The following is a 287,080-nucleotide window of genomic DNA, read 5'->3' as shown; positions in this document are numbered from 1 at the left end:
AAAAGTCCTGGCACCATATCCTAGATATATTCTATGGCTGTGGTTCTTTGGGGGGCAGGGCTCATAACTAGGATGGTCCCCGCTCAATCCCTCAGGTGAGGCACAACATGGTACCCGGTCAACATGGTGGAAAAAACAACATGAATGACAGCAGCTCCCTAGTGAAGCTCCAAGTCCACCTCCCAGGAGGTGATCATATTTGCTCCCCAGTGTGTACTGTCTCTCCTCTTGGCACAGATCTTCAACTTCTAGGACTGACTTTCTCCAGGACACAACCCAGCCCCAAACCACCTAAGCAGCCTTTGACAAGGAGACCAAGGGAGATCCTTCCCACCATCCCATCCCCAGGCCCAGCACTACCTGGTACTTGAGTTTCCCATCCTTAAAGAGCCTCAGTTGGTACTGTCGTTCCAGATTGTCTCCGTAAATATGGCCAAGATCTACCTGAGGAGAGAGACAGGACCAATATGTCTCCTGGGCTCTAAGCTTCTGACAATGATCTATATGTGCTATGCCAGGTCTAGAGCAGTTCTGCATTCTTCCTAAGTGCTCACCCCATGGCCCAAGGCCTTGGTGAAGCCAGGACCCATCTTGCCAGATGTTTTGAAGAACTGATGCGTGAAGTGTTGTGCGAAGAAGGCAAACATGAGGTTGGTGCCTTGGGGATCGGGGATGAACTTTCTCCTGAGCAGAAACTGACGGCCAAGGAGCTGGGCATCTGGTAGCTGCTTCTTTCCTGGTTGAGGAGGTAAAGAGTGGTTGCTACCTGGCTCTCATCTGACTATCCCTGTCTTGGAGATGTCAGGGCTCACTGAGAAAATCCAAGCAAGAAGCCCAGAACATCCTCCTCAGACACACCTTACCCCACACAGTAGCCCCTTTACTCACACTGGGAAAAGACCTAGTCGCATTTATAGGTGAAATGACATGCTATTTGAAATTTGCCTTAAAATACTCCACTAAAAACTGAGAGGGAATCACTATTTTGAGTCTTTAACTCACATTTCCTGAATTAAACATAGGAAGCAGGAAATGTTTCTCTCTCTCTCTTTCTCTCTCTCTCTCTCTCTCTCTTTCTCCCTCATTCCCTCTCTATCTCTTATTTCTCCCTACTTTCATCCTGTTATACTAAAATAAATCCTAGCTAAAACTTTCAAAAAAAGAAGAAGAGATGAGAGAGGAAGAGATGACTTAAGACTGGTAAATCGTGGGTTAGGGTTGAAACTAAGACATGAGTATATGTTCATTGTATTTTCAACTTATAGGTACATTTGCACTTTTCCATCATGAAAAAAAATTAATCAAAAAGAAAAAAAATCAAAAAAAAATAAGAGACTCTCTTGCCCTGGAACAAAATATGCTGTATTTACCACTGGCAATTACTTGCCAACTATGTGAACAAAGTTAAGTCATCTCTTGGAGCCTCAGTTTCTTCATCCGTAAAATAGGGCAATAATACTTATTTTTTATATAGTGGATTTATACCTAAAGATTGCATGAGAAGATGTAAACATAACAAGAGATCTTGCAAAATTAAATCCTTTCAACCAAGAATCAACAAACCTGCGTCATAAAAAGCTCAGATAGTAAATACTTTAGCCATGGCAAACCATGTGGTCTCTGTCATGTCTATTCTACTTTGCCTGTTTTTTGTTTTGTTTTGTTTTGTTGGTTCTGAGGCTTGAACTCAGAGCCTGGGTTCTGTGCTGTCCCTAAGCTTTTTTTGCTCAAGATAAGTACTCTATCACTTGAAGTACAGCTCCACTTCTAGCATGGGGTGTGTGTGTGTGTGTGTGTGTGTGTGTGTGTGTGTGTGTGTGTGTGTGTGTGTGTGTGTGTGTGTGTGTGTGTGTGTGTGTGTGTGTGTGTATTAAATTGGGGATAAGAGTCTCACAGATTTTTCTGCCTGAGCTAGCTTCCAACTGTAATCCTCAAATCCTGAGTAGCTAGGATTACAAGCATGAGCAACTGGCACCTGAATCAGTTTTGTTTTTATTGCAGGAAAGCATCAAAGACAACACATTTTTTTAAATGTAACTGAATCCCAGTAAAACTTTTATTTATAAAAACAGGAGATGGGCTAGATTTGGCCTGTGGTCAAATGTAATGGCCAACATATTTGTAAATTATGCCAGTTTTCTCTATGTCTGGGATAAAGATAAGTCATCAGGAAGCAGATGCCTGTCATTATAAGTATTGGGAAGGAGGCCTTCATCAATTATGTCAGATGAGCTGGCACCCAACACTAGGATTTTCTATGTTCTGCTACATGAATCCCTTTACCAGAGTTCAGATAAGGTCCACAACCGATGAAAAGTCTTTGGATTGAAATGAACAGCTGGATCTCTTTGGCAAGGAGAGATATCAAGTGCTCTAAAGGAAGCTTACCAAAGAAAAAGGTTAGAGGAAATGATCTGTACCCCTACAATCTGGCATAACTGCTCGCTTACATTGGACAAGGACTGATTTCAGCAATGTTGGCTTAACCCAGCTATTCTGCTAAACTGGCCACAATAGTAGCTAACCATGTGATTGAGAACCACCAGACCAGGTCCCTGGAGACCCTGTGCAGACATCAATATCCACACAAGGTTCAAAATCTGCCAAAGCGGGACCAAGGGGCTGCCCAGGAACTATGTTCAACAGCGACACCCTGTGGCAGGAAGTGAAGCCACAGCATGCGGAACTGATGAGTCTGTCTTCTGTGCTCTTGGCTGAACGGATGACCTTTTACTGAGTAACCTCCAGATTTCTGCACAACTAAGGTTGAACTGAGAAGAAGGCCATAGGAGGAAGACCCCCTACCTAGAAGCCAAAAGTTCTTGGGTAACTGAAGAAAAATGACCTTCTTTGTACTTTACCCAGAGGAACATGGAAAATGACATACATTTAGTAAAGAACCAGTGGTTCACACCTGTAATCCTAGCTACTCAAGAAGCTGAGGTCAGAGGATAGCAGTTCAAAGCCAGTCTGGGCAGGAAAGTCCATGACACTTTTTTTCCATTTTTAATATTTCTTTTTTTTCTTGCTGAATTTATTTTGTTTTATTTTTTATTTTTTTATTGTGAGAATACCATACAGAGGAGTTACAATTACATGGGCAAGATACCATGACACTTTTATTTCCAATTAAACACTGCAAAAAAGCTGGAAGTGAAGCTGTGGCTCAGGTGGTAGAGGGCTAGCCATGAGCACAAAAGCTCAAGGACAGCACCTAGGTCCTGAGTTCAAGCCCCAGGATTGGGACACAAACAAAAGAACCAAACACAGTGTTAGCACCAATATATGGCATACTGTTCATTCCTCCATTCCTTCCTTCCTTCCTTCCTTCCTTCCTTCCTTCCTCCCTTCCTTCTTTCCTTCTTGTCTTCCTACCTTCAGATCGCCTCCATTTCAACTTAGAAATCACTTCTACCCCCAGAAGAATGGCCCTCATCAATAGACAAAGGTCAAGCCAAGAAGTAGCCTAGGAATATGGAAACACTTTTCTGCCTCTGCCTCTTTATTTCTTTGTTCCTTTCTTCCTTTTTGCTTGGTTTAGTTTGGGGAGGGGGGAAGAATCTTGCTCTATAACCCAAGCTAGCCTTGAACCCAAAATCTTCCTGCCTCAGACTCCTGAGTTGTGGAATTCCAGGTACTGACCATCCCTCCTGTCTCTTTGACTTTCTTGGTGACCTAAGACCTGTGGCTAGCCTTTCCTGTTCTCATCTGTTTTAGACATGTCAGCCATATGAGCCATGATCCTCAGTGCTCAGCCTCCCGAGTAGCTATGATTACAGGTGTGAGCCACCAGCACCCAGCTCTGTTGCTTTTGTTGTTCCTGAAAAGGGCACTTGAGCATCTCCTATGGTCCCCAGGCCAGCTCATGCCATGCCCATTACCTTTGGTCCCCATGGGTGTGGGGCACTCTTTGGGCACAGAAGGCAGAACTCGAGTGTAGTAGCTCACATTGGAGAAGGACTCCCAGCTGATGTAGTCGTGTGCTAAGTTATAGGTGGGAGGGCTGGGGATGAGGTTGGATCGCACTGTAGAGAGAGAAAATAATGGTGACAAAATTGCTTCCATTTCTTCCAGTTATACCCTCCTTTTCCCTGACTCCTCTTGGGGTTAAGGTTTGTTTAATCTGGCACTGAAGAGTCTCCCCACCCACTTCACATACCAAGAATCCCCAGGACTAGTAGCATGTCTCACTGGCCAGATTGGGGAAGGGCTGGGTCCTCCTCCATACCCACCTGTGAGGACTAGGCGCATAAGAAAGTCTCGGATAAAAGTGGCGTTGACAAAATCCCAGAACCATTGTCCATGTGTGAGTAGGAAGTGGACGAAAGTGGGACTGGGCCGCAAGGAAGACCGGATCCAGGTCCAGAGTTCAGCTGCAGAAGCAGTGGGAGCTGCTCAGTAGGCCCTCATGGGAGGACCAAAAGTAGCCAGGGTAGGAAGATGGGGACTGAGGGGCAAGGGCCAGGAGGGGACAGGGTAGCATTTGTGGGACAAGGATCTGGATAGAGTGTTGGAAGTGTGACACATGACAGAGCCAGGTGTGATGACGGATGACCGGGAAACATGGTACTGCATGGCCACAGAGCCCACAGGCCAGGACTGTTGGTGAACGGAAGCAAGAGTTCATGCGGGAGCCAGGTCAGGGAGAGACCAGAGCCAGGCCAGGAAAGAGAAGGGACATGGGGTCAGAGGTGAGGACAGGAAGTGGGGTCTGAGCCCAGGGGCTGGAGAGGCTGGAGATCCGGCTCACGGATGGTGCAGTTGGGGCCCAAATAGCCCGTGCGGGTGCAGTCACACTGGTAACCGTCAAGGCCGAAGCGAACACAGACACCCTGGTTCTGGCACGGGTAGTAACAACAGGGGTTCACTGCGGGTGAGAAACAGGCATGAGACATCTTCCCTGCATGGCGCCCTGATCCCAGGCAGTCTGTAAAGGGGAGGAGGGGGGGGGAGAAGCCAAGGGCAAGGACTCAAGTCACAGCTGAGTCCTAAATCACAAGGTGACCCCCTCTCTGGGCTGCAGAGTTCCCCACCTCCATGAGCTCCCATAACCTTGAACTTAAATTCCCCAGCACCCAGTCTCCACACCGGGCCTCCAGGGGCTCATGCTTCCTCCCTGCTGCCACCAAAGGCCTGCAGGGGAAAAGTCCAGACCCCTAGCCCTGACGCTGACACTTGAAATGGCTGGCAGATAAGACACTGCAGCCCTTCAGGCCTCTGGCTGGAGCACTCACTTCCTGCTGTAGGACTCAGAAAAGGAACAAGGATCAGGGGAGGGCTTCTCTCAGATCAGCTCCAAGTTTCTGAGCACCTGGACAGTAGGAAAATGAGGCTGGTCACCATCCATTTCTACAGGAGGAAGTAAAGAGCAGGTCATCTTGATGCCAACTTTGGAGATGGAGAACCAGAGACCAGAAAAAGGAGAAAGTCAAGTAATGGTCCTATCTGACCAATTGCCTGTCTCTTCACTTCCGCCTGTACCCTACAGCTAGCTTAATAATCACGTATCGGGAAAGGAGTTTCCAGAACTCAGGAGACAGAGTTCTGGGTACAGGAAGAAAAGAGGGGGAACTCCAATGTCTCAACTGCCTTGACCTCCATTCATGAGACACACAGACTTGGCCCAAATCAGAGTGGGGTTTAAGATCCCGAGGGAAAGTCATGAACCAGGGAACAAGGGTAGCATGGCTAGAAGAAAATCTCCTCTTAGGAAAGGGTAGATGAGCCTCATAGCTTTTCTCCTCCCTCCTGGAAGACTACTTGTACAAGGAAGTCCTTCCTGATTCCTCTGACTGCCATCCACTGGCTGCCTTTGCCCAGAAACGCTTCCGCAGGCAGTCAGAGTCCCTGTGCTCATCGTCAGCCCCTATGGAGCCTCTCCCCTCTCCCCCAAACCTGCTCAGCAACGGGAAACCAAAGTTCAGCGAGAGGTGATTCGACCAAGGACACAGAGCAGAGTCAGGTAGACACACAGGATGCTTGGCTCCTAGGAAGAGGTCTCTTCCCCAGCTGTCTATAGAAATGTGTCCAAATCCCTTCTGAAACCATACTTCTTTTTTTGGGCTCTGAGCCAATGTTTTGGAGGAACTCTTCTGTGCAGCTTGAGGGCTCGAGGGGTCAAGAGGGTAGTGAAAGGCATGAGCAGCCAGGGATGAAACATTCATTCATCTCGGGGGTGCTGACATCAGACAGCATGACTCTGGGTGAGTCCTCACCCTTACGCCAGTCTCCAAGTTCTCATTTCCTAGCAGGGGGCTTAGCCTGGGCAGCTGAGTCCTCCTGCCCCACCCCCTGGGAGGTCCACAGAGCCCTCCATCTAGGGCCACAAAAATCGCAACTATTATGCAAATAGTTTTGCTTATGCCTTGGCAACTGTGCAGTTCATGCCGGGGTGGGTGTGAGAGGGAAAGGAAGGCCAAGGGGAAGAAGGCTGGACTGAAAAAAAAAAGGCCTTATCAGGCTGCCACAGGCATATCTGGTAGGCAAAACCCCAGCCTTCCCTTCTTGGCACAGAAAGGCCAAGGAAACTCAGGACCAGCCCTCTGGGCTGGCTCAGAGACCCCCTACCTCTCACCCCTGCTGGACCAATCCTCATTCATCTGAATTCACCTGCCAGCTCCCACCTCTGACACCAATGGTCTCGTTCTTCCACAAGGCAAGCATGAGCTGGAGGGTGGGGGAGGACAAAGGGGCTGCGGGGAGCTCCTCCTCTTAGCCCCAGTTCCACATTCCCACAGCACGGGAGACGTAAGAGGCCCCTAAAGCTCAGACTCGCTGTGGAAACCCTCTACCTCAAAGGCCAAAGCTTGGCTCCATCCCTCCTTCCAACCCTCCCTGCTTCTCACTCTCCCCCTGCTTGCCTCTATGAGAGAGAAAGAGAGAGAGAGAGAGAGAGAGAGAATTCTGCAGACACTCTCTTGCCCCCAGCAGGCACCCAGCCTGGGATCTGCCCAAGTCCTGATGGCGCCCCAGACACCCAGGGAGCCATGTGGTGGCCAGAGTTTAGCAAATGTCTATGGAATTAATTAAAATGATGTGAGGAGACTAGCCACTCCCAGCTTGGCAGGAGAGCGGCCTGCCCCCTCCCAGACTAGCTTCAAGGCCTCCCGCTGCAGTCCCCAGGTCTGCTCCAGCCAACAGAGAGCCACAAGCTGCTGCCCACACCAAGCCCCGCCCCCTCTCCTACTCTCCCCCTCCTTCTGGCCCAAGCCCCCCTTCCCTCCTCCCCCACAATCTTTCCATAAACACCAGCTGCCCTCAGGGTGCTGCTTGACAGAGGTCTGAGCTGCGTGTGGGGCTGGGGTAGCAGAGCTGTAGCAGATCAAGGCCATGACCTCACTGTCCATGGCTCCCCCACCCCCACCCCAGCACTCCCTAGAAGGGGCAAGAGGAGCTCCAGCTCCTGAGAAGGCAAGAGACTTGCCCAAGCCCCTCAGCTTAGAGGTTGCAAAGCTAAAACGTGAACCCCTTTCTTCCTCCCACCCCTACCTCCCCACCCTATCCTCCCCCAGGAGATCTCCAGGCCTAGATTTGGGGAAGGGATGGGAAAGGTGAGGCACATAGATCTAAAGGCTGGAAATGTCCTTCCCAGGGTTAACTTTCACTGTTCTTTCAGGGAAGATAATTGAAAATGCTGAATGAATGACAGTAGGACTGAAACTCAGACCTAGACACTGCTCTGCCTTACCACAACCCCTGACTCCTAGAAACTATGCATACAGGAAGATCCTCCTTCACTCTGACTTCAATCCCGCATCCTCTGGTGCCAACCCAGTTAATTCTATGAGGATCCTCCACCCTCTGCTGAGATCACCCATCTTGCTTGAGGAAATAATAAGCCATCAGGAAAGAGAGCTGGGAGGTACAGACACGATTTAATTCACTTTGAGTGGGTCACACTCAGCACAGGCCAGAAACCAAGTTAAGTACCCAAGAAAGAATTCCAAAGTGGCTGCTCCCACTGGCTATGTGTCCCTGAGCCAGTCTCTTCTGACCTCAGGACCTTGTTTTGTCATCCTAGAGGATAGAGTGGGTTGGCTCAAAGGAAGAGACTGCCCCACCCCTCACAAGAAAAGTCTACAACTTGTTTGTATTAAGTGCCCCAAGGCCCCCTAAGCAGGATGATTGACACCCACACTGCCTGTACCATACACACATGATAGCCGAGCATATGGTCCCTGTTCCCACGCATTCCCCCTATCCAGGTCTGCCTGGCTCCAGACACTTCCCAAGGATTTGGGTAAGAAAAAGTCCCCCAGCCCAGGAGTTGGAGTTTGCAAGGACTTAGCGCAGCAGGGCACAGGCCCGTTGAGGTGCACCACATCTTCCAGAGTGCGTAGGCAGCAGGCACAAGAGAAGAGGCTGCAACAAATCCCCTAAGAATAATATTTAGAGAAGCTCCAGGAGTCTAGCAGCCAAAGAGGAAACAGGCCAAGGTGGCCAGGCTTGGGGCCCTGACCCCAACATGAAGCCTGTAGACCGCCTCGGGTCAGGTACCACCAGGCCGGCCAAGCCTCAAATTCTTCCACCTGGCCACAGGTCATGCCTTAACCCTTAAGCCCTGTGCCAATCTAGAGGACTGAGAGGATGAACTGAGCATATGGATCCTCAATCTCTCTCCCTCCCCCTCCCTCTCTCCCTCCCTCCCTCCCTCTCTCTCTCTCTCTCTCTCTCTCTCTCTCTCTCTCTCTCTCTCTCTCTCTCTCTCTCTCTGTCTTCCCTTCTCTCTCTGTCCTCCGTCTTCTCTCCTCTCTCTCTCTCCTCTCCTCTCCTCTCTCTCTCTCCTCTCTCTCTCTCTCTCTCTCTCTCTCTCTCTCTCTCTCTCTCTCTCTCTCTCTCTCTCTCTCTCTCTCTCTCTCTCTCTCTGTTTCAAAACCAGCCTGGGTAGGAAAGTCCATGAGATTCTTATCTCCAATTAATCACCAAAGAGCCAGAAATGGAGCTTTGGCTCAACTGGTAGAGTGCTAGCCCTGAGCAAAGAAGCTCAGGGACAGCACCCAGGTCCTGAGTTCAACCCCCAGGACTGGTAAAAACAAAATTCTGTTTAACAACTTAGGGTAGGGGCTGGGAAGGCGGCTCAGTGGTAGAGCGCTTGCCTTGCATGCCTGAGGCCCTGGGTTCGATTCCTCAGCACCACATAAGCAAAAAGAAAAAAGCCAGAAGTGGCGCTGTGGCTCAAGTGGTGGAGCGCTAGCCTTGAGCTGAAGAGCTGAGGGATAGCGTCCAGGCCCAGAGTTCAGGCCCCACGACCGGACCCCCCCCCAAAAAAAAACTTAGGGTAAAACACACACACACACACACACACACAAATGCACACAGTCACACACATACATATACTCCTGCATATACATACACCCTTCCTTCTCTACAAAACCTTTTCTATGAGTCACAACCTGCATAGACACTATAAGATAATGTTCTTCTCTTTTCAGTCTCCAAAACATCTAGGGGGAAAAAACAAGCACTCATCCAGTCTTTTTGGGTCCCATTCTACAGATGGGGAATTCAAAGAGGTATGGAACCAGGTGCCCATAATCCTAGCTACTGAAAATGGTAGTTCAAAAACAGCCCAGACAGATAATCCAAGATTCTGATCCCCCAAAAAGTCTGAAGTGGAGGTGTGTCTCAAGGTTAGCATGCCAGCCTTGAGTGAAAAGCTAGAGTTCAAGGACCTGAGTTCAAGTCCCAATACCCACAAGGTGTGTGGGTGGCATGGGCCACACAGCCATGGGGTGAGGGAAACCGCGGCCCGCACGCATGTGTGTGCACACGTGCAAAGGGGGGGTAGGCTGGCTGGGGGAGGAGTGCATTCCTTCCTAGAACCTGGTAGACGAAGCTGGCAGGGAGATGGGAACTGCACCGGAGAGACCTGGCTTTCCCCATTCTGCTGGAGCTCCAGGGGCTCAGGCCCTGTGGCAGGCAGGGAGTGTGGGGAGCCTTCTGGGCCACCATGTAGCTAAAGTGCATGGAGTCAGTCAACCCTGGGTTAAAGTCCTAACTCTGCCATGTACAAAGATGAGGATGTCACTGTACCTGCTGGGCCTCCGTCTCCTCCACAGGAACCTCACAGGTGACCTCTGAATCTCAGTTAAAACAGCCCAGCGCCCCCCTCCCCTCCCCACCCCGAATGTATTTCTCCCTCCTATCTTCCCCGGACAAGTGGCCCTGAGGGAGGCTGGGGAAAGGAAACTGAGCCCTGGCTCAGTTCTTATCCCTCCCAGCCCCCCAGCCCCAGCCTCTTCCTCCCAAAGAAGCCCTCCCCCTCCCCACAGGAAACAGAGGGGTTACTGGGTGAGGAAGCTGGCTGGACAGCCAGGGGCCCAGCACACAGGAGGGTCTGCTAGTCCCTCAAAGAAAGAAACAAACTGGTAACCACCACCACCACCCCTCAACAGGCCACTGTCACACCCCCAGACTCAACCTCCCTCCTCCATCTCCGGCTCTGCAGAAAAGGGAAGCGCTAGGCCGGCTGCAGGGGCGAGGAGGGAGTGGGACCAAGCCAGGGGTGCAGGACCTGAGGTGGGCATCCAGGAGGCCCCCTACCTGGTGTGGGCGTCCCAGGATCCACAGGCAGGACAGGGGGTGCAGGCAGTAGGAGCAGGAGCAGCAGCGGGAACCGGAGAGACAGACTGCTCCCTGCAGAGGAGAGACAGAAGCTGAGCCTGGCATTCAAGGCTTCCCCGGGAAGCCCCGCAGAGGCCCAGAGGGTCGAACTCACGGCTCATGGCTCGCGTGGCACGACTGCTGGGTGCGTAATGTGAAGGCCTGCTGCTCTGTGCGGTGCCTCCTGCACTGTCCCAGCTCGGGCTGGGCCCCGCCCACAGGGCCCCGCCCTCCAGCTGTCACCTCCCCCCCCTGCTGACTTCCTCTGCTCCCACCGCAGCCAAGACATTTTATTAATTATTGGATGATGACCACTAAGACTGGCTTTCACTCGAGATCTTTGAGGCACTCGACCTTTTGAGAATGCCAGAAATGCTGCAGCCACCTCCTCCTCCTCCTCTTTTTGCTAGAGAGGAAACTGAGGCTTAGACACCAGGTACAAAGCAGAGGGCAGGTCAGGGCTTGGGGACAGGACTGAAGCTGCCAGCAGCCAGTCTGAGCCACTGGCCCTGAGAGGGCAAGGGAGGAAAGGTCTGTGCATGGCTTCCTGCATGGCATACACACTACCACAGGGAGCCCAGACTTCACTCCCTGGATTCCAGGAGACCTGAGTTCAAATCCAGACACTACAGCCTACCCTCTGGGACACTCTGGACACGATGCTTGTCCACTCTGATCCTCAGTATTCTCATCTATAAAGTGGGTAGAAATAACAAAAACCCATCCCAAATGGTTTGGGGAAGAGTTAGTGAGCCATATGCATAATACGTACACAGTAGGTGCTCAGTTAACAAGAGCTGACCAGATCTGATGCTCTAAATGGACTCACATGCACCTGCTGCCTTTATAACATCCGAAAGTCTGGCTTTTCTTTTTCCCAGCTAGGGAAGCTGAGCCAAGAAGGGGTTAATGGATCAGGCCAAGGGCACACAGAGACTCCTCCATCCCCCAGGTTGTCTCCCTCTGTTTCCCCTGTGGACCCTGAGTGGGGGGGGGGGGGGGGAGTGACTGGCAGAAGAGCCCAGACATTCCCAGGCATCTCTGCATAGGGTGTCACTCCCATCCCCGGAGCTGTTCCTATGCTCCACTGGGACAAATGCCAGCTACCCTAGGAAAGCAGAGCAAGCTAGGGCAGACCCAGGGAGGGACCCAAACCCTGAGGGTACTGATCTCAGCCTCCATCTTCCCCTCCACCCCAGACACAGCCCCCTCCCCGTAAGTAACCAATCAGAGCAAGGAGATACAAGACAATGAAATCTTCAGCCAAAAAAAGATAAAAGATCATGGTAGTAATGTGGGGTCCAATTGCTGAATGAAGGTTCCCAAGCTTTCCTTCCTTTGGACCTTGCCCAGTGGAGTTACCACACCTGGAGCCTCCACCACACCTCGCCCTCAAGCCTGCCGCGTGGACTTGTGTGACTTATGCGTGAGAATTAAAAAAAAAAAAGAGTCCAATTCTCATGTTTTCTACATTGTAGCATTGGACAAATCTGTAGTCTTTTCTGGGCCTCTGCGTCCCATTTGGCCAATAAGATAATAACATCGGATGGGCCTCGAAGAGAGGTCCAGTTCAGCAAAGGAGCTCTCACGATGGCAAAGCTCTGAACCCACTTTGTAGATCTCAAGATGGAGGCAATGAGGAATGAAGGCAATAAAAGAGGGAGATAACTAAGCAGGGAGGCAATGAAGGAATGTACGGACACAGGGATACAGGCATAGGATGGACGGGATGAAGATTGAGGACAGAAACCAAATGGATGCAATGTAGGACGGAAGTCATGGAGAATGGACGTAGCCATCCATCTTCTCTATATCCCATTGGTGACAGTGGCGAAATGTCTCCTTCTCTATAGGCTCTCCAACCCCCTGCACCTCAGCAATCACATGATCTCTTGCCCATCCTAGCTTGGGACTAGATCAGAATGGCCCTAGGGGGTTCTCACCTATCTGAGCCTTATTCATGCTTTGGAAATCCCGAGCTGACTCTTACCTGACTCACTCCTGTGCTCCCCCACCCTCCCTCTGCAGCAGATTTATAGCTCTACTAGGAAGCTCTAGAAACCATCCAACATCTCTTCACACCCCAGCCCCAAAGCCCACCGCTGAGATCTGAGGATGGTGGTTCGAAGCCAGCCTGGGCAGAAATGTCTGTGAGACCCTTATCTCTAATAAATCAATCAGAAAAAGACTGGAAGTTGTGCTGTGGCTTAAGAGGCTCAGGAACAGTGCCCATGCCCACAGTTCAATCCCCAGGACTAGCAAAAAAAAAATTGAAGGAAGAAAGGAAGGAAGCAAGGAAGGAAGGAAGGAAGGAAGGAAGGAAGGAAGGAAGGAAGGCAGGAAGGGAGGGAGGGAAGGAGGGAAGAGGGGGAAGAGGAGGGGAGGGGAGGAGGAGGAGAGGGGAGGGAGGGAGGGAGTGATGGAGGGAGGGAGAAGAGAGAATTGGCTGGGAGTCAGGTGAGGGTAAGCCATACTGTTAGCACTGAGAAACTAAGAGGAGAATCATTAAATTTTTTTACATCCTTTTCTCATTGCAATGTTCACAACTACCATGATCTCCATAATGTAAAAGAGAAAATGAAGCTTTGATGTTTTCTAAGATGTCCCCCAGAAACTGAGGCTCAAAAGATGTGATGGGTGGGTGAGGGGGAGTTACACCCACTGCTGGAGAACTTTCTAAGCAACACACATCATCTCCTTTAAAACTAGCAACAGCCCCATGAGATCAACTTCCTTCTGCTCCTTGTTTCTGTAAGTGAGAAAGTCACTGACCTGCTTAAGGCCACAGGACATAGATGATGGAGCCCCTGGGATCTTAGCCCTCGTCCATTGAATTTCAACATCACGAGCTTAATTCCCTGCTACACCCCAATCACTGCCTCTCCTGCATCCTCAACCCTGGATCCTTAATACAAACACCCAAATCCTGGCAGGCACAGGCCAAGAAAAAAGATAAACAAGCAGGAGGTTGGAAAGTGGAGAGTCTCCAAGTTCATCTGGGGAGTTTCCATTGCCGGGTCCCCTGTCCTACAGGCTTCACTTCTAAGGCAGCTGGCGTCATCTGATTGGCAGGGGATCGCCAAGTAGTCACGCCACTGGCGTCCTCCAGCCCTGTCTTCACCACCAGCGTAATCAGTTCTTGGAATCAGGGGGCCCAGCAGCCTGTGACGGAGAAGCCAGGAAGAAATAAGAAATTGTGATTGCTCAGGAGGTTGCTTGGGCCTTTTCCATGGACCCTCCCACAGTATGTGAATCACTCTAACTCTGCTTAGAGTCTTCAACAGCTCCAGCTGTTCCCAGACCTTCTCCTGGATTTCAGTCCCCATTATACCTGTACAATGGGCTGTCATAGAAAGAACCTTGGAATGGGGATCCCCCCAAAATTACTATGTGACCATCAGCAAGTTGGATTCCCATCTGGGCTTCAGTTTCTCTACTTAATACATAAGTCTGTTGAACGAGGCATAGATGAGGTACTAGGGTTTTAGAGCCAAGCAGACCTAGCTTCCAGAGCCTAGATTCTAGCCATGTGACCGTGAGCAACTCATCTGTCATCTCTGAGCCTCAGTTTCCTTCTCTGAAAAGAAGGGTAATAATAGCATCTGTTGCCTGTGAGGATAAGATCACTTGGTCAAAATTCCTAGCCCTCAAGAGGATGTGGGGAAGTGATTATTACTGATGAAAAGATCATGATTAATAATGATGTAGTTGGTTCAATTCTGCTACTGTGGTCCTAGATGTGAGCAGGGAAAAAATTTAGTCTAGATATCTAGATATAGAAAAAATGGTCTAGCTATCTAGATACAGAGTTTCAGAGAGAATGGTTCCAGATGAGTGCTAGCTTAGTGTCTCAGGAATGCATTTAATTGTGTATGTCCCGAACATAGAAGCTTTCAGCCAAGGAACAGATGGGGATTCATTTCCTGTAAGTCAGAAGGTGCAGAGGCAGGCAGCTCAGACATGCTCTGTCAGGCCACCACAGGTCCAGCTCTTTGCATCCTTCTGAGTATCACCCTGAGAATGAGCTGCATCTTTCCTGTGCCTGTCTTTCCGGCAGGTGTTCCAAGCAGGGAATGATTGGGAAGGGAACAGGAAGTCCCTCCCCCTACCCTGCAAACTATCGGCTACATACCTCCCACCAGAACTGTGTGATGCAACTTGGCTGCAGAGGTTGAGGGGGAACTGAATTTTCATCATAAACAGGCCAAGAACAGGATGATAGAAATGGAGAGGGGCCCCAGACAGATTCCAGGCAAAAGTCTCTTCTGGAAGCCAGGGGCTCGTGGCTCACGCCTGTACTCCTAGCTATCCAGGAGGCTAAGTTCTGAGGAATGCAGTTCAAAACCAGCCCAGACAGGAAAGTACATAAGACTCATCTCTAGTTAACCACCAAAAAGCTGGAAGTGGAGCTGTGGCTCAATAGGTAGCACACCAGCCTTGAGCAAAAATAATAAAGGACAGTGCCCACACACTGAATTCAAGCACCAGTATTGATGTGTATATGTGTGCATACACACAGACACACACACACACACATTGCCTTCTGGTGTGGGCTGTGGTTTCTAATGTGCACGTCTCTGGAAAATTTAAGAACTACTTGTTGCAGACTCTGAGGTAGACAGTCTTTTCCTGTCTCAGGATGAGGTCTGAGACTGGCAGGGGCATAGTGACCCAAGCTAGGTGCTCCCAAGAGCAGGTCCAACTCAGTTCTACACAGATGGCAAAATCAGACTCAGCAAGGTAGGGTACCTTTCCTCTGATGTGGTGGCCTCTTGAAAAAAAAAAAAAAAAAAAGGAGCTAGGCTTACAAAACAAACAGTTGTGCCCCACTGCAGGGGCACGTCAGCCCTTGCAATTCTGCACCCTGTGAACTGAAACTTCCCAGGGCAGGCATTCGCACTCCCAAACAACTCTTCAGATCTCAGGCTAGAGCCAGACAAGTCTGCTTTCTGGAGTCTTTCACACAGATCTGGAATGACTCATCCTGGGCCACAAGCACGCACAGCTCTGTTTTAATGCTTTGTTAACAACTTACCACCCTTCAGCTATCTACAGCTTGGAAAAACATCAGCTTCCCCTTTTGATCTATGCAGCAAACTTTCCATGTCAGTGTTTTTGCCTACTAATAGGTAGTCCCTGAATAGATCAGGATTACTTCCAGCGGAAGTAACGCAACCACACTTTGACAAAAGAAGAGGAAGTATCATCTGTCAAGGTGAAAGTCTGGGGACAGGTATGGCTGCATCACTCTATCTGCCTGTCTGTCTGTCTCTCCATCTCTCCCTTTCACTTTTCCTTCTGTCATCCTTCACTCTCAGGCAGATGGTACCCAAGTGCCATTAGTGAAGACTCTGGCATCTCCAGATGATTGTGTGCCCCAATCTCATATGGAAAGAGAATTCCTCTCTTCTGGTAACTCCAAGAAATGTTCCTGGGAAACACGTGTGCATGCATCTGCACATGCACAGTACTAGGGCTTCAACTCAGGATGTGGCTACTATCCCTTAGCTTTTACACTCAAAGTTGGCTTGCTACCATTTTGAGCCACAGCTCTACTTCTAGCTTTTTGGTTGTTAACTGAAGATGAGAGTCTCACAGACTTCCTTGCCCTGGCTGGCTTCTAACTGTAATCCTCAGATCTCGGCTTCTTGAATAGCTAGGATTACAGACATGAGCCACCAGCTTCCCCTGCTCCCAGAGACTTCTAATTGCTCTGACTTGGTCCATCCTTGAACCAATACCTGTGGCCAGGGAGATGGGATAGCATGATCCTGACCATGGGCCTACGTGACTGAGAAAGGGAGCAGGATGCTTCCCAGTAGAATCCTAGGCACCATTATCAACAGAGGAAGGAAGGGCTACCATATGGGCAGGTCTATCTTGCTCTGTTTCTCCTCCATTGGATTCAGGAGGCTGAGCTGGGAGGTAAGGGAGGCTTAACTGGCCTTGGGCCTGGATGGTGAGACGGGCCAAGAGGATGAGAGCACTCCTGCATATCCACAAACCTTGCCTGCTTCAAACTTCAGGGGCCTTTTCCCCCTGAGCCCTGGGAGGAAGGAGAAGACTTGAAGGGGGGACAGGGGTGGGTAGTGCTGAAAGTGCACACACTCCTGCATGTGCTTCAGCAAGAAAGGATGTTGATGTCTGCAGAGCGGCCAAGACCTGCAGGTGCCCTGGGCCTTACACGTGCAGGGTCTGTACTTCAGCAGAGGCGAGAGCTGAGGCTCAGAGAAGTAGGAGACAAGTCAGTTGTGTCCAAGTTGCAGGGACTTAGAACCTAGGACTAGCAGGACTGGAATAACTCAAGACCTGTGCTCTTTTCTTGAATGGTTTTTCACCAGGGTACTAGTGATCATTTGTGGAGAGCTGACCTGCCCAGGGCAGAAAGCGTAGCTGGTTAGTCACAGCAACAACCCCAAACCTCCACCACCCCCATTTGAAACCTCACCCCAGGAAGTTGCCCTCAGCCCCTGAAGGAGAGCCACAATCACTCTCCTCCCTGCCCTCCTCCCCGCCCAGCCAATGTGATTCCTCTCTGTGGATCCAAGTCCTGACAGATAGCACTTAATATTTATTGACTGAATGAATGAAATGCTCTGATTCAAACGTGATTAGGTCACAATCCCAGATGTCCCACTCACTAGTTCTTTAGCATTAAACAAGGTACTTCCAGGGAGAGGAGAAGGGAAGGGGGAGAATGCAGTCAGGAATTCAATGTGTACCCTACAAAATTAAGGGGGGAGGGGCGATCAGGAGAGGAGGGTGAGAACGTTGAAAGGGATGACATTGATCAAGAGGTATTATATTCATAAACTGCTTTGTTAAATGGCAACTCCTGAGCTAGGAAGGTGGCTCAGTGGTAGAGCGCTTGCCATGCATGCATGAAGCCCTGGGTTTGATTCCTCAGCACCACATAAGCAAAAAGAAAAAAGCCGGAAGTGGCGCTTTGGCTCAAGTGGTAGAGCGCTAGCCTTGAGCTGAAGAGCTGAGGGACAGCGCCCAGGCCCAGAGTTCAGGTCCCACGACAGGACCTAAAAAAAAAGGCAACTCCTTTGTACAACTACTTAAGGATAATTTAAAAATAATTTTAAAATAAGCAAGCTAACTTGACCCTTCTGAGCCTTCATTTCCACGTGTGTAAAATGGAGACAATGTTAGCACCATCTTCGCAGGGTTACCAACAATGAGTTAATTTTTGTATGCTGAGGACACTCCTTGATGCTTAACAGGCACTGCATCTGCAATTGGTAAATGAGTGAATGAAAGAATGAAGGCTGTTAGATTCCCAGTCCAGTTATACACGCTTTTCTTCTTTGTTACCTGGTGTGATCTTCCCCATTAGCCTACAAAAGGAGTAAGTGCTTCTGAGAGGTAAGGAGACGCCGGAGAAGAGGGGAGCAAACTCAGCCAGGGTTTTCTGGTGGTTTAACTGCCACTCCAAGATTTCAGATTCTGGCTTCTCACCTTGTCCACCCTCAGAAAATATACATTTAAAAAAAATCAGAAATGAACAAGTATATGAAGGAGTCATGAACATCACCACCTCTCAGAGCTGGTGGATAAGAAAGGGCTGTCCTGACCCCACACCTATAAAGATCCCATCTCCCTACCACCTGCCCCATATCCGCCTGTCCCACATCCACTCTGGGGCTCTCTCTAGGGCTGCCTAGGGGAATGATGCGTGTGCATCACAGGGCCCCGGGTGAAAGAAGCCCAGCCATGACCACAGGACCACAAGAAAGAACTGGGTGATGAGTGAAGAACACTCAGCTTCCAGCCCACAGCCGCTTCCCACCATCTCTGTGGAGAGCAGAACTGGCTTTGTGGTCACCCCTCACATTGTGAATCCCTCCCCATACCTCAGACTACTTTCTGGATAGAAACTGGGTCTCTCTGAACACGGGGCAAACTTCATGGATGTGACTCTTGTGTTAGATCTCACCTGCCCTATAAATATTCATGAGATCCTCTTTCAGCCCACCTCCACTTTTTCTTTCAAGGAGCTCACCGGTGAACCATGGGAATCAAAGATGAAGAAGAGCCTGGGTTCATCCTGACCAAGACTCACTGGCCTGGATCCTTAGGAAAAGTCTAATTGCGAAGCACCTGAAGATCCATGAACCAGCACCTGGCCTTTCTAGCCATAAAAGAAATGCTAATCAAAACAACATTGAAATACCACCTCACCCTCGTTAGAATGGCTATAATCAAGAACTCTAATAACAACAGATGCTGGAGGGGATGTGGACAGAAGGGAACCCTACTGCATTGTTGGTGGGAGTGTAAACTTGTTCAACCACGTTGGAAAGTAGTATGGAGGTTCCTCAAAAGACTCCACATAGAGCTCCCCTATGACCTAGCAATCCCACTTTTGGGCATTTACCCAAATGATCATAAACAAGACCATACTAAAGCTACCAGCACAACTATGTTTATTGCAGCATTATTTACTATAGCTAAGATATGGAACCAACCCATATGCCCCTCAGTAGATGAATGGATCAAGAAAATGTGGTATATACGCACAATGGAATTCTATGCCTCCATCAGAAAAAATGACATTGCCCCATTTGTTAGGAAATGGAAAGACTTGGAAAAAATTATATTAAGTGAAGTAAGCCAGGCACAAAGAAACATAGGTCCCATGGTTTCCTTTATTTGCAATAACCAGTATATGTCTGAGACAAGCAGAAAAGGTCAGATAAGTTAATGCTAGGTGAAATGAACCCCAAGATAAGTATTCAAATGTTTTTGCTTTCATGCGATTGTTTCTAACATATTTATAAGATGATTTCTTTGTTGCTTTGTATGTCCCTCCCCCACAGTATAACTCCTGCTTTCACTGTATTTGATGTCGGTATAATTTGTGGAGGGGAAGGAAAAAAACAGAACATTTAAATAGGGATAAAGGGGGAACCATTGCAACAATGAGATGTACAAGTCGTTATGGCGAAAACGAACTTTACAACTTTGGTGGGACAGGAAGGAAGGTTGGGTGGGGGGGGTGGGGAAGGGGGGAGGATGGGATGGGAAGGGGAAACAAAGGAGGAGGCTACAATGCTTGATAAGAAATGTACTCATTACCTTGCTCATGTAATTGTAACCCCTCTGTACAGTATTTTCACAATAAAAAAAAATAGAATCAGTTGTGGAGCTGGGCATCAGTGGTTCATGCCTGTAATCTTAGCTACTCAGAAGACTGAGATCTGAGGGTCGAGGTTCAAAGCTAGCCCAGGCAAGGAAAGTCAGTGAGACTTTTATCTCCAATAAAACCAGAAGTGTCACTGTGGCTCAAGTGGTAGAGCGCTTTCAAGTGGTAGAGCACTTGCCTTGAGCTGAAGAGTTGAGGGACAGCGCTCAGGCCCAGAGTTCAAGCCCCATAATTGACAAAAAAAACAAAAAAAGAATCCGTTGTGAAAGACAGGCTTGGTGGTTTATGCCTGTAATCCTAGCTACTTGGAAAGGAGAGATAAGGGAATCATGGTTCAAGGCCAGCCTGAACAAAAAGAAGTTCACAAGACTCCATCTCAACCAATAATAGGGCAAGGTGGTGTGCACACCTGTCATCCCCAGTGACAAGGGAGCGCAGGTAGGAGGATAGCAGGCAAGGCCAGCTCAGGCATAAGGCAAAACCCTACCCAAAAGAAAGCTGGAGGTACGGCTCAAGTGGTGGGGAACGTGCCTTGTGAGCATAGAGCCCTGAGTTCAATCCCAAGAGCTACCAAAATGAAGGAGGAAACGGAGGAAGAGAAAGAGAAGGAAGAATCAGTTATAGGCTGGGCACAGGGGTTCACACCAGTAATGCCAGCTACTCAGTGACTGGAAAGATCAAAATTCAAGGCCAAACCAGGCAAAAAATGTTAATGAGACCTCATCTCAACAAGCTAGCTGGGTATAGTGATGTGTCCCTGTGACCCTAGCTACTCAGGAGGTATACATAGGAAGATAGAGGTCTGAGAATGATCCTGGGCAAAACCAAGACTCTACCTTAAAAATAAACTAAAACAAAAAGGCTGGGGTTGATTCAACTGGTAAATCACCTGCCTAGCAAGACCTGAGACCTGAGTTCAAATTCCAGTACCACTGAAAGTTAAGAAGGAGAAGAACACTCAGTTACGGATATTTGCTCATCTTAAACACAGACAAACACATGTGGGAGAGCACTTCCACACACACAGTAAAATGTCCATTCCTTTCTTCCCATGCCACGATGCAAACTACAACTGAGAACTCCATTACCAATGGAAGTATCAAGTGGTCTAAGAGAGAGAGAGAGACTGAGAGACAGAGGTAACCATGTAGAACTTAGAGATCTGCTCAGATTGCAGTCATGAATATCTCTCCATATCAGGCCTCTCCACTGAGAACTCCAAACCACCTCCCAACGCTATGGTTATTACTATCATTACTATGCTTCTTATTACATTGTATGAGTTCCTCTTTATTCCTATCTACTTGGAATCTTTTAACTTTCTTATCTAGACCAACTCAACCTACTTCAACTCAAACTCAATCCAACTCAACTCCCCTAACTTCAACTCAAGTCAACCAGCCCAACTTATTTCCATTCAAACCATCCAAACCCAAGCCAGCCCAATTCAGTCACCACCTGTCTCAACCCAGCCCATCCCAATACACCCAAGACTACTGAATTTGACTTGAAACTAAACCAAAGGTACACATCTCTGCTCAGTGGGGGGAAGGGGGAGGGGCGGGGAGGGGTGTAATCTTGTTTGTGGATTTGATCAGATTGAGAAATGCTGGGGAGATTAACAAAGTCATTCTATGGGCCTAGGAGAGGAGGACCCACCCGAAATGTGGGTGGCCACTCCCACGGAGCCCAGATGGAATCAACAACAGACATTCTCCCTCTCCCTCTTTCTGTTTCTTGGGTGCCATAAGGTGATGCTCGCCCAGTCATGATGGGCTAAAACCTCCAAAATGGAACCAAAGTAATCTTTCTGAAGTTCTTTTGCCCAGGCATTTTTCACACTGTTGAAAAACTAACACATCAACCAACCCCAAACCCAGTTCCAACTAAACATCATTCAACTCGACCATCCCAACACCACACAACACAGATCTACTCTGCTTTACCCAAATCAACCCAACTACATGCAACCGAACCAATACAATACCACTCAGCAAAGCTTACTTCTCTCTTTGGGTCTCTACCTCTATTCCAACCCTAAATACTTTCCTCCCAACTCCATCCTGGCTACCAGATTCCATATCACTCCCTAAATAGAGAGGCACAGAGTTAACAACTGTCTTCAACAAATATGGACCATATTTTTTTTCCTGAAAAACTTCCAGGTCTTTGCTCTTCTCCCAGACCTGACCAGATCTTCACATGGGCAGTGAGCAGTGTTCATCCTTGATTTCCTCATTACCCCTTCTCTTTAATTCCATTCCAAGGCCATGAAGCCTTGAGCCTGTGAGGGCTTATCTCTGCAAACTCTACCCACCCTCCACAGAGAGCTCAGGTCTGCAGGAGATGGAAAGTAGTAAGCAGTCTCAAAGGAAGTTTGAAGGACAGAGGAGGGACAATCTGACCTGGTCACCTTACAGGGAATAGCAGTTAGACTCTATCCACATGCCTTCTATTTTTCTGCCCCATCCACCTTGGTCCACCTGCTCTGTCCCCCTTCTTTGCCTGATCTTTATCTTTCAAGTTGTTCCCCTCCTCCTCCTTGTAGTAGGAAGACCCCTACTCAGGAGGCAAGCCCACCTAGTCATCTGGAGTGACAGAGCCTACCGCAACAAAGTTGTTAATAAAGAAGCAACTTTATTCAGACTCCAGAGCTGATACTGCCACCCCGAGCGGCCCAAGTACTTAGGTTTTTAAAGGCAAAATTCACAAGGTCAAGCCTGGTCAGGCAGGTGACCAAGGAGATTGTTACATACCCAAAAGATTGCACAGTCATACTAGACCACACGCAGGTGGCCAATGAGGTTACAGTTTGTCACATAATGGGTGTTTTAAACCAGCCTATCACTTGGCTTCAATGACTCATGAATTCAACGGTAAGGCGGAGCTTACGGTAAGCACACACAAAGGAGTTTAGTGGAGTTTAACATAAACACGTGAATGGTAAACTCTTGATGTTGCCAGTATGAGCCAGATTACTGGCTGTTTAAACGGTCAGTCCTTAACTGAACAATGAAGGTGGGTTAAGTTGTTAAAGGGAGGGAGACCTAGTGGCTTTCTTTCCATTCCAAGAACTGGGCTGGTTGGAGCCAAGGTCGAGTTAACCGTGTTTAGAGGGTTTTTTTCCCTAAAATCCCTAAAACAAAGGCAAAGCCTGGAAAGAAGCTGTACCAGTCTCCTCTCAGGGCCTACTTCACTCCTCTTCTTTTCTTCTCCTCCCTCCCCCTCTTCATTATCTCTGCTCCTGTCTGTGTGTGTCCCTGTCTCTTAATCTCTGTATGTGACTTGCTTCCTCTTTCAGTGTCTTCATCTTGTGACCTCACACACAAACTGCCTTTTTCTTCTCTGCCTCGGCCTTTATTTCAGGCACAATTTGCTCCATGTTCCAGGCTTTTCTGGAGACTGGCTTCTCCTGACGAAAGAGCTCTCCACTCTACATCCCTCCACCCGTCCCCTGCCAAGGGAATGCAAGCCACTGCGGTCTGAGAATCCTATCCAGGCTGCTACACTAGGCTCAAGACCTCCTGAGCACAAGGGCTAGAACTCCTGTCCAGCCAGGAACCTGATGTCCCACATGCAAGAGCTCAGGAGGGATTCAAGCCAATCATCTTGTTTTATGAGACAGGAAGGGGCTTGCCCAAGGTCACTTAGGTTCAATGGAATAAGAACGAGGCCCTGGCATTGGATACTCCCGACTCCAAATCGGAAGGACAGAGATCAGCAGAGGGGTGAGCAGAAAACAATGGTGCCCACTCTAGGAGTGAGCGAGGGATCCGCTTCTCTCTCTCCCTCTTTTCTCCTCACTCTTCTCTCTCCTTATCTCTTGCCTCGTTTTCTTCATCTCTCCTCTCCTTTCTCTCTTCTCCTCTCCCTCCTCCTCTTCTTCCTCTTCTTCTTTTTCTTCTTCCTCTTCTTCTTCTCCCTCTTCTACTTCTGCTTCCTCTACTTCCTCTGCTTCCTCTTCTGCTTCCTCCTGCCCCTCCTCCTCCTCCTCTCCTCCTCCTCCTCCTCCTCCTCCTCCTCCTCCTCCTCCTCCTCCTCCTCCTCCTCCTCCTCCTCCTCCTCCTCCTCTTCTTCTTCTTCTTCTTCTTCTTCTTCTTCTTCTTCTTCTTCTTCTTCTTCTTCTTCTTTTTCTTCTTCTTCTTCTTCTTCTTCTTCTTCCTCTGCCTTCTTCCTCTCCCTCTTGTTCTCTCTCTTCTCACTCTCCTCTCTCCCCTCTCCTCTTTCCCTCTTCTCTCCCTCTCTCTCCTCTCTCTTCTCTCATCTCTCTCTTTTCTCCCCTCCTTTTTTCTCCCCTACCTCTTTTCCCTCTTCTCTTTCTTTCCCCTCTCTCCCTCTCTGTCTCTGTCTGTCTGTCTGTCTGTCTGTCTGTCTGTCTGTCTCTCTCTCTCTCTCTCTCTCTCTCTCTCTCTCTCTCTCTCTCACACACACACACACACACACACACACACACACACACACACACATCCCTCTCCCCTCCTCTCCTCTCTTTTCCTCTTCCTAGTAAAATGAAGGAAGACAGGAAGTGTTCTGGGTTCGGGTGTCACTCTGGTTCTGAGAGCCCCAGAGGGAAGCCCTCCTGAGCCCAGCCGGGAGGTGAAGGCTGAGTCTGGCTGCCTTCCAGAGCTCAGGCTGCAGGTGCAGGGGTTTCTTTGGGAGCCAGCCAGGCACAGCCCCCATGCTGTCCTGGCAGAGAGAGCCCAGAGCCAGACCTGCATTCCTCCCTGCCCCACCCTCCACCAGCGTCCAGGAACCTGTGTCCCCTCAGGGCTGGGCCAGAGCCAGGGAAGGGGGGCCTGGCACGCATAGACATGCCTGGCATTCGGGCCCAGCTCCCTCCCTGGCCAGAAAGTGAGCCCAGGATTCCTGCATGTCGATGTCTGCCTGCGCTCCTCCTGGGCTTCTCTGGAACTCTAGGATGTCTGAAAATAGAAAAGGGGAAGAGATGGCTGCGGTCTGTGTGGTGGGCAGAGGAGAAGCGGGTTGAGAGTCAGGAGGAACCATGCTGTGGACTCAGGGACAGAAGTCCTCAGACAGGATTCCAGCCCCACCCCCACCCCCACCCACCCTCCCGGGGAGCCTCTGCTTCTTTGACTCTGCGGCACACCTACAGCTCCATTCAAAGGTCAGGAGACCCCAGGACCAGAGGAGTTTGCCTAAGGTCACACAGTAGAGAAGGAGCTGGAGTCCGAGACTCCCGGGTTCTAGACTCGGGGCTTTCCTCTCAGATGGTCTTGGTACAGCAGCCTGGTCTCTGCTCCATCTGTCCCATGGGTCAAGTGGCCCCATTCCCACCTGCGGGGCCTGACCTGAGAGCCTGGGAGGAAGCCACACTCCCCACTTCCACTCGGAGGCCTTGGGAAAGTCAGGCTGCCTTCCCTCTGCCCAGCTGCTCTGCGGAGGACCTCTGCCTGGGTAGCTCTTCCTTCCTCTTTCCCCAGCCCTGCCTGGGCCCAGGCGGGTTGAGGGTTAAGCCAAGAGAAGGAGAAGAGGCCACGTATGTGAGTTCCTGAGGGGTCCCAGGGCTACCTCAGCTGGCGAGGTTGGGCAAGTCTGAAACTTGGCTCTGATGGGGAGATCACTGTGTACACATGGGCTGGAGAGAGTGAAGAAATGACATGGGCAAGCGAGGAACTTATTATTAGCGAATGATCATCATTATATAGAATGATATATAATCATGTTAATATAATAATAATATTAGCGAATAAATAATCAATGATTACTATCCTAACCTACAGGAAACACCCTGCTTCTGCAAACTAGATCCTATTCTAGCTTCTTAAGTTCTGTCCTACACAGGAGAATTCCAATGTGTGTGTGTGTGTGTGTGTGTGTGTGTGTGTGTGTGTGTGTGTGTGTGTGTACACGCACGCACCAGTACTGGGCCTTAAAAATTCATAGACCTGGGTTCAGTCCCTTAGCTTTTTCTCTCAAGGCTAGCATTCTACCACCTGTGAACCGCAACTCTGTTTCTGGCTTTATGGTGGTTAACCGGAGATAAGTCTCATGAACTTCCCTTCCCCAGGCTGGCTTCAAACTGTGGTCTTCAGATCTTGACTCACTAGGATTACAGGCATAGCCACCAGAAGTCCGCAGGGAGTTTTAAGTTTAACTTAACAACCTGCTCCCTACTGTCTGCCTATCATGAGCAGGGGTTGGGGAGGAACAAGACAGAGGTTCTGCAAACTAGGTCCTATTCTAGTCTGGGTCAAGGAATCCACACTCTGGTGGAGAAGAGAGACACTGAACTCTTTCCAGGCCAGGACCATGAAATAAGTCCTAAGGTCAAGTCAGCAGGGCACCTCACACAGTCCCAAGGCTCGTTGCAGAGAAAATATTCCTTCCAGAGAGAAGAGCATGTGTAAAGGCCCAGAGGAAGATATGGGGACCTATGAAAAGCGGATTACGATTCATACCAATAACAGCCAGAACTCTGACGGTAAGCCAGGTGACATTCTAAACACCTCTGTGTTGTTAGGGATTTGTCCTTGCCAAAAGAGATGTTCTGGCCTTTGCCCTAGGTTCTGGGAAGTAATCTCCAGTAAAAGAGACTGCTGGCCTGAGGATTGGCTCACACTTAACACGCATGGTTAAGGGTAGGCTGGCCACATCAACATCATGTTAAAATGAGGGCTGGCCATTTAAGAAAGACCACCAGAGAAAATGTGACTTATGGGGCCTTGGATCAGACTGTGGCACCTGACCTGGAGTCAAAGATCAGAATCAACCATTGTGCCATCTACCTGGACATCGAGGCTCAGGTGAACTACCTGCTCTGAGCACTGTCACATCAACCCTGGGAGAGAGAAGCACATGGATTCCATGGGCGGAGGATGATGGGGCGTCACATCTGGGGGACTCCCCCTGGCTGCCTGTGCAGTCTGCCTGTGCATCTCTGCTTCTGCATCTCTTCCAGTGCATCTCTGCCTGTGCATCTTCTCCAGTGCAGCTCTCTCTGTACAGCTCTGCTTGTACATCTCTTCTGGTACATCTGCCTGTGCATCCTCTGCAGTGCATCTCTGTCTGTGCATCTTCTCCAGTGCATCTCTGTCTGTGCATCTTTTCCAGTGCATCTCTGCCTGTGCATCTTCTCCAGTGCAGCTCTCTCTGTACAGCTCTGCTTGTGCATCTCTTCTGGTACATCTGTGCCTGTGCATCCTCTGCAGTGTGTCTCTGTCTGTGCATCTTCTCCAGTGCATCTCATCCAGTGCAGCTCTTCCGGTGCAGCTGTGCCTGCGCAGCTCTGTGGGTGCATCTCTTCCTTTTGGCCAACTACAGTTGCACCTCCCCTGGAGCAAACTGTAACTGGGAGTACAACAGTTTCCGGTGAGTTTTGTGAGGCTTTCTAACAAAGAAACCACAAGTGATTCAGGAAGCCTCCCAAACTTCCAATTGGGTGTCAGAAAGTGAGCATACCCTTGTCTGAAGACTGGGCCTATGTCCTTGTAGGGGGTTCTAATTTCAAACAGTCTTCTACATGATGCTTCTTTTACTCTTCACCATGACCCCTGAAGAGAAGCAATCTGACCGTAGGTCACAGGTTTATCAAGTGACAAAGATGAGACCTGAGAGCTGGCACCAGACACAAGCATGCAGGCCTTCACTGTGTTATGCTGTGTTATGCTGCCCAGCTATGGCAGGCAGCAGGGGACCTGTTTAAGGTGGGCTGAGGGCTTACAGCCTTGTAAAGAGGCTGAGCTTCATCCTAAGATAATAGGGAGCCACTGATCGTTTTAAGTAGGGAGATGGGTCTTAGCCAGGTCCCCGGATGCAGTAGCCTGGAGAGTTGACAGCAGACAGGTCCTAGGGAAGAAAAACAAACACAAGGCTCTTACAGAAGACCAGGTGAGGATGAAGATGTGGCTGGAGCTGAGCTGGCCTCAGAAATGGTGGGCAGGGGTCACATTCCAGATCTACCTAGAAGGTAGGACTCAGAGCCAGATGGGATTCAGGGCCGGAGTGGGAGAAGCTGAAGGTAAAAAACTCAGGCTTCTAGTCTAGACAATTTGTTTGTTAAGTCGCCATGACTAGGAAATACGGAAGAATAAACTGGTTTGATGGAGTCAATGAGTGGGCCCAGAGTCCCCAAGTAGTTCAGGCTAAGACTGTTAACTGCCCAACCAACTATGAAGACAGTGCCACTGAGCGGCCACCAGGTGGCAGCATAGGCCGCCTTTTCTTGGAGCAGCTCTGGACGCCTGGATGGAAGAAAAGGAAGCTTCTTTTCTGGGGACTCCATCTGTGAGGCCATCAGCCACTAAAGCAAGTTCCTGCAAAGATCCCTGAAGGAGGAGACAGGTGCCCCCGGACTCTAGGTAACAGCCTGTGACCCACAAGCAGAGCTCAGATTTGGGGGTTTTTCCCCCCCATTTTGTCTCATCCACAACAGCTGTGGCTCCTCAACAGCTTTTCAGCTGCAACATCTTTCTGTTGTTATAAACAAAATCCCAAGAGCCACTCCCAAGCCCCGCCCTCCCCCCCCCCCCCCCAGTATAAAAGGAAGAGCAGGTAGAGACTGATCTGCTCCGATTGGATTAGAGGCCCAGGCCCCTCCCTCCCAAGCTCACAAAAGATAACATTCCCTCACCCTTCACTCACCCTGGCAATCACCCCTCAGCCCCGCTCTCCCACTCAGACCACAACGGCTTTGTCCATTCTGGGCTTATCCAGGAGAATGCCCTTGCTCTCCCTATCCATCCTCTGACCTTCAGGAGTCTCTTCCACGCCTCTGATGGAAAGTCACTCGCTCCCCTTCCCTATGGGACTCCATCCTGGTGCCTTCCCCTCCCCCAGCAGGTCCCAAACACCTGCCTGGGCCAGGCACCCGGCCAATAAAGGAAGCACCAGTCCACACCCCAAAGACACCACCGTGGACATGTGTGTGTTTGCTGAGCACCCATGAGGTGCCAGACCCAGTTCAAGGCCCAGTGGTCAGCAGTGAGCAAGACACACAACGGGGCTGAAATCCAGCCAACCTGTGCCCAAGGGAGAAGGTTTCTGTCTTCACTTAAGGTCACTGTCAGCTGATCACAAACTGGAGTTTTACAAAGGTACGTGGGGACATGGGAGAAGCCAGGAACTCAGGTGTGGGACCTTGAATCTGTCATATATATGTCAAAGGTCAGCCAGAAGCTTTCCCCTCCCCCTCCCAATAGAGCCAGATGCAATAAAATGTAGGCAAATAATCAACATCAGAAAGGGGAGTTTTAATACAAGTGTGGATTCCTGACAACCAAGCTGGAGGTCAGGATAGCAAATCTCAGCTAAGAGCCAAAGGGATTCAAGGTCAAGTTCCAAGTTCAGAGGCAAAGAGACTTTATTCATTGCTATCCTCAGTCAGCCAGTATTTACTAAGCACCTACTGCGTGCTGGACACAGTTCCAAGTCTTATCAACAGGAGTGAGCAAGACAAAAGTCCCTGCCGTGCCAGGGGCAAGATTCTTAAGCCAGGGAGAGGAAATAAATGTTAGGGTAAAAATAATCATGGAGCTCAGAGATACGTGATAGGAAGAAAAGGCGCGTGAGGGACTGCCAGTAGGTGGGCTAATTCCTATGGGGTGGTCAGGGAGGGCTCCCTGAGGAGGTGACATTTGAGCTTGACTCTGCATGAGCCTGGGCCAGCTGTGATGCAGGCCCAAGAGCTGGGGGCCTGAGTGCCCGGCAGATCCACATGCAGAAGGAGCAGGCTGGCGGCTGGGCAGGAAGTCTGGGCCCCTGTAACCATATCCCCAGGAAGGGGGAGGCCAGGAAGGCGCTTTCAGCAATCCTATTCATCACAGCCATGGCTCTAACCCCAGGCAGCACCAGAGGCTTCTCAGGCCTCCACCTTCAGCGGCCAGGGGAGGAGACTGCCAGGGAGGGAGGGGGAGGGAGGGAGAAGGCCCTGGATTCCCTTCCAGACAATAAATGCTTCCAGGTTCCCAGGGAGCGATCAGAGGGTCACCCCATCATCTGATCTCAATTACCCCCCTGGTGTAGGGTTCCCGTGGGGGGGGGCAGGAAAGGAAGGTAAGGGAGGCCTTTTCTTCATCATCAGCATGTCTGCCAGGGAAAGCACCTCCGGACAGGTCTTCCTCCTTGCGGAACACAGGAAGACATCCTCCCTCTGCCTCCCAAGAAAGACAGAGGTCTGCGAATGGAGGCCCGGACTCGGTGCTTGGCAGCCATTTTGCTGTGTGACCTAGTAGTACTCGCTTGACCTCTCTGGGTTTCCTTTTCCTCCAGCCCATTTCCAGAAGGGCTGTGAAGATCAAATAGGAAACAAGGCACCACGTTTCACCTGGCTTACCGTGCTCACTGCATCCGTTTGACCATCCACAGCCACCACACAATGGCTGTCTTCTGAAACACAGAGAACCAAGGCCTCTGGGCTTATGGTTTGGTCCTTTAAAAAAAAACCAAAAGATGATCTTGAGCAGGTGTGTCACCTTCCAGGCCTCAGTTTCCCTACCTATCCTAAAGCCTGGAAGACAAAGGTCTTTCAAGCTCTGGACTGAGCTTACGACCCCCTCAAAAAAACAAACTAAAAACAACAACAACAAAACAAACACCTGATCCACTATCTGTGCTTTTTTTCTGGGGTGCACAGGGTGGACTTGAGGGGGATAGGCAATCAGAGATGTAATGACAGGCCTCACTAAGCTGAGTACCGAGAGGCTCATCTGACATTTATGGGCTCCCAGAGTTGGTGAAACCGGGATTCGAACCCTGGTCTAGCGGACTGCAAGGCGGGGCTGCTGGCTAGGAGGAGCTGGCAAGGAGGAGCTCATGCGCAGAGCCCCGCCCAGGACGCTCGCTCCAGCAAGTGCCTTCTCCCCTTCTCCTTTTATGTCCACAGGGCCTGGAACTCCCTGCCAGGCCCTGGCCTGGCCTGGAACAATACCGGCTTCCTGCCGCCCTGGCTCCCAGCCCTGCAGGGCCTGGGGATGGGGCGGCTTGCAGACCAAGGGCAAGCAGGCAGCAAGGTGACCCACCCCCACCCCAGACGGGTGGCAGCTGGGATGCGTCCATCATTCAAGCATGCACCGGACACCGGGTGAAATCCCGGTCCTGCTTGCACTCTGTCCTGCACGCGAGTGTCATGTGTTGGTCGCATGTCCCCAGTGGCAGGCACCTGTGTGCCATGCACCTAGTCTCCCCTGCATGCACCCAGCAAGGACGTACAACCTGCCCAGATACCTGCTTGTTTGCATCTGCCCAGGTCCACTGTTTAGGTCTGCCCCAGCTCTGGCTGGCTGTGCTTTGGGAAAACAGAACAAAACTGAAAAGCCCTTCTCCTCCTGAGTCTTCAGCTCCAGCCAGAGAGAGCCTAATGAATCTGTCAATTATACATTGCCTTAAAAAGTGATGCTTTTCACGGGGCTCCCAGTAACTCAGGCCTGTAATCCTAGCCACTCAGGGAGCTGAGATCTGAAGACGGCAGTTTGAAGCTAGCTGGGGCAGGAAAGTCCGTGAGTCTTATTTCCAGTTAACCACCGCAAAGATGGAAGTGGAGCTATGACTCAACTGGTAGAGCACTAGAAAAACACAGCACTTAGAAGAAAAAAAAAGCTCAGGGACATCATCCCAACCCTGAGTTCAAGCCCCAGTACCCCCTCCCAGATATACACATACAAGTGGTATTTTAGCCTCTGTTCACTCTTACGAGTTTCAGTCCTCCATAGCTAGACTCTGTCAGGAAACAAGAAGGAAAGAAAAGAAGGAAGGGGAAGGGCACTCTTATAGAAAAGGATAAAGAAGAGACTGGCCTGCAAAATTGCATGGTTATTGATAATCTCATTGCAGAAAGGTGCACAAACGTGAAATCATAAATAGATACATCTCAAAAGTATGTTTAGTGTCAGCTGGGTGCAGGTGGCGCATGCCTATAATCCTAGCTACTAAGAAGACTGAGATCTGAGAAGCGTGGTTCAAAGCTAGCCCAGGCAGAAAAGCCCATGAGCTTCTTATCTCTAATTTTAACCACCAAAAAGCCAGAAATGGAGGTGTGACTCAAGGGGTTAGAGCACCAGCCTCATGCAAAAAAGCTAACGGACATTACATGTCAAATATGTCAAGTACAGGCATAGTTATATCTTTATATGTAAATATAGTGTGCAAAAATGTGTATACACATGTATGAGTAGCAAGCACACATGTGTATGTGTGTGACTCTGTAGCTGCATCTGTATCTATACCTCCACACTGCCACTTGAGATGACCGCCATTAATTCATCTACACATACAGAGCTCTGTAGGGGCTCACAGATGCCATGGGTGCATTATCCTGAGCTCACAATGACAGCCAGTCAATCAAACTGTATTGTTTTACATGCTTAGTGCTGTGATCCTTGCACACACACACACAAATGCACCCCGTAGGCATCTACCCAGGTACGTGCACAAGCCTGTGTGACTCCACCTGTACTGTGCATCACACACACACACACACACACACACACACACACACCACATCTTGCACACAGCTATGCACCATGCATATTTCCCTGTATTCACTTGAAGTTGGTTCCTACACCCCCGCCCCCACCACGCACATACTGAAAGCCATTGACACGATTCTTGCTATTTGGTTCAAAGGATATGCCTTAGGCCATAGGTACTTCTAATTAGCCTAGCAGTTCAGAAGCTCACACCACAGTCAGATTCCCATGGTTGGAGCCCTGGTCCGTGAGGAAGCCTATCAGAGCTTCTGTGTCCCCACATTAAAATGGAGGCAAGAGTAGTGTTACTTAAACCAGGCTCTGGTGGCTCATGCTTGTAATTCTAGTGACTCGAGAGGCTGAGAAGGGAGAGATGGCCGTTTGAGGTTGGTCCTGGCAGAAAAAAGTTGGTAAGATCTGTTCTCCATGAATACCTAGATGCTGGCACACACCTGTCATCCTAGCTACCAGGATGCCTAACACAGGTGGATGGTGTTCAGGTACATGCCTGGGAAGGAAGCATGATTCTATCTCAAAAGTAACATGCAAAAATCAGGGCTGGAGGCATGGCTCCAGTGGTAAAAGTCCCTGCTTAGCAAGCCTGAGGTTCTGACTTCAAGAAGCCTCCGTTGTTCTAAACAAAAACAAAGTGCTTCACTCTTGGGGTTATGGTGCAGTCAGTGAGATAAGCACATTGTACAGCACCCGGCGGGTAGACACTGCTCAGTAAATGTTAACTGTGACTACTGTCCATGACACAGATGAAAATAGGCCTAAACACACCTGTAATCCTAGCCACTCAGGACGCTGAGATCTGAGGATCACAGTTCAAAGCCAGCCTGGGCAGGAAAGTCCGTGAGACTCATCTCCAATAAACCACCAGAAAACCGGAAGTGGCGCTGTAGCTCAAGTGGTAGAGCGCTCGCCTTGAGCTGAAGAGTTGAGGGACAGCGCCCAGGCCCAGAGTTCAAGCCCCAGGACCAACAAAAGAGGAGGAGGAAGAGGAGGAGGAAGTAGTGAGGTGACTTGGCTGGGTCACACTCTTGTCAGTGGAGGAGGCAAAGCCTCCGTCACAGGTCTGGGTGATCACAGAGCTCAAGTCCTTTGAAGCATTCATGGTACTGTCCCCAAATGCCAGCCCTGAGACCCATACAGCAGGAACTAGTCATACACATACACACATACACACACACACCAGACATAGTCCCTGCTGACTCCATGTGTTCCTATCTTTAAAGCAGCCATCAGTCACACTTCTCCCTAATAAATGTCACATAGACGGAAACTCATGGAACAGCTATGTAATGAACACCCACCCATCACCTCTCCAGCACCCAGCTGGTGCTGGTGCAGTGGTTGGTAGGCACACAGACTGGATCCTTGCCTTCATCTTACTTACAGACTGGGACAGGACACTGAACAGACTCCACGCGCACACAGCCCTGCCCTGCACGCCTATCACATGGACAGGAGCTTCTCGTGCCCATGAATGGGTCAGCCACACATGGCCCATGAGGACACACCCCTGCTTCATTTGCATACATGTTCCTACCATGAGTACCACACCCCACCACGTCACATGCACGCAACAAATGCACATGTGTCCTATGTGCCACCCACATCCTGCCAGCCTCTGTGTTCCTCGGATCATGCACCTATAACCTGTACACACATGTACACCTGCTGGCGTGTGGGGTGTGTGTACCTGCTCCCCTGTCTGCTCCTCCTGGACAGTTAGAGGGGTCAGGCCAGCTCCTCTGGGTGTGTTGGCAAGGCCTGGACCCCTGTCCCAGGGGAAAGAAGGTGGGCCCTGGCATCATGGCCGGTGACCAGGAAATTACAGTTGACACCAAAACGAAGCGGCCTCTTCACAGGCCAGGTAATCAGGCTTCTCCCGGATTTGGCCTGACAGTTTAAATGTTCTTAATTCCGCTGCCAGGGCCCCGTTCCCTTCGCTCCAGTCTCAGCCCAGGGCCTGGCCTGCTGTGGTAATTAGAGCCACGTTTTCATTACCCTGAGATTAGACAGGTCTCCTCCGGCTGGCCGGCCAGGGGACGCCCGCAGCTGCGCGGGAACCATCCCCCGCCTGCACGCATTTACCTGATTATGGAGTTTATTTTATAGCAATTGCTCCAGAGCCCTGGAGGCCTCCTCCACCCACCCCTGCCTCCCCAGGCTCCAGAGGCCTCTGCCAACTCCGGACAAGTGGTTTCTGCCTAATGTACTTGATACCACCTCCCCCAGCCAGGGCGATTCTGGAGGCCCCTTGCATAGAACTGGTCCCCCTTTTAAAAAAAAAAAAATCACGACAGGAATTTTGGAAAAGGAAAGGCATTCCAAGAATCTTCTCCTGGGGTACATCTGGAGGTCCAAAAGGGGGAGGGGGTGTCTGTCTTCCAAAGCTGTTTCATTTATTCAGTTAACAAACATATTCAGTCCCTCAGCTAAAAGCGTTTCCATTGCTGGGTGAGGGAGTTCAACCATTCTGTGCCCACGGATGTCAACGCAGAAGATGAATGGAGATACGGACCAGAGACTGGAGGCGGGAACAAGTGATGGTACTTGGCTTGGGGCCCTTCAGGACAACTCAGAAACATGAGGAAGGGTCATTCCACATGCAGCGGTGTGCAGAGAGGCCTAGTGTATGCGAGGAACTGAAAACAGATCAATGAAGCCAGAGTTCAAGGGGCACAGAGATAGAATAACACAGGTGCTTAGTGGGGCTCTGCCCTCCAAGAGCCACAAATGCCAGGCTAAATGCATATAAGAATATGGGAGCCCTGGGAGGGAGGGGTTTAAGCAAAGGAGGGACTCACTGTAGTGTGTGTGTGTGTGTGTGTGTGTGTGTGTGTGTGTGTGTGTGTGTAGTGCTCTGTGCCAGCTGAGTCTTTACTGCTTGTATGTACTAACTCATCTTAGCCACATAGTAGTTCCATGAGGTAAACTCCAGTCTCACAATCCCTATCTTCAACAGTGTTAAAATGTAAATGTTTTAGTAACCAAGGATTCTTCTAGATGCAAAAACTAGCTTGAAATAAGAGAGAGGCTGTTAGGGGAGGGAGGAGCCTTTGTTTCACTCCATGGTCTGTATATTTATGGGGGTGTCTTTTTTGTTGTTGTTTTGTTTTGTCAGTTGTAGGGCTTGAACTCGTTGCTGTCCCTGAGCTCTTTTTGCTCAAGGCGAGCACCCTATCACTCTGAGCCATAGCACCACTTCTGGTTTTCTGGTGGTTAATTAGAGATAAGAGTCTGCACGGACTTTCCTGCCCAGGCTGGCTCTGAACCATGATCCTCAGATCTCAGCTACCAGCACCCGACTCTGTTTATGTTTTGTTGAAGAAAATATGAGTTTGCTTTTAATAAATGGCCCATTGGGAAGTCACATGCTGTATGACTGGGTTCTGTATTAGACTTTAGAAGCAGGGAGACTGACACCCATCTGACGTCACAGGCTTTTGAGAAGACACTCTGGACTGCTAATCGCTACTATTTACATGAAGAAACGGTCACGGAACTAGGTTTGGTTCCCGTTCCAGGGTACACAGCAAGACAGCCACACATTCAGCTTCACCATAACCTGACAGCCACATACACATTCTCTCTTGGCTTTGGATGCATTGGATTGGACTCTAGGCCTGGGCCGAGGGTGAGGGACACTTGGGGAGGGAAGGAGGAGCCATTATTGTTCGGTATGTGCTCTGATCGTGCCCTGCGCTGGCCCTGACCTGCAACTGTGCCCAGCTTGTGGGTTTCAGGGGCCATACTTTTCAAGTGAGGGACAAAGGAATCAGAAAGGGTCATTGGCTAGGCCAATATCTTGCAGCCAGAAGGTGGCAGAGCTGGAGTGGTTTAGCAGAGCCCTCCATGTCTTAAGTCATGAGGGGCTAGCAACATGGAGTCACTAGCTGGGTCAGGTGGGGCCCAATGAAATAAAGGGGGACCAAAAGTAGACCCCCTCCCCAAGTCAAAAACCCCAGCTCCAGGCTACCAAGCATCGCAGCCAACTGTCCTCAGGCCTGGGGAGAAGATGGCCCATCTCCCATGTACCACCACCAGGTCTCCTCAACCTCCCTCTGGGCAGACTAGGCCCCAGGTCATCTCCACCACCATCAGGACCAGACTACCAATTTCTTGACAGTTAGCTCTCTGCTGATGCCTTCTTTCTTTTCCTTCACTAACTGGAGGTGCTCCTAAGCTACCTCATGCATATGTTTTCCCCTGCTTGGTGATGTGAGGGATAGACAGGGCTAAGGGACTTCTCACTAGCTCTGGAACTGGCTACAGAAGAGTAGGAGTCTGGGCTGGGACAGTTAACTACCTATGTAGCCCAGGAAAATAGCTCCCCACACCACCATCCCCCCACTCCCCAGTCTCAGTTTGTTCCTCTGAAACCTGAGACTCGTGTCCCTCACAAGGCTAGGATAAAAATGAATGACGTTCTCCTTGTCAAGGACCTCAGTATAAGGTCACTCTGCTATCATAGTCACTCTTAAACTGCCTGGCATAGGAGAGCCTCTGGCCATTCCTTTCCTTAAAAGAAGGGATGCTCAAGTTAAAACACATGGCTGAGGTGTGGCTCAAGAGGTAGAGCACTTGCCTTGCCAAGTATAAGGCCCTGAGTTCAAACCTCAGTACCACCAAAATATAAGAATCAAACGCCCTTGTGTTGGCCACCAGACCGTGAGTTATGTTCTACCTCATCTCCTGTCCAGACCTCCTTTTGGGATCCCAGGCTGCACCTGCCTGTGGCATTCATGGTTCTCTGCCCTCCTCTTCAGGGTTTCTTACCCCAAGCCTCTGTGCCTGCCATTCCTGACACCTGTCACTCTCTTGGCACATCCCATCTACGCATGTCTAAGTTGTATAATTCATGCATTACTTGCTCATTCAGCTATCCTCACAAATGCTTTATTGATTGTCTACTGTGTGCCTACTGGCACAGTAGATACTTTCCCCTGTTAACCACAGCTTCCCAACGAGTAAAGTGTTACATGCATTTTTACAAAATAAATAAATAAGCTCAGAGAGGCTAACCCATATGCCTGAGATGACCCAGCTGGCAAATGGCTGAGCTGGGATATGGCCCAGACTGATTCTACCCAGCCCTCCCCACCCTGTGGAGCAGACATGTTAGCTAGAGGGGTGGCCCCTGTGTGTCAGGGTGGGGCGGGAGTTGCAGATGGAGAAAGGAAAGGGAGCTAGGCAGGTGAGTCAGGACCAGATTTCCACTGGGTTGGGGAAACGATTGATTCTGCCAGGAAGGCCTGGGGTGGGGGGCAGGCAGGGATAGGAGGGGCTGCCTCAGACAGCAGCTGATTTGGGCCCCACTGAAGACAGAGGATTAGACCTCAGTCTCCTAAGGAGTCGGGGGGGCCTTGGGCTCTGCACTCTGAACTCCCAGCCCCATCCTCCAGGCTGGCTGGGTTGGGTTGAATGACTTGGCTGCTTCCCCGAAAGGATGGGCTAGGCGGGCTTCTGTAGGCAGGCTCTGAAGAGTTCAGAAACCACCCTAACCTCCTCCTTCCAGGAGCCAGAGCTCTATTCCAGACAGAGGCTAGCTCTGGCAACATCACCCACTGATGGCAAAGGAACAGATGGAGGCTAGCAAAGGGACCAGGCCACCAGGCACAGGAAGAGGAAGAGAGGCCCAGGGAGGCAGAGAGAAAGGAAGAAGGGACAGAGAGCCACACAGGGAGACCGAGGCAGGAGGACCTGGGAGGAGAAAGGCACACAGAGCTGAGAAGGCTGGCGAAAAGCAGAAGACAGGCACCCGGCCAGCTGAAGAAGGGGCTTTGTGTCTATATGCAGGAGCACCCAGAGAAACTGGGAACAATCTTCAGACCACATCAGGAAACCCTGGCTTCAATGCTGGGTGACTCCTGCTAGCCTTTGCCCTCTCTGGATCTCAGTAGTTCCACAGACAACACGGGAGCCCACTGCTTCCCGACTAGAGCACAGATGTCACTTGTTCACAGCCTGTGGTTGTGGCTCCGCCCCCTACAGGGTTCCATCTTGCCCAAAATTTATGACAGTAGATCTGATCTCATTCCTGATGGGTGCCCTTGCTGATGGGTGTCTCTCTCTGGGTCCCAATCCAGGCAGGATCTGTGCTCACAGCTGGAGCTCTTATCCAGCAGCTGCCTGAAGGAAACAAAATTGAGGGGCGCTCAGCCCCCTGTCTTGGAGGTCCCTCAGCTCTGATGCTTCCAGCGGGGTAGGGAAGAGAGGTGCAGTGCTGGGTCCCTTCCCTCCTCCATCCGCTGCAGCCCCATACCTGGTGTTGAGTCTAGCCTGGCCTATGACCCATGAAAGCCACCAGGAACCTCAAAAGGACAGTCCCTGGTGGACAGGAGGCTGGGTGGTCATGGGGCAGAGCGAGCAAGGGCTGTGGAGCCCAGAGATAGGGCCAAGGCTTCAGAAAACTCCCTTCTCAGCAGGGAGCTGTGTGAGCCAGAGGCAGAGCAGCAGGCGTGCGTTCCCAAGCAGATGAGAAAGGATGGGTGAGTTAGGAACCTTCAGAGTGTACACAGACCCTCCAAGAGGTAGAGAAGCCTGCTGCCAGTGGCTAGCGGTCTGCAGTCCCAGCTGCTCAAGAGGTAGAGATCTGCGGATTCTGTGCCCTAGGCCACAAACTTTCTCACGTGCCGAACGCAGGATGGCTTTTGATTTGGCCAGTGGCTCACCTAACCCAAATGCCAGTCATCGGGAAAGACTCATGGTGTTTCTGATATTAACACCCCATCAGCAGCAGCCTTTGCAGAGTCACAGCTAGCCTGCAACAGCAAGCACAGAGCCTAACAGTCACAAAAACAGTGAAACACACACACACACACACACACACACACACATCCATCACCCTCTAGCTTCTTGACAGTATACCTCTGTGTGCTGGCTGGAAAGTCCACAGTCAGTTCTCTGACTGCCCTATTCTGAGCATGCCTTCGCCTGCCTCAGTTTTCCAGGAGGAGCAGCCTCCTGAACACATCCTGGCACAGGAACACATCCTGTGTGTGTTGCCAGTGGAGGGGAGGGACGCCCCCTCCCCAGAGCCTGAGCAATCAAGGCTGCTGCCTCCCTGGGCTGGAGTGGAGGAGTGCCGGCCTCCTCTGGGCCCCTCTCTTCGGCAGCAAACCCAGCTCATTTGCATGTGGATCGCGCCTGCCACCATGGGTGCTGGGGTCAATTGAAACTCAAGAAAAGAGAAGAAATTTATGCAAAACTGTTGATTGCATTTGTATGTAATGAAATCATCCAATATTCATCTGACTATAGAATCTAATCTGAGAAGAGAACTGAAGGACATGAGTGTCACTGCAAAACCGTAATGAGCCACTGTAGTGATTAAAAAAGCTCTTGAGCCTTCTGAAAATCCAGGCAGAAATAGCGTCTAATCAACTCTGAATATAGGAGGCGAGATTGGGCTGGCACGCAGCGCACGGCCCACCCCTGGCGCTGGGGGGTGCGTGGTAAACCCTGGCAGCCGTGGTCTGTGGGTGCCAATCGTCCGGCCACAATCAGCCGAGGCCTCGGGTGCACAAAGCAATCTCTGCCTCTTGCCACGCAGAAAGAACCCAATCACCACTGTTGGGAGGGAGCTGCTTGAGGCTTCTGTACCTAAATTAGGCCCCTCCTGGGTTCCTTTCTCCAAACCCCCAGGTAGGGAGGGGGCTGAGAATCTGAAACTACCACACCCGGATGCACCTGGGGGCCCAGCCAGCACCCAGGAGGGCAAGAGTCAGTGTCTCTCAGGAGTCCTGGCTCACCAGTGAGATATCACCTCCTCCCAGAAGCATTCCTTGGCTCCTCTAGCCTCACCATCTCCTGACTGTGCATGCATGTGTTCATTGGGTTTGAACTCAAGACCTGGCACCTTCCGGGCAGCTACTCTACTGCTTGAGCCTCAGCCCCCAGGCTTAGATACATGTGACTTTATCTGTTGGATTGTCTGCTTCTCCCACACAGACTCTGAGCTCTAGGAAGGCAGGGACTCTGTAGTGGTCGGTTCACCTCTTGCCAGCCTTGGCATTCAGAGGATGCTCAACAAACACCAGATGCTTACATGTTAGCTGGAATGAGCAGCCAGATATATCTGGTTGTTTATTTGGCAAATATTTGCTGAGTGTACAGTGTGTGTAAGCATGCCTTGCCAATAAGCAGTCTCAGAGCTCACCGTCTAGGTCTGGGACAGGTACTAAAGATGTTATACTTAATCAGACAACACTGGTACCAACCCAATCAGGGAAGGCTGCTCCCAGGGGCCCATGGGTGGCTGAGAACTGAAGACTACAAGGCCAGTAAGGTCTGGAGTGTCCCAGGCAGAGGGGATGGAATGGGCCCAAGTCCCTGAACTGACTGGCAGGTGTGTGTGAGGAGCTGACAGAGCCAACGTGACTGGAGCCTACAGCAAGGGGGAGGCTGGGGAGAAGAGGGACAGAAGGATGGTCCCCTTTCAAACCTTTCCCCCTCAGACCTTGACTTTGGTTTAGCCTGGCAGTGGTGGGTCATGTCTATAATCCTAGCTATGCAGGAGGCTGAGATTAAAGCCAGCCCACGTAGGAAAACCCTGTGAGGCTTTTATCTCCAATGAAGCAGCAAAAAGCTGGAAATGGAGGTGTGACTCAAGTGGCAGAGCATCAGCCTAAGAAATAGTACTCAGGCCCTGAGTTCAAGACCCAGTACTGGCACAGGGACAAAAAGAGAAAAAAAAATTGACTTTTAAGCTGGGAGCAGTAGAGAGCCTCTGGAAGTGACATACTTTGCATGCTGAAGAGTTCAACAAATGGAGAATGAATCAGGCTAGCTTTTCAGGTCTCCAGCAAGAGGGACCCACAGAAGGTTCCTGCAGTGGGCCGCATTATGGCCAAGGCTGCCTTTTAAGATGATTGATGTGACATCCAGAGACAGAGCAGAGGAAGGGAAACCAGGTAAGAGCCAGAAATCAGCCTGTCAGGCAGTCATTCATTCATTCCTGCATTCAGCATCCCAAACAGCTCTGTGGGGGAGCTGGCCTTCTCCACCTTCTAATTGATGGTTTCCAGTCAGCTCTGGGTTTAGACACCGAGTTGCCTATTATTAACATGGATTCCAAGTCAATCTGTTCTGAGAATCGAAGAGACTGAGAATCATGAAGTTGCTTTTTTTTTTTTTTTTTAAGCAAAGACCTTTGCAACATCAAAGGGTCGCTGTGAGTCATTTAGCTGCATTAGACTTTTAAATTATCACTACAAACAGGGAGCCAAACTAGATGACCTTTGCAGCCCTTCCTTCCTCCCCAAATCCCTCAATCTCAGGTGGGCATGAAGATATCTTCAAGTCCCTTGGATTTCAAATCCCAGTCTGAGCTAAGCTCAGGTGGCTCACACCTGTAATCCTAACTACTAAGGAGGCTGAGATCTGAAGATTGCGGTTCAAAGCCAGCCAGGGCAGAAAACTCTGAGAGACTCTGATCTCCAATTAATCAGCAAAAAAGCATAAAGTGAGGCTCAAGTAGTACAGCGCCAGCCTTGAGCAAAAAAGGAATAGCACCCAGGCCCTGAGCTCAAGCCCCAGTATCAGCACACAAAAATGAAAAAGAAAGAGACAGACAGACAGACAGATAAAGATGGGCAGCCAATGAACAGGAAATAGATCATCTAGGTTTACGTCCCATCTCTGCCACTCACTTGTGCTAAATACAAGTCCTTCTCACTACCCCTTCTGTGTACCAGGAGAGTAGTGTTTCTTAGAAGTAGGGTGAGCTTAAACTGCCCATTCCCTATACTCACCCCCACCCAACATGTTAGACTCAAGCTCCAGGTCCAACACTTATTGCCTGTTGTGAAGTTAAGCAGGGCCAGCTAGCCTGTCTCCTAAAAGGGCTGTAGCTAGCTTTCCTCACCTGCAAAATGTGAGTGACGGCATCTAAGGCAGAGGGCTGGTATGAGAATTAGATGAAGCCCATGAGTAAATGCTGTATTAGATAGCTGTCTGCATGGACCAGCACTGATTTTGTCTTTCCTATCTAGTGGCCCTACTTTATAAGAACTGGGATTTACTGGGGGCCGGTGGACTCTGAGGGTTCTTTACTCTCTTCTCCTCTGGGCTGGGCTGTGGTGGATACTGCTAGCATTCTGGCTGCCGGTTCTATTAGCCAAATTGCCACTGCCAACTAACTCATTAGCCACAGTAGAATTCCCTGCTAATACCAAACACAGCCTCTTTCTTCCTCCCTCAACACTTTTGAATGGGAGCTGTCCCCCGATCCTCTGCTCCCCGTCTAGAAGCTACTATCTGATTTTCAGGATTCTCACCTCTTCATCACTCATTGACCTAGGTGTGATCTGAGTTGGGATCAGAGACATCTTCATTTGCTTTCCACATAGGCAGCTGTGAGAAGATGGATGAGTCTTAAACACTTTTGGTCTGTGTATGAGGTGCCTGCCCTCAAGGGGCTGCTATTTAGTTGGGGAGACCACCCAGGAATGGTGGATGGAGACCTGGAAGGCTTCCTGCAGGTGGAGAAATTGGTCCAAAGACATCTAGGTGATCTCTCTTTTCTCTTTCTCTCTGAGAAATCTCTATCCAAAAAAAATTCTCTGCATGTGTGTGTGTGTGTGTGTGTGTGTGTGTGTGTGTGTGTATGTGTGTGTGTGTGTGTGTGTGTGTAAAACTAAAGATGGAAAGAGACAGCAAGTCACGCTGGTAGTGGTGACCTGCCTGAACCCTCCATGCAGGAGACCTATGCTACACAGCAACTTCCTGGCCAACCTGGCCTACATACATATGAAGATCCTGACTCAAAAGACAAACAAAAACCAAAATGCAAACTACAACGACAAAAAATAACAAAAACTCTTAAAATGCCAGAAAACAAGGTAGCAAGTACTAGTATTTCCCCATCCCTGTATGAACATCATGTCATGTTTAGATACATTATTTCCATCCATGTGTATATACATCCACACAGATATCCACACCTCTCTGTAGGTGGTGATGGAATTCTCTTTCCTCAGCAGCAATCAACCATTATGCATACAGTATCTTCCCACTCCTCTCCCAATTTTATAATGCAAGAGTTAAGGACAATCTTAAAGAGAACCGCTCTGCCTTTCCACCATTCTGACTGATAGATGGCATCACACCATCTGTATGACAGCAAGCAGCTGGGCCTGGCTCAGTAGCATCCTATGGATGTATTCCACTCCCACTCCCTGAGTTTCCATAGATGGACATTCACAGAGGAAGACATTGCAGGCAGGGAGACATCAGGGAGCTGGCTATGGTCTAGGCATGTGCAGAAGAGATGGGAGGAAACCATGCCACAAACTAGGAATCTCGAGTGGGTGCAGGAGACACCAGGCCCCCTAAGTTCGAGCCACCATCGTGCTCCATCATTCCACTTATCCACTCACAGCAGCCTCCCTGGGGAAGCTTCTGTTGCTCTTTCCATTAATTGTCTCATTAATGACCAGAAGAAGTCAAGTAGCCATTGTTCTCCGGTCCAGGGCAGCCTCCCTGGCTCTCTTCCCCTGGGAGATTTGAAAATGTCTTTCCTTCCTTTGGCAGGCATTCTTATCTAGTCCCTGCAGCCTGCCTGCCTGCCCCGGCTGCATCTCACTTCCTCCGCCCACACCCGCATACCCAGCACATACCCGGGACAGGGCGGTGCCAGGCCTGGCCCTCCCTTCTCACTCCTGGCTCTAAGAGCCTCATTTGCTCTGTCCGTGTGTGTGTGTGTGTGTGTGTGTGTGTGTGTGTGTGTGTGTGTGTGTGTGTGTGTGTGTGTGTGTGTGTGTGTGTGTGTGTGTGTGTGCGCGCGCGTGTGCGTGTGTGTGTGTGTGTGTGTGCATGTGTGTCATTTGCTCTGTCCATGTGTGTGTGTGTGTGTGTGTGTGTGTGTATTTTCCTTTCTTTTTGAAAATCTGTCCTTTTGCCTCACCCCTAGAATTCTGTCTCCTTCTCTCCTTGGGTGTTCTCAATCTCTTAGTGACGGTGAAGATGCACACTCTCTGTTATAGCCTGTCCTGAGACTGTCCCACCTCTCTTGCAAGATGCCTGTGGAGCTCTTGCAGGTGTGTGTGTGTGTGTGTATGTATGTACCTGTGTGTGCATGCTGCTGTGTTTTCGTTGATTCTGCCTCTGTCCTCCTCTCTCCTGACACACCTCCCACCACCTATCCCTCCTCCCATTCAGGTCTCTGAACCCTCCTGATTGACTATTGTCCTATGTTCCACCCAGGCCTCACCACCACCATTCACTCACCCACAGGGTCCCATTCGTTCACCCACACAGGGCAAACTGCCTTTCGTTCCTTCTCTCCTAGTTATAGCGCCCCGCTTCTCCCTGTGTAATAGCTTCAGGGCCAGCAGCCCCAGGAGTAGGTGTTAGGTCCTACGGCTCCCAGACTTGGAGATTTCTGCATCAGTAAAGTTAAAAAAAAAAAAAAGTGGGTTGGGGGGAGGAATGCGGGACAGGAGGAACAACAGAACATGCCCAACTTCGTTTTTTTTCTAAATGAAAATTGTTTTTAGAACCACCTGCTTATCATTTCCTAAGAGAAACAACATTTTGTCAACAACAAAAAGCATCTCAGGAACGTACAGTAGTACATAATTTTAAATTAGCCCATAAATTTAATTTTATGAAAGCATTGGCTACGTTGTGTTTACTTATTTGGCCCAGAGTGAAGGTGAAAGCCAGCAGTGCACAGCACAAGTTCTCTGGCCTAAGTGGAAACTACTGAACAGATTCCACCCCCTTCCTTCCACCCAGGGAGGAAGCACGCTCCAGGGCCACTCACAGTTATGGCCCTTTCTAGCTTCACTGGTCTCCTAGGGGTTTTTCTCTTAATTTTTAGCATACGAGTGTTTGAACTCAAGGCTTTGCACTCACTAAATAGACACTCTACCACCTGAGCCAAGCTCCCAGCCCAATTTAACTTTTCTTATTGTTCTAAAAAGGTTTCACTCTTTGCTGGGGGTGAACCTGAACTGTGATTCTCTTATGTATGCTTCCTGGGTAGCTGGATGACAGATGTGTACCACCCCACCGAGATTGTAATAGGATGAGATGGAGTCTCCCAAACTGTTTGCCCTAGGCCTCTTGAGTAGCTATGAGTATAGAATGTTTTTTTAAACTTATGAGGGTGCCTAGCTGAGAGAGTCAGTACCAGACTCCCTGAGTTGTCAAATCTCCATGTGTCTCTGACCAAGCAACTTAACCTCTCTGTGCTTTCATCCTTATTTACAAAATTGAGCAGCTCCTAGAGCTTCCCAACATGAAGTTAAGGTCCTTTTTTTTTTTTTTTTAAATCAGGGGGCTTGAACTCTATGCCTGGGCGCTGCCCCTCAGCTCTTCAGCCCTCAGCTCTACCACTTGAGCCACAGTGCCACTTCTGGTTTTCTGGTCCCACAGACTTTCCTGCCTGGGCTGGCTTTGAACCATGATCCTCAGATCTCAGGCTCCTAAGTAGCTAGGATTACAGGTATGAGCTACCTGCACCTGGCTAGGTCTTGTACTTTTAAACTTGTTTCTTGTCAGGAAGGAGAGAACTGCTGTGAAGTGGTATCTTGGAAAGAGGAAGTTATTTTGGTCAAGGCTCAACCCTGCCCTGCGCCAGGGAACCCACAACAGGAGGATCTGCTGTCTTGGGAAACTTAGGGATGCTGGATCCCAGAGGGAGAACTAAAGCTTCTCCCTAATCGTCTCTCTTGTTACAGATCTGTTAGTAAATATTAAAGAAGAAATGTTTCAGCTAGGCACTTGTGGCTCACACCTGTAATCCTGGCTACTCAGGAGGCTGAGATCTGAGGATCACAGTTCAAAGCCAGCTTGGGCAGGAAAGTCCGTGAGACTCTTTATCTCTAATTAACCACCAGAAAACCAGGAGTGGAGCTGTAGCTCAAAGTGGTAAGAATGCTAGCCTTGAGCGAAAAAGCTTAGGACAGCATCCAGGCCCTGAGTTTAAGCCCTACAACCAACTAAAAAAAAAAGAAGTAGGAGAAAAAAATGTTTCTCTGCACATACCAATATTGCCAACAAATAGAAATGAGTTTGTCACCTATGAAAAAGTTTCATACACACACAAACACACACACACACACACACACACACACACACACACACACACACACACAAATATAAAGGGGAAAAATTAGACTTAGGAAAAAAAAGAAATCCTGACACACACAATATGGATGTATACTGAGGATGCCAAACTGTATGAAATCAGCCTGTCAAAAATGACAAATACTCCATGAGTCCACTTACATGAGGTTCCTAGAGCTAGCAAACTAAGAGTCAGAAGTAGACTGGGGCCTCCAGAGGCTGGGAAGAGGGGGAAATGGGGAGCTAGTGTTTGTTTAATGGGTGTAGAGTTTCAGTTTTACAAGGTGTAAAGAGTTCTGGAGACTGGTTGTACAACAACGTGAATGTACTTAACACCACTGAATTGTGCACTTAAAATGTTAAGATGATTAATATTATGATATGTGTATTATACAATTAAAAATAGAAAACAGTTGAGAGTTTCAAAATGGTTCGTAAAATAAAACCCAACTCTATAAAAGAAACATATCCAAAACACAGTGATTCTGAAAGGCTAACAATAAAGAAATGAGGAAAGATGTACCAAGTAAATGTAAACAGAAACCACACCAGGGCTGTGATCTGACACAGAATGAGACAGGACTTGGGTCCAAAAGCACTGCAGGCAATGAAGATGGAAGGCTCTGCTGTCCAGATATGCATCGGACACCCCTGTAGCAGGTCCACGCAGTGGGAGTCACAAGAAATGCAGGAAAGAAAAAAAAAAACAGAAACAGAAATATACTTACAGGAGACCAAAACACACCACTCTCAGACCAAGAGTCCCAAAGGGTCAAAAACTAAGAATATAGAAAACCGAAACAACTATCTATAAGCTACATTTCCTGTTTGTACATCAAATATGTACCCCAAAAGAGGGAATACTTTTTTTTTAAGCATTTATCATGAAAGCTGAGCATACATTGAGAACAAATAAAATCTCAGTCTGTGACTTTGGAAGGTCTGAGCCTTATGATTTTTTTTCCCCAACAGCACAGTCTCACCCAGCTGTTCCAGTGGATGCAGGATGCTGGACATCCTTTTGAGAGCAGCAGCAAGTACGCAGCAACACCTGGTACTGTCTGTGCCATTGCTGCTTCATCATCATTTTGTCCACTTTGGTTCTGACATCTGTCAATCGGATGGGATATGAAAACAACTTTTTTTCTCTTCTTCAGTGTGCACTGTGCCAGGGACTGTGCTCTAGTTGTATTAGATAGCTAATTGGCCAGACACTGGTGGCTCATGCCTATAATCCTAGCCACTCAAGATCATGGTTCTAAGCCAGCTCAGCCAGGAAAAGTCCAAAAGACTCTTTATCTCCAATTAAACTCCCAAAAGCCAGAAGTGGAACTGTGTCTCATGCTAACTTTGAACACAAAATTGTGCTCAGGAACAGCACTCAGGCCGAGTTCAAGCCCCAGGACCAGCACACACACTCACACACAAATATAAAAAGAAATAGCTAATTATTTTTACAGCGTGCACATACAAAAAGGAAACAAAAATGAAGAGACAAAAAACTTCTTTGGCCTGAGGTTTTTTGTGGGACCTTGAGAGTCGAATCGTTGAACTGAACAGAGGTGCTTAATTCTTTTGGCAAGTGTGAGGATTTCCATATGTAGCTCTTTCTTTTTGAGAGAGAGGAGACTTCAGGAGAGAAGGGAGGTAAACTGCCCCACAGTCATTACTCAGCATATCCAAACAGGTAGTCTCTTCTCCACCCCTGCCACCACTGTACCCTGACAAAGAGAGAAACACAGAACCCTTTGATAAATGTCAACTGAAATAGAGCAATCAGCTGAAAGCCATTTGCTGAGCTGTTTGACTGCCCTGGGCTTCACGTTTTCCTTTATTCATTTATCATGATATACGGCTTTGGCCAACACACACACAGGAGAGAAATTGTTGACATGTGGGACCCAAGTACAGAAAATCTTTCATTCTCCCCACCCCCACCCCGTCTGGTCCCCAAATAAGTTTTTGTTTATTTAAAGACTACAGAGGATTTGGCTGTTAAGAACCAAATGCCTTTGGAGTGGAATTACAACATAATTTATCATTTCCTCTGTTTATTAAAAAAATCCTGCATCTTTGAGAAGCACATTTGCCGTGAGTGAGGGATTTGGGCCACAAGAAAGCCTGTCTGTTTGCAGAGCTCTGTGTCTTGGCCTCCAAAAGGGGCTCCTTCATTCACCTTCTGTCCCTGTGCTCTTCTGGTGGACTTGTGATGGACCGCGGGATGACCACCGAGGGCTGGCAAACGGGGTTTGTCCTTTCATCCTTGACCTTAATCCTGACCTTGAATTCTCACCAGCTATGTAACATGGACAGAGGGAACAGAGCAGCCCTTATTACCTCCAGCATGAATCTGGAGGGGGTCAAACAGGAAGAGGTCAGACATGGCTCCCAAGGCATTCCACCAGGCCCCACTGCCAGCCAAGTGGCCCCATTCTGAAGGCAGACACCCAGAACCACCACCTCCTCTCAAGGCGCCACACAGAGCCATGGCAGGCATCACAGCTGACCCCTCCTATCTGTGCTCCCAGCATATCATACATGACAACGCATGGGTACCCATTAAATGCTTACCAGGAGGCAGGAGGCAGCGGCTCCTTTGAGCACTTAGAGGTGCTAAGAGGGACACAGGTGGCCAGAGAGGCTATGGACATTCAGCCTTGTCCTATGTCCCTCCTCATCTGTGTTCTTAATAATGGGCAGGAAACTTGCCCTGAGTTCTGTGATCTGTTCAGCACATCAAAGGAGGAGGTTAGGCACCCTGTTTGTAGAAGGACAGTCAACAAGTAAGGGTGGCCCAGACTCATGACTGGAATTGGAAGTGGGGGCAGTTTTATGGGGTTCAATTCTCAGCCTGTGGGATCTGACACTATCTCCAGGCAGAGTGCACTGGAATTGATTACAGTGCAAGATGCTTGCTGGCCCCTGGAGAATGGTGTGAGGAAAGCCTCACAAATCTGGATGCAGAAGTATTTTGTGATGACCGCGAGAATATAGTAGGAACAAGGTCGTTTCCTCCCTCGGACACCAGTGAGCCGAACAGATGACAGAATCAGGTCTCTATGTGAATCCTATTCACTAGCTATGTAACCTTAGGCAAGAAACTTCACATTTTTGTAAAGTGAGGCTGACAATGAATAATGAAAACCCTCCAGTGGCTTCTAGCTTTACTCTTTTAGGAGGATTTCTTACCTAATATTGTCATCTACATTTTCCTATTTGTCAATGGAAATAATATTTATCTGCCAAGTTACTGTGAAGATTACAAATAATGCCTAGAAATGAAAGGGAAGGAAAGAGGGAGGGAGGAAGAGAAAGAGGAGGGGGAAAAATTCTAGCACCCAAAGGCTGCCACAATAAACCATGTCTATCAACAACTGGCCCTAGGGGAAAAGCATCTTACTACCATACCCAGGAAATGCCCAGGACAAAGACAAGAGTGGAAAATGACAGCATGATAACCATAAAAAGAAGAAAAGTAACCATCATTTGCTGAGTAGCTACTATGCATCATTTATTCACAATACAAATACATGAATGCCTACAAATGTTTCTCTCTTCCATTCCTCTCTCTAGGTGTGATGCCAAGAAACAGACTGGGGTTCAAATAAAAGTGGTACGTTAAGCTATGACAGCCTAGGCTAGGGGGACAAGAAGACTTCCCAAGAATCAATGACATCCAAGATGACCAGGACCAGATAGTGAGGAGAGAGAGTGGCCCAGGCAGAGAGCAGAACAAATGTGAAGATAATCCAGAGGTGAAAACATCATTGTTTTATATAGAGATTTTTTTTTAGAGATTATCTATCCACACCAACTTTATTTTTTTCTTTGTAGTTATTTTTTAAATTTATTTAGATTTTATGACGATGAAAATGGGCCTTGAGCAAAGGGGTTCAGGCTCACATCAGTCCAAGCAGAGATGGGGCCTGGTTCACAGAAAAAGAGGCTCCTGAGACTAGGAACAGTATGTGATAACCTGCCAATGGTCCCAGGCTGTGGGGACCTCATGGACAAGGCAACTGCCTGAGGAAAGGTCCTTCGCCAGTAGTGTCCTCATTCTCCACACCAGAAGGCTCATAGCAGGACAGTGGGGATGAGGGGAAGGCTGGGCCTCTCATCAATGACAGTATAGTTACAACCTTCTGTGTGGCTGGTAGGAGAGGGGTGCCCATTTGCCATCTATGGGATCCACCAGAAACCAGGCTCTGGTGTATGGCTGGGCCACGGTGGACCTTCATCCAAGGAGTTCTTTGGTCTTCACTGCCAGATGCCTGTCCAGCTCTGCAACTGTGTCATCGGCCATTTGGCTGATCTACAAAAACACAAAATAAGGTCGTTTGATTACTGGGGCTGCAAAAGGGTAGAAGGCCAAATGTTTCAGAAACAGGAAAAGGTTATCTGGGAATAATAATCGCAATAAAAGTTCACATCGAGTTATCAGCCAGGCACTGAACTAAAAAGTTTACATAGACATTCTTGTTCATTAATAACCACCCTTTAAGATATTATTATTAGCTGGGGACTGGTGGTTGGTTCATGCCTGTAATCCTAGCTACTCGGGAGGCTGAGATCTGTGGATCACAAGACAAAAAAGTCCATGAGACTCATCTCCTATTAACCACCCAAAAACCAGAAGTGGATGATGGCTCAAGTAGCATAGCACTAGTCTTAGGCAAAAACACTCAAGGATAGTGCTCAGGCTCTGAGTTCAAGCCCCAGCACTAGCATACACACAAAAAAGATACTATTACCACTGATTTTAAAGACTAAAAAACAGAGACACTTAAATCATTTACTCAGTATACACAGCTACAAAGTTGCAATCCCCAAATTTAACCTACAGTAGTCTGATTCTGCAAGCCAGCATTTAAACCCCACCCCACCCCACATACAGACTGAGAACCTTCCATATATCTTTATACTGGGGTTTGAACTCAGAGATTTGCCAGGTAAATACTGAGGAGCCACACCTAAAGCCCCCTCTTTTCTTGGATCTATTGTATTTTGAGGATAGGGTCTCACTTCTTGCTCAGGCACACCCTTGTACTGTGGTCCTCTATTTTTTGCTTTTCATTGTACACGGGATAACAGGAATGGAGCAATGGCATAATGCTCCGGCTGCTTTCTGCTAAGATGACATCATAAGTTTCTCTTCTCAGGCTGGTTGAATGGCCATCTTCCCTGAACTGGGGCTCTCAGCTCCCACTTAGCTTAGAATGATGGGCATGTACCACTGCACCCAGCGATGGGTTGAGAAGGAATCTTATAAACCTTTCTTGCCCTGGCCTTGGAGTGAGAGATCCTCCCTATCTTAAATTCTCACATAACTAGAATTACAAGCATGAGCTCCTGCCACCTGGTTTGCCCTATCTCAATGAGCCTCCACAATGTCTTCTATCTCTGCTATAGAAAGCTTTTAGATGGACTGATAAAAAGAATATTAAGATCCCAAGAGTTAAGGAGAGAGGATATTTTAAGAAGAATTAAATATATCCAGTTAACAAACATGGAAAAATTCAACAGACACTGAAGAAATACAAATTTTTAACAAATGGTTCAGCTGTCATCAATGTTGATTTTTTTTTTTTTTTTTTGTAGATTGTGGGGCTTGAACTCTGGGCCTGGGCGCTGTCCCTCAGCTCTTCAGCTCAAGGCGAGCGCTCTACCACTTAAGCCACAGTGTCACTTGCAGTTTTCTGGTGGTTTATTGGAGATGAGTCTCATGGACTTTCCTGCCTGGGCTGGCTTTGTACCGTGATCCTCAGATCTCAGCCTCCTGAGTAGCTAGGGTTACAAGTGTGAGCCACCAGCACCCAGACAATGTTGTAATTTTTAATTACAATATTCAATGCCAACAAACTGTAGTAAAATGAGTAAGCTCATGTCACCGATAGAAATTCAAATTGATGCAAATATTCATGCTATTTAACCCCAGAATCTCTCAACTGGGAAATTATCACATGAATAGAATCTGAACATTGTTTCTGAGGTCCTGTGTGTAAAGACATTTATCATGGCTTTATTTTTAATAATGAAAAATCATAACATCTGAAGTTATAGAATGGGAAGTAGTAAATGCATAGTCATTAAATAATGGTTAAATAATGGTTTCCTATATCTTATAGGAAAAATGTGCATATAAATAATATTCCAGTATCTATTCCTAAAATGCCTTGACTATTTTATAACAAGCACAGGTTACATTTGTAATCAGAAGAAGAAAAATTCAAAAAATGATTTAATGATTCAAGACCCTTATCATGGAGACATGGTCACTTTACCCTTCAATTAAACAGCAACACTCAAAATCCTGTTTATACAACTATAAGAGAAGTGCTCTATAAAAGACATATAAGAGAAGTGCTCTATAAAAGACATAAACAAAAAATTGAAGAACTAGAAGGAAACTTTTCAAAAGTATTAGCAATGTATCTTTCAGTGCTCGGCAGATAGGTAATTGATCACACTCAGCCCCCAGCCAGCACATAGCATATATCCAGTTCTCAGGAAATACTTACTAAGTGAATCATTCATGTTTTCCAAATGTTCTGCAATACCAGCGCTTCGAAGGCAACAGCATGGAGCCCAAGATCTGGGTGCTCAGCAGCACAGAGCTACTGGACATCTTTATTTGCTGACCACAGGTCTGGGCCAGGAATTGGGAACTAAGGGCAATTCAATAAGAAAGAGTAGAAACTGAAGAGGATTTTCAGCAATTTGTCCCAGTAGGGAGGTGGCCAGGCTCTCACCATAGCCACAGCTGCACACTTTCCAGCTGGAGAAGCATTAGACTCAGAGTGATTAGACTCAGAATGGTAACTTGTTCCCCTGACTGACCCAACCACAGACTAAGATGCTCCAGCCCTGTAGCTGCCTTGTATGGAGTAGGCAGCAGTGCCCAGCAGCACAGCAGCATTTGTAGGCTGACAGCTTGGGGTAGCCAAGAACAAGGGCTATGAGGGCTACAAGCCTCCTGGGAAAAGTGGCACTGAGGACAGTGTGAGCACAGGGGTGGGGATGGAAACGAAAGAGAAATCCTGGGGTAATGATTCCATAAAAGTGGGGAGACAATGTATAAGTCATTTTTCCACTTGCAGCTCAGTTTCCTCAGTTATCAAATGAAGTTCCCCTTCTCAAAAATAATTGTGAGAGTTAAGCAAACACATGACTATACAAGAGGATTTAAAGCAGGTTATTTCCTGTGCAAATGTTGGGTTTTTTTGGTTTGTTTTTTACTATCACACCCTGACACTTGTGTGTGTGCTGGTACCAGGCCTTGAACTCAAGACATCACCCTCTTGCTTGGCTTTCTTACTCATGGCTGGCACTGTAGCACTTGAGCCATGCTTCTAGTCCAGCATTTTGCTGGTCAATTAAATGGAGTCTCAGATATTTCTGTCTGAATTGACTTCAAACCAAGATCCTTCAGTTCTCAGCCTCCTGAGTAGCTAGAACTACAGGTATGAGCCATTGAAGTTTGGCTCTTGACTTCTTTCCCAGTCAATCAATCAATAAAAAGATTTACTAACTTTAACCATATTGTAGGTACAAACTGCCGCTGGGAACAGTCTAACTCAAGGTTCATCTTTTTCATCTTTATCACAATTCTTAAAATATACCAACAGCAGCCTCCACTGCTGTATACTTAGTCCATTTAAAATGTATTTGTGCACACAACCCTCTCACAGCATGTGAGATACCATACTTCCATCCGGCATACCAGAAATTTTATTTTGCCTGCCTATTGTGTAATAGTTCCTGTTGTACAAAAGTCCTCTGTTACTTCATTCAAATTCAACCACTTTGCAAACCCCCTATAAAGCAGGTTAAACAGGTTCCACCCCCTTGACAGAGCAGCAAACCAAGATATAGAAAATTCACTATGCTGCCCAAGAGCAGAAGTGATGCTGAGCAAAAACCACTCCCACTCCCAGAGGCCAGTTTGATATCCTATTCCCTTTATAGAGACATCCTTCCTCATTCCAGCAGGATGTGCAAAGAGTCATTGAGAGTCAATTCCAGTCCCTTTAAGGTCACAAGGAAGGGAGAAGAATAGCATGGACAAATATGGTGAAAGTTACCAAGGACCAGCAACCATACTTGTCACTTCTAGGTATGGTTCTGTCACTTGGTCCTCAACAATCCTATGGGACAGGCACTATTCCCACTTCACAGATGAGCAAAGAGAGGCTCAAGAAAGTGAAGCTGACCCTCATGGCTGAGAAGTAAAAGAGCTACAATTTGAATCTAGGCCTGACCAATTCCAAAGCAAGTGCCTTTTCCATTATCATATGCGGTCTCATGAAGAGCTTAACATTATCACCAACATACTGTCGTCATTGTCATCGTCGTCATCATCATCATCATCATCATCATCATCATCATCATCATCATCATCATCATCATCACCACCACCACCACCACAGGAAAATGAAGGACATGAAAGGCAGGGTGCCAGGAACAGCTATGGGCCCAGCCTGTGTGTAAACCATCCATACTCAGACTGGCTCAGGATGCCCACTGCCTCCCTTAGTTCAGTCTCCTGTCTGCTGCGTGTCTGCCAGAGCCCTCTCTCCTTCAGCCTCACTAGCGCCCAGCGTCACTCACTGGAGAATAACTGTTTCTCAGAGAAAGGCACAGTGAAAGAATCTTGGCTAGAGTTACGGGGGCTTCTGCCAAGAGCCTTGATGTTGAACAGGCCCATTTATAGCAATCTAAAGAAAAGGTAAAACAGCAGGCTGGCAGATGTTGGAGTCCAGAGCATGAAGACCCTTGGTCCTTCTTCAGTGGAGCTGACCTGGGCTGGAGGTAGGGAGTTTGAAGGGGTTGAATGACTATGAGTCAGACACAATGGCTGAGACAGAACCCACAAACTCATTTCATTCTTACACACCGAAGACTGAAGAAATCCTACAATAAAGTTTTTAAAACTCTGACCTCAAAAGAGTTTTAAAAAATGTTTTTAATGGGGGGGAAAAAAAACCACAAAAATGGTTTCTAATCTCATCATCTTAAATGACTGCTTTTGGTATTTGATATGTCTTAGCTGCCAAACATTTTCTGCCTATATGACTTTTCTTTATAAAAATGAAAAATGAAAGTGCTTTGGATAGCTCACCATTTTATTATTTACTTATTTAACTGAATTGAATTTCTTGGAGGTACCAGTGAGTGAACCCAGGGCCTTGTGCATGAACAGGGCAAGGTCAAAGGATCTCAGTTTGAAGCCAGGTTGGAAAAGCCAAGTGGAACTCCATCTCCAATAGGTTAGCAAAATACTGGACTTGAGGTGTGGCTCAAGTGCTAGAGCGCTAGCAGAGAACAAGCAAGCTGAGCAAGAACATGAGAGTTTGAGTTTAAGCCTCAGTACAGACACGTACACACACACACACACACACACACACACACACACACACACACACACACACACACACACACACACACACACACACACACACACACACACACACACACACACACACGCGGTCTTGACCACTCTTCCACTTGTGTTTTGTTTTTGTAACAGAGGTCTAGCTAACTTTCCCCAGATTAGCTTCAAAATTCACAATCCTCTTGTCTCCACCTCACCAATAGCGAGGACTAGAGTATAGCACCCCACCCTTACATTAAAAATAAATATACAAGCTGGGTGCCAGTGGCTCACACCTGTAATCCTAGCTACTCAGGAGGCTGAGATCTGAGGATCACGGTTCAAAGCCAGTACAGGCAGGAAAAGTTTATGATACTCTTATCTCCAATAAACCACCAGAAAACCACAAGTGGCGCTGTGGCTCTAGTGGTAGAGCGCTTGCCTTGAGCTGAAGACCTGAAGGACAGCGCCCACACCCAGAGTTCAAGCCCCACGACCAACAAAATAAGCAAGTAAATAAATAAAAATACATACATCCATACATCCATACAAAAGTAAATAAAACTCTAAAATTTTTTATAACATTCTTGTAATTATCATATATACATATTCTAATGAATAGATATATACCAATTATGTTCCCATATAGAATTTTAGATAATTTTATATACATAAATACAATTTCTTCTGGGTAAATTCTTAAGCTACTGAATCAAAAACTGGATTTTGGTATATACTACCACATTATCGTCTAAGATGGCTATATGAATTTATATAAAAATAATCTTTTCTGAGGTTGTGGAGTTTTGTAAAAGCAATATTTCATGTATTATCAATACTTTAGGCTCACATTAAAACTCTCAGTTCAAAGCTGGGCAACAGTGGCTCATGCCTGTAAGTCTAGCTACCTAGGAGGCTGAGACCTGGAGGATCTCAATTTGAAGCCAGGTTGGAAGAGCCGAGTGAAATTCCATCTCCAATAAGCTAGCAAAATGCTGGACTAGAGGTATGGTTCAAGTGGTAGAGTACTAGCTGAGCAAGAACATAAGAGCTTGACTTTAAGCCCAAGTATAGACACACAGACACACAGACAGACACACAGACAGACACACAGACAGACAGATACACACACACACACACACACACACACACACACACACACACACCTGTATTGTGAGTTAGAAAAGGTAAACTAAAACAAATACATATATTCTTAAAAACATTAAGTGGTTTAGGCAGTATGCACTAAGAATCTTAAAAACATGCATTACTCTGTTCAGTAATTCCACACTTAAGATGCTCTAGACTAAGGAAAAAAAGGATTTAAAATGAAGATATTCATTGCAACCTTACTTACAGGAGGAAGGAAGGAAGGAAGGAAGGAAGGAAGGAAGGAAGGAAAAGAAGGAAGGCAAGCAGGAAGGCAGGCAGGAAGGCAGGCAGGCAGGGAAAGATACACTTGTCATCCTAGCTATTTGAAAGGTTGAGACTGTTGGGATCATGGTTCAAGACAGCTCTGACAAAAAAAAAAATGCTTTTGACTGTTTCTCAACACAAAGCTGAACAAGATGGTATGAGCCTGTCTGTTATCCTAGCTACTGAGAAGCTCAAGAGAGGCCAGGGGACAAACAAAGACACTATCTCAAAAAGAATCAACAAAATTAAGAGCTGGCAGAATGACTCAAGTAGTAGAGTACCTGCTAGCAAGCACAAAGTTCTGAGTTCAAATTATAGTACTATCCTCAAAAAACCCAGCTATTTACAAAGAGTTTTTTTTAAACATGAGAAAATGCTAACTCCTTTTTATGCCAAGTGGAAAATTAAACCTAGACATAAAATTGTAAATATACTATATATACTCAAACACAGCTCAAACTATGTAATGTTTATTTAAAAAAGGAAGACAAAAAGAAAGTAAGAATTATTCTAAAATGCAGAGACTGCCTCTGTGATATGGGCTTATTGGATGAAAATTTCCCTTTTAAAGAAAGTCTTCATTTCTACAATAAACAGATATTACTTCAATAATCAGGAAGAAAAGTAAACAAATACATTTTTTAAAACTTTTGAAGCTACTATCAGCCACAGTCTTGTTTATACAAAATAAAACAAACAACTCACACCAAACATTTGGCTGATGTTTTCTGATTAACGGAGAGAACAAAACAACGTGCACACAAGACTTTGTCCTAAACATTTTCCTACCCCAACTTTTTACTATATGTCTGTAAATGAAGTTAGCAACTATAAGCTAAGAATTAACATTTAAATATAAGTGTCTTTGAGCAAAGACTCTGATAGTGAAAAGTTGTGCAATATAAGTATCACAGATCCACTTAGAGAGATAGCCTGAAGGACCACAGAAAATACTAACAAATGGCCAGGTAACAGTGGCTGGAGCCTATAAACTTGTAATTCTCAACAAAAAAAAACTGGGCCTGGTGACACCTGCCTATCAGCTCAGCTATATGGGGAGCATACAAAGGACGGAAGACATGCTCAAATGGTAGAACACCTGTTAACAATGACATACACACACACACACACGCACACACGCACACACACGCACACACACGCAGGCACGCATGCGCACTAACAGCCATCTCTAACTGTAGTTACTCAAGAAACTGAGACTAAGCATTGTAGTACAAAGTCAGCCCAGTACAAGAGACTCTTATCTCCAATCAACCACCAAAAAGCCAGACATAGAGCTGCTCAAGTGGCAGAGTGCTAGCCCCAGGACCAGTACGTGTACACACACACACACACACCCAGGCACCACACACACACACACACACACATACACACCCACACACACACACACACACACACACACACACACACCACTAAGAAGCCCTAGAAGCCCTGGCCACACACACACACACACACACACATACACACCACTAAGAAGCCCTAGAAGCCCAGGCACCAGTGGCTCACACCTGTAATCCTAGCTATTCAGGAGGCTGAGATCTGAGGATCGCAATCTGAAGCCAGCCTGTACAGAACTAAGTCCTCGTGAGACTCTTATCTTCAATTAACCACTCAAAAACTGTAAGTAGCACTGTGGCTCAACTGGTAGAGCACTAACCCTGAGCACAAAGAGGCTCAGAGACAGTGCCCAAGCCCTGAATTCAAGCCCCATGACCAACCAAACAAACAAACACACACAAAAGAAGGGAAAAAAATGTCTAATCTTAATAGGTTGGTGATACTTTAGTGTCCAAGGCTAATAGGTGAAAGCTTTTAGGGAGGTCTGTTACATGGGTTTTATGGAAATCTGGTTATTTGATCATTTTATCTTTTACAAGGAGCTTGGGCTCTACATCCCAAGACTGTCAGCCAAGTGAGAAATGCCTAAGCAGGCCCGGAGGTCTGCAGGCTTACTATAAGGAAGCAATGTAAAGTCTAAGAGTCAGAGACACAATGTCCAAGGAGAGGGACAAGGAGCTGGCACACCTGGGGTCGAGGCTAGGGTAAAGTCTATTTGAGATCTGATCATGGCTCAGAAGCAACCAGCCCAATCTGAATGTCCTTTTTGAGCTAATGCAGAGAAAAGGAGGGCAGAACAATTGCAAGAGGTGAGCTTTGAGCATTAGGTATCACACTTTTTAATACAGCAAAACAAAATGAAACTCAAGGAGTCAAGCAACTTCATGAAGTATAAAAATATTCTTTTCGGGCTGGGATGTAGCTCAGTGGCAAAGCGCTTGCCTAGCAAGTGCAACGTCCTGGGTTCGATCCCCAGTACCAAAAAAGAAAAGACAAAAAAAATACAGTTAAAAAAAAAACCCAAACAAAAAAAAATATTCTTTTCTTTTTTCTCCCCTTCCTTTCTTCGTATTAAGGGGTTTCTTAGGTCCTTACCTTCACATGTGCTTTTACAGAATTATCTGGGGAGCTTCTTAAAAATATATATTGTAAGCCAGGCACCGGTGGCTCATTCCTAAATTCTAGTTACTCAGGGGGCTGAGGTCTGAGGATTGCAGTTCAAAGCCAGCCCTGGGAGAAAAGTTTGTGATAGTCTTATCACCAATTAATCACCAAAAAAGTGTGTGTGGAGGGGGGGGGTGTCAAAAGCAGATTTGTGGCTCAAATGGTAGAATACTAGCCTCAAGCTGAAAATGCTCAGGGACAGCACCCAGGCCCTGAATTCAAGTCCAGGGCCAGCAAACAAACATACAACAATAAACATTGCTAGGGAGATATACAGAATCAGAAAACAGGGGGCAAAGCTCTGGAATCCATCTAAAATTCCTTCCAAGCGATTGTTTTGGCTGGCCCTCCAATAACCAGTGCTAACTGCTGGTCCAGAAGGAAAGCTGTAAGTCACTTTGTGGACTCCTAAGGAGTCCCCAAACTTGTACTCAAGCTTCTTCCTTTTTTACTTTCATCCTGTCCACATTTCTATTCATCCTTCCTACATATGACATTTTCATTGCAGGCTTCAGAGCCTCTCAAGCCCTTCACATGACACTAAACATTATTAACATTACTAATCTACCTCCAAATACTGGTAAATTCACCTCCCCGCTCACTTACCAGTGATACTGCTCAGGCTCAGGTCATCATTAATTCCTGTCTGGATTTCTGCAATTGTCTCCTTGCCTCCAGTTTCATCTCTCCCAATGTTATCTACCTGGCCACAATAGTCATGTCTCATAAACACAGATGTGATCTCCCTACCAAAGAAATTTTTCAAGACAGTTACTGTACAAAAGTCTTCTTGAAGTTTAAAAACTCTTGGGCCCCACTCCAGATTCACTAACTTAATCTCAGAATAAGGCATCAGATGCCTGCAGTTTTATAAGGTGCTGTTCCCTTAGACTGTCGTGAACATCCATACTTCCCTGTTAGAAAAAGAGTGGGTTTGGCTCACGTGGCTTGCTTTTGATCATTGGGCTTTGCCAGGAGCAGTGCTTAAGATGTGCTTCAGTGGCTGAATGTGTTGTCTTGGGCATTTGCTGCTGCTGAGGAATGATGCCCCAGGACACTTGTTAACTCTTGAAGACTGGAGCTATATAAAGCAGACGAGCCCAATCCAAGATTTGAAGCCTACTGAGAGCCTAGTCTAGAATAGCTACCTTCCACAAGCTTTTGCAGAATTATCTGGGGAACTTTCAAAATATACATGTTCCAATAGAATATGGCCCATAGAAATGTGAACAAAAAATAATGCTTTGATTATTTACTATAGCTAAGATATGGAACCAACCCATATGCCCCTCAGTAGATGAATGGATCAAGAAAATGTGGTATATATACACAATGGAAGCTATGCCTCCATCAGAAAGAATGACATTGCCCCATTTGTTAGGAAATGGAAAGGCTTGGAAAAAAAATTATATTAAGTGAAGTAAGCCAGGCACAAAGAAACATAGGTCCCATGGTTTCCCTTATTTGCAATATCTAGTATATGTCTGAGTCAAGCAGAAAAGGTCAGATAAGGTGATGTTAGGGAAATGAACCCTAAGAAATGTTTTTTTTTTTCTTTCATGCGATTGTTTCTAACACATTTATAAGATTATTTCTTTGTTGCTTTGTATGTCCCTCCCCCACAGTATATCCCCTGCTTTCACTGTATTTGATGTCGGTATAATTTGTAGAGGGGAAGGGGAAAAACAAATCGTTTAACTAGGGATACAGGTGGACCCATTGTAACAATGAGATGTACAAGTCGTTATGTCGAGAACAAACTTTACAACTTCGGTGGGGGGGGCGGATTGGGTGGGGGGGGCGGGGAAGGATGGGAATGGATGGGAAGGGGAAACAAAAGAGGAGGCTACAATGCTTGATAAGAAATGTATTCATTATCTTGCCCATGTAATTGTAATCCCTCTGTACAGTATTTTCACAATAAAAAAATAATGCTTTGATATTGTAAATCACCAAGTTTTGGAGTAGCTCCTACACAAAATTATTGTAACCACAGGTTCCTGAGGCAGATGCCCAGATGACATGAAAACTTCTGGACATAAAGTTAAATTTCCAAGTTTGGTATAAAAGACCTTCTGTGATGTGCTCACTGCCTTCTCTGTTCATTCTGTAGCCTCCTCCAAGGCTTGGGCCCCAATGACCTAGATGCATAATGTGATACTCGACCACTATACCAAGCATATGCTATCCTACCATTCTTCCTCTTTTCTCCATATTATTCCAGGAATTCCTCTAGGACTCAAGTGCCACTACTCAGCACACTGAGATCATAAGTGCTCACTTCTCAGCAACCAGAGAACCAGACAAGAGAGTGTTAGCAAGTGGGCTCTGAAATGTGTTGCTCTGTGTCTAGATCCCATCTCTACCACTTACCAAATAGTGTGACTTGGGCATGTTACTGAAACTGTCTCACTACCTTGTTGTTTTGATGCTGGGGATTGAACCCAGGACCTTCTGCATACTATGAAAGTATTCTGCCACTGGGCACTGAGCTACAACCCTAACCCCTATCTCAGAGTTTTGTAGTGATGAGGATAAAGGATTCAGCACAGAGCTGGTGCAAAGGAAAAGCTCTAGCATCATGTCTTCTTCCATGAGTCCTTTGGGATCTGGCACAGGGCTATATCCAGAACAGATTTAGTAAATGTTGACCCCGTGAATGTAAGGACCAGAGGCTTCTGATTTAACTGAACAAATAATTCTCTTTTTTGGGGGGGCAGGGGGGTGGTTGTGGGGCCTGAACTCTGGGCGTGAGCACTGTTCCTCAGCTCTTCAGCTCAAGGCTAGCACTCTACCACTTGAGCCACAGCGCCACTTCCAGCTTTTTCTGCTTATGTAGTGTTAAGGAATTGAATCCAGGGCCTCATACATGGAAGGCAAGCACTCTACCACTAGGCCACCTTCCCAGCCCCAACAAGTAATTCTTTAGGTCAGGCACATAAACACTACATCTCTTGGTAACAGTACCTGCTTCTCTATGAGTCTAATGGTATCCTCTGAGGTCTTGTCCTTTGATTTCTTCAGCTTATTAATTGCATTGCTACGTACTCTCCGTAAAGAGTCTTTGGCCTTGTTGGTATTCTGTTTGGCCAGTTTCACCAGCATTTCCCTGTGTTCCCTGGTTACTCTGATAAAAGAGAAACAAACAAATAAACAATAAAACTACAACCTTCCAGCAAAATCATTCTATACATTAACCTCCAGCCAAGAATTTAACACCATTTTGTTTACTAGCTCAATACTCTGTAACTTTACTTGTCAGATGATGATCTTCACAGTTCCTGGTGAGTTAGCAAAGAAAAGCCAGTAGAAGTACCACTTTATAGTATAATCCAGAGGCAGAAAGACAAGTATATCATGTTTCTTTCATAAGTAGAATATAGACCTAAAAACAAGCCAACAAACCAACCAACAAAAAGACATAAATATGCAAATGGGGATATCTGAGGGATCCAGGAAGAAAGAGATGGGGAACAAGAGAAGGCAATGGGGTACTGAAGTACATTGTGTGTATGTTTGAAGTGTAAAAATGAAATCCATTATACTATAATAAGTTAACGACTATTTTTACTACTAGTTTTTCCCTGATATGAACAAACAGAGGCTAACAACAAAGCATTAGGACTGGCACTTTTGACAAAGGTCCTTACAACCACCACCAGTCAGTTATTATTTTACATTTATTTGATCTTCACGACAATCTAGCAAAGCAGCTCAGCACATTTTTCCTGCCTTCCTTGCTAGATCTTGTACAAATTGAGTGCTACTCACTCTCTACCAAAACCAAAGTTAGGCTCTGAGCAAGCTAGGATGAAAGTGATGGACCTATGACCTGCTCTCCAAGAGCTTAGTTGGGGAGAGAGACAAGAGGCATCTACTAACACTGATAAATACTACAGTAAGACAAATGGGGAAGGACCAGGTGCCGTAGGAAAAGCAGCTCAGCTCACTCAGCAGGAGCTGCCCAAGTTTAGGAAGAGGGCAGTGAAGGAAGATTTCCCCAGAGAAATGGTGTCTAGATACTAGTATTCACTGCTGTTCACCAGTATTCTTGTTCTCATCCTCTGACACATAGTAGGAATATGTCGCCCCTCTTCTGATTTAGCCTGTACAGTTTGCATTCACCAATGAGAAGTGAGCAGAAGTGATACATGTTACCTCACCTCACTTCCTTTCCCCTGGCCACTGAACTTATGGAGATGAAGCTTCCATCAGCTTGAGACCGAGGATAATGATGTGATCAACATGATCTAATAGGCAGCAAGAGCAAGAAATAAACAACTGTTCTCTCTAGACTTGGAGAATCAGTCTAAGTTGTCTGTACTGGCAGGGGAAAGAAGATTTCCAGGAGAAAAGAGCATTTATAAAGGCTTTATGAGGTAAAAAAAAATCATATTTCATTTGCAGATGGGAGCACAGATAACCAAAAAATGAGTGACAAGGTTGAAGTACTTTATATGCACATATGAAAATAGAAATTATTTTAAAAAGAAGAGAGAAAGGGATAAGAGAGTGATAAAGGGAAGGAAGCTGATGGGAAAATTGTATTCGTGTATGGAAATGTCACAGTGAAATCGTCCCTGTACAACTAATGTATGCTAATTTTTAAAATCTTTTTAAAAATGAGTCACAAGAGAAAGGCTGAAAAGTCATATTCTGGAAGATCTTTTTTTTTTGAAAAACTTTTTTTAATATAAACATATATTTATTGTAAAAATGTTGTACAGAGGGGTTACAGTTACATAGTAGGGTAATGAGTACATTTCACAGTGAACATTGTTACCTCCTCCTTTGTTTTCCCCCACCATCACTTCCCTCCCCACCTCCCCAACTCCTCCCGCTGCCGCCACCCCCGACATTGTAAAGTTCCTTTTCAACATAGTGTCCTGTACATCTTATCTCACAATGGGTCAAACTGCATCTTCATTTAAATGTTCCACAATATCCCTTCCCCTCCCCAAATTACAAAAATGTACATACAAGGTGCAGAGCACGAAAACAGGGGTTATACTGTGGGGGAATAACATACCAAAGAAACAAAAGAATCACGTAGTGCTTTCTAAGTATATTAAAAACACTAGCAAGAAAGAAAAAAACACTTGTGACCCTGTCATGGGGTACATTTTGCTTAACATTATCTCATTTGGTCATATGTACATAGCCTTTGACCTTCTCTGCTTGTCCTAGAAATGTACTAGTCACTACAAACAAGGGAAACCATGGGACCTATGTTTCTTTGGGCCTGGCTTACTTCACTTAATACAATTTTTTCGAAATCTTTCCATTTCCTAACAAATGAGGCAATGTCATTCTTGCTGACAGAGGCATAGAATTCCATTGTATATATATACCACATTATCTTGATCCATTCATCTACGGAGGGGCACTGGGGCTGGTTCCATATCTTAGCTAAGGTAAATAATGCTGCAATTAACATGGTTGTGCTGGTAGCTTTGATATGACCTTGCTTGTGATCATTTGGGTAAAAGCCCAAAAGTGGGATTGCTGGGTCATAGGGAAGCTCTATGTGGAGTCTTTTGAGGAACTTCTATACTGCTTTCCAAAGTAGTTGAACAAGTTTTACACTCCTCCCACCAACAATACAGTAGGGTTCCCCTCTAGCCACATCCCCTCCAGCATCTGTTATTACTAGATTTCTTGATTATAGCCATTCTAACTGGGGTGAGGTGGAATCTCAACACTATCTTGATTTGCATTTCTTTTATGACTAGAGAAGTTGAACATTTCTTCATATGTCTATTGGCCATTCTTATTTCCTCTTCAGAGAAGTCTCTCTTAAGTCGTTAGCCCATTTATTAATCAGGCAGTTGTTTGAGGATCTGTTGTTGGGGGATTTAGTTTGTTGAGTTCTAAGTATATTTTAGATGAGACCTTTGTCCATTGTATGACTAGTGAAGATCTACTCCCAGTCCGTGGGCTTTCTGCTGATCTTGCTAGCAATGTCCTTTACCTTGCAGAATCTCTGCAGTTTCATGCAATCCCATTTGTACAACCTTTCTTTGATTTGTTGTGTTTCTGGGTCTCTACTAAGAAAATTTCGGCCTGTGCCAAGGAACCCTAGAGTTTCTTCTATTCCTTCCTGTAATGTTTTAGGGTGTCTGCTTTTATTTCGAGGTCTTTGATCCATTTGGAGTTTATTCTGGTGCAGGATGATATATACGGATCTAACTTTAGTTTTCTACAAGTGTTTAACCAATTTTGCCAGCACCATTTACTGAAAAGGCTGTCTTATAAAGGGATCATCCGTTTATAAAGAGGCTATGAAACCCATTATATTGGTGAATAAAATGAAGCCCAAGAAGTTTGGTATCTTATTCAAACTCACACGTAGGCCAAACACCAGTAGCTATCATCCTAGCTATTCATAGGGCTAAGATCTCAAGGATCACAGTTTAAAGCCTGCTCAGGCAAAAAGTCTATTTTATAATAAACAGCAAAAAGTCAGCTTGAAAGTGTGGTTCAAGTGAACCCAGAGTTTGAACTCAGCAAGGACCTGTGTTCAAATGCTAGGAAGGAAGTCACATTCAGTCAAAGCTAAGGAAGTCCTATCTCATAAGTCACTGGTTGTAGTACAACAAAATTTCTCTTCCCTAAAATGGTCACCACTGGCATGTTTCCTGACCCTCAAATCAACATGGTTCTTGTTGAGTAAGGACAATCCCAAGTTCCCGGTCCATGATCAGCCGCTGAACATTAGGAGGCATTTACCTGACATTTTTTCTGATAACAAAAAAAAGTAAATGAGAATTTTGAGGAAGAAAAAGCTCGGAAGACAAAGTGGACAGCTGTTTTATAAATAACTTCTTCCGAATTCAATTACTAGAAAATGTTCTCCAAATAAAACTGGTTCTCATTACTATTATTATTAAAACCCCTCTACGCCATGTTGAGTATTCAGTCATCCTCACACAAACTCTTCAAAGTAGACCCTCATTTTCCACTGAGGAAACTGAGGCTCTGAATTGTGTGTATGCCTGTGTGACAGCACTGGAATTCAAATCCAAATCATGCTAGACTCCATTCTTTCTACTCCTCCATGTTGCTTACCCCTTGTAACCTATTTCAAATAAATCATGCACTTCTGCTTCCAGGCAGAAAGCTTTTCAAAGTCAGTAATATGAATCTTAAGACTGAAAAGGACAAAACCACCATGTCAGGAGTTTAGGGATTTGGATCAGATCTTGTTACTTTTATGGTTTTTAATTCACTGAACAAAAATCATGCTGACATGTTTAGGTCTCTTTTTTGTTCTGCCAAAGCATATGTCAGTATAAGGAAGGAAAAGGAAAATTAAAACGATCCACTGATTCAAAAACTTAATCCTGCTGAAATACTAGGAGGGGCAGAAAATAAATGAATCAGATTGTAAGAAACTTTTTAAACTTCTCTCAAAAGATCAAATATTTTATACAGAATTTTAAATGGGTATCCCACTATTTAGAAATCCTTAATGAAAATTTTTATCTATTTTTCTTTTCAATGCCTTGTTATATTTGTATTTTACATGGAAGAAAAAACAGTACTTTTAAAAACACAAACAGACTCAAAAAGTTTTAAAAGGGCACATAAAGAAAAAGAATTTATTATATGTAACTTGGCTTTAATGTATTATTTTGTATTTATTAATGTAAACATATTACTGTATTATTAATACAGTTATTATTTTGATATTGTCAAAAATACCTATTTAGCTGGCTGTGGTGTTACATGCCTATACTCTCAGCACTAGGGAGACTGAGGCAGAGAGATTCCAAGTTCTAGGCCAGCATTTCCTATCTCAAAAAACCAAAATAGGTTAGGTAAGGTGGCTCTTGTCTGCAATCACAGTTCCAGGACAGCCAGGATGTTCATCTCAACCAATAAGCTGGACCTGGTGATCCAGTGAAGCTGAAGGCTTAAAAAAGCAAAAAAGTGTTAGGAGTACATGGCTTAAGTGGCAGGCCTGCCTGGTAAGTGAAAGGCCCTGAGCTTAATTCTGAGTACCACCAAAGTAAGTAGAACAAAATAAATAAAATATGTCTCAGAATTCAAATAGTCATCACAACAAGCAAGGATGCTGGATATGACACAGGGTGTGCTGAGAGGAAGAAGCGCAAATGCAAATGCATACTGGTTCGGGATACCCAAGCTGAAAGGTAGCAAAATCGACTTTACCTTTCTGAACCTGAGTTTCCTTACCTTTAAATGAAGACAAAACAGACATCTGACAGGGTAACTAGAGAAACTGATACAAGGAACATAAAGTACAAGCAAAGATGGCAGTGTGCAGTATTTATGAGTGTTTTAATCAAATACATTTAATAACTTCCTCATGAAACAATAAGGGCACATCTGTTTTAGAAAAGGAACATATTATATTATGGAAATATTTTTATTTCTTTCCAGACTAGTGATTAATACATCTGATCATCTGCATCTCACATTCATAGGGTTCTGTGTATGAACTCACATTTAAGGCTTTTTTCCTTCCTTCCTTCCTTCCTTCCTTCCTTCTTTCCTTCCTTTTTTTCTCTCTCTTTCTCTCTCTTTCTTTTGTGATACTGGGGTTTGAACTTGGGGTTTTAACTAAGGGTCTCACACTTGCTCAGCTTGTTGGCTTGGCTGGCACTTTGCCTCCAGCCTGGCTTTTACTGGTTATTTTGGAGATAATCACATAGGCTTTCTGCCCAGGCTGGCTTCAAATCATGATCCTTCACATCTTAACCTTATGAGTAGCAGGGTTAAACGCCTGGCTTGTTTCTAGGATTTTGAACCAAGATACTCAGTCCTGAGCCTCCAAAATAATTTGATGTTCATCAGCTTATCAAGCAAGTACTCATGGCCAGACTCTGGGCACTCTAGAGAGGAGACAGGCTGGGTCACCTTTTCCAGAGACTGGTGGACACAAATCTGTAGGCTACTACAGTACTTACAAAGACAATAAATTGTGTTAGGACCTTCTGTCTTGGAAGAAGCTTGTAGAATTGTGGCACAGTCTTTTGCTTTGAGATTTGGAAAATGCCTCGAGTGCATGCTGACTGTTAGCTTCAGAACAGAGGGTATTTGGAAGAGAAGCACAGGACAGGAAGAGATGTAATGGTAGAAGAACAAGGCCGGAAAGTGCATGCCCACGTGCATTTGTTCTGCAGGCCTACAGGTTTTACAAGCCACAAAACTCAGGCTTCAAAAAAAAAAAAAGGACGAGGTCCCATTTATATGATAAATTCTAAATTTTCTCAATGAGCACCAGATGATGATGGGAAGGTACTGGCTGAGGAAGGGTACAGCTCTAACCAGACTGCAAAACCCAGCTCCATGCCACTCTGAGCCTGTCACTTCCAAGCTGAGTGACTGTAAGCTAGTTATTTAAACTTCTGAGCTTTAGTTTCTCATCTGGAAAAAGAACTTTAAAACAAACAAAACAAAACAGCAGTTCCAATTCAGAGTTATGATGAGTCTCAGGAAAGTAGCCAGTCAAGCTTATTCTGATAAAAAATAAACACTCAGATAATGTGAACTGTCTTCTGCTGCTACTTAGGCTTCAGTAACCTCCACAGGGTTGAAAGTTTTATCTAACAGAGAAATAACAGAACAAGATTTACAATTCAGCTTTGATGAATAATTGATCATCTCACAAGCATTTTAGAATTCAAATGTTTCTGCAGATAGCCCTGAAATCTTATTTTCATTCTTCATTCATTCAATCATTCAACAATTGTTTACCTATTATATGCAATATAATAGGTATTATATTATATTATTATGGCAGAAATAAGGTATATTTTATGTTATTATGGCGGAAATAAGGGATATTATCTTAAATACACATAGTCTATCAAGGAAGACAGACATAGTTATTAACTAACTTACAATTCTAATGAACACTATAAAGACATAAAATTAGCTGGGTACTTACTGGTGGCTACTTAGGAGGCTGAGATCTGAGGATCATGGTTTGAAGCCAGCCTGGGCAGAAAAGTCCCCATGAGAACCTATCTCTAATAAACTACTCAAAAAAAGCTGAACATGGCACGGTGGCTCAAAGGGTAGAGCACTAGTCTTGAGCACAAAGAGGCTCAGGGACAGCACCCGACCCTGAGTTCAAGCCTCAGGACTGGCAAAAAAAAAAAAAAAAAGACATACAGAATTCCATGAAAATAATTTGCAAAGGAAGGGTATCCGATCACTCCTGGGATCGTAGGAACTAAATGTCAAGATACTTAAGTTAAGATAGTAAGAATGAGGAGAGAATGGTGGGAGATCATATTCAACAAAGGGAAGGAAGAAATGTAAAAGGCATTTTGTCTCCAGGTATGGAAAGTGCTCTTGAATAGGCTGAAAAAAAAGGCATGTTGCCACAGAAGAGGAGATTCAAGAGGTTGGCAAGGGCAAAGCTATATGGGCCCTTCAATGTCATGCTAAAATGGAAACATGTACTGGAATACCATCCAGCCTTAAAAAATTGATATCCTAGTATGTGTCACACATGAATAAGGTTTAAGAGAATATGGTAAGTGAAATAAGAGAGAGTCAACAGCACAAATATACTTTATGGTTTCTGAAGTTGTCTTTTGGTTAATTTTTGCTGGTAGTAGGGCTTGAACTCAGGACTAGTACTCTACCCACTTGAGCCACACCTCCACTTCTGATTTGTCAAATTCTTAAAAGAAGATAAATAGCAGTTACACTGATGGAAAAAGGGAAATGAGGGGAAGAGTTAAATGAAGACTTTTCAAATGGATACAGAGTTTCAGTTAAGCAGGATGAAAGGCATTTGAGACTGGCAGTGCAACAATGTGAGTTAATGTTACTGACTAAAACAGCCACATTTTTAGTATATATTTTATAATTTTTTTTTTTTTTGGTCAGTTGTGGGGCCTGAACTCTGGGCCTGGGCACTGTCCCTCAGCTCTTCAACTCAAGGCTACCCACTTGAGCCACAGCGCCACTTCCAGCTTTTTCCACTTATGTGGTGCTAAGGAAGTGAACCCAGGGCCTCATACATGCAAGGCAAGCACTCTACCACTGGGCCACCTTCTCAGCCCTATACTTTATAATTTTTTAAAGTAGGGAAGTGGGTGTCTTGGTAGATTGTTTCAATGAACATGGTACATGTACACAGGAGAGTATCAAGAGACAAGAGGACATTTTTATCAGACTTTTGTGTAGACATCAATGTATAAACCACATCTAAGTACATGGGAGAAATCATACAGAGCCCCTAAGCAGGCAGGAGGATGGGAAATCAAGACCCATCCCCCAGCAGCTTCTTGGTTCGGTGATGAAAGTGATAACTTTTTCTTCAAGGGGCAGGGAGCCTCCTGGCAGGGTGGGGGTTGACCTAAGCTGGCAAGGTCATACTTTGTACAAATTCTGCCAGCCAGATCTTCCAGTAACATCCTGGTCAGGGGCCTTCTTGCAAAGTTCCTTGAGCATGTTCCTATGAACAATAGGCAGAGGGCATGCCCCAGTGGTAACTAACATAACAGAGAATCCCACTGACTGAAGTGATATTTCCTATTGTTTCAACCACATGGGACACACAGACAAAGCTACACATCAGCACAGGAAGACTTGCTCACTTTGGGGCAATTAGCAAATACCAGTTCTAGGGAGACATTCAACTTTAGAAAGATCTTTGATCATTTAAAAAAAAGAGTCTTATTTTAAGCCTTGGACAGACATGCTTTAAAGCCAAGACCCAAGTTGGAATCACAATTCTGCCAGCTTATTAGCTGTATAATTTTGAATGTCTCCCATTTTCTTATGTATGGAATGAGGAGTATGGATATCACCCTGAGTGTGGATGTGAGGATGAAATGAAATGATAAAGAGCAAAGGCATAGCCTATTGTCAAGGGTATACACTGTAGGAGCTCAGTGCAGGGTGGTTGCACTATTATTCTTCCTACAGACTCTGCAGGTCTTGGAGACAACAAGGGTATGATTCTGAAAGCAGTCGGTCCCTTGGAATTTGGCCCAGAGTGGACAGGGAACAGAGGGACAGCAGGGAAACAGAGAAAAGCATCAGGAGTGGCAGTGGGGGCCACAAAAACCACTGCTTCTGCTCCAGCGGCTGGGAGCAGGGGGGAAGCTAAGGGAGAAAGAAGCTGCGCTCTAGAGAATGGCATATTAAAACATATTTCTGACAATTCCTCTTTCTCAAGCCAGCTACCTCTACACAGGGTTTCAAGGAGACTCCCAGAGTAGTAGCATGGGCCTACCATCAGCAGATGTGTGTCCTGCTTCGTTGTTTACTGGAAATAGCTGCCCAATGCTTTCAGAGACTGTAGGAAATGTTTTTGTTTGTGCAGCCCAGCCAGATTTCCTATGCTTCCAGGTGCCCTACCCCCTTTCCCTACCACTGGCCTGTCTTACATACATTAAAGTCTCATAAAGACATAGTATAGAGGAAATCACTTGAGAAAGACTTTTACCTCCCAGTAGGAATTTTAGTTGTCTCTGGGGACCCAACTGGTCACCTGCTTTCAAAGGGTTATTCTGTGAGCCCAGCTAAACCCTCCTGAAACACAGGCCCTCGGGACAGAAAAAGAAACAGGAGGCCAGGGTTACCCTGACTGAGTCATTTCTCCTTCCTTATCACCCTAGGGTGGAATCCAAGCCCTGGGACAGGTAGACACAACTCTTTCCCCAATTCTCACAGAGATAAGAACAAGCCTAGGTTTGGTGGTCAACACACCCCTGATTCTCAATGCAAAGCTGAATAACTGGACAGTGGCTTTGTGTCTGTCTAGTGAAGCATTGGAGGGAAGTCTCTGAATCCAAACTGCCAGGGTTCAAAGCCCAGAGCTATCGTGTCTAAAGTATGTGATCCTGGGCAAATAAATTAACCTTTGTTTCAGTTTTCCTGTCAGTATATATAATACTATTCACTTAGACAGACTGTTATGAGGATTAAAGTTAATAAATTATTAATTTATATAAGTATATAATTGCATTATATATTAACTTATATAATTAATAAAATATTGAAGTTAATAAATGTACGAGTACATATAAACACGGTATGTTATTTTCACAACTGTTAAATGCAGGGCTAAGGGCTGGGATGGGGTTAAAAATGTTCCTATTCTCCACAGGGTTTTGAGTAAGCTGTCAATTACAAGATAATAGATTTTTGTGGTGGGCGGTGTGTAGCTCAGTTGTAGAGTACTTACTTACTACCTGTGAGGTTCTAGGTTCAATCCTCCACACTACTGAGAGAGAGAGTTTAACATACATACACAGGTTCTGAGATGGGGCACAAAGAACTTCCTTCTGTGATTTTTGTTCCTCTTTCAAACAGGAGTAATTAACATTCTGACCTGAAAAGACTGTTTAAAAGACTGAACGTGTCAGCTAATACATGAATAGCATCAGGAACTGTAGTAGGCACATACACATAGTGAGCACTCACTCTCCTTTATTCCACAGATACTGGTTACGTGACTGCATACTTCCCATGCCAAGCCCTATTCCAGGGATACTCCAATTAATAAAACTGACAGAGTCCTCCCTCTCTTGTCTAAAAAGATACACATTCTAATAAAGGGCAGATAAGACCGTAAACAAATAAATTGTACAAAAAAGAAATGTGCTATAAAAAAAATAAAGAGAAGGAGCTATGGAAGCATCTTGGCAGCAGTATTGTAACAGCCTGGTTTATATTTGCCTCTTCATCTGGCCCTAGTGTTATCAGTCTCCTTTTCATAAAAATAATAACTAATATTTGCAGAGACCTTTAAACAACTGGGCACTGGGCTGATGCAAGCTCAGTGAACCTCACTAAAATCCTAGACATTGAGATTATTATTACCTGAATTTTACCAAGTACAAAGCAGAGGTTCAGATCAAGAACTCTGCCTATTCCTGATAGACCTGGAATGTGAACCCAGTCTAGGTTGACTCCTGAGTTCCAGGCCTTCCCCTGTACTTCCTGTAGATGTGTTGGTTAGATAAATCTAGTAGATATCCTTACTAGAGGTATTAGTAAGAAGAGAATTCCTCATCCACTAAAATCTGCTGAGATATATATCTCACTGATACCCTCCAATTCCCCATATATATCCAAGAATGGCTGGAAGAAGATAGGGAAGGAAGGGAAGGAAGGAAGGGAAGAAAGAGGGAATAACTATAGGTGACTGCAATGAAATAAAACAAAAACAAAAACAATTACTAGGTACTGTAAAGTGATACATGAAACACAAGGAAGAGAATCCTGAAGGGGCAGGGAGAGAAAGAACCTTGTCTGTGTGCAATTTTAACCTAAGTATTGATGATAACTCTACTCTGCCCAGGCTTCTTTCTGTGCTTCAATCAGCACATTGGTGCCTGGAGGTGGCCCCACCTATACTCTTGGGACATGCAGTGTCAAGAGGCACTTCTGAAAAACCACAGTGGAAAGCAACTAGAGGTGACCCCACCTATACTCTTGGGACACGCAGTATCAAGAGGCACTTCTGAAAAACCACAGTGGGAAGCAATGCTGAAATAGGACTAGACAGGAATCCCGAAACTACATGGAATCTCCAGGACTAGATGACTAGATGATGAAAGGAGATGGAACACTGAATTCAACCTGGAGAATGAATGGCCCTATAAAGCAGCCATGGCAAGCAGGTTGTAAGGATAAACAGGAAAAGAAGAAAGCAGCCACAGCTGCTTCAAGTGGATTTTGTGGACACCCTAGTACAAGTCAGATAATTAGCCTATCATGTATGTCAACAGGCATTCTTCTTTGATGTTTACTTTTCCTTTCAAGATTACTATATATGTATGGGCTATCTAAGAAATGAGAATTACCAATATTTCCTGGAACGTGTAAATTATATATACCATCCCTGTAACAAGATCTGTAAGGTAATACAGTGCTGGCCCAGCAGCCCATGTCATCAGCTTCAGCAGCAATGAGATAGTATGGCAAGGACTGGGGCTCTGGAAGCACACAGATTCAAAATTGAATAATGGCTCCCCCACTTCCTAACCTGTAACCTTACCAATAAAACTTTCTGATCCTAGTTTCCTTCTTTGTATTATACCATCTCAAAAAAGGTATTTTTAAGCAGTCAAAAAAATAATGAAATCACCATGAAAATATATACACATATTATTAAGAATAAATTAAAGCCAGGCGCCGGTGGCTCTCGCCTATAATTCTAGCTACTCAGGAGACTGAGATCTGAGGATCACGGTTTAAAGCCAGCTCGGGCAAGAAAGTCTGTGAGATTCTTATCTCCAAGTAACCACCAGAAAAACAAGTGGCACTGTGGCTCAAGTGGTAGAGCGCTCACCTTGAGCTGAAGAGCAGAGAGACAGAACCCAGGCCTAAAGTTCAAGCCCCACGACCAACCAAAAAAAAAAAAAAGGAATAAATTAAAAAGAATAAAGGCATGATGTGGCACTGGAGGCATTTAATACTATGTATATAAACTAAATATAAGTGTTCCTCTTATAATGAGGATAATGTTCCAATAAACTCATTGTAAACTGAAATATTCTAAGCTAAAAATGCATTATATCACATGCCTAACCTACCAAACAATGTAGCTTAACACTTCAGCAGACTGTTCAATATACTTTCCTATTGTTATTACATGATTGCCTAGGAGCTAAGACTCACTGCCACAACCAAGACCACAAGGAAGTACTATACCATATCTTGCTAGCCAAGGAGGTTAAAAAACATAAAATTCAAAGTACAGTTTCCACAGACTCCATATCATCATAAAATTAAAAATCTTATATCAAATCATCACAAGCCAACAACTGTGTGTATGTGTGTATGTGTATACATTAATATATGCATCTTTTAAAATATAGGAGAATGCATACTAAAGTAAAAAGCAGTTACTACTAGAAAGAATAGTAATAAACTTGGGAAATAGTAAGTAAACATTTCTTTTTATATTTCTATAGGATTTTTTCATGTGTAAATCAGTACCAGGGCAGAACTCAGGGCCTTCAGCTCTTGCTTGGCTTTCTTGCTCATGGCTGGGGATCTACCAATTGCACTCTGCCTCCAGTCCATCATTTCAGATTTTTCTGAGCAGGTCTCAGTACCCTAAGGAGCAAAGATTATGGGTGTGAGATACCAGCTCTTAGCTTTCTATAGGACCTGAATGTTTGTGATGTGTATTCTTGCAATTAAAAAAAAAGAGATAAGCCAGGCACCTCTGGCTCACACCTATAATCATGTCTGTAACCCTAGCTACTCAGGAGGCTGAGAGCTGAGGATCATAGTTCAAAGCCAGCCTAGGAGGGAAAGTTCATGAGATTCATCTCCAGTTATAAAGCTGGAAGTGGTGCTGTGGCTAAAGTGGTAGAATGCTAGCCTTGAGCAAAAAGCTGAGGGATAGCACCTAGACCCTGAGATCAAACTGCAGAATTGAAAGAGATAGAGAGAAAGAGAAACAGAGAGAGAGTGAGAAATAAAAGTTATATATTTGATATGAGACTCATGGCCACACTATATATTTATAACACAATAATAAAAGGGGAAACCAACCAATCAAAAAATGGGCAAAAAATTTGAACAGATATTTTTCTAAGGAAAATACAAAGCACATGAAAAGAAGGCCAGTATCACTAGTTACTAGAGAAAAGCAAATTAAAAGCATGAGATTTCACTTCACACCATTAGGATAATAGTAAGTGTTGGCAAGGAAGTAAGAAACTGGAAATTTCATATATTGTTGGTAGGAATGTAAAATGGGAAGCCTATGTGAACATCTGGCAGTTCCTCAAAAGTTGGGGTTACAATATAACCCAGCAACTCTACTACTAGGAATATATCCAAGAAAATTAAAAACATGTTCCCACAAAAACTTGTACAATATGCATGGTACATTGTTCACAGTAGCTAAAAAGCAAGAAAAATCCAAATGGTCCTCAGCTGGCAAACTGCTAAATAAAATGTGGTGTATATCTGCAGAATGGAATATTATTTTTCAATCAAAAAGCACCAGTACATGTTATTGTGTTGATGAGCCCTGAGAACAGTATCCTAAGTGAAAGAAGCCAATCACAAAAGACCATAGACTTTATTATTTCATTTATATGAAATGTTTGGAATAGGAGAACTAGAGATGGAAAATAAATTAGTAGCTGCCTATGCCTATCCCAGAAGGATGTCTGGGGCAGAAGAAGAGTGTGACTGATAATGGTACTAGGTTTTTGGTATGTGACAGTGAAAAAAATGTCCTAAAAGTGATTGTGGTGATGGCTGTACACCTCTGTGGACATATTAAATAAAAGCCAGACTTACATTCTTTTTTTTTTTTTTTTTGGGTCCGGTCGTCGGGCCTGAACTCTGAGCCTGGGCACTGTCCCGCAGCTCTTCAGCTCAAGGCTAGCGCTACCACTTGAGCCATAGCGCCACTTCCAGCTTTTTTCTTTTTGCTTATGTAGTGCTGGGGAATCCAACCCAGGGCCTCAGGCATGCAAGGCAAGCGCTCTACCACCGAGCCACCTTCCCAGCCCCAGACTTACATTCTTGTAATGGTGAATTAAGATGTCAACAAAACTGTTAAAAAGCCTCAATCTCTCTAGTCCTAATCAAAGAACTGTCAGGCCATTTCTTCAGGCAGAAAAGGTCATAGGATGGAAAACTTTATGACAATTTTTTAAAAATCACCTGTATTGAGCGTCTTTCCATTTTCCTCTGTACTGGCTTCTAATGTTGTAATGTCTAATCTGCTTTCCTGCTCTCTCTCCTCTTCCTCCTTCACAGGAATTTATCCCCTTAGTCCCTACCTACCGCATCTTGCTTATGACTGAAGCCAGAGGCTTCTTCATATCAGGCAGGGGCCCTACCACTGAGCTGCTTCCCAGCCCTCTCCCAAGTTAATGTTGCTATTACCCCAACTTACAAACTAAGGCTCAGAGAGCTGAAATATTTCACCAAAGGGCACAGACCTTTTATTCTTTTTTAGAATTTTTCTATCCCTGAGGTTCTTCCCCGTATCAGTTCCTTGGCTGTAGAGCAGCCTCCCCTCCCCATCCAACACTGCCTGGGAAACATCCTACCCTGCTTCACCCAAAAAATCCTGGTCAGCATCCATGACAAACTGTTCATACAGTAGAGAAAACAAAAAACAAAAAACAAACAGAAATTAGCCTGAAGAAACTATAACTAAGGGCCTTTTACTCTTGTTACGTGGGAAGCTACCTTGTCTGATTCTAAGTAGAATCTGCCTTCTATCACCTGGGAACTAAGTTTGCTTAGGATAGGCATCAGGTCTTCCAACAATGCCCCGAAGAAAAGAGGGAGCTGATGACAGCGAATATCCAAATATCCGATAGTGAGGAGGCCTTAAAGACTTCTTCTGTGAGCAGAATATAAAGGAAAGTGAGAGTCCCTGGCAGAAAATAAAACAAACCTCACAGCACAGGCAGAACTAGTCTCTAGATTTTCCTATTTGAGATATACCTTCCAGGAGGTCTTGTTCACCATAATTCACATGCAAAGAACAAACCAAGTGCTTATTAACAATCAAACTACAGTGTTCCTGAGCAACTTAAATTCCACGATAATTACAACATAATTACTCAATTCTTCCCATCCCTAAAAGTGTGTGTGTGTGTGTGTGTGTGTGTGTGTGTGTGTGTGTGTGTGTTTGTGTGTGTGAGAGAGAGACAGACAGACAGACAGACAGACAGAGGCAGAGACAGGGAGACAGACAGAGGAAGGAAAAGGGGGAGAGAGAGAGGAAGGGAAGGAAGGAAAGAAGGAAAGAAGGAAGGAAGAAAGGAAGGAAGGAAGGAAGGAAGGTAGGAAGGAAGGAAGGATGGAGGAAGGAAGGAAGGAAGGAAGGAAGGAAGGAAGGAAGGAAGGAAGGAAGGAAGGAAGGAGCGAACAAGCAAGCTAGCTCATGAACCTGGGGTTGGGAGAGAGGCTAGAGAGGAGACAGAAGAGAGCACTGAGACAGAAAGAGAATTCAGCAACAGAATAAATATCCTTAGTTTGACTCCCAAATAATCAGGGGGAAAAAAAGAGAGAGAAAGAGATGCTTCCAAAACTACTTAGCCAGGAGAATTAGATAATGATAAATATTGTAAAAGAATTAAAATATGTCAAGTACCTATGATGTGCCTCCCACATGAATCCTCATGTATAATATCCTAGAATTCCAAAAAACCACAGACATTATTCTCATTTTAAACTAAGGAGGCTGTCAATTTCAAAAATTTAACCAAGCCAGGCACGGGTGGCTGATGCCTGTAATCCTAGCTACTCAGGAAGCTGAGATCTAAGGAACAGAGTTCAAAGCCAGACTGGTCAGGAAAGTCCCTGTGGGCCTTTTATCACCAATTAACCACTCAAATACTAGAAGTAGCGCTGTGGGTCAAGTGGTAGAGTGCTAGCCCTGAACACAAAGAGGCTCAGGGACAGCTTTGACACCCTGAGTTGAAGCCCCACAACCAAACCAAACCAAATCAAACCAAACCAAAACTAAGCATCCTACTGGGAGACACTGACTGCAGTGGGAGGTACATGCCTCAGATGGGATCTCAGGGCTTGGAGAAGCACACCCTCACAGCTTCCAGCTATGAAACTGTCAGATCATCTACAACACACATTTTTTTGTGTGTGTGAAAATACCTTACAGAGGGGTTACAATTACATGGGCAAGGTAATGAGTATATTTCTTATCAAACATCGTTGCCTCCTCCTTTGTTTCCCCTTCCCATCCCTTCCCATTTCCCACCCCTCCGCCCCCCAGCCAAAGTTGTAAAGTTCGTTTTCGACATAACAACTTGTACATCTCATTGTTGCAATGGGTCCACCTGTATCCCTATTTAAATGATTTGTTTTTTCCCTTCCCCTCCACAAATTATATCAGCATCAAATACAATGAAAGCAGGGGTTATACCGTGGGGGAGGGACATACAAAGCAACAAAGAAATCATCTTATAAATATGGTAGAAACAATTGCAAGAAAGAAAAAACATTTGAATAACGATCTTGGGGTTCATTTCACCTAACCTCAACTTATCTGACCTTTTCTGCTTGTCTGAGACATATACTAGTTATTGCAAATAAGGGAAACCATGGGACCTATGTTTCTTTGGGCCTAGCTTACTTACTATAATTTTTTCCAAGTCTTTCCATTTCCTAACAAATGGGTCATTGTCATTCTTTCTGATAGAGGCATAGAATTCCATTGTGTATATATACCACATTTTCTTGATCCTTTCATCTACTGAGGGGCATCTGGGTTTGACACCATGCCAAGACCCCATTCTCTAGACTGCTCCAAGCCAATGACCTGAATGGCAGAATACACTAAAGCCAGACCATTATAATCAAAGAACAGGAACACCCGAGCATCCTGGCTAAGACTTCCTCTTAGCTGCACTGCAGTAAATATCCTATCCAAATCATCCTTCTTTCCTTCCTTCATGGTCTCAGACCTGGACCCTACCTACATTCACTTCCCTTCCTCTTTATCTCTCATGAGTGTCAGCAGCAATATATCTCTTACATATCTTATTCTGTCCTAGTATCTGCTTCTTGGAGGATACCAACTGAAAAATCCAGAGAGTGACAGAATAGGGACTTAAGCCCAGCCCTAATCCTGAAGGCTGGTCATCTTCTTATACCACAGAGATGGATTAATTGATAAATTAGACTATTACATGCAATTATCAGCAGACCCATCAGCAGTATTCAGAATAGCTGATCACTCCACTTTCATTGAAAGTCTTCACTGACATATGTTGACTTTGCAAACAAAAAGTTCTACAAAATCAATAGTGGTTTCCTATGGAAAAGATGATGGAAGTGTTTTAATTTTTTATTTAATTCCACTTTAAAAAAATGTAATGCAGTCACTGATAAAAGAATAGTAGGACATGGCTGGGAAGGTGGCTCAGTGGTAGAGTGCTTGCCTTACATGCATGAGGCCCTGGGTTCGAGTCCTCAGCACCACATAAGCAGAAAAAGCTCAAGTGGTAGAGTGCTAGCCCTGAGCTGAAGAGCTGAGGGACAGAACCCAGGCCCAGAGTTCACCACTGAAAAAAAAAAAAAAAGAATAGCAGGACAATCAACAAAAGATATAAACTGAAAGGATATTAATTAATCATATGTACTTTTATCTCTTGAGTGAATTTATCATTTTGTTACAGCATTTATTTAAAACTAGACATGAACTCAGCAGTTTCAAACCAAAGCAGCCAGGTTCCACTTGGTGTAGTTTAGGGCAGAATGAAGAAGTGAATAAGATGGAGGCAGAAATGGACCAATCAAAGCAAACACCTCAAAACCTTTCAGAAGTCCAGATTAAGAAGAGAAAGGCTGCTATCAAAAGATTAAAAAAAGAAAGAAAGAAAAGCAGTCACAAAGAATCCATTCTGACCCCACTTGGGCCACTTTCAGCAATGTGATCTCAAGCTTTAACATCTGAGAACTACAGGCACCTCATCCGTCAGAGGAGGCTCAAAACAAACTCTGACATCAGGCACTAAGAGACTGAGATCTGAAGATCACAGGTCCAAGCCAGCCTAGGCAGGAAAGTCCCTGAGACTCATATCTCCAATTAACCATCCAAATGTTGGAAGTGGAGTTCAAGTGGCAGAATGCTAGTCTTGAGCAAAAAAAGCTCAAGAACAGCACCCAGGCCCTGAGTTCAAGTCCCAGGATAGCACAAACAAAACAACAACAACAAATCCCAGACTCCTAACCACATAGTATGGATAGAATCTGCAGAACCTCTAGTGTAAATGGTTAGTAAATGGTACCTCAAATGTGATTGCATAAATAGGAAAGAAAAGTAAGAGAAACTATTTTAGCTAATCTCAAAAGGAATGTTCAAAGGTTTCATTCAGCTGACTGCCTTATCTTAATAAAAACACTGGCTGGAGAAGAAAGTAAAACTACATCCACAGTTAGTGGGGAAGAATATAAGCCAGTCTCTGAGGCTCAATAGTATTTTGCCTGAAGAGAGACAAGACAGACTCAGCAACACAGAGCTGATCTACAGAAGCTACAAAAAGAGGAACTGGCAACAATTTCCAGCTGTGTGGCCCAAGACTAATACTTTACCTCTCTGTTATTTTGTTTTTGGGGTTTTTTGTTGTTGTTGTTGTTGTTTTTTTTTGGATCTGGTCATGGGGCCTGAACTCTGGGCTGGGCGCTGTCCCTCAGCTCTTCAGCTCAAAGCTAGCGCTCTACCACTTGAGCCACAGCACCACTTCCAGCTTTTTTCTTTTTGCTTATGTGGTGCTGAGGAATCGAACCCAGGGCCTCATGCATGCAAGGCAAGCACTCTACCACTGAGCCACCTTCCCAGCCCTACTTTACCTCTCTGAATCTCAGTTCCTCATCTCTAAAAGAGAATGATGATCTTACCTATTTGTGACAGGAAATGAAAGCAATAGAACATTTGCTAACATTGTGTGTTTAATAAACATCAAAAGCTTCCTGCAGATTATTTGCACAATGAAATTCCCTAATAATTATGTAAAACAAATTCCATAAGTTTTAATTTTGCAGATGGGCTTTGAGACTCATACAACTAAAAAAGCTTAAGAGCTGGAACTCAATTCAATGTGACACCAAGACAGAAATTTAACCACTATACTGTTGTCTTTATATGTATCTATGTCAGGGAAAGAAAGTTTCTAGCAGATTAACTCCCTTTCTTACATCTTTCTTTTTTCCTAAAATTGTAAGTAAATAGAAAATTCATCTTACTGAAATCATAATCCACTCTACACTTGCACAGTTTCTTTAAGGAAATCATACTATTTAATTATTTTCTCTCTTGGGGTCTGGTCGTGGGGTCTGAACTCTGGGCCTGGGCGCTGTCCCTCAGCTCTTCAGCTCAAGGGTAGCACTCTACCACTTGAGCCACAGCGCCACTTCCGGCTTTTTTTTTCTTTTTGCTTATGTGGTGCTGAGGAATCGAACCCAGGGCCTCATGCATGCAAGGCAAGCGCTCTACCACTGAGCCACCTTCCCAGCCCTAATTATTTTCTCTCTTAAGCTCACCAAATTCCTGCCCATGTACTATTCACCTACTTTTACAAATAAGGACCTGAAAAAGCAGCAAACTGCTAGGATGCTATGCCCAGTCATACGGAAGTCACTACCACAACCTAATACAAAACCTTGGTGCCCTTACTCTAAATCAACTTTTTATTCCTTCACATGACACAGGCTACATAATAAAGAACAGATCGTTCATTTTTTATCTGGAATACTACCAAACACATAATTCAGCAACAGGCCTCATGACCCCACCACCTTGTCAAAGGGAACAAAGTATATAAAAAACGAGGTTTGCAGGAGCAGACAGTTTTGGTCTGTCAACTTTCTCTTAGATTACACCTGTCAGTCCAAGATAAAATATGACAAAAAACAATGTAACAAATCCTCATGTCTTTAGAAATTCAAATTAAACTTACTGTTCCTTCAAGCTTATATATAACATACCAAGGACAACACTGAACTCTTGATGGCATTGCAGTGATTCATGTTTTATCAACCTAGTCTTTGAAGGAAACATGTAACCTAAAACTGGACTGCTCTGAAAAACTCCAAGTCAGTAATGTACATTTAGCATAAATTCATTTAACATAAATAAATTTAATATTTAAAAAATTTAACATAAATACATTTAACATAAATTCATAGAGAATTTTCAGAGTTTCCTAAGGGACCTGCAAGAGCTTAGAAGAACACTTTCACTTGTTATATTTTTGAAACCTCAGCTGAGGGAAGTAAGATGGTTTGCTCAAGTTATCACAGACAGAAAAAGAAGCAGAAAATTAACCTGCTAACTGCAATCTATTCCACTTGTAAATCTTGTTTCTAATGTCCATAATTCACTTAGCACTTCCAGTAAGTAATAGAAAAAAGGATTCGGATCCTGATGGCCACTTATCTATAATATAATCTTGTGAAGTCCCTGACATTGTCTGAATTTCAAGGATTTATTTTTGGTCTATACACTGTGGGTCATAATAAGTTCCACAAGTCAGCAGGAGGTAACATAAACAAGAGACCTGGCACACAGCCTGTGAAGGCCACAAAGGCAAACAGCAGGTCTTTAGGCCCCTAGTAGAACTTGTTAGGTGCACATTCTCCAAAGACAGATTGAGCAAATCAATGAACTTACTAATCAAATAGGTACTAATCTTGAACCAGGTCTGTATGCTGTTGAAACACCAGGTTCTATTGCTTGCATTTCACATGATTTCAACACTGAGTATAAATTAGGCCTTACAGAGTATTGAAAACACAAAAGAATAAGAGAGCCATTTACTAACCTTAAGGCAAAAAGAAAAAAACTTCAGTTGAAAGTTCCTATTATGTGTTAGTAACTCTCACTGCAGATATTGTGGTACACACTAAAATCCCAACTAGGCTAGGGCAAGAGGATTTCAAGGATGGGCTAGAATGCATAGAAACCATGTCGCTAAGTTTAACTAACTAACTAACTAAATAAATAAATAAATATTCTTGATGTTATCATGGGGCTTTGGAATCAACTAAACCTGGGCTTAGGTCCCAGCTTCAGAATAAGCTTGTAGCCTTAAGTAGTGTAGCCACACTACTTTACTTCTCTAGTCCTAAATTTCATACAGAAAAATACCTACCTGACAGGAATTCTGTGTTGAGTCAGACAATATGATTAAAGAAATAAAGGATAACATAGGTACAAAGAGAAACCTAATTAGGGTTATACTCCACTTCCCTCCTTGTTAACTGGAAAGTTTCACTCATTCACCTTCATTCAAATGTCACTTCCTTCTTGACCTATCTATAATAGAGCCCCCAAATCCCTCTCTCGTTATTATTACTCATTTTTTGGCAGTATAGTATGTATTTCTTTTTCTAGATGCTACATGTACTCCACTGTTAGGCAAGCTTCAGGACAGGGAATTTGTTTTTGTTTTTTTGTTGGGTCTGAGCTTTTCTGCTCAAGGCTAGTATTCTACCACTTTGAGCCACAGCTCTACTTCTGGTTTTCTGGTGGTTAATCTGGAGGTAAGAGTCTCACAGACTTTCCTGCCAGGGCTGGCTTCCAACTGTGATCCTCAGATCTCAGCCTCCAGAGTAGCCAGGATTACAGGTTTGAGTCACCAGTGTCCAGCTTTGTTGTTTTAATTGCTATATCACCATAACTGAGAAAATACCTGGCTTGTACTTCATGCTTAATGTTTGCTGAATGACTCAACAAGTTAATTCAACAAATAGTTGTATCGAGTAGAGGTTTAAGTCTTCTGCTCAGGAATCTGAGACTTTTGTCTCACTTAGACAGGACAGCTGGCTCTTGACTGTTCTCATGTCCACTATGTTCCCTACATTCAGGTTATTAGCCAATTGCTCCTAAAGCTCCATATCAGATCACTCATTTGTTTCAATGGCTTCCCATCACAATTAGAATCAAGTCCAAATCCCACTTATGAAGCCTCTACCACCCACCAACCCAGACTAGTCTAACCTCCTTCTCCTAATACTCTCAGAATTTTAGATTTACCAGTTTTTCTCTTTCTCAAGCACACCAAGGTCTTCCTTTTTCTTTACTTTTCTTTCCTGAGAGAGAATCTCGTTGGGTAGCCTAGGCTTTCCTTAAACTCATGACTCTTCTGCCTCTATCTGAATGCTGTTGTCTTTTCGTTTTTAATTTAAAACATAATACATATTTTACTAAAACTTAAAAGAGTTCTACACCAGGCTCTAGTAGTTCACATCTATAATCTTAGCAACTCAGGAAGCTGATACCTGAAGGATCATGGTTCAAAGCCAGCCTGGGTAGAAAAGTCTTGCAAGACTCCCAGCTCCAACTAACCAACAAAATGCTAGACTGGACATATGACTCAAAAGGCACAACCCCAGACATGAGCAAGAAACCAGAATGAACACACAAAACCAAAAGTGGCAAAAAAAAAAAAAAAAAAAAGAACATATAGGAGTCTTTAAGTTCTAAACCCTTATAGAATTAACACTATTCTGTTTTTATGCCTAAAACTCTTCAACTAGCAAGCTAAAAATAGCTGGTCAAGGGGGCTGCCTTTTTTGACCTAGAGCCCTTATGCTGTTCACTGTTGGGAATGCTCTTCCCCTAAGCTGATGACTCCTCTCCATCCAGCTCTCAGCAGCAGTGTTACCTCCAGAGAGTCGTCCTAGGCTCAAGGTGCTCCTGCTACCATCCTCTCCACTTCTATCAGACATCATGGAATTTTCTTTCCGCAAAGCATTTCACTACCTATAGTGACCTTATCTGCTTGTTTGGCCTAACTTTCTAACCAGAATGTATGAAGACAAGGTATTTCTTAAGCTTACTGCTTAATGTTCAGTATGTGACACATAACAGACACTTGATAGATATTTCCGAACCAGTAAACTGGATCTAAAATGGGTTTGCTAGGATGAAAGATGTAGGTTAGGTATGCTACTAGCCTAAGAGTATATAGTAGGGTGCTGGTTTCCATCCAAAGACAATCACCTCATCTCTCTGAAATATATAAATTTCAGCCAAACTTACTTAGGAATGGGAACCCGAATTAGCGTCCCTTCTACTTCTGGGTTCAGATTCATTCCACTTTCTCTTATAGCCTTGATAGCTGCAGCTGTACACTGAAAACCAGATCAAAAGGTAAACAGAATTAGTAAATAATTATTACCAGATGTGAGCCCTCTGTCGATAACTGGCAACCCATCTTGGCAGAACATGGAAACATTTAGTTCTGTTACCAGTAAGATCAGGAAGTTACATTGGTGTAGAGTGCTTTGATCAAGCTGAATAGCAAACTATGTCCACTCCTGGTACCAGTGTATTGCGGAAGGAAAAAAAGACAGAGAAGAAAAAATAAAAAGAAAACAGCTCTGCTTCTTTGAAAAGATTTCAATGGTTTGAGGCAACACAGATCAAAACCACAAGAAATTCTCAAGGGAGGAGGGCTAGTCTGTGCAAAGATTGGTGTAAAGACAGATGAAAGATTTCATACATTAGAAACTCTAGTTGACATTTACAAAATATACCAATGTAGATTTAGAGTGAATAAATAAACTTAACTCATTCACATCTATACTCATACCAAACGCACTCATGTTTTCAAATGAATAATAAATCTCACTGCTAAGTGCCGCAGGAAAGGTAAAATGGAATCAAGGTAAAAACCATGGGCTTTAGAGTCAGAAAACTCGTATTTCAAATCCCGGCTCAGATAACCATTTGACTCAAAGCAATAAGTGTGACCTCTTTGAATTCATGATCTGAGATGATATGATAACTAAACCTCAAGTCATGAGATAGCACAAGCAATTTATCAGGCTATGTTCCTGCCACTCAGTCATTACAGAAACAAATTACAAATATTTATTAAAAATAGGCCAGGCACCACTGGCCCATGTTTATGATTGTAAGCTTCTTAGGAGGCTGAGATCTGAGATGTCAGTTTGAAGCTAGCCTAGGAAATTAGATTGCTCAAGCCTTTTATCTCTAATTAAACAGCAAAAAGCCAGAAGTGGAGGAGTAGTTCAAGTGGCAGAATACCAGTTTAGAGTGGAAAAGCTGTGTGAAAGTAGGAGGCACTGATTTCAAGCTCCAGGCCTGGACAAACAAACATGGAATGCACAAAACCCCCAAAAAAGGCTGAGTTGCTGTCATCACCTAGGTGATACACTAACATTCTTGAAGGGCTCAAAGGGCTTCTCTAGCACACCAGTACACTGGCCTCACCTCACCCAAGAGCAACACTGCAGCTGTACCTGGAATGCAATGGAATCTTAGGTTTGACCAGAGCCAATTCACATCACTTGGATTCACAGGCCAGTTCTTAAGTTCTTCCATTTGACTTTGCATTTTAAATGCATGAGCTGTTCCTTATTTTATAACATGTTCTTATTTTGGAGAAGATGCCTAAGAAGCTTTACATTTCATTGTTAAGTGACCTTAATTTTACACTCATATAAAATATTACCATAGATCAAAATTACAAACCAGAATGTTCACATATAGATGTGTAGACTCTAAGTGTGTATAGAACCTGGTTGTGGCCAGTGCCTAAAATAATAAATGCTTCAAATGAAACTTCTGACCAGAGACAATCAGTTTTAGAAAGAATTTCTAGTGGGGCTGGGAAGGTGGCTCAGTGGTAGAGTGCTTGCCTTGCATGCCTGAGGCCTTGGGTTCAATTACTCAGCACCACATAAGCAAAAAGAAAAAAACCGGAAGTGGCGCTGTGGCTCAAGTGGTAGAGCGCTAGCCTTGAGCTTAAGAGCTTAGGGACAGCGCCCAGGCCCAGAGTTCAGGCTCCAGGACCGGACCCAAAAAAAAAAAAAAAAAAAAAGAAAGAAAGAATTTCTAGTTAACTAAGCATAGCTTACATTATGTACAGTGTATTGGAATCCAAAGGATAAAGTCAAATCCCTAAGCATACACACAGTCTTCTCTTAGAATCTGAGAGATGGAACAAGGTTTCTATCTTACTTCTAGTTACTGACAGTTAAGAGGGATTTGAATGGAGATTTAGTTTAATGGTGTTACTTTGTCTAAGTTCAATGTATTCAGAAATTATGACAAGCTGATTTCCTATTAACCAAAAAAAAAAAAAATAGAACTAGGTCTGGTGTATAAAGGATATGACCAAAGTAAATAAAAGTTAACAGAATAAAGAAATGGATTTTCCTCTGCATGAGAACCACCATCATCCTTAATAAAATTAAACACTAACTTACAAAGTTAATGACAAATCTCCACTTTGAAGGAGAGCCTGATCTCAAATCTCCCAGTCCTCTTCTTCAGTTTCTCCCTCCACAGCTGGTAAGACATTGCTATAATGTACCACTACTATCACCACCACCTTTCACAGTCTGGCCCAAGTAGTTTCATATAACCTTCCCTTGGGGGCACAGGAACACTCACTAGTGACACTAAGCTGGGCAGAAACTGCATTTCAGTATTTACAACTTCCCAATACAAGGCAAAGTGACAGGTACAAGCTAAGTGCTCAGTAAAAGCTTACTGAAAGAATGATCTAGTTTAAATCTATCAGAAAAAGTCATCTCCTTACTTCATCTATATAACCTCCCAAACTTGATTTTATACTGTTAACTTTTTCATGTCTTTTTATAGAGAAAAATACAAGGCTTCATTTTTGTAAAGAAATTTACTGTAAGAAGTAGTAGACCCAATGTATTCTAGGTCTATAGACTCTAAGTTGGCATGGTAGGATGCAAACCCTCACAGGAAATTAGTCATTTCCTCAACACAAACCTGAACTACTCATGGGTCACACATACATATAGAATTTCTATCCCTTATCTTAGCCTTTACCCTCTCACTGAAGGAGGATGCTCACCAGCATTGCAAGGCTAACTGATTACTCTCATATGGCAGCCCTGAACCACTGGTTATGGATACTAGAGTACTGTACTAAGAAAGATCACATTCCAACTGGGGTCAGACAAAAAAGAGTGCTATGATTAATTAGCAATGTGTGACATTGCTCTTCTTAAGCTATCTATGCTGAAGAGCAAAATATGACAGACTTGTAGACAGGTGAACAAGAGCTTGAGAATTTGAAATCAAGCTCAATTCTGTAAATTACCATATCAATTACTGGCCTTCTATGTCCTCTGTATCCAAATGAATCCCAGGAATGCAAAGTCTATGAAAACAGATCTAATCTCTCTCAATCATCAATGAATTCCCCAAAATACATATTGAATTATGAATGGTAAAAGAAACATAGGCTTTGTTCTCAAAGAGCTACATTCAAATCTTAACTATGCAAAAACAGTATGAATCTAGGGGAGACATTTTACTTCTCTGAGCCTGTTTCTACATCTATAAAATGGAACAATAATGCTAATTTTATTGTTGATCATGTGAAAAAAAATATGAGAAAGTGACTGGCAACACACATTAGTAGCTGTCTCCTTTCCACCAGAACAGAGCATGCAGAATTTTCTCTTGTATTTGCTTTGTTTGGTTCAAATAATATTGTAGCTACATTCCCTTCTTTTCCCATCATTAATTCTAGCTTTGGACAAGTTTATGGAAGGCAGCAATTGTGTGTATCATTTATCAATCAGGACATATGTTAAACAAATGCAACACAGTTTTTTGTCCTCAATGCATTCAAAAAAGATTTTACATGCAAATCTGCATCATGTCACTGCAGCATGACACAGATATACTCTGATTTGGAAAGAAAGCCAACTTGTTCGTGAAACAAAAAGGGATTATATAAACAGAGAGAGGATTAGCTCAGCATTTTGAAGTTATGAACCTGAAAACTCTATGGACAGCTTGTAAGCTGGAGGAAGGAAATGTTTAGTTAGAGCTATTTATTTAATATATACACCAGATGAGATAAAGAAATTTAAAAGACAATGTAACTCACACTTTCTCACTCTGTCCCCATAAATATGAACCTCTCTGCTGCAGTGCTTTTTCAAAACCCAGAGAATTTCAACCTGGAAAAATGGCAAAGATGTTTTGGAGATATATTCCAACTTCCTAAGAAAAAATTATGCTGTTACTACCTCCTCCTACCATAGAAGATGCTTTGGTAGCCAATCAGGTACTTCTTTTGTGAATACCATTTGATATTTAATAACAGAAGTGGCTGGCTCTGAAAAGCAATCTGCCTGATGAGGTCTTCAAGCTGTGTAATTAGGAGGCTATTCCCTAAATTGGCCTACAGTGCCTATGGGATTAGATGAACAAGACAAAAAGGCCATAGCGGGTTCAGAGAGGCCAGTAAGGGAAAGAGCTGGTGTTTCCTCTTTCATCCATTTCCCTGTTCCTCAGTAACCTCATGAATGAGTGTTCCCTTCCAACAAACTAAGGGCAAGAATTCATCCATCAAGGAAAATTTATGGACTACTTCTAAGTATCAGCATTGTAGTTTCATTCATTGTGTTTGATACTAGACACAATGAAAAAGCTAAACACTTTAACAGGAGACCTTGGGTATCATAGATATATGGTTCTAAGGAGACCACCAATGAGGAAAAATGACAAATGTTCAGGATGCAGAGTTCAGAACTCTACGATTATTCAAATTTACCTGTATGTACAGTAGGTCTGGGAATCTATAACTTGAAACTTTTATGTTGGGTGTTGATGGCTCACACCTGGAATTCTAGCTACTCAGGAAGCTGGGATCTAAGGATCACAGTTTGAAGACAGATTAGGCAAAAAAGCCCTCCAATTAATCACCTGAAAGCCAAAAGTGGAGCTGTGGTTCAAGTGGTAAAGTGCTAGATTTGAGCATTTTAAAAGCTCAGAAACAGAGACCAGGCCCAGAGCTCAAGCCCTAGGACAGGCACACACATACAAAAAAATTACTGTTGCATTCATAAATACTACTCACCAAAGACTAAATCTTATTTCATATTCTTCATCTTGAATACTGCTGATGCTTGATTTATTTCCCCATAATGCCAACTAATTTCCACTAAAGACGAAACTAAAATGTTCACTCTATCACTTAAATTAAGCACAACATACGCCCTTGGCAGCTTGAGAGGATTATCATTAATGTTTACTTTATTTGGGGAGCACCATTTGCCTTTTGGGAGACCTATTTTAGTGGCAGGGAACCAGGAGAACACATTGATTTTAACATAACTTATGGTAATGCCTGATTGAGAACTTGAGTCAACTCAGCTGCATAAAGCATGTGAAGAAATTTACATTTATTTATTTATTTTTCTAGCACCAAGGCTCAAACTTAGGCCCTTGTGCTCTCACTCAGATGATGTTCATAGCTGGTACTCTACCACTTGAGTCTTTTCTCTAAAATGGCATTTTGCTGGTTAATTGGAGATCAAGTCTCATGAACTTTCTTGCCTGGGCTGGCTTTGAACTATGATCCTCCAAATCTCAGCTTTCTGGGTAGCTAGGATTACCAGTACCCAGTGGAAATGTAATTGTTTACATTTCTTTTTTCTTTTTCTTTTTTTTTTTTGGGGGGGGGGTCGTGGGGCTTGAACTCTGGGCTTGGGCACTATCTCTCAGCTCTTCAGCTCAAGGCGAGTGCTCCACTGCTTGAGCCACAGCACCACTTCCAGTTTTCTAGTGGTTTATTGGAGATAAGAGTCTCACAGACTTTCCTGCCCGGGCTGGCTTTGAACCTCGATCCTCAGATCTCAGCCTCCTGAGTAGCTAGGATTACAGGCATGAGCCACTGGTGCCCAGCTTCTTTTGCTTTTTTCTATTTACTGATTTACCTTGTATCACACTTGGTCAAAACGAGATGTAATAAACTCATGCCAAGAGCTAGTGGCTCACTCACACCTGTAATCCTAGCTACTCAGGAGGCTGAGATCTGAGGATTGAGGTTCGAAGTCAGCCCAGACAGAAAAAGTGCATGAGACTCTTACCTCTAATAAACTACTCAGAAAAAGCTAGAAGTGTTGCTGTAGCTAAGGTGGTAAAGTACAGCCTTGAGCACAAAGGAGGCTCAGAGACAGTGCCCAGGCCCTGAGTTCAAACCCCAAAACCAACAAAAAACAAATTTATTAATTCATGAATCAGATTGAAAGCATGGCTGAAATGGTAGAGCATCTACCCAGCAAGCATAAAGTCCAGAGTTCAATCTCCATATCACAAGAAAAACAAAAACAACAATAGAAAACCCACAAAACTGTGACAAAGGTGTATTGTAGTATAGTCCAAGCTTACAATTTAGTGAAAGTGAAAAAGGATTTGTATGTATAGTGGGAGGAGAGTTAAACTAGGTAGATTAGGGAAGGCTTCCTTGAAAAAGTGACACTGCTATAGTGATCCAAAATATGAGTAGCAATTAACCAGCCAAACGTGTTCCAAACTGTAGAAACAGTATATGAAAAGGCCCAAAGGATGCAATGGGAGTAAAGTTTAAAGTATGCAATGGGATTAGTTATTTTAAAGAACTAGAAGGCCAGTGTAGATACAGCAGTATACAAAGAAGATTGGAAAAAAATGACAGGCCAAATCATGTAAATCCCGGGTCCACAGTACTTTCAGTTTCTTGATCTTGTATCTTTAATTTCTCAAAGATTACTTGAAGATACCATTAAACCACGTAAACTTAAAACATAGACTTAGAAATGATGTAATCCAATACATCCTTTTACAAATTAACTGCAGTAGATAGAACGGAGTTGGGCAGTGGTAACTAATAGCAACCCAGTAAGTGTACCTAGCACATTTGCTACAAGAAGCCTCTGGTTTGAAAGTTTGTTTACAGCAAGGACTTTCCCCCTTTACAGATACTCAGTTTGTCAAATCTTGTACATGTTGAACTTTGGTCTAGGTCTCTGAGATAGAGAATAAGAAGATGTTACTTTATATTAGCATATGAGGAAATACAGGCCCAGAGTTAAACTACTTGCCCAAGTTCTAACAACCAATTAGAGCTAGGGATGGGACCAAATTTCAGACCCTATAGGACACCCAATCTAGGCCAATTCCTACTGGACCAATAAGGAAGGATCTGGTGTTAAGAGACGTAGCTCAGTTGGTAGAGCCCTAGCTAGTAAGTGAAAAGCACCAGGTACTGAGTTTAAGTCCCAGTCTTGGACCTAAAAAAAAAAAAAAAAATTAAGGAAGGATCCAATTACTCTCCTCAACTAGACTTAATACCACACAGCCTAAAATAAAGGTTATAACTGATTTAATGCAATTTACCCTCTGATCTTGGAAGCAATGTGCTCTGTTCAATATTCTGCAATGGTCAGTCTGAAAACAGTCTAGTTTTAAAAAGAATGTGATATCTTTGGAGTGTCTCCTTCAAATACTAATAGAGAAATCACAAATTGATGGCACTCAGGCTATATATGTCCTATTAAAATGTTTTATTTGTCTCACAGGTATTCTTGGTTTTTGTTTCCATTTTTTTTTTGTCAAAACCAGGATTTGAACTTAAAAGTCTTATTTTTTTTTTCCTTGCTTCTTTGTTTAGTACTCTCTTTTGCCAAGCCTCCAGCCCTCCTTTTTGCTGTTTATTTTAGAGATAGTCTTACAGACTTTTCTGCCCAGGCTGGCTTCAAATTGTGATCTTCTTGACCTCAGACTCCTGAGTAACCAGCACCTGACTTTATCTCAAGGTTTTCAAAAAGAGAAGTGATTGCTTGTAGATTTATAGGCACATTCTAGCTACTACAAATGAGGGAAAACACACAACCTTTATTTGTCTGGGTTTGGCTTACTTTGCTTAATATAAAATTTTCCAAGTCTATTTCTTCATGAATGGTACAATATCATTTTTTTCTGATGGATGAGTAGAATTCCATTGTGTATATATACCACATTTTCTTGATCCATTAATCTACTACAGGGACATGATAAATTATACAGGTCTCTAGGCAAAGGAGGATATTTTTAGGAGAGGAACACAAAGATGCAATACCTATGTGCACCTGATCATATAAAATAATATTCATCGAAATGAATTCTGAAATGGAAACAAGAGGGCTTTTCTTTCTTTGTTGCTGTTTTTGTCTTCTTTTTGTCTTGTTTATCTGTCTTTGGGAGGGAAGGGGGGCACAGAAATGGTGGGACAAAGGGTGAACAAATGCAGCAGTGGTACTCACTAGACACTATGCTGAAAATGAATTATACAATGTGTGGGCAGGGAGGGGTGGGAAAAACTGGAAGAGAGTGAGGGAAGAAGTGACATTGTCCAAAAAGAAATATACTCTATCTTACATAACCACTTATCACCTTTATAGTAACAATAAAAAATGCATGAAAGGAAAAATAAATAAATAAAAGGAAAAGTGAATTAGTCATCAATACTTAGCAAACAAAGATATACAAAAATTTGAATTATGGCTCTTCTAGAAATAGAATTATAGTATCTGACCTACATCTGTATGTGGCAATGTTCATCTGTAGGGGCTGGGCAAAGCTATCCCCTCAGACAAGGCACAGGCTATACAGGTTTCTAAAGTCCCAGAACATCAGCCAGATCCAATTACTGCATCTCCATTATTGTTTTTCTTAAATGAAGCTATATAAATATTCAAATTACTCATATATAGCCTTTATCAGATAAACAATTTAGAAACAGGACAGAGCTTTGTTCATTCTAAGTTCCCTTTGGTGAGTAAATCTCTACTCTTCTTTCATCCCAAACTGAAGGGGAATTCCTCCTGACCTATTCCTTTATTCCAAAAGAGACAGTGGAGAGACCCTTTCAGCAAAACCAACTAACCTCTGGAAAGCTGGCCATATTCACCAAAATCAGCTGTGGTGACTTCATGGATATCTGACCAATCTGGTTTAAAGTAAGCTTCCCATCAGCAGTTACCACAGTAATATTATCAAGGGATCCTAAAAAAAAATAAAAAATAAATTATCAAGTTTCAGAATTCCAAAGACCTTAAGAGTCATGTCTAAGTTCCTACCTAATTTGGATTCAACAAACATTCAGGCATACTAATGTGATAGAACTGTTTAAGGGTATTGTTTAGAAGTGTCACATGACAGAGAGATCTTGACTCACTTACTGAAATAGGTTGGGATTCCTTGCTAGCAACTAGAGAAAGCAACCATTCTCATTTACTTGAATTCAAGGGGTTTTCTTTGATATAGAACTTTAAGAGCTGAGAATGAAGAGTAGATCACCCTTCTAGCAACATTTACTAGTTACAAAACATCAGTCAAGTCACTTTTTTTCTGTTTTCATCTTAATTAAGAAAAAAAAACCTACCTTACAGAATTAAAGTCTGAAGCTAAAAGACTATAAATAAATAAAAATGCTAAATAAAAATGACCAGGTATATAACCAATACCAAAAAATAAGCACTGAAAAGATAACTTATCCTGTTTAGTTCTCATAACTCCTTGTTCACTATACTACCACCACCACTTTTCAAGGAGACTTGAGAAGGATAAATGGGCCAAGATCATAGTGCTAACTTAAGGAAAACCAAGAACTAAGTCTCAATTCAGGTATGCTTAATTCTGATTTCAATCAAGGTTCTTTCCCTAACATGAGTAGAACACGAATTTGCCTTGCATCAGAATCATGCAGGAGCTTTTAACGTTAGATTCCGGGACCCCATCTCAGCAATCCTGATTTGGGAAGGGATCTGGTAAATTTTTTTAAATTCACCACATAATTCTAGCACATAGACAGGCTATTCCCTATGCCACTTTTGATTCTGGTGTCAAGATGCTCTCCTGAAGCAAGCCCATTAACAAAAAAAGAAGGCAAGAAAGTGAGAGAGGGAGGGTAGGAGCAAGACACAATGGTATACGCCTACAATCGCAGCCCTGGAGAGACTAAGGCAGGAGAACCAAGAGTTGGAGGCCAGCCTGGACAGCCAGACCCTGTCTAAAACAAAACACCTATTAATGCGTTGCTGTTATCCCGGATCTGACCTTTTTCCACATCCTAATTCTGGAAAACCTTAGGCAAAACTTTCAGAAACTGAAGAAGGTAATCACTAAAGCTACAGCTACAGAAGGTACATTATTCAGACTCCCTGATTTCCTATGCAACTGAAACTAGCAGAAAAGCCTTACCATCCATAGTAGGAACCACTCACGATGGCTCATTCAGACAAAGAGAAGGGGCCTGTGGAATCTCTTATACAAACTGGAGTTATCCTATAGTATTAGAATAATGCTGCACCACACTATGATCCAAAGATCTGATTTGAAGTACTCAACCAGATTCAATGTCATCGCAAGATATAAGGTTATTGACATTACTAGAAAAGTCTAACTGTGAAAGTCCAGGAGGTGTAATGATAAAAGTCCCTATAATTCTAAAGAACAAAAACCTGAGTTCAAATACCTATTCTGTTACTTCTAGATTGTGAGACCTGGGTGGATCCCTCCAACCTCACGGGCCTTGGTTTCCTCATCTCTAAAATGAACATAAAAATTGTATTAAAGAGTTCTTAAGAGGATTAAATCAAAGAGTATTCAAAAAAACATACATAATTGTGTCCCAATAGTATTTACTGTTATTACTTCTTGACATTTTTCTACTTTTTAATCAAACTAATGTAGTTGTAATTTCTCTAACACAGTGTCCTCTCTTGCCTCAGGATAATTATCTGCTCAGATAATTCTCAATTTTTTAAATACTCAGCTATTAGTAGCATCTAATCTCATAAATACATTTGACTTTCTCAGACCCCTAATGTGAGTCCCCATTCTACAAATAATGATGATACCTAAATTTACTGAACACTTCCTATGGGCAACATATCATGCTGAAGACTTTCTACAATATATTTGCTCTTATTATCAAAAATGATAATGATGGTTATTACTTCCACCACTTTATACATGAGTAAGTTGCCCAAGATCACAACAGCTCTTTAATAATAGAGCCTGAATTCAAATCTAGATCTTACTATCTCCAAGCCATGGTCTTCACCATTCTGCTTTGTAGGTGGTATAAACATGATGGTTTACTTCTCTGCCCCTTTATATATGGTTCTAGGCTCTTAGAAGTGGAAACAATGTTTTCTCTCTGTAGCTACAGCACATATTAAAGTAACTACTACAGATTAAGTGCTCAATATTGCACTAGTGACTAAATGAAAGGAATGGATAGATGAAAGGAAATGAGAACAGAAAAAGATAACAGAAATCTGTAACTTAGACAACTGTTAAAACCTGTCAACTATCTTGGAGATAGAAATTTAGACACATAGAAGTGTAAGAGGAAAAGTGCCTGCTGGTTCAGATAGTAATGAAATACGATATGAAAGAATCTCGCTGAGGTTAGTCTGTTTCACCCAGTTTCTTCATGGTCCCAAGTTCTACACAGAACATTACATAAACATAACCCAAAGAAAAAGAAGCAAAGAGGAAATACCAAGGGTAGGCCTTTTGAAAATGGATCTTAATTTAGCCTTCCTGATTTGCCATAAGATCCCTTGCCACAGAAGTTCCAACAAAGGCAATTCAGTATGCAATTGTGGTGGTTGGTTCCCATTCCTTAAATCCATATCGACATAATGCATCAAATCCTTTTCCCTCAATCTGTCCCCAGCGAGAATCTCCCTCAGCCCCATTCCTGCCCCTCATTTTCTCAGAGGTTAACATTTAACAAATTACACTCCCAACCTCTTTCCAGGCCCATCATCTTTTTAAGTTCAACAAGAGTGGAGTTTGCTGGCTAATTTTAAGTATCACATTTCTCCCCAAGCTCCTCTCAAACTGCTCTCTGGTTTCGGCTGCAGAATGTTAACAGGCCAGAAAGCACAGGGGAGACAGAGCACTTTATCAGTTTCATACCTAAAATAATAAGCAAGTTTAAAGTAAACAGCTGAGAGAGATTGAATGGCACACTCTACTGTCAGCAAAAGCAGAAATGCCCCAGTCTAAAGGTTGACAAATGCTGGGAATGGTTTCCTAGTTTCACACTGAATCTCATCTCTGAACTCACAATGTTTCTGATAGTGTTTAGAATGAAGTTCTGTATTTTTTACTTGGCTCTCTTAAGAATGAGTTCATTAAGTATTTTCTATTTCATGAAGTATTTTATATTTCCCTTACAAAGTTCCCCAATCAAGACTTGAGTGGGAGCAGCCAAAGCTCCCACAGATAACTTCAGAGGGGGTCCCAGGCTTAACTATAGGATGATGACAATTTGCAAAAGGCCAATTTAACAGCAATTGGATTTTTCCTGCCTGCCTGCACCATTAGCTGACAACTCACTTCTCCATCACATCTGCAAACAGTTCTTCTGGACTGTTCTGACATTTCCCACTTAGAAAAGCTGCTTTCAGGAAGCTATTAACCCAGAAGAAATCTTCCTGGTCAAGCTCAGGGGTACAGAAAGGCCTCAGGTGGACAGCTCTATAGCCATTTAGTTCTCTGTAAGGGATAACAACTGCCAAATAAGACAAATTGGAAAAGGCAGACCAAGGTATCAGACCCGTGAACCTAAATAGATGTGTTTACAGTAGTAATAAAATTCCTTTATTTCCTTTTTCCCCCCCTTGGTGGAACTGATGGCAACATGCTTGCTAGGCAAGTTCTCTACTCCTTGAGCCAGGCTCCCAGCCCGTTTTGATTTGGTGGTTTTTGAAATAGGGCCAACCTGGACAGTGATCTTCCTACTTATACTTCCCTGCATAGTTGGGATAACAGACATATACCACCACATCCAGTTTTATTGCTTGAGATGGATGGAGTCTCATGATACTTTTGTCTAGACTAGCCCCACGACTCAATCCTCTCCATCTCTGCCTGTCAAGTAACTGCTAATTTTTGAGAACAATGACCACCATTATTGTTTTTTATTGTTCCTAGTTCCTAGTTTCACCTTAGGCTTGCTTACTGCTAAGTAGTGTTAACTATGTGCCAGATATTGTGCTGTTGCACTAAACCTCCATTATTTTAACACTTATTCCCAAACTGTAAGGTAAGAATCAGACAAGAAAATAAAGACCTGAAAAGTAACTACCCTGGGTCACCAGAAAGTCAGTCAGTCAGTGCCAAAGCTAGAACTAAGACTCAACCAAAGCCATGTTCTTTCCACTACAGCCCTCCCCAAAACACTGATTTGGTCACTAACCTGGTGAGGTCCTTATGTTGAGGGTCTTATTGAAGTTGTCCTTGAGTGCTTCCGTCACAGACTTCATTTCTTCATCTACCTCTTCCAAGTTAATTATATCCTCCACCAAGGCTATGTTAATGTTTACTCTGGTCTGGGATTGTCCTTTCCCTTTAGCTAGAAAGTCAGCATTCAGTAAATAAAAGAACAGTAGCATGAACAGGATCCATAAGCATTGGTGAAGGATAGCCTACACTGTATAGGTGAAAATGCCTAGTGCTAGAAGACTAAATTATAAAACACTCTCTGTGACACACACACACACACACACACACACACACACACACACACACACACACACACACACACACACACACACACACACACACACACACACACACACACACACACACACACACACACACACACACACACACACACACACACACACACACACACCTGTATTTCCTTATTGCTAAGTAGGTGCCTATCATTGTGTTATACATTGCTCAGATATCAATGAAGGCACAGGCTTTGTAAGTAAACACTCCAGTTAAAATCCTGCAATATAACCTCAGGCAAGTTACTCTACCTTTCTGAGTATTACATTCCCTACCTGTAAAAGAGAAGTACTAAAATCTATATTGCTCTAAAAATATAAATTAAGTCATTCAAACACCTCAAGAGTCTTATATACATCACAGGGGATCCATAAAGAAACTAACACTTTATTTTTCAAAAAAAAATGAAATTGTAAGAAAGGTAAAGTGACTTGCCTAATGTCAAAGGAAATGATAAAGTCAGGATTTGGTCTAATTTTACACCCATGAATTCCCAATAGACCATCTCCATAAAATCTAATTGGAGACAGAGGAAACACATAAGTACATTTAAAAATGAATATTAAGACAAGGTTATATATAATAATGAATGGCTGATACATGCAAAAACAGCAATAGTTTAGAGACATTAGACACTATCAATAATAATAATAGCTTTTATTTTAGAAAGTCAGCATTGAAAATTGGATTTTATGTCTAAACCATCATACTGATTTTTCACATGTATGGAATACAAATTCTTTTACATTTCTTTATGGAGGTAGGGAAAGAAAAAAATTGAAATGAGGGCTGGAAAGGTGGCTCAGTGGTAGAGTGCTTGCCTTGCATGCATGAGGCCTTGGGTTTGATTCCTCAGTACCACATAAGCAGAAAAAGCTGAAAGTGGTGCTATGGCTCAAGTGGTACAGTGCCAGCCTTGAACTGAAGAGGTGAGGGACAGTGCTCAGGCCCAGAGTTCAGGCCCCATGACTGACAAAAAAAAAAAATTGCAATGAATATCTTTATATAATATTACACTGTTCATGCAACAAAAACTAGACTCATGAAACAAATATCTATAGCAAGTACTATCCTGGGTTATCTATAAAGCATATTCTAATTTCCAATGCAATTTCAAGGACATACTTTTACTTCATATTCAAGATAGCTTTCTAAGGTAGGAAAATAGAGACTATTATTATACCCAGTATACAGATAAATCTGAAGTACATGTCATTTAAATGTCTTAACCAAAGTAAGTAACCAGTAAGCAGCAAAGTGATTTTTGTTGTTTTTTTTAAACACTGGCTCAAGCCTGTAATCCTAGCTACTCAGGAGGCTGACCTCTGAGGATTATGGTTCAAAGCCAGCCCATGAAGGAAAGTTTGTGTGATTCTTAGCTCTAATTAACCATCCTACAGCTAAAAATGTAGCTATGGCTTAAGTGGTAAAGTGCTATCCTTGAGTAAAAAAGTTCAGGGACATTGCACAGGCCCTAAATTCAAGAATCAGAAAAAGCAAACATCAAACAAACAAACAACAACAACAACACTGCTGTACCATCATGCTGGAACCCCTATTGCTCCTGAATTAACAAACTAATGAATTAGAATCTTTAGAAATAATTAAAAATACCAACTTGAGTTTCAGAAATACAAATCAGAAATGAGATAATAAAAGCAAATCCATAGCTAAGCTTCTTGCAAATAAAGAAAATCAGGGACATAAAAATCTTGAAAAAGCCCAGGAGAAAATGAACTCTTCAAAAGAATTGCTAGCTGTAGGCCTAACTGCCTATAATCTCAGGAGGCTAAGATCTGGGGATCACAATTTGGAGCCACCTGGAACAGAAAAGCCCCTGAGACTCTTATCTCCAATTTACCAGCAAAAAGCTGAAGGTAGAGTTGTGGCTCAAGTGGTATAGAGCCAGTCTTGAGCAAAACAAGCTAAGGAATGACATCCAGCTAAAGAAAAGAAAAGAAAAAGAAAAATTTAGAATGCTTTCTAAGTGCTATAAACAATGGAAATAATACCTTCAACTTTAGACTTTTTAAATCAAGCATGCATGTTAAAAATATAAGTAGGCATATTAAAGATATACTCATCACCATTAGACTGGATAATGATAAGTAAGAATAAAATACTATATTTTCCTGAGGAAGAATCATCTATAGCTACAGAGAATTTAAATCAATCTCACAAATATAATGCTGAGCAAAGAGGCCAAACACAAAAATACAACTGTATGGTAAAAATACATAGACAAGAACAGATGCTGAACAGTATAAAATAGACAAAAACTAATCCTTGCCACTAAAAGCTGAATAATAGTTACATGCAAAGAGAATATACTTATTGTGCTAGAATATTCTCTCGTTATTATCATTATCTGCAGTACATTTGACCATATCTATGACCTCATATGACAGGCAAACACTCTACCACTGAGATACATTCCTAGTTACTACTTAATTTCTTTCTTTTTTATTTATTTATTTTTTTTAGACCAATCTCACTATGTGGCTCAGGATGGCCTTGAACTAGGTAGTCCAGGTAGCCTTAAACTCAGGATCCTCCTACCTCCTATCCTTAAGGTGGTACAGATGTATACCACTGATTTGGATATTGGTTACACAAAGTGATTTCAGTTTGTGCAAGTCATATGATAGCTGTACTTTCCTAAAATGCTTTTTTTTATTTCTATAAAAAGGTAAAAGGAAATTAATTAAGGGCAACTATCAAACTTAAAAGAGAATACATGTCTTCTAACTCAACAGAGATACAAAAGAAACAAAGAAATAATTAGCAAAGATACTAGATTATTAATGGAAAGAAATAAAAAGATAATCGCAGACATAGAGAAAATTCAAAATTATTAGGATAAAAATGTAAACACTCAACAAACACAATACATGTAAATCCTAAATACAGGCTCAATAAATGTTGCAAGATAGATACAGATTATGTACTAAGCAATGTATATTCAAACTATATATCAATAGCAAGCAGGCCTCATACCAAAATTCCAAAAATGGTTTTGAGTTACCATATTAATAGAAGATGGGCTAGGGATGTTACTGAGTGATAGATCACTTGCCTAGCATGAGCAAGGTCATGAGTTCAATCCCCAGCATTGCAGAAAAAGTCAGGGAGGGGAGGAGGGGAGATAAGAGGTGCAGGGAGGAGATAATCTCAATAAATGTGGTAACATTTGACTTAAACTAATTTAAAATTAAAAAGGGTTTTGTTGTATGTTTGTTTTGCTAAAAACAATCTTTTTTTCCCCTTTTGTCAATACAAGCTTTTTCACTCATAGCTAGCACTCTACCACTTGAGCCACACACCCAAGTCTAACCTTTTCTACTGGTTAATTGGAGATGCAGTCTTATGAATTTTTCTGTTGGGGATGGCTTCGAACTGTGATCCTCAGATCTCAACCTCCTGAGTAGCTACGATTACAAGCATGAGCCACCAGCACCTGATTGCTAAATATCTTTTAGCAAATAAGGATAGAAGATATTTGCTTATGCCACATGCCTGTGATCCCAACTACATAGAAGGCATAGTGTAGCTAATTTGCTATATTAGGCCATCCCCAAGCAAAATATGCAAGATGCTATGTGAAAAATAACTAAAGCACATATAGCTCAAGTGGTAGAGCACCTAACTAGCAAGTGGAAAGCCCTAAACTTAAACAATACCATCAAAAAGAAAAAGAAAAAAGAAAAAAATTACTGAGCCATACACTTGAAATTTAGATATCTACTAAATTCTACTATATATATATATATAGTACACACATACAAGTATATATGCTGTAGCTCACAATAATTTTTAAATATATCAAATACAAAGGTAACAAAAATGTTACGATACCCCATAAATATATTTGACTAAAAGATTGTGCAAATTCTTCTGGAAAAAGTTGACAGTATGATTATAAATTTCATAAGGAAGATTAAAAGGCTGAAAAGAAAATGAAAAAATATATAATGAGGAGAAAGATTTGACTCAATAAATTCAAGATTTTGTGATAGTGATTCAAGCAGTCAGGAAATTAAATGCAGAGAGAAAAAGTAGTTCAACAAACACAAAAGCTCAGGAACAATACCATACATATAAAGAAAAGAGGAGTCATTGTAAACCTGGATGAGCTACATATGGTGTAAAACAACTTATGACTGATAATAATAGAAAAGAAACTTAAAACTAGTGTTTTAATTCACACCATATTCAGATATAAACTCTGTCAGGACAGGAAATATTAATTGAAAAAGACTTATAAAAAGCCACTGACCAAGATATATTTATAAACTACTTTGTTGAATGGCAACTCCTTTGTACAACTACTTAAGTATAATAATAAAAAGAAAAAAGGTACAGTTGTAAAAAAAACAGTGAGCTGCACTCTAAATTATAGAAATGTGAACTGTATCTCAATAAAACTGTTTTTTAAAACAAAAAAAGAAAAAAGGCATAAAAAGCATAAATGACAAAGGAAAAAACTGAAAAACATAACGACATGAAAACTTATATCCAGCAAAAACACCATAAACACAGTAAAAAAAAAAAAGAAAAAGAAAACGATAACTTATAACACAATCAACAAAAGATTAGTATCCCTAATGTAAAAAGACTGATAAATCTAAAAGAAAAAGAAAAGCAACTTTTTAAGGAAACTTAAAAAAAAAAAAACCTGAACAGCCCACTGAATATGAAAAGAAGTTGGTTAGAGGCCGCAGTTCAAGTCGGGTGTCTAGGAAACTGAAATGCTGCTGCAACAAGAGGCTCAGATTTCCATCTCTTCCACTAACTAGACATGACCACGGGCAAATTTTTTACAAAGGTACTGGACTTTTCTCATTTGCAAAATGGTCAGATCTGGATTAACTAGGTAATTATTAAAAACCCCTTCAAGGAATAAATGATAAAGACTAATCCAGTAAATATAAGAGAACTTAAAAAATAAATATAATAAAACATATATATCAAATGTTATTATTGAATCACTCTTAACAGAATGTAAAGTCTTCTGACCATTCATCATCTTTCAGTAATTAACTGCATGAAACCAGAAAAGGACAGTGAGTAGGAAAATATTAGTGTCATATCTGTAACACCACCCTTGAGCATGGACTACCTGACCCACTACTACAAATTCTTACTCATTCATCCAATGAAAGTATGGAATATATACCATGAGTCAGGCCCTGGTGGTGGGTGCTAAGTAACAACAACAACAAAAAAAAAAGACTACCTTTGTTGGGTTCAACATGGAAGACCATAAGAAACAATAATTTCACAAGTAACTAATTAATTAATTAATTACTGCTGTTCTAAGTGCATCAAAGGTAAAATAACAGTGTGCATGAGTGCAGGTAACTCGGGACCTGACCTACTCTAAGAGGTCAGGGAAGGCTTCCCTAAAGGAAGTGCTATTTTAGCCGAGACCTGTGGTACATCAAAATCTCATTCTTAGATGACAAAAGCCATTAAGATCATCCATCTACATCCACAGTTCTAATACTCCTTTCACCCAAAAACCTCCTGTTTTTAATTATGCTTCCACCATGTATCTTCCTTCTAGGAGAGAAGATGATGATGCCTGTCACAAGCATTCTTGTTTGGTTGATACTTAAACCTCTAATTCCAAACCTGAAAGAATAAGTTAGGTATGTTCTGAGCCACCAAGAAATAAATGAGGCAGCATAGTAAAAGAAAAAAGGATCTGGGTTCACACACAGTCTCTTGTTATTGAGACCTTTCAAGCAATTCAACTGAACTGTCCAAGACATAATTTCTTTGTGTGGACAGGAAAGAAATTCAGTGTATCTTTGAGATCACAGACAGTTTATAATTCCTGGGTCAAACATAAGAAAGAGGAGGGGAGGTCATATGTCTATACCTTTGGCTTTCTTAGTGGCAAAATGTCGAACTGGTACAACTGTACAGGCCATGTACTGCCTATGGTCAGGTTGTCTGCCACTCATTGTCTTCACTGTGATTTCTGAAATAGGTCTGGTCAAAGTTGTAAGGTAACTGCAAAATGCAGGATGGATCAAGCGGAAACACTTTAATCCCAAGGCCATGACAGAAGACAATCCTTGTGAATATCCACTAGAAAGAAGACAAAAAAAGGAGATCTAAGTAAAAGAAACCATACTTTAGAAAATTCTTACCAATTATCAACAAGTGGGACCAGACAATGTAGATCTATTATTTCTAATATTCCAATAACTGTAACAAAGAAGACTTGCTTCTTATGGGGCTGGGAAGGTGGTTCAGTGGTAGAGTGCTTGCCTTGCATGCTCGAGGCCCTGGGCTCGATTCCTCAGCACCACATAAGAAAAAAGAAAAAAGCCGGAAGTGGCGCTGTGGCTCAATTGGTAGAGCGCTAGCCTTGAGCTGAAGAGCTAAGGGACAGTGCCCAGGCCCAGAGTTCAGGCCCCACGACCGGACCCAAAAAAAAAAAAAAAAAAAAAAAGACTTGCTTCACTTTATAAAGATAAACAAATTGAGGCACACAGTGATTTAAGTAACTTTCCCACAGCCTACAGGACATAGAGCCCCAGTTCTTTCTACTGCACCAAAATGCCTATTAAGCAAATGTGCAGCAGCCTAAATCTTTAAGGACTGCTAATTAAATTTTAATATAAGAAAAAGCTCAAAATCTAGATGAAGTTTAAAAGGAAGAGCAGAACACTGGATGAGGACTTTTAAATAAGAAAACCATTTCAATAGGCATAAAATGACTGGAAAATTTACACGACAGCATTTAATTAAAATTTTCTTTGGTTCCTTATGCACTGATTACCAATTAGAACACAGTTTAATGTGAGTCTGAAGCATAATTGAGGCCTGAGGTCTTCTATGGTATAAAAGCACTGGAAAATACCACCCTCCACTAGGTTAATGTAAGTTATATATTATAATTCTGAGGTCTGAAAGATGCTGCCCCTGAGATGGAACACAGTCCTAGCCAACAAACAGTACTATAGCATCTGCCCAGAATCTGGCTATTATTAAACTAAAAATTGGTGGCAAGTATTCAGAAGCTGTTCTTTGAAAATCAGTCCCACATCTCATTTAAAAATTTAAAACATCTTCCTAAAAATTCTAATGCAGTTTAACAGACTGACCAAAGATAAGGACTTTGAAGCCTGGAAAAACAGGGATCCAGTCCCAGCTCCACACTAAATAAATGTTTTACATTTCTCAGCATCTTAATTTCCCTACTGTAAAAAAGACATATTAGTTGTTTCTTAAGAATTCAGAACAAGGTTAGATAGCACAATGACTAATACGTATCTATTAACAGTTTCATCTTTTTCTTATGTGTCAGACACAAAGAAATTCTTTATGTATATCATTAATGCTGATGTTTAAGGTGGCTTGGAGTCAGTCAGACATGTATGCAAATTTCTACTTTGGATAATTTATTCTACCTTTCTGGGCATCACTTTCTTTACCAATGAGAAAAGGAACCTGCTCTTCAAATAAAATGAAATCATGAATGTATATAAATATGTAGCCAATTGTCTGGAATATGGTAGCTATTAATGAACATAGCTACTACCATTATTATCATTACTTCTTTTCTAAAGAGAAACAAATGAGTAGTACAAAAGTAACTACTTTCTCCTGATGGAATTTTCAATAACAAGTGTGCTGGCAGCAGTGATTAGTGTATTAAGTCTTTATAACAGACCTGAATGGAAAGTAAAGAAATACTTTTCCCTCCTTTTTAATTATCAATAGTTAATATCCATTGAGGTCAGGTCTTATCTTCTTGTTTTATTCTTTTGTGGGTATGTGTGGTCCTTGAGCTTGAACTCAGAGCACTGTCCTTGGGCTTTTTTGCTCCAGGTTAGTTTCTACTACTTGAACTATAGCTCCACATGAGCTTTTTGGTGGTTAACTGGAGACAAGAGTCTCATGGACATTCCTGTCCAGGCAGGCTTTGAATGAAAATCCTTAGATCTCAGTCTCCTGAGCTAGAATTACAGACATGAGCTGCCAGAACCAGCTCTAGATTAATACATCTAGTTGATAATTCAACAAAGTATAAAGAGTTTGAAACTGAGGCTCTCAGGGATTAAGTCACTGTCCAAGAACATGCAGCTAATAGCCCAGTTCTCCTTAAGAGCTATTCACGAAAGTTTGGCTTAGATCCCAGGATGATCTCTTTTCTTTACCTTTCTTTCCTGCTTTCTTTTTGTGTTGTATTGGAGTTTGAAGTCAGGGCCTTATGCTCTCATTTGGCTTTTTCTGCTCAAGGATGGTGCTCTACCATTGGTGCCACACCTAACTTCTCTTTTTTTGTGTGTGGGTTAATTGGAGATAAGCATCTCACAGACTTTCTTGTGTAGGCTGGCTTCAAATGACAATCCTCAGATCACAGCCTCCTGAGAGGCTAGGGTTACAGAGGCATGAGCCACTGTTACCTAGGTCCTAGTGAAACTTCTAAAACTACATTTTTGCCTAATATAGCCAGGACCTAACTCACTAACATCCAAATATGGCTACATAATATTTAATATAGAGATGCCCAATCTGGCAACCCCCTGTATGACAGGTTTCCTGATGTTCCTATTACAGGTCAGAGTACCAATCCACAAAGCAACAGGAAGTCAAAATGGGTTAGAAATAAACAACCTTTGACAGAAAATGCAACACCCAAAAGCAGACCCGGTACACATGAACCGGAAGACAATTCTATAAATAGACCATATTGCTGAAATGCTTTGAGGCATAGATTTTAATTACATAGAAGTCAGGAAATATCAAAGTCAAAGCTGAATAAAGGCTGTCGCTTGAATCTTTACCATAAGGACAAACACATAAACATTCAATTCAGCATAGATAAAGAATTAATGTTAAAGAAACATCATGAGAGTTGTAGTACTATCAAACAAAATTAACCCATACACAGAAGCAATGTGGCTACAGTGTAGGGCTTTGGGCATAGTGTGGAACTGGAATCTTAGTTCCCCCACTAAATAGATAATATGACCTTGAGTAGGTCATATAGCCTTTTTGAGCAACAATTTCTACCTCACTGCAGTGATATTAATGAGCTTTTAAGAAGATACCAACGGTTGGGGAAATGGCTCAAGTGATAGGCCATCTATTTGTGCAAGCAAGCCCAGGTCCTGAGTTTAGACCCTAGTATTGCCCCCCTATAAAAAGGTTATTATATAATAAATTATTATAATTCTATTTTGGGGTTTATAGTATTATAGCACTAGTAATGATGATAGCTAATATTTTAGTGATAATTATGTTACATACCATACTCTAAGTACTTCATACAACACATTAACTTATCTGGGCCTCAAGATAACCCTGTAAGTATTAAAACTGTCTCCACTTTACACATGAGGAAACAAAAGCACAAGTGAATTGCCTAAGATTAAACTAACACAACTTAGCTCCAAAGTCTGCACTCTTAACTATTATACGACACTGTGTACATAAAACAGTAGGCCAAGACACTGGTGGCTCACACCTGCAATTCTAGTGACTCAAGAGGCAGAGATCATGGGCTGGGAAGGTGGCTCAGTGGTAGAGTGCTTGCCTAGCATGCATCGAACCCTGGGTTCGATTCCTCAGCACCACATAAACAGAAAAGCCGGAAGTGGTGCTGTGGCTCAAGTGGTAGAGCGCTGGCCCTTAGCTGAAGAGCTGAGACAGTGCCCAGGCCGAGAGTTCAAGACCCACGGACCAAAAAAAAAAAAAAAAAAAAGCAAAAAGCATCTGGTGTACTTCTATCACTTGTAAATGTATTAAATCATTTCTCCTATCTAGGTTTTGTTTTCTTTACTATAAAATTATCAGCTTGGGAGAAGGCAGGAGAACCATAAGTTCCTCCTGCAATCCAGGCAGCGAGAGCCCTTAATCGGGGCAAGTTTTCATCCCATAAGCACGCCAAGATTCTCGGAAATGAAGAGTATGATAAAGTGAGGGGGGGAGCAAAAAACAGAAAAACTTCAGAGAAGACCTGAGAAAGAGACGGGCTTCTCCTGTATTTCCTTATGTATGTGACCTCAGCTTGGTCAAACGCTCTGGACTGGACCTCGATTACTTGTGTAAAAGCAGTCAGGACTGTGTAAATGGAGAAGGGTTATTGAAACGACAACTGTTTTTCGACCGGACAGCACTTAGTAGCGATTCAAAAGTACAGGCTTTGGACAAGCCTAGTAAGATTGAATTTACGCTCCATCAATTCGTGAGCCAATGGCCCGTGGTAAAGCTATCTTTCAGCTTCTGTTTCTTCCTCACCTACGGCCGAAGGCCTGTTCTGAAAGATGAAATGTCCCCGTCAGGTGACAGGCTACAGCACAGCGCCTACGATTTAACAAGCTCGGGGGCATCCGGGGAGCTGGACCGAGCCCCGCCCCCACCCCGCGAGGCGCGCTCCGAGCCGTCGGCCCCGCCCCAGGCCTAAGGTCAGGCCGGACTCCAATGGGTCAAGGGCGGTGATCCCGTCCCCCCGACGTCTCTCAGAGGTTTTTGAATAGAATCTCGGGTACCTAGAACCCCCAGCGCGCCTTGACACCCCTCGACGGCACTCACCAACTATCGCCTGGGTTACTACGGAAAGACTCGTGCGACGTCGGCAACGGCGGCGGCGCGGGCGTCGTGACGTCACGGGGCGGTGCGACGGCGCAGGCGTAGTGCGTCACGGACGGCCTGGCAGCCGGCGGTGTGGAGGCGGACGCTTCCAGAAGTCTGTCCGACCGGGGCGTCAAGACCGGTCTTCAGGTTATGAGCTGAGGACACAACGGTGAAGTCACCAAGGTGAGTGGGGCTGCTGCGTGCCCCCGTCCCTCAGCGCTAGCCCCGTGAGGAGGTCGTGGGAAAGACCCCCCCTTCGCCGGCCCGCGGAACGGCCCTCAGTCCCCGCCCCGGATTGTCCTGCCTCCGGCCCGGAAATAACAAGCCGAGTAGAAAACGACCCCTGGCCTCCGGGAATTCGCCGGCGGGAATTGGGAAGCCAGGCTTCCAGGCTGGACCCCCGCCTGTTGGCTTCAAGAATAAATGCCTTTTGCTTCTTCGGACTTCACTCTCCCCCCCCCCCCCCAAATAACTCTTCCTGGCGTCCAGGGTTGTTGCGTTTCAACTGGGGAAGGATCTTTAGAACTCTCTTTTTAAGAGATTGTCGCCATTGCATTCTAGAGAAATGTCATGCCGCCTTGATCTTTCATTACACTTTACAGTTTCTCATGTGGCCGGTTGCTGAGCTGTCACCGGGATATTCTTAGTGAAAAAGACCTCATGAAAATAGGAATGATTGTCTCCATTCCAGGAAGGAAAAAGAAATTAAGGCTCCAGTTGGAATAATAAATTTTAGGCACCAGCCATTAGCCAGACCGAGTAGTGAGTGCCGAGGATAAAACCTTGACTGAGGTGGCAAAGTCCTGCCCTCTACAAAATAGATACAAAATAAAATGTTAGGTGACTTTGCATTATTTGCATTATATGGGAGGGGAAAAAGTGGCCGTGACAGAGAATAAGGAAAATCTTTTTGTGGGGAAGACACATTAAAGGAGATCATGTGACTTGCCAAAGTCATAAGGTAATTATGTATAAAAATGAAGATTTGAACCAGATCACTCCTGAGCCCCCGTATCCTGCATTTGTCACTTAAAATGAAGATTGTGCCTTTTGGCAGTAATTTTTAAATTGGCTACTGCTTCTCAACATGAGAATATTAGAAATTTCTGCCTTTTTTAGAAAGATCTTCAGTCTAAAGCAGTGCAACCCTGAGTCAGATCACCCTGCTTAATTGTGTTTGCAGGATTTCGCATAAGTTATAGCTCTTGCTTTTGTATTTTCCCATTCCCCTTTCAAATGTAAGCATCTGTGACTGGGATCTAGCTTCAGAATTTGTGTACTAGGGCTGGGAAGGTGGCTCAGTGGTAGAGAGCTTGCCTTGCATGCATGAGGCCCTGGGTTTGATTCCTCAGCACCACATAAGTAAAAAGAAAAAAAGCCGGAAGTGGCGCTGTGGCTCAAGTGGTAGAGAGCTAGCCTTGAGCTGAAAAGCTGAGGGACAGCGCCCAGGCCCAGAGTTCAGGCCCCACGACCGGACCCAAAAAAAAAAAATTTGTGTACTAATTTCCTGTGTTGTTTCTTTCCTTTGCTGTAATGCCTCTTCCATTAGGAAAAAGAATATGATACTGTTTCTTCCCTGCTATTCCCTTTGATAGCCATTGAGACCTCTTATTTTAGGAGGCAGTGGTTAAACTTTGGAGAGCAGTTATTGAGTTGGAGTATGATGTAGGAATAGAGACTTTGGCCTCGTGCCTAAGGAAAGTTTGAGATTCTCCATAGCCACACCTCTGTTGCCATAAATAGCAGCTTCTGTGTTGGATGCCATAGGAGCTCTCCTAAGAAAACTGGTGGAGGGCCCTGGTTGTAGACTGAGGCCTTTGAAGGACTTCCCAGAGAATATGTCTTCCTTGGGTAAATATTTGTTGCATTAAATATGAAATCTCATGTCCAAGTAGAGTTGCTCCTTTCCTGTCTAAATTGTTCACATTCTCTTTAATATTTCCTAGAGATTGATGGAAGCAGAAACAAAAACACTTCCCCTGGAGAACGCATCCATCCTTTCAGAGGGCTCTCTACAGGAAGGGCACCGATTATGGATTGGCAACCTAGACCCCAAAATCACAGAGTAAGTCTTACGTCACTGTGATTCATTACCTACAGTATGGGTAGTGATAATGTTCACAAGAATTTCAAGAGGTATAGGATATATTTAGCCTTCTGATTTATGTTTAATTTCTCTTTGAAGAGAATGTGATTTGGTATTAGCCTGTTGTCACTTTTTTTTTAACATTTGCACTCTTCTACCTTAAGGACACAAACTTACTTTTTTCTACTTGTCAAATGTTTTCTTATTTCCAAGTATTTGAATCTTTATAGTCAGTGACTATAAGAAATTGTGTTATAGAATCAGCCTTTAATATATTTTGTCTCCTAGAAAAAGGAACAGCTGAACGATCACGATATTTGTAAACAGGCAGAAGAGTCCCACATCAGTAAAGTTCCTATGTAAGCAGCCCGACACCATAGAAAATGAGAGTGGGAAGAGATCTCAGAGATCATCCTAGTCTCTTTGGTCTTTATTCACTAAATAAATTTGAGTGATTGTTGTGTGCTAAATACCATCCTAAGTAGTTTTCAGACTTTTTAAATTTGAGGAGCCTTGTCATAAAGTAAAAATAATCAGAAACTATATATAAAAGAAAATTTCATCTAGGCATCTGTAGCTTACACCTATAACCCTAGTTACTCAAGAGGCTGAGATCTCAGGACTGTGGTTCAAAGTCAACCCAGGCAGACAAATCCACAAGACTTGTCTCTAATTAACCAGAAAAAAAGTCTGAATTGGAAATGTAGCTCAAGTGGTAGAGTTCTAACTATGAGCAAAAAAAAAGCTGAAAATGCAAGGCCTAGTTTTTAAGCCCCAACACTTGGGCAAAAAGAAAAAGCTCAGAGAAGCTCTGATCAAACTTTGGGGAAGATGTGCTTAAAGCCTTTAGTCACAACCCTTTCTTTGTCAATCCCTGATGACTTGCCACTCTTTCCATCGTAGCCATTATCGTGGAAAGGAATTTCTTAGCAAAGAATTGAGCGGTTATTTCTTCACCTGGTTGTTTGGTAGGGGGAAAGTAGTGATTGGTGACAAGAGTAGTAAAAGATAGTGGATTAAACACAGAGCTGATGCTTAGAGAAGACATAAAGTATATCCTTAGCTCTAGAAAGTACTCCCTGTGAAATAGTGCGAAAGACTAGAGAAGAGGGAATGGAACATCTGTTGAAGAAAAGTATATTTAAGAATAAGAGTTAAGCCAGGCACCAGTGGCTCATTCCTATAATCCTAGCTACTCAGAGTCTGAGATCTGAGGATTGCAGTTTGAAGCAAACTGGGCAAGAGAATCCTTGAGCCTCTTATCTCCATTTAATCACACACAAAAAAAAAAGAGAGAAAGAGAAAAGGAAGAAAAAAGCCAGGAATGGTGCTGTGGCTCAAGTGGTAGAGCACTAGCTTTGAACACAGAAGTGCCCAGGCCCTGAATTCAAGTCCCAGGAGAAGCACCAAAAAAAAAAAAAGAATTGGGATTAGGAGAGAGGAAAGGGAATGTAAACTTACACCACAGGATCACAACAGAAAGTTGAACTCCTTAAACCTTTTGAAGCTCAAATTAGCTAAGTGTAGATATGTTTGGGTCCCACTATAAATTTATGATATTAATTTGTATTACCTTGGCCAAGTGACTCTGGAATATAGATTGCATTTATTGCATTCTCTCACATGACTCGTGGCCTTATGGAAGACTGTGTGAATCTGCCCCTGCTCTCAGTTAATATCTGATGTTTTTGCTATTTTGTGCCAATCCTGGGACTTGAACTCAAGGCCTGTTGCTGTCTCTGAGCTTTTTTGCTTAAGAATAGCCCTTTACCACTTGAGTCACAGTTCTACTTCTAGCATTTTGCTGGTTAATTGGAGGTAAGAGTCCCTGGGACTTTTCTACCAGGCTGGCTTCCTTAGATCTCATCTTTCTGAGTAGGATTACAGATGTGAGCCACCAGGCAGCTTGCAAAATAGGTAAACTTTTGTATCCTACTCCTCTCAGGATAAATAATGAGGAGCCTGGAAGAATAATTAAAATACAGTCCTTCCCAAGCATTAGATTACTCTAAGATACAGTTTATTTGAACATATGGTACTTGTCTTGTAGTTAATTCTCAGTAAGTGTTGTTAGTAGAATCCAGATCTCTAAGCTTCTAATGACCCTTGATAGAAGTTTACAAAACATCTTCCAGTTTCTTAATTAAACTTAGTCCTTCACCTAGGAATTACTGCCAGTTGCTGCTATTTCCCATTTAATCAACCCTTCTTATCTCTTTCCTGTCTGTATCTTTTCTTTTTACCGCTTCTCCTAACCTCTTAGAAAGCAAGGTATACATTTCTTGTCATAAATACCATTACAGAGATCTGTAAAATAGTGACAATTTTTTACTTCTAAACAGCGTTTTCCCAAATTTATTTTACCACTAGTACTAGACATTCTGTGTATGTCTTGGTTATTAGTCTGAGTCTTGTTAGAGTTATATTAGAATGTCCAGTCCCCTCTCAAAAAAATAATCCTTCCCAGCTGATTGTCTAGCACTTTACTATCATGCCTCCTGTTTGTTTGTGTTTACTCTTTGTTGCAATACTCATTATTTAAAGGTGATGCTACATGCCAGAAATACTCATATGACTAAGCAGACTTTAGAGGTTTGGATTTGATGATACACCCCTATTTATGGAGGTAGCAAAATCCAAACCTATGTTCTCTCCACTATATTCTAATTCTCCAACTACATTACACCTCATATTTCTTACCTATAAAATGAGAATGTTCAACTGAATGATAGGAACATTTCTAATTCTAAAGTTATATGAGGTTCACATATTTCAGCCCGTAACAGCTTAGGGGGGTAAAGGAAACAAATATTTCTTTCCTTGTTTTATAGGAAAAGAAGAGTTAAGTGAGTTGGTTTAACTTACTAAAGTTAATGATAGGACTAATTTCCTACTCCCTGATTTAGAGTGCTTTAAATAAATATTCTAATAGTCTCAGTAAATGAATAGTCATGACCCAAAGTATCCTGTTTCAACTTTAAACATGTGGGTCTTCTTTTAAGTTGTTGTGGGACCTAAAGCTAAACTATACCTCTAAATACCACTTACCAGGGCTCTCAACAGAGAAGCCAAAACATATTCTTTGACATCTATTTTCCACACTGTGGTTTCCTCTAAAATTAATTAAGTAATTATTACTGCCTTTCTTTTCAAATATTGGATATGCTATGTAAAAAAGCTGTATTATAAACACTGCATCATACATGAGCGAGAATAAAGTCATCAAAATTCTAATTGAGCATTTTAAGTGAAAGGGAAATAAACAAAATCATGTTAAGTAGGAATAAGGAAATTGTTTAAGTATAGGCAGGAAGTCAGGACAACTTTTTTGGCCTAAAGAGAGGTTAAATACTAAATGATGATAAAGAGAATAGTTGTATAGATTGCAGCCTCTCAGGCTATGACAAGGTCTTGTCAAACTTGTAAGAAAAGTTTTAATTTCATGTAGAAGAGATTCCTTGTGTTAAAAGGAGCCTGGCTCCATTGAAGTAATGTTTTAGAAAAGCTCTCATAAAAGTAAGATGAATTAGAAGGTCAGAGACTAAAGGTGAAGATTGATTGGGAGAGGCTGCCATAACCAACCCTGCCATCATCACACTGTCACTAGATAGAGTGAACTTCTAGACCAGTGGGTGAGACTGAGATATGAGAAATGGGGTTGAAGAGTAGTGCAGAGTTGAAGTCTATCCTAAGGAGTATTTGGTTTGGATTTGTGGTGCTGGGGTTGAACCCAAGGCATTGAGTTCCTAAACAGCCTTGTCTGAGGAATGTAAATGTATCTTGTTCCCACTGATCATGCATGAGGTAGCTGAAAAGGGTCTTCAATTTGTTGCAAGTAAGTGATTAGCTTGGAATACATTAAAAGCTTAAAAGCAGTGGAGAGCCAGCCCAGTGAAAGTGTCCTGATGCTGATCTCAGGGTTTATCTAGGTAAATCAGAATGCAAAGGAAAATAAATTCATGAACCGTGATCGAATGTTGTATCCCTGAGAAAAATGTCTTTGTCTCAGCTGACTCCTTATGTTTCCCTCATTGTCTCCTTTTGGGGTCTTGCTTTTTGTGAGACAGCCTTTAATCTTTGCTTACTGAAGTCTGAAACTATGGTTTCATGGTGGAACACACCTGTTTTCCCATCACTCAGAAGCATGAAGCAGGAGGATTCTGAATTTGAGGCCAGGGCTTGGAAGGTGGCTGAGTGGTAGAGTGCTTGCCTTGCATGCATGAGGCCCTGGGTTCGATTCCTCAGCACCACATAAGCGGAAAAAGCCAGAAGTTGCGCTGTGGCTCAAGTGGTAGAGCAGGAAAAAAAAACTAATCATAACCAAATTTGAGGCCAGCCTGAGCTACATTGTGAGACCTTGTCAGGGCCGGAGGGGGGGGGGGAGAGGAGGGGCGGGGGAAAGGGGCAGGGTACTGAAGTATGAAACCATTTAATAAGATATATAGTACAGAAAATAATGATTCCCTCTGTAATTTGTATAGATTTACAAAGAAAACTTCCTTTAAAACAAATTATTCATTAAAATTAATCTTACATCACTTCATTGGCTTCTCATTAGAATTGCTTGTTCTGACCATCTTTTAGTGGATCAGATTCAAACCTCTTTTACATGGTATTCCCTCTGGCTGACCTACACAAAGCTCTTTTTTTTTTTTGGGTCGGTCATGGGGCTTGAACTCTGGGCCTGGGCGCTGTCCCTGCACTCTTCAGCTCAAGGCGAGTGCTCTATCACTTGAGCCACAGCGCCATTTCCCATTTTCTATTGGTTTATTGGAGATAAGAGTCTCACAGACTTTCCTGCCTGGGCTGGCTTTGAACCATGATCCTCAGATCTCAGCCTCCGGAGTAGCTAGGATTACAGGTGTGAGCCACTGGCTCCTGTCTCTCAAAGCTTTTTTTAGCTACTGCCTTCCTTTCACAATTGAGTTCCTTTGTCACTGTGTGCATATACATACCTCTGTGTGTAAATATCATACTGTTTCACAATTATGTGTAGCTTTGACCAGAATGTAAGGGCCCTCAAGGGAGATTCATTCATCTACACAGTCCAGGTACCTAATCAGTTCTGGATACATACATAGGTGTCTGTTTTAACATTTGCATAGATTGTTTCTGTCATGTAGCAGGAAGACTATTTGAAAAACTTACCACAGAAAATACTGAATAGGTTGTGGAATATGTGGTATACCAACTGAATTGCTCCTGCAGGCAGCAGGACACATGTTTCATTAAGTAAAGCATGCCTGGGATAAGTAGTGAGCTCTCCCATGCCCACAGCAGATAAAAGTATTTGCAGATGTGAAAGCAGCTTTTTTCACTATCAGAGTTTGCAGTCCCATCTCCAGGAAGTAAAATAGTAAACATTTCATTCTTTTTGTTTCGGTGTTCTGATAATTTCAAGAAATTATCAAACAAGAAAAGAAATCCTGGAGAAGTTGAAAGACACAAACCTAAGCAGATGTTCCTGGAATCTTAAGGTCATACTTAGGCAGAATGTGTTTGTTAGCCTTACAGTGAATAATCTGTTGGTGGGCTTTTTTTCCCTGAGTAAATTATAATTCATTTCCTAGGAAATACCAGTTGTGTTACCTTCCTGCTATGAAACAGAATGGAACTAATGAAAAGATGGCCAGCCCACAGCAGCCTTAATTTTTTTTAATGTGTCTGACCCACCATTCCATGGCATCTAGCATGGTGCACATATTTGAATGAGTATAGTAAGTAAAAGATACAGCTACGAATTAAAGGCCCTGGAGGAGATTATTGTAGCTCATCTATGTCTAGTAGATTCACTCTTGCTATAAGCCCATTCAGATAACCAAGGAAAATAGAAATTTCCCTGAAGAGTCACCTCATATATTCTCACTAAGCAGTTGCAGTCTCTTGTTGGGAATTAGGAAAGTAAGGAGTTGGGGTATGGTTTGTTTTTTTTCCCCTCCCATTTTTAAAACATATCCAAAGAGGAGATTGCAATTCACAGTGTGCCTTAGGATCCTTTCTCCCTATTCCAGACCTGTGTTATATCTGCCTTTCTATGTCAAAAATAATTGGGTTGCTTGATGTGCATTGGTATCAAATTTAGTATAACTTATGGTAAATTTCATATCTTCTGTCTCCCAAAGGAGATTCTTGTTCGATAATAAATCCTGATGAGTTTCTTCTAGAAAACAGTATGAATATGTGTGCCTATAAAGACAACTTTACTGACTCCCTGTGGGGTGGAATTCCCAGTAAAAACAGATTTAGCATGTGGGCTGATACCTTTTTAGTATCACTGGGACAGCATTGTTTAGAGAAAGCCTTGACTCCATTTGAATAGCTCGGAGGATGCCAGGAGGAAGGCCAAAGGAAAAGGAAATGGGAGAACTGTTGGTTTGTCTCACTCTTACATCAGATGACAGGAAGTCGGAATTGAGATTGGCCACAGCAACCTGTTGTGGCCACATCTGTTTGAATAACTTAGAAGCCCTATAGAAACCAAATAAATTTTAGAATAAAGAATCCAAGGATAGGATGGGGAGCTAAGTAGCAAGCAATAAATAGCTTGGGGTAATCTTCTGTTTGGGAAGTTTTTTCCTTGACTATCTAGCTTCCTTATTTGACTGTATCCCAGAGTATAAACTGTGAGGGCAGATAAAGTTGGTTGATTACCCATGGCTGGTTGATTCACAGGACTGTCCAAGTTTCCCTGCCTTATGTGGGACCAGCCTCAGTTGTGTTGTAGTTACACATTGTCCTAACTCAAGTTTCTGCAGATATGCCACAAGCTACAGTTTGATTTTGGATCTAATGATGAACTACAAAGGAAAGTCTTATAGACATTTTTATCATTATTTGTATGAAAATATATGTGTTTTTGTTACTTTCATTTACTTTTTAGAGGGGTAGGCTTTGACTTTTGGAATGTGGGTGTGTATTGCTGATGGAGTTACAGTTATTCACAAATGCTATTTCATTGCCAAGAACTTAAAAATAAATAAATCAACACTATTTTTGAGCTTTTCTTCCAAAGAAAAACAAATGATGCTTGTGAGCCAGACAGCTGTTTGTTAGGTGTGGGTTTTTTGTTTGTTTGTTTGGTATTTTTATGTTGGACAGGCATATAGGCATGACAGTTCTACTTCCCGTTCCAAATAGAGGCAAACAATCTGCTAGCCAAGTAAACAGCAGTTTGGAGGAAGATGGAGGGGCGGGTGTTAAATTAGCTGGAGTAAATTGGCTCCTGTTTTCATCTTGCACTTGAAACTGAGTGGTCAACTGAATTCCTAGAATGAACTCTTAGGCTCTTCTTTCTCCACAGATACCACCTCCTCAAGCTCCTCCAGAAGTTCGGCAAGGTGAAACAGTTTGACTTCCTCTTCCACAAGTCAGGCGCTTTGGAGGGGCAGCCTCGAGGGTACTGTTTTGTTAACTTTGAAACTAAGCAGGTAATTGAGCTCCTTTCTCTTTGATGGTAAAATTCTGTTATAATCATTTTGCATCTCCTGACTACTGCTACCCCAGTTCGTTGTGGGTAGGAGTCACATCTAATTCTTCAGTATGATTGCCTCTTTTAACACCTAATGTTAAAAATGATGCTTAGAAAACAGCTTGTGAAGTCACCTCTCCTTAGGTTCAAGATCTTAGATAACTGGCCTACTTTAATGACCAAAATGATTTGGAATGTCCACCCTTCCCTATCTCATTTTGTTTATTTCTTTAGTAGCTGACCAACAAAGGTTTCCTTCAGTACTTTTGCCCTATAGTACAGAAACATTGTCTGTAGTGAGCCATACACAACTTTATTTTGCTTTCTTTAGGTACTCTCACCTGGGCGCTGTGGCTCACACCTATAATCCTAGCAACTCAGGAGACTGAGATTTAAGGATCTCAGTTCAAAGCCAGCCTAGGCAGGAAAGTCTTTGAAACTCTTATCTCCAATTAACTACCAAAAAGCCAGAAGTGTTGGGCTGGGAAGGTGGCTCAGTGGTAGAGCGCTTGCCTTGCATGCATGAGGCCCTGGGTTCGATTCCTCAGTACCACATAAGCAAAAAGAAAAAAGCCGGAAGTGGCGCTGTAGCTCAAGTGGTAGAGCGCTAGCCTTGAGCTGAAAAGCTAAGGTACAGTGCCCAGGCCCCATGACCAGACCCAAAAAAAAAAAAAAAAGCCAGAATGGGAGCTATGGCTCAAGTGGTAGAACACTAGCCTTGAGCAAAAAAAACCCTCAGGAACAGCACTAAAGCCCTGATTTCAAATACAATCAAATTTTAATATTTATAGAAGAGCATGGTCAGCTTCATCCATAGAATATGCATATATCTTATATTAAAATTTAGCTCTTAGGATGGAAATGCATTGATAAGGAAATGAACTTTTAATGTTATTAAATACAGAGATGCTGCTTAGTACACTGTAATTTTGTTGTATGTCGGAATATTGCCTAGTTGTGATTTTATTAAGAACATGTACCGATATTTCTCTTTACTATAGAAATATAGATGACTCAAACAATTGAAATCATTGAGCTCATTCCACAAAAGTAATCTGTAATGTTTACTCATATATACTTAGCACCTTAATTTTGTATGGTGTGGTAGAACACAATGGCTAGTGATATGCAGTGCCTGACACAAGTGGGTACTAAATAAATACTTGTTGGATATCTTCTTCTGAATTCGGAGGAACAAGAGACTCATTGGAAAACTGGTCTGGAGTGCTTATTTTACATCTCAGTCTGGGATAGGCTCTCCCTCCCTTTAGAATTACTGTTCCTCTTCTGTTCCTTAAGGGCTATTTCACATTGGCCCCTGCTAAATATGGTTTATACTTGACCTCATGGACACAGATGGCTGGTTTGTCAAGAAAAAGTACAGCCAGGGAGTCACCTGGGAATGACTTAGAGTGACTTATCTATCTTCAGGAATTCCTTTTAACCTTGTTTCTCCTTTTTCTGATGTTGATGGGATTAGGGAATTTTAGGCTCTGAAAAATAGGAGCATAGATTAACTCACACAAATAACCTTGCTCACTGTCTCTCTAATGTACTCTTTTTTTCTGGTCCAGTTTCCTTCACTCCTATGTCCCTGAAGGAATACAGTTTCTTGAGTACATGCTTCCTCAACAGAGGGGCAGAAAGCAGTAGTATTTAACACAGTTAGCTAACATTGATGAAGTACTCACTATAAGCCTTGTATTATATATGTCTTCTGCAACAGTATTACCTATGTATTATAAGTAACAAAGCTAGAGACCTCAAATGGTCTGTCAAACATCATCCTGCCAACAAGTGACAGGATTTGAGTTTTTATACCTCTTTTGTTAGAAGGCTTTTTAAATTATAAAGCATTTGCTAAGTTTTTATCAAAAGGAATTTGGTAAGAAAATCAGCCTCAAGGCTAGTGAAGTCGTAAGAGATCACAATAGTTAAACATTTGAATTTTTTGTGCATGTGTGTGTTGGTCCTAGGGCTCAAATTCAGAGCCTGGGAGCTGTCCCTGAACTTTTTTGCTCTACCACTTGAGCCACAGCTCCACTTCGTCTTTTTGGTGGTCAATTGGAGATAAGAGTATCATGGACTCTCCTGCCTGGACTGGCTTCAAACATCAGTCCTCAGAGCTGAGCCTCTTGTGTAACTAGAATTACAGGTGTGAGCTGACACCTGGTAGCATTTGAATTTTTGACTAACTTTAATCTCTCTTGAACAGGAAGCAGAACAAGCCATCCAATGTCTCAATGGCAAGCTGGCACTGTCTAAGAAGCTGGTAGTACGATGGGCACATGCTCAAGTAAAGGTAAGTCTGAGCAACCCAAAAGACAGTACCACACACTTCATCCTCAATGAATGAGTCTGATAGTTTCTCATTTTCCATTTGCATCCCAGCTCTGCATCTGGAACAGCAATACTTTGGTCTCCTCCTTGTATTTACCATCTGTGTTGCCAGATTTTTCTTAAAGAGAAGCATCTCAGGAGAGATTAAGTTCCTTGTTATTTTCTCTCCACATACCCACAGATCCTGTTTTTGATTGACTTTTCCATGTGGCTAATATGTATACTCAGACCTCTATCATTTTTTTCAAGGAGGTGGTTCTTTAGGGGAAAATATACATTTAGTTTTAAAATTAGTTGCTTTAGGCATTATTAAACTCTTTCCAGCCTCTTGCCTATGTGCAGAGTTTGAATTTATTACTGTAAATGTTTGAGACATGGTGGGGGTGAGGGGGTAAAAACTTCTGACAACACTGATATATTCTTACTCCAGGTCTTGAGAATTTAATATTAGATTATCATGTTTAATATTAGAATATCATTTTTGTGGTACTTTTTGGTGGCTATATTACCTCCAGGCCCAAAGAAGTGACAAACTTCCCTGTTCATCCTGTAGTTAGTCTCTTGGGAGAGTATGCCAGAAAAAGCTATAGTCATTAAAAAAAAAAAAAAAAAAAAGAATAGACTGGTATTCTATTCCAGCTGGCACAGAAAAGTGAAATGTGTGGACTGGAACAGTCCCAAGAGTTGATTCTCCTCATGCATTAAGTCTGGATTAACCTTTTTATAGAAGGATTTTTGAGTCAGAGCTAGAGCTATGATAGTTAGCTATGTGACAATAGTTTTTGATCAGAAACACTCTATCCTTTACTTAACACACTTCCCAGTACAGTCACAGAAACTGAACAGCCGTTTAAGTGCAGTCAGTATCCAAGCTGAAAAACAAAGCTCAAAAACTTTGGGTCCTTATGAGCATTTCAGGTAATCACAAATCTTCTCAATTTCTAGGACACATTTCCTTAAAAATAGAAACAAGTAGAATTACAAAATGCTTTTTACTCAAAAGAAAATCAAGTCTCATTTGTCAAACTGGCTGTCGTTTTCTCATTCTGCATCTCATTGAAAAGGCACGCAAAAGAAATCATCCTTCGTTCCTGTCTTTCATTTGAAAATCTCTTCCTCATGGTTCTCTGTGTAAATCTTTTCTAACAAGAGGTTCCAGAATGTTCCTTAATATTTGCTTTTTACAAGAAGTTAGCAATTACCAGGCTTTAAACTCCTTTACTATATAGTATTATCGGCAACTGAAAACTGATGCAAGTCTTCACTCAGATCTGTTAACAGTTGAATGTTATCATTGATATTTTGTACAGTCTGGAAAGATTTTAAAGTGTTTGGAATAAAACAAATACCCTAAGTGGCAGTATATGACAAAATAAGGATGTAAGAGGGTAGCTCTGCTGCATATTTGTGACATTTGTGCATTTAAACCTTGAAATTCTTAGCTATGAAATTTTTTCTTTACCAACTAAGACTAATTCCTGGATAAAAGCTCCTTTTCTGTTTCCTTTTCTAAAATTATAGCTTTTAGACCAAAGCTGTGTGGCTTTTACTTTAAATGTAAAACAGTTCTAAAATTGTCTAGAAATAAGCTGATGATCAACTGGGTAGCATTATACTTTCTGAATCCTTATACTATCATGTGGAACAGGTTTTTAATTGCCCCTTTTTCTCACTTTCAGCGATATGATCACAACAAGAATGACAAGATCCTTCCGATCAGTCTTGAGCCGTCCTCAAGCACTGAGCCAACTCAGTCTAACCTAAGGTAAGACAGTACACTGTAATAGGACACAGTTGTTCAGGGCTTGAGCCATTTCATTCCTTGCCTTCATTAACCCTAGTGAGTCTTTACACTCTCAATTTTCAGTAAAACCTCCTAACATGCTGTGTTAAGAAATATGTTCAGGGGCTGGGAAGGTGGCTCAGTGGTAGAGCACTTGCCTTGCATGCTTGAGGCCCTGGGTTCGATTCCCCAGCACTACATAAGCAAAAAGAAAAAAGCCGGAAGTGGCACTGTGGCTCAGGTGGTAGAGCACTAGCCTTGAGCTGAAGAGCTGAAGGACAGTGCCCAGGCCCAGAGTTCAGGCCTATTACCGGACCCAAAAAAAAAAAGAAATATGTTCAATTAGCCTCTAAAGTGTGTGTATATATTTCCTATCTTTCCATCCCCCAAAATCATGTACTTCCCTAGCTCCATTTGTAGAATTCATTCACTCAGAAAGAGTGAGTTTAGTTACCACACACCAAGACTTGTGCCTGGCACTTGGAATACAAAGATAAATCAGAGCCAGTCCTTACCCTAAACACAAGCATTTCAATAAGGCCTTGAGTCCCTTTGGCATTTTGTCATTATAAACTTAATTCTTCCCCAGCTATGAGCTCCCTTATACAAAATTTTATGTACCATTGCAGCAACTGTAATAGTGTCAGTTACTTCCCTGGAGTTAATTCAAAACAGGGGCACTAAGGGTTGGGTAGAGAAAGGAGAAGTTAAGTGGGTGGTTGAGCAGAAATTCAAGTTTTTTGTTTTGGGGGGACTTTTTTTCTTCTGTTGTAGCCTAGGGAGAAATTTTTAACAATAACACTAACAATAGCCAGGATTTGTCAGGCATACTGTAAGCAAGCACTGTGCTAAACACTTCATATGCAGTGTGTCATTTAATTAGCATAAAAATCATTTTCTATATAGGAAAAACTGAAGTTTAGAGAGGTGAACTATTTTAACTGAAACCAGGCACATAGCAAATTGCAGAATCAATTCAGAGTCACAGTTCAGTCTTATTTAGTACTTCAAAATCACCTTGTAAATGTAGGAGTACAGTTCTAAAGCTGTTCCAGGGAAGGGGAGGAAGATATATGAAAGAGCATTGATAGAAGAATTACAGTTAACAGTTACAAAGACATTCCTGTTTATTATAAAGTCAGAGGGAAATCTGTCTTTTTGTATGCCAAATAAAAGAGATGTAAGAATATCTCACAAAACTATAAGGGGACGTGGTCCTGAAATATTTCCAGAGGGGATAGATTGACACATTAAAATTAATCATTTAGGGGCTGGGAAGGTGGCTCAGTGGTAGAGTGCTTGCCTCCTATGCTTGAGGTCCTGGGTTCAATTCATCAGCAGCACATAAGCAGAAAAAGCCAGACGTAGCACTGTGGCTCTAGTGGTAGAGCACTAGCCTTGAGAAAAGAGCTGAAGGACAGCGCCCAGGCCCAGAGTTAAAGACACAGAACCTGGGGCTGGGAAGGTGGCTCAGTGGTAGAGCGCTTGCCTTGCATGCCTGAGGCCCTGGGTTCGATTCCTCAGCACCACAAGCAAAAAGAAAGAAAAAAGCTGGAAGTGGTGCTGTGGCTCAAGTGTTAGAGCATTAGCCTTGAGCTGAAGAGCTGAGGGACAACGCCCAGGCCCAGAGTTCAGGCCCCACGACCAAACCCAAAAAAAAAAAAAAAAGATGCACGACCTACCAAAAAAAAAAATTTAAGTGTAATGTCATCTTATTTCATAATTTTGTGTTGCCTTTATTGTTTTGTGATCCTGAGAACTTGTAAACTAAAGAAAATAAATATAACTAGGATTTCTATAGATTCATTGAGAGCTTATATCTGCCGACTATACTAATTCCCTATCAAATCTGAACCTCCTTGATTCTACGTTGGTTTCTGGGGGGGTGGGGGGGTGGTTCATAAATGTAAGTACAGGAACAATAGAATTTATGCTCAGTTCACTTGTTTACTAGATAGCCTAGTGTTTTTCATCTTTTTTTGGGAGGGGGGGGTTCAGTCGTGGGGCCTGAACTCTGGGCCTGGGCGCTGTCCCTCAGCTCTTCAGCTCAAGGCTAGTGCTCTACCACTTGAGCCACAGCGCCACTTCCGGCTTTTTTCTTTTTGCTTATGTGGTGCTGAGGAATCGAACCCAGGGCCTCGAGCATGCAAGGCAAGCTCTCTACCACTGAGCCATCTTCCCAGCCCCTTTTTCATCTACTTTTTAATCCAGAGAATATCACTTTATATAGTTCTATTTACATCTATGCCTAATTAAAGGAGATTGTTCCCCTGTTACTCATACAAAATGAAGGCTGGATGTCTCAATAATGGAAGAGGTGCCTCAGTATACTTTTCATTGTAACTTAGGATTTGTTTTTTTGTTTTGTTTTGTTGTTGATTTGGTTTTTTTTTTTTTAATTTTGTTTTTTACTTTTTTAATTGACGTGTTGGTCAAGTGCTGGTGGCTATTCAGAAAGCTGAGATGTTAAGGATCACAGTTCAAAGCCAGCCCAGGTTTTAAAGAAAGTTTGTGAGACTCTTAGCTCCAATTAACCACCAAAAAAGCCACAAATGGATCTGTGGCTCAGTGGTAGAGCACTAGCTTTGAGCCCAAAAGCTCAGGGACAGTGCCTAGGTCCTGAGTTCAAGCCCCAGACAGGCACAAAAGAAAAGAATACCCATATTCATGAGATGTCATATGATATTTCAATACATGTATACATTGTGTAATAGTCAAATCAGGGTAAACATAGCCATTTCCTCAAATACTTAATCTTTATCGTGACTTGGTTTTTAGTTCCTTGTCCATGAAATGTGTAGGTATACTTTTGAGGATTTCTAGCAAACCATATATATAGACATAAACACACACACACATGCACACATTCTTTCTAAGTTTGTGTCTCTAGCTGTAGACCATCAATAGCGCCAAGAGTTGAAAATAAATGAATCCATTGGCCTTGCATTCTGCTCCAGATAAAGTAGTGACCACAGTAAGAAAATTCCTCACAACTTCTAAGCCTCTCCTCACCTCATTCTCTGTGCACTACAGAGCTGTTTACCTCTCACTCTATGAAGAGGAAAAACCAGGGGCTTTGAGATGAATCCTACCTCTGTAGTTCATTAGCTGTGTGTACTTTGGGGGTTTTACTGCCTGTCTGCATTTTTTTCTTTACATATAAAATATAGATGTAAGCCTTGTTAGGGTTATTACCAGGTTTAGAAACAAGTAACTTGCTGACTACTATGCTTGTTTTGTTGTAAATAACACTATAGGATTTCCAGAATGTTGTTTTTTTTTTTCTCTCCATTATTATTTGGTGATTCACAATGTAGTACACTGTAATAATGGTTTACAGCATAGACTTTAGCACCAATTTGTATTCAAACTTTAGCTATTCTTTTCAACATTGGGCAAGTAACTAACCCTGTGCCTCAATTCTTTCATCTTCAAAATGAGAAATATAACCTACTTGATAATGTTGTTTTGAATTCTATCTTTAACTGTCTAGTTTATGCCCAGCACTAAGATGCTGAATACTGCGCGCGCGTGTGCGTGTGCGCGCGCGTGTATGTGTGTGTGTGTGTGTGTGTGTGTGTGTGTGTATGTATGTGAGAGAGAGGATTAAATGTGATTGATACCTGAGGCATAAAAAAGATGAAGCATACAAGTCTGCCAAGTCCCACTCAGCCTCTGCTATCCTTTTTCCAGCGTCACTGCAAAGATCAAAGCCATTGAAGCAAAGCTGAAAATGATGGCAGAAAATCCTGATGCGGAGTACCCAGCAGCACCTGTCTATTCCTACTTTAAGCCACCAGATAAAAAAAGGACTACTCCCTATTCCAGAACAGCTTGGAAATCTCGAAGATGATGCTTATGAATTATTGTAGCAGCAAAAAGCAACTTGATCTCCACACCTAAGCTCCTTTGCCTTTGTACTTTGTAGATGTAAGCGGTACTGTCCAACAGAGCACAAACACATATTAGAATTTGGTAATACAATGTTTTTGGATGTTCCTGATGTGTCTTCCCTAAACAATACATGGAATTGAGTATCATCCAGAATAAATAGGATGATGTGCAAAACTGATTTGAACACTGAAGATGCTCTAGTTGGCTGGGTTTGCTTGAATTTTTAACTCCAGAAATAAATATAAGGTGCCAGAGAGAAAGAAAGCCAAGCTTATAAAATGCTACTTAAATCAGGAGAAAAAAATTAAGTCCATCAAAAGGGGGGGGGGGGCATTTTCTTGTGCACATGTCTTTGCAACATAAAAAGGAAAAAAAAAAAAGAGGCAGATTTTAAATCATAACTATGGGTTTTAAATCATAACTAGAACTACTTGAGAATTTACAATGACAGTCTTTCCAACTGGATTGAAAAAAGAGAGTTCTTGGCAATTTATAGTCATCTTGTTAAAGATTCTGCTTGTAAGTTTCAAAATCTCAATTAGAAAAACATGGTGTGTATATCTTAAAATTGTTTACGTCAACAAACATTTTATACTACAACAAACATTCTATTTAGAAACCCAGCTTTTACTCTATAGTGATCATTTTTAATAATCTAAATAATCCTACCTTCTGTAATACCAAATATTACTAACAGGACTTTTAAAATTTGCAGTAATTGCATGAGATTGTTTTTATAGCATGAGATTAATCCATTTGGAATTGTGTCATAGCTGATCTAAATAGAAAAGCAAACGTTCTTTGAAAGCCTATATAGGTCACCAACAAGCATTACTGCCTAATAATTATGTGGGGTCTGAGCAGAAGAGGCTGGATGGTCTGTACAGGCCACATGCAATGGGCACTGTAAGTCTGGAGCGGACTCTGCTCTGGAACCAACATTGTGACCACCTCATGTTTTAAGTAGTTCTAAAAAAACTGCATGACTTGAAAATAATCATTTGTAGAACACACATTTTACTAGATTAAAAATAAAATGCCTCTTTGAACAATTCTGGCCAGAAAAATATAGAGAGATTCACAAATGTGTTTCTTCAGCTCAGTTTGGTGATACGATACCAGGTTTGACAGACTGGGTAACTGGGTAGCACCATTGCTTCTCTAAGTAAATCACTTATATTCCATACTCCACGTGCCATTCGTGGTAATTCAAAGACTGTTTACCACTTTCATTCCTAGTAAAAGAAGCTTTCATTGTAGATACTTAAGTCTTCCTAAAAGTATAAAGATACTAGACGTGGGTAATCTTGGTACTGGAGAGGCTTAGACAGGAAGGTCACAAGTTCAAGACTAGCCATACTAGGTAGTGCTTTCCCCAAGGTCAGTCTTTTTAGATGTCTTTAGATATCAAATACTCTGCATTTATTAGCTGTACATATCTGTGATGCAAATGGCTCTCCTTCCACTTGGGGGCTAGTTCAGGGAGGTGGGAGCAGCTGTCTCCCTTTTTTTTCTGGTGACTTCTTAAAGTATAGAATGCACCATTTTATCCTTAGGTCCTCAAAAGCTTATAGTAAAGCAACCTTAATGCCAGTAGCCTTCTATTTTTAATAGGAACTTAGAAAATACTTAAGTTAGGACTCAGAGTTATTTCCTCTAGAAACCAGAACTATTTATTTGTATTTAAAACAATGTTTATTATTTGTACCAGTTCTTGTCCCTCCATGTAAATAAATGCAAGACCTTCTCTGTGGTTGTGCCTTCTCTTGTCCATTTACTGTAATAGACTGCAGCTCACTTTGAAGCTTGTTCCCAGGTACTGATTTTAAGTGCCTTCTCTGTAAAGTGCTCCTGATAAAGTCAAACTCCAAGGCAGTTCTCTTCACCCTTTTGCTGCTTACCTCTATCTTTAGAGGTGGGAAGAACAAGCTGTTGTCATTGCAAATGTAACTATTGGAAAACAGGTTAATTGGAAGCAGAAGTCTTTCATAAGTATCCCCTCAAAGTAGAGGTTGCAGAAACGTGTGTGTGTGTGTTGTAAATAGGCTAAAAGCAATCAAATGAGAGGTTTGTACAATACAAGCGTTAACTTGTTTGAGAGGTTATCTGGGCGTTAGAGACATAGCTTAGAGCAGGAGCCAATGAGCAAAAGCATCAGGTACCAAATTCAAGTTCCTATCCCAGACCTAAAAATAAAAAGGCTGGGGGCGATTATCTGTACTCCAAGTGAAATTATTCTTTGGTAAAGTGTTTTTCTAAAAGCATCTCCAGTTTTGGTTTATACAAGAGTGAAGAATGGACAGAAATATTTAATCTCAGATCCTCTTTTATCAAATGTACAGTGTAACCCTAACCAGTGTTCTGTAGTTGGCATCTTAATACTGGAGAATCTCACATGAGAAACTTTTCAAAGCATGTCATACATCAGTGGTATCCATATAACAATGTCTTTTTTTTTTTCAAACTACTATGTAAAGGAACAGGATTGATTCTTGCCTTATAAGTTAATTGTTAATCATTCCTTGTGTGTAATAATTAGGCTTCTTAAATTACTGCTTTATGCTAGCATATTCTTTGATTTTTCTTTGTCTCTTGCTCCTGTCCTGTTTCTGTCATTTATGTCTTCAAAATACCTTTTGAACTACTTCTTACCACTTTTGTTCTAGCCACTGTCATCTCTTGCCTGGACTGTTACAGTATATTATTAATTACCTTCCTTATCTCCATTACTGCCTCCCTGGACCCAGTTTGCCACACCATAGCCAGAGTAATTTTTCTAAACTTCTTTTTAAAAACCATTACCAAGCAATTTGTAGTGTGATACATCTGTAGCCCCTGGGAGGCAGAAACAGGATCAATCAAAGCACAGTGGGAAAACGGCAGAACCCTACAAACAGTTACATGGCTTCAGCAAACTGGCTGTGCTACCTACCTCTCTGTATGAAAGCCCATAAGCTCAAAATGACCTTGTTAAATTCAAGTAGTTGAGGGAAATTTCAAGAATACTCTTTTGTGACACATTAAAATGACAGTTTCAGATTTTAGCGTCCATAGAGAAGGAAGTGTTTGAGCACGTCCACACACAGGCGCACTGCCTCTGGTTGCTTCACACTGTAACACGATAGTAACAAAAACTACACTCCATGAGGCCTAAAATACACACAATCTTTATAGAAAAGCTTGCCAGCCCCCTTCTGCTCCAAGCCATCCCATTGCTGGAAATGTCTTTCTAAGCCTCTGTGATATCCAAAATTCTGGGGTTGCTGCCGAAGCTAATAGCAACAGGTGACGGTATGATGCGTACCGGGTGTTGTCAGCTCTCTATCCATCTATCTGATACCTTAATCTAATCTAATCGTATTTCCTCCTGAGTTGGTTTCATTCTCACGAAGGCTTTCCTTAGTGGTCAGTGGAGAGAGATCTTAATCCCAGATTTAAAATAAAACATCTGAAAAGCCGGGCACCAATGGCTCACACCTGTAATCCTAGCTACTCAAGGCTGAGATTTGAGGATCGCAATTCAAAGCCCACCTGGGCACAAAAGTCCATGAAACTCTTATCTCCAATAAACCACACAGAAAACCAGAAGTAGCAGTGTGGCTCAAGTGGTAGAATGCTAGCCTTGAGCTGAAGAGCTGAGGGACAGGGCCCAGGCCCAGAGTTCAAGCCCCACCACCAGCAACAACACAAAACAGGTCTGAAAGAATCTATCCCAGAGCAACAATCTATATCTTTTCCTTTATAATCAGTCTTACTTGGTTGGGATTACTGACTGTATACAACATGGTATTTTATTTGATTGATTAATACATTGATTGGTGTATCCTGCAGCCTTCTAAGCTAGAAATAAAATTTAGCCTTCTTCCCCTCAGAAACTTGCTAGTGAGTGACCTCATAAGAAGGAAACACACTTCCCACAACATAGACTGAGCATGGCAGGCATACAGGGTATGGTTCATGTAGCATGTGGTGCTGTCACATGCCATCATAAAGGGAAGACAGGCTCCTGATTCAGCTGAGGACAGAGGTGAAGGTGTAATGATTTTCCAGAGGAAGCTGCACCTGAGCTGGATTATGAAGGGTGTTAGAACATAAGCTGGGCCAATGGGTTAAGAAAAGCATTGGAAGATGAATAAAGCCTAGAGGTGAACAAGCCTGAGATTTAGTTGTAAGCGGCTTTATGACACTTGTGAACATGTATACCTACAGGATACATCAGGTGTAGGAGGACTTCAGTCTGGCCCAATGTGCATTTCTCTGACCAAAATAAACTGATGTCTCACCTGAACACAAGAAAATCTTCCAAATCCTCCTGTATTAATAAAAGATGTTCCTTCTACCTAGAAAGACTTTTAAAAAATAATTTTTATTGTGGTTATTAAGGTGTTGTACAGAAGGGCTACCATTTCAGAAATCAGATGACTTTTTTTTGATAATGTTACCCTTTAGTCTCCCCCAGTCTCCCCACACCTGCCCATAAGTTACATGGGTCATTTTTCACATAGTATTTACTGAATAGCATGATTGCATTTGTTCACCCTTCTTCCACTCCTCCATTCCTCCAAAAGGAAAAAACAAAGAAAAAAACATCACCAACAACAAAAAGAAAAAAGGAATGAAAGAAAGAAAAAGGAAGGAAGGAAGGAAGGAAGGAAGGAAGGAAGGAAGGAAGGAAGGAAGGAAGGAAGGAAGGAAGGAAGGGAAGGAAGGAAGGAAGGGAAGGAAGGAGAAAGAAAAAAAAGAAAGAAAAAAAGGAAAGAAAGGTCAGATAGATAGATTGATGGATTGATGGATTGATTGATTGATTGATTGATTGATTGGTTGGTTGATTGATTCTAGCTGAGTGCGGCCGAGATCTGAGGATCAGGTTTGAAGCCATCCTGGACAGAAAAGTCCTTGAGACTCTTCAGTAAACTACTTAGAAAAAGCCAGATGCCAGGTGCTGTGGCTCAAGTGGTAGAGTGCTAGTCTTGAACACAAAGAGGTTCAAGGACAGTGCTGAGACCATGAGTTCAAACTCCAGGAGTGGCAAAAAAAAAAAAAAAAAAAAAAAAAAAAACTAGAGTGTTTTCTACTCACTCAAATCTACCCTACCACTTGTCTAACCAATGTCTTCTTACCCATCCCCAAAGACTAATCCAGGGCAGTTTTTTTCTACTTCTTAAAATACCTAGTTCTGTCCAAGCGCTGGTAGTTCATACCTATAATGCTAGCTGAGATCTGAGGACTGTGGTTCAAAGCCAGCCTGAGCAGGAAAATCCAAGAGACTCTTATATCCAGTTAACCATCAGAAAACTGAAGTGGAACAATGGCTCAAAGTGGTAGAGCACTAGCCTTGAGGGAAAGGACCAGGTCAGTGCCCAGGCCCTGAGTTCAAGCTTTGTGACTGACAAAAAGAAAAAAAACTGTTTCTGTTTCAGTACTTAACAGATAAAATCATGTTTTATCACTTTAAAAAAAATGATCCTCACTGAAAATTAAAATTAACTTTGGGGCAGGCTACCTCACAGATAGTAGACAAATTGGTTCTCTCTTTCCTTAGGTGAGTAAATCCCCGGTGCTGTGAAATCTCATCACCTCCCAGGGATCTATCCATCATCCCCACCAGTCTCTTCCCAGTCCCCACCCTTACTTCACAGACACAGATTTCTGTGGCAATTCACTACTGGGCTTCTCTTCCTCAGTATTCCCCTGGTACATTGAGCCAAAGTGAGTTTTTTGATCCCCTCTACCCTTCCCCAACTGCTTAGTTCCATGTCTTTGGTAACAACCAAATGGAGAAAAATTAAATGTAGAAATATGCATGGTACCTATGACATTTTCTATTCCTTCATTTCCCACATCCAGTTTGCTCAATAGTCAACTTTACATATTAAAGTTAGGTTAGCAAAGTACAACGGCTTACATTTGTAATCTCAGCTACTTGAGACTCAGTGGTCAGGAGGATCAAAGTTGGAGCCCAACATGGGCAAAAATTTAGTGAAATTTCATTTCACATGATGACTCGGTGGCATGAGCCTGTGATACCAGCAGTGCTAGAAGAATAGGTAAGAAGATTGTCATCCAAGACCAGTCATAAGTGAAAATATGAGACCCTATTCAGGAAAGAGTATAGAAGGAGGCTGAGGGTTGACTCTGTGGTACAGCACTTGTCTACAAGCACAAAGCCCTGAGTTCAAACCCCAGCACTGCCAATAAATAAGAATGTAATAATTATATAATATATTAATTAATATATATTAATTAATTATATTAATTATATATAATTTTATGTATTATGCATAATTACACACAAAATACATGCATATGTACAAATATGTACTATATGATTTCATAGAATCATATAGCATTAAAATACAATGTACAAATATACATTGTTCAATAGAATCACATAAATATATACAAATAACATGAAACATACATAGAATATATATGACTGTAACATAGTAAATATTTCTACTAAGTATAGTCAATTAGGAGATGATGTCATATACTTATAATATATATGGGTTATATATAGTACCTAGTCCTATATAAAAATGGAGCAATACATAATTAACTCTTAATTGTATTTCTGCATTTCATCCTCCTTGTCCGGGTAGCTGCTTCATCACCTGGTCTCTAGATTATTGCAGTTCCTGCAGGACTCAATCCTTAACTCACTGCCCTTCAAGTCTGTCCACAAGCCAGCTGTCTAGGTCATCTTTCCAAATGCCCAATGTAACCATGACAAGGTCATGCTTAAGGGCCTTTGATGGCCCTTCACAATATATACTTTGAAGCCGAAATTCCTTAGCATGCTGTCCAGTCTAGCTCATTTTAAGTCTTATCTAATCACTGCTTGAGGGGAAATATTGGCAGGGGAAATGTACATTGTGAATCCTGTGCAGAATGTGCAGGGGAGGGAGTATGTAGCCCTTGGGACTCCCCACTTAACCAGTGCCTCCTGTGTATTACATCCTCTTCTTAGTGATAACAATGGCTCTGGGTGACTAAGTACTTACCGGATACTGGGCCAGTGCCAAGTTCTTAACTTAAAGATGCATCTTGGTCTCTTGGAACCATCCCAACAGTAGTAAATGGGTTCTCAATGCCAATTTTATGACAAGAAAATGAAAGCTTCACAATATGTCACTTACCATAGAGCCTACAGCCAGTGTGTAACAGTCAGGCTACCAGATTCCTCAACACCACGTTACACTCATCTGCAGAGGCAGGGTGCGAGCTTGTACACCACGTTTTCAAGATTCAAACTCCTCACCTTGGCACTCAGCCCTCCATCTTCTGGCTCTTATCTACCTCCTCATCCATGGCTTCAGCAAACACCTCCTCTTCATCCTGATCCAGCTCCTTACTCTTCCTTCCTTGGCTGACTCATCCTCTAGGACTTCTCTGAAAGTTCACCTTTTCTAGGATGCCTTTCCTGGTTTTCTACCTGTGAGCCATGTTAAGAGGCTCTTCCTTCCTCTCTAGACTGTGGGCTCCTCATAGGCAGGGACCAGAATAGCTTCAACTGCTGTGTTTTCTGTGGATGCTATGGACTTATTTTGGAGTTCCATGCTTCATAAATGCCCACTGATCTGAATTTACTAAATAGATGTCCAAACTGGAAGAATTGGAGTGACTATAATTGTACACATTTGCATGACACTTTCCAAATCTAAAAAGCCCTTTGAAGTGGGAGGCTGAGATATGAAGATCATGATTCAAAGCTTGCTCTGGCAGAAAAGTCCCTGTGAGACTTTCATATCCAATTAACCCCTTAAAAAGCAGAAGTGGCGCTGTAGCTCAAAGTGATAGAGTGCTAGCCTTTAGCAAAAGAACTCAGGACAGAGTCCAGGCCCTGAGTTCAAGCCCTACAACTGACCAGGGGGAAAAAAGCCCTTTGATATTTTTGGTTTTGTTAATTTTGTGTGTGTGTGTGTGTGTGTGTGTGTGTGTGTGTGTGTGTGTGTGTGTGTGTGTGTGTGTGTGTGTGTGTGTGTTGATATTAGGACTTGAACTCATGACCTGAGCACTGCCCCCTTAGTTTGTTTTGTTGTTGTTGTTGTTGTTTTGTTTTTTCCCCTTAGTTTTTTCACTCTAGGCTAATGCTCTACCACTTGAACCACAGCTCCATTTCCAGCTTTTTGTGGTTAATTGGAGATGAGAATCTCACAGACTTTTTTTTGCCTAGGCTTTGAACCTTGGTCCTCAGATCTCAGCGTCCTAAGTAGCTAATATTACAGACATGAGTCACCACCAACCCCCAGCTAAATAACCTTTTGATGTTGACCATTGTACTTCTCTGAGGTTGATATTGCATCTATAGTTGACTTTTCCAAGCTTACTCAACCAGAAAGTGGCAGAGCCAGGATTTAACCTCAGGTCTCTTTGACTGCAAGACTCTTTCTAACACTTCTCCTGTGATCTGAGAGGATCCAAGGATACAGTGTCCAGGAGAGGTAAATTACTGGCTCTGGGTCATGATGTTTGTATGCCATTCGGTCCTCTTTCCTCAAACAGGAAATGTCTAGGAAGGTGAGAATAGGGTCCAGGGCTATGGGAAGGCCATACTGCCTCTGTCTCTTCCCGTTTGCCCCCTCCCCATTTGTCACAATCTGAATGTTTAAATTTTGTATTTAGTATTTATTCTGAAATGGCTTTCATCTGATTTCCCCCTTGCTCACCAATTTAGCTGTCAGAGTAAATAAATGTGAAGTGGGTCTCCAGTCTCTCCCAGCTCACATTACCTTCCTAGAATTACTCCCCGGCGGGGGTGGAACCGCTGCTGGGGGTCTCCCACAGAATTATCCAGTTACTAATGAATCCTCTTTTCAATCCCAAACCTTAGACAGAGACTCGGGTTGGGGGAGGGTGGCGAAAATCATCGCAGAGGACCAGATGACCACATCTTGTTACTGGCCAAAGGAAGAACTGAAGTGCGAACTAGATGACATTATATATGTGGGTACCTAAATCCAATTTGAGAATGGAATCAGCAATTGGAAAAAGTACTCATTTCCAACTTTGAGGAGTAAGTATTGTTATTCCCATTTTGCAAATAAGGACACTGCGGCTCTGAGAATCCAAGTAACCTGCCCATGGTCTCCCAGAGGAAGAAATGGAGTATCCTGATTGAACACACTAAATGTGCTAATTTGAGTGTTGCCAATCTGAACTTTATTTATGCTGCTGGAGCTTGAGGTTGTTGGAAGAGAGATGTCCGCTCAACATGATTACATTTCTTGTTCTTTTTCAAGCCAGGATCAAGCTCTGCATTGGAATGATGGGTCTGCAGCTTCTTTTGATAAGTTATGGAAGAATTTTGTTGTTGTTGTTTTTGCTGTTGTTGTTGTACTGTTGGTTGATGTCCTTCTTTACTTCATAAAGAATACAGTATCCAATAGGATAATAACTGGAAAATTTGCTATGATGATGGCTAGTTTTGTTGGTTGCATATTCTGTATTAGGCACTCTCCTGAGTTCTTGTTTTTGTATTGCTGATGTTTGGTTTGGTTTGTGTTTTTTGGTTTTGTTGTTTGTGCCTGTACTGGGCTTAAACTCAAGGCCTGGGTGCTGTCCCTTAGCTTTTTCACTTAATGCTGTCACTCAACCACTTGAGCCACAGCTCTGCTTCTGGATTTTTAGTAGTGAATTGGAAATAAGAATCTGATCAACTTTCCTGCCCAGGTTGGCTATGAGCCTTGACCCTCAGATCTCAGCTTCCTTAGTAGCTGGGATTGCAGGCATGAGCTACTGATGCCCAGCACTTCTGAGCTCTTGTAAAATGGATTCTTTACCTAATTTTCACAGATAGGAATAGCAAAAGAGGTGAGTTCTGTTATCGCTCCCATTTCACAGATACAGAAACTGAAACTGAGCAAATGACTGAAATTGTCCAGGATTGTCCAAGTAATAATGCAAGACTAGTACCCAGGAAGTCTAGCCCCAGTCTTTGTGATTCACCACTGTGTTTAGTGCCTCATATTCTAGTTTTGTTTCCATGGACTATGACGTATGAATTCAAGAGCAGAACTGCATAGATGGTAAAGGTTAGGGTGTGGAATCTGAGTGCCAGAGCATTCGGAAATAGGGGCTTTTATAATGTTGTTTGCTAATTATAAAATACAGATGACAATATAAGCAGCATATAGGGTTGCTATGAGGATTAAAAGAATAATGCTTGTAAAGAGTATTTGGCACATGAATACTTAATAATAACAGTGGTTTTATTATTACTATTGTTATTATACTTTCTTGTGTCCCCTGAACCCATTCATGTTTCACCTGCCCTGAAGTTTATGCCCAAGCCTTCTCCACCCTTCTTGCCTATGGAGTTCTGCAAAGACAATACAGTCTTCATGCTTTTCACTTTCCTCGAGACCTCTGTGCTCATTGTGTGAGGCATCACGCACACACTGTGTATTAACCTCTAGATGTCCTTAGGCTCTCAGAGGGAAGGGGAGAATCATAAAGAGGTCCTATTGCTTATTCCCACTTTGCACATAAGCCAGATGTCAAATCCAAGTGTTTGGCAGAATATGGTGTGTGTGTCTGTGTATGAGTGTGTGCGTGTGTGTGTGTCTGCCTCTGTGTGTGTGTGCACACATGCACTCTGTGTAGAGAGTGGGCTTGGTCCTATACATAGCCTTAAATGCAAGAGTCTGAACTTTGATGATCAGATGAGTCTGGCTTTGGGTTCTTGGCTTAGGTAAAAAAAAAATAATAAAATAAATCTTGTCACATGCCTACCTTGCTAAACATCCCATGAATCTCTCCGAACCTCAGTTTCTCTATCAGTAAAATGGGCATCAAAATAGATGTTGCCTACTAGGATTATTATGGGAAAAAAATCAGATCACAACTATAAAATACTTAGTATTTTAATGTCTGGTACAGATGAAAGTACCTGAGAGTAGCTGGAATTATTAGGTGTAAAAGAGATATTTGAGATGGAACAGGTTGTTCATCAGTGGTCACATTTGGAGTGCATATATGTATTATGTTTTACACCTGTGTGCACATGTGTATTCATATGTGCTTATACATGAGTATGTATATATGTATGTGCATTTGCACATACGTATAAATGCATACCCCCCACTTCCACATTGCAATCTGTTCTCTTAGAATAAAAGACTTGTTCAGAGAGAAAATAGTTTCTCTCTGTATTTCTTTCTTTCTAGCTACAATACAGGGGCTAAGAGGTTCTATCAGCTGGAGCTCTTCTGTGTGAAGAAACAAATGGTATGTATCTGAGAGACATAGAAATGAGTCTTCACTGCTGTGCCAGTGTGCAAACATCCTTGTCTACCCGTGTCTATTAGGATATGCCTCTATGCCAACAAGAGACTGTAATGATCAAGAACCCTGTATCTGCAGAGGTATTTCTGCATGCCATTTCTGCCAATGCATGGTTATTTCACCAATGACTGGGTGCACATTTGGGATGTCTAAGCAGAGGACACCTAGCTAGATAGGTTTTGGATCTCTGTTGGAGCTCTGCTCTCCTGGATGTGGCTATTCGTACAAGTGTAAGCACAATTGTGTAGGGATGTTTACATCTGTAAATGAGGGCAATTATGGAGATGGCGGTATGTGTGCTAGGTTGTGGGTGGGCTGTCATGTTGTCTGTAGGGCTAGATCGAAGTCTGAGCGTGCATATTTGTTTTCAGAAGAGGATACCACTTTGTATGTGTCTCTTTATGCTCAGTTGTGTGTGGAGAAGGAAACACGGACTGCAAATGCTCACTTTGTGTGCTGTGGGGTGTTAGTGTGTGCAGGGCTGTTTTTGGGTTGGAGCTTTCTGGCTGTATATCGTTCTGGGCTGTATCTCTTGTGTGTAAGTGTCTGGGCTTGTCTCTCCCTCTCCCAGGATCAGTAGAACCTTACAGAAGGTGGAGTTGCGGCTAAGTAACTCCTGGGGAATTCCTGAATTCCCCCTCTCAAGGGAATTCAGAGGGACTCCCTTCCCATTCTACGGACCCATTTGGTCAGCAGGAGCTGGTACACTCTGGTTGTGTAGAGGTCTCAGCGCACGTGTGCGTGTGTGTGAGAGAGTGGCTGTCTTCTGCCCGGTTAAATGCTGTGAGCTTGGGTAGATCAGACGAATGTTCCGGGGACCGGCCCGGCAGGCAGTAGTGCACAATGTATGGGGCTCTCTATGCAGTCCATCTCTGCGGATGGGATGACCAGGGGGTCCCTGTTGTACCAGAGGGCGCGGGAAGGGGGTGGGGAGGAGAGGGTGGAGGGAGGGGCGGCCGGGAGAAAGCGCTGTGGGGCTGTGAGCCGCGCCAGTGGCTTTGTATGTGGGCATGTCTCTGAGCCTACCCGCAGCACTCGAGTTTCTGTGTGTCTCTGTGTCCATGTATGCATGTCTCTGGGTCTCTGTCTCGTGTGTGTCTCGCTCTGCTCTCCTTGGCGGGGAGGGGATTGGTCACGCATGAGTCATCTTGAACCGAGCGGGGCTCCAGCGGCAGGGCGGCCGCCACCACAGCTGGAGGGGAGGGGGGAGGACGAAGGGGAGGAAGGGGAGGGGGGAGGACGAAGGGGAGGAAGGAGGGGAAGGAGGAGGAAGGGGGAAGGAGGAGGGGAGGAGGAGGAGGAGGAGGAGGAGGAGGAGGAGGAGGGGGAGGAGGAGGGGGAGGAGGAGGGGGAGGAGGAGGAGGGGGAGGAGGAGGTGGAGGAGGAGGGGGAGGAGGAGGGGGAGGAGGAGGAGGGGGAGGAGGAGGAGGCGGCGGGGGCCTCCAAGTTTGTCGGGACCTTCTTCCGAGGCAGCGGCGCCAGCAGCCAGCAAGGCCAGAGCTGCGCGCGGGCCGGGGGCCGGGGCTGGGGCCGGGCCCAGGGCCGCAGGGCCGGAGCCTCAGTTCTCGTCCTCCGGTTCTTGCTGCAGCCTCTGTTTCCCACCCGCCCGCCACCCTCCACCTACTCCCGCCCCGAGGCCGGGGGCCCCCTCGGCGCGACTCTCGGCGAGGCGATCCCCCTGATTCCACCACTCCCGGGCCCATGTACTGGAAGCATGAGAACGCCGCCCCGGCGCTGCCCGAGGGCTGCCGGCTGCCGGCCGAGGGCGGCCCCGCCACCGACCAGGTGAGCGAGCGAGCCAACCAGCCGGAGAGGGTGAGCGGGCCGGGACTAAGGGGCCTCCCCGCAGAGCCCGGGACCCCAGCCGAGCCTGGGCCACCCCCCCCCCCCCACGGTGGCTGGCTGGCTGGCGGGCGGGCAGGGAGGAGGGAGGACGCGGGTGTGTTGTGTGTGCGGGTGTGCGCGCGAGCGAGCGCACGAGCGCGAATGGGGCGGGGGGGGGGGGGTCGCGGAAAGCGGGAAGACATTATGCAAATGTTAGAGGAATTTCTCAAAAAGCGATTTAGCAAAGACACAGGCGAATCAAGAGGAGGCGAGGCTGGTATTGTCCGTCTGAATAGGCGCTGATAGCGTCGTAGCGCCGGGGGTTGCACGGACGCAAAGCTGAGAATCGCGACGCGGGGCCGGTCCCGGGCGCGCCGACGGGCTGCGGGCTGTCTTTTCCTCCTCTTGGACGCCTCTCTTTTCTCCTGGGGTGGGGGGGGAGGGAATCCACGTTTCCCCCTCCCTCCGCCCTCCTTCTCCCCCCCCCCTTCCGTCCCCGCTCTCGCCCTCTTGGGCTCCGGGTTAGCCGAGAACTGGCCCTCGAAAAGCGCCTAAATCCGTGTCCATCTCGTGGCTTCGATTCCGCAGCGCGCGTCGGCCGATGCTCCCGCGCTCCAGGGTGGTTGTGGGTTTTGTTTTGTTGTTTTTTTTTTTTTTTTTGAATTTTCCTCCACCACCACTATCATCACCAGCACCACCACCACCCCCAGCTCCTTTTTCTTTTCTTTCTCTCTCTCTTTTCTCCTTTTTGCATTTTTGTGCGGAGAGCAGGAGAAGGGAGCGAGGAAGAAGGGGAGGAGGAGAGGGGGGGTGGGTGGAGAGAGAGAAAAAATTCGATTTTTAATTACTACCATTAAAAAATCAAATTTGCAATTCTTTGGGCGGCCTGATGGATCTCACTGATTGACAGTTGGAATTGACACTCTGGCTACCTCTTATCTTGGGCATTCACGACAATTTCTAATTGCAGGTAGTTTGTGTGTGTGCGCGTGTTTTTCCCCCCCTCAGAGGCTTGGATTGCAAGGGAACTAAGCGATTACTTCAAGAGCCACGGGTTAAGTGCAGGGAGAGGGGGAGAGAGAGGGGAGAGGGGGAAAAAATCCAATCCAAATTCAAATTGCTTCATTAGAGAGACACCGCTTTTGTGGGGAAGGGCTTTAAATGCCCACTACAAAGTTAGGACTCATTGTTCGGCGCCGGGTTTATATAACAGGCGCGGGGAGGCGCTGGGCTCAGGCAGCGCCGAGCCCGTGCGGCAGCCGCCACCGCCTGCGCTCCCTCCCCCCCTCCCCCAGGTGATGGCCCTGCCAGGGTCCGGCTGCAAAGCGACCACCCGCTGCCTCGAAGGGACCGCGCCGCCAGCCATGGTGAGTCCGATCGACTCTGCCTACGGCCCTCCCGGGCCCCAGCGGCTCCACCCTGGGCACCTGGCCCAGCCTTTCCGGCCACGAAACAACCGCTGCCCCCAGCCTTAGAGGGTGGGGGGTGGAGTAGAGGGGTAGGGGGAAGGATTATTACCGGTGGGCGCCGCCCCTCTCGGAACCTCGCTTCTCGGGCCCGGGAGAGACGGCCTTTGACCGCTCCCGGCACCCAAGGAGCGCGTTGTTAAAAGTTGCCGCCCGTCCCTGCGTCTCCCCTGGAGCCTCCCATTCCTGTCCTCCAGCCCGGGGTGCGGCGCCCCGGGCAGATTTCGTTGTGGGTGGATGCTCAGGAAGAGTCCGATCTGTATGTAGCCCAGGCAGGAGGCAACGCGATGGGTGCCCGGCTCAGGGCTCTGCTTTTCCTCTCGCCCCCGCCTCTCCTGCAGGCTCAGTCAGACGCCGAGGCCCTGGCCGGCTCCCTGGACAAGGACGAAGGGCGGGCCTCCCCGTGCACGCCTAGCACGCCGTCGGTCTGCTCGCCGCCCTCGGCCGCCTCCTCCGTGCCGTCGGCGGGCAAGAACATCTGCTCCAGCTGCGGCCTCGAGATCCTAGACCGGTATCTGCTCAAGGTGGGTTTAGGGTTCGGGGTTAACCTGTGGGTTGGTGGGGATGGATTATAGTCCGCACGCGGTGGGGGTGCCAGTGTCCATCCGTGAGGTGGCTAAGCCGCTGCCGCGACTGCACGGCTGGGGGCGAGTATTAGAGCCTTGCTGGGTCCCGGTCCCGACTAGAAAACGGGAAGGATGTGTCTGTTCCCCCACCACCCCGATCCTCAGTATTACAGAGGAAGAACAGGGGAGTTACACTCGTCTTCAGACCCTCAGCATCTATCTGCGAATGAGGCCGGGGAGGCTGGGGCCCGGCTTGAAAGAGGCCCCTTGGCTTAGCCGAACCCCCCCTTCCCCTCCTCTCTGCCCCCCTCCCCAGGTCAACAACCTCATCTGGCACGTGCGGTGCCTCGAGTGCTCCGTGTGTCGCACGTCGCTGAGGCAGCAGAACAGCTGCTACATCAAGAACAAGGAAATCTTCTGCAAGATGGACTACTTCAGGTAGGCTGCGGCCCACCAGGCCCCGGAGGGGGTGGGGAAGCGGCGTGCGCATCCCTTAGACCACTCGTGGGTGCGAGTGGTCCCGGGCTCGGAGCGCACGTCCAGCGCACCGGCCCAGCCCGCCGCCGCCGCCGTCGCCGTCCCCGCCGTCGCCGGTTCTTAGCGTCGCCAACCCCAAGGCCCCAGGCTGTATGTCGGCACCTGCGCGGGCTCCCTCCGCCGCCTGGCGATCTGCCCGCGGGTGCCCCGGTCCGCTGAATTTGGGTCGAGTCTCTTCTTCTGTCTCTGTCTCTTCTGGTCTGGCCTGAGTCTCAGGCTCCAGCTTCGGATCGGAAGGGCGCCGCGGTGGAGCTCCGACGTCCCCGGCACTGGCCCGACCCGTTGGGAAGCCCCGCTACCAGCTTTAGCTGGCTGTCTCTCCAAGTGCGCTCGGCCCTGGTTCCAACCCGACCTGGACTTCCAGGCTCGCCAAAGCCTGTTCCTCCGGAGGGATCCCAATCTGGGCCTCGGACTCTTGCTGCGGCTCTGCTCGGGCGGGCCTCTTCTGTGGGTTCAGATCTGCTCCGCATGGGGGGCCTCCCGTACCGACACCGCGTCAGACTCATAGCCTAGTCCCCAATCCAAGCGCCTGCATTTAAGCCCATCCTCGGCTCTCGGCCTGTGCGTGCCCTGATCTGCATTTCGAGCCTAGGATCTTGCCTTGATCCTACCAATCCCTGCTCCCGCCGCCGCGTCCCGCCGTGGCTTCGTTGTCTACGGGGTTTTAGGCTTTGGCACCGTAGCGCAGGGCGCCGTGGAGGACAGTTCCGGGCGGGCAGACGCGCTTCCCTGCGCGGGTCGCTCTCCATCCGGCGAGTGCAGCCTCCGGCCGCCGCCTCCAACCCCCCAGCACGCGCCTCGCTTCCAGCCCTGCTGCGGGGGCCCTGACCTGGTCATGGGGTCTAGGTCTTGGCAGTGTCAGGGGCCGTCTGCCAGATTTCAGCGGGAAGTAAGAGCCCGGCCTATGCAGTCCGAGGAAAATAGACTGAAATTGGTTCTTGGGAGGGACGTTTGTCCCCCCCCCCCCAAATACTTTTTCAGGAAGTAGAGAAAGCTACTCTCTCAATCTAACCTCTCCCCCCCACCCCAACCCAAATACATCCTTCCCTTCATGGCTTCAGTCTTCCAGAGAACTCCTCCCTTCTATAAAGAGCCTCTGAGGGACAGGGAATGGGGTGAACAGCAAAGCTCCCCCATGCCTTGCCCACCCTCCACACACAATTGAGCCTCTAGAAGCTAGAAGTTGGACACATTTGTGGCTGGGGTCCTCTCAGGAAATGAGAAGCGTGCTTGAAGATGTGCGTTATTTCTTTATGTGCTAGACATGGGGTGTATAATGGTGGGGTGTTGACCTTGGACTTTGTATGCAAGAAGTGCTTGTCTGTATTGCCTGGCATCTGTTCAGGGGTGCTGGGGGAATAAGTCAATTGGCAAAGGCATGGGTGTGTGGATAGAGGGCCGTGTTGCTTTATAGATGAACATTTGTCTTTTGGTTCACGTGTAGATAGTGTGAGTCTAGATGTAAAGGTTGACACTCTGAGTCATTGTGGGTGTGTACAAAGATCATATCTGGATCTGGAGGTGAGAGGGTGAGGTGGGAGAGGGTGGAAGAGTTCTGAAGTCAGTTAGTCCTCACCTCCATCTTCTCTGAGAGGAACATTCCTGCTCATGGCCCTTCACCCAGGCACCAAGGGACAAAGGGTGTGATGTGAATATGTACTTGTGGTTGTAGACTACTGTGTGTGTGTGTAGACAGGAGATTATGACTATGTAGTGTGTAACCAGAGCGTGATGTCTCCTCCCACTGTCCCATATGACTGTTGGTTTGGCACCAGGAGGAAATGGAAGTTTACAGTCACTGTCATAGCCACCTCCTTGCTTAGGCCTGACTCTGGTTGGAAGAGGGGGGCAGCTATCTGTTGGGGGGAGTTCCTTGGATTCGTCAAGTACCAAACAGCTTCATGACACCAGATGGGTGATATCTAGGACCTTCCTTGTAGAATAAGATGGGGGCAGAACCCCTCCCCAGCTCTTCTGATAACAATAGATTTGGCAGACTTACCTCTAGCTCTTATATCTTCCCTTCTTCTCTAACCCCAGCTGATGCTCACACTGGACTGAGCATCCTTGGATAATGCCCTTTACCAGACCTTGAAGGACTAAACTAGTCAAAACTAAGATCTTGATTCCATCACTCACAGCCTGCACGAATTTCCCATCCCACCATTCTGTAATAGAGTATCATACGTAGAGGGTCACATGTGCAGCCACCATGAGCAGAGGCAGGAGACAGTTCTTTCAAGCCAGTGACCTTGGCCAAGTCACTGCATCATTCAGTGCTGACTTCTTTCTTTCCAAAATTGTCTCGCTTAGAGGACAAAGGAGGCCAATAAGGCAGAAAGTCTCTGCAAAGGCATCCTAAATGACTGTGGCTGCCTACAGATGCCTCCATTACCACCACTGCGATTACCACTGGAGATCAGACACAAGCCTGTGATGGCATTTTCCCAGGTAGCTTGAGTGATGACAAAGCCTGCCTGTAGGGAAGGGCCTGGGCCATTTCTGGGCTGCAGGATCTAAGCACTAATCCTTTCTCACTGCAAGAGACCCCTTCCAAGCAAAATTAAACCGGTTTTCAAGTTAAGAAAATGAAGGGAATAAAAGTTCATATTCTCCAAGATGGGAGTAGACCTGTGGGTTTTTTTTTTTTTCTGATCATTTCTCCCACTGCCGGGTTTTTCTGTAGGCATAACGCATCTCTGATAGACTCACCTGTGACAAAACAGTGAAAACCACAAAAAGGAAAAGAAAAGGTTGACGAGCACCAGGCAAGGACTATTGTCTGCACTGGGCGGCAGCATAGGCTGCTGAGTAAGCTCTTCCTGGAGAACGCTGAATGAGGAGGTGTAGGAGACAGAGTTCCTCTCCCAGGAGCTGGGGCTCAGGTAGGGATTTTGTGCTGAGATGCTCTAAGCCTTTGTTTCCTGAAGCTGGATCCAGGGTCAGGCAGCATGTGGACTGGAGGGCTCTGCCCAAAGAGGGGACAAGATTTTCTATGTCCTATGTCCTTTCTTGACGCCATGTTGTAGTTGGGAGAAACTTCAGTCTTCATTGGCAGAACCAGTGTTAACAGCTCTGAAGTTAAGAGATTAGGAGGGAATTCTAAGTTTATTAGGGAGGGAGGTTGTAGAGCATGGAGTAGTTTGGGGGAGATTCAACAGCTCCTGGCTCACTATTGTTGAGGTGTTGGTCTTCCACTGGTTGTGTATTCTTGGCCACAACTCTGGATTTCTCTTCCTCAGTTTCTCCAATTCACTCTCCAAACAGGAACCTCACTGGCTCTTTTGGATTCAACTTGATTGGGAGGTAGGAATCAAACTCTTGGAGAGTCCTGATAGAGAAAAAAACATGGCCCATAGGGGAAATATGATAGGGTTTTAAATTTTTTTCTTTTGTTGAGACCTTTTTTTCTTTTTTCTTTTCCCTTTCAGACTTTGTAAGAAGTGAAGAAAATTCTGGGGGTGGAGGGAATCATGTGCCTTTCTGAAGTATTCACATTTCCATTGCCACCACCAGCCACAACCCAGGGCAGCTTCCCATAGTCCACACCCTCCAAACAACCAGGAGCTGCTGCCATACAAATAGGACATGGTCTGAGTGCAGTGCCCTCCTAGCCCTTTCAGCCTCCTGGAGCATCATGTCCATTGAATAATCAGGGAGCTCCCGGTCCTGAGAAAGTAAAAAGTGTCCAAGTCACACAGTAGTTTACAGCATGGAAGCAGGGATGTGTGTGTGTGTGTGTGTGTGTGTGTGTGTGTGTGTGTGTGTGTGTGTGTGTGTGTGTATGCGTGTGTTGGGGAGAACAGGGATAAGGCAAACCATCATCAGACTCTACAGAGTTATTTTCTACTCCCAGGAACTTTGCTAACCCTCTACTTGCTGTATCTTACATCTCAGTTAATCCTTGAATCCACTCTGTAGACATGGTACTCTTACAATTCCCATGTTATAAGAGGGGAAACTCAGGCCCAAGGGGTAAGGTCACAAATAAGTTGGTAAAGCCCAGGTAAACTCACTGAATCCTACCATTTTTACTCCTAAACACCACAGACTTTTATAGGCAAGATATGCCAATGGAATGGCAAAGGCAGGGCCTGCTGGTTGTAAGGTTCCCAGTCTGCCTGGCTGCACACAGACAGTGCCCATCAGATGCGCTAGCCCTGAGAGCAGTAGGGCCGGAGTGACCTCTTCAGGGGCCTGAGACTGGAGTAACTTTGCCAAGACCAGCTCACCCTGGTCTCTTGCTGTCTTTTTTCTGAGAATGGGAGTAGGGAAGAAAGGGTTAACTACCTCCCCACTGGTGTTTATAGGGTGGGAGTTCTTAGAATGCCACTTCTGGATGAAATTCCCATTCACTTAAGGCAAGCTCCCAGCCTTTTCTGGCCTTTTCCTACAGAGCTCAAGTTCAGTCCCTGGACTCCAGCCTCCTCCAGAGTGAGGGTCCCAGGAGAGGCTAGGGGCCTGGAAGCAGGCCCCCCACTGAAGTACAGAGGGGCCCAGCAGTGGCCAGCTGTTGGGGGACAGATGTTGGGGAAAAAAAACAAGAGGGGAGCTGGAAAAGGAGGGGCCTCAGACCAGGACCTCCAAGGAGTGCAAGCGGGTGTTTTTAACCTCTTAATTGCTGGTTTCCTTCCTTCCTTCCTCCCTCTCTCCCTCCCTTCCTCCTCCCTCCCTCTCTCTCTCTCTCTCTCTCTCTCTCTCTCTCTCTCTCTCTCTCTCTCTCTCTCTCTCTCTCTCTCTCTCTCTCTCTCCTTCCTTCCTTCCTTCCTTCCTGGTTTCATCCCCTATGGGCCTGTCTAGAAGTGAAGGAACACAGAGTATAGGAAGGATGCTACAACTCCTCTACTTCACCTCAAGGAACTTCTCTAAAGCCATCCATCCAGTGAGCCTCTTGAATCCAAATTAAACTCGTTTGCCTTTCAAACCCTTGACTCACTGGCTTTGACACTACTATTGACACTCCCTGGTTGAGCTCCTGCTTCTCATGCACAAAGAGGCAGCTTAATAAATGAGGAAAGGAACTCCAGTGGGCTTTATCTTCCATGTTTGTTAAGCCAACAAAGAATTACTGAGCATCTATTAGGTATTCAGGAATAGTAAGTCTGGAAAACCAGCCTGACCTGTCCAAGGTTAGATAACCATAAGTACTCGGATCTGGGAGACAGCTTGGTGGTGCTCCATGCCGAGGCTACTCCTTTCAATAGTTACTAGCCATCCACAGTGCGTCCTTTACTCCTTTGCCGCACGTGGGACCCAGGGAGAGGCATACACGGCCCAGACTCACATCAAGGCTGGGGTAGATGTACGCACTCCCCTCAGTCCCTTTGGCCTTCCCCTCGCGGCTCCTGAACAGGACTCCTTTCTTGAAGTTTCGTTGTCTCTGCCCACGGACGCCGATTTCGCTGCTTCCGGAATCTGGCGACCGTGGGAACCTTGCAGCCAGGCTGGGGAGGACTCCGTTTGTTCGAGCCTGGATCCCTGGATCCCTGGATCCCTGGATCCCGGCGCCTGCCCTTCATTTGTGCGCTCTGAATTCTGTCTTGGGGGCGGGAACACGATGAAAGAATGGCCCGTGAACCTGACAGAGTGACACCCATCTCAGTTCAGCATCTCAGCGCATGGAGGGCGATTTTGTCATGGCAAATGCGGGGAATAGATCTGAGTGCTGGGGAACAACTTCTAGCATTTTTGGGGTGACGAGGTTGAGAAAGTAATTGATAGTTACTCACTTCAGAGCAAAGGCAGGAGGCGATGGGACTTACTTCTGTAGGCACCCGACAGGCTCAGCTCTCAGGAGACTTGTAGGGCAGAAGACCAAGGTTGCACGGGGACACTCATGGGGAATTCAGTCACCAGGAATCCCACTCAGCCAAGCATGAGGGTCGGGACCCCACGTTCTGGCTCAGCGAACCCACATGCACTGAGCCACAGGCGGCCTCTCCGGGCCGGGAACTCCCTTGCTCTGGCTCTCATATTTCCTGCCTCCTGGAGCTGGCTGTGCCGGGTTCTGCGCCTGTTCCAGGACCCCTGGCTAGGACTAGGAACCCCAGACAGTCAAGTTTCCTGGTCATCCTCTTGGGATGCCAGCTCACTGCTTGCGCTCTCTCTCTCTCTCTCTCTCTCTCTCTCTCTCTCTCTCTCTCTCTCTCTCTCTCTCTCTCTCTCTCTCTCTCTCTCTCTCTCTCTCTCTCTCTCTCTCTTTCTCCCCACCCCTATTCCCACCATCCACAGATTCTAGGTCGTTTTGACATCTCACAGGGGCTCTCCTCCAGCCCCACACCCAGTGTCATCTCCCAGTAAGTCACTCACCATCGCTAAACCTCCAGCTCCAAATGTGAAAAAAAAGAAAAGAAAGGAAAACAACGGGTTCCAGGGCCTTTAAATCATGGGGTTTCCACAAAACCAGGGGGGTGCAATAAAGACACTACAGTGCCTCTGGCTCCTGGCCCCGGACCCACAGCATGGGCTCTGTATGTAGCTGGCTGGCTTCCTAACAAAGCACAAAAGATGGAAAGCCGGGCTCCCTTTAGAGCCTAGCAAGTGCTTTCAAATGGAGTTTTGACCTCAAATTTGACCTCGGATTTGACCTCAGGCAGGAGTTGGCTGGAATAGATGGACAAAGCTGTTTCGCCTCCACTTTACTGGGGGAATAGAGACCAAATAGACTGTCGGAAATCGTCTCTGCTTATTAATGAAACCTGTAACATGTAGTAACTCCTGAGCATACCTAGAGTCCCGGCTGTATCCTATAAGGAGTACCCTTTATGGGGAAAATATGAGTGCATGTGTGAGCTGAAGATGAGCTAACTTACAGCACTCCCACACTCAGTACAACCCAACACTTGCATCAGTTGTTCATTGCTCGAATTTGCTAAAGCAGGATATGCTGGGATCCATGCATTTTTGCTGGGTGGGCTATATTCTACAGCCACACCACAGGTACTTTGGGAATGCTCATCAGTCGAAAGGCTGCCAACCCCATGAGGATGAGAAGATGAATCACTTTGGTATGGCCACCCAGTTTCCATAGTGCCTGGGGTAGAAGGAGAGAGCCAAGGAACCAGGGTAATTAATGTTAAGAGTGAGACTCTTGGAAAGGACAAGGCCAGGGAAGGACTGTAAAGGCCTAGGGGTGAGAAAGTGCTTCAGAGGGGGCCAGAAGACCTGGGAGTGACCCTCCTTTGTGGACCGCTGGCACTGGGGGATGGCGTGGGAGACTGTGAAGAAGATTAGAAAGGAGGTGGGCCTGATGAGGATGTGGTCTGTTGGGTTTTATAAACCCCAAGCATCTTGGACCAGATTCTGAGAGCAGAATGGAGCCACCAAAGCAGGGAAGGGTCAGAATTCCATGTGCATGCTGGGAAGTTCACTGTGAGCCCTTGTGGAGGGTATATTGGCAGGGCAAGACTGGAAAGTGGGAGGCCTAGGCAGAAACTGGCGGTGAGTGATGCCTATTAAGAACCTGGCATAGGAGGGTAGTATTGGAGATGGCAAGGAGGAAATGGATTCCAGAGATATTTAGGACACAGAACGCATAGAGCCTGAGGATTGGTTGGATGTGGGGTTTTGAAGAGAGGAGAGTGTATAATTTAGATTTCCATGCCCGAGGGCTGCATGTGTGGTAGCAGCATTCTCTGGAATGGAGTGTATACTAGGGGACACTGAGGCTGAATGGGAGGACAGTTGCAGGCAGGTGAGGCAGCTACTTAAAGGACAAAACTTCCCAAGGCTTGATCTGGTACAGAATAAACCAGACTGCTATTTCCCCAAAGGGGGTCCTAGTCTGATAATCAGGCAGCTGTGTCTAAAGAGCACAGCTCTTTAGGGAGAGGAGGAAGAGGCAGAAGTAAGGAAGTACAGAAGGTACAGGAGGCAAGGAAACAATCTGTGGTGTGTGTGTGTGTGTGTGTGTGTGTGTGTGTGTGTGTGTGTGTGTGTGTGTGTGTGTGTGTGTGTGTGTGTGTACCAGTACTGTGGCTTTAACTCAGGGCCCAGGGGCTGTTCCTTTGTTTTTTCCCTTAAGGCTGGTGTTCTTCAACTTGAGCCATGCCTCTACAACTTGTTCTTTGCTTGTTAATTGGAGATAAGAGTTTCACAGGGACTTTACTGCCCAGGCTGGCTTTGAACTTTGTTGCTTAGAACTTAGCTTCCTGAGTCATTAGGATCATAAGTGTGAACCATTAGCCTGGTGACCTGGGCCTTTTATTTTTATTAAAAAAAAATTTAGTCTTTAAACACACACACACATTTGTCATGGGCTGCAGGGCCTGGGACCACTTGGGATTTTGGAAGACTAAAGATCACTACACAATTAATTGTTGTGGTCACTTAGGACAGCTCAGGACAAGGAAAATGAGAATTTGAAGGAGTTAAACTATTTGCTCTGGGTCACAGCGTCAGCCATTGTCTGTCTACTCTTTCAAGAAACTGAGCCTCTGCACCACTGGGGCTATAGCTTACTCATCTCTGGAGTCAGACCGGCTAAGTTTCCTATCCTCATGAGCTGTGTGACCTTGTGCAACTCACTCAACATCTAAGATCCTCACTTTCTTCCCTGCAAGATGAAGATTATGCACTATAAAATACTTAAAATCTTTCTAGGCAGATGGTGCTCAAAAACTTGCTTATCAGTACCACTATACTTTCCTAATGCCCATGAACCCATGATGTGTGTGTGTGTGTGTGTGTGTGTGTGTGTGTGTGTGTGTGTGTGTGTGTGTGTGTGTGCCTGTACTGTCACTTGAACTCAGGGCCTGAGTACTGTCCCTTAGCTCTTTCCATTCAAGGCTGGCTCTCTACCACTTGAGTCACACTTCCATTTCCAGCTTTTTGATGGTTATTATAGAAGATAAGAGTCTCATGGACTTTCCTTCCCAGGCTGGCTCTGAACCCTGATCCTCAGATCTCTGCCTCCTGAGGAGCTAGGATTACTGGCATGAGCTACTGGCTATGATACATTTTAATGAACAAATTAATATAATACATGAACATAGTAGACAATGTGGGAAACTTAGAAAAGTCCCAGGAAGAAAATAAAAATTGCTCACCAGCTCATCTTCTATGTGGCTGTAGAGGGGTAATTAAAGTAAACCAAGTGTTAGGTATGAATGCAATAGCAAGAACGTATGAATGAAGTCCTGGGGACCGGATCCCCAGCTCAGTGCGCTGGAGGTGGGGATACAGAGGGAGGGAGATGTCTAAAGTTGTGCGATCTTTGTCCTTGTCCCACGTCCTACAGCCGATTTGGGACCAAGTGCGCCCGATGTGGCAGACAGATCTACGCCAGCGACTGGGTGCGGCGCGCCCGCGGTAACGCCTACCACCTAGCCTGCTTCGCCTGTTTCTCCTGCAAGCGCCAGCTGTCCACCGGCGAGGAGTTCGGCCTGGTTGAGGAGAAGGTGCTGTGCCGCATCCACTATGACACCATGATCGAGAACCTCAAGAGGGCCGCTGAGAACGGTATCCATCCCGCCCCCCCTCCGCTCCCCCCCCCCCCCCCGCCCAGCAACTCTGTGCCCCACCATCCTAACACTCCAGGGACACCCCCACCCCCAGAGGAACACCTGGAGGCACCTGCGGGGGGGGGGGAGGGTGGAGCTGCGCACGGAGCATGCGCTTTGGCCCCCCCCACTCTGTGTGTGTGGGGAGTCCTCACTGCCCTTCCCCTTCCCCAACGCTGTGTTAAATTCTATCTGTTAAAAAAAAAAGGATAATGATCCCACACACCACCCCAACACTCCAGCCTACTCCACCTAATAGAAGCTCTCTTTGGGCTGGGTGGGGCTCGTTCCCCTCCAGCTTCAGGGGTCAGTCCTAGAAGACACTAGGTGGCTCTATACTCTACCTGTTCCCATCCTGACAATGCAAAGCCAGGGCTTGCAGATAGGAGTCTCATCCTGGGCTGGGTGGGGGGGGGGGTGTCTTTTAATACAAGGTTTAAGGAACGGGTCTCTGAGTTTGGAGACCCGGCTTGAACATAACAGTGCTGACATATAGGAAGCTTCCTTTCCTCTCTGGGCCTCAGCTCTCCATCAATGCAAGATAGGTGTTGGACAACAGTGATCCCTCCATCTCTGGTTGGGATACTGTGATTTCTCAATATATATAGTTCCAGGGACAGGAGCTGGCCAGGTCTCACAGACACATGGAAAGCTGAGTCACAGAGAAGGCTAGTGAAGGGAAAGGGAAAGTTGTTTCCACAATTTCTCTGGTCAGGGTGTGTAGATGCTGCTTCCTTCTTTGTAACATGAATTATCTCATGTCATTTTTACAATAACTCTAGAAAGAAACTCTCCATTTTGCAGACTAGGAAAGAGGCAGAGGTTAGCTGAAGCGTGAAACTTTGCCGAAGATTATATACTAGTAGGTGTGTCTGATTCCAAAGTCTATTATGAGGTGTTATACAACTTCATCCCCATGCACCACATCAAGTCCATATAAGGCCAGGAGGATGCTGCGATATGGCTGCCTCAATGCATTCCATTTTTCCATTCAAATAGAATAGACACACTAAGTCTTGTCTTGCTTTCCTATGGGGCATTAATATAACAAAGTGTCTACCTCAATCCTGGTCCTTCTCCCCACCTCCCCCCATCTAGGTGAATCTCAATTCTAGGGCCCATCTTCAGGACTATTCAGGAACCACTGGAGTGTTTTTGCTGGTGGCCATCACACCTTCTTGCCAGGCTCAGGGCTAAGTGGGGAGCAAGTGAACCTGGGGTGCAGTGAAATTCTCGGTAGTGGTAGGCAGGTCTTCAGTGGAGCTGGGATGGAAACCCAGGAATCAGAGCTTCTCCATACCATGGTTCACCAGGACCAAAGGTTTCTTCCACCCTTGGACCATCCAGGGTTATCCTTAGTCTTGTCTCTGCCAGTAATACCTTGGCTCTTACTATGTGAGCAGACTCATCTCCCTTACTGCATAGCCCCAGTGTTGGTTTACTGTTTTGCTTTTCACACACACACACACACACACACACACACACACACACACACACACAGAGTCCTTCATAGAAAAATTAGAAAAGATGGTTAAAAAAGAGAAGAAAATAAAGATCATTCCAAATGCCACTTCCTTTTCATGTTTTATTGTTTAGATGTCCAGATTTTTCTATGTATGCACATTGGAATGTTTGATGATTTTCTTTGAGCATAGTTTTTTTTCTCCTAATTAAAAGTTGCACTAAATTTTGAACAGTAGTGATATTTTCCCCTTTTCTTTGTGCCTATTGGAATTTTGTGGACCATGTATTATTCACATATTTAGTAAAATGAAGTGTTAAAAATAAAATGGGAGCCAGCCGCTGGTGGCTCACACCTGTAATCCTAGCTACTCTGGAGGCTGAGATCTGAGGGTTGTGGTTCAAAGCCAGCCAGGGCAGAAAACTCCATGAAATTCTTATCTCAAATAAACCACTAGAAAACCAGAAGTGGTGCTGTGGCTCACACGGTAGAGCGTTAGCCGTGAGCTGAAAAGTTGAGGGACAGCACCCAGATCCGGCGTTCAAGCCCCACGACCGACAAAAGTAAAATAAAAATAAAATGTGAATAGATTCAGTAGTTTGAAATCAGATTGCAAGAGGATACTGAACATCGAGCCCAGTTAATAAAATTAGACCTCGGAGAAGTTAGGTGACATATAATTGCTTCAAAGGCCTCCAAAGTTATAGAAATATAAAATTAAAGAGTCACCATTACCACACTCCTTGGAGATGCATCACTGTTGATTTCTCGGTGTACATCTTTCCATCCCATCTTTACAAAATCGAGATTGCAGCTCTCAAACCTGCTTGCCTCCAATCTCTGCCAGCCTTTGTTTCCCAGTTGTGCTGGGAGGGAGCCCAGTTTGGGTCAGTTTAGGGTCAGCCAGTTTTCAGAACCCAGTGGGAAGGTTTGGGGCAGAGGTTTTGTTTCCCCACCCCACCCCGTGCCTCAGTTTCCTCTTGTGTGAAATGGGGACACTGCCACATCCCAGGGCTCTGGGACAGAACTCCTTTCCTCAAAGACTGAGCTCGGGAACTGGGACCCCGGGACCCCCATTCCCAGCCACCTCCGCTCCTGACCCTTCCAGGGACAAGCTCCCCCCACCCCCGTCCTTTCCAGGCTGCCATTAGAAGAGATGGGGACGCGTGGTCAGCCGCTTCTGTCGCCCCCAGGGAATGGCCTCACGTTGGAGGGGGCAGTGCCCTCGGAACAGGACAGTCAACCCAAGCCAGCCAAGCGCGCGCGGACGTCCTTCACCGCCGAGCAGCTGCAGGTAGTCGGGGCAAGAAGCTCCAGGCGGCGCTTGCGGGCGGGGGCGGGGGCGTGGCCTAGGAGTAGGCGTGGCCAACTGTAGCCTGTGGCTCCGCTACTTGGCCTGGTGGAGGGGAGGGAGCTGGGGGTGTGGACTCGGGTCCCGAGCCTCTGATTGGACTGGAGGCCCGTCTCGGCGACCTCCGCTCGCCCGGGGGCCTCACGGGCCTCGGGTGCCTCATGGGCCTCCGGCGCCCCGCAGGTGATGCAGGCGCAGTTCGCGCAGGACAACAACCCCGACGCGCAGACGCTGCAGAAGCTAGCAGACATGACGGGCCTCAGCCGCAGGGTCATCCAGGTGGGGCCAGGGTGGGCGTGGCCTTCAGGTTGTGGGCGTGGCCTAGGGGTGGGCAGGGCCGGGGAAAGCGCGGACGCGGGCGGCGGGGTTGTGGGTCCGGGCGGCGGTGTGTGTGTGTGTGGGGACCAGGGGGGGGCGGTGCCGGGGGCCGCAGTTCGGCCTGAGGTCCCCCCACCCCGGGCGGCGCGTGCCACCCTTCTCCGCGGAGGCTGACGCTGCTGAGGCTGTCGTTCCAGGTCTGGTTTCAAAACTGCCGGGCGCGTCATAAAAAGCACACACCGCAGCATCCGGTGCCGCCCTCCGGGGCGCCCCCATCCCGCCTCCCCACCGCCCTGTCAGACGACATCCACTACTCCCCGTTCAGCAGCCCCGAGCGGGCGCGCATGGTCACCCTGCACGGCTACATCGAGAGTAAGTGACCGCCACCTCGGGGGCCGGGGGGGGGGCGCGGCGTGGGAGGGCGCCTCGCGGAGCCTCGAGGGCGCAGGCGTGAGCACCAGAAGTCACCCGGCTCTGGGGTGTCATTTCCCCGCGGGGGCGGGGCCCTCGTTGGAGCGAAGCCAAGTGTCAGTCCCCAAAATGCTTTTCAAGCACCCACTAGGGTGCCCAAGCCCAGGGAGTTAAGGAAGAAAGGAAGACGGAAGGGTGAAGTTCCTGCTTTGTGGAGCTTGCGTTCTGGAGGGCAGAACTAACCAGCAACAAGACACCTGAGCCTGTGGTTTTCGTTGCCATGATTCCTGTAGGAAAGGTGCTGGTTAGGACTGAGGGGACCTGCCTCTGAGCAAATGGAGACTGGGAGGATGAGGAAGAGGAGGCCAACTAAATGTGGACAGGCCCTGGGCACAGAGCATCTTAGCATGTGTGCATTTGGAGGCATGCAAGATCAGTGTGGTGAGCAGATCTCATTCAGGGCTGCCAGGTCTTGAGCAAATCACCTAACCTTCTTAGACTTCGGTTTTCTCATCTGTAAGCTGGGATGTACATCCAGTAAATGTATTTCTTATGGCCTCCTGTGTACTTAGTACTGCCATACAACAGTGAACACACTCCTCAGATTCACGTTTCAGAAGCACTGTCAAGTGGATGGAGAGAATGACCACAGGTCACGGTTATGTGATTTGGGAGCAGGGATGTGAAAGTTTGAAGGAATAGTCTCTTGGATTTCTAAGGAATGAACAATCAGTGAATCTGTTACCAAGAAGGCACTTGTCACAGGCTCTCTTCCTCAAGGCCAGCAGCATCAAAATAGCTGAAGTAGTAGCAATAACACACACACACACACACACACACACACACACACACACACACACACACACACACACACACACACACACACACACACACACACACACACACACACACCCTTCTCTAGCTCACAGTAAAAGAAGAAGGAAAGTCAGACTGCTGCTTATGGAGCAATTGTTATGTGTCTGACACTATACAGACTGTGTGTCTAACCATCACAGATCACTGTTACACTGAACAGATGAGGAAACCAAGGGCTCACAATAGTGACAAGAGCCTACCTTCAAGTAGTGGAAGTTAGTACACTTTAATAATTGAATGTAGACTTTGGTATCAGACTGCTAGGCTTCAAATCCCACCTCTACCATTTACTAGCTGGATGATGTTAGGTGAGATTCTTAGCTTCTCTGAATGTCAGTTCTCTCAGTATAAAAACAAGGATAGTAAGAGTACATATCTGAAAGCTGTGTTGTAAACGTCATATCAGCTAACATACTTAAGGTCCTCTACATTTAGTTAGGTGCTAAGTAAATGCTACTGCCCTTGGGATGGTAATAGTCGACAGAACCAGGTGTACAGAAGTCTGCTTACTAACCAGGCTGCTAGGTAGAACTGCATCTCTATATTGGTTCATTTTTTAATCATTTGCCGGCCAGAAGGGGCACTTTCATTTCTAAACAATTACTTATGTTCAACATGCACAGAGCATATTAAATATTTATTAGAGTTATCAAGGACACTGAGTCTGTCTAAGTTGAAGGGATCTGGGCAGCCAGGTTAATACTTGGTGTGAAGTCAGCAATGGATTTAGATGCTTCTCTTGGAAATGAGGTCAAGAGTCTTCACACACTCCATTGAGCAAGTTTAGATTTGTCTTTGATGCCTGAAGAAGGGCCTGGGGTATCATTTTCTTTCCCTGGAAATGGAACCCAGATGAATGTGCTGTGGGTGTCTAGACCTGTTGGTTCTTGCTGCATGATGGAAGGTCACCCTAGAAGTTTGCTTTCTGTTCTACTAAAAGCCTGGCATCTTGCATTTTCTGAAGCATTAGAGCTGGAAGCTGATGAGAGTGTTAGAAGCCGATGGGGCAGGGGTGGGGAGAAAGAACTTCTGCTTTGCAGTTAACTGAAGTCACATGGTCTTGTTTCTCAGGGCCTTAGAGCTTAGAATCTGATGAAATCTTGGAACCTGACTCCAGATAATGGACAGACACATATTATTTGAGTAATCTGAGGCTGTTCATGAATTTCCTGATCATTCAGGGAGTTAAGAATTTCTGATTGGCTGGGCACCATTGGCTCACGTCTAGCTGCGCAGGAGGCTGAGATCTGAGGATCACAGTTCAAAGCCAGCCCAGGCAGGAAAGTCTGTGAGACTCATATCTCCAATTAAGCACCAGAAAACCAGAAATGGTGTTGTGGCTCAAGTGGTAGAGCAGTCACCTTGGGCTGAAGAGCTCAGGGACAGTGCCCAGGCCCAGAGTTCAAGCCCCACGATTAACAAAAAGAACAACTCCTGATTGAATATAATTGCCTTATTCTTCAGATGAAAGCAGTATGGCTAAGAAAGGTACAATGACTTGTCCCAAGTTACATGTCAATTGTAAGTCTCTACATGGGGTTCTTTCTGTGACTAAAGAAGGTGAAGTCTAAAGAAGAGACGAAGGACTTCATCATTGTAGTTGTAGATCGGCTAAAGTATGAGAGATTTGGACCAACACAAAGGTTGACTTTTCTTGAGTTTTAGATACTGGAATGCTGTAAAATTTCATTCAATAGATAGTTAAAGAATATCCACTAGATGCCACACCTCATTCTAGGTACTAGAAATCCACAGTAATCTGGCATCTAGGAAGCAAAAATTCCTGCCTTCACAGAGCTTGCATTCTAGATGGCAAAACAGATAAGCAATAGAAAATACAGTCCTAATCAGATGATTAGGGCTGAGGAAGAAAATGAAAGCTACAAAGGAGGACAGGGATGGGAAAGGTTGCTATTGGCATTAATCATAGTTATAGATAGGGTAGTGACATCCAAGAATAGAGTTCTCTAGGAAGCCTTGGTAAGCCATCTTTGATGATACCCTGGGGCTAAGAATGGAAAGGTGAGGGTTTGAACAGATGAGGCACACCCATTCTTCTAAGAAGTGTTTAGAAATTAAGCATGTAGGAGTAATTGCTTATTTGTGAGCTGGACAGTTAAACCTAGCAATTTAATTAACTAATTATTTTTGTGCCAGTGCTGGGGCTTGAATTCAGGGCCTGGGTGCTGTCCTTCTGCTTTTTTTCTTCAAGGCTAACTCTCTACTACCTGAGCCACAGTTCCACTTTCAGCTTTTTGGTGGTTAAATGGAGATAAGAATCTCACAGACTTTCCTGCCTGGGATGGCTTTAAACCTGGATCCTCAGATCTCAGCCTCTTGAATAGCTAGGATTACAGGTCTGAGCCACCACTGCCCAGCTGTAATCACAACACTTTATAAAGCCCTTCACATACAGCCTTGCAACCAACCCAATTGAAATCTTTCCCAGGGTCACCCCAGGTGGTAAGTGGCAGAGATGGAACTGGTCTCAGGGACCCAGCCTGCAGAGCATGGGGCAGGTGAGATCCTGCATGGAACCTGGGGATGGGCTCCAAGGCATCCTCTCCTCCACAGGTCAGGTACAGTGCGGGCAGGTGCACTGCCGGCTGCCTTACACCGCACCCCCTGTCCACCTCAAAGCCGATATGGATGGGCCACTCTCCAGCCGGGGTGAGAAGGTAAATGGAGGCTGGTTGGGTATGGTGTGGGTCTGAGCTTTTCTGTCAAGAATGGGTTTCTGGAAGCATTCCCTGTGGTTGGATGAGGACCCTGGCACTCTGTGGCAGACCACTCAGGCCCAGTCCCCCAAGCAGCTGCTGCAGTATTCTGTGTGTATCATTGCCCTGAAGGCCTCCTTGCAGCCTTTCCCTGGGTCCCCTGCAGTTTGGTCTTCTCTTTTTTTGGATTTATGAACTTATTCATACTTTGAATTTCCAGGGAGGGTGTTTGTTTCACACCAGCCTGTATTGTGTTATATCACTGGTATCCCCTCTTCCTGGGTTTCATTCCTCTCTGTGGGGAATTGAATAACCAAAGGGAGAGGCCAAGGGAGAGCAGACCAGCCTGTGACCATGGTCAAGTGGTAGACCTCCCCTGTGGAACTGGAGCTCTGGTTGTTCCAGGCCTTAGTACTACTGAATGCCTAGGCACAGGGGTGCTTAGACATAGCGAAGCCCAATGACTTGAAAGCTGTGATTTTAAGAACTTGTTATTTAATTTTTATCTAGAACATAGATGAAAGTAGATGGCACTGCTCTGGGTGAAACCTGAAGGGGGTTGGAGTTTCACCTCTCAGCTCCAAAGACATCTTACTATTAGCCTTGGAAACCATCGCTGTAGTTCCAAGATGCTCCAGGTCAGAGCCTAGATAAGAACACAAACATTTATTCATTTGCTTACTTAGCCAGATAGCAGCAGAGAGTTACGTAAAGCCTGGCTACTGTTCTAGAGGAGTCCGTGAGAATCTGGAGAGGGAGGCAGATCCCAATAGTCAAACTGTGATGGTGATGCCTGGGGAAGGGAAGGGTGAGGGTGAAGGAGAGATGTAGGGAAGGCTTCCCACAAGAAGGTAATGCAGGCCCAGGTCTGAAAAACTCAATCAGGGTTCAAGGCAGAAGTTATTGTACTTTTAGGGAACTCCTGAGCCATTAAATGTCACTGGCATGCAGACATATACAGGCTTGACAGGCAAAATGATGAAAAATAGGGACAGGTCAAGGGTCTGGACTTTATCATGGGCCAGTGGGGACAGGGTGGGCTAGCATTTGCAGGCAGTGCCACTGTGGTAGTCCTCAGAGAAAGAGAGGCTGGGTAGGAGGATGAACTTGGACCTGATGGTCCAGGAGAGAGGGAAGGAGCCTTTTACCCACCTCCAGTCCAGCTCATTTCAGGCTCAGTATATCTCAGTATCACTAGGCAGCTTGGAGAGGTATTGATTCTCAAGGCAGAAGGTGTGATTGGCAGGTTTGAGGTGGGGTACAGAAATCTGCACAGTTAATGTCCAGTCCTATGGTTCAGATAGTGAGGAACAGGCCTATGGGATATTTTGTCTGCCTCTGCCTCCCAGTTAAGCACCTGATATGTGCTGAGCCCCTTTGTGATGGGCACCATGGGGGAATGTCTGTAGTACCCAGGTAGACACAGGCTAATTGGACAGATACATTTACATGTGAATGGTAGAGCTTAACACAGGAGAATCCCAGCAGCGCAGATGAGCAGGTCTTTGGCAGGACCCCTCTGAGACTGTCACATTCCCAGTAAGACCTGCTGTTTATTGAGCTTCTCAGTTCTAAGTCAGATCACCTTATACAGATAATCTGCTTGATACCTCCCAGCTAACTCTGGGTGCGGCTACTGCTATTCCCATCACAAAGACAGGGAAACTGAGATTCAGAGGAATGATACAGTTTGTCCAGAGATGTGGTAGAATGTGTTGGACTGTGTGATCTGCACAGTTCATGGGTGCTCTAGACCTCATTCTTCACCACCTCTCTGAAAGTGTGATTATGATGACCTCCATTTCATACCAATAGAGAAGGCGGTTCAGATAGTGCAGTAGCATGTCCAGGCTCACATTGATCATGAGCAGAGTTGACCTTGATTTGGGACTGCCTGCCTTGGAACTGCCCCTTTTCCATGGGAGAGCTATTAGACCTGGGTTTGAGACTGGGAGGGAGAGGTTCCCTATCTTTAAGCTTGTGGCTTAGAGCTGGATTTGGGCGGTTCCACTGCAGGGTGATGCAGCATCTGGAGTGACCTTGGAGGACCCAGAAGAGGGTTCTTTATTCTACAACAGGAGAGAGGCAAGAGGATGAGAAAGACCTTCCATGCAGAGAGAATACTATGTACAAATGCACAGAAGCACAGAGGGGCCTGGGTTGGATGGATATATATATAATGTGGCTGGGGCCTGGGGAGGTAGGGAAGCTGACAGGATGAGAAAGGGCAAGAGGCACATAATTAAGAGTCTGGCCCTTTACATGAATAGCTTGAACATTGTTTCAGGAAGGGTATGGGGCTAGAATCAGTGCTTGTGGTTATGTCTGGGTCAGCTTGAAAGATGAGGTAGGCTGGGCACTGTACCTTTGGCTCTAGCTTTCTGGTCCCTGGCTTGTGTCCCTAGCTTTGTATCCAGAAGCTCTGCATTACAATGTTATCCTCCTTCATGACCAACTGCCCTCTCATCATCTGCCCTACCTTTCCACTCCCACTCCCAAAGACTTTTCCCTTCCACATCTGGTCAAATGTGTGGGTCACGGAGTGTGTTCTGGGCAGACTGAGCATAGGATATATTGTGGGCTTTCTACCAACTCCCTCTGGCCTGAGTCAGCCTGCTGGGAGGAGACTCAGTGTCCTCCTGTGGCTGCTGTCTGAATCCACTCATCTAGAACAGCTGGCCTGGCTAGGACAGCAAGGCCCTGAGCATTCTCAGGGACAACTTCCTGCCTCCACAGCAGCATCATTGGGCCACACATGCCTATGAGTTTCCATAACCAATTTTTTTTTCCTGACCATGTATTCTGATCCCCTAACTTCAGTACTTGGAAAGTTCTTCAAAGTCAAGGCCAGATGGAGAGACTGAGGCCTGCAGAAAGGAAAGATCTGATCAGGGTCCATTCTTATAAGTGAACTTCTGTTAATAAAAACACAAAGCTCAGTGTCCTATATGCCATACCCAAGGTGTGTAGGGGTGAGGAATGCCCTGTATACACTGTATACTCTGGAGTCAAGAGGCCATGAGTCCCACATCTGCCAACCTTCTCCTCCTGAGAATACAATTAGTTTCTTCAAGCTTCCAGCTTCTACATCTGCAAAATGGGGATGATAATAGTTCCCACCACATAGGGTTGCTGCAGAGATTAAATACAATGATATGTGTCAAGTCTTGCTGCAGGGTCTGTAGCCAGGGCTCTGTAGATGTTGGTGACTGTTGTCATAACAGGGGTCCTCCCCTTATCCATGGAGATGTGTTCCAAATCATGGCTAATACAGAACCGTGTGTGTGTGTGTGTGTGTGTGTGTGTGTGTGTGTGTGTGTGTGTGTGTGTACCATGCACTAGTTTTTTTCTTATACATCCATACTTACGATAAAGGTTAATTTATCAACTAGGCATAGTAAGAGATTACCAACAATGATAATAAAATAGAATAATCACAATATACAGTAAGTTATGTGAATGTGGTCTCTCTTTTGAGAGAGTCAAGACAAATATGAATATTTGGGGGCTGCAATTGGCCACAGACAACTGAATCCATGGATTATGGGGATGCTATTGAGCTACTTTGGAAATTGTCATCATCACTTTCCTCCTCCAACTCCTCATGGTATCTGATTCTCTAAAAAACAAAACAAAGCAAATTTCTGATCAGTCAATGTACTGGTCATGTGGCCATTAGATATCTTTGGACCAGTTGAAACCTCATCCACATTTTACTGTGACCAGCCAGCCAATCAAGAAGCTTGAGCTGAACATCAGGTACTGGTTGTGTGGGAAAGAGTGAGGTGTCCGTCAGGTGCTTTAGGCGGAAGGTGGAGAGGGAAAGAAGAGGGTCTGCCCATCCAGCACTGTTTATGGACACCTGACTGGCTGACCTCTTCCTCACTGTGTGATCATGGACTCACTAATGGCCACTTCTCTGAGCCCCAGTCCTCTCTCCAGTATTGTGAATAGGAACCTTAGTGGGATTTCCTCCTGAGTTTGCGGCGTGGCTTCAATGAATTAACACATGGATGGTGCAGGGCCAAGTGCCCAGTAGACTTTTGCTGCTGTTATTATATCTGACTCAGTCCACTTTGTTCTGAGAGATTTTGCTATCCATGTTTACTGATGAGGAAAGAGGCTCTGAGAGAAGAAGTGAGTTTACCAAGGTCCTACAGCAAGTTAGCTAGGAGCTAGGCTTTAAATCCCTATCTAGGTGCTGTGCCCATCCTCATGCTGCAAACCTGTGAGATTCCCCTGTAATGTTAGGGTGAGGGCACCGCCCCCCTCCCACTGAGCCACATCCCACACTCTCCTCTTGCAGGTCATCCTTTTTCAGTATTAATGCTGCCGGCATTTTCGCATCTGTCCACGGACACCCCACAGCTGCCCCTCAGCCGCTGAGATCCAGTGTCCAAGCCACAGCCAGGGATCCATCGCCTCTGCATCCACCCCTTCCTGCCATCCTGCCTGCCTGTGGCCAGCTCGGATCCCTCCCCAGGCCTGGCCTCGCCCTCTCCTGCTGAGAAACAGAACCTGCCAGGAGCACCACAGAGTCCTCCCCTCAGAAGACAGAGCTCCCTGAAATGTGGAACCAGGATGGAAACAACAGCCTATTCTCCCTCCCCACCCCCAATTTGAACAGAAGTCATCTTCAACTTCAGCTGATTACAATAGCAAAGGGCGAAATGAATCGTGTGACGCCAACAGCCTCCTAATTTACAGGTTTTCTTCCCCACTCCTCCCATCTTGGCCTTTATTTACTACTTCCTTGGAACCATCTCTGAATTATGAATAGCCAACCACCCCCAATGCTATCCACTCTGTTGCTTTTGTCTGGAAAACTCTACAGTGTTTGTGGGATGTCCCCAAAGGAAAGCTATGTTCTAATTTTATCGTTTCCATCTGTCTGGTTATGTCAAGTTAATTCAGAGAGAGAAGAGACACTGACCAACCCTGAGAGGCCCAGTAGGGCAGAGATGGAGGCCTGCCCAGACCAAGAGACAGAGAGACAGGCGGGGATGGGGACAAAGACCCCTGTTGGTTTGGAGATGAGAAGGGAGACAGATTGGGAAGACTCCGTTTCATGGAGAAGAAAGAAAAAGCTTAATTTCCACTTAATTTTTCTAGTGTATTTGAAAGAACCATGGCAGAAATGGTATTTAATCTGTGCAATGACACTGCTGAATGTTTGGGAAGATTGGAGTGGGAACTCACTGGTTACTTGTTCCCTCTGGATAGGGGGTGGAGTTGCAAGGCTGTTAAGAGGGGAAGACCACTTCTGGAGAGCCAGGGAAGTGAGCCGAGTGAAATGGCAACCAGAGTATTAATTCTAACCCATCTCTGAGTAGAGGGAGTCACCCGTGAGTGTGCCAAGCCCAGGAATCCAGCTGGCACCTCTGTGTTTCCCCACCAACTCTTCCCAGAGCCAGCCCCACCCACTTCTGAGAACAGAGGCCAGACATAGCTCACATCCACCCCAGCCTACTGCAACTGTCCCACCCCAAACAAAGGGCTTGGACTACACAAGATCATGATTTATGTTTTCGGGATGCCCATTTGTCCCAAGCTTATCCTGTAGTTCTAGAACTGCGTGGTGACCTGATTGATGTATTTGCCACCACAGGATGCAAATAAACATGTTATAGCCCAATTCCTCCTTCCTGTTTTTGGAAGGAGACTCTAAGAGAGGGGATGCAAGTTCATAATACATATGCAGCTGCAGTCCTTGGTTTCACCCATGGCAGACATTGCTAATCAATTGCAGCACTCGTTCTCACGGAGTCTAGATAAGGTTTCAGGTCTCACCTGTTGGAAGTTGGCCCTTCAATGAGAATCTCTATGCTATTTGCTCTAGGACTGCAGGAGAGGTAAACATGAGTATGGCCCAAGAAGGGACCCTGTATCCTCTCCCTTTCAAAGATGTCACAGCTGACTGAGGATGAAGAGAAAGCCCCACCCAGATTGCTGTGAGTGCAGTTCAGTTCAGAATGCATCAGGTGCCCTGTATTGAGCTCTGACAGTAACTGGAGCAACCTGGGCCTGATCACCGAGCTTGGGAAGCTCAAATCTGTCCTTAGATGTTTGCTCCTAATGATCAAAGCCCCAATTGCAACTATGTAGTAAGCGGCCAGCTGAGCCCTGCCCAGGGTCATCCAGTACCCACTCTGCCTTGAGCCTCTCACCAGGGCTTATTCCTTGCGTGGATCACACGGTCGTAGCATGTTGCAGTTCAGACGTCTCCACTACCCTGTTAAGGATAGCCTGGGAATGTACAGGCCATCTAGACTATTTATTTAAATACAAAAGGGAAACACACATACACACACATACACACGGAAAAAAATTGTAAGCACTTTTTTTTGTAAAACCAATGTCTGTTTTGTTACATATCTTTCATGTCGTGCTTTGTAAATGTCTTATTTGTGTAATAAATAAAGTTAATGCAAGTAGAAGTGCTGGCACTTGAATCAGGAACATGATGGGATTCCATTTCTTTCCTGCTCTCTGGCTCTCAGGCTTCCAGAATTTCTGGACAGTGAAATTCTGGAAAGTTGGTACTGTTTCCCAGCTAGTTAAATGTGCATTGTAAAGGTACAATGCTTCTCTAGGTACTGCTTCTCCTTTGCGTTTTAGTCTTTGTAGGCAATCAAGCTGGTTACTGTCTTTCACTCTACCCCTTGAACACCAGCTCTGACACTACCAGCTCTCTATTGGATCCTGTGCTGGCTTTCTAGACTCAGAAAAGGGTCCAAGACTGACCTTGCCCTAAAGAAGTCTGGTCAATTCTATGTAAACAGATCTCTCCAGCTACCTGTGGGGCTGAGGGAAGGCTTTTGGGCTAGATCCTGTCTCCCTAAGAATACATAGGAAAGATGAAAGATGAAAGTGTTGGTACGAGGGCAAAGAGGAAGGGACAACAGGCCTGTGTGGATGATGGGGAAGAATTAAATAAGGTGAAGTTAAGGCACCCAGGGATGAGAGATAAGGCATCAGTTTCTACACCAGACCGGGTCTCAGCGTCTTTGCCAGATTCCAGGATATCACGTACTCTGGAAAATGGAAGAAGTGCACTTTTTTTTTTTTTTTTTCTGGTCATGGGGCCTGAACTCTGGGCCTGGGCGCTGTCCCTCAGCATTTCAGCTCAAGGCTAGCGCCCTACCACTTAAGCCACAGTGCTACTTCTGGCTTTTTTCTGCTTATGAGGTGCTGAGGAATTGAACCCAGGGCCTCATGCATGCAAGGCAAGCACTCTACCATTGAGCCAACTTCCCAGCCCTAGAAGTGTACCTTTTCAGTGGTTATCTAATCTTTATCTACAGAATCCTTTGTTCAAGCCACGCCTCTGGATATGGAGAGTAGAGCAACCCTGTCAGGTATGGAGGCTCCTAAGCCTCCTGTAGCCCTGGACTGCTGCTTGTAAAATGCCATTCCTAATGCACATGGTTACTGACACTGCAGGGCGATTGTCTTTATTAGTTTTTGTTTTTGTTGTTGTTGTTATCCACCTCTGATTTCATAGCTGTCCCCTCCTTGTTAACTCTTCCATTTTGTAATGTTAATTTAGATATATCACTAAAACATACTGATTTAGTTGTATGTATATGCATGTGTGTGTTTCTCCTACCTGAATGTACTTTCTGTTTTCACAATAATTTGGGACCACTAGTGGATCTCAACCCTGTGGTTTTCCTGAGGCAATTGGAGGGAGGTGATTCCCCAAGTCCCCTCTGTGATATAGCTGAGAGTAGGACCAGACCTCTCTCTGGCTGCTGATTCTCCCTGCATGACTGCTCTGTGTCTCTGGTTTGAGATCTGATTTCCTCCCTCTGAAGACCTTAGCAGAGTCCTCCCAATCCCAGTCCCTATGCTTCTGCCCTCCACTGTGCAGCGCTGGTGAGCCAGGGGACACAGTTAGGGGCCGGCAGGATAGAGCAGCCTCCCAGGAGACACAGGGCCGGGATGCTTGGGGGCCATAAGTGGACCTGGAACATGTGGCCATGTCTTGAGTTATAGCTGACAAACGTGCTGTCTGGGTATTTTAAGGCATGATTATATGCACGGTTAACTAATTGATCTTTGTTCCCTCTTTTTCCTTTTTGTGAGGCAGATTCTCACTATATAGTCCAGGCTAGCTTTGAATTGGTGATCCTTCGGCCTCCGAGTGCTGGGATTGCAGGTGTGCACCACCACACCCTCTACACATCTTTTTTTTTCTTTTTTCTTTTTTTGGTCATGGTCCTTGAACTCTGGGCCTGGGCACTGTCCCTGAGCTCTCCAACTCAAAGCGGGTGCTCTACCAGATAAACCACAGCACTACTTCTGGTTTACTGGTGGTTAATTGGAGACAAGAGTCTCATGGACCTTCCTGCCCAGGCTGGCTTTGGACCGCAGTCCTCAGATCTTAGCCTCCTGAATAGCTAGGATTACAGGTGTGAGCCACCGGTGCCCAGCTTACACATCTTTTTGAAGACAGGACTTATCACAGGCTTAATGAGTTTAATAATCCCAATCCTTTGTTTCTTATTTGCTGTGCCCATATTGCTTTGGAATCCCAGTCAACTCTGGCAGTGGCCAACAGTAAATGTCTGTGCTTCTGTAGTTGAAAAGTTCTGGTTCTCTGAGCATTCTGGGTTGTGCTGGCACTTGTCCAGAATCACTGGTTTCTCCCTGTGGTTGAGGGTTTTTAATGTACCAGTGGAAAAAGCTTTTTCCTCTTCAATGGGAAGAAAGAAAATTGCTCCTCAAAACCCAGATGATCTGGCCATGAGGACTTTGGTTCCATCTCGCCTGGCTCTCCCCACCTCACCTCCCTTCCCCTTACCCCAGGTAAAGCCACAATAGCCATTTTATAGAGAAGGAAGTGAAAGGTTAAAGACATGTCCAGGATTATATGATGTCTGTGTTCCAGCTAGGATTTGAACCTGGGTGTAGATGATGCCAAGGTAATGTTCTTTCTCGGGGACTACACTGACTCAGTGCTTATGATACATGTCTCAGGTGGCTGAGCTGGACAGAGGTGAAGGCAGTCTTAGGAAGTCATTGCTGTACCTTTAGAAAGGTGCTGGCTTTGAACTGGGCACAATGATCAGGTCCTACTGCCCTCAGACCAAGTGAGTCACTTTGAACCTCAGATTTCCCATCTGCAACAGACAGACAGACAGACAGACAGACACACACACACACACACACACACACACACACACACACACACACTGTTTATACCTACCCATTGCTTATTTAATTAGATATATCTGCTATTATAAGATAATGGTTCTCAAACTTCTTTCTACATAAGAAGTACCTGGGAAGGCAATTCTCAGAGATTCTTTTTTGTTTGTTTTGTATTTCCATAAACTCTTTTGTTTGTTGGTTTTATTTTGTGCTAGCACTTGGGGCTTGAACTCAGGGCTTGGGCACTATCCGTGAGCTTTTGTGCTCAAGGCTGGAACATTACTACTTGAGCCATAGCTCCACAAATGGAGATAAGAGTTCCACAGAATTTCTTACCCAGTTTGGCTTCAAACCGAGATCCTCAGATCTCAGCCTCCTGAGTAGCTAGGATTCCAGATGTGAGATACCAGTACCTTGGAACACAGATTTTGGTCAGCAAGTCTAGGCTGGGGCCTGGGAACAACTATGGTTCATAATTTTGTCCAGGTGATTCTGACACAGGTAAAACAAAGACACCTTCTGGGAAACAGACTTACTAAGCCAGCACAGTTAGGTCCACTACATAACAAAGTGCAGGAAGCCTTTATTCCAGAGACAAAAGTTGAAGTTCTAGATCTACATCCTATCCCCAATGTCAGCAGGGCAGATGGAAACTTCTGGTAGGGTTCACAGCTTGGGCCTGTGACCAACAATCTCATCCCAGCCCTTCCGACAGGTCTTGATGATCCACTCATGCTCATCATCATCTGTGGGGAAAGAGGAAGAGCCAGTCACACTTGATGCTCTCTGAGACCTCCCCTGTCCTGGGAGTACTCCGGGTGGGAGAACGGAGTGCTGGCCTGCCCATGGCCTATGTATCTAGCTCTGGTGGGCAGTAACAGACCTTTCATTGAAAGCAAATCCCTCCACAGAGCACCAGGGGTGGGGAAAGGGGGGGGAATGAACATAGAAGGGTTTATAGTCTGTGGCTGCAGCTGCTGTTGGAGGCATCTAGAGGTGACTTGGCCATTTGAAGCTTATCTGATCCCGAGGGACAGTAAGAGAGTGAGGCCCTCATGCTCAACCTGGGCTGGTAGATCACAGATAATCCCTGCCATGTAGCAGAGCCAGGCCTGTAGTGCCAGGAGACAGAGGCTCAGATATTGGTTTCTGTTTATTCGTGACCCTTCAAAGAACCTGTGGTTTCCCAGGGAGCCAACACGCTCTGCTGACTCAAGTGCCTTCGAGGGGAGCGCCATTCCCTGAGGCCTTGAATGCAGTCATCTCCTTGCCCTCACTCTCCAGGGCCTCTGTGACAGGCAAGGTACCATGGCAAGATGCACTGGAGAGATGAACAGACAGAGGCTCTTGAGGATGGGACCCTTGTCCATAGCTCCAGGGTTAGTATGTGGAACAGTCCGGGAACTGAGCCTACGGTTCTCTAACGACAAAGCCTGTGTTGCTTTTCAAAACCTCAAATCCAGGACTGAGTCAGCCACTCCAGTCCTTGGCGCTCTATCGTCATCTCTCTGTGAAGAACCCCTGTGATTTACTTCCTTTTTCTTTATTATTTTCCCCCTTTCTCCTCCAGATCCCACACCCAGCCCCCTCATCCATCACCACAGGGACCTACTCCAATGGTGGGAGGATATATACCCCTAAAAATGCACCCAGCACTATAAAATACGTATTCTTGCTTTGTGTGTGAATGTGTTTTTAATTTACAAAAAACAGCATTGTGTGGCGAGTTTCTTTGTGTCGTACTTCTTTCATTCAGCAGTACGGGGTCAGAATCTCTTCTGGCTGCCATATATACCTCTAGTTCTATGCCTCATGGCTGCAGCCTGTGTCCTGTGCTCCGTGGTTGGCTCCCCTCCCCCTCTCTCTCCATCCTCCCAGTGGTGGCAAGTGGAGGTGGCTTCCAACTTCCCCATGCCAGGACCGACACTGGGACCACCATTCTGGGCCTAAGCCTTCCTGCATAAGGATGTGGGAGAATTTCTTGGGGGAAATTCCAGGATAGGGATCACTGATCCTGAACAGACCCTCTCTCACCCGTGCTCCCAGCTGAGCCCACACCCCCTCTCTGTCACCTCTCTTCCCTTGGTAGGGGAGGGTCTCCTCTGCCCAATCCACTGCCTCCTGCCTAAAAAAAAACAGGAGGATGAGACTTTTTATCTTCCTTGGGTGGCAAGTGGTCTCTCCCAGAGAGCAGAAACACAACAGGACCAGCACAAGCCTACCCTCCCTAGAATGAGATGACCCCACCCAGGGCAGGAGGCTGAGCCAGGGACAGGAAGCCGGCAGCTCAGAGCCAGCCAGCCCACGGTGATCTTCACCAACACGCTGAGTCTCACTGGATCTTTCTGTAGCTGCCCGACAGGGCAGAGATCACCCCATTTTACAGAGGATACACACATTGTCCTAGGTGAAATTTGAGCCAAGGTTCGTCAGGCCCAGTGGCCTGGCTTCTCACCCAAGGGGGGACTCAGAGTTGCAAAGGCCCATGTTGCCTACACAGTCCTGTCTCCCTAGCCCCATTCCATTGCAGATAACCCAAGGAAGGCTTGCTGGCTAGAATGCCCTGGCCTTGGGAGGATTGGCCTTAAGGAACCAGTTAGCCTTGGTTTGCCTTGGGCGGGCTGCTGAGAATCCTAGCAGAGGCTGGCAGTGCAGGGGTGGGGAGAGTGGTAGTGATAAGTCAGCACACAAGGAGTTAAGCGCTGGTGGAGCCCACTTTTGCCACACTGTGAGCTGCCTGGTTGATAATTACAGTTCTGAAGTCTCCAGGCTATTCGAATCAGTGCAGCTGCAGCCTCTTCAGTGGTAACCCCTGAAACCAGACAAACTGGGTGTATTGTGCAGAACCAGTCCTCAGGCCCCTCCCTGATCGTTACAAATTGACAGCAATGGACTTAACAGCCCTCTTCACTACCCCTTTCACTCTCTACCTGGCTGTACAGCCACCAATTTGAATCACAGATGCCTCCCCTCCCAGCAGCTGCTCCCCCACCCTCCCTCCACCTCCCTGCCGCCTCAGAGGCTCCCTGGCCCTGCCACGCCAGGGTGAGGCTGCAGAAGCACATTTCATCAATATTTAAGATGGAATTAAACCTGTAGCTTTGATTAATGCCTCCCAGAGCCTGGGAGTTGTGATTACTATTTTGCAAATTGCGATTGTTGGAATATGTTAATCTGATTGTCTGAGAACATCTTCACCTTCTCAGATAATTTTCCTCCTTTTTGGCAGGAGGGGAGGGGGAGAAGAGAGAGAGAGGAAAAAAAAGATGGGGAAAAAACACCCCACAAACTCTTTAATCAATCGCAAATTATTACCCTTGGCACAATTGCTGGTGGTGCAGAGGGAAGAGGAAGAAGATTTCTGGTTTTGTACATTGATTTAAAAGTTTCTGGTCTCTGTTGGCCTGGTAATTCCACTCAAGAACAACATCTCTGTCTCAGAACTGTTTAGACTCAAGGGAATATAAAATGATATACATTTAGAGTCTAGGGAATAATCACTTTGTTGTCACTTAACAAATAACTTCAAAACACCAATTAAATACGAGGAACCTGGTGGCTTGGCGGTGTGTGTGTGTATGTGTGTGTGTGTGTGTATGTGTGTGTGTGCATGTGAGTGTGGGGGGGGAGTGTAGTGGTGGTGGTGGTGGTGGTGGTAATGGAGACACAATAAGCCATGTGAAGGAATAGTTAGCAGTTACTGAAAATAATAGCTATGAAGTCTAAATAGCAACACAGAGGAAATATTTTTATGCGATAATAAGCCAGAAAATGAGAAGAGACAAGAAACAAACTATATAGACAGTAAACTCCATGCAAAAATTGGGCACCAAAGAAAAATGAAAGATAATAAATTGAAATGTGAGTTGTGGCCAGCTTTAAACTAGAGAGGTCCTGTGTTCTTGCTATTTCCCAAATCTCCTTTCATGAATGCATATTGACAATAGAAAAAAATTAAAATAATTTTCCTTCCCTTCAATTTAATGTCTTGGTAATTTAATGTGTTTTTGTTAATTGAAATAAAATACTAACAGTTTTGTCTTTTACTTTTAAAAAGTAAAAAAAAAAAATCCCAGCATAAGCATATTGGTAAAATGCATAAACAACAAAACAGATTTCCTGCAAATAATTTATATAGATGTCTGTCCTGAAATGTGTGTGTGTGTGTGTGTGTGTGTGTGTGTGTGTGTGTGTGTGTGTTGTATGTCTGTGTGGCTTGTCCCAGGGCTTGAACTCAGCCTGAGGTCTGTTCCTGGGGCTTTTGTGCTCAAGGCTAGTGCTCTACCACTAGAGCCACAGCTCCACTTCTGGGGTTTTTTTTTTTGCTAGCAAATTGGAGATAAGAGTCTCACAGACTTTCTTGCCCAATCTGGCTTTGAACTGTGATCCTCAAATCTCAGACTCCTGACTAGCAAGGATTACAGGTGTGAGCCACCTGCCTTAAAGCCCTCACATCCTTTTTTTTTTTTTTTTTTGGTCCAGTCGTGGGGCCTGAACTCTGGGCCTGGGCACTGTCCCTCAGCTCTTCAGCTCAAGGCTAGGGCTCTACTACTTGAGCCACAGTGCAACTTCTGGCTTTTTTCTTTTTGCTTATGTGGTGCTGAGGAATCGAACCCAGGGTCTCATGCATGCAAGGCAAGCGCTCTACCACTGAGCTACCTTCCCAGCCCCAAAATCTCCACATGTTAAGCATGGGTGTATACAGCATCTTCCTCCCAAAGAGGACAGTACAGAAAGAGAAGGTGAAAAAATGGGCAATATTTTTCCTTTGGAGAAATCTGACCTCAGCTAGGGGTTCACAGTTAACATCATTATCAGCATCTCATTAGCAGTTTGTACCCTTAGTAACTTTGGGTGAAAAATGGCACTTGCTTTCATGATCTTCCTTCCCAAGCCCCACAACTCTGTGTAATTAGGAGAAAAATATCAGACAAATTCCAGTGAAGGGACAGTGTATAAAATACCTGCCTAGTACTATTGAAAATTGTCATGAAAACCAAAAAAAAAAAAAAAAAAATTCAAGAGGAGCCCAGAGACTCAAATGAAGGTCTTGTGATGTTCTGGATGGAATCCTGGAAAAGAAAATGGACAGCAAGGATAGACTGAGGAGTTTCAGCTAGGAGCTTTAGTTAATATTAGTTAGTGAATACTAATTCATGAATATGAAAAAACGGTACAATTAATGGACTATAGGGCATTTTAAGAATTCTGGTCTGTCTTCACAATAATTATACAACTTTAAGTGCTCTAAAATAAAAATGTTATTTAAAAAATGCCTGAAAATCCACTGTGCCCTGTAATAGGAGAAATTAGCATATTCTTCAAGAGAAGTGGAAGTCCCTTCATACTGCCAGTCATCCAAAGTAAAGCCGTTCCCTTTCCTCTCTCATAATCTGGGCCTCCATGTCTTATGTTTCCCCTTACCTTATATGCTCCCCAGTTACCAGTGGCTTATACCTGTAGTCTTAGCTACTCAAGAGGCTGAGGTATGAGGATTGTGGTTCCAAGGAAAATCCTGTGAGACTTTTATTTCCAACTAACCAGCAAAAAAACAGAAGTGGAGCTGTGGCTCAAGTAGTAGAATGCCAATCTTGAGTGAAGAAGCTAAGAGATATCACCTAGGCTCTGAGTTCAAGCCCCAGTAGACACACTCTCTCCCTCCCTCCCCCCCCCTCTCTCTCTCTCTCACACACACACACACACACACACACACACAAACACACACCCTGTAAACTTTCAATGAAGAGATCATATCTGTTCTGTTGGCCAATGGACCCAGAGGACTGTAGATGCTCAATAAATGCTTTGATGGGGGAATCTGAATAAATTATTTTTATTCTGGCTTGCCTCAATTGCCATTAACAAACATCTCCTGAGCACCCACTTCCTGGCATCCAGCTTTCAACCTCTGGCCCCATTTCCCAGTAACCTCATGTTTTCTTCATAGCCCATGTTATGTCTATCTAAGACTGTAAGCTCCAATGCATCTGGGCACCTTGTCTGCTTGTTCCTTGTGGTGTCCATAGGACTTAGGGAAGTGTCTAACATGTAGAAGGTACACCATCAATACCTGTGGACTGGGGAAATGAATCAACAAGCTCAATCCTGTGCCCAGTGCTGGGGACCGAGTGGAGTAAGATGCAGCAGTGACTGGTGCCAGGAGCCCCCTGGGGGCACTCTTCAGGGTTACCTCCATTTGTTGCACTGAAAGATGTCTTTATTCTGGGGGGGGGGAGGAAGCTTTGGAAGTGACTTTGCTGCCACCCATATGCCTTACCCCTCTTGAATAATTTGAACTGAACTTCCTCAGTAGAAGAGGAACTTGCTGGAAGCGGTACTGTGGCTCAAGTGGTAGAGTGCACGCCTTGAGCTGAAGAGCTGAGGGACAGCGCCCAGGCCCAGAGTTCAAGCCCCAAAGTTGACCAAAATAAATAAATAAATAAATAAATAAATAAATAAGGAAATGAACTTGCTATGAGAGACCCCAAAATCTGACCAGACTCCCTTGTTAAGAAACCTTTCCAGAAAGACTGTCTGACCCCTTGGCCTGGACTTCAGGGCCCTCCAGATTCCCCGCTCCCCAGCTCATCTCACACTGTAAAATCCAACTACCTTTAGCTACATTACTTGTCCAAATATGCATGGAGAGTATCTCTTTAGCTTTGTACATGTTCCCTGCCTAGCATGGGGGTACCTTCCCTTCCAGCACCAAGCTCAGGTGCAGTGTCTCTCAGAACATCAGAAAAGCCCAGGGTACTTTCTATCTCTGGATTCTAGGATATATAAAAATGAAGAAAAACCTAAATAAGATGGTACCAATTGAGATATACTTGAAACATTTACACTTGAGGAATTATTGCCTTTTGGGGGGAGGGGTTGCTTGTGGGCTTGAACTCAGGGCCTGGGTGCTGTCCCTGAGCTTTTATGCTCAAGACTAGCACTCTATCACTTTGAACTACAGTGCTACTACTGGTTTTCTGGTGGTTAATTGGAGATAAAGAGTCTCATGGACTTTTCTTCCTGGACTGGCTTTGAACTGTGATCCTCTGATTTCAGCCTCCTGAATAGCTAGGATTAGAAGTGTGAGCTACTGATGCCCAGCTCAAAAGTACTGATTTTAACACAAACAAATATTGAATGTGTTACTCCAGGATTTTTTTTCAAAAAGGTTTTAAGTTTACAGAACACTAAAGGTAGTATGTTTGAAGTCATCTGGTGAATGTGGTCTTCCTGACTTAAGGGCTACTCTGAATGTGTGTGCGTTGGCCTCTGCCTTCCTGCCTGTCTCCCATGTCACTACACTGGTCCTGCCTAGCATTAACCTTCCCTGATAAGGGGAGCCAGGGACATGATATTGGTTATAGTGCCCCATCAGTCTGGGGAAGCCGTGTTATGAGGGCCCAGCACTTAAAAATCATTTAGTTAAGTACATGATGGATGAATAATGTAAACTTGGGACCATAAAAGTAATAGGTTCAGCCAGGCGCTGGTGGCTCACTCCTGTCATTCTAGCTCCTCAGGAGGCTGAGATATGAGGATCGCAGTTCAAAGCCAGTCTAGGCAGAACAGTCCTTGCGAGACTCTTGTCTCCAGTAAACTACTCAAAAAAGCTGGAAGTGGTGTAGTGGTTCAAGTGGTAGAGCACTAGCCTTGAGCACAAAGGAGGCTCAGGGAGAATGCCCAGGCCCTGAGTTCAAGCTCCAGGACAGGCAAAAGAACAAAAACAGTAATAGGTTTACCTCGTGGGATTTAGACAAAAGGAAAGGCTTTCTTCCACTCCCCAGGCAAATGGAGCTCCCCAGAGGGGACATTTGGCAAGACATTTGGCAAGTGCAGGTCTGAGGCTGCCGTTGCATTTTGTGTGTTGAGGCCATAGATCAGGCGTCTCCACTGCTCATAAGAGGTTGGGTTGTCAGGAATCATATTTGAGCATTAACCACATGCAAGGAGCTCAAATCCTGCCTGCCCTGGGGCCTACCACACAGCAGAGATGAAGAGGGGCTATCCTGCATAGGTCTCAGCTGTGCGGGGCCTGCTGAACTGTGCCCAGGTCCTGAGGGTGCAGTCTGCAGGTCAACATGATATTGGAGTAGGAGCAGAAGAGATCCTAGAAGGCTTAGGATAGTTGCAAGGAAACAGCAGCTACCCATGAAATCAGAGGAAAGGTGGTGGCATGGCATGGTGCAAGAGCAAGAGCACTGACTTTGGACCTCTCTGCTGCCACCTCAGGCAGGAAGCCTCACACCTCACTGGGCCTCCTTTCCTCAGCTGCAAATGCATTTGCCTTAAAGGTTTGCCATGAGGGCCAAATCAGATTGGTCCTGTGGAGTGGTTAGCACAGTTTCTGGTGCCTAGAAAGACCTAAAGAGAAGCCAGAAGTCCTCTTTGTAAGGTGGGACTTCTGGAGCCAGACAGGCCTGGGTCACTAACTTGCTGGGCTGTTCTGAACAAGTCTCTCCTCATCTCTGAACTAGGCTACTGTGTCTGTGAGCCAGGCGGATCTGTGAGCCAGGAAGAGTAGCACTTGGTGGGCATCCAGGAAGTGGAAGCTGAAGTCATCATTCTGATGAGTCTTTTAATTCTCAGACTTGATGCCTGCAAGAGGGTATCCCTAAGGAGGTCACTACGTTCCCGGAAGGATGGAGAAGAGGGGTGCATAGGATCAGCATTGTAAGGATCAAAAGTCATACTCAACTCATGCGTTTTTATTCAAAACCAGAAGGACAAGCCAAAGCAGGAGAACCCAGGGAAGGCAAACAAGCAGATCGGGGTCACTGGGCACCTATTTGCAGGTTCTGCTTCTTCTTTGGGCAGGGCACTCCTGTGACCACCACTGCTATACAGGTCCCACCTGTGAGAGGGCTGGGGTGAGGCCTGAGAAAGGGAGGAGCTCCAGAAAGAACAAAGTATCTAGCCTTGGCAGCCAAGCATCTAGCAGGGTCCAGTTCTGTGTGTGTGTGTGTGTGTGTGTGTGTGTGTGTGTGTGTGTGTGTGTGTGTGTGTGTGTATGCCTCTATTTGTATTTCCTCATTGTGACAGTGTTACCCCCACTTAAGATAAGGGAGCTGAAGCTTAGGGGGTGCAATTATTTGCCATTTTCATTTTATCAGGGCAGAAGGGAGGACTGACTGTGCTCTGGTGCTAGTCACAGTTAGTGATGCTACAAGTGTGCACACACAAATGCATTATTTCCATCCAGTTCTCACATATATGTAAGTGTAAAGCTGTGTGAAAACATGCACGTGGCTACATGTGGGGTGTTTTGCACACACAGGATGCTTGTGGTTTGTGTTACACCTATGTCTAGAGAGTACTTGAAGTCTGTGTGCTTGTGATCACACGCAGAGGGAGGAGATACTGCTGACCTGCAGAGTAAGTCCTGTTCAGTCAATTGGGCTGGCAGTGGATGCAGGGGCTGGGCCAGGCTGGGCCAGGGGCCATCTATCATGGGGTGCTCAATTTTTCAGGGGGGGGGCATGGACAAGGAATATCCTTGGAAGATGTGATGTTGGTGCATGGCAAATCAGGATCCTTGTTTGTAGGCAGGTACCCACCCCACAGTCCTGCCGTAAATTCAGGGACATGTGAGGTGGTAGAGAAAAAGCTAAGGCAGTGCCAAAATGAGGTGTCCACACCCCAGAACCCCTGTCACAACTCCTGACAACAAAGAGGCTTTGAAGTTTTCTGGCAGAGTTGGCCAGAGGCCAAGGCCACAGCATTGTCAATATTGACGGAGAGGTCATTGCCCAGGCAGAGCCTGCCACAGAGCAGGTGGGAGGCCTCGGGGCTGCTGTTGGCGTTCCCTGTACAGCAACATCTCTTGGGCTGGGTTGGAGCTTGGAGGTGGAGTAGGACAATCCCACCTCACCCACTGGGATTCAGAGGCCTAGCGTGAAGCACCCATGAGCTCATCAAAGCCTATTCAGATGTAATAGACTTGGAAAAAGTGATTGATTCTAACATACCAAAAAGAGAAACTGCAAAACTGAGATTAATACATGTTATAATTGATGCATTCAGACTTGATTAATTATTACATTTAGAAATCAAAACAATATTATTACATTTGAGCCCTATTTACAGGCTTGATTTTTCTCATTTTTTGCCAGAATTCTCTAATATGCACACAACTCTTGGGAAATTATCACCAACTATTAAAAACATGTAGCCAGTTGGCCAAGAAAAGCTCGAAAGATGCTTTTAAGGAAAAAAAATCCATATTTATAAAGGTAGGTTTTTATTTCTCCCTTAATGAAAAGCTGCACTGGAAACATTAATCTAGGTTGACAGTTCTTTTTTCCATGGCTTCCTTGCTTTTAGAATTTTTGGAGAAAAATCTGGTGTTATTCTGATGTGTTTTCCTTTTTAAAAGTATATTTTAATTCTCTTTCCTATACAAAGGAGTTGCCATTCAACAAAGCAGTTTATGAATACAGTGCCTCTTGATCAATGTCACCCCTTTCAACATTCTTACCCACCCCTCACAACCCACCCTCCCTTCTCTCACTTTTCTTAATTTTTAGGTTATATATTGAATTTTGACATTTGACAAAGTAGTTTATATATATTTATACACACACACACACACATAATGCATCTTGATCTGTGTCATCACTTCAACATTTTCACCCCCCCCTCGACCCCTCCCTTCCTTTCTATTTCTCAATTCTGTGGTAACTACAATGAATTCTTGCCTCCATTCTATCCCCTTTCCCTCTTCATTATTCTCACCCTCTCCCTTTGGTCCCCACCCCCACCCCATCTTCTTGAAAGTACCCATTTCCAGGTACTTATTTTGTTGGGCTTTGACTTAGTCTTTCTAAAAACTTATCCTATTTGTGCTCTCTATAGAGTCTATTATACTTCAGTTAATTCATTTATAACCGCTTGGATTTATAGGCACATTCTAGCAATCACAAATGAGGGAAACCACGCAACCTGTGCGTCTCTGGGTCTGGCTTCCTTCACTAAATACAATTTTTTCCAAGTCTTTTTTAAGTTTTAGCAAGGAAATATTTTAGGATAGTATGATTAAAGTAAGGGGAATTGGAAGAGAGAAATATTTCCTGCTCTCCATATAGGAAATGGAGGTTAAAGACTCAATGAGTTTGCCTTTATATCCTAGTGACTCTCAATTGCAGCTTTCAATATTCTTCGTTATATTTATTCAGTGTTTTTAACTATAATATATCTAAGAGTATTTCCTGTTGTTTGGTGTTCTGAAAACCTGTTGGACATTGGATGACCCTGTCTGTCTCAATATTGCTGTTATGTTTTGAGCATGTTTTCTAGCCTATACTTTGTATCTCTCTCCCTTTTCTGTACTCATGATTCATAGGTTTGGTCTTTTGACGGTGTCCCAGAGGTCTTTCATGTTCTGTTCATATTTTCTCTGTATTTTTTGTCTGTGATTGATTTAATTCCTCTGTTTATCTTTGACCATGGATGCTCTGTTTTCAACTTGTTCCATCCTATTAGCAAGGCTTTCAGTTGAGTCTTATTTGGTTTATTGAGCTTTGCATTTCCAGGATTTCAGATTTACTTTTCCCCCTAGAATTTGTCTTTTTTTTTTTTTTAGTTTTTTCTTCATATCCTGCATTGTCTTCCTTAATTAATTCAGCTGTTTATTTGAATTCTATTTCTGTTCATTCAGCTGTTTACTTACATCTTCTTTGAACTCATGCAGATGTCTCCTCTGTACCTGATCATTTTTATCACTGTTGTTTTGAGTTTGTTATTTGAAATTTTATCAGCTTTGCTTTGGGGAGAGATATGTTACTTCCATGTTTTCTCATATTACTTGTGTTTCTACATTGAGAGGCCATACTGTTTGTTGGAAGTTTTAATTACCTGTTGTCTTTTGGCTGAAATAGGCTCAGTGGTCCTGCAGGATAGGGTAGGGGCTCTGTTAAGGTATTATTTCTCATCACTTAACTGTGGGGTATGGCTCAGTAGCTAAACATTCAGCAGTGCTCAGGGCATTGGGCCTGATTCCCAGCATGGCTCAGATCAAGGCAAACAAGCTAGAGTCTCTTGCATAATGGTTGTTATTATTATTATTATTATTATTTAGCTTCTGGGCTGCTTTCACAATGGAGGATTCCCTTCTATGTGCAATGGAATCTTCTGTTGACTTCACAGAGGATGAGCATGTTCTCCCTTGTTTCACATGCCCCTTATTGTATGGTTCCCAGAGCAGAAAGTACTCAAGCCTCTGGATGACCCCAGGATGGGGAGAGCAGACTGGAGCCCTGAGGAAGAACTGAGGGACTTGCACTCTACTTGCCAGGGTTGCTGTATACAGGTACTCTACAGTAATTCTTTGCAGAAGAGGTGGTGTCAGTGGGAGTGTCATCACTTAGAGAGGCTGTCAGCAAACATACATCACATAAAGGTCTCAGTGCATTCAGGTCTTGCCCAACAGTTTACCTCTCTTGGGATGGTATCATTGGCTTCCTCTCACTCCTAAGAAGCTGGGAATTGCTGCTTTTATCTATTGCTTCTGCTTCTCCATGCTTTTCTGTCATCCTGCTACTCATTCCTGTGTTTCTCTCATCAGAATATCATCTCTCCTATGTGACCTGACTCTCTGAATTCAAGGAATCAAAATAGTGGATGATTATAATCTGCCACCTTTCCCCACTAACTAAAAAAAATCTAGTTAATGTGGGAATGTGATTACATTTTGTTTCAAAATAGTGAAATGATTGTGGTGGTGTGTCTCAGGCTAGAGTTAGGACAGGATTTAGGGCTCTCGTGGGGCATGATTTGGGAAATATAGCTTTTGGTGTTAGAAAGCTCTTCTGTGGGCATATATCATGGGTACCTTGCATGATGACCTCATTATGTCTTCATTAACACCCCTCAGAAGGCACAGCAGGATGGAGCTGTGAGATCTTAATTGGTGGGGAAGGGAGAACGTTACTAGAGTCATACTGAAGCTCGGAAATCTCTTAGGAAGACCTTGTGCTGGAAGGACACCGCATTCCATGCAACAAACCCAGTTTTGTGACATTGTTGGGACAGAAAACAAGTCCTGTTATGATGGTCCGGATGAATGACTGTCTTGTGTTCATAGGCAATAGTGATCCTTAAAGACAAGAACCTTCATCTGTGCAACACAGCCCTCCTGGTACAGGAGGCATGATGGGGACCACTGACATGGACCCCACACTCTCTCGAAAGCAAGTGTGTACTGAATGGAGGGGGGGAGCAAAATTACCAGCACCATTTATTTTTCTGTTCTTCTTGCCTTCCCACTTTTATTTTTTGAGCACTAATAATTGGATTCACCATCACCGGCCACATTCACGATTCCTAGCCACTCAGAAAAGCCACAAGCCATAGCTGAGGTCACTCTCTTGGCCTGACCTCATAGCCTTTATTCTCTGGATGCATATGGACAATGGGCTGAAGAGGGTTTAGCAGTTCAGAGCCCATTTTGCACTTGACATATGCTGAGGCCTGAGCTAGGCTGGGGTAGTGGGGACAGCCAGGAGAGATGGTAAAAGCCCATGACAAACTGGGCATTGGTGACTCACACCTGTCAACATAGCTACTCAGGAGGTAGAGGCCTGGAAGATTGTAATTTCAAGCCAGCATAGGCTCAAAAGTCTGTAAAACTCCCATCTCCAATTAACTGGCAAAGTACCAAACTGAAGGCATGACTGAAGTGGTAGAGCACCAGCTGTGAGCAAACAAGCAAGGGCAGGAAGTCCTGAGTTCAGGCCTCAGAACCAGCAGAAAGAGAAGAAAAGAAAATATAGTTTCGTGGAACACTGAAGTCACTCTAATCCTCACAGCAATCTTTTATGTTAGTTCTATCATCTCTGTCTCCTAGTGGGGATGGGCATTCTCAGAGAGGAGAGGGCATGTGTTCAAACTCACCCGGCTAGTGAGTGGGCACAGAGCCCAAGAATGTCTTCCAAGGTGTGTTCCTGGATGTTACCCATCCTCTGAGAAAATTTTCTACAGCTTCTGTGTTTGCTGATCACTCTTTGAAGGATGGAAACTCCACTCCCCAAACATCACTCAAGGATGTCTTGCTGGGTCTCTCTTCCTTGAATGCACAACTCAAACTTACTCCTACATACCTGTCAAGTCTCACTGTCCAGCACTAGCTGAAGGAAGTCTCCATCTCCTCTAGCTTATGGTAAGCAAATCTTAGGTACGGCACATTGTTTGAGTACACAGAGCCCCTGATTATTTCTGTGCCTTTGCCCATGCTCTTACTTTCCTCACCCTTTATGGCCTAGCCTGGCACTTCCTGTCGGGGGATATCATTCAGTGACACTGGGGACATACCCTCTTTTCTACACCTCCACAGCACAATGATTGCAGGGTCTTTACTGGGGAAAGAATCTCATACTTGATATGTCAAATTAAACATTAACACAGACATCATGGGGAAAACAGAAGTGTATTGACCTCTTCCCTGCTTGTGAATTATTATTATTATTATTTTTAATTCATGAGATATATTCTGAGGGCCTCTGTAGTCATCAGTTAGGCTGACTGTCACTGTGCATCTGTTCCTCCCACCCTGCCCTGGCTTTAGAAGGACAGGCACTGAGTCTGGTCCCTATGTGATGGATCCCTGTGTACACGGGTTCAGTGGAGGCCGATGGCATTAAGTGGACCTGAAAAGATGAGAATGACAGAGCCCACATCAGAAGATAATGCCAAGGGCTAGGCAGGGAGATCAGGAAAACATGGGCTGCCAGTTCAGTCTTGAAATCAGCATCAAAAGTAGGTGGGTGGAGGCCAGGGGGCAGCTTGCCAGGGTGACACTGGCTCCTCCTTTGGGATGTGGAGTTAAGCTGGTCCTTGCTTTTCAGCTTTTTACCCTGGGGGGGGGGGGTAATTATCATTGTGATCACTGAGAGGCCCAGGTGACGAGTGAGGGGCATAGCCACTGTCCTAGCAGCAACCCCTGAATCGTCTGTCTTCGCAAACCGATCAGATGGGTCCTCTTGCTACCCCCATTTTTTGGATGAGGACGCAGAAGCTTAGAGAAGTTGAGTCAGTGATATATGACTGCAGTTCTGAATGAGTCTAAATCCTGTCTTAAACCCTGCCTGCCTCTCTGGGACGTGAGGTGGGGCAGTGGCTTCCGCCAACTACCCTGGCTTCCATAGCGTGGGCCGAGGAAGAGAGGTGAGGCTCCCGCCTGTGAGTTCTGACCTTGTGCCACTGCTATTAAAGGAGACAAAACAAACCCTGCCTAGGCAGTCCTCAGCTGACTCGGCCAGGGAAGGGGAAGCTGTGTCCTCTGGATGCCTCCAGGAGGTGACCCTGGGGGTGGGGAACACATTGTTACCAGAATCCTAGGGACATTCTAATCCTAAGTTAGAGGGGGAATTTCCAGGGCCTCTGGAGTTGGGGTGGGGAGAAAGAAGGGCACTGGACAGTTCTACATTTCAGGGAGGTTGGCCAGTGGGAATAGGCGGTCATTCCTAGAGCAAAGATCTTCAAGGGGTCTATGAATAGCTTCCAGGTGGCCGATTCTCCCTGTGGTAGGCAAAATTCTCTCTTCCTGAAGAGACTGTATAATTTAACCTAGTTCTCAGAGAGGCTCCTGACTCAGAAAAGTCCATGATGTATTTCAGAGCATGGCCTCTGCTCTGAGAGAGTCCTGGGTTCAAATCCTGGTTCTTTTGTTCCACAGTGGCTAGGAGGAATTTTCTCAAAGGACGGATATGTGGTGAGTCCCTGACTTAGAGGCGGCTTCAGTTCTCCCCACTTCCCTCCTACCCCTTTTGCTTCTATCAGATGCCCAAGTCTGCTGGCAGAGACGTGGGCTCTGTGCGGGCATTTTATTTGGCAGTTACGAGTGTGATATTATCCCTCCACAAAGCCTTCATTACTCGGCTGTGAACAATACCACAGATAAAGCAGGGATGCCCCTGCGTGCCAGTCTCCAGGTGATTATAACATTTGGGTAAATTGCCTTTTGTCTCGCTGGAGAGATGATGGCAGGAAGGGGGCTGTGCTGAAGACTCACTCGGCCATTTTGCAGAGAGCTCAAGAGAGGCACCGGGAAGAGGTAGCCTGGGTTTTTGAGTTGCAGCTGGTAGCGGGAAGTTGGGATTCCAGACTCAGCTCTACCACAGACAGGCTGTGTGGAGTCAGGGAGGTGATTTGGTCTTAGATTTCTCACTTGTCTAGGGAAAGCAGTAGCTTCAAGATTAACAGAGGCTTGCTGTGTTAGAGGCATCGAAAAATTCTTGATCATTGCCCAGTTTTTGAGTAATAAAACAGAAAGAGAAGTATCCTGGGGGAAGGAAACCACTAGTATAACTTACTGGGTAAATACTCTATGTCCCTGGGCTGTTTCCTTTCTTCCTTCCTTCCTTCCTTCCTTCCTTCCTTCCTTCCTTCCTTCCTTCCTTCCTTCCTCCCTCCCTCCCTCCCTCCCTCCCTCCCTCCCTCCCTCCCTCCCTCCCTTCCTTCCTTCCTTCCTTCCTTCCTTCCTTCCTTCCTTCCTTCCTTCCTTCCTCCCTTCTTCCGTCCCTCCCTTCTTCCTTCCCTTCCTCCCTCCCTCTCTCCCACTTTTACTCCCTCCCCTGCCCATCTCCTTTTTCTTTCCCTAGGAAATGAACCAGCTCAAGTGACATCTTTCACTTTGGAGCCAGCCAGGCCTGGGTTCAAATTTCAGAGGTGCCACTTTTTACCTGCTGAGTTTGGGCAAGGCATTTCACCATGCTTCAAGTTCCATCAGCTGTAAAGTGGGAATAATAAAGATGACTGTTTTATGGGGCTACTGTGAGGATTAGATGAGATGAGACAAAATAGCACATGCTTAGTACCTGAAACATAGTTACCATGCAGGAAATGCTGGTTATTATCATCATCCTGCTTTTTCTCACTCGAAGTAAACTATCGACATGTCTGCATATCAATAGATCCACTGCTATATATTTTTTCCCCAGTGTTGGGAATTGAACCCAGGGCCTCCTTGCGCATGCTATGCAAGTGTTCTTCCATTAAGTTACATTCCAGACCTTCTGCTACCATATTTAATGCTTGCCTTGGGTTCTACTATAAGAACACACTGTATGTTACCTATCCAGTCCTCTCCTGGTGGATATTTGGGATGTTTCCAGTTTTCAACTGTCTAAACAATGACTACAGAAATTTTAGCTCATGCCCCAGTGTTCACCCTGCAGTTTAAATGTCACCCTTTTCTAAAGGTGGCTGCACAGCAGGTACACCAGCGCCTGGGGGTACCGCTGATGCCCTTGTGGACAGATGATCTTAGAGCTGGCTGGGCAGAGGGAAAGAGGAAGACCTTGGAAGGCTATGAATCCCATTCCTCCTGCCGAATTCCCTTGACCTTCCCGAGCCTCACTTTCCTCGTTTGTCAAGCACAGCCCACACAAGGACTCCCCTCTTCCTTGGTGGGTTGTCTGGTTTACAGTCAGTAGCTGCTTAGCCAATGTCAGCTCTCATTGCCATTATCTTCCTGATCCTCCTCACTCACCCTGGGGAAGGCAGCCAACACCTCCCAGAGTCCTGCAATCACAGAAGCCAGGTCACTCTTGAGATGTCCAATTCACACCCCTCGTCCCGCTGCCCACTGAGCCCAGCGTGTATCCAAATGAGGCATATGGTCTTGATTTTTAAATTCTGTCAGGAACCCACAGGTTCAAACAGCAAAAGGACCCTCTCTGCAAATAATCACTGGTGTGCGATATTTTTAAGAAGCCAGAGCCATTGTTTCTGATTGAAGGAAAGTTGGTGCTATTTTGAAGAGCAGTGGCGTTCTCTCTCTCACCATTGGGAATTAGACGCTGTTTGAAAGATTTGTGAGCTTGAGGACGCTTGCCAGATGTGCTTGATTCGACATTTCAGACAACAAAGGGGATAATGTTGGCGGGAATCTTGACGGCATTTCTGATGATCAGGATATTCTTTGAGGATGGTACTGAGACCTTTCGGGGAAGAATTTCAGCTTTTACATAAACTAATTTGGGATGCTCACTCTCTGTCTTCCACAAAGCAAATTTAGTTCATTGTTAGCTGTACATGTTAAAATGGTTACGAGGGTGTTTTTTTCTTTGAATATTAATAATGCGCCTTTCATCTGAGACGTTCACATGGGGTATCATTAATTGGGGGGAGGGAGGAAGGATTAGTGGTACAGTTGTTTTGCAAATGATTCCTACTGGTAATGTTGAGGAGAGCAACAGCTACATGAAAGAGATACATCTACAAACTGCCAACATGGCTCTGGCTTATCTTTCCTGGGAGGAATGAAAGGGATGCCTTGGGGAAGGGCACAGGGCTGGATTTCCCCATTTCCCATTATAGTAAATGTAATTATTCCAAATATTTTCAGATGCTTCTATATGGGTCGCAGTATATAAAGGACCCCTTTTCAAAGCAGGTAGCATCTCATTTCTGGGATTATGGAGTTTTTGTCTTAATACTGTAAAGTAGTCCCTTGGTTGATTTGGGAAGCTTGCTGAGCTTCTGCTGGGTACCAGGAGCTGTGCTTGGTAGAGGGACAACAATGAATCAGATTGCCCACCCCAGTCTAAGAGAGGAGAGCTACAAGTACAAGATAAACTGGTATATAAAACTGACAAGAAGAATGGAAAGAACTGTGCATTGCATTAGTCAGCTTCCAATTACTGTAACAAAAAACTTGAGAAAATTAACTTATAAACTAGAAAGACTTATTCAGTTCTGGTTCTGAAAGTTCTAGAGCAGGACTGACAGCCTCATGGCTTTGGGCCTCTAGTGGGGTCTGTACACCATGGTAGGAACACAAGACAGAGAAAACTGTTACATCATAGCCAGAAAACCAAGCAAAGAGACTGAGAGAGACCAAAGTTCTACAGTCCCCTTAGAACACATGCTCACAATGACCTAAAGACCTCCCATCCCCTCCACCCTATCCTTTGTCTCACCTTCTAATCAAGGACCATAGTAACTCCCAACAGTACTGTCTAGGGACCAAATCTTTAATACGTGGTCCTAAGGTGAATGCTACCCCTATTCACATCATAACAATGGACTGAAGCAATACTCAAGTTGGAATCTAATTTTGTCACTCATTACAAACAAGTAATCCCTCTGAAACCAGGTTCTCATGGTACAAATGGTGGCTCACACAAATTACACACTTGGAAAGAGTAGATGAGATAAGCTGGCACCTCTTAAGACTCCTCCCCAGTGGGCATTCTTCCCCCAGCCTTGTCTCCCTGAGCTGTAGGTGTACAGGTGGAGCCACATGGCAGACTTCAGTGATTATAGGCAAAGACTTGTGGCCTCCTGTTTTGTGCGAGGCATTGAGAGATGAGGCATACTGTGATGGGCAGAGAAAGGAAAGAAGGTCAGTCTGTGCTTGAAACATGTGGGGCGACATTAGAGAGTACAAAGTGCTGGCTGTGTTTACCAACAGATGGCAGTTAGCCCAGATGGACTAGAACAAGAGGTAGACAAGACAAGAGAAGGGAGAGTGGACCATCAAAGCTAGACTGGGACTCCAAATGCCATCCAAGAGTCAGCAGCCCCCACATTCCCTGTAGCATTTCATTTACCAAGCAAAACCCTGATGAGCAGAAAGTCCAGCACATCCAATCCCATTTATCTTTCTGAAGACCTCTCTGCTTTCCAGGACCCAGAAAAGTTTCACAATTGTCAGTGGCCCACCTCCCTGCTCTTTCTTCCAGCTTGAGTAAGTGACTATCAGTCACTGAGTGCCTGTTTGGGCCAGGTGCTGGGTTATGTATTAAATGCATTCCTGACCTCATTTTTTCTAATTTATTTTCCTATCCTGCAAATAGGAACTACTTGAATGTTCATTTAACAGATGAGGAAACTGAGGCTCTGAGAAGAAATGTAACCTACCCATAATCACACAGCTGGTCTGAGGTGGATCCAGAATTAGAGGCCAGTCAGAGGTATGGGTTCCAGGCCCTGGGTTTTCAATCACCACATGCCATCTCTCTAACCTCTTCTACTTCTCTAGCCTCCTGTGGGGCAGAAGATTCTAAACCAGTCTCTGTTTTATGTTTGCTGTGCTGCTTAGAATATACACTAGCTGTGTCTGTTATTAGAAAGGTGATGTATGGAGGCGTTACAGTTATATAGGTCAGGTAAAGAGTACTTTTCTTTTTGGACAATGTCAGCTCTCCCACTTTTCCCCTTCCTTCCCCACCCACAAGTTGTATAGGTCATTTTCAACTTAATGTCCAGTGAGTACCACTGTTTCATTTGTTCACCCTTTGCCCATTTCTGTACCTCCCCTTATGCTCCTAAAGACAGATGAACAGACAAGACAAAAAGAAAAGAAAACAAAAAAGAGAAAAACATCTCTTGTTTCCATTTTTCAGAGTTCATTTTGATAAAAATTATTTTATATAATCAGAGACACATAGGAATTGTGTCTTTGTGACTTCAACATGGGAAGCAGTAAGGTGGATTGGAAAGATAGCTGGACTTGTAGTGAAACTGGAATGGGTGTGAGAGCCAATGTCACCGTCACGCTGAGGCTGGCCTGGTGTTCTCATCATTAGTCTGCCCATTCCCAGTTGTCTATTGTGTGCCAGGTATTGAAGTTTGAGCCATCAGGTAAAAATGATGGAGAACTTGCAAGCAGGTGCTCTGCCTGCCCACTTTTTCTTTTACAAACATAATCAGCTGCAACGTGGTGGACCTGTGTGAGATGCGGGGGGGGGGGGGGGGGGGAGGGCAGTGAGGAGCCAGACACAGTCACGTGTTCTCAGGCAGCTCCTCCACTGTCACCTGCTAAGTGCTATTGGTGGAGGGAGTCTAGTGCAGTGGAGGGTGAGAGGTGGCTCAGAGAAGGCTGCATCTATGCAGGATTCTACCAATGGCTGATCCAGATTCTTATGAAAATTGTGAAATCCACTTAGTGTGTGGCAACCAGCACTTAAACAATGGTCAGAATAGGAAATACCATAGTACATGGATACACATCTGTATATGCTTACATGTACATGAGGTCCTGATGTAAAATATTCCTATTAGCTAAAGGCGTGACACCCATTCTCAGATAATATGTCTGCCCAAGTCCCATGGCACATTGTGTAAATGTTCAAAACCTTGGTAATGAGTAGAAGGATGGACGTAAATTCTCACAGCAAGCCTAGTGCATCGGCACATTCTTGTAACCCCAGTTATTCAAGGCAAGGCAGCTGGGCACCAGTGACTCATGCCTGTGATCCTGGCTATTCAGAAGGCTGGAATCTGAAGATTAAGGGTCAAAACCAGCTTGAGCAGGAAAGTCCATGAGACTATCTCCAATGAACCACCAAATACCAGAAGTGAGGCTGTAGAGTGCCAGCCTTGAGCAAAAAAGCTTAGGGGCACCACCCAGGACTTGAATTCAAACCCCAGAACCAACACACACACACACACACACACACACACACACACACACACACACACACACACACACACACACACACACACACACACACACACTTGCTTGAGCACAAGAGTTTGAGGCCAGCCTGATTCACATAGTGGGGAAATTTTTTCTCCCTCACATTCATTTAGCAAGGAATCTTCTAAAATGTAGGTCCAACAACTTGGATTTGGCAGGCATGTTCTTTTAGAAAAGCATTCTGAGCATGAGAAGCATGGGCTGGGCCAGGTGGAAGCTTGGACAGCCCCACCAGAACCTTTGCACCATGCCCTGCTGTGTGGAGATCAGAACTAAGTGGAGCACATGCCTGCTTCGCCCGCTGGCACCTGTTAATGGCTGCCAGGGAGCTTGTGGCTCCCGTCAGTGTTGCTCAGCAGTGGCATTTCTCTAAGGCCCATTTAGCCGAGCTCATAGGCAGCTCTTTCTGTCGTCCTCACTGCGACTGGCCTCTGACAGCCCCAGGTGGAGACAAGATATAGTCCCTTCTCACATGGACATGACAGACTAGTGGGAAAGACAGATGTTAAACAAGTAATGACAGAAATGGGTGTTTAACTACAGTGGAACTAAGAGCCACAAATGACATGTCCAAAGCATATTAGCAGGGTAAGGGCCCTGCCCTTAGAAACCCTTTGGTAAATAGACCTGTTGTGCATGATTTGATGTGACGTCTCCTTAGCTTGTTTGATCAAGAAACTTTACAGTGAGCTGGTGAACACCCAGCAGAATGAGTGTTGTGCAGAGCAGCTTTCTACATGAGCCAAGTCACGTGGACCAGTGTTTACATGTGCCTATAATAGCTCCCACTTGTGCCAGGCCACAAGATGACTTGCTTTGCTTTACTTTTTTTTGTGTGTGTGTTGGTACTGGGGCTTAACTCGGGGCTTCACACTCTCCCTCAACATTTTTGCTCACGCTGGCACTCTGTGCCATTTGAGCCACACCTCCAGTACCAGATTTTGGCTTGTGAATGGGAGAGAAGTCTCTTGGATTTGTCTGCCCCAGGGTTGGCTTTGAAATATGATCCTAGATCTCAACCTTCTGAGTAGCTAAGATGATAAAGATGAGCCACAAGTGCTGGGCTAAAAGGTGGCTTTCTGATTCTCATGGACGGACCAAGTAAATTCCCTGGAGGGGGACAATATTTCTCCACAGCTACTACAGCCATCCCAGTCTACTTGGCAGTTTCCTTCTGATTGCAGTTTCTTGACCTGAACCTTTATAGGCTCCATTGATCATTTAAGATTATGTGCAGGGGGAAACTGGAAGAAAGGAAAGGAAGAGATGTCATTGTCCAAAAGAGAAACATACTCATTACCTATGACATGGTAACCCCTCTGTACAGCACCTTAATAATAACAATAAAATTATATTAAAAAAAAAGACTATGTGCAGGAGGAGGCTACAATGCTTGATAAGAAATGTACTCACTATCTTACCCATATAATTGTAACCCCTCTGTACAGTATTTTCACAATAAAAAAAATTAAAATTAAAAAAAGACAATGTGCAAAGTGAAGTGTGTGTGACACACATGTACTTGTGTATGTATATTTTTCTGGGAAGAAGATGCATGGCTATTGGTACCCTAGTAGGGTGATGGGGAGTCCAGGAAAGGGAAACATTAGGGTAGTGAGCACTGGGAGTAGGAGGCTGTGTCTAGCTTTCCTCTTTTACCCCTAGTGTCAAGCATAGACTCTAGAATACAGTAGAGGGTCCATTAAATCCTAATGGGAGAATGCATGAAAAAGTAAGTGTGAGTATCATAGTGAGATTGTGAATGTCCTTGACTTCACTCTGTGGCCTTTGGCAGGCTTGAAGCCTAAATAGTGAAACCCACAGATAACCAACTTGTGTCTTACTTGCGCAGGCCTCTTTCTCAGCAGGTACATACATGAGCATGTGCACATGCACAGTCTTTCTCACATGGGTCAGGTGAGGTGAGACCTTACCTGCATTTCTCAGGAAGCGGCCCCTGTAGTCCCTGACAATCCTTGTGATGGGGTTGTAGAAGCCATCTCCACAATCATAATTGCCGTCAGGGATTTTTCTAGGTGGGTCCATATTGGTGAGTTGAGAGATACCTTGAAAGGACATAATGGACAATTAGTTCACCTCCAAGGCTACATCCAGACTCAGTGCTCATGGCAGGTCAACCTTTGGCTGGCTGCTAATGTGACTGTCTGGCTTCCCTGATGGACAACACACTCCCTGCTCAGCGAAAAAGAGAGGATCCATAGAAGAGCTGTCTAAAAGTGCATCTGTGAGCACTGCAGACCTTATCTTCTTCCCCATGTCTTGGGACACCATGACAAAGGGCATAGGTTCTAGGGTCAGAGAAACCCAGAGGGTGAGTCCAGGTTGACCAGGTGACTTGCGGAACATGTCCAGGTCAATGACATCATCCAAAGTATGGCAATGGCTAATAGATGTGTGCCCTGCTGTCTCCCCCAGGAATCCTATGAAGCAGAGCCCAGATAAGGAAGAACATAAAAAAGAAATGGTCGGGTGACAGAGACGTGGTGAGGAACCCTTGATTCTCTCCAAAATGACCAAAGCGCATGCCATTTATTACGAGTTTATGATGGGCCAGGCATTATGCTCTTCCTTAGAACAACCTTGAGGCTCCATTTTATAGCAAGTTGCTCTGCTCAGAGCGGTCAGATAACTTGTTCCATATTATCCAGCTAGGAACCAGGCTCTGGGACCTGTGTGCTAAGTACCCACATCAGTGGGGGAGAGGGTCTGAGTTCAGCCCCAAGACAGGGACTCTGGGACTCCTTCTCCTAGGAAAGGGGAATGAATCAGTGGACCTTTTTGGTCATGTACCCCATGTGTGTATCTTGGAATGCTCATTCCCTGAGTAAAGGGAGAAGCTGGAATAAACAACGTCTCAAGTTCTTTTCAGTCAGAGATGTGATCATTCCCTGTTCTTCAGCTGGAACACTGATTTCCATAGAGCAGGTGGTGCCATGCTCACTGCTCAGCATCCCGAGCAGTGGGTTCTCTAACCCTGACACCTAACTTTCCTGGTGTATATTGGCTAATGATTACCAGGTACTTCTTCCAGGCCAAGTGCTTTCTAACCATTCTCTCACTGAAGCCTCAGGCCAATGTTCCTCTCAGAGATGCAAGGCCAGACTGTACAGGAAAGCCCATCATGCTGCCTTCGAGAGGCTCTGCTTTAGTGAAAGCATGGGTCGACAGACACAGGTAATGTAAGGTCCGCTCCTGGATGGCTAGGAGACTCCACCCTCCTCGCAGCAAAGTTTCCACCCAGTACCTGCGTTACCTAGGCAACTGGGACACCTGGAAGAGGTCACATCTGCATCTGCTGAGGTCACATCTGAATTTGATGTGGCCACACCTTTCTCCACCCATACCCTAGATAAGGCCTAGCCCAGGCCCAGATGCTCTCTCTCTGCTCTTTTCTAGCTCTTTTCTCTCTCTTTTCTATTTCCCAGCTCTCTCTCTTTCCCAGCCACATGGAGTGCCAACCTTGCCTGGTCCCAGCAGGTCTACTGAATAAACCTACCCCTTACCTGAATACCATGTGCATGGTGCAGTTCTTACTCGGCTACCTCTTTTTAAAAACCTAACACGTTCCACCCATGCTTCTGTTTCTCTCTCTCTCTCTCTCTCTCTCTCTCTCTCTCTCTCTCTCTCTCTCTCTCTCTCTCTCTCTCTCTCTCTCTCTCTCTCTCTCTCTCTCTCTGTCTGTCTGTCTCTCCCTCCTTCTTCTTCCCACTCCTCTTTCTCAAGTGCCTGTGTATTTTTAGGATTCTAGTCACACAAGCACAGCCATCAAATACTTTGTGCCTGCTACCAGCACTTGATGTAAGTTATCTTACTGATAATGACATTGAGAAGTAGATGGTTTTTGTTTGTTTGTGCTGGCACTGGGGCCTAAACTCAAGGCCTAGGAACTGTCCTTTAGCTTTTTTGCTCAAGGCTGGAGTTCTATTGCTACTTGAGCCACAGTTCTACTTTCAGCTTTTCAGTGATTAATTGGCAATAAGAGTCTTAGAGACTTTCCTACCTTGGCTGGCTTTGAATTGTGATCCTTAGATCTCAGCCTCCTGAGTAGCTAGGATTACAGGTGTGAGCCGCTGGTTAATTTTTTGGGTGTGCCTGGGGCTCGAACTCCAGGCCTTGTGTTCTTGCTTGTTGTTTCTACTCAGCGCTGGTGCTCTATCATTTGTACCACATCTCCATTTCCTCACCCCCTTTTGAAGGGGAGAAACGGAGGTAAATTCCCTTGTCCACAGTTCCCCGGCTAGTACAATGGATCTAAGATGTGGGGACTGGCTTTTCTGTATTCTGTTACATCTGCTCCTTTCCACCTTCTCCTTTGGCTTCCTTCTGTGAGCTCCAGGCACTGATTTGAAACTGCCTTTGGTTTCCTTTCAGTCTAGGTATGAATAAAAGGTGAGGGAGGGGGAGGCCTGGATACCTGAAGGCTTCAAGCCATAGCAGATCTCTGTGTAAAACCTTCGGTCATAACTGTCACAGTAATGCCAGTGTTTGTCGTCGTACTTCAGGCCATCAGCAAAAGTATAATTTCCCTGGAAGACAAGGAACACACCACATTGGTAGAAGCTGAAGCCTTTTTGTCAAGAAGGTCGGCATCAAGAGAAGAGGTAGCTTCTCACTGTTACCTGCTATTGTTGGGACAATTATGGGACCTATCACAATGGCTATGGTTGTGATGACTAGGGAATGGATATAAAAATAAGACTGCTACAGAGCAAGCCAACTCTCTGTGATGTGAACTTGGGTAGACAACCTGCTTACTCTCTTGGTCCTGTTTCCTCATTTGTGCAGTAATGATAAGGGTATTGTGTTTTTAATACAGATGACTAGAATTCAATGAGATGGTACATGTAAAACATTTAGTATACTGTGATGGTGAATTTTATGTGGCAATAAGCCAGGTGCCGGTGGCTCATTCCTCTGATCCTATCTTCTCAGGAGGCTGAGATCTGAGGATTGGGGGTTCAAAGCCAGCTGGGGCAGGAAAGGCCGTGAGACTCTTATCTCCAATAAATCACCAGCAAACTGGAAGTGGTGCTGTGGCTCAAGCAGTAGAGTGCTCGCCTTGAGCGGAAGAGTGCAGGGACAATGCCCAAGCCCAGAGTTCAAGTCCCACAACCGACCAAAAATTTTTTTTTCTTAATGTGGCAACTTAATTGGGCTAAAGGATACCCAGATAGCTGATAAAAAGTATTTCTAAGTGCCTCTGTGAAGGTATTTCAGGAAGAGATTGCTTTTGAATCAGTAGACCGAGTACAGATAAGAACCCTTACCTGTGCAGGTAGGCAGCATCTAATCCCTTAGGGCCTGGATAGGACAAAAGCAGAATGAGGACCACTCTGACTCTGTGCTCTGTGCTTGACCTGGGGCATCTGTTTTCTCCTGCTCTTACCATCAGTGTTCCTGTTTGTTAGACCTTTGGACTTTGACCTGGACTTATACTATTGCCTTCCTTAGTTCTTGGCTTCATGTTTGGTCCAGAACGATATCTGGTCATCCAGCTTACAACTTACTGTGAGAAAACAAATTCTTCTAAATAAAGCTCTATGTGTCTACCTATATCTGATTGGTTCTGTTTCTATGGAGACCAAGCATACACAGACATACACCATTGACATTATTCTTACGCTTTTATTATCAGAGCTAGGAAGGTCAGAGTCATTAACCATGGCTCTTTTGTCCAAACACGTGCGTTCTGCTTTTGCTGCTTTAGTGCTAAAGGGAGTCTCAGGATGTAGGAACTGCATTGGCTTGTGCATCAGGAAACATGGGTGGAAATTCCCACAATACTATTAGTTCACTGTGTGACCTTGGCCAAGTCACATCCCCTTCCTGGGGCTTAGAGTCTCAAAGCCATAAAACCAGAACTGCTTCTTAGCCTTTATTTTTTAGGTCATGGGTCAAGCCCAATACATTCTTAGTGAGATTGAAGAAAGCTATAATCTTTTTCCTAGAGAAAAATCATAATCCCACATAACATAGACTTTTTATGTAAAGTCAGGAGATCTCACTGATCCTTGAATTTTATTCATGGTCTAGAAATTCTAGGATATGAACCTTTGGATTAGATGATTTATAATGATAACAGTAGAGATGGTGGTAGTAACATTTACTGAATGCCTACTATGTGCCAGGAACTTGGCCAAGAGCTCATGTGTAATGCCTTACTTACGGTCAAACCAACTCAGGCTGGTGGGGGGTATGTGTGAATAATACCCCACCCCAAAGTTGCCCATATAGGCTGGAACTGTGATCTATTACCTGCATGGCAAAAGGGACTATGCAGGTACAATTAAGTTAAAGATCCTAGGTTACCTGGGTGTAGCCAGTGCAATCACAAAGGTCCTTATAAGAGGGAGGTTGGAAGTTCTGTGTGAGAGAAGACAAGATGATGAGGAAAACAGGGAGGGAAAATGGTGTGATGCAGGAAGCAGAGATTGGAATGGTGCATGGCCATGGGCCAAGGGACATAGGCAGCTTCTACCACCTGGGAAAAGTGAAGGAAACAGATTCTCCTGGGGAGACTCCACAAGGAACAGAACCTGTGGACCAACCTCCAGTACTGTTAAGATAATAAATTTGTGCTGATTTAAGACTGACTATATTTGTGTGTGTGTGTGTGTGTGTGTGTGTGTGTGTGTGTGTGTAGGGTGCTGCTACTGGGGCTTGAACTCAGTCTTGGTGTTGTCCTTTAAGCTCTTTTGCTTCAGGCTGGCTCTCTACCATTTAAGCAACATCTGTTCTTTCCAGCTATTTGCTGGTTTATTGGAGATAACAGTCTTGGATTTGTCTGTCCAGGCTTGCTTCAAACCAAGATCCCCAGATCCCAGCCTTCTGAGTAGCTAGGATTATAGATGTGAGCTACTGTTACTGAGCAGTTACATTTATGGTTTTAATAGGTAACTAAGACGACTATTGTCTTCAGTTTATAGATGAGAAGTATGAGTCTTGGAGAACTCGAGTCAAGATTAGATAGCAAGTTGCATAACAGGATTTGAACTCCTGGCATCTCCAGGGCTGTTCCTAATCCTAGAATCCTAGGAGATCAAGATATGGGTAACAAGAGCCAGTGGAAGGAAGGGATGCAGGGCTCCAGGGCAGTGATTCTCCCCTCTGTAGCCCCAGCTGATCACCTTTAAAGACAATCCTTTTTCCCAGGTGGAATCATATCGGCTCCCATTGGGAAAGTACAGGGTTCCTTTGCCATGGAACATGCCATCCTTCATTTCCCCAACATATCTCGTTTCTGTAGGGAGAATGTATTCAGCTTTGCCCTCCATTCTGCAACAACATAGAGAAAGCTCTGAGTCAGGAACGACAGTTGGAAGGGTAGTAAGCTCAAACTTCATTCTCATCGCCCCAGATGGTTCTGTCCCAGAAGTGTTCTGGCTAAAAACAAAATTGGTGTTTTGTTTCCCTCAAAAGCTCAAAAATGTTGTCCAAGAGGGGGTCATAAGGCAGTGTTTGGTTTTGTTTTTCCTTTCCTCTCTCTCCTCTTCCTCTCTCCTTCCTTCCTCCTCTCGCATTTTTAAAAAATTCATTCAAGATGAAGTATCTCCATTCTAGATTCAAAGCAAGTCAAAAAGAACAAAAGAGATACTTTCTAGTGAAGACATCCCTCCACAATGAGGACATGATTACTAGATCTTGAATATCATTTACTCTCTTATTCTTTCAGCCAGATGATTATACCTTAAACATCATTCATTCCCTTATTAATTTGTTGAGCCAAAATTCAGTGTATCACACACATACATGTGTGCCATGAGCAGGGAAACTGAAATGAAAAAGATTAGATTTCCTGATACTGGGGCCTATAAAAGTCTTTCCATGGCTCTCCACCCTCCCCAGAATTGTGCAGTTTTGAAATCTCTTTGCTGAGGCCTGGTCCATCTATCTCCTCCCCCTCCCATTGCCCCTCCACATACAGCCTTAAAGCTCCTGCTCCTTCCCACAATTCCTATTCTCTCTGCCCGAAAACATTTCTTCAGCTTGCTTACACCCACGGATGCCCTATCTAACTTTCAGGGCACATTTCAAATACCCTCTCCTCCCTGAAATCTGGGAGAAGCCAGCTGGGCTTGTCCTCTGCAGAAGGCCAGCAGCAGGGCCGTATAGAAGGAAATACTGGGGTGGGGTAGCAGAGCCAGACAGGCCTGGATTCTAATCCTTGCTCTGCTAAATGTTAGCTAGAAGACTTTGGGAAGGTCATGTGATTATTCTGAGCCTTACTTTTCTTTCCCATCGGTAAAACAGGATACTACCATCTATCACACAGAATTGCTAGAGGGAGGGGAAGACGCAGGCAAAGTCACCTGGAGCACAATGTCTGCCACCTACAGGTCATCAATCTCCCTTTATCTGCTGTGTTTGTAGGTCTCCTTTGATACCTTGTGCTTCACAACAGAATTATCTAGACCCCAATTGTGCAACTCGTCCAGAGAAATATAACCTTGAGGTCAGAAAGATCTCATACTTGTGTGTGCAGGACCTGGGGCTTAAACTCCGGGCTTGGGTACTGTCCCTGAGTTTGTTTGTTCGTTTGTTTTCCCCTCAAAGTTAGTGTTCTATCATTTGAGCACAGCTCCACTTACAGCTTTGGTGATTGATTGGCTATAAGTGTATGTGTAGGGGGAGCAAGGATTTGGAGGTGTGGCTCAAGTCCTAAGGGCCAGCCAATGAGTGAAAGCAAGCCTCAGATACCAAGTTTGAGTCCTGGTCTCAGACCAAAAAAAAAAAAAAAAAAGTGTCTCATAGACTTTCCTGCTAGGCTGGCTTCAAACTGCAATCCTCAGTTCTCAGCCTCCTCCTGTATACAAAGGATTACAAAATTGAGCCACCAGTGCCCAGCTCCTATAATTATCTTTTAATTATTTTTATATTATTCATGTTATAGGAAAATTATGTCTAGTTAAAAACAACTTTATTGAAGTATAATTGACATGCAAACAATACAGATATTTAAAATGTAATGTTGGGTAAGTTTTAACATATACCTGAAAACCATCATCACATCGAGATGATTAATATATCTTCTGCCTCAAATATATCTGTTACTTCCTGTTATCTGTAATCCTTCTTGTCTTTCTTCACTCCACCTCCTACCCCAGGTAACCACTGATTAGCTAGAATTTTCTAGACCACTGTATAAACTGTGTCATATAGGATGTACTCCTTCTTGTCTGCCTTCTTTCATTCAACTCTATTCTTTTAAGATTCACTTATAAGCTGGGTACTGGTGGCTCACATCTGTAATTCTAGCTACTCAGGAGGCTGAGATTTGAGCATCACAGTTCAAAGCCATCCCAGGAAGGAAAGTGTGTGAGATTCTTAATTGCTACCAAAAAGCCAGAAGTGGAGCTGTGGCTCAAAATGGTAGAGTACAAGTCTAGAGCCCAAAAGCTCAGGGACAGAGCCTCAGACCCTGAATTCAAGCCCTAGAACTGGAAAAAAATCACTTATACTCTTGCTGTATTTACCAATAATTCACTTAAAAAACTTGTTGTGCATGATTCCAGCCAATGGATGTACCACAATTTGTTTATTCATTTACCTACTAATACATGTTTGGATTGTTTCTAGTTCTCAGTTATACAAAGAATGTTGCTATGAGCATTCACATACATGCCTTTTTATGAATATACCTTCATTTATATTGGGCTAATATCTATTTGTGGAAAGGCTGTTTAACTTTTTAAGAAATTGCTAAACTTTTCCAAAGCAATTTTATCATTTTACATTCTTACCAGCAGTGATGAATCTAATTAAATGTCAACTTCCTTCTATACAGACAAGCTACTCCATTTTCTAAAAGGAAAAAAATTATAGTGGTACTGATGTTTTCTAAAGTTACAATGGTACCAAAACTCCCCAAAAAAAACAAGTTCTTGGGAACAAAAGCCATGGCAATGATTAAGGAATAAACAGTTAAATAAATGTGTAGAGGACTTCTCTCTCTGTCTCTATTTCTCTCATCTGTCTTTCTCATACATAGGCTACTGAAATCTAGATTCTTACAGTTGTGTGCTCTCCTCTCTTGACAAAACTCAACCATTCTTAATCTGTAGGACAATGTGAAGAGAAATAATGTAATCTGAATATAGAATTGGATTTAAATTTTGATTCTATTACTTCTACCTATGTGTTTAGTAATGGTGGGCAGGTCATTTTGCTTAATTTCAGGCCTTTATTTGTAAGATTAGCCTGAACTACTCATAGTAGTTGGAGCTAATAACATTTCCCTTATAAGGTTGTTTAAGGATTAGCGATTGTATTCCATAAATACTAATAGTTTCTCTACAAATCTTTCCCCTATCACTGGCCAGACCTTCTACATTCGAACTATAAATACCTTGGAATTACACTAACCTGTGAGTACAGAGCATGGATTCCAAGATGAGCGTGCATTACATTCCCAACCAGTACTTATTTGATGATCTACTTCTCCTGACTCGGCTTTAGCTTCTCCAACAATAAAACAGACTTCACTTTGTTCATTTAGTGTTGTTATTAAAGAAGAACAGCCACCTATGTGTTTCTTTCTGTCTATCTATCTATCTTTTTCTTCTTTTGTCTCTGTGTCTTTCTTTTGAGACAGAGTTTAACTACGGAGCCAGGCTCACCTCAAACTCATGATCCTCCTCCCTTAGCCTCCCAATTGCTGTGCCATCATATCCATCTGACCCCTGCTCTCTTCCACAGCACCAACCACAATGAATTGCAGTTACCTATGTTATGCCCACTTGCCCCGTTTTATTTGAATGGGTTGTTTTTTTTTGGAGGCAGAGACAATAACCCGGGTCAAGTCCAAGGTCTGATATAGTTGGAGGCCAATCAGTATTTGTTGAATAGCTTTTACTATTAGTCTATCAGAATGATTTGTGTGCATAATTGCAATAATCCATAGATTATGAACTCTTGTGAGAAGACTACACACATTTGTTAGAGTTCTGTGCCCACAAGGTCTGTATCTGTGGATTCAACCAATCATGACTGAAAACTACAGGACTCCCTTAGTCTGGAGGGACTGGTTCTGGGATTTGCACATACTCAAATCCCTGATATAAAATGATAGTATTTGCATTCTTATGTACTTGGTCCTGGATTATTTATAATAACCTAACAGAATGTCAATGGTACATAAGTACTTGTTACATTGTATTGTTTAGGGGCCATAATGACCAAATGAAACCTGTGTATGTTAAGTAAAGAATCAATTCCTCCCTCCAACTATTTTCCATTTCCTATGTGTAATTGTCAACAGGGAAGGTAATCTGCCTGGGTCCTGGCACCAGTCCTCAGTAGATTCTGGGGGACATCTGTATATTGGACCCAGATTGCCAATCACTCTTCCTCAATCTGAATATTTGTTATAGCCTTTTTAGTGATGTGACAGCATCTTCTCATTTGTTTGTTAATGTAACCTCAACTACAATATATATAACAGTAGATTTCTGATATTGTTAGTAATTTTTTTGGTGCTGGGACTGGGGCTTGAACTCAGGGACTTACATTCTTGCTTGGCTTTTTCACTCAAGGCTAGTGCTCTACCACTTGAGCCATACCATCCCTTCTGGCATTTTGCTGATTAATTGGAGATAAGTCTCTTGGATTCGCATGCCCCGGGCTGGCTTTAAACTAGTATCCAGGAAGTGGCGCTGTGGCTCAAGCGGTAGAGCGCTTGCCTTGAGCTGAAGAGCTGAGGGACAGTGCCCAAGCCCAGAGTTCAAGCCCCACGACCGACCAAAAACAAAAAAAGGCAACAGAAAATAAACTAGTATCCACAGAATGTGACCTCCTGAGTAGCTAGGAATACAGGCTTGAGTCTTGGGGCTCAGCTCATAAAACTGGCAGATGGCTCCAAGAGGTTTTGGTTTGTTTTTTTTGTTTTGTTTTGTTTTGTTTTGCCTTGTTCATTTATCTGTCTTTGGGAGGGTAAGAAAGGCACAGAAATGGAGGGGCAAAGGGTGAACAAATGCAGCAATGGCACACACTAGACACTATGGAAAATGAATTACAGAACTTGTGGTGGGGATGGGAGGGAAAAACTGGGAGAGAAGGAGGAAAGGGGTGACACTGTCCAAAATGAAATGTACTCTTTACCTCACTTATAAAGTACCCCTCTGTACATTACCTTTATAATAATAATAAAATAAAAAACCTAGCAGATGGCAAACACAAACACACCCATACATGGAATGAATGAATCTAGCTTTGCTTCTAATTGAGCAAGTTACCCGTGCCACTTTGTGCAAGTACCGGGTATAAAGTCACAGAGGCAAAAACGGCACCCAGTTATTCCAGACACCGTGAGCTAAAGAAGCCCTTACCTCCCGTCTACATACTCCCCGATATACTGGCTCCCGGTGTACTGCATAGCGCCGGCTTCTAGCCTTTCGGACCCCCAATATCGGTGGATACCGCCTCACTATGACAACCGGCAGGGTTGGGCGGGGCCTATGAGAAGCCACGCCCCCGCGGGGGGGGGGGACGCAGAACTTCCAGGTGTCGCGCACGCTCTGTCGTCACTGCGGCTGAGAAAAGCTGTGCGCCTGCGTGCCGCTGGCTGCGCATGCGTAGTTGGTGTGTGTGGGCCAGCCCGGCGGGGCAAAGGGGAGTTCAAGGAGACGCGGGGGGCGACGCGGCTGTGGGCGCTCGGTCAGGGCAGAGGCTACCGCCGTCATGCCGGGAATAGTGGAGCTGCCCACTTTGGATGAGCTGAAAGTGGATGAGGTGAGGTTCGTCAGGAGGACCGGCGAGCGGGACGCGGGGTTGCAGCTTCCTAGGCTTGGGCCCAGCGTGCATAGTTCTGCGGACCCCCGGCCTGCGTCCCCCTCCCGCTCCCCTTCACACGTCGACCCCCGATGGTCCCCTAAACTGTGCCGGTAATCTCCCCAGTCCTAATTCCACTGTCCAAGCCACCTGCTTCTGCGAATAACGATGAGGATGATGATTTTTAATTTTAAGTATCAACCGTTTAATTTCTGTCGCTGAAACCTCTGTGTGAGGTGATTGTCCCGCCCCAGGTGCTCGTCTTGTCGGTGGACAGCAGTTAGGGAGCCTCTGGAAAACGCGATGGGTCTAGAACTTGCAAACAGCTTGGGTGCTTGTCAGCTGGATGCGTTTACAGCATTCATTTACCCAAGAGATACTTGCATAGTTGTGTTGAATACGCAGAAAATGAGACGAAATCCCTGCTTCCATCGAGTTTATAATATAATAGGGGGATGCAGGTAGCCGAAATACAGTGTAGTTAGTGCTCAGGAAAACGAAGTAAAGACAGATGATTGACTATATCGCTAGTATGATCGAGCCATTTCTAAAGGCAGACCAGCGGGCCGGACAGGATGCTGATCATTATTGGGAGCCCATCATCAATTCATCAAATCCTTCTAGCAAGGATATCGTTCATCTTTCCATGTTGTAGAGCAAAAACAGGCCCCAAGAGTCCAAGTGATTTGCCAAGGTCACATAGCTTAATGGATGGTAGAGTTAGAACACGAATCCCTGTCTGCTTTTAAAGTATTGTAATAAAGGCAAAAGCTCAATAGCCAAGAAGTCTTGGTGGAGATTTCGTAGAATCTTGTGTGTTTAACAAGCCAAATGCTGTTTGTTGTGACCCTAATGTTGGTGGTGGCACTAGGCCTGAAGAGATACTTTGGGCTGAAGTAGGACTTGGAAGTAACTTTCACAAGACCAGACCAAGCAGTTTAGACTTTATCCTGTAAGTGAGGTGGTAGGGGAGAAATGGAAGATATTAGAACGAAAGACTTGAGGCAGGAGTGGGTAGGAGGGCAAAAATAATACTTTACCAGGCATTATGTTGAATGTTTTACTTGCATTGCTTTGCTTTATTTTGTCCTAAATGCCTATGAGACAATCATCTATTATTTTTCTCAGATCAAGAAAGTATTAGGAACTTAGAAATGTGACATTTGCTTAAGATGGCAAGAGAGATGCTGCCATAGAACCAGTAGCTCTTTCTTTTCTCTTCTTTCATGTGTATAGGTCTTGTGACCTAGCATTAATTTGTTTTCATAGCAGAGTAAAATAAGAATTGTCATTTAGGAGCCAAGCTTTAGTGGCTTAGACCTATAATCCTTGTTATTCAGGAGACTGAGGTCTGAGAAATGTTATCTGAAGCCAGCCCAAGCAGACAAACCCACACCACTCTCATCTCTACTTAGCCAGCAAAAAGCTGGGAGTGGAAGCCTGGCTCAAGTCAGTAGTGAGTGAAAAAGCTGAGCTAGAGCTCGAGGCCCAGAGTTCAAGCAAAAAAAAAAAAAATCATGTAGGAAGTGAAGCATAGATTGAAGAGGGACAAGGAGTGTAAATTATGAAGACTGGTTTCAGTGGCTGTTAAATAATTGGGTTGGATTGTAGCTCAGTGACAAAATATTTGCCTAGCAAGTGCAGCATCCTGGGGATCGATCCCCAATATCAAGAAAAGACAAAAAAAAAATTGAGAAAGATATCCTAATGTGCTTACAGAGAGGAAAGAACAAATATGTGTGTCTGGAATTAATTGGACTCAGCAACGGATTAATAATGATGGCAGTAAAGCTTGAAGAATCTGGTCAGATTTGCAACCTAACATTGGACTGATGAAGGCATAAGAAAGAGGAGGTGGTTAAACTCCTCATAGACCTCATTGACAAGGCATTACATTACATTCCCATAGAAAACATATTCAGATGCTTTGGGCTCAATATTCCTTTGACATTTTTGCAATTTTGAGTAAAAAATATGTATTATATATAGTATGTATTATATATGTATGTGTGTATTATATTATAATCATGTACAATATAGTTATATGCAACATATAATTACATATATAATTTTTAAAATTGTTTTGGTGCCAGTCTTGGGATCCTGGGACTTGAACTCTGGGCCTAGACACTGTCTATGAGCTTTTATTTTGCTCAAGGCTAGCACTCTACCACTTGAGCACAGCTCCAGTTCTGGCCTTTTTTTTTTTTCCCCCTGCTTAATTGGAGGTGAACCACAATCCTCAGATCTCGTACTCCTGAGTAGCTAGATAGCAGGGTATGAGCCACCAACACCCAGAAAGTATACTTTTAAATAGTTAATGTTGATGCACTTTTTTTTTTTGCCAGTCTTGGGGCTTGAACTCAGTGCCTGTGTGCTGTCCCTGAGCTGCTTTGTGCTTAAGGCTAGCCCTCTACCACTTGAGCCACACAGCTCCCATACCAGCTTGTAGTTGATTGGAGATAAAGAATCTTTCAGACTTTCTTCCACAGGTTGGCTTCGAAGCATGATCCTCAGAGCTCAGCCTTCTGAGGCATGGGCAACCAGCACCCGGCTTGATGATACACTTTTGGGGGGGGGGAGGGGTCAGTTGAGGGGCTTGAACTCTGGGCCTGGGCACTGTCCCTTAGCTCTTCAGCTCAACGCAAGTGCTCTACCACTTGAGCCACAGCGCCACTTCTGGTTTTCTAGTGGTTTATTGGAGATGAGAATCTCACTGACTTTCCTGCCCTGGCTGGCTTTGAACCCTGATCCTCAGATCTCAGCCTCCTGAGTAGCTAAGATTTCAGGCGTGAGCCACCGGCGCCTAGCCGATGATACCCTTTTTATTCATTATTTGTGTGTGTGTGTGTATGCATGTATGCATATATGCATGTATATGTATCCTGGGGCTTGAACATAGGGCCTGGATGCTGTCCTGGAGCTCTTTTGCTTAAGACTAACACTCTCACTTAAGCCACAACTCCACTTCTGCCTTTTTTTTGGGGGGGGGCAGCTAATTGGAGATAAGAATCTTGTGGACTTTCTGCCCAGTCTGGCTTAAGAGTTGTATGGATTTTCCTGCTCAGTCTGGCTTTGAATCAAAATCCTCAGGTATCATCCTCCTGTACTCAGGAGGCTAGAATTATAGGCATGAACCACCAATGCACAACCTATTTTTAATTTTTTTTGGAGTTTTTTTGAAAATTTTATTTTTTTAATTTATTTTTCTGTCTGTCGTGGGGCCTGAACTTTGGGCCTGGGCGCTGTCCCTCAGCTCTTCAGCTCAAGGCTAGTGCTTCTACCACTTGAGCCACGGCATCACTTCCGGCTTTTTTCTGCTTATGTGTTGCTGAGGAATCGAACCCAGGGCCTTGTGCATGCAAGGCAAGCACTCTACCACTGAGCCACCTTCCCAGCCCCATGTTGTTGTTGTTGTTGTTTTTAATGCAGCAATTTATTTGATCCTCATAGCAGTTCTATAAAATAAGCGATATGCCCCATTTCACATCTATTAAAGAAAACATAATGCATAGTATAAGTACTATAAGAAGAGGTGCAAACATGGTTTAAGGAAGCAAGAACAGCACTACAAGATTGGAAGACTGTATATTATGACTTTCTCTGCCTTACTTTGCACACCTGCAGACTCTAATCCTCCTGCACAGGGTGGCTATGTGAGTCTAAATGAGGAAGGATATTGAAATTATGTGTTCTTGAGACAAAGGGAGCTGGATGAATTCAAGAGAGTATTCATGGCTAGCAGCTGTGAAAGAATGTCATTGCTCTTGGAATTTATCAGTTTTGTTGAAGCAGGTAATGGGACATGGTGACATCCCAAGTTCTTTTGCTATCACAATAATGTTGATGTCATGGATAGAGGTTGAACTGGGAGGTCACTGATTCTGGGTTCTGGTCTCTAGATGATCAGCTTGTCATCTCACTCATTCATCACTTAGGAAATAGGTCTGATGGATGGCTGTCATCCGTCCTTTATTTCCTTGTGAAGGATGGCGTTTTGCCTGTTTAACAGCACAGGTATTTTATACCTTTATTTTGATAGGACCTCCATGTTTGTAAGGAAGCAAAGCAAATAATACTGTAGGCTTCTTTTTGAATATGATTGCCATGGGCAAATGAGTAATTAAATCAATCACTGAAGGATATTTTAATGCATTTGGAAATGAAGTAAACAGCTAACCTATTTTTTAAAATAGTTTTAAAAAAACAAATATGAAGCAAGGCATAGTATGGTGCATACCTGCAATCTCATTATTAGGGAAGCTGTAAATTCCAGACCAGCCTAGGCTACATTGGCAAGACCCTGTCTCACAAAACCAAAGACAAAGTTTTGAGTATTTGCTTTGATGTGCCCAGCTGTGTATAGGTAATAAAATAGGCAAAAATGTCTATCAAACTTTAATACAAAAGTTTACAGATTTCAGTGTGAATTTGTTAAATTGTTATGACAAGTTTCACTTTGATAGGATATGTAATTTTAGTAGGCATATCCATAACTTTTGTCTCCTCTTTCTATAACATGTAGATGTTCTACTTGCATTTACCTTGATAGTGACTTAATCTAACTATAAAGTGCATAAAAATAAAACTATAGGGCTGGGAAGGTGGCTCAGTGGTAGAGCGCTTGCCTTGCATGCATGAGGCCCTGGGTTCGATTCCTCAGCACCACATAAGCAGAAAAAAAAATAAGCCGGAAGTGGCACTGTGGCTCAAGTGGTAGAGTGCTAGCCTTGAGCTGAAGAGCTGAGGGACAGTGCCCAGGCCCAGAGTTCAGGCCCCACGATCGGACCAAAAAATAAATAAATAAAATAAAACTATAGAAGTTTCTTACATTAAAATTTTTAATTTTGGGCTAGTAATGTGGCTCAGTGATAGAGTGCTTGCATAGCATGCATGAAGCCCCAGGTTCTATTCTTTAGTACCACATAAACAGAAAAGGCTGGAAGTGATTCTGTGGCTCAAGTGGTAAAGTGCTAGCCTTGAGCAAAAGAAGCTTAGGGACAATGCCCAGACCCTGAGTTCAAGCTCCATGACTGGCAAGAATAAATAAATAAATAAATAAATTTCTTAATTTTGCAAATCAAACTCAGTAGTGGATTAAAATATAATATACTAAGACACACTAGATTTTATTCTAGTGTGAATGAGTCTGGTTTTAGAAAATATGTTAATGCTCTTCATTACCTTTATATGTTAATAAAAACATAATCAAAAAAATATTAGTCTTTTTAAATCTAAATCAATTAGAATTAGAAATCAACTCCTTCAACAAGAATAGCCAAACAACTATATCCCAGATACCAACAGTATGTATCATGCCAAACTGCTTCTTAGTTTAAGCAGGGGAAAAATTGCCTATTTGCTTGGGAACCTGAGGAAGGAAGGTCTTGCGTTAGAGATAAATCTTAGCTATATAGTGAATTCCAGGCTACCCGGGCTGCATAGTGAGATCTTGCACCCAAAAACAACTGAAAACAGACAAAAACCAACCAAAAGCTGACTGCTTTCATTGTTATTCACCTTTACTGTTCCAGAGGGTTTAGCCAATGCAATAAGTTAGGAAAAGAGAATAAGATGGAAAAAAGGAGATAATATTTTTTTTAAAAACCCAAGTTGTTATAAATTGTAGTTATTATCTGATAATGCCCTTGGTTTTATATCAGAATTAGTAAGAGTTCAGTTAGATAGCTAGAGAGAATATACAGTGTTCAAACAATACACAGTTTCAAAATCCAGTAGAAAAAAATAACCTTTTTAGATACTACCAATAATGTTAAAGTGCTAAGGAATAAACAAGAAATATACAAGATCTCTATATATGAAGGAAACTGTTATTTTTAGCTAGGGAGCAAGAATGTCTTCAATATTGATAGAGAAATACTATTTTTTAGATGAAAAGGTATAGTCCAAATATTCTTACCGTCTTTGTAAAAATTCTATCTTCATTGCCTGACAAAGAGAGAAGGTGCTTATCAGCTACTTGTGCTAGTCATTATTTTGAGTACTTGATGTATCCCAATAAACATTACATTTAATTGTGCCTTCATTTAGGGAGAATTGGTGCCTTTGCAGTGTTGAGTCTCTTATTATAAAGAAAATCCCTGCCCTCTTGAAGGTTACATTCTAGGGAGTGTGTGACCCCTGCTTCTAGCTTAATTAAGATAACTAAGAAAATGTTCTCTGACAGTTTAAAAAAAATATATATATATATATATATATGGTTGAGCATTCTCAATACATAATCAGAGACACAAATCCAAAACTCTGCATGCCAACATGATTCCACAATTAGAAAATTTCATACCTGACCTTATGTGACAGGTTACAGTCAAAACACAATGCATTAAAAATATTGTATATAGCTGGGCTCATGCCTGAAATCCTAGCTACTCATGAGACTGAGATCTGAGGATTGCAGTTTGAAGCCAGCCCCGGCAGGAAAGTACATGAGACTTCTCCAGTTACATAAAAAGCCAGAAGTGGTGCTGTGGCTTAAGTGATAGAGTGCTAACCTTGAGCCAAAAGGAGCCCAGGGACAATGACCAGGCCCCAGGACCGGGGGGGGGGGGGGGGGGGGGGTAGGGATACTGTATGTGCTAGGCACCAGTGGCTCACGCCCATAATCCTAGCTACTCAGGAGGCTGAGATCTAAGGATGGTTTTTCAAAGCTGGGCAGGAAAGTTCCTTAGACTCTTATCTCCAGTTAACTACCAAAAAAACTGAAGTGAAGTTATGATTCAAATGGTAGAGCACCAGCCTTGAGGTAAAAAAAAAGCTCAAGGACAGAGCCCAGGCCCTGAGTTCAAGTCCTAGGACTGGCTCTCCACACCCCCTGCCCTTGCCAAAAATACTGTATAAAGTTATCTTCAGGCTATGTGCAAGGTAAATTTTGTGTTTAGACTTGTGTCTCAAGATAGCTGATTATGTATATGCAAATATTTCAAAACTAAAATACCTTTTGTCCCAGCATTTCAAGGGCAGATGCTCAACCTGTATTCTGGAAGTGCACACCCTTCCCCCATATAATAAATTTGAACACAGATTCCAAAACGTGGGTATTTATCTGAGAGAATAGCCAAGATGATTATGAAAGGGAAGAATGAGAAAAGATTCTAGATGAGAAAAAACTGTGTTAGGTTACAGTGATTAACTGGAACATTGTGGCAGTGACCTAAAAGATAGTACAGATAAGAGGCAAGTAGGACCTTAGCTGCCCCAACTATTGGGTAGATGCACTGGTGGTGGCTCACGCCTGTAATCTTAGCTATTCAGGAGGCTGAGATCTGAGGATCACAGTTCAAAGTCAGCCAGGGCAGGAAAGTCCATGAGACTCTTATCTCCAATAAACCAGAAAACCAGAAATGGCGCCATGGCTCAAGCGGTAGAGCGCTCGCCTTGAGCACAGGGATAGCACCCAAGCCCAGAGTTCAAGCCCCAGGACTGACCAGAAAAAAAAAAAAAAATCGTCCTAGCCGGGCACTAGTGGTGTGTCACACCTGTAATCCTAGCTACTCAGGAGGCTGAGATCTGAGGTTTGTGGTTTTGAAGCCTGCATGCGCAGGAAAGTCTGTGAGACTCTTATTTCCAATAAATTAATCAGAAAAAGCCAGAAGTGGTGCTGTGGTTCAAGTGGTAGAGTGCTAGCCTTGAGCACAAAGAGACTCAGGGACAGTGCCCAGGTCCAAAGTTCAAGCCCCAAGACTGGCAAAGAAAAAAAGAAAAAAGAAACAAAATGTCCTAGACTACAACTGAGGGAGGTTGCCATGGTTGCCATCTGCTCTGAGTTATGCTTTTTAAAAAAGTACAGATTCTAGTATTTTATTAATTTCCTGGTAAAGACACTCTTTCTAACTGAACAGAATTTCTTAGTCCTCTGGGACTTTCCTGTATCTTTATACTGTTCATTTTATTCCTAAAGTGTAAGCTTAGCCAAGTTCCCCAGAGTTGTTTCCTCCTCCTGGATCCCAGAAGTCTCCAAACTCGTAAGCTAGATTCTAGTAGGACTACCGTCTCTTCATCTTGAAAATAGAATGGTTATGTCAACTTAGATTGCTGTAAAGGTAAAGAGAACAGTACATGTGATAGAGCTTGTATCTAAAGCAATTGTAAAGAATGATTATGTGATCCCATATACTTTTCTCAGTGAACTCAGAATAAGGCGATCTTTGTGGTGGTGTGCTTTGACCAGCCCAAGGTGACACTGAGGAAGTGGTGCTCTGGCTCAGTCTGCGGTCTTTCTCTCATGTCTTTCCCAGGTGAAGCTCAGCTCTGGTGTGCTTAAAGCCGCAGCCCACCACTATGGGGCTCAGTGTGATAAACCCAACAAGGAGTTCATGCTCTGTCGCTGGGAAGAGAAGGATCCTAGGAGGTGTCTCGAGGAAGGCAAGCTGGTCAACAAATGTGCTCTGAACTTCTTTAGGTAAACACCTTTTGGTATCAAACCCTGTGTGGTTGAAAGATTGGGGTATTCACAAGTGCATAAGTGAACATTCATCTAATTGAAATAAATCGAAGGGGTAATTTTATTAGGAAGTAGGAAGGTTTTGAAGTCAGACCAGTTGCTAATCCGTAAAGCAACGTCGTCGTACGTGCAGTAGTGCATTACTGTGAAACTTTTGAAAAGCTACCAAAAACATCTTAGCCCAGTGCTGTTGGCAGCCATTCATTCAGATTGCTACTGATTTACAACACCTCTTTGTAATGGAGAGAAGTGTTGAGCAGGCCTTTAGTTTGGCCATTGTGCGACCAGCACACCTGGGGCTCCTCACAGCACGACCAGCTCTGCCTGAGCTTCCTTCTCTTTGTTTGTTCAGCTGGTCCTCTTGAGGGTTGGATATGAAGAAAAGAATAAATAGGTGCCAGGTGAGTTCTCTTGAGTAAAATGCGCAATCCCGTCTCTTTGTGGCATAAAGTAGGTTTGCAACTTGAAGGGTCTTGAAGTTGCCTTGTGAGGTAGTGGTGATCACTCCTATACTTATCAGAAAGCAAGACTGTGTATTTGGTTATCTAGGCCAGCTGCCCCTAACCCCTAGCCCTTCTTTCCAGGCAGATAAAGCGTCATTGTGCGGAGCCTTTTACAGAATATTGGACTTGCGTCGATTATTCCAGACTGCAGTCACTTCGTTACTGTCGCAAACAGCAGGCAAAGTTTGATGAGTGTGTGCTGGAGAAACTGGGCTGGGTGCGGCCTGACCTGGGAGAGCTGTCCAAGGTAAGAGACTTCTATGGGGGCCTGGTTGACCCAGGGGGAGGGGCAAAGACTGGAGGTGCAGAAGGGGTCTCTGAGAAAAGGCAAGATGAGAGAAGTCAGCTTTGCAATACTGATTGATTATTGAGTGGTTATCCACAAGGCAGAGGGAGGATTTTTAATGAAAATATTCCTTAAAATAGGCACCGTAGCATGGGCAGATTTGTTTTTGGTTAATTCTCAAATTATCTAGAAGGAGTGGAGGGGGTTAAACAAAACATTAGTGAAGCACTATTGGGTCACCTCCTTGAGTAGGATTCCCTGGGGAAACCGGACCATGGTTGTACCAGGTGTTTAGGAGCATATCTAAAATTTAGAAAGGATGCAGTGGTAGCTACAAGGAGTGTTTCTCTCCTCTTTCTCCTACATTACTTAATGGGTCCTGACTCCACCACCTGTTGAAACAGAACTAGAAGCCTGGATGTCTTTATTTCTCTCTACTCTTTTTTTTTTTTATACTACATTGGTCATTAGTGTGTTAGCATTTTCTGGAATGCTTTTTAATTCTCTCACTGGCTCCACCGATGTTACTTATTGTGAAGGAGTCCCTAACTGCAGCTGCATGCATGTCTGGGAGTGGAGGGTGGGTGGATTTGATCCCTACACATCCCATTCATTCTTGGAAATAGAATTTAGGGACAAAACTACATCTCTGGGACTCCCTTTAGATCCCTCTCTAGACGGAGACTCTAGCTACTTTCTTTCACAGCTGTCTTTTCACCTTCAAATACACTTACTCTGTTTATCTAAAAAAAAACAAAACCCACAAATGACATTCACTATAGGATAATCTCTGTGGAAAATAAATCATACATCTCTCTCTTTCCTTTTAAAACTCCAGGAAGGACTCCCATTGCAGTAAGCTAAATCGCCCTTGCTGTGTCACAGCATTCAGGCCTTTAGTGATCCATCCTGTCCCCTCTGCTTCATCCCAAGTGTCCTTCAGTCCTGAGACAGCACAGGTGGCAGGGTGTGGAGGCTGAAAATAAGGTTTGAGTGAACACAGATTTGAATCAATTCCACTGCATAATTGCTATGGCATCTTGAGCCAATAGTATAAGATTTATTTTCTTTGAGAATTATTTAAGGGAGCTTGTATGTCCCTTGCATAGTACCAGGGCAACAAGTCAAACCTTAGTTAGAGTACTCTTTTCTTTATATATAGCATCCACAAACAGTTTGCTCAGAAGCTTAGGGTCCTACGTAACAGACTACCTCAGCCTTCATTTATTAATGTATTTATTGCTAGATCTGACAATTACTTTTACTTCAGATAATGTCTGTTGCTATGCTGAACCAGCTTATTTTAAGTAGTGGGAATTAGCTTTTCTCATTTCTGCCATATGACAAGAGAATTACAAGTCATACAGTTGACAAAACATGTTATTCTTGAGCCTTTGTATTGATATTTTTAAACCCTGAAAAATAAAAAAGTTATCATAGTTATAACTTCCAAAATTATATTTATTTCTCCTTCCTCCCTTCCTTCCTTCCATCTTTTCTTCCTTCCTTCCTTCCTTCCTTCCTTCTTTCCTTCTTTCCTTCCTTCCCCTCCCTTTTGGTGCTTGCAATTGGGCTTGAACTCACCGCCCCATGCTGTTGCTCAGTTTTTAGCCCCCTACTTCAATTTAGTATCCAAGCCCCTTCTAGAAAGTTAGTCAGCTGAGGGGAGCCTTACTTCATTCACTTTTGCATTCTATTTCTATAGATTACCCTTCCCTCCAACATTCCTTGGTGAACTTATGCTTACTCTTCTGATGTTGGCTCGATGTCACATCTTTCCCTAAAGTTTCTGACCCTCCCGGGTGGGAGGTTGTGGAGTTTGAACTCTGGGCCTGGGCGCTGTCCCTCAGCTCTTCAGCTCAAGGCTCGAGCTCTACTACTTGAGCCACAGCGCCACTTCTGGTTTTCTGAGTGGTTTATTGGAGATAAGAGTCTCATGGAGTTTCCTGCCCGAGCTGGCTTTGAACCCTGATCCTCAGATCTCAGCCTCCTGAGTAGCTAGGATTACAGGCATGAGCCACAAGCGCCCAGCTATAATCCCATCATTTTTATACTATTAAAAAATCTTAAGGAATAGATAATATCCATCCTAATATACATAAGGATGTATCTTATGTGTATTTTCCAGCTTCATCCCATTGATTCTTTAAGCTATTCAGAGTCCCCTTTTGCAAATAGGGAGTTGAATGTTAAGCAGACTGCTCCAGGTGGTTTAGTAGTTGGTTTGACCACATGTTTCTTACCATTTTGGGGGTGGTGCAGAAGAGGAAGTTGGTTTATTGTTCTTAATAATTTGTTCTCCTTAAATATTTCAGGTTTGAGAAACATTTTTATCTTCTTCCTCTTTTTTTTTTTTTCTTTGCTGATTCTGGGGCTTGAACTTAGGGCCTGGGTGCTGACTCTTTTGCCCAAGGTAGCATTCTGCCAGTTGAGCCACAATTCCACTTCCAGCTTTTTGGTTAGTTTATTGGAGATCAGAGTCTCACAGACTTTCCTGCCCAGAATGGCTTTGAACCACGATTCTCAGGAGGCTGAGATCTGAGGCATAAGCCACTAGTACCTGGCAATATCATCAATTCTTTTTCTTTCAAGAGGCAAACGATTATTTTACATTTTATTAAAAAAATTAATATATTTTTATTTTCTTTATGTAGTTGTACAAAGGAATTGCCATTCGACAGAGCAGTTTATGAATACTGTGCCTCTTGATGAGCATCATCATCCCCTTTAACATTCTTACCACCCATCCTATACCCCACTCCTTCCCTCACTGTCTTAATTTTTAGGTGATGTATTTAATTTTTTGCCATTTAACAAAGTAATTTATGTATGTGATGCACCTTGATCTGTTTCATCAGTAAGTGGAGGATGTGGGCATGGATGCTAAGTAAGTGCTCTACCATTTCAACTCATCCCCCAGCTCTTCAGTGGCTAAAAAGAGTTTCCAATACCAGCTAGGGGCATTTGGCATTCCAGGCAGGAAGGAACAAAGCAAACAAACAGCAGACTGCTCTAGACTTGGATACTAGTTTCATTCAGATCTAATTCTGCTATTACTGAGTATCTTTGTCTTAGGTATGAATCCTTCTGTCTGGCCCCTCACCTGCAAAGTCACTTATGGTGGTTATATGGTAGTTACAGTAATTATGGTCGAATACCTGAAAGTTTTGATCTCAAAAGTTGTGGTCAGGTGATGTGAGGTGACTTAAGAGTTTACACCACTAAAGTAACAATCAGAAGGTGGTTGATAACTGGGCCCTCTTTTCTGGTTCTGTTTCCTTGCCTTTAAAGTAAAAATTTGAGATTTTGGCCATCAGAGGTTTCAGTATTTCATCATCTCTCTTGGTCTGCTGGCTCAGCTTTCTGGTTCTGGTCTTGTCTTTTTACAGTCTATTTTCCCATTTTCCAGTCTACAGATATGATTGGTTACTTTCCTGCCTTGGTAGTCCGTATCACCCTCTGGTTAACATCCTGGTACTTTTGCCCATTGTTTCTTGCCCTTTGTCTTCAGTACTGGGTCAGGCTTTCCATGGCTTTAGTGTCATAGTTCTGCTACTAGTGAAGTAGCCTTGGTGACCCTCTGCAGATGTGAGGAGGGTGAAACACTGCGTTGGACAGCATTAATTTAAGAGCATGGTTAACTGCTGCACCTCCCCACTCCTCCCACAGCCTTTTACTTTGGCCATGTTAGAGACATGTCGTTGTCATCCTGTGTACCCCTTGTTCACTCCCAGTGTCTTCCTCTCTAATTTTCCTGGCTCCTTCCTGCACTTCCTTCAAGATTGAAGCCAAGTGTTACCTCTTAGAAAATAGTCCAGGCCTCCCACCTCCAGCGTGGATGAGGTGTGCTGCAGAGTCCTCTCCTTTCCTACGTAGTTTATGTCTCAGTTATAATCACTAGGTACTGGGTCAGGGAAGAATCTCCCTCACTGGACAGTGTGCCCCAGTCTTGCCTTTCACCACATGGAAGGTCAAGGACAGTTAAGGATAACTGAGTCTAAATGTAAGTTGGGGTTTTGAAGTCAGAGCAGAGATACCAGGGGTCTCACTGACAGTCACAGACTGCTCCAGCCTCACTCTGAACTTTGCCTCTTCCTTCTTCACCCTTTCCAGGTCACCAAAGTGGAAACAGATCGACCTTTACCGGAGAATCCCTATCACTCAAGAGCAAGACCGGAGCCCAACCCTGAGATAGAAGGGGATCTGAAGCCTGCCAAACAGGGCAGCCGCCTTTATTTCTGGAGCCTGTAAGGCTGCCTCCGGGGCCCATACTCAGTCATGCATCCAGACAGCGCTGATGGAGACACCCCTGGAGCTTGCATCACCCGATAGCGCCTTCTTTCCTGGATCACAAACATTAACAAAAAAGTTAATTTATGTGACTTGGCAGAAATTCTATACAATTTCCTGTCCATTAAAATTTTTAAAGGAAACAGTTGTATTTTATTATGTTTTATATAACCTTGTGACCTTTAAAGATGACTTCCCTTTGCTTTTTCAATTCTTGTGGTCCTGCCCGTTGCTCATGCTTTGCACTGGTGTGGCAGGGGAGCCACAGAGGAATGGCTGGTTACCTCCAGCAACTCCTCTGGGTACAACCATGTCCATACATTCTGGAGACTCTTGCTTCATATTCAACATTTCAAGCAAATCGTTTCCCTACAGGTCATTCCAGGGGACCATGCAGGATAGATGTAAAAAGCCTTGTGAGCTTTGTGACCCAGGGCAGGGGAGGGGCTCCTGGCTGGGTCTGATGGAGTCTTGCTCAGTTTCTTAAAGAACCTAACTTCCACCATTTCCCCTTGATAGCCCATCCACTGGCATTATAACCCAGATGTTTTTCCTGATAGACAAGGGAGGTGGAGGCTGAGCTCCCAGCTCCAAAGGCAGGAAGTGGGGAGGTCTGAGTGTCAGTTCCAACCTTGGGTGTGTTCCTTAACCTCTTGTGAGAGGTTGCGTTTGAGGACAAACTAAAGAGTACATGCTTATCTACCTCCTGCGCAGGTTAGAGCCACAAGTGTTTATAAAGCTGTTTGGTTCAAAGCACTGAGCCTCCAGCCCCCTCCAATTCTCTTTCCACTACTAGGCTATTTCCTCTCCATCTGACTGGGTTGCTCTACACCTTCTGGTTGTAACTTAGCATCATACAGTGCTCTTCATGAGCCATCTTGACTCCCTGGGTTTTGGTTTCTCATTTGCTGGGCTATAAAAAGTAAAGGGAGATTAAGTCTTTCATATGGCTATCCTAGATTCTCTAGGTGGGGAGACTGGAAAGCATTAGGTAGAGGAGGTACAGGGTTCATTGTACAAAGTATTTGAGGGCAGTTGTTTAAGGAGAAGCTGTGTGTGATCTGCCGTACCCCTTCCCCACCTCCTGCCGACCCCACAGTTGGAAGCATTGTGGGTGAAACTCCACTTTTTCTGCCAAAATTCTTGCCAGATGTCTTTGCCTTAAATTCTCCAACTTTTTTAGGCTATTGCAGTTAAAAAAAAAAAACAACAACTGAAGTACAGCCCTTTAACTGTTGGGTAGCCAAGTTCTTAATCAAGTTTCCTCTGGTGAAGAAAGTATGAGCAGGGCTATAGATTGGCATGTATGGGATCCATCAACCTACCTGTTACTTCCCAGGTTCTTTCTGTGAAGGAAGCTGGGTTTTATGTAAACAACACTCATTGACCTCTTTGCCTTGAGCAAAGTGTTTGTGTCAACTCCTTCCATGCCAGACCCCTTTGAATGTTACACCCTTTTATGTCAAACCCGTTGCAGGGATGAAGGAACTGAGGCATTGGGAGAGAGTAAGGGACTCCAGCTTCTAGAGAGAAGTGGTAGAAAGAAGATTGTAGTGAATTGTCCGGCTTAATGGCCATGTTGTCCTTCAAAACCACCAGTGGTGGCCCTCGGCCTTGGCAGCTCGTTTGAATCACCTGGGTACCTTTAAATACTGATGTCAATCCCACCCCTGGTGGGTCTGACCTTATTTTTATTGTCTGGCCGTAATAGAGTTTGAACTCAGGACTCATGCTATTTTAGGTTTGCTTGTTTATAACAGATGCTCTACCACCTGAGCCATGTCTCCAGCTTGGTATTTTGCTTGCTAATTGGAGACCAGTCTTTTGTACTTCTCTTCCCAGGCTAGTTTTGAATTTTGATCCTCCAGGTCTTCAGCCTCTTGACTAGTTAGGATTACAGGTGTGAGCCACTGGCCTCTGGCTGTGAGTCTAGTTTAATTAATTCTGTAGTGTGACCCGGCATGAGGCTTTTGAAAGCTCCCAGGCTCTTTTCAAACTCCGCTAAGGAGTCAGACTGTGGCCTGGTTTTATGTATGAGAAAGCAGGTCAGGAGATATGACCTGGTGGTTTAAGTGGTAAGTGGTTTACCCCATTAAATCGGATGGCAAATCCCATGTCCTTAATATTAAAGATATAATATTAACCAGGAGATAATATAATAAGGATGTAATACACACCAATGCATATAAATCCTTTGGAGATACTAAAGTGAAAATTCCAATTGAACAGGTCTTGGTGTGACGAGTGTAGTCAGTATATTGGTCCATTAACGACACATTGGGTAACAAAGGGATAAAATACTTGGATCTGAGAGCAGGAATCCATGCCTGACTAAGCTGTCCCACTGCAGTGTCTAGCACTTGTCACCACCCAGCTGTTAATTCACCTCTTTGGTATCGGAGCAACACATTGCTGAACTGCTAATGGCTTCAAATTCAATTGTAGGATGTTTTAACTTTTCCCCAATTTGGACAGCAGTTCTTGTCTTCCTCTCTCTCCACCTTGCTTTGAATTCCTTGAACAAAGGAACTGGCTTTCCTGTACTCTTGATGGAATTACACGACATCATAGACTTCTAGGACAGAAGGAGCTAAATAATTAAAGATAATTTCTTACAACAAATGCACGTCTCAATGTCAGTAGGTAAAAGGTCACAGAACAATTCAAAAACAGTGAAGGATCCCTGAGCAGACTTCAAATAAGAAAATCTTCTTAATGGTTTGGCTTGATAATAATGACACTTAATTCCTTATATTCCCAAAGGAAATTTATCTACCCCCTTTCCTCTGCCACGCCTGTTCCTGTCTTCCCTATCAGAGTCCATGGGGTCTCCATCCTCTCAATGTCAAAACATGAAATGCATCTTTGGCTCCTTCCATTCACTCCTCTCCAACTTCCAATCCAGTACTGAATCCTGTTGAATTTCTTCTTTAACCTCTCACCTTTCTACTCCCCCTTTTATCTCATCATCCCAGTATGCTTCCTGGATTATTAACACTACTTCCTAAGCAGTCTCCCCTTGCCATCTTCCCATTTGGTCTATCTTCCAGTTTATTGCCTGTGCTTCTGCTGTTAAACCTTCCATGGCTTCCAAATGCATCTTAAAGAAAGTTTACATCTTTACTGGCATTCTGATACTCTATAATCTGGTCATGGCCTGGCCCATCTTCCTTCCCCGCTTTTTATCATGTACCCTACACTCTACCGAGGGCCACTACTAAATTGCTTTCCAACTTCTAAGATACTATTGCTATCTATTGTCAGGAAACCATTGTTTCTTCATTTCTTGTCTCTTGAACCTCTACCTATCTTCCAAGGCAAACACTAGTCCTGTCTTCCCCAGGAAGCCTCTACTTCCTAGGGCCAGAAGTGACTTCCTGCCCCATTGCACCCATGAGACAATATAGTTTGATGGCTGAGCAAGGAGCTCTGTAGTTAATCTTGAGTTGAACCCAGGCCTGTCATTTAGTAGCTGTGTATGATCCTAGACCAGTTAGTTACTTAGTCTTTCTGGACCTTATATGATCCTTGACTGTTAAAAAATTTTTTAAAGGTGGGGACAAAATTGTAGTGCTGGCTTTCTGATAGGATCATGAATGTTTCATGACCTATACACAGGAAATGCATGCTGTAGTGTTGATAAATGTCACGCTGACAACCTAAGCTTGAGCTTAGGGCCTGGGCGCTGTCTCTGAGCTGTTGTGCTCAAGGCTAGTGCTCTACCACTTTTAGCCACAGTTCACTTCAGGGTTTCTGGTGGTTAATTGGAGATAGAGTCTCATGGACTTTCCTGCTTGGGCTGGCTTTGAACCATGATCCTCAAATCTCAGCCTTCTGAGTAGCAAAGACCACAGGTGTAAGTCACCAGTGCCTGGCTTTATTTTCCTTTTCTATAGTCTAATACCCACTACATGACAGACATCCAGGAAATGTCTGTCCCCCATGTTTATCTTTCCAGAGCACTTCCAACCCTACCCCAACTACAAAACCACAAATAAACGAATTCCTTCTATGTAGAAATAGGAATGACTCTTTGTGGCTAAATTGCCATCTTTGGAATGATCGAACCCAAGCTATAATGCTTTGTATATAATATTGTATTCCTATGCCCCAATACAGATGGTGATGTGGTTGGGCTTTTTAGAAGTTGCTTCTACCACCTAGGAAGTCTCAGTTTGGATGTAGTGATGTCTTTGTGGGTCTTGATCATTTATAATGTGTGCCACTAGTAATTTGTTTAAATAAGATACTGAAATTTGCAAATTTGTGAACTTTGCTTCACAGAGAGGAGGTGGAACATAGGAGAAATGAATGGTGATTCTCTGGTTCCAATAGCCACACTTCTGTCCTCAAGGCCATCTGATTCTCAGCTTGGATGCATGTAGAAGACACCTAGAGATTTTGGAGAACTCATATCCAGATCTCACCCCCTGAGATTCTGCTTTAATTGGTCTAGCATGTGGCTTGGGCATCCATATTTTATAGTAAACATTGTCATTCTAGCCTATTTACATTCATCCTTTCTTCGGTGGGAGAAAAGGGGGTGTAGTTATAACTGAAATGCTAGAAATACATTAATTAATTAGCTAAGTAATTAGCTAATTTATTCAGCCAGTAGTTTACAGCCTGCTATGTGCTAGTTGTCATGTAGGCATGGACAATACAATGAGACTGACAGGGAAACTCTTCTCCAGGAGCCTCTGTTCCTGAGGTGGAGCCAGCAGACAGTTTCACATGGAAGCAAGATGATTTGGGGTGGGGTAAACTCTGAGAATGAACTAAACAAGGTGAACTATGAGACTGAGTTACTGGGTGATGGCACTATGGAGCTCTGTCTAGGAAACAGGCTTTGCAGAGTCTCTCAGAGAAATGATCGTTGAAATGGAGCTGATGGAGGAGGGTTTCAGGCTGCATCTTCTGCCCCAAATTCTTCCCCAACCTCTTCTTAGTGACCCTTTGCTCAAGATTCAGTTCACATCATGTCTGCTCTGGGAAACCTCATCTTCTGTTCAGGAGCAGCTTTTACATCACTCCTCTGGTCCTTCTTCTGCATAATCAGCACCTCTTGTTTCCCATTGTTTTTTTCCCATTGTTTCCTTCAGACACAGCAGCTCATATGCAGCTAATGTTTGAGAACTCAATTTATTGAGTGAATGCTATACCACCACCATTTATCCAAGAACTGCAACCTGGTTTGTTGTGAACACAGAATAAACACTGGTGCTGTTTCCATGAAAGGGAGGGAGCTTGAGATTCTGCCTCAGTGATGACCACTATTGGACAGAAAGGAGAACCCTCGGTGTATTTTCATTTGGCTTTATTTTTGTTACACACACACACACACACACACACACACATACACACACACACACACATACACACACACACACACACACACACACACACACACACACACACACACACACACACACACACACACACACCAAGAAATCCCTGTGACAATCTCAGGAAAAATGTTGCCTGTGAAATGAAGGGAGGATGTATGAAAGGTCAAATTAGACTATGGTAATAAATATAATTGCATGCCAGTATTTCTTTAATTTGAAAGTTGAATGCAAATTAAGCAGGCATGCCCTTTCTGGAAGCCGTGTTTTAGTCAGTTCTGCTGCTCTGGTAGAAGGGTTGATGTGAAAAAAGAAAATGATAATATTAATCCTTTTACTTGTCACTGAAGCTGTCTTATCTATCATCAGTCTTATCTATCACCTATCTTATCTATCATATATATTTTTATCTATCATCTAATCGTGTGTTGGACAAGTAGCGCCTTGTGTGGTTCTGGTGATTTATAAGGATCTGAGGGTCTCAGGGGGTGAGCTTAAGTGTAAGAACTTTCGAGAAAATCCCTTAGCATCTGATCTCTCATATCAGTGCCATGGGCATCTAGGCAAAGAAGAGGAGTTAGGGCTACGTTGCTTCATCTCTGTGTTATGTGGTCTCCACAAGCCACCTTTGGCTCTAAGTTACTTTGTTTAGCTGTGAAATAAAGGACCGGAACGAAATAACATCTTGGCTCTTTTCTATATTGAGAATTACATGTAACATGGTCTTTCTATTAGCCAACCTATAGAGGGAATACTAGTAGGATTTTGATCATTTTCTTAAAATAGATCTAACCATTTAGATGGTTCATTTGGAAATTTGATTAGGATGAGGAGGGCATTTGGGGGCTGCTGTTTCTGTTCATTCATATTATTTGAAAGATATGGAAGAGAGTCAAAGACTTCATCATTCATTTTCCTTATTAGAATTTTATTTCATGTAGCTTTATTATTATTTAGGGTTGAGTTGGTTAAGAAGATAATTATGAAGTCTTTGGCTTTAATTAATGGAGGAATCTTTTGGAAATCATCTATTTGAACTGGAGATTCTGCCTCGGTGATGACCACTATTGGACAAAAAGGAGAGCCCTCGGTATATTTTCATTTGGCTTTATTTTTGTTACACACACACACACACACACACACACACACACACACACACACACACACACACACACACACACACACACACACACACACACACACTGAGCCGCGTTTTTCCCTCTTGGATTCAGGCTGGCTAAACCTGGAGCTGGACGGGGAAGATTCACCAATAGGAGCTAGGGAGAGGCAGCAGGTGGAATTCTAGAGGAGATCTGAGCATTAGAAGCAGAAAGGGCAGAAGTGGAATGAAAGCTTGAGACAGAAGTGAATCTGGGAGATAAACTCCGTAGTAGGGAAACGGAAAAAGGCTATAAACAGGCCACTTGCAGAAAACATCAGAATGACCAATGTGAAAAGATGTTTTCCCTCACTAGCAATCAAAACAATGCAAAGTAAAACCACCATGAAATTCCATTTTACTCAACAAGAATGCGAACACTTATAATATCAAGTATTAACCCAAGTGTGGGGAAACAAATAGTGAATTCATAAATGGATATATTGGTGTTTGGGAGGCAGATTGCTCCATCCATAAAAATATAAAGTGTGTAGAGCATTGCATACATATTAATTTTTTTACTGCAGAAGTACTGGTTCTGATCTGTTAAAGGGTTGTAAAGGTCTCATTGAAACATTATTTTAAAAATAGTAAAAGTAGCAGGGCACTGGTGGCTCATGTCTGTAATTCCAGCTCCTGAAAAGGAGGTGAGGCTGAGATCTGAAGATCATGGTTTCAGGACAGCCCTCAGGAAAGTCTGTGAGACTCTTAGCTCCAATTAGCTGGCGTGGGGGGGGGGGGGGGTGGACAGAAGTAAAGCAAAGAGAAGAAGCATGGAGGGGGGCAGACAGAGACAGAGAGAAACAGATAGAGAGAATCTGCCAGGGTCCATCAGTAGCAGAAGCTGCTCAAGTTGTACCCAATCTATGCAATGCAACCCTGTGCAATCATGAAAAGAACAGAAGGGATATGTTGATAGGGGACTTCTGTGTAGTGTGGCTTCCTTGTATGTCAATGACACAGTGATTATTCATACTGTTATACCTTCCTTCCCTCCCTCCCTCCCTCCCTCCTTCCCTCCCTCCCTCCCTCCCTCCCTCCTTCCTTCCTTCCTTTTTGTTGTTGTTGTTGGTAGTGGGGCTTGAACTCTGGGCCTGGGCACTGTCCCTCAGCTCTTCAGCTCAAAGCGAGTGCTCTACCACTTGAGCCATAGTGCCACTTCCAGTTTTCTAGTGGTTAATTAGAGATAAGAATCTCACAAACTTTCCTGCTTGGGCTGGCTTTGAACCGAGATCCTCAGATCTCAGCCTCCTGAGTAGCTAGGATGACAGGTGTGAGCTACCGGCTACAGGCTGTTCCTCCCTTTCTTGACTTGAGCTTCTCAGTATGGGGACTGTGGATATTTACTTTTTTTTTTTTTGGCAGAAGTATAATAAACTTACTCCTGCCTGGGTCCCAAACCTGTGCTCATTGCTCCACTCTGAGTTGTTGAAAAATTGGTAGACACCTGGCATGAGACAGAAAGTGAAGGGTAAAATGACTCACTGAAGGCCTACTCAGCTCTAAGAGGTTCTGTGCGGTGACTTCCGTGTCTCCTTTGTGGGGCTTGAGAAACACACACTGCGTCCTTGTTTCCTCCTCTGAGAAACAAGGGTAACACCAGTGATGCTCTTCCAAGGTGGTTCCATGGATTCAGTAACAAGCCCATGGCACATTGTGTGCTGCTAGGGAGATGGGCAACACGTGACTCCCTGAGTGTACGGGTGCACCAGCAGTGGGCCCTGAGACAAACTGTGTGGGGCAGAGAGTTTTCCAGGGAGGGGAGCAGAGCTGCAGCCATAGACCACCCAAGGGCGGCGGCCATGTTTCTTGGCAAAAAGCACCCACACCCAGCAGCTCCGACGCTTGGGGACAGCTTGAACCACGTGTTCAGCTTCCCTGTTTTGGGTAGGATTCCCATCTGTCAGTGAACTAGGGAACACAGACCACCTCTAGCCCAGGGTGTGGGGTCTGGCTTACTGGCAAAAAAAAGTCCCTGGGCAGGAATCAGACCATTGGACAGCAGAATGAAGAGGCCCTCCCACTGGAGACCAATTCATTCCGCATTATCCTTCACAGACCAGCAAAACTGCCTCACAGATAGAAAAGGCTCAGTTGCTAGTGAAGTCAGACTGAGCTTAGAATTCTCATTCTCTCACCTTGGAGCACCTGTGGGGACACCACTGGATATTCTAGAGCTGTGCAGAGTGAGGTATATGGGCAATGAAGTGGTAGGGCTTGGGACTGAGTAGTCCCACCATGGAAGCAGCCATCATAGCTCACATTTACTGGGTTCCTACTCTTTGCCAGGCATTGGGACTAGTGGTTTGCATGTATTGGACCACTTATTTCTCTTAGTCATGCCTGGCAAGGGTATTATCCTTATTCCCATTGCATAGGCGGGAGAAACTGAAGCTCAAAAAGGCTACATCACTGTCCTAAATCATACGGCTATCTTAAGTGCCCGATCTGGGATTTAAATCCAGTTTCGTTTGACTCCTCAACTGTAAGACTTAACCAGTCTTAAAATACCACATGTAGATAATTGACAACTTCCATCATTTAGCGCAAACTTGGATTTTCCAAATGCCTACTTAAAAAAAAAAACAAACGCAAAAAACCTCTAAGCATTTCCGCATGTATTATGTGTGAGAAGTGTGTCGGATGCTACCGTGATTCCTGCTTCGTTATCTCCTCTGATCAACACGCTGGTCCGCTAGGTAAGGAAATGTCTTCTGAGACCCAGATAAGCCAAGTGGCCCATCCACAGAAACACAGCTGGCTCGTGGCGGAGTGAGACACCAGACTTGAAGAGATAAGCAGAAAGGACAGCCTGGCCAGGTCTCAGGAGGTGGGGAGGGATGGGGCAGGACCTAGCACAGGGCAGCAGCCCCTTCCTGGCTTCCTGACAGTGCTATTGTTTGAAGCGGGTTCTTGGACATCCAGGAAATGGGCGACATCGCTCCCAACAAAGGAGAGGAAGCTGCCTGGATGTAGCAGCTCCACCTCACGCGCTGGCCCTGGGGCTGGAGATGGGAGTCTGGCCAAGGCTGCCCGACCCTCTGCTCAGCCAGGCCATCCAGCCCCCACCCTTGCCTGCTGACTCTCTTTCCTCCCAGCAGCCCAATTCCAAACCCTTCTAGCTCTAACCAGCAGGCTTTCCTTCTCTAGAAGCATCCCACCCCTTTCTGACGGCCTGCAGCCCCATGTCCTAGTAGAGGAAACTTTCCTTCTACGATGCCCCAAGGCTGAAGAGTTCTGCACCTTGAACTCCAGGTCCCAAGCCTGGCCTCAGTTTCCACATCTATGGAAGTGGAATTAGTGAAGATAGTTTTCTCGAAGGGCTCCTATACCTCTAGATCTCTGAGCCTAGCCATTATTCCTGAGTAGATCATGTAGAAATGGCAGCACCCAAGGCCCCCCCAAAAGGAGGAAGAGCCAGTCAGTAGAGCTGTCATAGAGGTCTAGACAAGGCAAAACTAGATAGAGTAAAAATCAAAGATGCTCTTTCTCCTGGGCTCTAGGATCAGAGAGACCTCGGTTCAAATCCCAGCTCTGCCTCTTTATGTGTAACTTTGAGCAGGTCACTCTACCCCTCTGAGCCTTTGTTTCCCCTCACCTAGGAAGTGGCAGGCAGTCACCTCTATTTGCAGAGTGGTTGTGGGGATTAAATGGAGTTGAGCACCTGAAAGAACACAAGGCATGTGGCAAGCACAGGGTTCTTTCCTTTGGGTGACTTTTCTGGCAACAATCAGTAGAGCCGGGTGCCGGTGACTCACGCCTATAATCCTAGCTACTCAGGAGGCTGAGATCTGAGGATCATGGATCAAAGCCAGCCCGGGCAGGAAACATCGTGAGACTCTTATCTCCAATAAACCACCAGAAAACAGGTGGCTGTGGCTCAAGTGGTAGAGCACTAGCCTTGAGCTGAAGAGCTGAGGGACAGTGCCCAGGCCCAGAATTCAAGCCCCATGACTGACCAAAAACAAAACAAAACAAAAGAATCAGTAGATGCTGTCTAAGTCCTGTCTAGGAGCATGTGAGGAGTGCAACCTGTCAGGACACATCAGGCAATGGCAGACTCACAGGTCCCTGATGCTTAGGATTACCATTTCTTGGGAGGCCATCTAGATCTAAGAACCACAGGCCATGCAAGTAAGCCACGCCCTTGGAGTCATCTGATCTAGAGCACCAGATGAGGGAGGCCCAGTGATGGCAAATGACAGGCGAAGTCCTGTCTCCTAGTAAGGAGCTTTTCCAGGCAGGAGGTTTCTAGGGTTCTAGAGATCTTTTCTCTGCTCCCTGGTCCCAACCCATGACAAGAGAGCTGTCCGTGCTGGCAGAGGAAGGGTGGGCCTTTTCTCCTGGACCTTCTCCATATCCCTGGCTTCCTCTGATCAGTCAGAGCTGGAAACTTTGATCCTTTTTGCTACCTCTCTGAACTTAGGCTTCTCTGTGTCAAACTGTACTAAACCATGCACCGGTCACACACTGGCAGATGGAAAAGAACCTTGAAATTCTGTGCAAACAAGGGGTCATTCTAGACCTTCCATTTCCATAAGCGTGTTGGTTGAGCACCTAATAGATGTCACATCATCAATGGCTTATATGGAACCAAACTGTCCAGCAGACCAAACTGGGAGAACCCTGCTTCCTCCAAGGGCACTCTCATGAATACCACACTGTCCCAGCCTGGCATCCCTGCTGTAAAGAGAAAGAAAACAAAAAGGAGGGAGGAGGAGGAGGAGGAAGATTAGAGAAGAGACCCCCCCTCGTGCCCTTAGCCCTGCCGCCCACCATAGGGATGAATCTCCAGGAAGCCCAGCGGGTGGCGAGGTCCCAGCACTGATTGCAGGAGATGGCAGGAGGGCTGGACGGTTGCTATGGCAACTTCCTGACTCGCAATGCCTCTTCCCGCTGTGGCTTTGGGAAGTCAGATGTACCTGGGCAGCCTCTGCATCTGTGTGCCTGGCTACATCTCTCTAAGGGGGGTGGGGGTAGGACATGTAGGAATGTTACATGCATATTCATACACACACACACACACACACACATGAATAAACTCTGACAGCATCTGACATGCCACTGGGGCACACACAGAGGCCTGGGATGTGGACATCCACACCAGGATGGGTACAGAACCCTGATAATTGGCAGAAGAGCCTGTGAGGATGGCAATAAGACCAGGAACATAGGCATCTGGAAGGGTTGTAAGGTGCTGGGCAGGAGACAAAGGTGTTAGGATCAGATCATGCTTAGACCTTCTGGTGGTGTGTGTGGGGTTACTGGGAAGCGACATAGGAGAGCTTTCTAAAGGGGGAGGGAGCATGGTCAAACCTGAGAGCCCGCCCTTCACAGCCCATGGAGACAAGGCAGGGGACCAGTGTGGACACTGCTCCTGTTGTCTTTTCTTTGGCTATCTAGTTTTTCCATGTGCATTTACTCCTTGTAACATAGGCCATTTATTTGTTTTCATGCTTATTCCTTGTCTAGCTTCTCTATGCAGGCATCAGCTCACAAGAGCAGAGGGCTTGATTGCTTCTTTCACTGATAGACTTCAAATCCCAAGAAGAAGCCTGGCTATGGGTCCTTGATAGGTATTTGCTGAGCAAATGAATGAGGCCTGGAGGAGAAGTGAGGCCTGGCAGTAAGGGAGGAAATGTGCAGAGCACACACAGAAGCATACAAAGTAAAGTAACTGGCTGGGTTAAGGTCAAGGCAGTCAGGAATAAGGTCATGATGTAATTCCAGGTGAGATGCAGGACGTTGGGACCAAGAGAGAAATGGGGAGCTGGATGGTGGAAAGCAAAACAGATACCACATGCTGGACACTGGACCTGAGTGAATCGAGTGGGTTTTGGGGATCATTTCAACTCTATGTCCAGGGATTACCCTGACCCCTCTGGGGTTGGAGTCTGCAGCATCTGATGTCCAATTGAAATCAAATACAAGCCACAAATGCAAGCTATAGGTCATTTCACATTTTCTAGTAGAGTCTTGGGAAAATATAAAGACATACTCAGGGCCTTCCTGGGTGTTGTCCCTCAGCTTTCTTGTTCAAGGCTGGCACTATGCTACTTGAGCCACAGCTCCACTTCTGACTTTTTGGTAGTTAGCTGGAGATAAGTGTTTCGTAGACTTTCCTGCCTGAGCTGGCTTTGAATTACGATCCTCAGACCTCAGACTTCTGAGTATCTAAGATTTTATGCCCAGCATAAAGTTAGCTTTAATATATTTTTACCTAATCCTACAACATTATCATTTTAAAAGGTTATTAGTATTACAAAGTATTGTTGAGTGCCACTGGCTCATGACTGTAATCCTATCTATTTGGAGACTAAGACTGAGAGGATGATGATTGAAGGCCAGTCTTGAGATACAGGCAAGATTCCTTCTCTCCCAATAGCTGGGCACTGGCGCATGAGCCTGTTGTCCCAGTTGTCAAGAGAAGCCTAAAATAGGTGTCTCTTGGTCCAGGTATAAGCTTGGGCAGGAAGCAAGACTCTATCTCAAAAAATAACCAGTCAAAACAGGGCATAGTTCAGTGGTAGCAAGTATAAGGCCCTGAATTCAAACCCCAAAGCCACCAAAACTCAGAAAGGATATGAGTAATCAAATTATTGAGGAGACATATTTTACTTTCCTATTAATGGGTACAAACTCTTCAAAAACCTGCATTTTACACTCACCTCATGTGTTTGGACTAGCACATGCCAGTCAGTCAGTAGCTACCCGTGGTCAGGAGCAACTCATCAGAAAGCATAGTCCTAGGCTTTGAGTCTATGAGGCCCCAGCAGAGCAATCAGTTACATGGGTCTGCTTCCATTCAGCCCTTGCCTGTCATCCGTTCACTCACTTGTCTGCCCTTTATCCCACAGTACGTGTGAGGCGCTGTGCTAGAACAGTACACTGGACATGGAAAAGACTTTTTTCTTTTCTTTTCTTTTCTTTTTCTCACTAAGATGCTATTTCTAGCTCATACATGAGGAAACTGATGTTTGGAGAGCTCTCTCTTCTGTTCCCCAGTGTGTGAGTAACAGAGGTGAAAGTAAAGTTTCTAAAAATGAAGAGGTTGGGATGGGTGCAGGTGGCTCACACCTATAATCCTAGCTACTCAGGAGGCTGAGGATTGCAGTTTGAAGCCAGTCTGAGCAGAAAAGTCCCCATGAGACTCTTATCTCCAACAAATTCCTCAGAAAAAGCCAGAAGTGGCTCTGTGGCTCAAGTGGTAGACACTAGTGTAAGCTTAAATAAAAGATTATTAGACTTTGCCAGAGAACCACACGGACGTCCAGGTACAGAGAACAAAGAAAGGTTTATTGCTGGGGCCAGCAAGACTCCTTCTTATAAGGGAAAAGTGAGAAGAAGCCCCGGCTATTGTCCGGGGTGACCTATATAACCTAGGAGGTTTGGGAGGGGCTAGAAGGTGCTAGGAGGTGGAGACCCCGGTGTGGATCTGTGGGCCAGGGGCTTCATCATGGCGGACTTGGATTGATGGCTGCTGTCCAAATAGTAGATAAGGGATCCTGCAACTGCCTAGACCTGATGGTCACTCTAAGGGACTCTTACTGCCTTATATGTGCTAGCTGCCCCAGAGAAGTGCCATCCCAAGGTAAAGGGGGTTGCAAGTTGATTATTTACTACATGGGCCTGGTGTTGCCTAGGAAGGGAGCATGCTAAGCTGTGGAGAAGGGAAGGAGTGGATTAAGCTATGGGAAGGGAGCTCATTTCGCTAACAACTAGCCTTGAGCATAAAAAGGCTCATGGACAGCAACCCAGACCCTGAATTCAAGCCCCAGGGACAGAAAAAATAAAAGAGGAAGTTGGGACTGGTGGGATTTACAGAGGGACTTCACCCCCAAGAAAGCCAGTGTTTCTAGATCTCTATACCTATGTAGAGGCTAGGTTCGACCCCTTCCCCATCAAGGCCCTCTCCCCAGCTGATGATCAGGACTTGGGGACCAATGATTCCTGATAATCCTGAAATAAGCCTCCATGTCGTGGGTTCTGACTCCCGTGGCCCTGCAGAGCCTCCAGTGGTGGTTTTCCACTGCCAGCTCAGCAACTTCAGCAGTCTGGATGGAAAACAATTTGCTGTTCCCATCCTGGGAGCCCATCCCCCAACAAAGTAACAGAAGAACTAGGGGAGGAGGTTCTCAGTGCTTGAAGACATGGGTTCAAATCCTGACTCTCTCCCTTCCCAGTTGATGACCTTGGGGAAGACATTTTTGACCTTTTAGGCTCTCAGTAATGGACAGAGGTAGCTGACCTCCTGGGATGGGGCTACATGAAGGCCACAAAGGCACATGGTTCATAAGAAAGAGTTGTACAGGAATGCAAGGGACTTTTTTTTTTTTAAAGAAAGACAAACTCATAAGCCGTATAGAAACCCTGACTTGGTTGTCTCCAGCAGGTGGGGCCTAGCAAGGATTCTTTTATTTTTTGTATATTCTTATTGTAAAAATACTGTACAGAGGGGTTACAGTTACATGAGCAAAGTAATGAGTCCATTTCCTATGGAGCATTGTTACCTCCTCCTTTGTTTTCCCCCCACCATCCCTTCCCTCCCCACCTCTCCAACTCCTCCCTCCCCTCACCCTCACTCCCCGCAAATTGTAAAGTTCCTTTTCAACATAGTGTCTGGCACATCTCATTGTTACAATGGGTCAACCTGTATTCTTATTTCCTAGCAAGGATTCTTCATGAGTGAAAACTCTGGCTAATGGGTGTGGAGTCTCCATTTGGTCCTTTACCATCTCCTTTATCCTCCCATGAACCAAGTATCTAGTGCCAAGCGAGTTAAAGAGCTCTTCTTTACATATAAGGAAACCTAGGCACTAAGAAACTTGGTAACATACTTGAGGTGGCCCAGCCAGGAAGTGGGGGTGCAGGATTTTAACCTTGACTTTCTTGTCCATAGCCATTGCCTCTGGCTTCTGCCCAGCACGTGGAGGTGATGATGGGCTGTCCCAGGGGTCATGCTGCCGCTCAGATAGCCTGGCCCTCCCTCACAGGCTGGGGTCAGCCGTCCATTCAGAGAGACATGGGCTAGGCGCGGCCGGATTTGCAGGTTGAAGACTGTTCCTCTCGGCTTCCGGACTTTGTGCCTCCCCCCCGCCCCCCACAGCCCCTTCCCCAGGCCACCTCCCTTCCTGGCTCAGTGCTGGGGGTGACCATCGGGGTGGGGTGGCATCCGGACTGGAGCTGTGAAGAGGGTGTCTGGGAAGAGACTGATGGCCTGTCAGTTGGCTGCTGTCACATCCTCAAATTCTTTGTGCAAGTGGGGACTGGGTAGGGGGCAGGGGTGCGGACTGAGCAGGAGAGGAGGGAGTGGGGGGAAGGTGAGGATGGGGGAATGTGTGGTCAGGGACACTTTCATGGCCTGTCTGCCTCTGCTGGTGGTGGTTTGTAGGTGCTGTGTGTGTGTGTCTGTCTGTCTCTGTCTGTGTCTGTTGTGTGTCTGTCTGGGGGAGTCAGGCTCTGATCTCCAACTTTGAGGCCAGACAGGCAGGACTTCTCTCTCCCATCTAGGAGGGAACTTCTTTCCAGTTTCTAGCCTGGCACCCCTGGGTCTCCATTGGTGCAGCGGTTTTGCGGATCTCCATGAAGCCAAACTGATGTGAACCTTTGACCCTGAAATTCCAGAAGCCTTGGGGCTTCCTGACAGAGGCTGAGTGGGCTCTGTCTGGGAGAGGCACTAAGGGCCCTGGGGTGGTCAGAGCTGGGAGAACCCGCCGCAGGGACAAAACCAGGCTCTCCTCAGCCCAGCCTGGGCACCATGGTTGTCTGTGCTGGGGAACTGGGTGGCCAGGAAAGGTAGGAGGACAGAGCTGTCCACTGTCCTGGGGTGGGGGCAGTAGCTCACTGCCTAGGCCTCCTCCACACAAGGTCCTGTCAGGTCATCTGGGTCCCCAAAGATTCTACACCCCAACTCATTGACTCAGTCCACAGGGCTCTGCACACACGGAGCCACAGCTGTGAACGCAGCCTCAGCTCCAGGGTCTCAGGGGAGCCAGGCCCCTTCACTCACAATCACCGCCCACACAGGGGATCTGCGTGCCACAGGCACTGGCACACACCCACGTGTGACACATGGGCCCAGTGCCCTTCAGATGGTGCCACACTGACTTGGAGAATCGCAGACGCCCTGGGTCTGCCAGCAAGCCTAGGAGCTCCTCCCAGCGTGCATGCCCCTTCCTGGGGTGGCCCAGGGCAGGGCCCAGCTTTTCTACAGCTGCTTTGGGTTTTCACACACATACAGCACTACCCCCCACACACACACATCCAGGAACCTGTCCTGAGTGGGGACCATTGCAACCAACCACCCTAGGCAGGCGCTTGTACACCCCCCACCCGTCCCCCACAAGCCAATCACCAGACGCCCCCTCCCTCTAGCCCTGGGGGCTGACCACTGGCTGTCCATCTCGCAGAGAGGGTAAACTGAGGCTGAGGAAAGCAGGATCCGGCGGGCTGCCCAAGGCCAATCCTGTTCGGATGGCACCACCGGATTCCAAGCCGCTTGGGTTCCCCAAACCCAGGTAGGCACTCTTCCCTGCCACCCCCTCCCCACCCAGATGCTGGCCGCGCCCTCCACTCCCCCCTCTCCACCCCCCCACTCCACCCCCCCGCCCCTCCACCGAGCGCCCGCGCACGCGTGTGCGCAAAGCCGCTGGGCAGCGGCGCCGAAGGAGGAGGAGGCGCGCGTGGGGTGCACGCGCGCACGCACGCGCGGAGCAGGCCTCGCGCCTCCGGCCAAGATGTTCCCTCTCGGCGTGATTGACAGGCTCGAGTGCCGAGAAACAAAATTGTTTATGCGCTAATGAATAAGGCCCTGATTGCAAGATCCTGTTTGGAAAATTATAGTGCGGCGGCGGGCGGCGGCGGCGGTGGCGGCGGCGGCGGTGGCGGCGGCGGCGGTGGCGGCCGCGGCGGCCCAATTACAGCCCGCGCTGCATATTCATCGCGTCTCTCCCCGGCCCCGCCACGATCGATCGGGCGGCCCCGCGCCCCGCGCAGCCAACGCCAAATTTAGTCCCAGGTTCCGCACTCCTCCGCGCGCCATTGTCTGCCCCGACCACCTGCCTCCTGCCGGCCTGATTGCCCGGGAGGGCGCAGGGGAGGGAGGCCTAGAAAGTTCTCTCTGCCCCTTCCTTCCCCCTGTGCACCTCTGGGCACCCCCACCCCCTTCCCACGATCTAGACCTGCCTCCCCCCTCCCGGCACCCCCTGTGTCTCTCCCCTGCTCTGGCTCTCTCCATCTCGAACTCTTGCGCGCACCTGTCTCGGGTCTAGAATGTGAAGACCCGGAGCTACAGGCTATAGGCTATAGCTCAAATGCACCAGGTCCTGGGCTCCTTTTCCCCAGCGCCGAAATAATAAAGCCATAAGTGAGATGTGCCTCTCCCTCTCCCCCTGAAGAAATCCCTCCCCCACCCCCAGCTCCTAGGCCCTTGAGGACAGCAATGATGGTGAAGGGGGACATGTTTGTTTTATGGAAGCCACAGAGCTTTGCGGGCATCTCCAGGCCCCTTGCCTTGGCTTGGGGAGGGGGGAAGGGGAGGGAAGCTGGATTGGCCAGCCCTCCCCAAAGCTCCTTCAGCTGCCTCTCCCCCTCCCCCTATGCTGTCACCCCAATTGCTCCCTGGTCCTGGCGCCCTGGCTGATCAGTATGAGGCTCTCACACACCCCTGCCCCTCTCCCCCCCCCCCGCAGGTGCTCCCCATCCCCTGAAACCCTTTCTCTCCCTCCCCTCCCCGCATAGCAGGGCAGCTTCTTCCCCTGGGCACCGCAGGCCCATTGTAGCAACTGGCAAAATAGCCTTCACGCCCTCCTCCCTGGCCAGACCTGTGAGCTGAGTCTTGGATTGGTGTCAGAACGAAGACACCTCGGTGATAGGGAAAATGTGCAGCCCATCCTGGGGAGTTGGGGCTCAGGAGTAGCAGCAGATGTGAGGCTGGGAAGAAAGACCCCAGGGCCTCCAGTCCCTGTAGACCCCACAGGCCAGGAGAGGCCTGGACTTTGTCACAGGACCTGGCCTTGACGGACAGATGCCTGGGGCCCAGGTGTGGTCTTTGAGGCTTGTGGCAAGGGGGGTGGGGGGTGGGGGGTGATGGCTGTGGAGGCTCTTGCAAAAACGTGACAGGGATACCCCTTCCTGGGGTGGGATTTGAAGGACATAGATGTGAACTGAAGCGGACACCCTCACCCGGGGACACAAAGTCTCCTGCACACAGATTCTCCTTGAAAAGTCCCACACAGCAGCTGGGACACAAAGGCAGGTAGCAGCCGTGTGTGTGGCAGTACTGCCCTCTGGTGGTAGTTGTAGAAATCGGTCAGGTCCCAACTGACTTAGAGGAGACCCACAGTTGAGTCACAATAAAGTACCCAGACCCAGAGAACTATGTCAGAGACACATTTCCTGAGATCTCAGGAAGGAAAAGCAGTTTAAGTGTCCCCAAGGGTCAGGGTGTCTCCCAGTCCAGTCCCCGGCTGCCATCTTGCGTTCTTCGGTTACACAGTAGGATCAGTCTAGCACTGTGATGGGGAAGGCATTCTTCATCCTAGTAAGCATACAAGCTGGGCTAGAACCACATCTAGATTGGTGCCCTTCAGTGGCAGAGTGGACAACCTAGGAAGGTGCCACCAGCCTGAAGAGCCCTGGATCCACGCCCTGCCCTGTGCTGCCGGTATCCTATCACGTAGCCCCACCACTCTTCCGTTTGGCTTGTTCATCAGCTAAGGGGGTCTTGGGCCTTCTTAGCACTAAGCATGGGATCAGACCATGAGTGATCGGGCAGAGCAAGACCACATTTGGGGGCGGTGTCAAAGCCAGTGTAGGGAGCGTGGATTCTGTCCTGGGTTTTACAGGGATCTGGGATAGGCTCAGATAAGGAAGATTAGATGGACATGTGAACACTGGCTAAGGAGAAGAGACTGAGGCATTAGGGCCTGCTAGGAGGGACAACCGTGACTTGGATCAGGGCAAGGGCAGAAGTGGATGACAAGAGCTGTTGAACAGATCAGCTTACCCAGCCTTGGTGACAAATTGGCTGGGGGTGAGGGAGGGAAGGGTTTAGGGACCCAGAGGAGGTAAACATGGTGTAACAGCATTGATATGCCTGATTTTCCCCATTGAGTCTTGAGAACCCGGAGACACCCGGGGATGGTGTTGGGGTCGAATACAAGTGTCTTCCCTCAAAAGGCTCCTGTGTTGAAGTCTCAGTGTCTGGCTAGCCGTGCAGCGCTATTGAGAGGTGATACAGTTATGAAACCACTCACTTCATCCATTAATTAATCCATGAATGAGTTCATAGCTGAATGGGCTATGAGCAGGTGGGGCCTGGATGGAGGAAGTAGGCCACTAGGGGGTCATGGCTTGTCCTTGGCTCCTTCCTGTGTCTTTGCTTCCTGGCCTCTATGAGGTGAACCACTTTCCTCCACCCCTCCACCCTTCTACCCTGATGTTTTAGCTTCCCCCCAGACTCACCGCTTTGCAGTCATCTGACCACGGACTGAAACCTCCACAATCACAAACCAAAAGAAAAAAAAAATCTTCCCTGCCTTGCATTGTTTTTATCCAGTATTTTGCCACAATGATAAGCGACTAACACAGGTGGCATGTGGCAGGCAGGTGAAATCAGATCTAGAGATGGCCTTATGTGAGGTGCAAGCTAACTGACAAGTGGTTGAGAATGGTGTGTGTTGATGGGCGAGGGGGGTGGGGAAGAGATGACGTCATGTAGGCAGGGCCCTGAGAATCCCTAAGTCCTGAAAGGGGGTGTGTGCTCACCCAACCTCCGTGTATCCAAGAAGAGACTATATAGAAACACATAACACATGCATTACAAAAGTGTCAGTATTGCCAAATGGATGGAACTGTGGAAAGCAGCATTTTCCCCCCATCTTCATGTTTTTGGAGCTCCTGGTCTGATGGTGCCCTGGGATGCCTGATTGCTTGGTGATTCAGCTCCAAGTCCAGGCAAGAGCAAGGTGGTCTGAGGCTTGGAAGTTACAGACAGGAGAAACAGAGGGAGCAAGAATCCCATGAAAGTCTGAAAAGGAGCAGTCAGGAAGGCAGGAAGAAAAGCAAGGGACACTGCAGCCAAAGCCTTCAAGCAAGAGGCTGTGATCAGCCATGCTGAAATCGAGGGCAAGGAGAAGAGGGCTGAGGACAGAGCTCAGCTGTGGCAGGAGGTTTGCCAGGGGGTCCTGGGATTGATGCTCACTCAGCAACATGAAGCTGGTGCCTTCCAGGTCTGTTGCCCAGGGTGACACTGGAGTGCCCTTTGCCTGTGAGGATTCTCCAGACTGAGAAACACAGAGGGGGACACGGAAGCCAACCACCCTAGGAAGTAAAAAAAAAGACTAATTCACTCCAAGCACTGGTGGCTCACACTTGTAATCCTAGCTGCTCAGAAGGCTGAGATAGGAGGATTATAGTTCAAATTCAGCCTGGGCAGAAAAGTCCATGAGACTCTTATCTTCAGTTAACCAGGAAAAGGTAGAAATGAAGGTGTGGCTCAAGTGGTAGGGCCTATCCCTGAATGAAAAATGCCAAGTGAGAACATGAGGCCCTGAGTTCAAGTCCCAGGACTTACACACACACTCACAGGGTTGGACTCCATGCCAGTGGAGTAGTTAGGCCACTGGGTAGCAATTCCTCCTCTGACCACAAGTGGGCAGCCAAAGAACAGGTCTTGCCCTAGCCCAGGCTTCTGCATCTGAGGACTGTATTGTCAGAGCCTTGGTGAGTCCTTTGGGCTCTCTGGACCTCATTTTCTTTCCCTACAAGATGACCAGTTGGCCACAATCTCTTGGGCCCTCCAGGGGGATTCCCTTTATTTTGTATTCCCCACCCCACCTAGCCCAGTGGGATGCCCAAAGTCAAGGGCATAGTGAGCAAGATCAGTGACACAATTCTGTCCTGCTGGGCATGTAGGTCTGCAAGGAAATCCCACAAGCTTCATGCAAGCACTTGCACGACAGGTGCTTATGGCTTCCTAAGGGGAGAGCTGGGGAGTGCCTGCCACCTAGCCATCACATGACACGGCTGTGTTCCTGACCTCTCTGGGCCCTGAAGCCCATCTGGTCAATGGTGCCTCCTCAGCACCACCCAATCCTCAGTGCTTAGACCTACTGTGTGAGCACTGGTAAGTCTGTAAAGGCTGGGACATGCGCAGCCAGGAGCACAGACAGAGGTGGAGACTGATTTCTGCATGTCTACACATACAAACACACGGGAACAGGCCTTACCTGGAGTGCAGGCTCTCTGCTGGGCAGCTCCCATGGGCCTCCTGGCCTTGCAATGATGGGACCTGTGTTCTACAATAGGACTGAAGAGGGAAGGTAGAAAGCATCTTAGGTGCTGTTGTAGTTCCCCAAGGTCTCCTCCAGGGGGCGTCCTGGGAACACCAGCATTGCTTGCTCTTGCATCATGGGCTCTGGTGAGGCTAACTTAGGGTTGATGCCTTTTGGGGGGCATCAGCTGTCAGCACTTCTGGGGTCCAGGAGGCCATCAGATCTCAGCTCCTCACACACAGCAGAGAAACAGATCTCTGAAAGAAGATTATACAATGGCCAGGAGCAGAGCCACAGCTAGATCCTCAGCTTCAGGACTCCCTGCCTCAGCCTTTCCCCCCTAGTTCCTCTACCTCTCTGTGATGACCAATGGACACCAGCGAGTGGAGATTCCCGCCAGAGGGAGCAAAGGCTCATGGGATTCCTGGTATACGACATTCTCAGAAAATCCTATCCCTGCACCTGGCACCCCAAGCCTGATTCTTGTGTTTTGCCAAACAAGAGTGACATTTCCCCCTTCAGATTCATTGATTACCTAGGGACCTGGCATGGAGGGGGGCTGGGGGAAGGTACATGGGTGGATCTGAAGGAGCGCCGGGATCTGCCAGCCCGACAGGTGTGCTGGCTGAGCAAGTGCAGAAGGTCTCATCATTCCTCAGCACAGCACAGCACAACACAGCAAGGAGAGAAGAGAAGGGAGGGGAGGGCTGGGGAGGGGAAAGGGAAGCCTCCTCATTGCTACCCCAACACACTCAGGTGCAAAGGCCCTGGCAGGTTTGAGTCACTCCAATCGAGGCTAGCATCTCAGCCGTAGCAGAGGTCAGATAAACATTACACTTCTCTGTGGTGTCTTCATTCTGATCCTCATCTCCATTTCTGTCTCTGTCTGTCTGTCTGTCCGTCTCCCTCGCATCTCTCTGTGTAGCTTTCTGCCTCGGTGTAGACCAAAATTGTTCTGTGTGTCTGTAAGCCTGTGTCTGTCTGCGTTCCTGCCTCTCATTCTGGTGTGTCTCTCATTCTTTTTCTCATCCATGCACAACTGAGATTCCCAGAGAGGAAACACTGGGAACTCCGACTTTCCCCGCACTGAGTCCTGATTGGGGAAGGTGGCCCCCTTGCACCTGCTATAAAGCTGGGGCCTGTTGACACACCCTCCCAAACACCACCACTTCCTACCATGGCTACCGTGTGCCCCATAGAGAGGGGTCTCCAGCTCGCCCCTTCCTTGCTATGGCAGTGGGCCATGAAGTCTTTTGAACTTGAACTTAGTTGGTTCTTCCTGCTTTTTCCTGGCTAGGATCCCCTCTAAGCCTACTGTACCTTTCTAGCCTCCCTCTGCCTTGAGGCCCATGTCTAGTACCTCTCCCTCTTTTCCCTCCCCCGGCCCCCCATACCCTCACCCCTCCAGGCTTGTGTTGGACTCAGCCACACCTCCTTCCTGGAACCTGTGGGCCATCTGCAGGGCCTGTCTCCCACTGCCCACCCTCTGCGTGGCTCCTGGATGTCCAGCAAGCCTCCAATCCCCTCAGCTCTCTGCCAACTCTTGCCTTGTGTTTGCTGTTCCTTCTAGTTCTTGACCCTCCAAGCCCAGCTCCAGCAGCCTGACCTTAGGAAATGTAGGTCATTGTCTGCCCAGAAGCCCCCTCCCCAAATCCTAGCCTCTTCTGCATAATGCCAGCCATGCCCACCTGCCTCCCCATCAGACTCTGAGCTCCCTATCTCAGGGCTGCACAGAGGAGTGGCCTTGGTAGAGCCCCAGGCCCTGTGGGGCTTTGTCTCAGCTCCTCTTACAAGCCAGCCAGGACAGGAGCTGTGCACCACCTCACTCTTCCACTGACTCCCTCCTGTTCCTGAGTGAGCAGCCAGCTCCAGACTCCACACAGTAGATCTCACAGCACCTGGCTTTGCTTGTGGTCCTCACAGATTGGTCTGAGAGTGAGCTCCATGGAAACAGAGCATCATCCTCTAAGCCCAGCACAGTGCCTGGCTCACCAGAAACACAGCTGAGCTGAGGACACAGGTGCAGCCTTCCCAGAGGCCAGTGATGGAGGAAGGGAGAGGCCATCCTTAAATGAAGGCCAAGGATTCATGGAATCCACATCAAGGTGGCACATCAAGGTGGCCGAGGTGGGAAGGGCACTCCTGGGGGAGGGACCAGGCCAGGGCAGATGGGGGAAGGCTGAGTTGTCCTCAGTGCACAGGCAAAGATCCCAGGCTCTGCTATTTGCACAGCTTGCTCACTCAGCAGCAGAACCTGAGTTCAAATTCAGCCTCCTGCCATCCTCATTATCCTCTGATTGGAGGCCACAGATTTGACTCAACAGAAGAAGCATGAGCTTTGGAGTCAGCCAGCACCCCCTGCAGCCCCCCAAATCCAGTATTACAGGCTGAACCCCAGACCACAGCTGCCAGAAAAGCAGCCAAGAATACAAGCAGAAGAGAAGCAATGGTCCAACCACAGGACATGGGGTTCTGTATTTTGTGCCCCCCCCCCACTGTCCTTCCCCCCAGCTCCTTCCTTGTTAAATGAGAACCTTGGATTGTTCTTATCCAATGAGGCTATCAAAATAAAACACCAAGTGTCCTGCAAGTGCAGGTTGCTGGCACATTCATATTCTTATGATGACAGGAATGCTATTGGTTCCCAATTCTCACTTTGTATTATGCTTTTGTTTGGGGACATATCAGGGGTCTTCTCTGGGGTAGCAGCAGCCCTTGACCAGGAGTCTTTAGGCTCCCCTAAAGACCCCTAGAGGAACAGGGCTCCGCTTCCCTCACCCTGCATCTGACCTTTTTAAACAGACATTCTGGCTTTCCTCATGACTCAGGATTTGAGACTAGGCCATTCTCGATTCCTCCAGGAGTTCATTCCATCAGTCTTCTATTGCTTATCACCCAAGGCTGGGTGTTTGGTGAGGCCAGTCCAAGTACCAGGCTTTGTCCTGGAGCTAATAGGCTACTGGAGATAGAAGATACTTGCAGACAGGCCGCAGATGGCCCCAGTCCAGCCCTCTCCTAGCCTGGTATAGTCTGCAGCACTGCTTGCCAGGCTCTCCTTCTAGCACTCTCTTTGGATCTTGCTTCTTCAGCAGCTGTAACTTAAGTTTCTTGTTCTACTGGTCTATAGGTGGCTCTTGGGACCTGTGATTCCTAACTGACTCTAGAAATCCCTCAGCACCTCCCCTCCCACTAACACACACACACACCCCACACACACACACTGCTCTTCTGTTCCTCTGGGGGACCCTGCAGGTGTTCATCTGGAAGGAACATCTTAAAACGAACGACCTTGAGGGAATTCAGTGTCAATAAACATTTACAATTAGATTTGGAGTGTGTGGGCACTGAAAACACACACACACACACACACACACACACACACACACACACACACACACAGAGATTTTAGCTACAGCTGCCCTGGGAGCTACAACTGTAACTAGTATTCAACTCAACGTTCCATTCATTCACGTGTTCATTCTTTGTCCACCTTTCTGAGAACCCAGGGGTGACCATGACATCAGAACTGCTGCTACCGTGGTGGCCCGGGGACACGAGTGCATCTTTGGAAAGGGATCTTCCTGAAGTAGAGATGGTGAGGGGTCTAGCCAGATAACAAGCATGTCAGACAGCAAACTCGCCCAGGTAAGTAATTGGCCCAATCAGACAAATGACTGGATCCCACTGGGCTGTGGCCAGTGCTCTTCCCAACACATCCCGCATGGAGACTGACAGCTCTGGTCTGGGCACTGCAGAGATGGGCCTGTGTGCACTGTACCAGGAGTGTTGCAGTAAGAGCACTGTTGTGGGAGACCAAGGGGAGTGAGTCTGCCTTAAAAGAGAGTGAAGGCCTGGAGGGCTTCATCTAGGAGACAAACGCAGGACATGGGGCTTTGGAAGGTGGTAGGAGTTTACTGAACAGGGAAAGGTTGTTTATGCAAATGGATTTGAGGGTGCTGCAGCTCCAAGACAAAAATGTGCCTAGCATTTAAGGGTTTTCGCCACGCGGAGAGGAGCACAGTAAAGGAGGGGGACATAGGGTGGTGGCTGTCTACCCCCAGAGCTCCAGAGATATAGGAATAGGCAGGAGGAGAAAGAACTGGGAAGGAGAGAGGGCTCCAGGAGTGGGCTCTGGGGCTGCCTCACCGAGAGAGGACCAGCTGCCAGTAATTGAGGCCTGTTGTTGGCTCTTCCATTCATTCCAGCTTCTCTCGGAAGCTGATTAGCAATTGTTCCTCCTGTTTCTGGAGAGGCCAGAGGATTGTAGCAGGGAGGCGGGAGGGGAGCTGGGGAGCTCGCCAGGCATCCATGCAAGGCTCTAGACTCAATCTGGGGGTGGAGGGGAGGAGGCTGGGGGAGCCGTAGGAGGTCCAGTGGCTTCAGATACTTACCTCTATCCCCTCCATGCTCTCTCTCTCTCTCTCTAGCTAAAACTGGGGGAGGAAAAAAAAAAAGACCTGTAAATCACGAGCCAGAGTGAAGCTTGTGGGGAGACAGGCATTTTGGATGCTATGGGCTCAGAGGATGAATGAGACCGCGGGCCACACCCAGACCTGAGTTGGGGTTTTATTTGGGGAATGCTTTCGGTGTGACCTCTGGCCGGCAGCCAAACCTCTCAGTGTCTCAGGTTCCTGGTTGTGGAGAAGGTCTTAGGAGCCGATGTTGGCCCAGAAGGTTAACAAACAATAAGTGCTCAAGAAACATGCCATGAAAGAAGAAATGGAACGGAATGTCTTTATCTTCACTTCTCAGGGGGAGCTGACTTGGAGCAGAGAGTCCTGAGGAGGAAGAGGGTCAGGGAGTCAGTGGGTTTGGTCTGGAAGAGAAAACCACAGGTGCTTTGACCTTGGGGGCATTATAACCCAGCCCGGGAAGGAGAGGCCCTTGAGTCTGGCAGGCAGGGGCTGGGGGTGGTGTAGGGATGAGACTAGGCCAGCCATAGTCCGCCCACCATTCTAAGATATTTCAGGAAAGTGGCTAATGGTGCTTGGGGCAGGAGGAGGATCTTTCAAGCAGAAGCCATTTGGAGACCGACAGCAGGAGGCATCTGCTGGGCAGGATGTGGGTGGGTAATGCCGCCTGGCCTGAGAACTCCAGACCCAGTACCATCAAGGAAGCTTAGCCTGGTGGGGCTGAGTGGGGGTCGGGGGTGGGGGGAGAGTGGGAGCTGGCCAGGGGCCCTGCTGGGGGGGCGGGGCAGAGCTAGCTGCGGCAGAGTGGGCAGATGGCCAGTCCCTGCCTGCTCCTCATTTTCTCAGGGCCTAGAGGAAGAGGTTCAGGCTTTCATCAGGTACGTGGCACCTATTGCTATGGCTCCAACAAGTCCTGCAGCTGCCCCTCCTGGGGGCGGGGGGCGGCGGGACAGGGGGAGGCATATCCCTGTACCTGCTTTGCATCTAAGACAATGCACTGGAAACACCAGGAGGAGGAAGCTGGTGGAAGGTGGTGGAGAGAAACAGAGAGAGTGTCAGGATCAGGTATACTATTCAGAAGCATTCCCCCTCTCCCCACCCCTTCCCCCTGACCCACTTCCTCCCCCTGCCCCTGGGAGCTACCAGGCCCCTGACAGAAAGGTGCTGATTGAAGAAGTCTCAGCCTTGCAGTACCATCTCCCCAGGATATGACCAATGCCATACCCACTAATGGGAGAATCTGCTTGAACTCTAGATTTGGGATAGTCTTTTTGTTCTTGGAACAGCAGTGTTTCCAGATAGTGGTGGCAGTGGAGTATGGCTGACCTGGCCAATCTTTTCTTTTTGTGGCTGGTCGTGGGGCTTGAACTCTGGGCTGGGCACTGTCCCTAAGCTCTTCAGTTCAATGCTAGCACTCTACCACTTGAGCCATAGTGCCACTTCCAATTTTCTGAGTGGTTTATTGGAGATAAGAGTCTCACAGACTTTCATGCCCAAGCTGCCTTTGAACCTCGATCCTCAGATCTCAGCCTCCTGAGTAGCTAGGATTACAGGTGTGAGCCACCGGCACCTGGCTTGACCTAGCCGATCTTCTGCTCTGATGTTTGGCATCTCTCAGGGGATGGTGTGTGGAGACTCACCCACTCCACACTGGTGATGAGCAGACCGCCTAAGGAAAGGCTGGGATAAGACCAGGAGGGACTGGCTATCATCCTGCTCTCAGAGTACGCATGCTGGCTCCCTCCTCCTGCTTCCATGGGATGCACACACAACAGAGGCCCAAGTGCTCTGTGCCTGGCGGCCCCCTTGGCTCTCCAATTGGAAGTGCTGATTCCCTGTAAAGGAGAGCCAAGCCCCAGTCATGTGCTGGTAGTGGCAGTTCTGGACTATAGGGTATCAGGGCTGGGGTAGGGTCTGAGCTGGTAGAGATCCACAGGGAGACCACTGCCTATCCCTGGGGGTGGCATTTTCCCCAAACCCCTCTGGGTCATCTCCCCTCCTCAGATTTCTCAAATGCAGCTCCTACCATGTCAGCTTCCTGGCTCTAATAAGCTAATAAAACCAAATACATCAATCATGTAGAATCATTGGCCTGGCCTCTTGCCAAGAATTTGATCTGGATTGTCTGGCTTAATACTCAATCATTTCACAGATCTCCTGTGTGTATGTGTGTATGTGTGTATATGCATGCACATGTGTGCATGTACTGGAGCTTGAATTCAGAGCCCAGCACTCTTGTTTAGATTTTTCTCTACTACCCAAGCCACACCTCCACTTCCTCTCGGATCTCACTTTACGCACAGAAAATGGGCTAGAAGTCATCTACCCCCTTCCTCCAGGGGAGATGTGCAGACACCGAAGCCTCTCCACCTCCCTCCACATTCCCCACCACACCCACTATCCCCTTTTCCAGCCTGCCTCTGAACAGCAAATTGTCACAGCCCACCAGGGCACTCCCCCGAATTCCCCCTAACACCCTCTTTCTTACAACCCCTTCTCCCTCCCCTCCCCACCATTCAATGCAGAGAGGAGATTGCAGCAGGAAAAGTTGAAAGCAAGGATTCAAACCTCCAGACTTACTGTCTCACCACAGCTGGAAATGCCTGCTGGTTCCCACCCATCTCAGACTCAACATGTCCATGACTGAACTCAGCATTGTCCTCCAAACCCAAGTCTCCTTCAGTCCCACGTTCACAAACGGTACCTCCATCCAGCCCTCAGTGGGGTGATCACAGCTGGGGATCTCCCCCCACCCCCACCCCAGGACTTCTCTAGACCATGCCTTTCCATCCTCACTGTCTGCCACTGTACCCAACAGAACAGGGTGCGGTACTTAGGTGGCTAGTGAAAGTGTGTTGAAGGAATGAATGAATGAATGAGTGAATGCACAGTTCAGGCCTCTGTGGCTGCCTTCAGTCTCTCAGCCCTTCTAATTCAGTCTCTGCTCAGGTAGCCGGCTGGATAGGATCATTGCAGTGTAGTTCCGGCTGAGCCCTCTGTTTCCCTATTGAGCTTAGGATGGTATGCATACTCCCCACCCCCACCCCTGGTTTGCAAGACCCTAAATAACCAGGCCCTGCCCGCCTCCCCCACCTCCTCTCTTCACATTCTGCTATATATAGATGTTCCAGCCATAACACAGTTCTTGTAGGCGGCCAATTGCACCAGGCTGATTCACACTTGTGTCTTGTCTCGTGCTGTTCCCAATGCCTAGGACTCGCCCCACCCCCCAATTCCATCCCATCTGCCCAGTGAACATGGTTTAGGGACCCATTCAATAGTCACCCTGGCCAAGAGGCCCAATGGGACCACTTTCTATGGCTATTCTAGCACTTACGTTCTGAGGTCACTTATGTACCCACATATTGGATCCTTTCCAACTCATCTTTGCATAAAGTGTTCAGGGCAGGCCTGGGCACAGGAACAAAGGGCAGGAATGAAGGCTGTCTCTTCGTGTGGTTAAGCCCAAGGCTCACGAAGGGCCCTGTCCAGACGCAGGTGCGTGTGCCTTTCCTTGCATCGCTGTCTGTTTATATTGATCGAAAGGGAATCACGGTGCCACTTATTTACTGATGCCCAACAGATGACCTTGAAGCGCCTCATGTACGGCAGTGGCAGGTTACTGTTTCTGTGGCTTCTGGGAGATTACTGGGCTCTGCTGGCCAGTTCTGCTCTGTGTCACGAGGTTGCTCATGTGGTGACATTTGGCTAGGAACTTAGCTGAGGCCACTGCAGTCTCCCCTTGTGTGTCTTCATAGCAGGGAGTCTGCATTCCTGTAGGGAACATTCCAGGAGGACATGTGCGGGAGCATGAGAGCTTTTTAGCTCTTTGGTTATGTCATATACAAAGGCTCCAATGGCCAAAACGAGTCACACGGCCATGGCTGCGGATACGGTGTGGTTCATCGGGGTTGTCAGGGAATCTGTCATCCATGATCATGTGTCCATCTTCAGAAATGGTCCTGCCTACAACCATGCAACCATCCAACCCATCAGGTCAAGAGCAAGTTGGGTCCAAGGCAGTTTGAAGTGGGACCTGACTCCACTGTGGTCCCAAAAGGGCCTTGTTTCATTTACCAGGGCTGGGTCTAGGGTGGAGGGAGACACCCAGTTCCCAGCTTTCTGTGTTGGACATTGCCTTCTTTTACCCCTTGGGAGGGTGGGTATGTGGGAACAGTTGTTTCTCAGAGAAGACCTATCACCCCAGACAATGAAATAGGGAATGCTGTCCTTCGTTTTCTACTAAGAAAAAGAAAATTCACAAAATTCCCCCAAGTGGTAGGCCATTGTTACTTCTCTACTTCTCTATGCTTTCCTTATCTCGCTTTCTTTCTCTCTATTTCTGCTTCAGGGACATAGACTAAATGACCTTTAAGTTTCTTGCCACCCTCTATCTTCTTCCTTCCTGTTCTTTCCTCCTCCTTTTTCTTTTCTTCCCGTGCTGAGGATGGATCCCAGGCCTTCCCGCATGGCAAGCACCCACACCACCACTAGACACAGTCCCAGGCCTCAGGTCTCTTCATCTCTCACCATATTTTCACATCCAGGTCACTTGTAATGTTATAACACTGCGTTTATTCCATTGTCTACCATATACCAAGCACTCATGGGCCACTTGATCTGCTCTCACTTTAGATATGTGTGGATGCTGCTCATTCTCAGGTCCCTAGGTTGTCTACACAACTGCTCTTTCAAGATTGGTTCCTGGGCTGAGCAGGCCCTTGGGTTCAATCCTCAGATCTGGGGAAATAACAAGAAGTCAGTGTATGCTTCATTGTGTTGACTTTCTTCCATCTAAAGTAATCACATGGACATGGAGCTTCTGTCAGCTTGTGGCCTTGGGTGGTTACTGTGTGTACAGTCCCTTGTCCTGGATGTGTAGTGTGAGTGACAAGTAGATTTCTATTAAGTCTCTGAGAGGGGGAGATATTTATCGCTGCAACGTAATATAGCCTATCCTGACTAGCACATATATTCAAGTCCAATACCAGAGAATACCTGTTGGGCCCTTGTAACCAACCTTCTTCAAACTACCACAAAATCCATTTCGTCAATTCAAGTAGAACTCACTTGGTTGTGCTGTGCTGTGCTGTGTGTGTGTGTGTGTGTGTGTGTGAGAGAGAGAGAGAGAGAGAGAGAGAGAGAGAGAGAGAGAGAGAGAGAGAGAGAGAGAGAGAGAGAGAGAGAGAGAGAGAGAGAGAGAGAGATGTGGGTCAGGTATTCAAAATTGGAAGAACATTTCCTCCTTCAGGTCACCCCTTAAACTAAAAACAAAAGGGTGTCTCAGATTAGGCCACCTGGGAATATTTGGGATTTATTTTTCTCTATGTTAAAACTTGCTTTCCAAAGTTAAGCCAACACTGAGTAATCGGTAATGTGTGTGTGTGTGTGTGTGTGTGTGTGTGTGTGTGTGTGTGTGTGTGTGTGTGTGTGTGTGTGTGTGTGTGTGTGTGTGTGTGTGTGTTTCCTCTCCCCAACCCACTGATACATTTCAACAGCCCCAGCTTCTTGACCGGAGTGATGTGTTCTCTTGATTGCCTACAGATGAGTGCTTTGTCAAATATTTTTAAACCCTGACAGCTCTCCAAGAGAGAAACCAGTTGTTAGGAAAGTGCAGTGGCTTTCAATTTCTCTTGACCTTTTCAGAAAAGTGGTTTGAAATTTGGGGTGTTTATTCTCTGCCTTCCCAGAGTGCTCAGAGAAGCAGAGATAGCATCATGTTATTGAGTAACCCGAGCCTGGCCGTTGTGCTATTCCTCGTGAGTAGAGTGCCATCCCCTGCCCTCTTCCTAGAGCAGATATGTGAGACCAGCAAGGACAATCCATCCTCTCCACTCAATCTCCATGGCACAGAGAGGCATGAGACACCGGAGCCTGGCCAGCTCCCCAACGTGTCCACACCATGACTTCACTGATGTGTGAGATGCCATAGCAATAATAGAAAAGCCCTGAATGGAGGGCTCTGGGCCTAGCTCCCCACTTAGCTGAGGGGAATAGAAGCCCAGGGAGCCCAGGGCCAGGCCATATCTCATAGTGGGTGACTAACAGGATAGAAAGGATGGGAAGAATGTACCATGAACACCACCAGCCCACCTCTTCAATCAACGGTGGTGCTCTGGGGAAAAAAAGCCCTCTTCTGTCTCAGCCAGCCTCGGTTTCCTCATCTCTACAATGGGCTTGACAATAGCCACCAGTGCTCCCATGCCTAGGCACTTCACAACACTCACAACGTTCTGAGATAGATGCGGTTATTGTAGTTGTGCTTCTCGGATGAGGGAAGTCTGGGGAGATCGAAAAGTCGTTAAAAAATAATCAGAGTATGTACTCCAACTCAGGAGGTCTGACTCTTCACAGTAGGGGTCAGCACGTCTGGCTCACTGCTTTTTTATTTTTCTTTAACAGCTTTATTGAAGAGAACTCATAGGCACAACATGCATGGACGATGGTAGGGTTGAGGCGAGGTGCAGCTATCACTGTACAAATATCACGTGGCATGTTTGAAGCCCCTCTCCTGAAGCAGGGTCTTCTCTCCCCCTCCTTCCTCCCTGTGGACTTGTGTTCCTTGTGAATCTCACGGTCCCTCGCTATGCGAGAAATATTTCCCATTCTGATGCCTTCCTCACCAAGCAGATAAAGGAGGACAGCGTGGGTTTTTAAAATGTGAAGTCACTTAAGATTTATTTGAAACAATACTAATCCTAGAGGCCATATGCCCTGCCCTGTCCTGTTTAAGAAGACTTGGGCAAGGGGTCAAATGAGACCTGGGAAGTGGGGGGAAGGTGTGCCAGGCAGAAGGAACGAAGTGGCAAAACCCAAAGGTGTGTGTGTGTGTTTGCAAAGTCAGGTGGGAACTGTTCAGTGTTAGATGTTTATTGAAATGCAACTTTGGTCTATGCATCGACCACTGGATTCAACGCTTCAAAATCAGACCTTGGGCTCCACCTGGTGGCAGATCTAACACTAACAAGGCAGAAAGTTGCCCACAGGCTTCTCCCGGGCTGCTCTTTACCGGTAGGGTTGGGTATAGACTAGCTGCAAAAGTGATCTGACAACTAGCTAAGGTAAGCTGTAGATAGCAATTTTCCAGTCCAAAGAGCAATCGCATGTGCACTGTAGAAAGTGGAAAAATGTAAAAAAGAATAAAGGAAAATAAAAACACCTTAGTGAGATTCCCTAGAATAATAACTATTCATATTGAAACATATTTGCTCCCAGTGATTTTTCTGAGTATAATATTTCTTGTAGCTGGGGCCTAGTGTGTGTGAGTATATATTTATATGCAGACATATATCTGGAATCCCTTCTATTTAGCCACCTGTGGTATTTTTTTTGGAAAAGAGCTTAGTGTGTAGGAGGGAGGATGTTGGAAATCAGGGGCAGCAACATATCACCTTGAATTAGAATCCTATCTTTGCCTCTACTGTGTGGCTTGGGAAAGTGACTTCTCTGAGCAGCAACTGTCTTCTCATATCTAGATTCATAAAGGCACTCATCCCTCAGGTACAGTGAAGAGAAAAGAACACATTGTATGTAAAATGCTTAGTCTGGTGTGCCTACTATAGGTCTGTTCAGCAATTGTAGCTTGCACCTTTGGAACTGGGCTAGATTTCTGGTGCTCAAGGATCTGAAGAGTCACATGCTTGCTAGAGTGTGCCAAAATGGTGAGGGAAAATTCCAGAACGATCTCATCCCTGGGTCCCCAGCACCGCAGCTGTTCTCATTTATCTCTATATTCTTCCAGGCCCTGTTTATGCAGAGCACTTTTGAGCGTTGTAATTACCATGCTTGCGCCAGTCCCCTCTGCATGACATCATCACCATTTTCCTCAGTGGCTAAAGCTGGCACGGATTAGCATTTGCCATAATGTGTCTATTTCCTTGCTGTTAACAATCTGGGCGGTTTATTACTATTTTTTTCACTGATTCATTCAGAAAAGTTATTGAGTGCCAACTCTTTGCCAGGCACTGAACTTAGGCATTGGGATAGTATGGTCTTCACGAACAGTGCATTCTTTATCCTGGACACCTAGACTCTGGTGAGTTAGACATAAAAGGAAAGGAGGACATAAAAGTCTCACTCTAAGCTGTGGTCAGTGTTGGGGTGGGGGTGGGGAAGACAGCTTCCTGTACCCCCCTTGTGTCTCTGGGGAAAATAATCCTGGTCCCCATCCCAATGTGGTTTTTGCTACTCTGCATCCACAGTATGCTTCTCTTAGAGAAGCCCCCATTTTGGGTGAGATTTTCTAGGGACGTATTTTAGGGTTTCCTGAAAGGAGACGCTTCAGGATGCCCTCCAGAGGGGTCCAAAGCCCTGGCTATTGAGCTCACATGTGATTTCTCTGTCCTTCTCCTTTTCTCCAAGGCTTGTCTTTCAATCCTTCCAGGCTGCTCCAATCCTCATGAAGAAACCAATGATGACCTCCTTGTACTCACCTGCAAGGTGCCTTATCCTTGTGTTCTCTCTCAGTACAGGACCTCCATGGGCCCTGGGAGCCTTTGAGCCAGTAGGTAAACACATCCCCACTAGATAGATGGACAAAGCCTGAATGGGTGGGGCTTATTGGGTTGCTCCCCTCATGGGTAAGCCTGCACTGGATTTCTGCTCACCTCCTCCCACCCATTCCAGACTCCTCATATGACTGTAGCACTCTGCCCACAGCCTCTGCCATAACCACCCCAGGACTGCCTGATTCCTCCTCCGTCTGCTTAGAGTCTGTGTCTTATGCACAGCCTGGCCTGCCTTCCTCATGCACACTAAATTCCTCATTCCTTGAACTTCAAAGTAATTTTTCTCCCTTTTACTCTTGGCTTCATCTAATACTTCATGTTTCATCTTGTTTTCCTCTCTTATTTCATCGGAAGGGGTCTGATGTAATAGTGATCAGAGGTATCTCTGATCAATTACACTGAACACTGAAAGAGAAGCAGGCAGATGTAGAGAGCAAGAATGTTCCAGACGGAGGGAAAGGCATGTGCAAAGACCCTGAGGGAGAAGAGGTCTTGGAGTGTAATATAAAAGTAACTCTGAGATGATTTTCTAAGACTTGGTAAGTAAAGCTGTAAAGAACTCATTAATCAGTGCACTCATTCTACTTTGTGGGGACCACTGTGCTCTGGTCTCCACAGATGGGTGGAGAGAGAGAGATCTATCAGACCAGGTTCCTCCTTGCCCAGACTCATGGGGAAGGCAGAGACGATTTCTATGTATTGTGTTGGACCATGGCGGAAGGTTATTTCTTATGTCAGTAGAGGAGAAGAGAGTGTAGCTATTTCTGCTTGAGGGTATGAGAAACGCTCATGCAAGAAGACACCCAAGATGAGCCCAAGTTTTGTGGACAGATACACAGAGAAGGGTAAGTCAAGGCAGGAGGAACAGTATGGACAAAGGCACAGAGGGGCGGGGGGAGGGTGGGGCATTGTCAGGAACAGCAATCAGGAAAGGGTTTTTAGGACAATTAACATGCTCGGGCCTGATAGATGGTAGGCAGTTGGGGGAGATTCTAAGCCAGCAAGTGAAAAGTTTGGCTTCATGTGGAAAGCAGATATAGATATGATGGAAACTGAAGAAAGACCCATAGGAAGACAGGCGAAGAAGGGTTGTGATAAGAGGAAAGGGTAAGAAAGGAGAGAGGGAGCCATGTTTCCATGTAAAACCTGAGTGGCAGGCTGGTTTTACAAAGTCAGGGAGAAGGTAAAATTTGGCTGAATGTAGACAATGTTATTGACTTAAGCTAAGGACACCAGGAGGAGAGACTGGATTTGGGGAAGAGGGTGATGAAGGGAGTATAGGAGGGGTCAGTGAGGGCTTCTTTTTGGTACCATGGACAGCTCCAAAGGGTGTTGGGAGGCTTGAAGTAGACTCCATCAGTGGAACTTTGATCCTAGCTGCCTCCAAATCCACCCAGGAACTCATTGAACGCTTTGAGTCTCAGATTGTATTTTGTATTCAAGTGTCTGAGTTGGTGTTCCTAAGCCTGCATACTAAATAAGCACTCCGGGCTAGCTGGTGTAGGTGGTCAGATGACCAGACATAAAAGAAACATTGAACTACTGTCACGTGGTCTCCCAGGGAAGAGAGTACACATCGCTGCTTCAAAGGAGGCCTGGACCTCTTCAGGCTATGGCATCTTATTCACCAAGTGAGATCCTGGGCCAAGTATAGCAACAAGAAGCCTTATAAAGACGAGAGAGGAAGTGGAACCACTTCCTTCTAGAACTTCTATTTTCCTTTCACAAAGTTCATTAGTGCAGTCACAATTCACCGGGGTCAGTCTCCAGTGCTCTTTTCAACTCCATTTGCTGAAAACATGAGCAAAACCAAAATAAATGTGATTCCTTCAGGTGCATGAGGAGAGTCTCCTTCTTGTATTAGCTTTTTAAAAAAATGCACTGCAACCCACAAGAAGTGAAAGCAGAGGCCTCAAGGAGATGTGTGGGCAACAAAGTTAATGACAGCATCAATAGCTAAGAGGTATAGACAACTCAAATGTCCCAGGGCAGCTGAATGGATAAATAGGGTGTTTGACTACAATAGAATAGTAGTAACCTTAAAGGGGAGTGAAATTTTGTCATCTTCTGGAACATGGAAGAATTTAGAAGACATTACAGTAAATGACATAAGCCAGACACAAAAGGGCAAGTCTCCTAAGATTGCAGTTATATGAGATACTTAGAGAAGATAAACTCATCAAGGAAGAAAATAGAGCAGTGGTTTCCAGGAGCTGGGATGGGAGGGGGGATAATTAGGAGTTGTTATTTCATTGACACATTTCAGCAGGAGGAAAAGAAGTTCTGGAGCTGGATGGTGGTGGTGTTTGTGTAATAATTATGTGGGTGTGTAACTGAAAGCCACTGAACTGTGCAATAAAAGTAGATAAAATATTAAATTTGCATTAAGAGCAGATTCAAGACTTTTTTTTTTTTTTGCCAGTCCTGGGGCTTGAATTCAGGGCCCGGGCACTGTCCCTGAGTTTCTTTTGCTCTACCACTTGAGCCACAGCATCACTTCTGGCTTTTTCTATTTATGTGGTACTGAAGAATTGAACCTAGGCTTCATGCAGGCTAGGCAAGCACTCTACCACTAAGCCACATTCCCAGCCCTCAAGACGTATTAAAAAAAAAAAAACAAACCCAAACTAAATTCTTTATGAGAAGTCATTTTGTTATTTTTCTTCCTGAGAGGTAGAATCCTGGTTTGTTTTTAAGTTCAACAACCAATTGAACATTTGCTGAGAAGAAGCCGGGAAACATTCAAAAAACAAAATAAGTCTTTGACTCCAAAGAACTCACAGTCAAAAAACATTACTATTTTCCCTAGAAACAGAAGTTGGAGTTGCCATGCAGAAAAAGAAAAGATTTGATTAAAAAAAAAACTTTCTTATCTCATACTACAATAAAGTAACAATAAGGAAACAAAACAAAACAGGAGTTGATGTCCTTGATTCCACTGGGAGTCTGTAAGGCGTCTCCACTGCACTCCGTGGGAGTGTTCCCTGGGAACAGACGAAGGCCTCGCCCCACTCCATCTGGGGTTTCTCCCAGGCCCAGAGATGCCCCCCCCCTTCTCCCATCCCATCCACGGAACCCCTGCTGCTTCCCAGGGCCCGCATCAAGAACAGCCATCACCAGACTGAGCAAGTTCTCCAAGAGCTGTCCTAGGCCGGATGCTGGGGGCTCAGCCCTGTAATCCTAGCTACTCAGGAGGCTGAGATCTGAGGATCGCAGTTCGAAGCCAGCCCGGGCAGGAAAGGTCTTGAGACACTTATCTCCAATAAACCACTAGAAAACCGGAAATAGTGTTGTGGCTCAAAGTGGTTACAACAACGCCCAGTCCCTGAGTTCAAGCCCCATGTCCTACAAAAGCAAAAACAAAAACAAAAAAGAGACAGAGTTGTCCAGCCTGTGCATGTGGGGCTGGGGAAACTGAGTCTCTTATTTGAAACAGGTGTCACTCCTCTCGTCAGCCTCTCCCCCCCCCCCCCCCCCCGCCCCTCTGCGGGCTCAGCGTCGCGTCTCACCTGCCTCTAGTCCCGGCCAGGCACTGAGCGCTCCAAAACCCAGAGCCGGTCTGGGTGGGCGGGGCCGCGCCGCGCCGCGCCGCGCTTGCCCACTTCCAAAATGGCCGCCGCCGCCTCTGTGACAGCCCCGGTCACGTGAGCGCCAGCCGCCTATGAGGTCGCAGGGGCTCGGTCGGCGATTGTCCCTTCCCGGGCCCCGTCCGAGGCGGCGACTGTCCCTGTCACTGGGAACCGGGGCGATCATGGCAACGGGCTCGGGCGGGGAGCGCGTGGCGGCGGCGGCCACTCGGTCGCGGGCCGGAGCGGCGGAGCAACGGTGGTGGCGGCGGCGGCGGCAGCGGCGTTGGCACCGGCCATGAGCGCCATGAGACGGGGCAGCTGCGAGCGGGAGCTGGCGGCGCGGTGGGAGGCGGAGGCCATGGCCGCGGCCCGGCGGGAGACGGAGGCCAGGGCGCTGGCGGCGCTGGGGCAGGTCAGCGTGGACGCGGGAGCGGCCGGGGAGCCCGAGCGCAAGGAGGGGGAGGAGGAGGCCAAGGCCCGGGCCCCGGCGCGGCCCCGCGCGGCCGAGGAGGGCGACGCCCGCGTGTCCCCGGCCAAGCCGAAGCCGGCCCCGGCGCTGACGCCGACGCCGACGCGAGGCCTCTGCCAGCAGGGGAAGCCCAGGGGCAAAGGCCGCGGCTGGAAGCGGAGCTCGGGCCGCAGGGCCGACGGCGGCGGCTGGCAGCGGGTGGTCACCGTGGACAGCTCCAAGGCCAAGACCTCCCTGGAAGCCCTGAAGATCAGCATCCGCCAGCTCAGGTGGAAGGAGGTGAGGCCCGGCCCCGCCCCGCGGGGACACGAGGGGGGAGGGTGGACAGGACGACCTCGGAGGACCCGGCCCAGCACCGGCGGCACCACCGCGCCAAGCCTTGCTTGACGGTCAGCTGTCCTTCAGGGCCTGACCCCCAGAGCCACTCTGGTCAAGCTACCCACTCCTTCCTCTGGCTCCCCTCCAGCTCTTACCTATTTTCAGCCCTCAGCACTCACCTGCTCCTCTCTCTCCTGTTAGATTGTCTGTCTGTCTGTCTATCTTGGCCATCTTTGAGTCCGTGGGCTAGAACCTCTTCTCTGGGATATCTATTAGTTTAGTGCTTACAGTCCAACTGTTGGGCACCTTAACAGTTGCTTTTGGGAGGCAGACAGACGAGGATCTCCTGGGCCCAGCTCCTGAGCCGTCCCATCTAGAGCAAGTTGTCTTTCCTCTTTAGTCCTTTACCCTCTCTGATGCCAGTAATATCTATGGCATCATTTTGTTATAGTATCAGAAAACTTCTGAGTGTTGTATTGCACATACATTCAATAGACCTTTTTAAAAAAAACCACCCTCCACACCATCACCATTATCACCACCATCACCAACAACCAGTATTACCATCAGTGCAGGCACTTGATTTATGATTCAGGACTTGGCATGTAGCAGGTGTCAGTGAGTGGTGGATGGAAGGGTGAATAATGGTTGAGTTACTCATCCTTGAGCTAATTTTAGTCCTGTTGGAATCTGAGGTGAAGCACCAATGATTTCCAGAGGCTTCTATGGTGGTTGAGTAAATAAAGCCGTTTATTTCAGCAATGTACAGAACTATTTAGTGTGCTTTCAGGAATGTCAGGATTTTGAGTTAGAGTAGTCAAGTCTTGAGACTTTGACCAGGTAGTCTGCTGAAAGTAAGAGGAGTCTGCAGCAGACAACTGAAGACCCAGGTACTTAGCCTTGGGGCTGGGAACTTTGTCCCTCACTCAGATACTTAGCTGTAGGCCTGGATATGGTAGGCATTCAATAATGACTTCATGAAGTTGGAACTTGCAGAGATATGGCCACAGAAAGGATCTATGTGGTCAGAGAATTGATGTTCCACTCAGGGAGGAGTTATTTGGTTTGGAAGGAAGTTGAAAATCGGGCTGGTAGGACTTCCAGGAGTAGGAGTTAGCTATGGGAGGAAGTCTGACTCAGATATCAGGGACCTCAGTCTTGGGTGTATGTGATTAAGGAAACCTGGGCTAATCAAGGTAAGGGTCCCAGTTTATGATCTGGACTCTTCTAGACAAGGTTCTAGGTCCAAGGCAGAGATACAATAGCCAGAAAGATGAACCTGAATGTGTCAGTGCTGTAGTCCTAATGAAGACAGAATCTGCAGACAGAAACCAGCCACAGAGTCAGGCAAGGGAGGTGGCCCAAGAAGGCCTGTGTTCAGCCTGACCCTGTGGGAAGAGAGAGACACACATATAATGTAGGCTGGGTCTTGTTAGGCCAGATAGACTCCGTCAGTTCAGCCCAGGCTCATTCATTCATTTGTGTATGTTCACTGTGGTGATACTAAGTCCGTTACTGGGCCATGGGAATCATATTTAAGATGTACCCTTGCCCTCATAGACTCCACAGGTCAGTAGGGAATAAACGCAAGTAAGTAGTGGTAGTAAAGCCATTGCTGTTGCTTCCTAAAATTCTCATTTCCCAGTTGTTTTCATGGCTTACCCTGTCACCTCTTCAGCTCTCTAACCAAATGCCATCTCCTTAGAGAGTCCTGAGTGACATCCCTATCAGTCTCCAGCCCTTGCTCTGTGTGTGGGTTTTTTTTTTTTTTTTTTGGTTGTTGTTGTTGAATAGCACTAAACTCCTGGGCATTATTTCATGTACTGTTTGTTCATTGTTTCCCCCACCAGAATGGAAGCTCCACGAGGGCAGGGGCTTTGTGTGTGACTGCTGTGTACCAGCCAGTGCTTGGCTTATGGAAGTTGCTCAATAAATATTTGTTGAATGGATGAAGACATTATGTGATGAGTGTTTCTCTCTCGATATGTGAAGGTGTTAGAGCCCAGGAAGGCCACCTCCAGCAGGGCTTCCTGGATCATGTAAACCCCAGCTGAGTCCTGAGTGCTGAAAATGGGCCAGAGTTATTTGGGGACATGGACTTCGGTCCCTGGTAGAAGGAGTGACATTTGGGACTTGGCCAGGGTGGTAAGAGAGCAGGGGGTCGGATCGTATGTCACACAGTAGGGTTTGGGATTTCACTTGGAAGGAAGCCTATGTGAGCCATGGTAGAACTTGAAGATTCTTCCATCTATCAGCTGTGTGAGCTGGGGGCAAGAGAATTAATTCTTCAGACCTCAGTTTGTTTATCTGTATTACGAGGTAGAGCTGAGAAATTCAATGGTGCCCAATGTCAGCTTGCATGAGACTTATACCAGGGAACCCAATAGGATGGGCAGTTTCCAGGGCCCTATGTGTGATGTTTCCCTCCACCCCAGGTATGTAGGTGGAGGTGTTCATTCTAGCATATTTGAACATGATCTATTCACAGTAGTGAGACTTTATCAGATATAGGATGATATATCAGATATAGGATGATGTATTTAGTGCCAGCCTTCCCACTAATCTGTGAGGTCCATGCTGAGAGCTGAGTGGCATTTGACTTGTGTCCCTAATTCACAGCACATCGTAGGTATTCAAGAAATATCCATGAAACGAATGATGAAATACTGTAGCAGAGCTCATATGTCATCCTGAAGTCTTAGAATGGGCCAAATGAGATACATTTTCAAGTTCTTTCCAACTTTAATCTATGATAGTCGTATTCATAGTAGCCATGTCCAAATTGACTGCATGACAAGTAACATGTATGTAAACATAGAACTAACAGAATACAACTACATGACCTTTCTAGGCCTCAGCTTCCATATGTTTTGTTTTTGGTGGTGGTGATGGTGGTGGGGCTTGAACTCAGGGCCTAAGCATTTGTGCTCAAGGCTAGTGTTCTACCACTTTGAGCCATAGCTCCACTTGCATTCTCTATTGGTTAATTGGAGAATAAGAATCACGGACTTTCCTGCCTGGGCTGGCTTCCAACTGTGATCCTTAGATCTCAGCCTTCGGAGTAGCTAGGACTATAGGCATGAGCCACCCACACCTGGTGCTTTCTGCATGTTCTGGGAATGATGTTGGACAAGATCACATCTGATTTCTGCTGCTGATGTTCGTGAAACAGAACTTCTACTTGGTGCTGGGATTCAAGGAGTTGGGCAGCAGTGTCCCTTTCATGTGGTACTGTGCTACTACTGTTTCATGCTTGAGAGTTGCAGCTGGATGATGGAGGTGGGTAGCCCAGGAAAGCTAAGCATGATGGCTTATGCTTGTAATTCCAGCTCTTGGAAGATCATGAGTTTGAGTAAGCTTAAACAATGTGGCAAAACCCTGATTCAAAACACAAGACAGAATGAAAAGAAATAAGAGCACGAATCCCAAGCAGAGTGAAAACCCCCTCTCCTTTTGTGAGTGTGAAGTGAGGAGCCATACAACACAGATGCCCAGCAGGAGGCACTGAGCCAGCCCATGAGTACAGAAGTTTGCTGGCTGCTGGCACACAGCCTACCTTTTCATTCTTCTCCTGTCCCATTTTTTATTAGTGCACATTAATTGTGCAATGGGGGGATCTTATTGTGGTATTTCCACAAGTGCATATAATATACACTGGTCGGATTCACCTCTCTGGTATTCTTGCTTGTCCCCTTCCTCCATTCCCTTTTTATCTTTCTTGCATTTTTTCCCACTTTTCTTCATTCCATGTATATTTAACCTGTATCAGGTTCACCATATGAAACAGAACGTTGCAAGTACTTAGAGATAATTTTTGTCTCCCAACAACCTAATAGAGGAGTAAGGCCTTATTGTGTCCATTTTACAGAAGAGAAAATTAACACCCAGAGTCATACAGCTAGTAAGAGGAAGAACTGGGCATTTGAAACAGGAATTTCCTATGACACCAGGCTTTAGTTCAGTGCTTGTCCCATGTTTCCTGGTGGCTCTATTGGCAGAGCATGGTGAGGGGCTATAGCTGCAGGTATGAAAACTCGGCTCTCCAGTCTCCAGCAGACAGTTACAGTCTTTTTGGGGCAAAGAGTATATTACTTAGAGCAGGAACAGAGGCAGGGAGGGTAGACCAAGTTCCCAGGGCAGGATGGGATGCTGGCAGTTTAGGGAACCTGTAGAGAGATAGATGGAAAGAAAGCAGATCATGGAGTATATCAGAGGCCATGTCAAGAAGCTTGTGCCCCTGACTGCATCTGTCCACAGCTTGCTGGCCATATATAGACCAGCTTCTTGCCCACTCCCCTTCAGTCCCGCACTGACTCTCTGATGATCCAGTTTTCAGTCACATCCATTTCCGGCAGACCTAATTCTACTGAATCTAGAGTGCTAGATTTGTTTCTTAAAGGGAAACTTCACAGATGGTATCTCTGGATGCTTAGAAATAAGAATAGAATTATGCTCAAATATAGAGTCACCACTGACATTTAACCAAAACAGGGATAGTAGACTTACTTATATAACTGTCTAGTCTTCCCATTGTTTGAATGTCTCCTATCTTCTGTATGTAATATATATATATATATATGTATACATACATACATACATATATATATATATGTGTGTGTGTGTGTGTACACACACACACACACATAGTCAGTACTGAGGAGTGAACTCAGGGCCCAGGACTGTCCCTTAGTTTTTTTGTTCAAGGCTGGAATTCTTTCACTTGAACCACAGCTCCACTTCCAGCATTTTGCTGGTTAATTGGAGATAAGAGTCATGGACTTTTCTTCCTGGGCTGGCTTCCAATAGCGATCCTCAGATCTCAGACATCTGAGTAGTTTTGATCGCAGGGATGAGATGCTAACACCCAGTCCCTGCATATTCTTCTGCAGTTTTGCTTCCCTCATGAATGAAAACCTTGGAGAAGAGTCACCATAGAGAATAGATGCCACTGTTGTCGAGCTGCCTCCTGGGGGAGAGAGGTTGAGTGTGGTGTAGCTGGAGAGACAGGACGGGTGCCATGGATGCCAGCTAATGCGAATGAGGGTGAGAGAGATTCCATGATAGAATCCTTGTTGGTGAGAGTTAGTATAAGATCCTGTCCTGAAACCTATTACAATATAAACTCTTTGTTTCAAAGACTCCAAACCATGTGTTTTTTTTTCCCCTGAAATTTATTCAGACTTCCTTCAGTACACCCATGCTTTCTATATTGTGCTACTGATTACTTACATATTACATTAGGTCACTATATATTGAGCATTAAGTGATAAGTATTGAATTAAGTGCTTTGTGCTTATTAAAAATTATACTGAGGCTGGCACCAGTAGCTCATGCCTGTAATCCTAGCTACTCAGGAGGCTGAGATCTGAGGATTTGGTTCTAAGTCAGCCCGGTCAGGAAAAGTCCATGAGATGCTTTTATCTCCAATTAACCACCAAAAAGTCAGAAATACTAGCCTTGAGTAAAAAAAGGTTAGGGACAGGCGCCCGGGCCCTAAGTTTAAGCCCCAGGACTGGCATGCGTGCACATGCACACACATTCTCTCTTTCTCCCTCCCCCTCCTTCTCCCTCCCTCTTTCTCCCTCTTTCTCCCTCTCTCTCTGTCTGTCTCTGTCTGTCTCTGTCTCTGTCTCTGTTTCTGTCTCTGTCTCTGTCTCTGTCTCTGTCTCTCTCTCTCTCTCTCTCTCTCTCTCTCACACACACACACACACACAATTATACTGACCATTAGCTTTTTCTTTCCTGTTCCTAGCAACTCTCTGAGGTAGATCCTGTTACTATCTCCAATTTACAGATGGGAAACAGGTTAGAGAGAGACTGGTACCAACCTCACAGGAGACAAGTGGCAGAGCCATCCAGGACCCTAATCTAGAGCCAGTATACAATCCCATACAACCCTCTCCCTTTGCCAGTTCTTGGCTAAAAACCATCCTGCAAGGAGTTCTTCTACCATTGTTGTCATCATTGTCATCATCTCCATTGTAGTCACACCAATATCATCATCCAGGATAACAACTGGGGAAGCTAAAGCGGGCACAATAAGTAACAAAGGAGACAGGGCTAATAGCTTTGTTCCAAAAATCTCTTTTTAGATGTGGTGTGTGTGTGTGTGTGTGTGTGTGTGTGTGTGTGTGTGTGTGTGTGTGTGTGTGTGTGTGTGTGTGTGTGTGTGTGTGTTTGCTGGTCCTTGGACTTGAACTCAAACCCTAGGCACTATCCCTTAGCTTTTGTGTTGAAGGCTAGTGCTCTACCACATGTGGGGTGTGTGTGTGTGTGTGTGTGTGTGTGTGTGTGTGTGTGTGTTTGCTGGTCCTTGGACTTGAACTCAAACCCTAGGCACTATCCCTTAGCTTTTGTGTTGAAGGCTAGTGCTCTACCACATGTGGGGTGTGTGTGTGTGTGTGTGTGTGTGTGTGTGTGTGTGTGTGTGTGTGTGTGTGTGTGTGTGTGTGTGTGTGTGTGTGTGTGTGTGTGTGTGTGTGTGTTGCTGGTCCTTGGGCTTGAACTCAAACCCTAGGCACTATCCCTTAGCTTTTGTGTTGAAGGCTAGTGCTCTACCACTTCAGCCACACCTCCATTTCCAGCTTTTTGGTGGTTTATTGGAGGTAAGAGTCTCATGGGCTTTCCTGACCAGCTTGGCTTTGAACCTCAATCCTCAAGCTCTCAGCCTCCTGAGTAGCTAGGATTACAGGCACGAGCCATGAGTGCCCAGGCTCAGAGTTCAGGCCCCACCACCACGACCACCACCAACAACAAAAAATGGCCCAGGCGTAGCATCTCCTCAGAGGCAGCAGCAAGCCAGGGCTAGGAAAGTACAGGTGCCAAATGCACCTCTGCCAGGCAGGATCCATCCCAAGGTGTTTGATTCTAAGCCCTGTCTCCCTTGTTACTTGCTGCCCCTGCTTCAGCTTCCTTCTGGCTTTGAACTGTGACCCTCAGATCTCAGCCCTACAGCAGATAACAAACATTCAAAGATGGTATAGGATCAGAGATAATATTGCCTTTTGGGGAAACATCAACTTGAAGTCTAGGATTAAAAATGTCAAAATAGCACGGATTTAGCCTATAATCCTACCTATTCAGGAGGCTGAGATCAGGAGGATTATAGTTCAAGGCCAGCCCAGGCATAAACTTGAAACTTCTATCTCAGTCAATAACTGGATGTGGTGGCTGTGCCTGTCACCCTAACTATGTGGGAACAATAAATAGGTGGATTGTGGTCAAGGCAAGCCCAAAGAGAACATGAAACACTGTTTGAAAAATAATGAAGGCAAAAGGGAATAATGGGGCGTGGCTTAAGAGAGAGAGTGCCTGCCAAGAAAGCACAGCACCCACCCCCCCAGTACCGTCCCCAATAAGAATAATAATAGCGATTTAAAGGTTTTTCTTTTAAGATCAATTACATTTCAAAACTTTTTTTTTTTTTTTTTTTGGTCTTGGAGCTTGAACTTGAGCATGGTCCCTGAGCTGCTTTTGCTCAAGGCTAGTGCACCACCACTTGAGCCACTTCTGGCTTTTTGGGTAGTTTAGTGGAGATAAGAGTCTCACAGACTTTCCTGCCCTGGTCTAGCCTTGAGCTGCAATCCTCAGACCTCAGACTCCTGAGTAGCTAGGATTACAGGCATGAGCCACTGGTACCTGGCAAGATCAGTTATACTTTTAGGGTGTCGTGAATCCCCTTTGGATTTTTATGAGTGTTTCATGCTGTGATACATCAATGATATACATCACTGTGGGAAACCCACTGCAACTGTGTGTGACTTCCATTTCTTGGGTTCACAGACAACTGAAGTGACTTTTCCGTGGGGTGAACTGAGGGGGGGGGCACATGAGATGGAAGAGGCATACATGTCTCTTTCCTTCCAGTCCTCACCAGGGTCCTGGAAGAACTTAGTCAGATATGAGTTTGAGTCATGTCTATGTCATCTTGGGGCTGTGTGTCCCAGGACAAGTTGCTTTATCTCGCTGAGCCATGGGTTTCTCAGCTCTGTGAATAAGCATATTTGTCAGGATTGCTGTGAGGATTAAGCCATAAAATAGTTCAAATTGCCTGGCTCTTGGGTAAGAATGCATATTGCTTTGCTTTCCCTATAATGAATTTCTGACATCTTAATTAAATTGTGTACCAGAAAAATGGCTGAATAGACAAAGAAACTTGCTAGTCCTTTAATTGGTTCTGAACCGCCTTTCCCTGTGGCTGCTTCTCTGAAGCTATGTCCCCAAGATTCTACCACAGAGCTGGCTGTTTTGCTGGAGAAAACATCCCTGTCTGTCTATTCCAGGTGGACTTGCATCTCCCCTTCTGTTTCTGCCTTGAGCCTTGTCTTTGCAGCTGCCTCTGCTGTTACTTTCCCTGGGGTTTGGGAAGCATCATCTAGTAATTTTTATGAATGTTTTGTGATTGCCAGCAGGCCTTCCTGTCAGTTGCCTCTCTCCTCCCATCTGCTTCTGTGTCATCTGTATAACATCCTCTCATCCTTCATAAATCTGGACAGACAGCACCCTTTAGGTCCTGTGCAGTGGGGCTTTGCTTTCTAAGTCAGTCCTTTAGTGTATCTGCCTAGAACTCGAAAAGAGGCTAGTTGTCATATTTTGTATTTTATTCTCATCAAGAGCTAACTGTAGTTTATGCAGTGGAAACAAATAACACAAACTATAACATAGCTTGGTGACTTAATCCAACAAACATAAGTTTCTTTTCTTTCCTTTCCTTCCATCCTTTCTTTCTCTCTTCCTTCCTTCCTCCTCCCCCCCACCTTTTTTTTTTTCTGCTGGTCCTGGGGCTCAGGGCCTGGGTGCTGTTCCTCAGTGTTTGCACTCAAGGCCAGTGCTCTACTACTTGAGACACAGCTCAACTTCCCATTTTTTGGGTAGTTAATTGGAGATTAGAATCTCAAGAACTTTTCTGCCCTGGCTGGCTTTGAACTTCGATCCTCAGGCATCAGCCTCCTGAGCACCTAGGATTATAGCCATGAGCCACTGGTGCCTGGCAGTTTACTTCCTGAGCATACTGTGGGTTTGGTGTGACTTGGCAGGACTGGATGCCCGAGTCTTTCATATTCAGAGACCCGGGTTTCCATTCAACACCTGCATCCATGTGTCCAGAGGAGAGGGACACACGGTACCTTTGCTGGCTTTTGAAGCTTCTTCCACAAGTGATGTGTCACTTCTGTCATGTTGCATTAATTGAAGCAGTTACACAGCCATGTCTATACTGAGAGGCTCTGGAGCAGATAAGGAGAGACTCAGACTACTCAGGGACCTGAGTAGCATTAGGTTATTCAAAATGTAGACAGTTTTCTAAAATGTCATGCTTTGGATTTAACCAAGGACCTCAAGAATTCAGACAAGTGCCCTTCCACTGAGCCACACTCCTGGTCCCAAGACAATTTGTATTTTATTGTTTAAATTCTACAGTTATACAATATCTTCAGTGCTTGGAAATTGCCCCTCCTTTTGTGCTGGTGCTGGGGCTTGAACTCAGGGTCTGGGTACACAAGTCTAGCACTCTACCACTTGAGTAATAGCTCCACTTCTGGCCTTTTCGGTGGTTAAATTTCATCCTAGTAAGATGCTCATTTTATGGATGAACCACAATTTATTGATAGATACTGTTTCCATACTTTTTGCTGTTTACAAACTTTTTACTTTTCCAAATGGTGGTTCAATAATAAGTGCTCAGGCATTTGAAGTGTGTATTTGTGCCATAGGCATGGAAGTATGTAGCTAGTACTGGAGAGTGTATTATCAGGGGTCAGGGACAGTGGCCCTCAGCTGTTTTGTAGGTACCAGTCTTCTCAGAATCTCACCAGTACTGTATCCCAGTTAGCTTCTAAATCGCTACCACACCAAGAGGCAGAAATAGGTTTTTAAGTTACTTTTCTCTGATTGTCAACCGGGTTGAACTTTTACATAAGTTTATGAGTCATCTGTGTGGCTCATCTGTCTTCTTTGTTCACTCATTTTTTGGCTTGTGTTTTGTTTATATTCATTATTTTCCTTAATGGTTTATAAATATTATGGGTAGTTACTTTTCTATCTCATATGAATTATAAATACCACTCCTCTGTTGATTATTTAAACAAGAAACATAATCATTTGCTTCACATCATCTACATTATTGTAATTAGGATCTTTTCCTTCTCATTCACTAAAAGCAGTCCTGAATGATTACTGACTTGTTAACCCAAGAAGATAGAAAATCACACAATTCTACCATCAGGTTCTATGTGCTGTTTAGTGAGTTTACAGGCTGTCTGGAGAGCTTTCCCTGGAGTTTTTACATCCACTTACCTTGACTTAGTGCAGTAAGAATGGTATATCTTATTTCCGTTTTGTGGATGTCAGTGTGATATGGTGTTCATTAATTTTTGTGGCAACTTTGCATTTTGAATATTTGCCTCAAGAGTAATGTTCAGACTCCTAGATGACTGGAGATGCCGTGCATTGTGGGTAGAAGTATGGTTGTTGAGCTAATGCAGATACAATTTGCCATGTAGCTTTTGGTATATTTTACTTTGAGCCTCAGTTTTTTTTTAATTTACAAAATGGGCATCATTCAATCACATTTCATGAAGTTTCTTGTTGGCAGCATGAAAAGATAAAACTATGAAAGGTACTTAGCCTATAGTGCAGATCTATTGGGGATATATATATATGTATATAATCAATATATGTTATGTATAACATTTTAATATATTATCAATATCTAGTCCTGAGGTTCTCTAGACTTCTCATATCCTTGCCTTGTGCTTTATACACTGTCGACACACATGTGTGCTTCTCTTGAGCTTTATACAATGCCATTACTCTTCCATAGTTTATTTCCCCCATCTCCTTAGAGTATTTCTTCTCTTTTACTGTTTAAATATTTGCTTGTCTTTTAAGAACAGATTATGGCCCATCCTTTTTGCAAGTCTTCCCTGACTCATACACATACTCCAGATTTAGTTAACTAGCCTTTCTTCATTATTTATGGTATTTTATATGTATCTCAGTTTGCTAACTTTTTTTTCCCCAAGAAGTAACTTTCGAAGAGTATCTCTGTTCTTTGTATTTCATGGCGTTCTGTTCCTTATTACTTTTTTCTTCTAGTTTTTTGCTTACCCTCTATCTTTTTCTCTGTCTTTCTCTCCTCTTTTTCCTCTTCTCCTTCTCTCCTCATCCTCCTTTTGTCTTCCTTCTCTTTCTCCTTTCTCTCACCCTCCTTCTGGTACTACTCTCACTCCTTTCCTGTTTCTCTGTCTTGCGATATTTTACTTCATGGCCTAACATGTGATCAGTGTTTACACATATCCAGTAAAGGCTGTGGAGAATAATTCTCTAACTATTGAATGCAATATTTTATAGATGTACACTAGATTAACTTATGAATTTATCATGTACATTTTATATAGCTTTATTTTTGTCTGACCTATTCATTATTTTAAAAGTTATGCTAATATTTCCTCTATGATTATGAAGTTCCTATTGGTATTTTTTCCTATTTTCTCCTTAAGTTTGGAAATTGATTATTCTATTTTCATTCTTCTAAAATTTTACCCCGGAAAATTCAGTAGGTGTATATAATTTCACAAAATCTAAAGTTAGAGTCATTACTCTTTTCTATTAAGAAAGTAATGTTAAACACAATGATTTTAGCATCATTTTCATTCTGAACATGTATCTTCTTACCTGCTTTTGTTCTATTTATTTTAACTTTTTATTGAAATTGAAAAGTTAGATATTATTCTATACAGTCTTAGTGTCTTTCACATTTACTATATTTACAGTTTTCTTATTTATTTTATTACACAACTCTTCCCTTCCTTCATGGATTATTTTCTTTCTATTGAAAGTAATCATTTAGGAATTCTTTCAAGTAAGCCATTACTTGAATTAAACTATTAGTTTTTATTTCATCAAAAGTTACCCTTTTATTTTGTTTTCATTCTTGAAAAATAGCATTGTTGTGCTTGTAGTTCAATACAATTCTGTGTTGTTAGGTATAAGATCTTAACAACTTGAAGATACCATTATTTCACCACTTTCGTTTTTGCCATTGAGAAGTCAGCTGCCAGTCTAATTTTTTATTTTGCCAGTTAGGTGTGGTATTCTTTTTGGATGCTTTAAAAGTCTTTTTGTCTTCTGTGTCTTCAGTGTTCCAAAGGTATTTCTAGGAAAAGGTTTATTTATTGCCTCTGTGTGTGTGTGCTGATACTAGGGCTTGAACTTAGAGCTTTGTACTCTCGCTTGACATTTTTTGCTCATGGCTGGTGCTCTACCACTTGAGACATACCTCCATTTTGGCTTCTTTGCAGGTTAAGATGAGAGCCTTGTGGATTTTCCTGTCTAGATGACTTCAAACCCTGATCCTCATATCTTAGCCTCTTGAATAGCTAGGGTTATAAGTACAAGCCATTGCATCTGGCTTGTTTGCATTCTTAGTTCTGAGGTTTGATATCTAATAGATTCTGGCCATTTTTCATCTCTTTTTTTCTTTCAGTATTGTCTCTTACCCAGCATGTCTCTTCTATCTTTCTAGATTTTTTTTTTTTTTTTTGGTGGTACTGGGGATTAGACTCAGGGCCTCGTGCATGTTATGCAAGTACTCTATCAGTTAAGCTATATTCTTTTTTTTTTTTTGGGTCCGGTCGTGGGGCCTGAACTCTGGGCCTGGGTGCTGTCCCTCAGCTCTTCAGCTCAAGGCTAGTGCTCTACCACAGCCTCACTTCCAGCTTTTTTCTTTTTTCTTATGTGGTGCTGAGGAATCAAACCCAGGAGTCAAACCCTCATGCATGCAAGGCAAGCGCTCTACCACTGAGCCACCTTCCCAGCTCTTAAGCTATATTCTTACCCTTCTCTTTGGAATGCTGCTGTAAGTGTTAGATACCTTTTGATGTTGTACTCATGTCTTTTGTAACTTTAGTCTCTGGTAATTCTTTGAGGCCTGGGTATAAGCAAGGATCTTCATTGTATGCACATGTGTTGGAGGCTTCTACAGACCCAGGATCCATAAGACTAATCTTTTTAGTGTCAGACTTTTTTTTTTTTTTGTCGGTCATGGGGCCTGAACTCTGGGCCTGGGTGCTGTTTCTCAGCTCTTCAGCTCAAGGCTAGCACTCTAGCACTTAAGCCATAGCACCACTTCTGGTATTTTCTGCTTATGTGGTGCTGAGGAATTGAGCCCAGGGCCTCATGCATGCAAGGCAAGCACTCTACCACTGAACCACCTTCCCAGTCCTGGTGTCAGACTTTTTGGCAATAGGCACAAGTATGAATCCTGACTTTAGACTCATATCATGGGAAGTATTATGGTTGGTCATTTCCTTCTTATTCTCTCTTGCCTGAGCCAAGGGCAAGACAAAGCAGGTTTTCTTTATTTCCTTACTGAGGATGTGACCTTTCAGAGGGCCTGGCTTGTGTGGGAGTTTCCAGTCTGATTCTCAGTTTGCCAGCAGGTATTCAGGAGTCAGTCCACATGCAGAGGCCAGACGATTACCTAAATGTACAGGAAATGAGACGATTACACTTGCCTTTGAAAAGATTAGTCTGGTGCCCTGTGGACAATGGATGAGAGAGGGCTTTAAGAGTTGAGGCAGGGGGACAAGTTAGGATGTTTGTTTGGACCTCAGGGGAATGGTGATGTCACCTGGACATGGTGATGCTGAGTGGGAAAGGTTATTGATTATGGTCTGTCTCCTCCCTAGAATGTAAGATATTCACCGACAGGGAGCTTGTTCTTCCTGGCACAGAGGAGGCATTCACAAATGCTAATTAAATTGAATGATGGCATCGCTAATGGTTCTTGCACTGTTTTTTGGACTACCTTCAAAGTGACTGTTTTCTTTAAAGGGAGATGACATAAAGAGATGCCAGGCAATGACCTCATGCCAGTCTCTGGCATTGCAAAGCTCAAGCCAGAAATAAAAAGCCAGCTGTTGGTAAGCCTCTAGAAGCTTTAGGCCTGGCAGGGGTTATTTTCCATGATAACATGGCTTTCTTTAGCCTGTGCACTTGTTCCTTTCTGAAGGAGTCTCAGGCTCTGCCTGAGACTACTTATACAAAGCCTTTCCATCTTCCTGGATTTCTCTGACATTTTCTCAGAAATTACTAAACTTTATGACTCTCTAGGCATGTTGCAAAGTTGCTCCTCTAATGGCATATTATAGCTGTGAATGCTCCTTGCTCCAAAGGCATTTTTGTTGGGGAAAAAGCTCTCTGTGTCTAAGGAATAAAGGGAGAGGCTGATGGTCCCTGCTGTGTGACACTTTAATCAGCTTCATTCAGTCGCTAAGAACTGTTGCTATATGAGTTCATGCAGTACTGTCCTATCAGAACAAGAGGTTTCTCTAGAAAGCATGGCGAAATAAAGCCATACCGATAGAATTTTTAATTGTATGTGTTCAGTGGCTACTATTCCTCAGGCCTGTGCCAGCACCAGGGATGAAGACACAATGAGACACCACACTGTTCTCGAACCAGCACTATTCTTGACCCTTATTGGCCTTTTGTGTGAAGGAGAAGTTAATGTTCTCACTCGTCCAGGAAAAATATTGTCAGTCAATATACTACTTATATGTCATTAACAAAATTTTTGTGTTGCAGCAATAGACCTTTAGTTATAAGGAAATAGTAGTTATTAAATAATACTTCATAGTATCATGATACAGTGTTTGTTGATTTGAATTCAGAATTCAGAAGTACAATAAACAGAGGGTACTAAATGAGATTTTTAAGTTCAACTTTGCACTAATTCCAAGGAAGGATTTAAAAAAAATTAAAGACACTCTCCAGTAATTTATCAATTGTAAAATAAAGATCTGTCTTTGGAAATATAGGTTGTTTAATGATCAACAAGTTCTTGTAATGATCAAATTTTTCAATTTTACATTTACAATATTCATTGTAAATATAAAATCACCAGAAAATACACACCAAAATGTAAAAGTAACCTGATACCTGTTTGTTGAAATAGAATATTTTTCAGTTCCTAGTTTAAACCCCTTTAAAGCACTTTCAGCTGGTTTAAAGTCCTTTTAATATGGTAATACCTAGATACTATGCATTAACTAATATTTGTTAAGAATAATTCACTTGCAGAGTTAAAATATAAAAGCATTCAAGACATGCCTATAGTCCCAGCCACTCTGGATATTGAGGTGAGAGGATTGCTTGAGGTTGGAGTTCAAGACCAGCCTGTATAACACAGCAAGATCCTGTGTGTAAATGCCTGCCTTTGAAGAGCATGCCCTAAGAAGCCATCCAGGGTGGCCTCAGAGACCCTGCCTAGGGGATGCAGATATGGTAGCTGAGTCCAGTGTCTTTCTACTAGAGTGAGGTACAAACTGTGGAGGTAGGAAAATGGGCAAGACGAGGTCAGCCCATTGAGAAAGGCTTGTGAATGAGAGGCTCTGGGTGAGCAAAGGGTGAGCCACATCCTCTGGTCCTGTAAGCCTCCTTTCCAGCCCCAGCTGCTTTCTGAATGAATGTGAACTAGCAGAGTTCCCAATTGTGGAGGTGGAGCTATGTTTACATAGACTGTGTCGTCCTACTTTTCTCCTGCCCACGACTTTCTCCATCTTTAATTATCAGCTACAATTTCCCTTTCTCCAGGAAGCCTTCCCCATGCCTCCCGCTCCTGGTGGTTACCAGGCTTTTTCCTTGAGCTTCCTTTCAGAGCACCCAATGCTTTATTGTTATTACTGTCTTTACCACCAGAGTTTAAACTCAACCAGTGCAAGGGCCATATCTGTGTCTCACTAACTGTTGTCTATTATTGGACCCTCACATTCCAGTGCGCAAGGCCTGCCATGTTCTGTAATCAGATCATGATACATATTGGCTAGAATAATACTTTAGTTTCATTCCTCAAACATCTCCTCAGCCTTCATTTTGTGCTAAGGACCCAGAGTAAACAAGGCAATGGCACTCTGAGGCTTCTCTCAGGGTGCTCCCTGGCTATCGTGGTGATGAGGAGTAGAAAGAACTGAGGAGAAAGGAGGAGAGAAGGGTTGGATTCAGGCACAGTAAGGCCTGGGAGGAGCCCTGAGCAGAAAGGAGTGTGTGTGTGTGTGGGGGGGGGGTGCTAGTAGGAATAGTACTGAGACAGGCTCAGCAGGCTTGATGGCAGGGTAACATGTGGGAATTGCAGACAATTAACTCTGGCTGAGTGGATGGGCATGGACCTGAGGGCCAAACCATAGAGGTCTGAGCTGCAGACTGACCTATGGGGAAACCCGGAAAGTAAGGGTCAGAGTGGGGAACTACATGTGGGGAAAGACTCCTTCAGGCCAGGGAGAGTGGCCCCAGGAGTCTTACATCTGGTAAGGACTGGTAGATAGGAAATACAGAAGTGTAACTCTGTGACTGAGTTAGGGTGCAGAGACCAGAGGATGAGATTCATGGCCCTCTTTTCAGAATAGCATCAGAATCATTTTCGTCATTCATTGAGCATCCAGCCAGGTAGGGCACCAGTCTTTTGCTGGACCAATGAGAAGACTTGTCACAATCACACAGTTGGTTTTGTTTTGTTTTGAGTGGTTTATTGGGGATAAGAATCTCATGGACCTTCCTGCCAGGCTGGCTTCGAACTGTGATCCTCAGGTCGCAGCTTTCTAAGTAGCTAGGATTACAGGTATGAGCCACCAATGCCTGGCTTTTTTTCTCCAAACATTAAATGTTTTATTAAGTAGAGATTGCATTCCCCGCTTCAGTTCCAGAGATAGAACAGAGGACCTTGCACATATTCAACAAGCACTGTACCACTAAGTTACACCTCCAGCCCCACACAACTTTTTTTTAAAAAGAGACAAAGGTCAGAACTCAAGCCCCGGTCTTGGTTTGGTATCAAGTCAAGCACATTCTCCTGGGTCCCATGATTTTTCCAGGGAATGCTGGGAAGATAATTGCTCACTAACGTATTGTCCCTCCAGGGCACACTGCCCTACTTGGGGATAAGGGAGGGGCCCAAAGAGGCATCTCCTGGGGTCCAGCCATGAAAAGCCTTCTCCTGTGTCCCCTTCAGGTGACAGAGCCTCTTTCCTGAGTCTCTCTCCAGACAGAGATGGAGGCTCTGTGGGTAGCTGAGAGCTGTCTTTCCCATCTCAGTGGGGAGAGATTTGTGTGCTGTTCTCTCCTCAATGCCTGGGTATCATGCTGCTATTTAATAAAGGCCTCATTGCTTGAAGGGCCATTAAGCAACCAATGATATATTTCAACCTCATTGAGGAGGAAGACGCAGAGTTAAATCAAATTCAGACCATGTGGAAATGAAATAGTAAAGAGGCTATTCACATGCATGGCTCCCTTCTTACCGGGAAAGGGAGGGGAGCCAGCAGCCAGGGTCCACTGTGGCTGGAAGCATTCCTTGTGGTCTAGCCAAGTACTTGCAGCAGTCTTCAGGGATTTATGTCCTCCAGACCTCCCTTCCCCGCCTCGCACCTTTTTTCAAGCTTCTCATGCATTTTCTGTCTTTTAGGGAAATCATTTAAAGCACCTTCTAAGTCAGATAGCATCATCAGGAATGTGTCCCCTTTCCCTGTTCCCCAATTTTCTAGCCCTTGAGCAGGTGTCACCTCAATCTGAAGTTTGCTGCTGTTTGTAGAACCTAGATTCAGCTCTTATGGTTCCCAGGAAATCTATTATCTGTAAGTAAAAATCAGAGCATTGAAGTTCTTCCTCCCACCTTTGTACTTTCATTTCAAAACATCCTATTTGAGGGGCCCCATCATAATTCAGTTCACAGGAATAAAATAGGCAAGCCCTGTTTTTATCTACAGTGTAGCTTAGACACAGGGCCTTGTTTCTGTACATTAAAAAAAAAACTTAATATCTTTTTTTAAAGGAATGTAGCCTAAAAGCTTAATATATCTTTATTAACTGTTGGCTCCGTATTGGCAAAAATCCTTCTCTTACTGAGCTCTAAATCTACTCTTGCTTTATTATTTATTGGAAAACAGTTCTTAAAGGCTGGATGGTGTCAAGCTGCTGCCTCTAGCATCTCACCTTTTCCTGACAGTCACTGCAAAAGGGCTATTAGCCCCTTTGCAGGTGGGGAAAATGAGGCTCTGAGAGGTTCATTAGTGTGTTCGTGTTTCATCTGGTAAGTGGTAGGTCTGGGATTTGAACCCAGGTTGCTTGCATTTGAAATCCATAACCTCTCCCCACAGAAAGCCAAAGCTGGCAGTTTGTTATTATCTTCAACTCCTCAATTAGCAATGGCTCCAAATTAAAGGTGTGCTCCTGAGCCCTCTGGCGTGGGAACAGGCTTTGTTTTGACAGCAGTCACGTTGCCTGTACTGAGAAGACACTGCTTAATCCAGACTGAGAGCGGATAAAATCCACAGGAAACCTGGAAGGAGGGAAAGGTAGCCTTTGTGGTTCTCTGGTTGACTGATGAAGCCCTAGAGGGTCTATCTTTTCCCCTTTCCTCTTCTTGGATATCTTCCCAGTTCTGAAACCTGTCCAGGAGACTGCCATTAAATAAACTCCTAGTGTAGGAGGCTTTAGCTTTTCTGAAGTCTTGACTTTGCATATTCCAAGCTGGTCTGACCTAAGAATAACTTGGGGCTTTTGTTAAAATTTGATTTCTGAGTACAGGTGGCAACTGGGGAATCATCATCATCATCATCATCATCATCATCATCATCATCATCATCATCGTTGTTGTTGTCGTCATCGTCGTTGTCATTGTTATCATCATCAATTATTATTAGTGCCAGTGCTGGGGCTTGAACTCAGCCTGGGTGCTATCCCTGAGCTGTTTCTGCTCAAGGCTAGTGCTCTATTTTTTTAGCCATAGCTTCACTTTTGGCTTTTGGGTAGTTAATTGGAGATAAGACTCTCATAGACTTTGCTGCTTGGGCTGGCTTTGAACCACTATCCTCAGATCTCAGCCTCCTGAGTAGCTAGGATTACAAGTATGATGCCCTGGTGCCTGGCTATTATTATTATTGTTGTTGTTGATGATGATTGGTGGTGGTGGTGGTGGTGGTGGTGGTAATGGGGCTTGAACTCTGGGCCTGGGCATTGTCTATCAGCTCTTCAGCTCAAGGCAAGCACTCTACCTTCTGAGCCACTGTGCCACTTCTGGTTTTCTGGTGATTAACTGGAGATAAGAGTCTCACGGACTTTCTTGCCCAGGCTGGCTTTGAACTGCAATCCTCAAATCTCAGCCTCCTGAGTGGCTAGGATTACAGACGTGAGCCACTGGCACCCAGTGTATTTTTTTTTTTTTTTAACAAGCCTCATTAGGGTATTCTTAGACTAGTTTGGGAAATGCTGATAGTCATTGCTGGAAATTGGGTCATTTCTTTGGCTTGTCTTCTTTAGATTTAAACAGGGCCAATGATACTGTATTGTAGTGGAAGAAAGTATTATCTTGAACATATAACAATGCTCATGTCTCAAGTCCTCTAAGTGCTATTTCCTTTGCAAGAAACAGGAAATTGTTCTCTTACCACCCTCCTCTATCCTACATATCCCCCACACTGGGTCACTCATCATTGTTTCCCTCAGTTTTTCAGTACCTGTTTTTCCCACTAGACTCTAAGCTTCCACGAAAGCAGGGACCATGCCTGTTATATTTATTACTGCATGCCCAACACCTGGCACAGAATTATGTGCATTCTGAGTCTTATTTCTCTCATCTATAAAATGGATATATGCTGTCAATGGACATGGGAATTGTGAGATTAAAAGAGAGAGCATAAAAGCAAACAACATATAGTAGGCATCTAATAAAAGCTAGTTTTTAACCCCTTTAAAGTGTCTCACTTATAATCATTGTACTAGACAGATCATAACCAAAACTTTAATGCTATTTGCTTGCCTCACCACTCAATAAACTTTCCAGCATTCTTAATGTTTTATAGTGTGGTTGTCCGCTTTTCCCCAATTCAATTGACTGTCTTCCAATGGTTTCCTAACTTTGTTCTTTGTATGACCCATTTTGAGGTCTCCAATAACTTTACTCAATTTCCTGAGGATATCATATCTTTAAGATTTCTTTATTCAGTCTGGTGCTGAGAATGAAAATAATATGATTATAGATTGAACTTAATATTTTAAAAAGATTATGGATAGTAGAATGGCTTTCAAAGGTAGCTTTAGAAAATCTCTTTTCCTGGAATTCTTTAGATGAGACTAAGAACATTGACTTGTGAAGATTTCCTCTAATCCTTTGTGAAATCCAGGCTGATACTATTAGATGAACTGAATTTGAAATTTTATTTTGTTTCCCTACCCAGCTGGGAATAACTATCAGATGTATGATCAGCACTCAGAGTTAAGGCTTACGAGAAGAACTGGCTATTAATAGGTCCTTCCTTCCATATTTTGGCCCAGTGCTGGGGTTACCGCTAGTAATGGTTTGCTCAATCTCCCAGGATGCTGGACCTTTCAGTTTTAAAACCAGGAATGCTCTTGGCAAGGTAGAATGAGCTGGTTGGCCATCCTCCCCAATGCACAGAGTAGCTTGTTGAAAGAATTTTAACAATGAACAAAACATAAACATGCTTTTCCTATTTTTTTTTTTGTTTGTTTTTTGGGTCCGGTTGTGGGGCCTGAACTCTGGGCCTGGGCGCTGTCCCTCAGCTCTTCAGCTCAAGGCTAGCACTCTACCGCTTGAGCCACAGCGCCACTTCCAGCTTTTTTCTTTTTGCTTATGTGGTGCTGAGGAATCAAACCCAGGGCCTCATGCATGCAAGGCAAGCACTCTACCACTGAGCCACCTTCCCAGCCCCTTCCTATTGTTTTTAAAAAACAAAAGAGCCATAAGAGCTTTAACATACAGATTGTTTTTAATAATTGTAATTGTGTTTGCACCTTTTCTTTCTTTTTTGGGGGGGTGGGGCCCAGTCGTGGGCCTGAACTCTGTGCCTGGACACTGTCCCTCAGCTCTTCAGCTCAAGGCTAGTGCTCTACCACTTGAGCCACAGCACCACTTCCAGCTTTTTTTTTTCTGCTTATGTGGTGCTGAGAAATCGAACCCAGGGCCTCATGCATGCAAGGCACGCGCTCTACCACTGAGCCACATTCCCAGCCCTTTGCATCTTTTTTTAAATAGTGATTTAGGAAGGAATGGTATCATATTTTAATTCTTATCTTTTTTTTATACCCAAGTGGCTGCAACCAGTCAATTTATGTGAATCATTTTCTAGCATTAATCATTTTCACTGGTGTGTTGTGAATATCTCATCTTAGAAGCATTTTTTTACTTAGACATCAACAGTAGGTCTGATATATTATATATTTTTGTATGTGAATTTTGAAAATATAGCTCAATCTTGAAGGTGACACCTCATATAAATTGTATATTATCATTTAAACCTTATAGGGTAAAACTTAAAATGATTTTAATGTGTATCTGTGCCTATCTCATTCCACAATGTAAAGTGGCTTTCAAAATGATATATTGGTAGGGTAGTATAGCTCCATGGTAGAGTGTCTGCCTATCATGCACCAAGTCCTGGGTTCAAGCCCTAGCGCAGGAAAAAAAGAAAGAGGACATATGCTTCTGTAGGCTAAAGAAACCAAGGCAATGAGAATCAATATAATAAAACCAGAGCAAATGTCTAGAAATATGTTCTATATAAGAATTCAATATAGTTTTTTTAAGAAAAAGACACACATGGAGGCTGAAGGTCATGTGAGCTAGATGCAGGGATTTGAGTGATGGATCTACAGGCCAAAGGAGGCCAGGAGTCGCTGGCTTCCAACAAAACTGCGCTCCCCTCAGGTTCCTCAGAAAGATCCTGCCAGTCCCTTGATTTTAGATGTCTGGCCTCCAGACTGTCAGAGAATAATTTCTGGTAATTTCTTATGAGAGCTTTGGGAAATGAGTGCAGTGATCATCCATCTCCCAGGCCCCAGGGATAGGCTGAGGGTATAAGCACACAGTTCTCCAGCCACGAGAATGGAAACATGGAACTAATGGGCATCTTTAGTACAGTTCAGTTTTGTCCTGATTTGAGACTGAACCTGACCAGGGAAGTGACTCGCCCCAGACCCTGGGAACTAATAAGAGCAGGACTTAGATTCAAACATAGCAATTTGAGATTCCTGTGACTTTCCCCTTGGACTGAGACACTGGCCCCAGACCATGTTGTCCCCGTGTATCGGCATGACAGTGTGGGCTATACAAAGAGCTCAAATTCTGGAACTAGGAGACCAGTTGAAGCCTTTGCTTTCCCTGTCTCCCATGTAGCAGGGACAAGATTACACAACTTCCCTTGCCTCAGATTCTTCTCCCTGACTGTGGAGGGAATCTTTTCACCCAGAGAACCCGGATCTCTGGACAGTAAGGCGCAAAAGCTTATATGAAAAGATGCTTGCTTGACAAAGATCACTATACAAATAGGAGTTATCTCTATTGTTGTCTAATTGAGTCTCACCCTCCAGGAAAGTGAAAACTCCGCATGCGTCACATGGGGGCAGCATTCTAAGGTGACCCAGCGTGGCACTCAGCTGGGTAACTTCCCCTCTGAGTGCAGCAGGACCTGTAAGAAGACGTCATCACTTGTGACTCGACCATATTATAAGGCTAAAGAGGGATTTCCTTGGTGGGCCTGGTCTAATCAGTGAAGCTCTTCTAAAGCATTTTCTCCGTCTAGTTGCAAAAGAGCAAATCTGAGCAATAACCTCTACCTGCTTGGTTGAAAGCAGACACCCACACTGTGAGGGGCCCAAGAGGGTCACCATGGGAGTCGCTGGCTGTTGAGTGATTTCTGGCCATCATTTCCTTCTAAGGAAAGCAGGGATTTCTCACCTGCGAGGAGAAAAATTCTGCCAACAATCAGTGAGCACGCATGGAGACCCCAAGTCTGGAACTACAACCCAGCCAATGCCTTGAGTTTGGCACAAAAGAAGAGAATGCAGTTCTTCCATGGGGGACCTCTGGTCTAAAAGCACTTAGTTTGTACTGTGAAAGAATGGTATTTGTGCAACAATAGAAAGCTAATTGAAGTGGGTCAAACATTTTCCTCAGGGGTCACTGTACAGTTATATGTACATGTATACATAACTGAATGTATATTCCTTCAAGAAATCCAGGATTTCTCTGGGGCCAGAGTGACATCTTATTCTCCTCTATAGTCACACTGGCTGCTACTGCTCTGCTACTTTATGACATTGAAAACTGAGACAAGTAGACCATGCATAATAGACTATTGTCCACTGATTGTATAATGGGTATGGCAATGGCACTTAGGCCCTAGCATTGTCAGGAATGTGAAGTGACTTTATGCACGCTCACTTGCTTAGAACTAAAATAAGTGCTCACTAAATGTGGTGGAGCACTTTGCCCATTAGCTAGCATATACTAGGTACTAGATTATAGTTAGTAGAGCAGATAAATTAATTAAGACTGGAATTGAGGTTTCTAGATTCTGAATCCTCCAACATTTCTCCCAATCATTATTTGCAACAGGATATGGATTTTTGTTATCCTGAGGTGACTTTACTGGTGCTGTTTCTGCAGGAGAGAATAAGCTTTATTGCAGTGTGGGAAAACAGAGGCGTTTAAACCAGAAGCAGTGCTTAGGGACCTGCCTGCCACAGAGGTTGGCTAAAGTGTGTATAGCACAGCTTTGCAGTAATCAACCGTGTCCACGGATTGCGGCGACACACACAATGCAGTGGCCTCCTTATCTGATCATCGGGGACATGCCAGCTGTCATTGCCCACTGAGCTTGGCCATCAGTTTGTTCTCAGTTCGTGAAGTAAAGTAAAAGGTATTGCTTAAATACTTAGTGGAGGAAAAACGACTCTGAAGAAGCCAGTGCAAGCACTAGTTCAGGCTGTAACTATTGGGTGGAATTGTAAAAACTGAGAATGGGAATTTGACAATATAGTTCAACATCAGAAATAAAAGAAACTCTAAGATCTGACAAGGACAGCCCTAGATTCCTCGCCCATCATATTGAACTTTTATGCTGACAATGCTTTTCACAATTCTGAGCCATGGAGTGGACTCTGTCCTAGCTGGAGGTGAGCCCATCACTCTTGTACTGGCTCACATTGCTGCCAGACATTTCCTTTCCCACTGCTGCCTGTTCACCTGTGAAAAGATGGACATGGCTGTTAATATCAGCCCTAGGCTGGACAAATGAATGACCAAACCTACACACGACTGTTGTACCCCTGAGCAGTGTCACATTAAGCTTTGTTTGAAGTCCTGTGGATTCTGAGTCTACCTAGGTCTCCTTTTGGAAGTACCAAGGTTTTGAACTCAAAGCCTTACATGTGCTAGGCAAGTATTCTACCACTTGAGTCATGCTTCCAGCCACTCAGGTCTCCCTTGGTATCAAAGTCCCATTGTAATCCTCTCCATATCAAATTCCACACTGCTCATTTCTCCAGCATTCATTGCATGCCTAATCTGGGCATTGGGCTAGGAACCAGCAATACAGAAATAATTAAGATGTTTCTGCCTTGGAGAAATGTAGAAGTATGCTCAGGAGCCACTCCCTGGTATGAGGGACTCCATTATCTTCCTGCCTTCCAGATTTGTGCATTCCAATTCACGTTTCAAGTTTCTATACTCCCCCACCCACAGGCAGAGTAACACACTCTGCTTCAAGCTCCCATAGCCCTTTCCCCCTTAGCAGCTAGCAAGTTTGCTACTTTGCATTATGATTTGTTTACTTGTTCACCATTCTAAATATAGGGACTATGCCTGTGTTCATTGAATTACTACCAGGATGACATTGAGTTTTGATGCATAACAATATTTGCTTGCATGAAAAAAATTAACATAACAAAAGGGTGGGTGTAGCTATTCTTATTCAGGTGTGTAGGAGGCTACAGAATAGAGATGGGATGGAGACGGAGAATAAAGGTGATTTTCTAATATTTCTCTTAACCACCAGGGGGAGAGGTGGGATTATAAATGTCTACAGCCTATGTAGACCTTTGGGGTTTATGATCTGAATCACCAAAGGGAGGCTCAGGGCTTTTCTGAATGACCTCTCAATTCTTGAGGCGTTTTCATGTCAGACAAGAGTGAGTAGAACCTTCACTAACTTGAAATCTGATACCTATGGCAGATCAATTTCCAGCTTTCTCTTGTCTTATATTTTTATTTCTTTTTTTTGTGGGGGGGGGGAGGATGGAGGCTATAACCAATCAAATGTAATCTTCCCTGCATCTTTGCATGTTGTTGGAGGAAATGTACATTAATGCAGCCCCTCTAGAAGACAGTGTGAAAGTGCCTCAAACAATTGAAAACAAGCCAGGCATAGAGGCTAATGACTATAATTCTAGCTACACAGAGGTTTGGGGCTAGCTGGCGCAAAAAATGAATTGAGACCTCCTTAAGTTTCAACCAATAAGCTGGCATAGTGATGCATACCTGCATGGGTAGGAGGATCACATTTTAAGGCTGGCCCCAGGCAAAATAATGCAAGACCTGAAAAAAGCAAAAAGAGGGTGTGGGGGGGGTTGTCATGTAATAGAGGTGCCAGTGTTGCAAGCAAGAGACCAAATTCAAACTCCTGTACTGTGAAAAAATTGAAAATAGAACTATGATGAAAAGTAGTTATTCCACTTTCATCTATATATTCACATGAAATAAAGTCAACATGTCAAAGACATACATGCATTGCCATGTGCATTGTGACACTATTCATGATAGTTGAGAAGTAGAACCATCAGTGGATAAATGGACACAGGAAATGTGGTATATATATACAACCAGATAATATTTAACCACAAAAAAAGAAATAAGGCATACCATTTGCAACAATATAGATGGAACTGGAGATAGTTAAGTGAAATAAGCCAGGTACAAAAAATAGGTTCTTGCTCATATGCAGAATCTAAAAAGACTGATCTCCTAGAACTTGAGATGGAGGGTCTTCCAGGAGCTGGGGGAGGGGGTTGGTGGAGGGATGGGGGAATATTGAATCAGTGGGTACCAAGTTATAGTTAGAAGGAAGAAGCTCTGGCAGGCTAGCACACATAAATATATGTAACTATTATTTGATATCTTAGTTTCTGGTAGTACATCTAGGAGGTGGTAGTACAAGAAATGGAATCCAACTCCACTAAATTCTTTTTTATTTTTCTGGTCCTGGGGCTTGAACTCAGGGCCTGGGCACTGGTCCTGAACTTCATTTTGCTCAGGAAACTCACTCTACCACTTGAACCACAGCACTACTTGCAGCTTTTTCTGTGTATGTGGTGCTGAGGGATTGAACCCAGGTCTTCATGCATGCTAGGCGAGCACTCTACCACTGAGCCACCTTCCCAGCCCAACTATTGTTTTAATGTATCAGTTAAAACTAAACTAAAATAGCTAAATACAAATGACCTTTCTGAACACCCTTTAATGCAACATTGATATCAGAATTTAGTTACTTGTTCCTAGTACCCCCTGACCTAGGATGCTGGAGAGGAATCCTCCCTGTCTGTACCTTTGAACTTTTTATCCTCCATAACTACTTATCCAAGAATGCATTCAGCCATTCTTCAGTTCTCTCTCATATAGCTGTCCAGTGAAGAGCATTTTTTTTCTTTGACTTTTCCCTACTGTCATGCCTGAATTCCATTTCCCTGCAGGATTGTGCCAACTAGATGTCCTCTGAAGCTCAGTACTTCTTTTTTTGGGGGGGGTCTGGTCGTGAGGCCTGAAATGGGCCTGGTTGCTGCCCCTCAGCTCTTCAGCTCAAGGCTAGTGCTCTACCACTTGAGCCACAGCACCACGTCCGGCTTTTTTCTTTTTGCTTATGTGGTACTGAAGAATCGAACCCAGGGCCTCAGCATGCAAGGCAAGCGCTCTACCACTGAGCCACCTTCCCAGCCCCTGAAGCTCAGTACTTCTAAGAGTCTCTACCAGATGCATTTCCATTCAGTGCTGGGCACTGAAATCAGGAGGCCAGGTTGGGCAGGGCAGACCCTCCCAGGCCAAAGACACAGGTGCTCAGGCAGATGCTTTGGCAAAGACTCTTCAGCACTCTGGAGAGCTCCTCAGTGGGCTTACTTTCCCTGTTTCCCCCTACCTCTCATCATCTCCCATAAAATTGTCTAGGCACTTAGCTAGCATAAACCCTACCATGACTAGAATCCTATGCTAGTTAAAGGAGCCTCAACTGGTTCTCTTAGGCTTAGTTCTTTGGGAACAAAGAATTTAGTGGAGTTGGATTCCATTTCTTGTCCTACCACCTCCTGGATGTACTACCAGAAACTAAGATATCAAATTGCTGTGACTCTTAGTTTCTTTGTCTATGAAATGGAAACAATGTATCTACACATTTCACAGTGTTATTGTAAAGGTGTATGAAATGGCACATGTAAAGCATACTGCACACACTATGAACTCAATAAATAACAATTATATTTAGTATAGATATTATTGGCATAATTCTACAGTGGTTTGATAAGGAGCAGCAAATGAATGTAGGAGAGATGAGCCTGTCTACCTTTACCTAGTGAGTCCACTGGGAAATCTCTCTTTCCCTTGGGTTGATTATTTTGGCCATGCTTAATGCTTTACAGTCAGCTCAAATCATTGTCAGTGGCTGGAAAGGAAGAGTAGTCCTTTGCAGAGTTGCAGACAGGGAGCTCACCAGCATGTGACAAATGGGAAACAATCCTGAGGAGGTCCAGGGAGAGCCTCCTGATCAACAAGTCAGTGGCTGCAGGCAGAAAAGGATGGCACCTCCAGGCTCTGGCTGCTCTTAGCTGGGTTTTTGCACATGTTGTTTACTTCTTCCTGTGGGAATTCTTCCCTCTGAAGTCTTCTGGACAGCTTCCTTTTCCCCATCAAATGCCTGCTGCCTCTCCAAGCCTCTTCTATGAAATGGGGAGATTATGTCTATGTCCATGTGACAGTGTGTGGGAGAGCTAGGCTCGAGGCAGGCATGGAGTAGGCACTAGGTAAGATGGTGGCCATAGCCACTGCAATAATGGTTTGTTTGTCTAGCTCATCCAGTGCCCTTGGAGCTCCTGGAAAGGAAAAATATGTCTTGCTCATCCTTTTGTTGTCACCTTGCCGTTTTTTGTCCCCTGCCACCAGCCTGCTGCCGCTGTGTGGAGCTTATGGGCATTCTCCATCCAACTCACACACACAGTTTGTTTGGGTGTTGAATCAATAAGTTGGTGGCTAATCCACAGGGCCTTTACAGTGGATTTCCAGAGGGAGTTGCTCCCAGGACAAGACTGGAATGGACAGGTTTTGGGTAAGTGGAGGAGGGGCTACCTGAAGAGATGTTAGGTGTGATTTCAGATGAAGCAGGATCCTGCTTGGGAAGGATGAAAGGGCTGCAGAAATGGAAACCTGATTTGCTTTGTTTCCATTTCCCTTCATAAACGCACTTAAAGTTTTGATGCAGAAGAGACTGAGTAATTTGAGACCCAGTAGCAAATTGATATAATTTACCACTGCGAGGGAGTAGCAAACAGAGAAGATTACTGTTGATAATTTTGCAGAGCATAATGGAGTCAATTTATAATTTAGCATTGATATTGGAAGCTCTTTTCCATAGGCTGAATTATGATGTGGCAGAGTCAGAGCCATTTAGCCGGGTGATTTTGCTGTTTGTGTCACCCTTCTGAATTGGAGAATGGAGAAGGAACGTGGGGGCTAAATGGGGAATCTAATCTTTCCAGAGCTATTTGCTAAAGAAACTGGAATTTTAATTAAAACTGCAAGCCAAGAGGTAAATCACTTTAAAAGTTGGTGAAGTTTTTCTCTTTTTCTTGTCTAACATAATTACTACTAATAAGATTCTTTATGGGTGGGAAAATAGACACCAGAGTAAGTATCTGAGGGAGATGGCTGTAGCCCACTCAAGCTATGAAAGGCCTCCCTTCTTGACTGCATGGGTTTCTCCCCACAGTTAAATCGTTTGGTAGCAACGTTGATCTCATTAACAGGCTTGCAAGCAGAAGTGGAAGCAAGGTGGATGGCAGGCAGACAGCAATTCCTAGGAGCCAATGATAATGGATGGACTTAATAAAAACCTCCCATCATGCTTTGGTGATAAACTCAGAGTCACAAATGGCACATTTGCTCAGAGTATCACACTGTATCTGCAGTGAGGAAGGGGTGAACAGGAAAAGGAAACTTCATACATCACAAGAATCGCTACTTTCCAGCAAAAGGTTGTTAATTACTTCTTCTCTTGCTATATTTATTGGCTCTATTAGAGGATGAGTAATTATTGTGTTCTCAGGAAACCCACTGGAGCCAGACGGTGCTTTTATTAAATTGGAAGGCTCCTCAGAGCACTTGTTAGGCCTGTGGGAATCTCTCCTTCAGAGTCCTAACAACCAGAAACCTGGCACAGGTGAGAGAAGGAATGCCAGCCCATGGGCCTGTGAGAAGGGGCCTCTGTGAAGCATGCCACTCAGTAGAGCAGTATCTACCCATAGAGCCCAGAAGCTCTTACCCTTCTAAACCTTCCCTACCTAGCCTCCCACGAAACCCTTTCTCTAGGCCCATTGGCCACACCCGTCCTCTCCCTTCTGCCAGTCTCAGTCAACATCTCCATGATCTTCTGTCCCCAGTCTCTACCTCCTACCTCCCATTAACTTCCACCACCCACCCTTCCTTCCTTCCTTCCCTCCTTTCTTTCCTTCCCTCCTTTCTTTCCTTCCTTTCTTTCTTTCTATCTTCTCTCTCTTCTCTTCTTTTCTTTGTGCTGTAGTACTAAGGCTTGAACTTAGGGCCTCAAGATCAACTCAACTTTTTCAAAACTCAAGGCTGGTGCTCTACCACTTAAGCCACACCTCCACTTCCAGCTTTTTTGGTCATTAATTTGGATTTGTCTGCCTGGGCTAGTTTTGAACTACAAATCTTCAGATCTCATTCTCCTGACCACCCTCCTTTTTTTGGAAATGTCTGTCATATCGCTGCTGGAGTGCTTCCTGTAGCTTTGCTCCACCTGCAGAATTGAGTTCAAACTCCTCAGCCTGTCATGATTGGTGAGGGCCAAGAGGAGCTCTCCAGTGCTGTCTCCCCAGTGCCCCAGGCTTTCCCACACTTCCTGCTCTTTCACAGTGTTCCTCTTCCTGATGGAAGTCCCCTGCACACCCAGCTCAAGGGACCTCCATTGATCAAGTTTTCTTCACCTTGCTCTTGCCCTTTGTCTTGAAGCTGTGTCCCCACATCTGCTCTACCCCCAGCCAGGCTCCTGAATCCCTGGAGGAAAGAGCCATGTTTGTTTCACTGTGGGTTTTCCCCAGCCTCTCCTTTCTTTGTCATCAGGCATGGCTGGGGACTCTTCCTCTCTGCCTTTCTTACCAAGGGACTTCATTAGTGGAGAGCAAGCGGGAAGGCTTGCTTTCCATCGTTTCTAATTGAACTGACAGTGCCTACTACGTGGTGCCTGGCTGGAGTATAGAACCTTTCGCCTGCCTGGTGGTTTTCCATCCCCATGACATGGCCTGTCAGGGAGGCTTGGCTGCTCATCTTTCCCAGATGATGAAAGCGAGGCCTTTCCCAGTTGGCAGGGCTGAGATCTGAATCCAGGTCCTTGAACTTGGGGCAATGCATACCTGCAAGTGTGGGCTCCTCAGAGGTAGTTGCCTCCTCATTAAGACATACGTGGCTTCCATGCCCAGAATGCTCTGGGTGCATCTTTAGTCTTAGGCTAGTCTTGAAAACAAAGATACTTCCACTCCAAACCCCCAGTTCTTCAGGTATTGGACGTGGGAAAGATTTCTTTGTTGTTGCTGTTATTATTTAACTGGGATTTGAATTCAGGGCCTAGCCTCTGTCCCTTAAAATTTTTCAAGGGTAGTGTCTACTTGAGCCACACATTCACTTCAGGCTTTTGTTGTTGTTGACTAATCAAAGCTAACAGTCTTACTGACTTTCCAAAGCTGACTTTGAACCATGACCCTCAGGTCTCAACCTCCTGAGTAGCTAGGATTATAGGCATGAGCCACAGGCACCTTGCTGGGAAAGGGCTTCGTTTTGGTTTTGTATCTGAGCAGTTGATTTGTATGAAGTGAAGAGTGATGAGAAAAGGATGGAAAAGAAGGAAATCAGCCTTGTTTGACACCCTAAGCAGCTGAGTCTGTGTATGCTGTGGTGCTGAGTGGTTCACGCGCATTGTTTATCCTCACAGTGAATCAGGCTTAGAGTTGCTCCCTACTTCCCACCAACACATTATGATCAGTGTCTTCAAACTGGTCTCTCCATGTGGGTGAGGTTTTCCTCCAGCAGCACCAATTCCCATAGGCAGGAATCCACTTGTGATACTTCCCTTCCCCTCCCCCAACCTTGTGACTGTCTCTTCTCCGCCGCATGGGAGAGCCAAGGTGTGAGCCCCAGAGAAGCAAGG

General features: G+C 45.0%; 7 protein-coding genes across 20 annotated transcripts in view; 4 read left to right on the top strand and 3 right to left on the bottom strand.

The window, feature by feature from the left end:
• Ptgs1 (prostaglandin-endoperoxide synthase 1) overlaps positions 1–10,792 on the bottom strand; it is a 20,528-nt gene extending 9,736 nt beyond the window's left edge. The window contains exons 1-7 of one of the 2 annotated variants that reach the window (XM_070013094.1): positions 10,718–10,792; positions 10,543–10,635; positions 4,751–4,867; positions 4,233–4,373; positions 3,882–4,025; positions 555–736; positions 361–444 (exon numbers count right to left, since the gene is read on the bottom strand). In XM_070013094.1, the coding sequence (XP_069869195.1) occupies positions 361–444; positions 555–736; positions 3,882–4,025; positions 4,233–4,373; positions 4,751–4,867; positions 10,543–10,635; positions 10,718–10,724 (768 nt within the window). In that variant the 5' untranslated portion in view covers positions 10,725–10,792. Of the gene's footprint in view, positions 1–360; positions 445–554; positions 737–3,881; positions 4,026–4,232; positions 4,374–4,750; positions 4,868–5,234; positions 5,255–10,542; positions 10,636–10,717 lie in introns of those variants that run through there. The other variant, XM_070013104.1, reaches the window with a different exon arrangement.
• A 38,992-nt stretch (positions 10,793–49,784) lies between these two features.
• On the bottom strand, positions 49,785–110,021 carry LOC138820989 (ribosome-recycling factor, mitochondrial). Of its 7 annotated transcripts, none has more exons than XM_070013070.1 (7): positions 109,932–110,021; positions 105,262–105,473; positions 99,058–99,213; positions 94,726–94,844; positions 86,058–86,149; positions 62,534–62,693; positions 49,787–50,572 (listed from the first exon to the last, which is right to left on the bottom strand). In XM_070013070.1, exons 2-7 carry the CDS (start codon positions 105,443–105,445, stop codon positions 50,495–50,497), a joined length of 789 nt encoding a protein of 262 aa, XP_069869171.1. In that variant the 5' UTR covers positions 105,446–105,473; positions 109,932–110,021; the 3' UTR covers positions 49,787–50,494. The 7 variants fall into 7 exon arrangements, 5 of the variants coding, with proteins under 5 accessions (XP_069869145.1, XP_069869153.1, XP_069869171.1 ...); XM_070013030.1 differs by lacking the exon at positions 109,932–110,021 and adding an exon at positions 109,638–109,744; XR_011370027.1 differs by lacking the exons at positions 86,058–86,149; positions 109,932–110,021 and adding exons at positions 75,506–75,625; positions 109,638–109,744 and having other exon boundaries at positions 50,486–50,572.
• Positions 110,022–110,024: 3 nt separating this feature from the next.
• Positions 110,025–129,297, top strand: Rbm18 (RNA binding motif protein 18). The gene is made up of 6 exons (XM_070013081.1): positions 110,025–110,156; positions 111,920–112,038; positions 119,360–119,486; positions 121,743–121,829; positions 123,547–123,632; positions 127,344–129,297. The coding sequence occupies exons 2-6, from the start codon at positions 111,926–111,928 to the stop codon at positions 127,501–127,503; spliced, it is 573 nt and encodes a 190-aa protein (XP_069869182.1). The 5' UTR covers positions 110,025–110,156; positions 111,920–111,925; the 3' UTR covers positions 127,504–129,297.
• An 11,174-nt stretch (positions 129,298–140,471) lies between these two features.
• Lhx6 (LIM homeobox 6) lies at positions 140,472–166,309 on the top strand. Of its 3 annotated transcripts, XM_070013002.1 has the most exons (10): positions 140,472–140,615; positions 141,950–142,021; positions 142,462–142,644; positions 143,003–143,124; positions 152,462–152,682; positions 155,379–155,479; positions 155,720–155,815; positions 156,052–156,226; positions 159,716–159,819; positions 164,165–166,309. In XM_070013002.1, the coding sequence occupies exons 1-10, from the start codon at positions 140,532–140,534 to the stop codon at positions 164,183–164,185; spliced, it is 1,179 nt and encodes a 392-aa protein (XP_069869103.1). In that variant the 5' UTR covers positions 140,472–140,531; the 3' UTR covers positions 164,186–166,309. The 3 variants fall into 3 exon arrangements, with proteins under 3 accessions (XP_069869103.1, XP_069869110.1, XP_069869121.1); XM_070013009.1 differs by lacking the exon at positions 159,716–159,819; XM_070013020.1 differs by lacking the exons at positions 141,950–142,021; positions 142,462–142,644; positions 143,003–143,124.
• A 3,271-nt stretch (positions 166,310–169,580) lies between these two features.
• Positions 169,581–202,891, bottom strand: Morn5 (MORN repeat containing 5). Of its 3 annotated transcripts, none has more exons than XM_070006198.1 (5): positions 202,777–202,891; positions 197,581–197,728; positions 194,868–194,979; positions 192,367–192,498; positions 169,581–169,760 (listed from the first exon to the last, which is right to left on the bottom strand). In XM_070006198.1, the coding sequence occupies exons 1-5, from the start codon at positions 202,821–202,823 to the stop codon at positions 169,681–169,683; spliced, it is 519 nt and encodes a 172-aa protein (XP_069862299.1). In that variant the 5' UTR covers positions 202,824–202,891; the 3' UTR covers positions 169,581–169,680. The 3 variants fall into 3 exon arrangements, with proteins under 3 accessions (XP_069862299.1, XP_069862310.1, XP_069862319.1); XM_070006209.1 differs by lacking the exon at positions 169,581–169,760 and adding an exon at positions 189,381–189,679; XM_070006218.1 differs by lacking the exon at positions 169,581–169,760 and adding an exon at positions 191,645–191,676.
• Positions 202,892–203,012: 121 nt separating this feature from the next.
• Ndufa8 (NADH:ubiquinone oxidoreductase subunit A8) lies at positions 203,013–216,901 on the top strand. Its single transcript, XM_070012988.1, has 4 exons — positions 203,013–203,179; positions 211,474–211,637; positions 212,264–212,429; positions 216,582–216,901. The coding sequence occupies exons 1-4, from the start codon at positions 203,129–203,131 to the stop codon at positions 216,717–216,719; spliced, it is 519 nt and encodes a 172-aa protein (XP_069869089.1). The 5' UTR covers positions 203,013–203,128; the 3' UTR covers positions 216,720–216,901.
• A 38,297-nt stretch (positions 216,902–255,198) lies between these two features.
• The window catches only part of LOC138820951 (tubulin polyglutamylase TTLL11-like), a 238,544-nt gene continuing 206,662 nt past the window's right edge, over positions 255,199–287,080 (top strand). The window contains exons 1-2 of one of the 3 annotated variants that reach the window (XM_070012962.1): positions 255,199–255,437; positions 255,618–255,773. In XM_070012962.1, the coding sequence (XP_069869063.1) occupies positions 255,321–255,437; positions 255,618–255,773 (273 nt within the window). In that variant the 5' untranslated portion in view covers positions 255,199–255,320. Of the gene's footprint in view, positions 255,774–287,080 lie in introns of all 3 variants that reach the window. The other 2 variants (XM_070012957.1, XM_070012965.1) reach the window with 2 other exon arrangements.

Source organism: Dipodomys merriami, unplaced genomic scaffold, assembly GCF_024711535.1.
Source record: "Dipodomys merriami isolate MVZ:Mamm:240054 unplaced genomic scaffold, mDipMer1.0.p SCAF_11, whole genome shotgun sequence".
NCBI lineage: Eukaryota > Metazoa > Chordata > Mammalia > Rodentia > Heteromyidae > Dipodomys > Dipodomys merriami.
The sequence above is the reverse complement of the archived record's forward strand: the minus strand, read 5'-3'. Positions and strand labels throughout refer to the sequence as shown.

What these genes read in the sequence shown, in the direction of transcription:
- Lhx6 (XM_070013002.1), top strand. Translation starts at nt 140,532, where the DNA reads ATGTACTGGAAGCATGAGAACGCCGCCCCGGCGCTGCCCGAGGGCTGC. An exon ending in GGACCGCGCCGCCAGCCATG is followed by an intron (nt 142,022 to 142,461) that starts GTGAGTCCGATC and finishes CCTCTCCTGCAG; the next exon opens with GCTCAGTCAGACGCCGAGGC. An exon ending in TCAGCCGCAGGGTCATCCAG is followed by an intron (nt 155,816 to 156,051) that starts GTGGGGCCAGGG and finishes CTGTCGTTCCAG; the next exon opens with GTCTGGTTTCAAAACTGCCG.
- Ndufa8 (XM_070012988.1), top strand. Translation starts at nt 203,129, where the DNA reads ATGCCGGGAATAGTGGAGCTGCCCACTTTGGATGAGCTGAAAGTGGAT. An exon ending in ATGAGCTGAAAGTGGATGAG is followed by an intron (nt 203,180 to 211,473) that starts GTGAGGTTCGTC and finishes TGTCTTTCCCAG; the next exon opens with GTGAAGCTCAGCTCTGGTGT. An exon ending in TGTGCTCTGAACTTCTTTAG is followed by an intron (nt 211,638 to 212,263) that starts GTAAACACCTTT and finishes CCTTCTTTCCAG; the next exon opens with GCAGATAAAGCGTCATTGTG.
- LOC138820989 (XM_070013030.1), bottom strand. Translation starts at nt 109,729, where the DNA reads ATGCCCCCGAGCTTGTTAAATCGTAGGCGCTGTGCTGTAGCCTGTCAC. An exon ending in TGCCACTAAGAAAGCCAAAG is followed by an intron (nt 99,214 to 105,261) that starts GTATAGACATAT and finishes CTGACTTTCTAG; the next exon opens with CTAAAGGGAAAGGACAATCC. An exon ending in ATTCGGGTTCCCATTCCTAA is followed by an intron (nt 62,694 to 86,057) that starts GTAAGTTTGGCT and finishes CTCTTTTATCAG; the next exon opens with AGTAACCAGGGAACACAGGG.
- Morn5 (XM_070006198.1), bottom strand. Translation starts at nt 202,823, where the DNA reads ATGCAGTACACCGGGAGCCAGTATATCGGGGAGTATGTAGACGGGAG. An exon ending in AAAAAGGATTGTCTTTAAAG is followed by an intron (nt 194,980 to 197,580) that starts GTGATCAGCTGG and finishes CTTGTCTTCCAG; the next exon opens with GGAAATTATACTTTTGCTGA. An exon ending in CCGCTTCCTGAGAAATGCAG is followed by an intron (nt 169,761 to 192,366) that starts GTAAGGTCTCAC and finishes CTTTCCCCACAG; the next exon opens with ATGATGATGAGCATGAGTGG.
- Rbm18 (XM_070013081.1), top strand. Translation starts at nt 111,926, where the DNA reads ATGGAAGCAGAAACAAAAACACTTCCCCTGGAGAACGCATCCATCCTT. An exon ending in CTAGACCCCAAAATCACAGA is followed by an intron (nt 112,039 to 119,359) that starts GTAAGTCTTACG and finishes CTTTCTCCACAG; the next exon opens with ATACCACCTCCTCAAGCTCC. An exon ending in GGGCACATGCTCAAGTAAAG is followed by an intron (nt 121,830 to 123,546) that starts GTAAGTCTGAGC and finishes TCTCACTTTCAG; the next exon opens with CGATATGATCACAACAAGAA.